Source organism: Pristiophorus japonicus, chromosome 16 (genome assembly GCF_044704955.1).
Source record: "Pristiophorus japonicus isolate sPriJap1 chromosome 16, sPriJap1.hap1, whole genome shotgun sequence".
Lineage (NCBI taxonomy): Eukaryota > Metazoa > Chordata > Chondrichthyes > Pristiophoridae > Pristiophorus > Pristiophorus japonicus.
In genome coordinates this window covers 21598319-21886676 of record NC_091992.1, presented here as the reverse complement: position 1 = coordinate 21886676, position 288358 = coordinate 21598319, and the positions used below count along the sequence as shown (strand labels likewise).

General features: G+C 43.8%; 1 protein-coding gene and 1 long non-coding RNA gene across 5 annotated transcripts; one reads left to right on the top strand and one right to left on the bottom strand.

Moving 5' to 3' along the window:
* The first annotated feature begins 71389 nt into the window (after positions 1-71389).
* Positions 71390-237903, top strand: ssh2a (slingshot protein phosphatase 2a). Of its 4 annotated transcripts, none has more exons than XM_070857105.1 (15): positions 71390-71630; positions 113737-113780; positions 177824-177927; positions 194117-194181; positions 201164-201282; positions 204175-204243; positions 209549-209614; positions 210213-210407; positions 214622-214715; positions 215152-215280; positions 217604-217650; positions 219451-219597; positions 222285-222485; positions 230024-230894; positions 232365-237903. In XM_070857105.1, the coding sequence occupies exons 1-15, from the start codon at positions 71568-71570 to the stop codon at positions 234483-234485; spliced, it is 4335 nt and encodes a 1444-aa protein (XP_070713206.1). In that variant the 5' UTR covers positions 71390-71567; the 3' UTR covers positions 234486-237903. The 4 variants fall into 4 exon arrangements, 3 of the variants coding, with proteins under 3 accessions (XP_070713206.1, XP_070713205.1, XP_070713207.1); XR_011587250.1 differs by lacking the exons at positions 71390-71630; positions 113737-113780 and adding an exon at positions 148967-149671 and having other exon boundaries at positions 232365-234577; positions 235629-237903; XM_070857104.1 differs by lacking the exons at positions 71390-71630; positions 113737-113780 and adding an exon at positions 148967-149671.
* Positions 138157-149006, bottom strand: LOC139226381 (uncharacterized). Its single transcript, XR_011587251.1, has 3 exons — positions 148812-149006; positions 146589-146697; positions 138157-139382 (listed from the first exon to the last, which is right to left on the bottom strand). It is a non-coding gene; the product is annotated as an uncharacterized lncRNA (long non-coding RNA).
* Positions 237904-288358: the final 50455 nt, after the last annotated feature.

The window sequence follows — 288358 nt, the reverse complement described above, 5'->3', positions numbered from 1 at the left end:
CTGTCAGTGTCTGTGTTCCTGACAGCGAGGGGAAGGGGAGGAGGGGGGTAGAGGGAGAGAGGGGGGAGCAGAGGGAGGGAAGGGGGAGGGATGGGGGAGAAGGGGGAGGGGGGAGAAGGGGGAGGGATGGGGGAGAAGGGGGAGGGAGGGGGGAGAAGGGGGGAGGGGGGAGAAGGGGGAGGGGGGGAGAAGGAGGAGGGGGAGAAGGGGATAAAGGGGAGAGGGGAGGAAAGGAGATGGGGGGAAAGGAGATGGGGGGGAGAAGGAGATGGGGGGAGGAGATTGGGGGGGGAGAAGGAGATTGGGGGGGAGAAGGAGATTGGGGGGGGAGAAGGAGATTGGGGGGGGGAGAAGGAGATGGGGGGGAAGGAGATTGGGGGGGGGAAGGAGATTGGGGGGGAAGGAGATTGGCGGGGGGGGGGAAGGAGAAGGGGGAGAGAGGCTGAACGGGCCGGGCCCGAGACTTCGGGCCGGGCCCGTCCCTAGCACCAGATTTACAGGTAGGTGGCGTTGGGTCGGGTCGGGGGGTGGTGGGAGGGAGGTCGTTTCGGTTCGGGGGGAGGGAGGGAGGGAGAGGGAGGTCAGGTCGGGGAGAGGGAGGTCAGGTCAGGGGGAGGGAGGTCAGGTCGGATCCAGTCCGGAGGCGGGGCGGGGGAGCGGGTGTCGGGTCCGGTCTGGGGGCGGGGGGGTGGGAGCGGGTGTCGGGGCCCGGTCCGGTGGGGGGGGGGAGCGGGTGTCGGGCCCGGTCCGGTGGGGGGGGGGAGCGGGTGTCGGGTCCGGTCCGGGGGCGGGGGGGGGGGGGGCGGGTGTCGGGGCCCGGTCCGGTGGGGGGGGGAGCGGGTGTCGGGTCCGGTCCGGGGGTGTGGGGGGGGTTGCGGGTGTCGGGTCCGGTCTGGGGGCGGGGGGGTGGGAGCGGGTGTCGGGGCCCGGTCCGGTGGGGGGGGGCGCGGGTGTCGGGTCCGGTCCGGGGGTGGGGGGAGGGGGGGGCGGGTGTCGGGTCCGGTCCGGGGGTGGGGGGGGGGGTTGCGGGTGTCGGGTCCGGTCCGGGGGCGGGGGGGGGGGGGGGGGGCGGGTGTCGGGGCCCGGTCCGGTGGGGGGGGGAGCGGGTGTCGGGTCCGGTCCGGGGATGTGGGGGGGGTTGCGGGTGTCGGGTCCGGTCTGGGGGCGGGGGGGTGGGAGCGGGTGTCGGGGCCCGGTCCGGTGGGGGGGGGAGCGGGTGTCGGGTCCGGTCCGGGGGTGTGGGGGGGGTTGCGGGTGTCGGGTCCGGTCTGGGGGCGGGGGGGTGGGAGCGGGTGTCGGGGCCCGGTCCGGTGGGGGGGGGCGCGGGTGTCGGGTCCGGTCCGGGGGTGGGGGGAGGGGGGGGCGGGTGTCGGGTCCGGTCCGGGGGTGGGGGGGGGGGGGGGGCGGGTCCGGTCCGGGGGGGGGCGGGAAGCGAGAGTTGAGTCGGGTCGGGAGGAAGCAGGAGCTGGCCGTGGGAGGAGCCTTATTCACGCAGCCCCAGTGAGGCCCTTCGGCCAGGGCTAGGGGCTGCGTGCTTCGGGCTCCTCCCACACAGTTTCGGGCGCCCGGAGCTACTGCACTTGCGCGCCCACTGTAGCGCGCATGTGCAGCGGTCCCGGCACTGTTTTCAGCGCAGGGACCTGGCTCCGCCCCCTACAGCTCCTGCTGCGCTGCGCCAAGGGCCAGAGGACCTGCAGGGAGGTGGAGAATACGGAGGGTTTTTTTAGGCACACTTTGTGGCACGAAAAACGGGCGTCCAGGTCGGGACTGCGCCGTTCTAGGTGCGGCTCGAAACTTGGGCCCAGAGAAACATGGGGGTATATGTGCACAATCGTTGAAAGTGGCAGGGCAGGTTGAGAAAGTGGTTAAAAAAATTACGGGATCCTCGGCTTCATTAATAGAGGCATAGAAGTCACGATAAATCTTAATAAAACACTGTTTGGCTTCAAATGGAGTATTGTGTCCAATTCTGGGCACTGCACTTTAGGAAGGATGTGAAGGCCTTAGAGAGGGTGCAGAAAAGCTTTACAAGAATGGTTCCAGGGATGAGGAACTTCATTTACGTGGATAGACTGGAGAAGCTGGGGTTGTTCTCCTTCGATCACAGAAGGTTGAGGAGAGTTAATAGAGGTGTTCAAAATCATAAAGCATCTAGACAGAGTAGAGAGAAACTGTTCCCATTGGCAAAATGATCAAGAACCAGAGGACACAGAATTAAAGTGATTGGCAGAAGAATCAAAGGCGACATGAGGAAAAACTTTTTAGTGCAGCGAGTGGTTAGGATCTGGAATTCACTGCCTGAAAGGGTGGTGTAGGCAGATTCAATTGTAGCTTTCAAAAGGGAATTGGATATGTACCTGAAGGGAAAAAATTTGCAGGGCTACGGGGAAAGGGCGCGGGAGTGGGACTAGCTGAGGTGCTCGTGCAGAGAGCCGGCACAGGCTCGACGGGCTAAATGGCCTCCTTATGTGCTGTAACCATTCTATGATTCTATGACTTTCAGCCCATGCTGCTAGTGATATCCTGGCTTTTTTAATCATTTCTCTCTTCCCCCATTCTAAACTTATTTTCTTGTCTTCTCCTGAACTAGCGTGTTAGCCTGCCCAATATGAGTTTGCTGATCACTATCCCAATGAATTCCATAGGAACCAAGAAGGTGCCGCCATCTTACAACAGAGCAGATACTTGCGAGAGGAACACTGGCTAAGAAATAAAACAAGTTGTGCAAGCAGGGAGTAGACAGTGAAGAAAATGTTGCAGTGGAGCTGATTAATCAGCACACGGAGGGTGAGAAATTCCTTCTCTTCACTATTGGAAAATTCAATGAGGTTGCACTTCTGGAGCAACACATCGCTGGACACGAGTGTTGGTCAGAGAATTGAAGTTGTACAGTTATAGCCCTATCTCCAGCCAGTGCTTCCATCTTGCAAGACTCTGATCTGGACCCCAATTTTAACTCCAGGTGGATTCCCTGCTCAAGCCTGAGTTAAAATTACAGTCGAGTCTCAATGATGTCATCATGCCGCAACATGCATGTGTAAAGAAGGACCCTGTTGGCGCGTGTCCTTGTTGCCTGCTTATGGGAGCAGGTTAAAATTGCAAATGTTGTGATCATGATGGCTTTCGGACAGGTAAGAGCTAGGGTGATTTTAACTCCCCACCCGCCAGCTTTCTGCTGAAGGAGTAAACTTAAAATCGCCCCTTTGAAATGCAGCCTCACCAAATTTCCCTCATAAGTAATGACATCCGAAATGTGGTTACAATTTCACTACACAAAGCACACAAAAGAAATCTGACGTCGTAGTGGTTGTGATGCAAGTTTGGGTTGCCACAACAGAAATTGCCAATATCTGAAGTTATAAATGGGAGCAGAAAGGAAAGTTACAACAACAACTTGTATTTATATAGCACCTTTAATGTAGTGAAACGTCCCAAGGCGCTTCACAGGAGTATTATGAGATTAAAAATTTGACACCGAGCTGCATAAGTAGAAATTAGCACAGGGGACCAAAAGCTTGGTCAAAGACCTGTGTTTTAAGGAGCGTCTTGAAGAAAGAAAAAGAGGTAGAGAGGCAGAGAGGTTTAGGCAGGGAGTTCCAGGGCTTGGGGCCTAGGCAACAGAAGGCACGAACACCAATGGTTGAGTGATTAGAATCAGGGATGCTCAAATGGGCAGAATTAGAGGAGTGCAGACATCTCGGGGGGTTGTGGGGCTAGAGGAGATTACAGAGCTAGGGAGGGGCAAGGCCATGGAGGGATTTGAAAATAAGGATGAGAATTTTGAATCGAAGTTAGGGGAGAATCATTGCAAGACCACTGCATCAGAGTCTGCACTCTGCTCACCTTTTGGTTCAAGAGATAGGGCGGGATTGACTGGGGCCGAAATTCAGCCTCCCAATAAGGCCTGTTACCGCCGGGATCTGACGGCCAGGCGGCGGATTCGAATGGGCGGCGATTTGTGGTTGAATGGCCGCCGCCAGTACAATTCAGCATGGGGGATTTTCTGGTGGTCCCCACTTCCGCCCCACCACTGCAGAGTGGTTTTAAGTGTGTCATCAGTGCACGCACTGCTGGGGCCCCCCACCTCCCCCAAACCCAAAAATCTAATGCCCGCCGAGCGGTGCCCCCGACAGCTTTTTCTGTCGGTGCACCTTGCATTCTGTCTGTAAGCCCTGGCTGCATGGCGGCCATTAAAGGCAAGGGCCCACTGCCACGGCCGCCATTTTTTTTTTTGCCGGCTGACTTCCATGTCTTCCACTCTATTATGATCCCGGGTTCAGTCGGGCCGCCAACAGGCTGCCTGGCACCCCCCTCTTGGGTGCCAGGTCGTTGGCCCTGTCGAAACCCTCCCTGGTGGCCCAGTGGCCGATCCTAAATAATCGCCGCCACACTTCCGCCCCCATTATGACCGACTTCCTGGCTGCTTCAAAAAAAAGGACAAAGAGCTGAATATCGATCAAGAGTCGACCTCATCCTACTCGGCGGTAAAAACAATAAGTGCACCAGGTTTCTGGCAGGCCTGAATTACGGCCCCATTGATTGTAGGTTTTTCCCTCTGCCTATTAAGTCAATACTTTTTGATAAATTTACTACCTCTTGTAAATCCGAAGATATGATTCAGAATGGAATTGGCTGCAGCCTTGGAGTAGGTTGCCTGGTCTGCCTATCAACCAGATTTCATGTGAAGCACCGGTAGACAATAGACAGGTTCAAGCCCTTGCCTCCAAACCAACAAAAAGGATCTAATAAATTAAAGCCTTTTACAATATACAGCTCTGTAACTGATTCCTAGTGCCGGTCACATTCAAATATTCTAAACTCATGTAAACGGATTTGCACCTGCCTCTTAAAAGCCTAGATTCACACCCCAGGGAACTAACGGTGGAAATTTCTGAATGGGATGAGGGCATTGATGATACAAGATTTATTTTCTTGGGAGATGAGAACCTGGTCAGCCCAGAAAATGTAGACGCTTAATACTTTGGTGCAGTTTCAGGCATTTTGGAATATACGCTTTACATATATTGTAAATATTTTATGATAAAATAAGAGCAGGTACCCCACTAAGCTGGGCAGTAATATGTGGCTCAGGCTGCTAATTTGCTTCAACAACAACAAGAACTTCCATTTATATAGCACCTTTAATGTAGTAAAGCGTCCCAAGGCGGTTCACATGAGTGTTTTCAAACGAGCCACATAAGGAGATATTAGGATAGATGACCAAAAGCTTGGTCAAAGAGGTAGGTTTTAAGGAGTGTCTTAAAGGAGGAGAGAGGTGTAGAGAGGCAGAGAGGTTTAGGCAGGGAATTCCAGAGCTTAGGGCCGAGGTAGCTGAACGCACAGCTGCCAATGGTGGAGTGATTAAAATCGGGGATGTGCAAGAGGCCAGAATTGGAGGAGTGCAGAGATCTCGGAGAGTTGTAGGGCTGGAGGATGTTACAGAGATAAGGTGGGGCGAGAGCATGGAGGGATTTGAAAACAAGGATGAGAATTTTAAAGTTGAGGCATTGCCGGACCTGGACCCAATGTACGACACCGAGCACAGGCATAATGGGTGAACGGGACTTGGTGCGAGTTAGGATACAGACAGCAGAATTTTGCTTGAGTTTATGGAGGGTGGAAATGGGAGGTCGGCCAGGAGAACGTTGGAATATTCAAGTCTTAATGTAACAAGGATATCCTGAGGTCATGAAAGGTGCTATATTAATGCAAGTTCTATCTTTCCTAATGCACTACAAAGAAGATCTTTACAATCTCAGTCAGCACTGCAAGCACTATGAAACTTGCTTACTAACATATTTAAATTTGTTTTGGGGGTGGAATTGAGAGATGGGGGCAACAATAAGAGAATGTGTAAAACAAATCCAAAACATTGTAGAGGATTTTTTTTTCTTAAATCATCCAAAACTAGGGAAGAGAAACAAGAAAAGATCCTGCAAAGTCTATTTTTCACATGAAAGTTATCCATTTCCTGCAGATTTTCCAGCTCCCTCTGCCTAGTGTCAGTATTTCTTTCTTCTGATAAATGTACCCCTTTTCAAACCTGTTGACCCTTAACTCTCATTCAAATGCATTCTCGTGTTTTGAGCAGGATAAAGCCAGTTTGAGATCGGGCCCATAATTGATTCTTGAGGAGTAAAAGCCTTTGGTCAAGATGTTTTCAGTTCCACTCCGAACTACAGATCACAAATTTCAAAGGCAACATTGCCACAGTGATTGTTGTGTTCAAACATTAATGGGGCCGATTTTCATCTCACAACTTCCCCGTTTGGTAGCAGAACCAAAATGGAACGGCTTCTAGTCCCGCCAACTTACCGCTGTTTTGAGGTCTGTTCCGATTTTCAGGTGGGCTTGAATCCTGCCAGCTAGAGATCCCGTCAGAAACAGGACGGAGTCTAATATAAACATGTAAATAGGAGTCAAGTGACTTAATTTAGACCCTGACGCCATTTTCATCTTTGCCCACCTAACTAACGGCAGTTCCTGCTCCCCCATACCAACCATGGGTGGCACAAGTTGGGAGGAGGCCATTTCGAGTGATACTTATGTAGTTCCCCCCCATCACAGAAGACAGAAAAGTCAGTTAGAGGGCAAAACACCCTGAGAAGTGGCATAAGCTCAGATGAATACTACATTAAACTCAATTAGACAGGGGATAAGGAATGGCTTCAGGAAGATGAGATCTGTAACCTGATCATAGAACAAGGTAGACAGAGATGGTTGAAAAACAAAAGCTAGATAGCAGACCGAAACCATAATGGGTTTGGCAATGGAACTGACAGTTCCAAATAGACTACAATTAAAAGGCTAATCTGATCTGATGATTAGTACATCAACGTACTCTGAACTGTCAGAAAGAGTATATGCAAGACACCTAGAGATCCAAACATACAAAGCTAAACAAAGAATACGGTTGCCAGGCTTCAGCAAGCTTGAATTGAGCATCAGGAGCTGACCCGAATGTGCAGAAAAGAGAATTTCTTCTCTTCTGCTAAAGCATCATTGGCCAAAGTCAGAAACAATCTCTGAGAATTGAAAAGAAGAAATTATATTGTTGACTACTTTTCTCATGCTTTATTAAGCAAAACTAAAGGTGAGATTTTCCAATGCACCCATGCATGGGGAGACAACAAAGAATCGGACAGCAAGACCAAGACCATGCTGACCAGCATTTTCCAACAAGGTAGCATTGGTAGAGCAAGTTCATATAAAGTTAAACTTTCAAAAAGCCTCCCTGCCATACATTTTCCAGTGGCTTATTCTACCTGTGCACTGTTATCATTGTGCACCTGCATCAAACAGGCACACTCGCTAGCTTCCTCGATTGCAGCAACCAACATCTTAATTGTCAGTATTGTCAGTAACAATGAGATAGCCATTTTTCTGCACTGAAGGGTTGTTGTCTTTCTGGACATTTTATTGTTTTTTTGGGCTAGTTTTCAATTTAATCCAATTTTTTTAGCTTATTCTTATGTAGCTGCATACCATTCTGAGGTACCAGCACCCTCTGCATAGGATGTAAATTCATTTTAGAGTTCCTCTGGACCACAGAGAGTACAAAGAGAGGATCCAGAGGAATCATCAGAGAGAGGTCGAACTTTACCTGAGGTGAGTTGCACAGACAGTGCCAGAACTACTTGGGCATGTCAGAGAAGATATGGCCCTGCCACCTACCCTTGGCCAGGAAGATCATTCTCCAGGTTGGGGATTGTGTCCTCAAGTTTCCATCTTGCTTTACAAGCAGAAAGGTACTCTTAGGATGCTGGAACTTGAAGGAACACATGCTTCTTCTTGACAGACGGCAAACCTGGGTGTCAGTAAGTGACTGTGCATTAGTTAGATTGTTTTACAAAGTTGAGGTGTTAAAGCCTTAGAAGATGTGAGTGTGGCAACGTTTTCAATTGCATGTTATATCTGGAAGGTGTGTCAAACTGATTTATGGGTATGCATGAGATGCAGTTAAAGAGTTGTAAGGTAGTACGAGGATTTGGTAGGAGTGAGGAGTAAATGTGGAATAGCTTGGCAGGCGACGCTTTGTGGCATGTAGTCTTGGGCTACCTGTGAGATACACAATATTGTTGCTTGCCAGGTTCCTTTAATTGTTCCATTTTCTTAGGTATCTGTTCCCGGGTCCTGCAGGAACTGTACACAGCCTTGAGCCTGCTGGCATATAACCTGCCAACATGGATTGGTGCCCTGAAGTATCTAACAAGGACACCCGTCATTCACCAGCTCCTCTGAATGTCCAGTTGGCTCTCCAAGGTTTTAGGTGCTGTACCACGCCACCACTTGCTCACTGTGCCTCCACACTGGCTCCTTTCATTTGCACTTCATTTATGTTTTGATACATCTCTGTTCTCCTTCGGCATTGGCCAAAGCTGCAAAATATCTCAAAAGAATCTTGATCCTTGATAAAGGCTGAATCAATATTCACTTCCCACATGCAGCTATTTACATTACCTTTATGTGCATACATTTCTTTAAATTGAACGTGATTGCCATATTTTCCACTTCTCCATTAGGCTTGCCCCTGGGGCACAAGGCCAGAGGAGATGCAGTTATGATAAGTAATTGAAATGAGCTAACAGCAGAAAATTGAAGGCAGTCAGTCACCTTGCTGCTTGGTTGGCTATGCTCCAGCAATGTAGCATGTAAAGATCAATTGTGCCTCTCGTGGAACTTCTCCCTTCATATCTCAAGCAATGGTAATGCATCAGAACTTCATATTTGTCCACCCGCCACTGGATACTTGAACAAGTCATGTCATATATAGATACAAAGATACATAGAAAATAGGTGCAGGAGTAGGCCATTCGGCCCTTCAAGCCTGCACCACAATTCAATAAGATCATGGCTGATCATTCACCTCAGTACCTCTTTCCTGCTTTCTCTCCATACCACTTGATCCCTTTAGCCGTAAGGGCCATATCTAACTCCCTCTTGAATATATCCAATGAACTGGCATCAACAACTCTCTGCGGTAGAGAATTCCACAGGTTAACAACTCTCTGAGTGAAGAAGTTTCTCCTCATCTCAGTCCTAAATGGCTTACCCCTTATCCTTAGACTGTGACCCCTGGTTCTGGACTTCCCCAACATCGGGAACATTCTTCCTGCATCTAACCTGTCCAGTTCTGTCAGAATTTTATATGTTTCTACGAGATCCCCTCTCATCCTTCTAAACTCCAGTGAATACAGGCCTAGTCGATCCAGTCTCTCCTCATATGTCAGTCCTGCCATCCCGGGAATCAGTCTGGTGAACCTTCGCTGCACTCCCTCAATAGCAACAACATCCTTCCTCAAATTAGGAGACCAAAACTGAACACAATATTCCAGGTGAGGCCTCACCAAGGCCCTGTACAACTGCAGTCCTGTCATCCCGAGTTGCCCTGAGGACATTAAGAATCAACCATCTAGTGCTAGATTTGAGTTATGCAGACCAGGTAGGGGTGGCACTTTCTCTTTCCTGAAGGACATTAGTGAACCAGTTGAGTCTTTTTGACAATCCAGCAGCTTTCGTGTTCATTTTCTGGTACTAAGCCCCAAATTCAAATTCACATCTTGCTATGGTGGGATTTGAAATCACGAACATAACCACTAGACTATCGAACATGAAAACACTTTCCAATTCAAAATATTAAAATGCACTAAAATAAAATCAAAATACTGTGGATACTGGAAATCTTAAATAAAAACAAAAATGCGGAAAACACTCAGTTCGTCAGGCAGCATCTGTGGAGCGAGAAACAGCGATAATGGGGGTAATTTTAACACCATATGGGGTTGGGGTTGGGTGAGATGTAAAAAATTTTAAAATCTCAAACCTGACTCCAACCTGCTCACTTTAACGGAGGCGAGTCAGGGACAGGCAGCCAACCCACTCACAGGAAACAGATTTGCTATTTAAATATTATAATGAGGCTGTGAGCAATGTTCCCTTTAATTTTTGGGGGTGCGCGGCCCCTTTAAGCTGGCTACGCAGGAGCTGCAGAGCGCTGTGCGGCCGCGCAGCTTAAAGGGAACGTTGGCTGGGAGCCTCACATTTAACCTCTCTTTCAGGGTTAACCCTGGCTGGCCGGGTTTCCCAGGCCTTGGGAAACCCAGCAGCTCAAGGGAGGCAAGAACAACTTCAGGCAAAAGGTAAGTACCCTCACAGCACTGCTTGTGGTCCAGGAGGAGCATGGATTCTTCCTCCCAGACCACCAAGCTACCTGCTTCCCTGTCATCAGACCCCCCCCCCTGCCACCTCTATCCAAAGACCCAGGATCCCTCCTGGGATTAGAACTCGCCCCCCAACTTCCCAGGGTCGGGTATCGGAACTCCCTCCCCCATTAGCAGCTGCAGGCGACCTACCCGCTACTGCGGCCTGCTCCGGAGTGGTCCCCTCACGATGGGAGCCAAACCTGCCAATGAAGCTGACTTCCGGACAGGGTACCATTCGCAAAAAAAGACGCACACTGTGAAGTTTCCCGACCGAATCTCTTCCGCCTCCCCGCTCGAAAAACCCGCCCCGTCAATATCGGGCCCAATGTTTCAGGACAGTGACCTTTCCTCAGAACTCAAGTTCAAAACATGAAACGTTAACTCTGTTTCTCTCTCAGATGTTGTCTGACCAGCTGAGTGTTTCCACCATTTTCTGTTTTTGTATTAAAATACTAATGACACCGAAGAGTCACATAAGTAGCCACAATCAGAAATATCAACCAAGTTAATCAGATAAAGTGCAGGCTGGTATTAGCAACTGCAAGGCTTTAACACTTTAAATAAGACACAAATAGAACAAACACTTTGCTCAGTTATACATCTACATGTTTGCAGTCTAACATTTGTATCACAATTACAGTGACCACATCTTTTTGGATATGAAAGTACACATTATATTGTATCAAAATGAGCCAATTCTCTCAAACTAACCATAAACCCAGTATTATAATATTAATTTGTTTCACGTTTTTCTGAGGTACACCACTGCCCCCATACCCTGCCAGCCCCTCAACCCCAAAAAAGCAGAAAGAAAAGCAATCGTTGGAAAACACAAGTGGTAATTAACATGATGCTGAAATATAACATCTGCAGGTAGATTATTTTAGCAATTTTAAGGAACTTCTAATCTGTGGTTCTCACATTATACTAATTTGGGAGAGTTTATTCTTGTTTTGTCAGCTGTGGCTCAGTGGTAGCACTCTCACCTCTGAGTCAGATGGTTGTAGGTTCAAGCACCACTTTAGAGACTTGAGCACATAATCTATACTACTAGTTCAGTGCTGAGCAATGTTCCCTGTAAGCTGCGTTTTGTTCTGCGCAGCCTGTTTCTTTTAGTGCGTGGTCCCTTTAAATTTCTACGCAGTATTTACAATAGAGAAGCTGGTGAGTGGCCGCGCAGCTTAGAGGGAACATTGGTACTGAGGGACTTCTGCACTGTCAGAGATGCTGTCGTTCAGATAAGGCGTTAAACCAAGGCTCCGTCTACCCTCTCAGTTGCATGTAAAAGATCCCATGGCACTATTTGAAATTGTTCTGAAGCCCTGCTAAATGTTATCCCTCAACCAACATTATTGTAATATCTGTAAGCTTGTAATGTTTGTAGCTCCACACTGTGGATGTGGACGTATTGTGTACTGCAACTACAGGGTTAATAATTAAACAGAAGCAGAAGGTTCCGGAGACTTCCGAGAGCTGCCTGCCATATTAGAAAGCTGTGTGTGCTTGTGCTCTGTGAATATATCACAATTATCTGTTCATTTATCTCACTGCTACTTGTGGGCAAATTGGCTGCTGCATTTACTTATGTTCCAAGAATGACTACATGTCAAAATGTACTTCATTAGCTTGGCAATGCTTCAGGACATCCTGAGATTGTGAAAGGCGCTATATAAATGCAAGTTGCTTCTTTCTTTATCATCGTTGATAGTCACTGGACTGAGAGGTTTAGAAATGTTAAACCAAGCCAGGTCCCATTGCTCCTTCTTTCACGAACTGAATATTAGATCAATCAATCTGCCTAACCTCACTTGAAATTCTGAGGTCAAGGGTTCAAATCCCAAAGGACTTGATAATGAGTTACTGAAATCTGCTGGCCACAAGCTTTCCTCAATATTCTGCTAGGCCTTAAATGGCAAATGATTCCCAAATGGGGAGCAGTAGGCTTCTGTCGCTTCCCCCTCCATTCTCCTACCATCTGCTTCGATATAAAAGAGACCCTCATGTCAACTGAATCACATTGTCAGAAAGTGCAAGGGTCTTACACTAATGGAGTGCAGCTGACTGCAGACATACAGTTCTTTCTCCATAGTGTAAGCCAGCCGACCTAGAGTAAACCAACAGCATTGTAAACACATGAAAATATGTGTCAACAAAGGTACCATTGGGTTCATAAGCCCAACAGCTTTAGAGGGGCCAGCTGCCCAAAAAGGGTGCAATAAAAAAAGAGAACGCCATAAAAAGGTTGTTCTTCTGAAGTGTATCAAAGGGTGTATAAAATATAAATGCAACTCAAGCAGCTTGCATTTATACAGTGCGTTTAATGTTTTTTAAAAAACAATACTTGTTTGCATGCAATGCTATCTTAAAAGAACTCATGCAAACTCAAGAATTTACTGCTTGCAAATGAAAAATTCTTCTTTGCAGACAAAATGCCTGCAACTATAAATTTGTTTGTGGAAATGCAGCAAAAAAGTATACGCATACTAACAGCAACACTGGCACAGAGTTGACAGCAAATCACATGTTTAGTGGTCAGCTGTAAATGGTTGGGTCTACAAAGCAGGAAGGGGACAATCAGATATATGATTCAAATTACATTTTTACAAAAAATTCTATTTTGTAAGATAGTTGGAGTTTTTCTTCAAATTTTACATGTTTTGCATATAATTTTATCAGCTACTGATGAACAGCTTTCATGTCAAATAGTCAGCAGTGTTGAAATGGGTTAACTTGACGTGCTCCCCACATTGGTCTAGTGGGTTAAAGCACTGCCTGCTGTAACACTGTGCTATACAGACCAGGATATTTCAGGTTTGATTCACTGAGTCAGCAGGTCTCAGCACTCCTCAGATAAAAGGCTCAATTTTCCCCAATGATATTTTTTGGCGTATTGCCAGAATTTCGCCCGTTATTTTTGGGCCCCAACTACTCCAAAAAAAAGGAGCAAGTTTCCCTGTTCTATTTTTTGAAATTGGCACTGCGCAGCCTGTCCTGTAGCTTTGGGGGGTGGAGCCTAATGTCTGCGCCAAAAAAATGATGCCCTCCCCTTCTGCGCATGTGCGAAAAAAAAGGACGTTTTTGACATGATTTCTATGGGTGTGCATGCCCAGTACAGCTCCCTGTCTGCATTCGGCCATTTTTAAAGAGCCAGTTGTGTGTGAGAACTTTAATTCTCAGTGGAAAAATCGGAGCTGCATTACAAGATGCAACGCGGCTCAAGGACCAAGAATTTCTTACAGGATGAAGTGGAGGCACTGGTGACTGTGATTGAGGCCAGATGGCACGAGCTCGAGACCAGCAGAGGTCACATTTCACCAAAAGAAATGAAGAAAAGCTGGAACCAACTTGTAGAAGATTACTGTGCAATGGTGACCACACCGAGGCCAGTGCAAAAAGTGGCAGGACCTTGGTCAAGTAGTTTGTGTAAGTAATATTTTCATCTATTCAAGGGAATTGCAATTGTAAATGTGACCATCCGTATATGTCCCACCCAGACACCCTCTCTAAAAAGTTATATTTTCATCTTTGCAGAGGAAGGTGGCACACAACAAAAGGGGAAGAACTTGAACAGGAGGATGCCCAGCAAATCTGCAGCCACTGACACCCTTGGAAGAGAGGGTCGCTGCTTTGATGGGTCCTGCCTGGAGAAAAGCAGACTGGGCCCACACTCGAAGGAGAGGGTAAGTCTACAGTCTGACTTTTCTAAATGTTAAGTACTGCGCGGACTAGCCATGCTTCAGTTCATGGGAATGTCTCCGTCAGCTACAATTCGGTTAATGCAATGTGCTATCATTCATCATGGTCCTTCAAATCAGCCTGCTGTGTGTGCCTATTCTGCCACCCTGCCCCTTCCTCTGCTGCTAACCATTTGTTTGTTCTGTTATATTTTGCAGAACTTGAAGCCAATCCTGACGAGGCTGAAGCCGATGTAGAAGATTCAGATGCAGACGAGCCTAGAGGAGAACATCTTCCAATCCCACCTTCCAGACCAAGAGTATGGGGTGAGGGGGAGGTGAAGGATGAAGCCCCCACTGTTGTACTCACTTTGGAGGAGGTGCAGGTGCCACCCATTGAGCTGCCAGCCCCTTTCCTGAGTATCTTGCATCAACTGACATGATGCGATGCATGTCGTCACACACGAGTTGCACATTAACGGAGTGGAAGCCTTTTCTGTTCCTGTACATCTCAGAATCTTCCAAAGGTGCTCGCAAGGCGATGTGGGTGCAATCAATGCAGCCCTGAACTTTTGAGAAGCCAGAAATCCTGGAGAAGCCCACAGCCCTTTCACGCATTGCTTGGGGAACTTTATGTAGTCATTCCTCCGGCATATAGTGCAGCAGTCACCTGCCGAAGCAGAGATGTGTTGCATGTTGAGCAATGACGCACACATCCCCAGTTGTGGCCTGGAACGATCCCGGTGCATAGAATGAAAGTGCAGCTGTAACCTTCACTTCAATTGACAAAGCAGTCCTCCTGACGCTTCTAGGTTACAGGTCTGCTTTTACTAACTCCCAGGTCTCAGTTACAACTTCTTTGCGGAAACGCAGCCTTCTGTCACAGTCTGCATCACTCAGGTGCAGGTACGAACGCCTGTCTCGATATACCCGACATGAGTAAGGCTTCCTGCCCATCACCCTACATGCTCTAAGGTTCCTCATGCAAAGGCGTTGAATCAATCGTCTCCTCCGCAGCACCATCATGCAGAAGGCTTGCACAAGGTATGGCATTGTCAATATTGCCCCCATGATTAAATTGTACCTTTGCAAGAAGCTCAAAACAGCAGGCTGGACAAGATTCTTTGTTCTCTTTCTCCCCAAAGTCGACACCCTAGTATGGACCACACCCTGGTCTGAGCAGGCGCAATGATCAGGAACCCCCACCCCACTCCCCCGGACTTCATTTGATGCATAGTGTAAGGCTTCTCATGCCTTCTGTTCATCTCCCATACCCCCCCCAGCCCCTCAGGCTTCATTCAAGCTGAGCCCCAAGCCCCTGTGTCTGGGCAAGGGATCGAATCCGCCGGCCGATACTCCGACCCTCGAAACTGGTGTGGAGACGTTCGGTTGTGGCGTGCCAGTTTTAAAAAATCAAAACTTCCATTTCCTGTGTTTTCAGTTTTAAAAATTTAAGCTTGATTAAGCATATTTATGTGTTCTTGACTCCCTCCAAAACTTTGCATAAAAACAATGGCGTCTTTCTGCACCGATTTTTTAATGTGCATTGGTTTTCCTTAAATGCCCAGAAGGTTCATCGGGTGTGGTCACATACGCCGTCCTCGGAGAAATGTAAGTTGGCCAAACTTGTATCAATGTGAAAAACTGGCGCAGACATCAGGTTACGCCCCCTATGACGCAAAAAAACCCGAACCTAAAAAAATCGTAACTAACTGAGTTACACAAGCGCACAAAGATTGGGGAAACTTGGATTTTTAAATTTAGGTCAAAAAAAGTGGCGTGCGCCAGAAAAACAGCGCAAATCACTGGGGAAAATTAGGCCCATTGAGAGGGAAAGAAAATCAGCCAGCATTTTCATTGCTGATCGCTATCCAGGATATCCTGCTGGAGAGTCAGACGGGAGTAGGTTTGGTCTCGGTGGCGAAATAACTACATAATGATGGCTGGGCAGGTGAAGTACGAGCGGGCTGCTGCCAGTATGAGTCAGCACTTACAGGGGGTAAAGTACAGAAGATTAGGGCAGGTGGATGTTAAAATTAACAGAAAGTTACACTTTTTTTTGTCACTGCCTTACCTTCAAATGTTTCAAAAAGGTAATCAGCAAAAGCCTCCGAAAAGGAAACCAGAACATTTTGAGCCTACAATGGAAGCACATAAGTTTGAAATTATTTATGGAGTTCATATCATATTTGTCTCTGTCGAAAACCTCGGAATAATGAGGCAGTGTTTAAAACTGAGCGAGCATAAGAAATAGGAGCAGGAGTAGGCCATTCAGCCCCTCGAGCCTGCTCCACCATTCAATAAGATCATGGCTGATCTTCTACCTCAACGTCACTTTCTCATCCTATCCCCATATCCCTCGATTCCCTTAATATCCAAAAATCTATCGCTCTCTGTCTTGAATAGACTCAATGACTGAGCCTCCACAGCCCTCTGGGCTAGAGAATTCCAAAGATTCACCACCTTCTGAGTGAAGACATTTCTCCTCATCTCAATCCTAAATGGCCGACCCCTTATTCTGAGACTGTGACCCCTGGTTCTAGACTCCCCACCCATCCTCCCTGCATCCACCCTGTCAAGCCGTGTAAGAATTTTGTAGCAGGGAGACATGTACAGGAGCAGTAGCAGGGAGGCTCGGCTGATTTTAATGGACCAACCTCATTAGCATGCCGCTTGCCGACTTCCTGACCAGACGAGCTGCCTGGGCATTAAAGTCGGGCAGACTGGAGGCCGCCTGCAGGGACCCAGGGACCCATGGAAACGCTGCCCAGCACAAGGTAAGTGGACTGGAGGGGCAAGACAGGGGAATCGTGTTTGCTGGGGGATGGGGGGGGGGGGAGGCAGCGCCCGAAGCAGGGGAGGGCCAATGTTTCCTTCTGAGGCAAGGAGGAGCGCTTCTTGGCCTGTTAAGAAATTTCAAATAAATGTTTTTAAAGTTACCTTAGCAGCCCTTGCTTCAGCTCTCAACAACCTTGGTCTGCCGGGGAAGCCACCACTGCTCCCCTCACTCATGCCTCGGCTAAAAATGACATTCGGGCCCCGATTATGTAATTGGAGGCTCATCTGCATATTTAAAGAAGGACTCCACCAGCTCCTAGCACATGCCTTCAGTTTAAAACCGGTCAATCCATTTTAACTGCCGGCTCTTTCTCATTAGCATGTTACTTGCTGACTTCCCGACTAAAATGTTTGGGAAGCAGCTGTCCGACCGTGAAAATCGGGCATTGCAGAGGCCACTGCTGGGGACCCACGAGAACTGACCCCAAAGTGTTTCCTCCTCCAGTCCAGACTTGCCTTTATTTCAACAATGTTCTTTGAGAACCAGATAGTTTGCACTTTACAGTTAGGTGTGTTCTATAATGAACATCTGATAATATAACCTGTGCACATAACCAGGAATATACATTTACCAATTTCATCATCTGTTGATTAGTTTGAACAAATTCATATGCTTAAACCTTATAAAGGCATTTATGAATTTGCCAAAATTAATGCAAAGAAAAAATATTGGGGATTATCTTTCTGAGTTTCTTTCTCTTCAATTCTATATTTACAGTTGATAAGTTATTTTAGTAGCGGACATCCCAGACTGGTGCACCACGGCCCTTATATCAGGTTATGCCCGCTCTCTGGTGGACTTGTGACCTTAGTCTTATCTCATCAAAAAAAAAATCAAATGCTGATTTGAAGAATGAATTACATTGAAGTGCAGTGGTTATTATTATTCTGCAGTTATCATCAGGAAACTAGGATGAAGGATATTCCAGAGTGGAATTAAAATGCAAAGTTGAGGAACGTCAAAGCGAGCAGTGTGTTGCCGATGGTATGGGGGTCAGAGGATCATATCCTTGCACTCTGAGTTCCCAATCTCAGTTATTCGACCATGAACTGTGAGTAAGAAAAAGCATTGGGGAAAGAGTCACAAGGCCTTCTTTGCACATTTCTTCTTCCAGCTACAAAGGCCAGATAGCAGGTTATTCATTTGCCCTGCTAGCCACTGATGCTGCCTGAACACCAAGCAAGATAGATGAACAAAAAACTTTAAATAGAGACTCTTCCCCAGCTATTTCTGAAAATGTAGAGCTAAAACCCAACAGCCCAGGTAATCATTATATCTCCAGTGATCTGTTACACTGCCAAGCTCACTCGCTAACTTCTCAAAGCCAACCCCAGTAAGGTATTCAGGGATCCCGGTTTAAACAAAATGTTTGGAATGATTACAGATAAAAAGGTGGTAAAGTTAATTGTAATTTCTTGTAAAAGTGGGGCTTGATGGTGACATTCTCTGTTTGAAAGGTAAATTCACATCAAATCATATAAGGTATTCTATTAGAATATTTGGTAGTGATTAAACTCATCTGATCTCAATGCTTATTGCTGATGGACTGGATTTGTTTTATGTATTTTACCAAACTAAGCAGCACATTCCCATTGGTGCTTATCACCCAATCTCTGTACTGCAACCGAAGCTTTTCTTTTTTCTTCTCTTGATTGTCCAGCTGCAGTTTATCCAGTCGTTCCCTCTCCTTTTGCCTCAGCAGTGTTTCTGCTTTTAGACTGGAAAGCCTGTGATGTAAAGAAGTCATCATTAATATTTCCAGATAACAATCCTCTGAATATAGTCATGGAATTCAGACACCATAGCGCCAATTTTTACCCAGCCTGTCCGATGCCAATGGGGTAGAAACATAGAAACATAGAAAATAGATGCAGGAGTAGGCCATTCAGCCCTTCGAGCCTGCACCACCATTCAATATGATAATGGCTGATCATTCATCTCAGTCCCCCTTTCCCGCTTTCTCTCCATACCTCTTGATCCCTTTAGCCGTAAGGGCTATATTTAACTCACTCTTGAATATGTCCAATGAACTGGCATCAACAACTCTCTGCGATAGGGAATTCCACAGGTTAACAACTCTCTGAGTGAAGAAGTTCCTCCTCATCTCAGTCCTAAATGGCCTACCTCTTATTCTAAGACTGTGTCCCCTGGTTCTGGACTTCCCCAACATCGGGAACACTCTTCCCGCATCTAACCTGTCCCGTCCCGTCAGAATCTTATACGTTTCTATGAGATCCCCTCTCATCTTTCTAAACTCCAGTATATAAAGGCTCAGTTGATCCAGTCTCTCCTCACATGTCAGTCCAGCCATTCCGGGAATCAGTCTGGTGAATCTTCGCTGCACTCCCTCAATAGCAAGAACATCCTTCCTCAGATTAGGAGACCAAAACTGAACACAATATTCTAGGTGAGGCCTCACCAAGGCCCTGTACAATTGCAATAAGACCTCCCTGCTCCGAAACTCAAATCCCCTAACTATGAAGGCCAACATGCCATTTTCCTTCTTCACTGCCTGCTGTACCTGCATACCAACTTTCAATGACTGATGAACCACGACACCCAGGTCTCATTGCACCTCCCCTTTTCCTAATCTGCCACCATTCAGATAATATTCTGCCCTCGTGTTTCTGCCCCCAAAGTGGATAACCTCACATTTATCCACATTATACTGCATCTGCCATGCATTTGCCCACTCACCTAACCTGTCCAAATCACTATGCAGCCTCTTAGCATCCTCCTCACAGCTCACACCACCACCCAGTTTAGTGTCATCTGCAAACTTGGAGATATTACACTCAATTCCTTCATCCAAATCATTAATGTATAATATAAAGAGCTGTGGTCCCAGTACTGAGCCCTGTGGCACTCCACTAGTCCCCATTCCGAAAAGGACCCGTTTATCCCGACTCTCTGCCAACCAATTCTCTATCCACGCCAGTACATTACCCCCAATACCATGTGCTTTAGTTTTGCACACCAATCTCTTGTGTGGGATCTTGTCAAAAGCCTTTTGAAAGTCCAAATATACCACACCCACTGGTTCTCCCTTGTCCACTCTACTAGTTACATCCTCAAAAAATTCCAGAAGATTTGTCAAGCTTGATTTCCCTTTCATAAATCCATGCTGACTTGGACCGATCCTGTCACTGCTTTCCAAATGCACTGCTATTTCATCTTTAATAATTGACTCCAACATTTTCCCCACTACTGATGTCAGGCTAACTGGTCTATAATTACCCGTTTTCTCTCTCCCTCCTTTTTTAAAAAGTGGTGTTACATTAGCTACCCTCCAGTCCATAGGAATTGATCCAGAGTTGATAGACTGTTGGAAAATGATCACCAATGCATCCACTATTTCTAAGGCCACCTCCTTAAGTACTCTGGGATGCAGACAATCAGGCCCTGGGGATTTATCGGCCTTCAATCCCATCAATTTCCCCAACACAATTTCCCGCCTAATAAGGATATCCATCAGTTCCTCCTTCTCACGAGACCCTCTGTCCCCTCATACATCCGGAAGGTCATTTGTGTCTTCCTTCGTGAAGACAGTACCAAAGTATTTGTTCAATTGGTCTGCCATTTCTTTGTTCCCCATTATAAATTCACCTGAGTCCGACTGCAAGAGACCTATGTTCATCTTCACTAATCTTTTTCTCTTCACATATCTACAGAAGCTTTTGCAGTCAGTTTTTATGTTCCTGGCAAGCTTCCTCTCGTACTCTATTTTCCCCCTCCTAATTAAACCCTTTGTCCTCCTCTGCTGAATTCTAAATTTCTCCCTTTCCTCAGGTTTGCTGCTTTTTCTGGCCAATTTATATGCCTCTTCCTTGGATCTAACACTATCCTTAATTTCCCTTGTTAGCCACGGTTGAGCCATCTTCCCTGTTTTATTTTTACTCCAGACAGGGATGTACAACTGTTGAAGTTCATCGATGTGATCTATAAATGTTTGCCATTGCCTATCCACCGTCAATCCTTTAAGTAACATTTGCCAGTCTATTCTAGCCAATTCGCGCCTCATGCCGTCGAAGTTAGCTTTCCTTAAGTTTAGGACCCTAGTTTCTGAATTAACTGTGTCACTCTCCATCTTAATAAAGAATTCTACCATATTATGGTCACTCTTCCCCAAGGGGCCTCGCACAACAAGATTGCTAATTAGTCCCTTCTCCATACACATCACCCAGTCTAGGATGGCCAGCCCTCTAGTTGGTTCCTCGACATATTGATCAAGAAAACCATCCCTAATACACTCCAGGAAATCCTCCTCCACCGCATTGCTGGCAGTTTGGTTAGCCCAATCTATATGTAAATTAAAGTCGCCCATGATAATTGCTGTGCCCTTATTGCACACATCCCTTATTTCTTGTTTGATGCTGTCTCCAACCTCACTACTACTGTTTGGTGGCCTCTTCACAACTTCCACCAACGTTTTCTGCCCTTTGGTATTCCGCAGCTCCACCCATACCGATTCCACATCATCCAAGCCAATGTCTTTCCTTACTATTGCATTAATTTCCTCTTTAACCAGCAACATGACCTCGCCTCCTTTTCCTCTCTGTCTATCCTTCCTAAATGTTGAATACCCCTGGATTTTGAGTTCTCAGCCTTGGTCACCCTGGGGCCATGCCTCTGTGATGCCAATTACATCATATCCATTAACTGCTATCTGCGCAGTTAATTCGTCCACCTTTTTCCGAATACTCCTCGCATTGAGGCACAGAGCCTTCAGGCTTGTCTTTTTAACACACCTTGCCCCTTTAGAATTTTGCTGTAATGTGGCCCTTTTTGTTTTTTGCCTTGGGATTCTCTGCCCTCCACTTTTACTATTCTCCTTTCTATCTTTTGCCTCTGTCTCCCTCTTGTTTCTCTCTGTCTCCCTGCATAGGTTCCCATCCCCCTGCCATATTAGTTTAACTCCTCCCCCACAGAACTAGCAAACACTCCCCCTCGGACATTGGTTCCGGTCCTGCCCAGGTGCAGACCGTCCGGTTTGTACTGGTCCCACCTCCCCCAGAACCAGTTCCAATGCCCCAGGAATTTGAATCCCTCTCTTCTGCACCACTGCTCAAGCCACGTATTCATCTGAGCTATCCTGCGATTCCTACTCTGACTGGCACGTGGCACTGGTAGCAATCCCGAAATTACTACTTTTGAGGTCCTACTTTTTAATTTAGCTCCTAGCTCCCTAAATTCGTCTCGTAGGATCGCATCCCGTTTTTGACCTACATCGTTGGTACCAATGTGCCCCACGACAGCTGGCTGTTCACGCTCCCTTTTCAGAATGTCTTGCACCTGCTCCGAGACATCCTTGACCCTTGCACCAGGGAGGCAACATACCATCCTGGAGTCTCGGTTTCAGCCGCAGAAACGCCTATCTATTCCCCTTACAATCGAATCCCCTATCACTATAGCTCTCCCACTCTTTTTCCTGCCCTCCTGTGCAGCAGAGCCACCCATAGTGCCATGAACTTGGCTGCTGCTGCCCTCCCCTGATGAGTCATCCCCCTCAACAGTACCCAAAGCGGTGTATCTGTTTTGCAGGGGGATGACCGCAGAGAACCCCTGCACTACCTTCCTTGCACTGCTCTTCCTGTTGGTCACCCATTTACTATCTGGCTGTGTACCCTTTGCCTGCGGTGAGACCAACTCACTAAACGTGCTATTCACGTCATTCTCAGCATCGTGCATGTTCCAGAGTGAATCTACCCGCAGCTCCAGTGCCGCAATGCGGTTCGTCAGGAGCTGGAGGAGGATACACTTCCCACACACATAGTCATCAGGGACACCGGAAGCATCCCTGACTTCCCACATGGTACAGGAGGAGCATAACACATGTCCGAGCTCTCCTGCCATGACTTAACCCTTAGATAAACTTAATTTGGCAACAACAATGCTAAAGGTTACTTACTGATAAAGAAGGACAAAGAGAAGCTACTGACCAATCACCAGCCAATCACTTACCCCCTTGGCTGTGACGTCACCTTTCGATTTCTTTCTACTTCTTTATTACCTTCTCCCTGCAGCTGCACAAGCATGCCTCTGCGATCCCGGACTCACGCCTCAGCGACGCACCTCCCGACTCCTGATCCCGCGGCCTTTATAGGCCTCTCCAATCCCCGGACTCACGCCTCAGCGACGCACCTCCCGACTCCTGATCTCGCGGCCTTTATAGGCCTCTCCGATCCCCGGGCTCACGCCTCAGTGACGCACCTCCCGACTCCTGATCTCGTGGCCTTTATAGGCCTCTCCGATCCCCGGACTCACGCCTCAGCGACGCACTTCCCGACTCCTGATCTCGCGGCCTTTATAGGCCTCTCCGATCCCTGGACTCACACCTCAGCGACGGGTGGGAGCATAGTTAAAATGGTAGGGAGGGGGGGAGAGGGTGGGTGGGTGGGCTTGCTCCGTGTAATGCCATTTTAACCAAGGAAATTTCAGGTAAGGAGGGCAGCTGGGTACATACTCAACATGTTGAACTCACAGCCTGATGTTGTCTACATGCATTTTACCTGAAATATTGGGAGGCCCTCACAGTATCAAACCCACCAGCAAGACCTGATGGGAAGTAGCAGAGTAGCCAGAAGAGGCTAAGCTAAGTGTTTTAAAAAATCCTTTGTGAAGATTCCTTGTGGGCCAGTTGGGGCATGCCTGCGCCTCCAGACACCACAAAACATTTGACCTCTCCAAACCTGGCCTTCCCTCTCCTTCCCATCATCGACAGCCTTTTGGAAACCCCCCTCTCCACCACTAGCCTAATGCTAGGTTCTTGGGTATTTGGGTTCTTGGCATAGTCGGCCTCTTGTATGATTTCTTGCTCCCATCTGTGACGTTATTCTGGATAGCTTTCGGTGGCAGACACTGTTGCAGTATTCAAATGAGGCCCAGGAGTTAAAATGGCATGGGCCTCACACTAAAACCTCCATGCATTTTTCCCTATCCCTCTCCACATGATGCCCACACCGAACTAAGTTAAAATCGGGGCTCATGCACGTTAACCTTGTATTTAAGACCCTAATCTGCTTGAAGGATCCCAATTCTCGCTGATCACAGTGCTGATGTATTGTGCTTAACTGAATTTAGATCAGGCAGCCAATTCCCCATTTAAATCTTTATTCTAAATAAGGTCATATGTGCAGTGGTCAAGGTTAATGCACTTCATCTCTTCAGATCCCAGATGAAATCCAGCCTAATGACAATGCAATGAAACTTTTAGCAATGGGCCAGGTGACAGCTAAAGAGTTGATGGTAGCCTTGACTTAGTCTCAGTGGACACTTTTTCAGACCAGGTGCTGTATTATAGATATGAAACATTGTCAGATTAGGAGAGAATTCACCATGCCAAGAAGAGAACAGTCTGCGTTTCTGATATGTTCCTGGCAGTCAAAGAGAGGATGAATATCTGAGGGATTTTACATTTGAGATGAGGTGAAATAAATCACATCCAGAACTAGCTGTGCCTGCAGCCAAGCTGGGCCAGTACAGCTACAACACTGGCATCTACCCGACAATGTGGAAAACTGCCCAGGTGTGTCCTGTCCACAAAAAGCAGGACAAATCCAATCTGGCCAATTACTGCCCCATTGGTCTACTCTTAATCATCAGCAAAGTGATGGAAGGTGTCGTCGACAGTGTGATCAAGCAGCACTTACTCACTAATAACCTGTTCAGTAATACTCAGTTTGGGTTCCACCAGGACCATTCGGCGCCAGACTTCATTACAGCCTTGGTCCAAACATGAAGAAAAGAGCTGAATTCCAAAGGTGAGGTGCGAGTGACTGCCCTTAACATCAAGGCAACACTTGATCGAGTGTGTCACCAAGGAGTCCTGGTAAAAGTGAAGTCAATGGGAATAAGGGGAAAAACTCTCCACTGGCTGGAGTCATACTTAGCACAAAGGAGAATTGTGTTTGTTGAAGGTCACTCAGCCTAGCCCCAGGATATCACTACTGGAGTTCCTCAGGGCAATGTTACCATCTTCAGCTGCTTCATCGATGATCTTCCCTCCATCAAAAAGTGAGAAGTGGGGATGTTCGCTGATAATTGCACAGTGTTCAGTTCCATTCGCAACTCCTCAGAAAATGAAGCAGTCCATGCCAGCATGCAGCAAGACCTGAATGACATTCAGGCTTGGGCTCAAAAATGGCAAGATACATTCGTGCCACATAAGCGTCAGGCAATGACCATCTCCAACAAGCTTGAGTCTTCCCACCTCCCCTTGATATTCCGTGGCATTACCATTGCCGAATCCCTCACTATCAACATTGACCAGAAGCTTAACTGGACCAGCCACATAAATACTGTGGCAACAAGAATGGGCCAGAGGCTGGGTATTCTGTGGCGAGTGTCCAACATCCTGACTCCGCAAAGCCTTTCTACCAACTACAAGGCACAAGTAACATAAGAACATAAGAACATAAGAAATAGGAGCAGGAGTAGGCCATATGGCCCCTCGAGCCTGCTCTGCCATTCAATAAGGTCATGGCTGATCTAGTCATGGACTCAGCTCCATTTCCCATAACCCCTTATCCCCTTATCATTTAAGAAACTGTCTCTTTCTGTTAAATTTATTCAAAGTCCCAGCTTCCACAGCTCTCTGAGGCAGTGAATTCCACAGATTTACAACGCTCTGAGAGAAGAAATTTCTCCTCATCTCAGTTTTAAATGGGCGGCCCCGTATTCTAAGATCATGCCCTCTAATTCTAGTCTTCCTCATCAGTGGAAACATCCTCTCTGCATCCACCTTGTCAAGCCTCCTCATAATCTTATACATTTCGATAAGATCCCCTCTCATTCTTCTGAATTCCAATGAGTAGAGGCCCAACCTACTCAACCTTTCCTCATAAGTCAACACCCTCATCCTCAGAATCAACCTAGTGAACCTTTTCTGAACTGCCTCCAAAGCAAGTATATCCTTTCATAAATATGGAAACCAAAACTGCACGCAGTATTCCAGGTGTGCCCTCACCAATACCCTGTATAGCTGTAGCAAGACTTCCCTGCTTTTATACTCCATCCTTTTTGCAACCAAGGCCAAGATTCCATTGGCCTTCCTGATCACTTGCTGTACCTGCACACTATCCTTTTGTGTTTCATCCACAAGTACCCGCAGGTCCCACTGTACTGCAGCAATTTGCAATCTTTCTCCATTTAAATAATAACTTGCTCTTTGATTTTTTTCTGCCAAAGTGCATAACCTCACACTTTTCAACATGATACTCCATCTGCTAAATTTTTGCACACTCACTTAGCCTGTCTATGTCCTTTTGCAGATTTTTTGTGTCCTCCTCACACATTGCTTTTCCTCCCATCTTTGTATCGTCAGCAAACTTGACTACGTTACAATCAGTCCCTTCTTCCAAGTCGTTAATACAATTGCAAATAATATAGATTGTAAATAAGTAAGGAGTGTGATGGAATACTATCCACTTGCCTGGATGAGTACAGCTCCAACAACACTCAAGAAGCTCGACACCATCCAGGATAAAGCAGCCCATTTGATTGGCATCCTATCCACCACCTTAAACATTCACTCCCTCCACCACTGGCACATCATGGCTGCAGTGATTTCCATCTATAAGATGCACTACAGCAATTCACTAAGGCTTCTTCAGCAGTACATCCCAAACCCGTAACCTCTACCACCTAGAAGGATAAGGGCAGCAGGTGCATGGGAACACCACCACCTCCAAGTTCCTCTCCAAGTCACACACCATCCTGATTTGGAAGTATATTGCCATTCCTTCATCGTCGCTGGGTCAAAATCCTGGAACTCCTTCCCGAACTGTGGGAGTACCTTCACCACACAGGCTGCAGTGGTTCAAGAAAGGGGCTCATCACCACCTTATCAAGGGCAATTAGGGATGAACAATAAATGCTGGTCTTGCCAGCGATGCCCACATTCCATGAACAAATTTTTAAAGAGGCACATGGGAACACCATCACCTGCAAGTTCCCCTCCAAGTTACACACCATCCTAACTTGGAAATATATTGCCGTTCCTTCATCATTGCTGGGTCAAAATCCTGGAACTCCTTCCCTAACAGCACTTTGGGAGTACTTTCACCGCAAGGACTGCAGCGGTTTAAGAAGGCACGCTCACCATCACCTTCTCAAGGACAATTATGGATGGCCAATAAATGCTAGCCTTGCCAGCGAAGCCCACATCCCAGAACGATAAAAAAACATGTATTCAAGTAATCCAGAATAAGAAATAGCTCAAGTATAAGACTGTAAAGAGTCATCCATAATTGTCATCATGCTCATATAACCATAAACAATTGGAATGGGGAAGGTCAATGCCCAATGTACAGAAATTAAGCTTTTGTTCTCATATTAAACTTTTGGGAGGGGTCACGTAATGACAGAGTGTGTTATACACTTGCATTTCAGTTCTGGAGCCTGGGATAAAAACTGATGAAAGGTAAACTGGGCCTGGTTTACTTTCCTATTTTTGTTTATCTAACTTTTTTTTAATTACAGTTTTGTTTTGAATATATATGTCAATATGGCATTTCTGCGTCCTCCTACAATCCGACTTTTATCTTCTGTACAAACTGAGGTGAAATATTTATTAAGCATCTTCAAATGCCTTCATTTTCAAAGTATAAGTCTGCCACTTGATCTTCTTTGACTATCCTTTGACTAGCCTTAGATACTTCCTTTTATGTTGTCTTCCACTCTTTTATACTATATTAACGACTTGGAGTAAGGGACTGAGTGTAACGTAGCCAAGTTTGCTGATGATACAAAGATGGAAGGAAAAGCAATGTGTGAGGAGGACACACAAAATCTGCAAAAGCACATAGACAGACTAAGTGAGTGGGCAAAAATTTAGCAGATGGAGTATCATTTTGGAAAGTGTGAGGTCATGCACTTTGGCAGAAAAAAATCAAAGAGCAAGTTATTATTTAAATGGAGAAAGATTGCAAAGTGCTGCAGTACAGCGGGACCTGGGGGTACTTGTACATGAAACGCAAAAGGTTAGTATGCAGATACAGCAAGTGATCAGGAAGGCCAATGGAATTTTGGCCTTTATTGTAAAGGGGATGGAGTAAAAAAGCCGGGAAGTCTTGCTATAGCTATATAAGGTATTGGTGAGGCCACACCTGGAATACTGCGTGCAGTTTTGGTTTCCATATTTACGAAAGGATATGCTTGCTTTAGAGGCAGTTCAGAGAAGGTTCACAAGGTTGATTCCAGAGGTGAGGGGGTTGACTTATGAGGAAAGGTTGAGTAGGTTGGGCCTCTACTCATTGGAATTCAGAAGAATGAGAGGTGATCATATCGAAACGTATAAGAGTATGAGGGGGCTTGACAAGGTGGATACAGAGAGGATGTTTCCGCTGATGGGGGAGACTAGAACTAGAGGGCATAATCTTAGAATAAGGGGCTGCCCATTTAAAACTGAGATGAAGAGAAATGTCTTCTCTCAGAGGGTTGTGGATCTGTGGAATTCGCTGCCTCAGAGAGCTGTGGAAGCTGGGACATTGAATAAATTTAAGACAGAAATAAACAGTTTCTTAAACGATAAGGGAATAAGGGTTTATGGAGAGCGGCAAGGAAGTGGACCTGAGTCCATGATCAGATCAGCCATGATCATATTAAATGGTGGAGCAAGCTCGAGGGGCCGTATGGCTTTCTCCTGCTCCTATTTCTTATGTTCTTATGTTTATACTCCCTCTTAGCCTTTCTAAGCTCATCTATTTTGCTTCCCTCTATACTTTTTATATTTCTCATGGATTTCTTCAGTATTATCGTCCTTATATTTATCAAAAGATACAATCTAGTATTCTTAAGGGGTCAAAATTTGGTTGTGGACACTGACCTTTACCGTCGGCAATAGGCAACAAAGGCCTACCGTCGTCGTTAAGCGCCGTCCAGGACCCGGCTAAAATTGAGACGCCAAGAGGCAACGCTGCGCTGGCTAGTGCCACCCACCGTGGTGACATCATCCAGCGTACAACGCCACTTTGACGCCTCTGTCGCAATATTTGCTTTGTATGGCTGCCATACTAGCAGGCAGCCCTACAGCCTGAAAAACGTGGTGGTTAAAGAGCGGTTTTCGGGTGGAATCGCCCAGAAAGGAAAGTAATTTTTCTCTTTATTTCTTTCTGCATATTTTCAGAGTAGAGCAATGTGTGTGTGGATCGGAGAAGTTTTAGTTATTTTTTTTCTTCACATTTTTTTTCCTAGCATGGGGTCATCCTCCTGTTGCGAAATTGAGTCGGCCTCCTGAGCTTCCGCCCCGTTGGCGCTGAGGATGAGTGTGCAACACCACTTTTTAGCGCTGCTCTCTCATCTTTGGGAGTTAAAACTGAATTTAGCAATTTGAGGCTGCACCTAAAGCCCGGCACCAACATCAACACTCAGGCAGTGATCCGCCTCAAAAACAGCCACAACCAATTTCAATCTCTTAGTGTTTTTCCAAACAATGTGTTTTAGCAATGCATCCCATTTGAACACTTCATGATATACCAGTAAGATATTTCAGTTTTTCACATCTTTACACCCTATTTGTATGCAATTAGTAGCAAAATATGGGCAGTTCTGTGTGGTGGAATAATGTTTAGCTCAGTATTATTTCCTTTCTGATCTTGAGAAAATGTTTAATTTCAATGTATTGTGGAGTTTATGCTGTACAGTTCATTCATTTGAGCCATTAAAAAGATGACATATTACATGAAAATTCAGATCATACATTTCCCAACCCACACCAATCTTAAGATACAGAATGGAATTGGAATTTAGTTAACTCAGAACAAGGCTGATCCAAATTCAATCTGATGTGAAAATGTGGGCCTAGAAATTGGCCCGCATAGTGCCCATTTCTCAGGCGCCAAGTGGCATACTAAGGCCCCAAAATGGCAGGCAGGAAGCGGAGGCACACCTCCGGACCAAAGTGCGCCGACCGCCATATAGCTAAGGACAAAGAAGAGGTGTTCTTTGCCTATGCCTGAAGCAAAAGTTGGTCCCTTTGCATATGCAAATAAATAGCCCAACTCCTGCTTGTGATCACCGCTCCAACATTGGTTTGGCTCAAGGCAGCTAGTGCCATCATTGGCTTCACTCAGGGAAATCAGCCCTACAGATCTCATGCAACAAAGAAGTAACTTTCTTGAATGTGGAGCCAGGAACGAGATTCTCCTCCCAAACCCACATTGAAGAACCCGATCACTGCTCCTGACATGCCACCCCACCCCCCATCGCCGCCAATTGTGACCCCTAATCATTTACCTCTGGTCCTGACCCCTATCTTCCACACTCCCAGGCCCAACCCTCAATTACCTTTCCATGGCCCTGATCCCCAGTCTCCTTCCTGACCCCCACTATTCCTGATCACCCTCCTCCAGACCCCATGACTCCAGATCCCCCAACTCCTGAGCCCGACCCGCTGCACCATGTTGTCTTGCGCCTGTCCCATCCACAGACCTACTTATCTGAGTGCCCTGATGTCTCTCCATTCTTTGCCCATAGGATATAGCACCACGCCTGCTTTATTACAATGTCCAAGGCCCAATAGCAGCATACCCTGCACCCTCTCAGTGCTCCCTAATTTCTAGGCCGTGATGTGTAAAGGTGGTTGGGAGAAATGCATTACTCTACATCTGCAGCTAAATAATCTACTGCAAAATAGGAATTTTGAAAAGTAATATCCTGCCTGTTATCTTTGATGTCAACAACATCATTTTTCAGTGCTTTCACCACCTGCTTCAAGCCATGCAAATATGGATCTTCTTCTGGAAAGTTGCAGTACCCTGGATTATTCTTCATCAGATATTGAGCCAGGAAATTGATGGGGTTAAAGTAAGGGTGTGTTATCTCCAAGAGAGTCAAACTTTTCTTTTCAACTTCCATTAGCAATTTCTGTAGTCCCAGAATCAGAGTTGGAAACAACTTTTCCAGCAAGTATATACGAGTCTGCACTGTCATTTTATTTTCATTAAACCATTCCTTTGTCAACAAATCCATTGGGACCTTCATTTCCAACATAGCTTTTTCATGTTTGCGTTTTTTGAGAAACACTGACCTCTGCTCCTGTAAATTTAGCACGCGCTTTGCTACTTTTCGTTCGAACATCCTCTTCAAAAGTATCTTTTCTCCTTCGCTATCATCATCTTCCTTTGTTTCTTCTATTATTAAACCTTCAATTGTTGAAGTCTGAAATGAAGCCCTTTTGTTTTCAAGTCTACTTTTAGGTATAGATGGATCGTGTATTACAGAGCTAAGCGAAATCCTCCTCTTTGAAGTTCTAGAAATGTCGCTCTGGTCTGTTTGATGGTCAACAGTTTTCCTTCCAAGTAGAGTTATACTGCCATGTTCATCTATTACATTTTCCGAAATTGAGACTCTTTTGTCCAAATGGTGATGTAAAATGTTATTGCCATGTTCATCTGATACTTCAGCTGCAAAAAAAGTACTTATCTTTGAAACTTGCTGAAAAAATTTGTCATCATCTTCATCTGCTACACCTGACATTGCTCTAGTTGCAAGAGAAGAGCTTCTCTTTGAAGCTTCATGGAATTTTCTACTCCACTCGTCATCTGCTGCATGCCCAAATACTCCAAGAGAAGAGCTTCTTTTTGAAGCTTCACGAAATCTTTTACCATTGTCTTCATCTGATAAATCTTCAATTACTGCAGCTCCAACAGAAGCACTACTCTTTGAAGTATCATGAAATATTTTATGGTCATCTTCATCTGATACATCCTCAATCTCTCCAGGTGCAAGAGAAGCACTTCTATTTGAAGCTGGATAAAAATGTTGACTGCCATCATCATCTGCTACTCCTGTTGTTGCTCTAGTTCCAAGGGAAGAACTTTTCTTTGAAACGCCATGAAATTTACTACTCCAATCATCATCTGCTGAATGCTCAATTACTCCAGCTCCAAGAGATGCACTTCTCTTTGAAACTAAATTCTCAGTCGATCCAGGTACAAGAGAAACACTTCTCTTTGAAGCGTGATGAAAATCTTTACTGCCATCTTCATCTGCTACATTCTCAATTGCTCTGGGTTTAATAAGGACCCTTCCCTTTGCTGCTGCAGGTGTAGCTTTCGATTGATCTTCCTCATTAACCATTGCTGTATTCTGAGAATTGCTTTGATCTGTGATGACCCCTTGATCTACATCTGTATCTAACAAAGCTCCAGAAGTGATTTCATCTTCATCTTTAGAATTAGTAGCCATGATTTACTTACTTTGCTGAAAAAAACATTAAATGTGTTAACATAACATGCATTAACTCTGATAGCTTACAGTACAGTAAAATGTTCATTGGTTTCAGGTATTTTTTGCAATCTATTATGCTGTGGGAATGCTAGCATAGTGGTTACGGAGATAAGGAGGAATTTCTTCTCTCAGAGATTTGTGAATCTTTGGAATTCTCTACCCCAGAGAGCAGTGGAGGTTGGGTCATTGGATATATTTAAGGTGGAGTTAGACAGATTTTTGAGAGATAAGGGAGTCAAGGGTTATGGGGAATAGGCAAGGAAGTGGCGTTGAGGTCAAGATCAGATTAGCCATGATCTTATTAAATGGCGGAGCAGGCTCCAGGGCCAAATGGCCTACTTCTGCTCCTATTTCTTATGTTCTTATGCTCTTATGTTATGGGACTAGTAATCAAGTTGGCCTGAACTAATGATCCTGAGACATGAGTTTAAATCCCACTTGGGAACTTAAATTCAATTAAATTAAATAAATCTGGATTAAAAAAACTAGTCGGAAACTAATTGTCAGTAATATCCTTATGCGACTCCAGACCCACAGCAATATGGTTGACTCTTAACTGCCCTCAAGTCGCCTAGCAAGAAGGCGACTCACCACCACCTTCTCAAGGACAATTAGGGATGGACAATAAATGCTGGCTTGTCATCTTGTAATAAAAAAAATATTTACACCTAAGCGTTAAGTATTAAATATTTATCTAATAATAATATAACTGTCAATGGTATACTTTTACTATGCACTAAACTCACGTATATTTTTTATTTGAACTATTGGATTATTCATTTCATACACATCAACAACAATTTACATTTTCAAGTCTGGTGTAACACGTGATAATGTTATTCTGTTAACGCATTTTAATAGGTTGCCAGAATGTTTAACCCATGGATTATACTAAACTACCGTTAATGTAATCTTACCATGCAGCCACAGCAGACTATAGTTATATACCCCAGACGGTGTTAAACTCAAATGGTGTGAAGCTGTCGCCTCCACCCTTTCTGAAGCAAAAAGTGACAGAATAACGATCTAAAATACGAGATCACTTGGTTTCAAGAGCAGAAAATATAACCAACGTAATATCGGGAATTTAAATTAAATTCATCGAGATTATGGTAAAAGGCTCTAACTGGTGAAATCTGTTCCTTCAGGATCGGAAAGGACACCACTTCATATTTTTCTTTATCCAACAGGACCTTGTTTTATTCAATTTAATCTAAATTCAACTCGTCTAAACTGATTACGTAAATCTTTATTTTACTGCAAAAATTACCTGCGCCTGTTCGATAAGAACCGTGTCTGTCCAACTACGGTCCCAATCCAAGTTGGGTGTTTGCGTTTAAGAGTTGCTAAGCAATGAGAAAAACGCTTTCTGGTTTCTTTCCGGTAGGTTTATTTATCGGTTAGTGGAAGACTTCGGTTTGTCTAGTGCGAGTGTAGTTTTGTTTAAACGTCCGCTCAGACAAAATACCATCGCATTTGTGCCGCTGTATCGGGACTCTGTCTTTATTCAAGTATGTCACAAACGATGGGTGCAGAGTGACAGCATGACCACATGGTGACAGGGACCCCTTGTTGCCAGGGTGGGGGTGGGGAGTACAAATAAATTAAAACATCATATTGCTTGCCAGTAAACAATGTTTAGAACCTAGACACAAACATGTACCTTTTTCGTTCAGAGGAAAGTCATGTTTAATTAGAAGCTTCTTCAGTCCAAAATGAGGTCATCTTTCTTAGTATTTTTATACCATTAGATAGTAAGAGAATAATTGGGTGTGATGTGATGACATTTTCCAAAAGTAACGTATGAAAAATTGGTGTTGGGAAATTACATGAATGTATTTTATTGGGCATCATCGTTATGAAAAGTTGTTCAGCAAAGGGTTTATTTATACAAGTTTGGTATCGTTTACACAAATACGGGTACTAGAGTTATGTAAATTAGAGTTAAGGTTTGACCTGACTTCAGCTTTGTTCCAGTATCCAGGGTCCTCGATTTAGACTGCACTTCCACTATGGTTGGTATCAGTGTCAAAGCACAGCTGCTTCATACAAATACGACTGGGTGGATTTTCGGCTTGCTTGTGCCTCTGTTAGCGCCACAGAGAGGCAGTAAACAGCGTTGCTAAGCATTATGGTGGGCGTCCAGCTTTTACCGCCCGACCGGCAAATTTGGCTCATGGTTTGCAGCAGCGCAAAAACTTAGCGCTCCACTCTCTAGTTTCACTGAGATCATGACGTCAATCGTCATGCAATGCTCTGCTAGCGTCCCGGATGCAAATTTCGGCCCTAACGCCTCATTTAACGCCCGCCCCAGGAAACGTCTGAAAAACCAGGAGGGATGAGGATCCTACATCGCAGGTCACATTGACTGCAACGGTTGCGCACATCACGCCGTGTGAAGCTCTGACTTGCAAATGGCACTTTTATGTGCCATTACATTGCCCTTACAGGTGAGTGAGAAAATTTAATGGGGGCATTATTAGTTCGCCAGCGTATCATGCTCCATGCTATTGCAAGGTGGTGTCAAGCTAGAAGAAGGGCTCTTGACCATGTCGGCCCACGGATGAGGAGCGGCCGAAGACGTCTGGGGAGGAGGTCTTACCCACCACGGGTTTACAGGCACCAATGCTCATACTTCCAGCTCTCTGAGGAGCAGTGGGTGAGAAGACTGTACTTCTGAAAGGAAGTGCTTACAGAGATATGCCATCTCCCACAGGCAGACCAATGCTTGGGCCATTCTGGAGGCAGCCTTTAATATCCCCCTCAACAGGTATCCGAATTCATTGTGGTGTGCTGCATGCTGCACAACTTGGCCATCATGAGGGGCCAGGCATTGTCAGTGGGGATTGCATGCCCACCTCAGGATGATGACGAAGAGGAGCCTGGAAAGGCCCCCATTGGCTAGCCAAACCATCCATGGGGGAGGCAGCATGGAGATGCTGCCAGATCAAGAGTTGCACATCGCTAGCTCATAATGGACGGGTTCTCCTAAATGGAGGAAACTGAGGGATGGAGCTGATACGGGACACGCTATGTGCCCCATAAAGGCACATCTCCGGTGAACGTTGGAATGATACACAAGACACCAATGGCAAAGGATGAATCATAAATTTTACTGTTACAAAGTAACAAAAACTCCCCCCACCAAAATAAAACCATACAATATACAAGGTTATGTTGCAGGGCACTGAACAATGAAGTTCCTTAAATCAATGAAACCTTTTTAAAGCTGTGATTTTCGGCTGGGGCACAATAACTTACTTGTGTAATGCCTGATTTTGCGGCCCCGATCATGGAACCTCATTTTTTGCCAAATTTTGCAGACGAGGGCGCAAGCTTTTTCCAGGTGGTATCAAGACCGCCCCATCGCCATTACCACCCCAAAATCTTAAACGCTGAAAATCCAGCCATACATTTATAGTATAAATTCACATTCTACTTTCATTATATAGTAGCAACATGGCCATGGCAGGAATAGTGACTATGGCCCCAAATTTCCTCAGCCACTTAGAGCGACGTAGATAGATGTGGTGCACCGACCTCATGGGGGAAAAAACGTGCCGAAAACGTACCGGGATAATTTGCCCGTTCCTGGATCCCTGTGGGCCCGTGGCATGGCGCTGAGAAACCTGCGGGGGGCGGAGCTTGGGCCAAGCTTGTTCAGCGCAGTAGGCAGGGGGGCAGGGTTTGGGTCTGGCATGTCCTCGAGTGCCAGCAGGGGGATACATGGCCGTTTGTGCGCATTCTCAATGTGCATTAACGCGTGCGCGCATGCGCAATGGGGCAGGAACCTTGGCAATCGGCCAGTTAAAGGGAGAGTGTCCTCATGCCTCAGCAGCATTGGCAGTGGGCCATATTAGAAGGTAAGGTGTGAATTTTGATTTTTGGGTGCCTGAGGGAGTGGAAAGGAGTGCTGCATAGATGCATGAAAGGTGAAAACTGTGTGTTTTCAAGATCACCTGAGTGTAAATCCAATACACCAATGATGCAAACGCGTGCAACAAGGACGAAGAACTTCTTGCATGAGGAGGTGGAGAAACTAGTCACTGTCACTGAGGACAGATGGCAGAAGCTGTTTATCATTAAGAGTGGTCCCACAAAAATTCCACCTAAAGAAATGAGGAGATGCTGGAACCTAGTTGCAGAAGAATTCTCCGCAGGGGTGAAGACCGCAAGAACTGGAAGCCAGTGTAACAAGAAATGGCAGGATATTGGTCAAGTAGTGAGTGTAAGTATTACCTTGAGTTTTAAATGGAATTGCAATTGTTACTGTGATCATCTGTATATGTCCCATCCATCAGAAGCTCACCATGTGGCAAAAATTATATTTTCATCTTTGCGGAAGAAATTGGCCCATAACAAAAGGGAGAGAACTAGAACAGGAGGAGGGCCACCAAATCTGCACCAACTATCACCACTGGAACAGAGGTGCCTTGCTGAGTCGCACCTGCAGAAAAAGAATCAGCTCTGCACAAGCTGGGCCCACATGCGAGGGTGATGGTCAATTATGAAAATGCATCGTCGCCCTTCAAATCAACCTGCTGACTGGCCTGCTACACGTGAGACTACTCATTCCACCCATCCTTCCCCCTCCTTTCCTGCCAACCATTTGACTGATCTGTTGTGTTTTGCAGAACAAGAAGATCAACAAGAACATCCAGATGCGTTCGCTCCAGACCAAGGCAGGTGGGGGTGGAGGGGGCCATCGATCTGTATTCACGGGAGAATGCTGATCGTGATATGGATCAGTCTATGGTACAGGGCATCACTTTGCCAGACACCTCCATGAGCTCTGCCATGACATATCTTGGTTTCACACCTTCCGAGGTTGCAGGTCTTAGTGGCGGTGGTGGAATGCAGGTTGTAACACCCATGGCCCCAGAGTCCCAGCCTGCGCCTCGCATTGGAGGGGTGCTGCTATTCAGACCCACGGCGAGGGGAAGGAGAAGCCAACCAGTCTCTCATGAGATGCAGCCTTCATCAGATGTACATCAGGTTATGTCACTGGGTGAGGAGACCAATGCCCTTACCCGATCACTCGTGGCCACCGTCAGTGGGGTGTGTGATGAGGTTATGACACTGTCGGGAGAAATATGAGCACTGAGATGGGAACTGAGGGTGGGCATGTCAGAAGGAGTGCAAATGATGGCAGAGGCCATGAGGGAGCTAGCTGCTGCAATAAGGGCACACAGGCCGGACAATCAAATGCCACTCCCACTGCAATCCCCACACCAGCCTCTGTTGAGACCCAAGCCGGGCCCCCAGATCCCCCCCTCCACCACCATCACTGCCCCTATGAGGAAGTGCACATTCCCCAATATGTGGGTGAGAGATGGGTGCAGCCTTTCTTTGCTGTTGTTGTTGTCATTGAAATGCATTGTAAACTTCCCAATAAAAGATTTTTTGCATTAAAACTGAATCATGTTCCATTATCACCACACAGCATTTAGGAACAACTGTTAAAAAAAAATCCCTCACTCCTCCAGTCATGTGTGCCTGCCGCCCCTAGCCCTAGCCAAACGGCTAACCGGTGCGTTCTGCAGTCGGCAAGGCAGGACTGCTCTATTTTCAGTAGCTGATTTATCTTTCATTTATTTTTGACGATGTCATGAAGATGTTGTGCTGAAGTTGTTTTGATGTTGTGCTGATGCTATGAAGGTGTTTAGTACTTTAGAATCCTCTATCTCACCTTCCCCCCCTATCTATGGCTACCTACGCTGATTTCTTAAACGTAGGTAAGGTTTTTCTGTGTCTACAAAAGTGGCCACATACACTGGCCTAAATTAGTTTGGAGTAACTTTTAGCTGGCCAAATTTGCTTCCATGGCCAAAACAGGCGTAAGTGGCTGGTCACGCCTCCTTTTGGAGAAATAAAACTAAACTAAAAAAAAAACTAACTAACTGACTGACACTGGAGCAAGTTAAATGGGGAAATTTGCGATTTTTAAGTTACTCCAAAAAAAGCTACTTGCTCCAAAAAAAGCGGGGCAACTCCTGGGGAAACTCGAGCCCTGGAGTAGGCCAGTTTTGCAGTCCAGCCTGATTGTTCGCCATGTACTTATTGAGGAGCTGCTCGCTTATTTAGCTGCTCGCTTACTTACCAGTGCTTGAGCTAACTTTAGCCAAATTGGTAGGAAGGGGACTGAGCTGGCAACTGGGAAATGCTGACTTACATAGTCCGAAGGCTGGGCAAAGAACAACGCAGACTTGCAGGCTGAACCAAGAAACCAAAAACAGGTATTAGAGATTCTTAGGTGTGAAATGGAGGTAGTCCTCCAAAGTCACCTTGGCCAACCTCAAAATGATTGGGGAAGATATACCCCTCCGACTCCCAGACACTGCTGATCACATGTCTCAAATGGGAGTAGTTGGTGAAATTAGTCAAGATTTTTAAAAGTATATTAGACTTTTTAAAATTGTGAACACATAAAAGATAAGAAATTACTACTTATGCCAGTGTTTTCCCAGGCAGAAAAAGAACCCAAGGATTGGAAGAATATAAATAAACTTGGTGAGACCACACCTTGAGTATTGTGTGCAGATTTGGTCTCCTAATCTGAGGAAGGACATTCTTGCTATTGAGGAAGTGCAGCGAAGGTTCACCAGACTGATTGCCAGGATGGCAGGACTGACATATGAAGAAAGACTGGATCGACTCGGCTTATATTCACTGGAATTTAGAAGAATGAGAGGGGATCTCATAGAAGTAAATAAAATACTGACGGGATTGGACAGGTTAGATGCAGGAAGAATGTTGCCGATGTTGGGGAAGACCAGAACCAGGGGTCACAGTCTAAGGAAAAGGGGTAAGCTATCTAGGACCGAGATGAGGAGAAACTTTTTCACCCAGAGAATTGTGAACCGAGGGAATTCTCTACCGCAGAAAGTTGTTGAATCCAGTTTGTTGGATATATTCAAAAGGGAGTTAGATGTGGCCCTTACGGCTAAAGGGATCAAGGGGTATGAAGAGAAGGCAGGAGTCAGGTACTGAAGTTACATGATCAGCCATGATCATATTGAATGGTGGTGCAGGCTCGAAGGGCCGAATGGCCTACTCCTGCGCCTATTTTCTATGTTTCTATGTTTATATGACAGCAAAACTTGAAGTTGGCCAACATTACAGCTCTGCAACAACACGTTGCATTTATATAGCTCCTTTAACATAATAAAACGTTCCAAGGTGCTTCATATGGGTGTTGTTGAGTCAGATGAGGAGATACTAGGACAGGTGACCAAAAGTCTAGTCAAAGAGGTAGGAGCTTTTTAAAAGAGGAGAGAGACGTAGAGATGTGGAGAGGTTTGGGGGCATTCCAGAGCTTAGGGCCTAGATAGCTAAAGGCACGACTGCCAATGGCTTCAGATTACTAGAGCCTTGTAACATGCTCCAGATTGTGCATGACTCCATATTTTCTTTTGTTAACATAAGTATCATCCCATCTTCAGATGGACAAGATTTAAAATAATCAGATTGGGCTCCCACCTGCATTGCACACTTCTGTAGCTGAGAACATTTTTTGTATAATAAAGTTTCATTTTTAAAACATATTTTCACTGACGTCCAAGTTATGGTAACTCTTTCAGCAAAAGGAAATTAAAGCACCGGAGAATGATATGGAGGATATCCTTTGTAAAATGAGCACATCCCCTCTGCATGTTTTGGTATAGAAACATAGAAACATAGAAAATATGTGCAGGACTAGGCCATTCGGCCCTTCGAGCCTGCACCACCATTCAATAAGATCATGGCTGATCATTCACCTCAGTAACCCTTTCCATACCCCTTGATCCCTTTAGCCATAAGGGCCATATCTAACTCCCTCTTGAATATATCCAATGAACTGGCATCAACAACTCTCTGCGGTAGGGAATCCCACAGGTTAACAACTCTCTGAGTGAAGAAGTTTCTCCTCATCTCAGTCCTAAATGGCTTACCCCTTATCCTTAGACTGTGTCCCCTGGTTCTGGACTTCCCCAACATCGGGAACATTCTTCCTGCATCTAAACTGTCCAGTCCTGTCAGATTTTATATGTTTCTATGAGATCCCCTCTCATCCTTCTAAACTCCAGTGTATAAAGGCCCAGTTGATCCAGTCTCTCCTCATATGTCAGTCCAGCCATCCCGGGAATCAGTCTGGTGAACCTTCGCTGCACTCCCTCAATAGCAAGAACGTCCTTCCTCAGATTAGGAGACCAAAACTGAACACAATATTCCAGGTGACTGGAGGGTAGCTAATGTAACACCACTTTTTAAAAAGGGAGGGAGAGAGAAAATAGGTCATTATAGACCAGTTAGCCTGACATCAGTAGTGGGGAAAATGTTGGAATCAATTATTAAAGATGAAATAGCAGTGCATTTGGAAAGCAGTGGCAGGATCGGTCCAAGTCAGCATGGATTTATGAAAGGGAAATCAAGCTTGACAAATCTTCTGGAATTTTTTGAGGATGTAACTAGTAGAATGGATAAGGGAGAACCAGTGGGTGTGGTGTATTTGGACTTTCAAAAGGCTTTTGACAAGGTCCCACACAAGAGATTGGTGTGCAAAATCAAAGCACATGGTAGGGGGTAATGTACTGACGTCAATAGAGAACTGGTTGGCAGACAGGAAGCAGAGAGTCGGGATAAATGGGTCCTTTTCAGAATGGCAGACAGTGACTAGTGGAGTGCCGCAGGGCTTAGTGCTGGGACCCCAGCTCTTTACAATATACATTAATGATTTGGATGAAGGAATTGAGTGTAATATCTCCAAGTTTGCAGATGACACTAAACTGGGTGGTGGTGTGAACTGTGAGGAGGACGCTAAGAGGCTGCAGGGTGACTTGGACAGGTTAGGTGAGTGGGCAAATGCATGGCAGATGCAGCATAATGTGGATAAATGTGAGGTTATCCACTTTGGGGGCAATAACACGAAGGCAGAATATTATCTGAATGGTGGCAGATTAGGAAAAGGGGAGGTGCAACGAGACCTGGGTGTCATGGTTCATCAGTCATTGAAAGTTGGCATGCAGGTCCAGCAGGCAGTGAAGAAGGCAAATGGCATGTTGGCCTTCATAGCGAGGGAATTTGAGTATAGGAGCAGGGAGGTCTTTCTGCAGTTATACAAGGCCTTGGTGAGGCCTCACCTGGAATATTGTGTTCAGTTTTAGTCTCCTAATCTGAAGAAGGACATTCTTGCTATTGAGGGAGTGCAGCAAAGATTCACCAGACTGAATCCCGGGATGGCTGGACTGACATATGAGGAGAGACTGGATCAACTGGGCCTTTATACACTGGAGTTTAGAAGGATGAGAGGGGATCTCATAGAAACATATAAGATTCTGACGGGACTGGACATGTTAGATGCGGGAAGAATGTTCCCGATGTTGGGGAAGTCCAGAACCAGGGGACACAGTAAGCCATTTAGGACTGAGATGAGGAGAAACTTCTTCACTCAGAGAGTTGTTAACCTGTGGAATTCCCTGCCGTAGAGAGTTGTTGATGCAGGTACATTGGATAAATTCAAGAGGTAGTTAGATATGGCCCTTACGGCTAAGGGGATCAAGGGGTATGGAGATAAAGCAGGAAAGGGGTACTGAGGGAATGATCAGCCATGATCTTATTGAATGGTGGTGCAGGCTCGAAGGGCCGAATGGCCTACTCCTGCACCTATTTTCTATGTTTCTATTTGAGGCCTCACCAAGGCCCTGTACTCAAATCCCCTAGCTATGAAGGCCAGCATACCATTTGCCTTCTTCACTGCCTGCTGTACCTGCATACCAACTTTCAATGACTGATGTACCATGACATCCAGGTCTCGTTGCACCTCCCCTTTTCCTAATATGCTGCCATTCAGATAATATTCTGCCTTCGTGTTTTTGCCCCCAAAGTGGATAATCTCACATTTATCCACAATATACTGCATCTGCCATGCATTTGCCCATTCACCTAACCTGTCCAAGTCACCCTGCAGCCTCTTAGCGTCCTCCTCACAGTTCACATCGCCACCCAGTTTAGTGTCATCTGCAAACTTGGAGATATTACACTCAATTCCTTCATCCAAATCATTAATGTAAATTATAAAGAGCTGGGGTCCCAGTACTGAGCTCTGCGGCACCCCACTAGTCACTGCCTGCCATTCTGAAAAGGATCCGTTTATCCCGACTCTCTGCTTCCTGTCTACCAACCAGTTCTCTATCCACGTCAGTACATTACCCCCAATACCATGTGCTTTAATTTTGCACACCAATCTCTTGTGTGGGACCTTGTCAAAAGCCTTTTGAAAGTCCAAATACACCACATCCACTGGTTCTCCCTTATCCATTCTACTAGTTACATCCTCAAAAAATTCTAGAAGATTTGTCAAGCATGATTTCCCTTTCATAAATCTATGCTGACTTGGACCGATCCTGTCACTGCTTTTCAATTGTGCTGCTATTTCATCTTTAATAATTGATTCCAACATTTTCCCCACTACTGATGTCAAGCTAACCGGTCTATAATTACCCGTTTTCTCTCTCCCTCCTTTTTTAAAAAGTGGTGTTACATTAGCTACCCTCCAGTCCATAGGAACTGATCCAGGATCGATAGACTGTTGGAAAATGATCACCAATGCATCCACTATTTTTAGGCCACTTCCCTAAGTACTCTGGGATGCAGACTATCAGGCCACAGGGATTTATCGTCCTTCAATCCCATCAATTTCCCTAACACAATTTCCCGCCTAATAAGGATATCCTTCAGTTCCTCCTTCTCACTAGACCCTCGGTCCCCTAGTACTTCCGGAAGATTATTTGTGTCTTCCTTCGTGAAGACAGAACCAAAGTATTTGTTCAATTGGTCTGCCATTTCTTTGTTCCCCATTATAAATTCACCTGAATCTGACTGCAAGGGACCTACGTTTGTCTTCACTAATCTTTTTCTCTTCACATATGTATCGAAGCTTTTGCAGTCAGTTTTTATGTTCCCGGCAAGCTTCCTCTCATACTCTATTTACCCCCTCCTAATTAAACCCTTTGTCCTCCTCTGCTGAATTCTAAATTTCTCCCAGTCCTCAGGTTTGCTGCTTTTTCTGGCCAATTTATATGCCTCTTCTTTGGATTTAACACTATCCTTAATTTTCCTTGTTAGCCACAGTTGAGCCACCTTCCCGTTTTAGTTTTACTCCAGACAGGGATGTGCAATTGTTGAAGTCCATCCATGTGATCTTTAAATGTTTGCCTTGCCTATCCACCGTCAACCCTTTAAGTATCATTTGCCAGTTTATTCTAGCCAATTCACATCTCATACCATCAAAGTTATCTTTCCTTGAGTTCAAGACCCTAGTCTCTGAATTAACTGTGTCACTCTTCATCTTAATAAAGAATTCTACCTTATTATGGTCACTCTTCCCCAAGGGGCCTCGCACAACAAAATTGCAAATTAGTCCCTTCTCATTACACATCACCCAGTCTAGGATGGCCAGCCCTCTCGTTGGTTCCTCAACATATTGGTCCAGAAAACCATCCCTAATACACTCCAGGAAATGTTCTTCCACCGTATTGCTACCAGTTTGGTTAGCCCAATCTATATGTAGATTAAAGTCGCCCGTGATAACTGCTGTACCTTTATTGCATGCATCCCTAATTTCTTGTTTGATGCTGTCCCCAACCTCGCTACTACTGTTTGGTGATCTGTACACAACTCCCACTAGCATTTTCTGCCCTTTGGTATTCCGCAGCTCCACCCATACAGTGCCCCTAATACAGGCTGATATCATGCAATGCCCCTAATACAGGCTGATATCCAAACAAAATGATGCAGTCTAAAATCAACCCTGTCCAGTACAAGTCAACATTTGTTTTACATTTTCCACTCTCCCATTATTAAACATGACATATCTTATTTGCACTTCCAGCTGACAGAATTCACAGAAGGTCAAATAAAAATGGTGCCATTAAGACCAGCTGGGTTCTGGCTGGAATTGCTGTTGCTCCTGGAGACAAACATAAAATTCTTGAATGAATCCCAAATTATCATTGGAGCCAGGTTTCTCTGTTAAAGCTACTCGGTGGATTTGTGCTTCTCTTGGACTCTTATTTGTGAGCCTAATAAGCAGTAACTATGCATTTGTCAGCAACTGATAAGGTGAGTACCTGGGATGGCAAAGTCAGTCACTAAGCTGCTCCCATTTGGACTTCAAAAAGTAGGACAGGATTCAAAATATCCATGTTACTAATTTAGGGCCAAATCTAGAACTTATTTGGATCCAACTAGAGTTCTATTTTCCCATAATAGAAGCAGCTATGAAAATATTATGAATTCTATTTGTTTTTGAAAATGGTATTGAATTCGGCATAGTTGAAATAGAACCTTTAAATTCCAGGAGATGGAATAGAGATGCTTAGATCCTCCTTTGAGCCATGACTGTAATAACTGGCCAATTAAAGGGATATTATGATCCAATATGTTGATGAGAGGCACACTGTTATTATAATATCTTAGAATTAAATTGCTACCTAACTAACGTGGTTTTTATCTGGCAATTGCCTCTCCCAGGAGATCACATGGCTCCGGTTAGGGTGGAGTGTAGAATGTTTTGGTGCAAGGGGTGTCGCAGTTGTGTGGAACGGACTGGTTGGGCTGGGTGCTCTTTACCTTTCCGCCACTGTGAATTGTTCATAGGTTTACATGTAACCTTCAACCTTCAGCACTGCTGACCGAGGGCCGTGTGGCTCTTTGTTGGCCGGCGCGGACATGATGGTCTCCTTCTGCACTGTAGATTTTTATGTTTCTATGTTCTATGTTTCTATGTAGGAAAGGAATCTATTAGTACCAAACAAGGGCAAGAATAGGGATTGTGTCTTGACTTTTGCTACTTGTTTTACTACTAACTAATAATGCCTTTCATGACCTCAGGGCGCCTCAAAGCATTTACCTCAAATGAAATACTTTTGAAATGCAGTCACTTGTAATGTAGGAAATGTAGTAGCCAATTTGCACATAGCAAGTTCCCACACATAGCAATGTGATAATGACCAGATAATTTGTTTTTTAGTGATGTTGATGAAGAGATAAATTGTGGTCAGGACACCGGGGAGACCTCCCCTGTTGTTCTGCAAAATAGTGCCATGGAATCTTTTACATCCACCTGAGAGGGCACTCCCTCAATACTGCAATGCAGTGCCAGCCTGGATTATGTGTTCACATCTCTGAGACTTGAACCCACAACCTTCTGAGACACAGCTGACAACCACACTAGGTTTGGAAGGCAGAAATTTCTGCATCCAGAGTTTCTTAACAATAATGCCCACAACAACAGAGCCTCACATCAAAACAGTACATCATCATCATAGACAGTCCCTCGAAATGAGGAGGACTTGCTTCCACGCCAAAAAGCGATGAGTTCACAGGTGTTTCAATGAAGGACCTAATATTCCAGATCCTGAACTACATCTTGAAGGGTGGAAGATGCCTGTGCGTGGATTTTTAACATGTGGTAGCCGTTGCACACCAGCCACCACACGGGCTTGACAGAGCTAAGTCTTGGTCCATTGGCAAGGATTACCCAAGACGACTGGAGACCAGCTGTGCTGCACTGGTCTAGTGCACACACATATCACAGTGTGGGCTGGCCCATATTGCCCCTGAACCCTTGCCTCTTCTAGCCCCGAATTCACGCCTCTCCTCGGTTCCGATCATATCCCTCTACATTCTCTCGCCGCTTCTTCGCCCCGACCTCGTTGCTCCTGGTGTACCTGCCCACGCTCCAATCACCGTCCTGGACCTTGATGATGTCCCTCTTCGTTGCCATCGCCCGACTGCACCAGCTCGTGCTATACCTTGAAGTGGTATGCCGCCACGCTGTCCCGGGGCCACCACTCGCGGCTCCTTTTATGGCCCGTGACCTGCCGCCGATGGTCTCTCGCAGGTCGGGGCCACCGTGCTATCCAGGGGCTGCCGCTCACTGCTCCTTTTATGGCCCCGACCAGTACAGAGCTGTCACGGATCACTAACTATACAGGTTGGTTTTTTTGGTAACTTAGAAACTATCTATAATGATCTTTTCTAAGTCTGTGGCTGCCAATGTGACCTCATAATTGGCATTATGTTCACTACATACTCTGTACTATTCTGTTCAGGCTTACATGATGGTATTCTGTTCAGGCTTACATGATGTTATAGGTCACTCTTAGCTTATTAATTAAACAGAATATTTAAAACAATTCTATTAAGTATTCAATGAACAGCAGCTAAGTGTCTCTGCTATGCCTTATTAGTGTAGCAAGCTGAGAAACATAGACCAAGAAAGTTCTAAGTTCAATTGCAAGTTTGATCCAAAATTGGCTCAGAGGCAGGAAGCAAAGGGTAATGGCTGATGGGTGTTTTTGTGACTGGAAGGCTGTTTCCAGTGGGGTATATTGGCCGTGTGGTTGATAATGAAGAAGAAAGCTGTAGTCTGCAGGTAGATATCAATTGGCTGGTCAGATGGGCAGAACAGTGGCAAATGGAATTCAATCCAAAGTGTGAGGTAATGCATTTGGGGAGACTAACAAGGCAAGGGAATACACAATAAATGGTAGGACACTGAGAAGTGTAGAGGAACAAAGGGACCTTGGAGTGCATGTCCACAGATCCCTGAAGGGAGCAGGCCAGGTGGATAAGGTGGTTAAGAAGGCAGAGAGAATACTTGCCTTTATTAACCGAGGGATAGAATACAAGAGCAGGGAAGTTATGCTTGAACTGTATAAAACACTAGTTAGGCCACAGCTAGAGTATAACAGTACTAGTCACCACATTACAGGCAAGATGTGATTGCACTAGAGAGGGTACAGAGTAGATTTATTAGGATGTTGCCTGTGTTGGTATATGTAGCACCTTTAGTAATGACTCCATGAGGCAGGGTGTGATACTTAAACTGTGTAGACTGTAGTCCTTTATTTGCAGCTCCTGAGTGACGACAACAAGCTGTGTGTTCCTTTTTATACTGGGTTACCTGCAGTGTGCAGGTAACCCTTAGGTCTCCAGCAGCAGCACCCTCTGGTGTACAGGCAAGGTGTGTACAGTGTAAGGGTACATTCAGTGTTGCATAACAGTGTTACAGACATCACACAGTAAACAGGCATGCATACACAACACTTCCCCCACTAAGCATTTTTCATATCCTTGTTGTCATGCCCGATGAGGTGATCAGTGGTGGGCTATGGGAGGTTGTGGTGAGGGTTGTGTCGTTGCCAGGTGTGACCCCTGTGCTTGAGGCTGGCCTCGTACATTTCCCCTCCCTCACATGCAGACCATGTGGGTGTTACTGTTGTGGGATCCCTCGGGGGGGTAGCCACGGCAGCAGTGGGTGGTGTGTATACACTGTGATGTGGGTAGTTGTGGGCAGGGCCACAAGACTGGGTGGGCTCCTTGTCCACTGTTGTTGTGGGGTGATGGGCAGGTCCACAAGACTGGGTGGGCTCCTTGTTCACTTGTTGTGGGGTGGTGGGCAGGGCCACAAAACTGGGTGGGCTCCTTGTCCACCAATTGGGATGAGGGTCAGGTCATCCCAGGGTTTGCCAGGGAAGCTGGAGGGTATTGGCCTCATGCTCCTGGTGTTGGCCCTGGTGGCCAGGGGTTGTAGGGCTGGTCTGGTGCAGGTTACCATTGGTGGTTGCTGGGCTGCCCATTGATCACTGTCCCTGTGGTGGGTCTGCTTCCACTGCCTGTGTGTGTGTCCTGCAAGGGGCATCACATTTGTTCCAAAGGTCCAGGCTACATGGTCAGGTAGCCTGCTGGACCTGGGGGTCTCCCACAGGGGGATTCCATTGGCATCAGCATGGTCCCTGTCGGACCCAATGTCCTTTGGCAGTGTCCTACCGGTATACATGACACCTTGGCTCTGATTACAGATAGTCGAGCCTACATTATACATTCTAGTATTTGCATCACTTTTTGGTGTCCTGGTTTCAACAGACATGGTTACATTAGGCATTTCACATTCTTTATCATTATTGTTAGCATAATAAACTTGTTCGTAACCTTACTGACACCTGCATTCATCTCATTAGTCACATTAGTTGAACCAGCATCACAATTCATGGTTACATTGCATACATTTTCATACTTGCACCCTTTAATTGCATTTTTAGCTTTAAAGTCCGTGTACTCAAAATAGTTGAAACTTTCCCTTTAAATTTTTTTGGTTACCAGTCTCCTTTAAGGGAGCCTTCAAATCCGATTGGCCGCTCGATGTCACATGATGCTCCTCCATGTTCACTCGTGGCATGGCGGAGGCCATTTTGAGTACAGGTTCTGCTGCTTGTGGTGCTGCAGCCATTTTCTGGTCTTGCTGCAGGTAGGCTGTGGTGCTCTTTTCTTCCACAGGGCCATTTCGCCTGATGTGAACCCGGTTCATCCAATTCCTGCCCAGCAGCGTGGGACCGTCGCCGGCTACAATCCACAGGGGGAGTTTGTTCAACACGCCGCTCTGGAAGACTTGGATGTCTACATTGCCAACGATTTGGATTTTACCTTTGGTATAGGTGAGCAGCTTTGCCTGGACAGGAGACAGTTTTGGTCGAGTGTCAGGATTCATCCAAATTTTTTCAAAGGTCATTTGGCTCATCACAGACTGGCTCGCCCCTGTGTCAATCTCAGGAGACTGGGACCCCATCGATGTCCACTTCCATCATCCACGGAGAACTTCCGGTTGGACCAGGTGAAGATTCCATACTCTCCTTCCAGGGTTTGAGCAACTTCCTCTTCATCTGTGTTGGAGCCCCAGTGATCAGCCAACTCATCAGAGACACAGTGAGTACAGCCTTTTCTACACATTCTCTGAAGGTGCCCTTTCTCCTTGCAGCCTTTGCATGTATCATCTTTGTAGCGGCACTGGTGGGCCCTGTGGTTTCCTCCACAGCGCCAGCACGAGGCCATCCGGTTTGCCCCATGTGGCGGACTCAGGGTTGCGGGACTTGGGGCAGCATTTCTGCCTTTAGAAGTATCCATGTGGTGCACTGCACTCGCCGGTTTAGAGTCCTGGGTCAGTATTCGCCTGGCGTTGCTGGCCAAAACCATGTAGGCCTGGCTCACTTGAATTGCTTTCTGCAGGGTGACCGTGATGTCAGTCGAGAGCAATTTGTGTAGGAGGCCTTCGTGGCCGATTCCAATGACAAATATGTCCCTTAGTGCTTCATTAAGGTGGTCGCCAAAATCACACGGTGCAGCTAATCTTCTTAAGTGTTCAGCATACTTGGCAATTTCTGGGTCGCCGGTAAGTGCAGAACCGGTGCCTGGCGTGAGGATGCTTTCTTTCGGTTTTAGTTGTTCCTGCATGATTGTTACAAGTTGCTCATAGCTCTTGGTGGTTGTCTTCTCCGGGGCTAGTAAGTCCCTGACGAGACCGTCGATGGTGGGCCCACAACTGCTAAGCAGGATGGCCCTGCATTTGTTCGGTAGTGTAGCCGGTGTGTCCCCGTCCAGGTCGTTGGCTATAAAGAAGTGTCCCAATCTTCCCCCTCTGTAAATTGCTGAAAGTTGCTGAGGTTAGATATGTTGAGCGTGTAGTTCGTGACCTCGTATTCCCGTCGCCAGTTGTTGGTATATGTAGGCACCTCACTCCATGAGGCAGGGTGTGATACTTAAACTGTGTAGACTGTAGTCCTTTATTTGCAGCTCCTTTTTATACTGGGTTACCTGCAGTGTGCAGGTATCCCTTAGGTCTCCAGCAACAGCGCCCTCTGGTGTACAGACAAGGTGTGTACAGTGTAAGGGTACATTCAGTGTTGCATAACAGTGTTACAGACATCACACAGTAAACAGGCATGTATACACAACAGCCTGGACTGGAGAATTTTAGCTATGAGAAAAGATTGGATAGGCTGGGGTAGTTTTTTTTGGAACAGAGGAGGCTGAGGGGGAGGCCTAATTGAGATGTGTAAGATTATGAGGGGATTGATAGAGTGGAGAGGAAGGACCTAATCCCCCTAGTAGAGGGGTCAATAACCACAGGGCATAGATTTAAAGTAAATTGTAGGAGGTTTAGAGGGGATTTGAGGAGACATTTTTTCACCCAGAGGGTGGTGGACATCTGGAACCCACTGTCTAAAAGGGTGGTAGAGGCAGAAACCCTCATAGCATTTAAAAAGTACTTGTATATGCACTTGGAGTGCCGTAACCTACAAGGCTACAGACCAAGAACTATAAAGTGGGATTAGGTTGGACAGCTCTTTGTCAGCCGGCATGGACACTATTGTGTTCCTAACACAGATGGGACTGCACACAAGGAGGTTAAAGTAACAGTGACCTCAGTCTTTATTAAGACACTCTAGAGTGAGGAACAGGCCTTAGGAGCCGGCTTATATACAGTGCTCCCAAGGGATGCTGGGATCCCTTGGGACTTCAGGGGATGCACTTCCTGGTGGCGGAACATGGGAGTGCCTGCTTTACAGATACACAACATCATTCCTCCGCCAAAGTCAAAGTGAAAACTATTTACAAGGTGAGGCGGTCGGGAGCCTTTCTTTCCCTGGTGGACCGCCTCGGTACAAATGTCTGTTCTAGTGTGTTGGCTGTGCCCTCGCCGGGCTGTCGTGTTGTTGGCCCTGCAGGGCTGCTGGGTGAGCCTGGCCTTGCTGGGCTGTTGGGCGTGATGGGTTCGATTTGCTGATCCGGGGTGGTGTCGTTGATCCTTTGGGTGTGTGTTGTGGGCTCGAAAAAGGTGGTGTCTGCTGTGGGTTGTTCAGGGCAGCCTGTTAACCGCAGCCTCGTTTGGTCCAGGTGCTTTCTGCAAATTTGTCCATTGTCTAGTTTGACTACAAACACCCTACTCCCTTCTTTAGCTATCACCGTGCCCGCGATCCACTTGGGACCATATCCATAGTTTAGCACATACACAGGGTCATTCAGATCAATTTCCCGTGACACAGTGGCGCGACCATCGTTTACATTTTGTTGCTGCCACCTGTTCTCTACCTGATCATGTAGGTTGGGGTGAACCAGCGAGAGTCTGGTTTTTAGTGTCCTTTTCATGAGTAATTTAGCCGGGGGCACCCCTGTGAGCGAGTGGGGTCTCGTGCGGTAGCTGAGCAGTACTCGGGACAGACGGGTTTGGAGTGAGCCTTCTGTGGCTTGTGTAAGGCTCTGTTTGATTGTTTGTACTGCCCGCTTTGCCTGCCCATTGGAGGCTGGTTTAAACGGGGCCGAAGTGACATGTTTGATCCCATTGCGGGTCATGAATTCTTTAAATTCGGCACTGGTGAAACATGGCCTGTTGTCACTGACCAATATGTCAGGCAGGCCATGGGTGGCAAACATGGCCCTCAAGCTTTCAATGGTGGCGGTGGCGGTGCTTCCTGACATTATTTCACATTTAATCCATTTTGAAAAAGCATCCACTACCACCAGGAACATTTTACTGAGAAACGGGCCCGCATAGTCGACATGGATCCTTGACCATGGTCTGGAGGGCCAGGACCACAAACTTAGTGGTGCCTCTCTGGGCGCGTTGTTCAACTGAGCACACACGCTGCATTGCCGTACACAGGACTCTAAGTCAGAGTCGATACCGGGCCACCACACGTGGGATCTGGCTATCGCTTTCATCATTATTATACCCGGGTGTGTGCTGTGGAGTTCCGAGATGAACGTCTCCCTGCCCTTTTTAGGTAGCACTACGCAGTTACCCCACGACAGGCAGTCTGCCTGAATGGACAGCTCATCCTTTCGCCGCTGGAACGGCTTGATTAGCTCTTGCATTTCAACGGGGATGCTGGCCCAGCTCCCATGCAGTACACAGTTTTTTACTAGGGACAGCAGAGGATCTTGGCTGGTCCAAGTCCTAATCTGGCAGGCCGTGACAGGTGATTTATCATTTTCAAATGCTTCCATGACCATCAACAAGTCTGCGGGCTGCACCACCATCAACAAGTTTGCAGGCTGCGCCATTTCCAGCCCTGTGGTGGGCAATGGTAGCCGACTGAGAGCATCCGCACAGTTCTCGGTGCCTGGCCTGTGGTGGATGGTATAGTTATACGCTGATAGCGCGAGTGCCCACCTTTGTATGCGGGCTGAGGCATTGGTATTTATCCCCTTGTTTTCAGTGAACAGGGATATGATCGGCTTGTGATCGGTTTCCAGCTCAAATTTGAGGCCAAACAGGTACTGATGCATTTTCTTTATCCCGAACACACACGCTAATGCCTCTTTCTCAATCATGCTGTAGGTCCTCTTGGCCTTAGACAAGCTCCTGGAAGCATAGGCGACAGGTTGCAACTTCCCCGCAACGTTAGCTTGTTGTAATACACACCCGACTCCGTACGACGACGCATCACATGCTAGCACAAGTCTTTTACACGGGTTATACAACACAAGCAGCTTGTTGGAGCATAAAATGTTTCTGGCTTTCTCAAAAGCAATTACATTTTTTTTCCCCCCATACCCAGTTCTCACCTTTACACAATAACACATATAGGGGCTCTAAGAGGGTGCTTAACCCCGGTAGGAAGTTACCAAAATAGTTGAGGAGTCCCAGGAACGACCGTAACTCTGTGATAGCCTCTGTCTTGGAGTCTGTGGGCCGAATGCCATCCGCCGCGATCTTTCTCCCCAAAAAAACTCCACTTCTGTTGCCATGAAGACGCATTTCGATCTCTTCAGCCGCAGCCCTACACGATCCAGTCGCTGGAGGACCTCCTCCAGGTTTTGTAGGTGCTCGACGGTGTCCCGACCCGTGACCAATATGTCGTCATGAAAAACCAACGTGTGTGGTACCAACTTGAGTAGGCTCTCCATGTTTCTCTGGAAAATCGCTGCAGCCGACCGAATTCCAAATGGGCATCTGTTGTAGATGAACAGTCCCTTGTGCGTGTTGATGCAGGTGAGGCCCTTCGAATACTCCTCCAGTTCCTGCGTCATGTAGGCCGAAGTCAGGTCGAGCTTGGTGAACGTCCTGCCTCCTGCCAGCGTCGCAAATAGGTTGTCTGCCTTAGGTAGCGGGTATTGATCCTGTAACGAGAAATGATTAATAGTTACTTTATAATCGCCGCAAATCCTGACCGTGCCATCACTTTTGAGTACTGGAACAATTGGGCTGGCCCACTCACTGAATTCCACTGGGGGGATGATGTCCTTGCCTTGCAGCCTGTCCAGCTCGATTTCCACTCTCTCCCTCATCATGTGAGGTACCGCTCGCGCCTTGTGGTGAATGGGTCGTGCCTCTGGGACCTTCGCCTCGGAAAAGTTTCCAATGCCTGGCTCAAAAAGGGAAGGAAATTTGTTAAGAACCTGGGTACATGAGTCCCCATCAACATGTGATAGCACTCGGATGTCATCCCAGTTCCAGCAGATATTGCCCAGCCAGCTCCTTCCAAGCAGTATGGGGCCATCGCCCGGGACAATCCAGAGTAGCAGTTCGTGCACCGTGCCCTCGTAGGTGACCTTGACCATGGCGCCGCCCAGGACAGTGATAAGCTCTTTAGTGTACGTACTCAGTTTCGTGTGGATGGAGCTCGAGGCTGGTCTGAGTTGCACAACAATCTCTCAAACATCTTTTTACTCATGATGGATTGGCTAGCGCCAGTGTCCAGTTCCATGGCTACGGGTAAGCCATTCAATTTTATATTTAGCATTATAGGTGGACATTTCGTTGAAAATGTGTGCACCCTGTGTACTTCAGCATCTGCCTCCTCTCTCTGAGGTTCGAAACTGCTTTGATCCACCATGGACCGATCTTCCTCTGCCAGTGGTTAGCAGGTTTTGCAGAGCTTGCAGCACATATGCAAGCTCATTGGAGGTGCCCCATGCCTCATTGTTCCACAGCTCTTGCACATATACCCTTTGAAATGGCATGAATGGGCTGAATGGAAGTCTCCACAATGCCAACAAGGTATGAATTGCCTTGCATTCATCCTTTGTTGTGGACTCTGAGTCATTTGGGTCACCTGAGGCCTGCTGGCAGTTGCAGACTCGTGGTTTCTGCCCTGTACATTTCTGCTCGCAAACACAGTTCCAGTTAATTTATGAACATTGTTAGCACTTGTGTGCTGAGAGATTTGTTTGGTATTATCAATGGTGGACATAAACACCTGTGCTACCGCAATGGCCTTACTGAGGGTCGGTGTCTACAGTTAAAAGTTTTCATAGGATAGTCTTGTGGCTAATGCCCAGTAAAAAGAGTCTCTGAGCATTTGCTCCAGGTAGCCATCAAACTCACATTGTCCTGCAAGTCACCTTAGCTCGGCAATGTAGCTTGCCACTTCCTGATCTTCAGATCGCTGGCACATGTAGAACCGATACCTCGCCATCAGCATGCTCTCCCTCGGGTTAAGATGCTCCCGAACCAGTGTACACAGCTCCTCATACGACTTATCTGTGGGTTTCACTGGAGCCAGAAGATTCTTCATGAGGCTGTAGGTCAGTGCCCCGCAGACCATGAGGAGGACCGCTCTCCTTTTTGCAGTGCTTCCTTCTCCGTCCAGCTCGTTGGCTATAAAGTACTGGTCTAGCCATTCGACATAGGCTTCCCAGTCCTCACCCTCCGAGAACTTCTCCAGGATGCTCACAGTTTGCTGCATCTTTGCATTGGATTTGTATACTCGTCGCCAGTTATTGTGTTCCTAACACAGATGAGACTGCACACAGGGAGGTTAAAGTAACAGTGACCTCAGTCTTTATTAAGACACTCTAGAGTGAGGAACAGGCTTTAGGGGCCGGCTTATATACAGTGCTCCCAAGGGATGCTGGGATCCCTTGGGACTTCAGGGGATGCACTCCCTGGTGGCAGAACATGGGAGTGCATGCTTTACAGATACACAACAGACACAATGGGCCGAATGGCCTCCTTCTGAGCTATAAATTTCCATGATTCTAATTGCTAAAATGTATCGAGTTAGCTGTTCTCAAACAGGGAACAGTAGGGTTACGAAGAGGAAACTGTTCATTGAACCCCATTGGAAGTATGTCCCTGGGGGGGTCGGTCAGACTCAGCAGTGATGACTGTCATGACTCAATGCTTGGACTCGTACATAAAGATTCTCCATTAGAGTGGGCAGGCCAAAAGTTCCAAAGTCTCATTGCAAATCTGGTTGCAAGAATATGATTAATGCCATGGGTGACTCTCCACACCACTCCCCCCCCTCCCCGCATCAACTACATTTGTGTACCAACATCAGCATGCCGATGTGTTCAGGCAAACTGTTCCAAAGTCTCAAATCTGGCTGCACGAGTATGATTGACAGACTAACACACCATCCGGGGATCGGCAGAGGCCTATAAAGGCCGCGAGAGGCAGCGGGAGTTCGTGGTCGCTGAGGCGTGAGTCCGGGGATCGGCAGAGGCCTATAAAGGCCGCGAGAGGCAGTGGGAGTTCGTGGTCACTGAGGCATCAGTCCGGGGATCGGCAGAGGCCTATAAAGGCAGCGGGAGTTCGTGGTCGCTGAGGCGTGAGTCCGGGGATCGGCAGAGGCCTATAAAGGCGTGTTTGTGCAGCTACAGGGAGAAGGCAAAAAAGAAGTAGAAAGAAATCGAAAGGTGACGTCACAGCCAAGTGGGTAAGTGATTGGCTGGTGATTGGTAAGTAGTTTTTCTTTTTCTTTACTTTATCAGTAAATAACATTTACCATTGTTGTTGCCAATTTAAGTGTATCTAAGGGTTAAGTCATGGCAGGAGAGCTCGGACACGTGTTCTGCTCCTCCTGTACTATATGGGAAATCAGGGACGCCGCCGGTGTCCCTGACGACTACGTGTGTGGGAAGTGTATCCGCCTCCAGCTCCTGACGAACCGCGTTGCAGCACTGGAGCTGCAGGTGGATTCACTCTGGAGCATGCACGATGCTGAGAATGACGTGAATAGCACATTTAGTGAGTTGGTCTTACCGCAGGTCAAGGGTACACAGCCAGATAGGGAATGGAAGACCAACAGGAAGAGCAGTGCAAGGAAGGTAGTGTAGGGATCCCCTGCGGTCATTCCCCTGCAAAACAGATACACCGCTTTGGGTACTGTTGAGGGGGATGACTCATCAGGAGGGAGCAGCAGCAGCCAAGTTCATGGCACCGTGGCTGGCTCTGCTGCACAGAAAGGCAGGAAAAAGAGTGGGAGAGCAATAGTGATAAGGGATTCAATTGTAAGGGGAATAAATAGGCGTTCCTGTGGCCGCAATCGAGACTCCAGGATGGTATGTTGCCTCCCTGGTGCAAGGGTCAGGAGCGGGTGCAGGTCATTCTGAAAAGGGAGTGCGAACAGCCAGTTCTCGTGGTGCATGTAGGTACCAATGACATAGTTAAAAAACGGGATGAGGTCCTACGAGGCGAATTTAGTGAGCTAGGAGCTAAATTAAAAAGTAGGACCTCAAAAGTAGTAATCTCAGGATTGCTACCAGTGCCACGTGCTAGTCAGAGTAGGAATTGCAGGATAGTTCAGATGAATACGTGGCTCGAGGAGTGGTGCAGAAGGGAGGGATTCAAATTCCTGGGACATTGGAACCGGTTCTGGGCGAGGTGGGACCAGTACAAACCGGACGGTCTGCACCTGGGCAGGACCGGAACCAATGTCCCAGGAGGAGTGTTTGCTAGTGCTGTGGGGGAATAGTTAAACTAATATGGCAGGGGGATGGGAACCTATGCAGGGAGACACAGGGAAATAAAATGGGGTCAGAAGCAAAATATAGAAAGGAGAATAGTAAAAGTGGAGGGCAGAGAATCCCAAGGCAAAAAACAAAAAGGGTCACATTACAGCAAAATTCTAAAGGGGCAAAGTGTGTTAAAAAAACAAGCCTGAAGGCTCTGTGCCTCAATGCAAGGAGTATTCGGAATAAGGTGGATGAATTAACTGCGCAGATAGCAGTTAATGGATACGATGTGATTGGCATCACAGAGACATGGCTCCAGGGGGACCAAGGCTGGGAACTCAACATCCAAGGGTATTCAGCATTTAGGAAGGATAGACAGAAAGGAAAAGGAGGCGGGGTGGCGTTGCTGGTTAAAGATGAAATCAATGCAATTGTAAGGAACGACATAAGCCAGGATGATATGGAATCGGTATGGGTGGAGCTGCGGAATTCCAAAGGGCAGAAAACGCTAGTGGGAGTTGTGTATCGACCACCAAATAGTAGCAGTGAGGTTGGGGACAGCATCAAACATGAAATAAGGGATGTGTGCAATAAAGGTACAGCAGTTATCATGGGCGATTTTAATCTACACATTGATTGGGCTAACCTGATAGCAATGCGGTGGAGGAGGATTTCCTGGAGTGTATTAGGGATGGTTTTCTCGACCAATATGTCGAGGAACCAACCAGGGAGCTGGCCATCCTAGATGGGTGATGTGTAATGAGAAGGGACTAATTAGCAATCTTGTTGTGCGAGGCCCCTTGGGGAAAAGTGACCATAATATGGTAGAATTCCTTATTAAGATGGAGAGTGACAAAGTTAATTCGGAAACAAGGGTCCTGAACTTAAGGAAAGGTAACTTCGATGGTATGAGGCGTGAATTAGCTCGAATAGACTGGCAAACGATACTCAAAGTGTTGACGGTGGATAAGCAATGGCAAACATTTAAAGATCACATGGATGGAGTTCAACAAATGTACATCCCTGTCTGGAGTAAAAATAAAACTGGGAAGGTGGCTCAGCCGTGGCTAACAAAAGAAATTAAGGATAGTGTTCAAGCCAAGAAGAGGCATATAAATTGGCTCGAAAAAGCAACAAACCTGAGGACTGGGAGAAATTTAGAATTCAACAGAGGAGGACTAAGGATTTAATTAAGAGGGGGAAAATAAAGTACAAGAGGAAGCTTGCAGGGAATATAAAAACTGACTGCAAAAGCTTCTATAAATATGTGAAGAGAAAAAGATTAGTAAAGACAAACGTAGGTCCCTTGCAGTCAGATTCAGGTGAATTTATAATGGGGAACAAAGAAATGGCAGATCAATTGAACAAATACTTCGGTTCTGTCTTCACGAAGGAAGATACAAATAATCTTCCGAAGGTACTAGAGCACAGTGGGTCTAGTGAGAAGGAGGAACTGAAGGATATACTTATTAGGCGGGAAATTGTGTTAGGGAAATTGATGGGATTGAAGGCCGATAAATCCCCGGGGCCTGATAGTCTGCATCCCAGAGTGCTCAAGGAAGTGGCCCTAGAAATAGTGGATGCATTGGTGATCATTTTCCAACAATCTATCGACTCTGGATCAGTTCCCATGGACTGGAGGGTATCTAATGTAACACCACTTTTTAAAAAAGGAGGGAGGGAGAGAGAAAACAGGTAATTATAGACCGGTTAGCTTGACATCAGTAGTGGGGAAAATGTTGGAATCGATTATGAAGGATGAAATAGCAGCGCATTTGGAAAATGGTGACAGGATCGGACCAAGTCAGCATGGATTGATGAAAGGGAAATCATGCTTGACGAATCTTCTGGAATTTTTTGAGGATGTAACTAGTAGAATGGACAAGGAAGAACCAGTGGATGTGGTGTATTTGGACTTTCAGAAGGCTTTTGACAAGGTCCCACACAAGAGATTGTTGTGCAAAATCAAAGCACATGGTATTGGGGGTAATATACTGACGTGGATAGGGAACTGGTTGGCAGACAGGAAGCAGAGAGTCGGGATAAACGGGTCCTTTTCAGAATGGCAGGCAGTGACCAATGTAGTGTCGCAGGGCTCAGTGCTGGGATGCCAGCTCTTTACAATATACATTAACGATTTGGAAGAAGGGATAGAGTGTAATATCTCCAAGTTTGCAGATGACACTAAACTGGGTGGCGATGTGAGCTGTGAGGAGGACGCTAAGAGGCTGCAGGGTGACTTGGACAGGTTAGGTGAATGGGCAAATGCATGGCAGATGCAGTATAATGTGGATAAATGTGAGGTTATCCATTTTTGGGGCAAAAACACGAAGGCAGAATATTATCTGAATGGCGGCAGACTAGGAAAAGGGGAGGTGCAGCGAGACCTGGGTGTCATGGTTCATCAATCACTGAAAGTGGGCACGCAGGTACAGCAGGCGATAAGGAAGGCAAATGGTATGTTGGCCTTCATAGCTAGGGGATTTGAATATGGAAGCAGGGAGGTCTTACTACAGTTGTACAGGGCCTTAGTGAAGCCCCAACTGGAATATTGTGTTCAGTTTTGGTCTCCTAGTCTGAGGAAGGACGTTCTTGCTATTGAGGGAATGCAGCGAAGGTTCACCAGACTGATTCCAGGGATGGCTGGGCTGTCATATGAGGAGAGACTGGATCAACTGGGCCTTTATTCACTGGAGTTTAGAAGGATGAGAGGGGATCTCATAGAAACTTATAAGATTCTGATGGGACTGGACAGGTTAGATGCGGGAAGAATGTTCCCGATGTTGGAGAAGTCCAGAACCAGGGGACATAGTCTTAGGATAAGGGGTAAGCCATTTAGGGCTGAGATGAGGAGAAACTTCTTCACTCAGAGAGTTGTTAACCTGTCGAAGTCCCTGCCGCAGAGAGTTGTTGATGCCAGTTCACTGGATATATTCAAGAGGGAGTTAGATATGGCTCTTACGGTTAAGGGGATCAAGGGGTATGGAGAGAAAGCAGGAAAGGGGTACTGAAGGAATGATCAGCCATGATCTTATTGAATGGCGGTGCAGGCTTGAAGGGCCAAATGGCCGACTCCTGCATCTATTTTCTATGTTTCTATGTATCACAGTACTGAGGGACTGTGGCATTGACAGAGTTGCCATTCAGATGAGACATTAAACCGAGGCCTGTTCTGCCCTCTCAGGCAGACATAAAAGATTCATGGCACTATTTCGAAGAAAAGCAAGGGAGTCTTCCCCAGTGTCCTAGCCACAATTTTTCCCTCAATTAACATCACTAAAAAATAAATTGTCTGGTCATTATCTCATTGCTGTTTGTGGGAACCAGCTGTGGACAAATTGGCTGCTGCGTTTCCTATATTACAACAGTGACTGCACTTCAAAAGTACTTAATTGTCTGTAAAGCACTTTGGGACATCCTGAGGTTGTGAAAAGTGCTTTATAAATTCAAGTCTTTATTTTCTTTCTTGAGCTGCAGTAGATAGTGATTCTAAACAATTTAAAAATATATATAACCTGTAAGAGTCAGTGTGTGTAGTTCAAGGCTGTTTTTATGGTTTCCTCTTTGTTTAATACTTCGGAGCCAGCCACCCTCCTTCAGCTGGGCAGATGAGGTGGATACATCTGCATTGTTTTAACCAGTGTCCAGTTATGCTGTTTCTTTCTGATTCTAGCTGATGTCTCATGTTGGTTCTCATGGGTAACTACACCATATAGCACAGTTTTGATATTTAGCTGCTAAGATGGGCCTATATTTAACCTGGCCTATCCCAGGTTCTCCATATGGATAAGTGTTCTAAATAGGTACATTCTGAAGTCAATTAGAGGATAATTGTTGGGAGCTTTTTGTAGATGGCAGATTCCTGTACATCCTCAGCACAGCTCTTAAACTTAGGCGAGGCCACTGTAACAAGATCAGAAAGGCCAGCAAAGCTTTCTGCCTCTTTTTTGGGACACTGAAATACAACAAGTGGGTACTAAGTGCAATATATAGATACAAGATTGGTAAGTTGCTAATTTATGATAGGGGTCTTATCGAAAAAGTGTAACAGGTAAAATGTTACAGGAATTATGTGTGACGCTAACTGGAAGTTCAAGCTATATGCAAGACTTTTAATTATTATTATATATCGGAAGTCTGAGAATATTGATCCCCTCGCCCACAACAAAGTTGAAACAATTGCTTTTTTAGGGCTTATCAGTCAGGAATCTAGCCATAAAATGATGAAACATTCAGGTCAGATAGTCCTGGTATTCCAAACCACAATAATTATGTTACAATAGTGCCTTAATTTACCTTAACAACTTAGTAGTTCATCAAAATGCTTTAAAAAAAATTGGCTCCATTCTCAAGCTGATTGCCTGAAAGTTTTGAACATATGAACTATTTGGTTTGGCTTTCATTGATAAAAAGGCAACAAGCCACAGCCACGTGCCAGTTTATAAAATACATTTAAAGTATGTCACAGTGCAGTTTATAATCATAATAGTTTATAGTCTTTCTTTACAAATCAACAAGGTTTATTGAAGAATGTGATAAAAGTAATGTGGAACAATTGGATAAAGCCCGTGACCCAAAATATGAAAGCCATATTTGAGATGCACAGTGTGCTTATGTTTTTTTTAATGGGTTTGAGAACTAAGACCAAACATGAAATCATACATATTCCAACTTTTCAACTATCCACTCCCAGGATGCTTGTTTTGTAACAGTCACCATCTGGCGCTGAATGAAAACTTCTGAGCCTGGAAATTTCAGATCTGGCTGGTAGCCAAGATTCTCAACAATGGAAGGGATGTTTTGGCAGCAGATCACAACAGACCATCTGGAACACACATGTCTTTGGGATGCGAGTTCTCAAAATTATAACAAAATGTATTTCCTGGTATTTTAGTACAATTACAATGACTGAATTCACATTTACTCATTCAGGCATGTCGTGGCGTGCAACCAGCTATGAAAGAAAGGACCATAGAAGTATTTGTTCATATGTGAAATCTCAATTGAGAGGGACCTCTAAATTAGAACTACTATCACAGTACTGCCACAAACACATCACGATTTAATTAAAATGACAAGATAAACATATTTTTAATTTACTCATCAGGCTAAATTGATCAGCTGCATTGCTTCTTGTACAAATTAAATATTGACCTAATACAAAACAATATTCTTGCCCATCATGAGCTAGTTGGCAAGCACACAATCTATTATGCCACTGAGTCATACATATCAGGAAGATGAGGTTTGATCTTTGGTCCATGCTAATTCATTTCATCTCAGCCAGAGATTAAATGAATTTGCCTCAGCCTCACTGGGCTCGGGAAGGGGGAAAATATAAGGACTTCTAATTCCTATCTAGAACATTAGAAATCATAAAATGGGAAAAGGCTGCTCAGCCCATTTCCAATACATCATACACAGCTACAGCGCCATGGCCTCCACCTATCCCAATTCAACATTTCTGAGGAAGGCGATTTAAAACAGGAAAAACATCCAATAATACAAAATAACAAACTTCTTCCAGAAATTCGTACCGTATGCTGAACAATATATATTTTTTCTATTCATTCTCGGGATAGTAATTATAGGCCAGTCAGCTGAACTTCGGTGGTGGGAAAATTATTGTAAGAAATTCTAAGAGATGGGATAAATCTTCATTTAGAAAGACACTGATTAATCAAGGGCAGTCAGCATGGATTTGTTTAGGGAAGGTCATGTCTGACTAACTTGATTTAATTTTTTGAGGAGGTAACAATGAGGGTACTGCGTTTGATGTGGAGTATATGGATTTTAGCAAGGCTTTTGATAAGGTCCCACATGGCAAATTGGTTTGGAAAGTAAAAGTCCATGGGATCCAAGGCAAAGCGGCAAGTTGGATCCAAAATTGTCTCAGAGGCAGGAAGCAAAGGGTAATGGTTGATGGGTGTTTTTATGACTGGAAGGCTGTTTCCAGTGGGGATCCGCAGAGCTCAGTACAAGGTCCCTTGCTTTTTGTGGTATATATCAATGATTTGGATTGAATGTAGGGGGTATGGTTAAGAAGTTTGCAGATGATACTAAAATCGGTTGTGTGGTTGATAATGAAGAAGAAAGCAGTAGACTGCAGGAAGATATTAATGAACTGGTCAGGTGGGCAGAACAGTGGCAAATAGAATTCAATCTGGAAAAGTGTAAGGTAATGCATTTGGGGAGGTCTAACCAGGCAAGGGCACACATTAAATGATAGGACACTGAGAGGTGTAGAGGAACAAAGGGACCTTGGAATGCATGTCCACAGATCCCTGAAGGTAGCAGGCCAGGTAGATCAGGTGGTTAAGAAGGCAGAGGGAATACTTGCCTTTATTAGCTGAGGGATAGAATACAAGAACAGGAAGGTTATGCTTGAACTAAAACACTAGTTAGGCCACAGCTAGAGTACAACATGCAATTCTGGTCACCACCTTACAGGGAAGATGTGATTGCACTAGAGAGGGTACAGAGGAGGTTTACAAGGATGTTGCCTGAACTGGAGAATTTTAGCTATGAGGAAAGATTGGATAGGCTGGGTTTGTTTTCTTTGGAACAGGAGGCTAAGGGGAGACCTTATTGAGGTGTATAAAGTTATGAGGGACCGAAATAGAGTGGAGAGGAAAGACCTATTTCCCTTAGCAAAGGGCTCAACAACCAGAGGGCATAGATTTAAAGTAATTGGTAGAAGGTTTAGAGGGGATTTGAAGGGAAATGTCTTCACCCAGAGGGTGGTGGGGGTCTGGAACTCACTATGGTAGAGGCAGAAACCCTCACCACATTTAAAAAGTACTTGGATGTGCACTTGAATTGCCGTAACTTACAGCTGCGGACCAAGAGCTGGAAAATGGGATTAGGCTGGATAGCTCTTTGTCGGCCGGCGTGGAAATGATGGGCCGAAATGGCCTCCTTCCGTGCTGCAAATTTCTATGATTCTATATGGGCATCACTGGCAAGGCCATCATTTATTTCCTGTCCCTCGTTGCCCTTGCGAAGGTGCTGGTCAGTCTTCTTCTTGAACCGCTGTAGTCCATGTGAAGGTAGTCCCAAAGTGCTGTTCGGTGGGGAGTTCCACAATTTTGACCCTGCAATGATGAATGAATGGCAATATATGTGCCATATCATTCTACGATTCCATAACTCGGGATGATATGTTACATGGAGGGAAACCTGAAGGTGTTGGTGTTCCCATGCTCATGGGCACACCAGCATGGGATTGGGGGTAATATATTGGCATGGATTGAGGATTGGTTAACAGACAGAAAACAGAGAATAGGAATAAACGGATCATTTTTGGGATGGCAGGGTGTAACTAGTGGAGTGCTGCAAGGATCAGTGCTTAGGCCTCAGCTATTTACAATCTATATCAATGACTTGGATAAGGAGACAGAGTGCAATATATCCAGGGGTTTGCTGATGATATAAAGCTAGGTGGGAAAGTAAGTTATGAGGAGGATGCAAAGTGGCTGCAAAGGGATCATCATCATCATCATCATCATAGGCAGTCCCTCGGAGTCGAGGATGATTTGCTTTCACACTAAAAGTGAGTTCTCAGATGACTGAAGAGTCCAATGCAGGACCTACAGTCTCTGTCACAGGTGGGGCAGACAGTGGTTGAAGGAAGGGGTGAGTGGGGAGCCTGGGTTGACGCACGCTCCTTCCGTAGTGTACGCTTGATTTCTGCTTGCTCTCGGTGATGGGACTCGAGGTGCTCAGTGCCCTTCTGGATGCTCTTCCTCCACTTTGAGCGGTCATGGGCCAGGGATTCCCAAGTGTTGGTGGGATGTTGCACTTTATCAAGGAGGCTTTGAGGGTGTCCTTGAAGCATTTCCTCTGCCCACCTGGGGCTCACTTGCCGTGTCGAAGCTCCACGTAGAGCGCTTACTTTGGGAGTCTCGAGTCGGGCATGCAGACAATGCGGCCCACCCAACGGAGCCGATCGGGCATGTCAATGCTGAGGATGTTGGCCTGAGTGAGAGCACTGCATTGGTGCGTCTATCCTGCCAATGGATTTTCAGGATCTTGCGGAGGCAGTGTAGGTGGTACTTCTCCAGTGTTTTGAGGTGTCTTCTGTATATAGTCCACGTCTCTGAGCCATATAGGAGAGCGGGTATCACTACTGTCCTGTAGACCATAAGCTTGGTGCCAGATTTGAGGTCCTGGTCTTCAAACACTCTCTTCCTCAGGCGACCGAAGGCTGCACTGGCACACTGAAGGTGGTGTTGGACCTCGTCGTCAATGTCTGCTCTTCTGACAGTAGGCTCCTGAGGTATGGAAAATGGTCCACGTTGTCCAAGACCTCGTTGTGGATTTTGATAATTGGGAGGCAGTGCTGTGTGGCGTTGTGTAATTAATGGAATGCTGCAAGGATTCCATTAATTAAAAGGTTACTGCATAAAAGGTTACTGCACATAAAAGGTTACTGGACATAAAAGATTACTGCACAAGGTTGGGAGTAATATATTAGCATGGATACAGGATTAGCTAACTAACAGAAAACAGAGAGTCGGAATAAATGGTTCAGTCTCTGGTTGGCAATCAGTAACCAGTGGAGTGCCGCAGGGATCAGTGCTGGGACCCCAACTATTTACAATCTATATTAACGACTTGGAAGAAGGGACTGAGTGTAACGTAGCCAAGTTTGCTGACGATACAAAGATGGGAGGAAAAGCAATGTGTGAGGACACAAAAAATCTGCAAAAGGACACAGACAGGCTAAGTAAGTGGGCAAAAATTTGGCAGATGGAGTATAATGTTGGAAAGTGTGAGGTCATGCACTTCGGCAGAAAAAAAATCAAAGAGCAAGTTATTATTTAAATTGAGAAATATTGCAAAGTGCTGCAGTACAGCTGGACCTAGGGGTACTTGTGCATGAAACACCAAAGGTTAGTATGCAGGTACAGCAAGTGATCAGGAATGCCAATGGAATCTTGGCCTTTATTGCAAAGGGGATGGAGTATAAAAGCAGGGAAGTCTTGCTACAGCTGTACAGAGTACTGATGAGGCCACACCTCCAATACTGCATGCAGTTTTGGTTTCCATATTTAAGAAAGGATATACTTGCTTTGAAGGCAGTTCAGAGAAGGTTCACAAGGTTGATTCCGGAGATGAGGGGGTTGACTTATGAGGAAAGGTTGAGTACGTTGGGTCTCTACTCATTGGAATTCAGAAGAATGAGAGGTGATCTTATCAAAGTGTATAAGATTATGAGGGGGCTTGACAAGGTGGATGCAGCGAGGATGTTTCCACTGATGGGGGAGACTAAAACTAGAGGGCATGATTTTAGAATAAGGGGCCACACATTTAAAACTGAGATGAGGAGAAATTTCTTCTCTCAGAGAGTTGTAAATCTGTGGAATTCGCTGCCTTGGAGAGCTATGGAAGCTGGGACATTGAATAAATTTAAGACAGAAATAGACAGTTTCTTAAACGATAAGGGGATAAGGGGTTATGGGGAACGGGCAGGGAAGTGGAGCTGAGTCCATGATCAGATCAGCCATGATCTTATTGAATGACGGAGCAGGCTCGAAGGGCCGTATGGCTTACTCCTGTTCCTATTTCTTATGTTCTTATGTAAGGATCAGTGCTTAGGCCTCAGCTATTTACAATCTATATCAATGACTTGGATGAGGAGATCGAGTACAATATATCCAGTTTGCTGATGGTATAAAGCTAGGTGGGAAAGTAAGCTGTGAGGAGGATGTAATGTGTCTGCAAAGGGATAAAGACTGGTTAAGTGATTGGGCAAAAATGTGGCAGATGGCATATAATGTGGGGAAGTGTGAAGTTATCCACTTTGATGGATAAATGGAAAAGCAGAATATTTTTTTTAAAAGGTGAGACTAGTAAATGTTAGTATTCAGAGGGATTTAGGTGTCCTTGTACACGAATCACAGAAACTAAACAGGCAGGTATGGCAAGCAATTAGGAAGGCAAATGGTATGTTAGCCTTTATTGCAAAGGGTTTGGAGTATGAGTAAGGACGTCTTGCTGCAATTATATAGGGCTTTGGTGAGACCACACCTGGAGAACTGTGTACAGTTTTGGTCTCCTTACCTAAGATATGATATACTTGTCTTAAATGGGGTGCAATGAAGGTTCACCAGATTGATTTCTGGGATGAGAGGGCTGGAGAAATTAAGTTTAACGGGCTTATAGTCTCTGGAGTTTAGAAGAATGAGAGATGATCTCATTAAAAAGTATAACGTTCTTAGAGGGTTTGACAGGGGAGATGCTGAGAGGCTTTTCTCCCTGGCTGGAGAGTCCAGAACTAGTGGACATAGTCTCAAGATAAGGGGTCGGCCATTTAGGTCTGAGATGAGGTGAAATCTCTTCACTGAGGGTTGTGAATCTTTGGAATTCTCTGCCCAAGAGGGCTTTGGATGCCCAGCCAATGAGTATATGCATGATTTAGATTGATAGATTTTTGGGCACGAAGGGAATCAAGGAATATGGGGAGAGGGCGGGAAAGTAGAGTTAATGTAGAAGTTCAGCCATGATTGTATTGAAAGGGGAAGCAGTCTCCAGGGGCCATATGGCCTACTCCTGCTCCTATTTCTTATGTTCATGCACCTGCTGCCCTTGTGGAAGTTGTGGGTTTAGAAGGTGCAGTCAAAGGATATTTGGAGGAAGTTTGGCATTTTGTGTTATATACCATGTCATCTTTAGCTAAATCTACCTTCAATCCCGCTTCCTGCCAGATAATCACCAACTTACTTGAAAGGAGTTCAATGAAATAACACTAAATAAAAAATGAACAAAGGAACTTGCATTTAAATAGCACTTTTCATGTCCTCTGGATGTCTTAAAGTGTATTACAGTCAATAAATTACTTTTGAAGTGTGGTTACTGTTATTTTGGTGAATATAAAAGATTCTGAAGTACAGTGAGTTCTCTGGGCCCTGGCCAAAATTCCTTTCAACTCATCACACAAAAAACAAATTAACTGGTCAGTCATCTCATTTGTTGATTGTGGGACATTGCAATGTTAAAATTGTCTACTGCCTTTGCCTACATAACAACAAGAGCACTTAAGATGTAATTTATTGATTGTGAAAGTGCTTTGGGACATGCTGAGAACTCAATAAGGTGCTGTATAAATGCAAATCCTTCTTGCTTTCTGAGAATGATCAACAATCACACCCAAATCTTTCTTTCCTTTCACTCTTTAATGTAAATCTATTTATTTACAAAAATAGGACATAATGGGCTAGAAATTCGGCGACTATGCAACAGGGTTTTTGGCGATATTTCACCATATTAGGCGAAAAATTGGTCAGTGGGAAATTCAGTGACGTTTTGCTGTGGTGCTTTCCACATACCGCTTGGGGAGAGGAGCGCCGCCGTGCAAGACCCGAAATAGCATTTTCGTCAAAAATTTATCTCTCTCCGCACCAGTATTCTGCACTCAGAATACCAACAGGGTAAAACCTGTCGTGCAGCCCTGCCAGCAGCGATAAGTATGAAGACCTGCAAAAAAGCTAAGTTAACGTTTTTATTTTTAAATTCTTTTTCAGCGATTCGATAGATAAGTGTCTTATGAATATTTTGTGAATTTTATTTTATTTTTTTCAATTTTTTGGGGGGTGTTTTCCCTCCCCTCGCCAGGCCTCTCTCGCAGTGCTATCGGCCTAAAGTTGGCGAGGATTGCGGTTTGCACTGCGAATCCTTGTGCAACGCCGATTATTATCGCTGTGCTAATTAAAGGTTGAATTTCTGGCCTACTAGTGGTAGCAAAGCGAAAACGGTAATGTTGGCGAAATAAATACCGCTTTTGCTGAAAACCGAATTTCTCGCTCTATATACGCATAGTCACCATTTTGTTTGTCCCTGAATCTTTTCTAAGTTAAACTCAATTTGCCATTCCTTTGCCCAAGTAAATAATCTCTTCAAGTCTTGTTGATATTTTCTGAACACCGAACACATAGGGCTTTATTTTCGCTACCATTGGGTGCTGTTTTTTTAGCGTCCGCTGATTTTTTTTTGGAGTAATCTTGATTTTGCAACTTTCCTCAAAGTTTGTACGGCGGCAGCAACTGTCAGCACCGGATTTTTTGTACACCAGACTTTTTGATGCAGGTCCGGGTGAAAACTGATTTTCACGTCGTTTTTGACCATTTAACCGATTTTTGCCAGCACTGATTTTTTTCAGAACAGCGCACAGTGACCTTAAGTACCGATCAGAAAAACCCTACGTTAACTTAAGGAAATTGGCGCTGAATATATTTCTGAGTTTTTGGAGTGAGGGAAGAAGATAATTTAAAACAAAAATTCATGATGATTTTTGCAGAGGGAACTCGGAAAATAACTTGGGAAATTAATTTTTCCCACAGAATGTTTTTGAGAATGGACAAATTGTGATCCCACCACAGAATCTCTGCTCACAGGGCTCCAGGCACAGGTCGGAGGAGTGCCGTCTGGCCGGCGGCAGGATCGCTTCCTCGGCTGAACACAAGCACAGGAGCTCAGCGCTTGGATTCCACTCCCACCCCGAGACTTCTTTCCAAGCCGATCTCCTGTGTTTCTGGCCGGCCGAGGGAGCGATCCTGCCAGCATGCACTCCGAACTGTGCATCAGACGGTACAGCAGCAAACATACGCATTTCGGAAAAAGCTATAAATAATGCCATAAATCACTGTGCATTGCGTCTCCATAGAGACAGTAGTATTATGCATGCACAGACCAGGGTGTGATCCGTTTTACTAGGGCATCACCCAGCAACGGTGTGAGTGCTTCAGTAGATACTGTCTCACAATAACAAAATTAAGAATAATAATTATGGATGCAACTCTGACTATGCCTCATGTCATAAGGTTAATTTGCATGCATGCCATGCAGAGGCGACGGATAATACGATGCCACCATCGCAGAAACCAGATCGCTTGGAGATTGATGGGGAGGAGGCCATACCCTGATCGAATCTATCGGGACAGGTACTCATACCTACACCTGAGTGAGGCTGCGATTTAGAAAGGAGGTCATTACAGAGATCTGCCAACTAATCAGAGCAGAAAACAGCCAAGATGTGACAGGCTCTACCTGTGGAAGTGAAGGTCACTGCAGCACTTGCCTTCTATGCTTATGGCTCATTTTAAGCAGCAACTGGGGACAGATGCTGTATCTCGCAGCAAGCCACACATTGCTGCATTCGACAGGTGACTGCTGCACTGTATGCCAAAAGGGACCATTCATCAATTTCCCTATGATCACGTAGGCAATGCAAGACAGGGCTGTGGGGTTCTCCAGAATTGCTGGTTTCCCAAAGGTACAGGGTGCAATTGACTGTACTCACATCGCTTTGAGAGCACCGTTGGACAAACCCGCGGTTTATCGCAACAGGAAAGGGTTCCACTCCCTAAATGTCCAGCTCATCTGCGATGATATACATCGGATCATGGCAGTGGATGCTAATTATCCAGGTGGCATCCATGATGCTTTCATCCTACATGAGAGCGTTATATCTGCGATGTTTCAGGATCTGCGAGAAGGGCACAGCTGGTTGTTCAGGGACAAAACGTATGGGCTCGCCACCTGGCTTATGACCTCCCTACGCAAATCCCACACTGAGCCACAGTGTCGGTACAACATATCGCACATAACGACATGGAGCATCATAGAGCGGACAATTGGCATATTGAAGCAGCATTTCCGATGCCTGGACCACTCTGGAGGCTACCTGCAATATGCCCCTCACCACGTCGGTCAGTTCACTGTCGTGTGCTGCATGCTGCACAACTCGGCCATCTTGAGAGAACATGTACTGGACATTGAAGATCCTCCTGAGGGGAGAAGGAGGGGGGGAGCGGGGAGGAGGAGGCTGACAATGAGGACAAGGATGAGGAGGATGAACCCATGCTACCACCTCAACCCGCAGGACGATGGCAGAGGAGGCGGCCTCGTGCACCTATAGCCATAGCATCAGCGGCTAATCAGTGATCGCTTTGCTGCCTGAAGGTTAAACGGCCCGACAGTGTTTAGTTAATTTGGTATCCACCTAGCTATCTTATCAGTACTCCCTTTTTAGAATTCATCAGTATAGATGCTGGGCATAAATAGAATTGGATTTGATTATGATGTTCTTATATTTGAACTGACTGCTAATCTGACAACTAGTACTGGATGAGGTGTGGGGCAAAGGAAGAAAATGAAAAAGAAAAGATTTGACAAAAAATCCTTAATTATACAGTAGTGAGTGATAATTATAAATCTCAATGATTACATTACTCACCCACCCATTACTTCTGTACTGGAGTATATATATAAGTTCAATTGATGCCAGCAGTCCTCTTTTACTTTGCACAAGAGGTCATTCTTTATGCGTGAGTTTCGATGGACTATTTAACAATGGGGAACATCACGTTTGAATCCAACTCTATCTTCAACTAATATTTATCACTTTCCAATAGGGATACTGGATAGGAGTCAACAGCAGAAACCCTGGCTGATTTTTCCTTTTATCTAGCCTAGGGACACGAAGGCTGACTGTAGTACTCTCGGCTTGACTGAGGTCAGCTATCTGAACACACCAAGGATTATAATCTGTTGACGGAAGAGTTCATATTTCTTATTAAATTTAGGCATGTATAGGTTTTTTTTAAACACATTTTTAAACATCCAATGGGGTGTTTTCTTTGTTTGTGCTCAGCACTAAGTGGCACACAAACAGGGGTGAAAATTAACTCCATGTCCCCCTGTTCAAAAGGACTTGAAGAAGGATTCCCATAATTCATCTAACAACCTTTCACTGTTATCTTGATACTGGACTGTTGTGGTATTTTTTTTGTTGCATTTAGGTTGTTTGCAGAATTTCACGATTCCTCTGTTCATTTATGCCTTCCACATGTGATTGCTTTTAAAGAAAAAACGAAAAACCCTTGAAAGAGTTAAGTTTTGTTGACCAGACAAATCTTCCGCGCGTGCGCAGTGCCCAGGGTAGAAACGGCAGAGTCGGCTGGAGGCGGAGAGCGCGAGGCACCGCTCGGCAGGGCGTTGGTGTTTCGGATTCGCCGTGTTTGACCATTAGATATTTATATACACACACACACAAAAAAAAAGTACAAATATCCAGCGACCTCCCGTTTAAGAATGAGATTGGTCGTGTACGGGACTCTATAGATGGCTTTAGTAACGGTGCAGCGGTCTCCGACACCCAGCAGCACCTCCAGCCCTTGTGTTTCGGTGAGTATTTTTTCTCTCTGTCAGCGGTCGTCGTCTGTTTATCGTCGCAGAAGGCGCTCGCGGGCCAACTGCGCTTGCGCAGCTCGGCCCTCCCGCCTCGAGACGGAGCTCCGTTGCCGTAACGCTCACGCGCACTCGGTTTAAAAATAAACCGTTTTAGAATTTGAAAACGTTTCGCCTCCTCCTCCCATCCCCCCCCCCCCCTCTTTAAATATAATGGAGGAATTATTTGCCCATATTGTTATACCGTATTCCTGATAGTTCTCTCATCCTCCCCTCTTTTTAAAAATATAATGGAGGAATTATTTACTCGCATTGTTGTACCATATCCCCGATAGTTGTCTCATCCTCTTCCCTCCTTTAAAGTGTACTGGACGAATTATTTATTCTCCTATTCCCGTCACATACAGGGGTGTATTGTTGAATACAATTAATGGCTGTTTAGGCGCTATTTGTAATTGTTCACTTGTGTTTATATGTTCCTGTTTGGATATCAAGGGATAGGCCCTTCTCTTTTTCCATAGTTACTTTTAGTCCACGTGCACACATACTTCAAATGTTTTTTTTAAGAGCAATATTTGCTTCAAGTACGTTGACTGTCTTTTTTTGGAGTATACAATATACATTAACGATTTGGATGAAGGAATTGAGTGTAATATCTCCAAGTTTGCAGATGTCACTAAACCTGGGTGGCGGTGTGAGCTGTGAGGGGGATGCTAAGAGGTTTCAGGGTGACTTGGACAGGTTAGGTGAGTGGGCAAATGCATGGCAGATGCAGTATAATGTGGATAAATGTGAAGTTATCCATTTTTGGGAGCAAAAACATGAAGGCAGAATATTATCTGAATGGTGGCAGATTAGGAAAAGGGGAGGTGCAATGAGACCTGGGTGTCATGGTTCATCAGTCATTGAAGGCTGGCATGCAGATATAACAGGTGGTGAAGAAGGCAAATGGTATGTTGGCCTTCATAGCGAGGGGATTTGAGTATAGGAGCAGGGAGGTCTTACTGCAGCTGTACAGGGCCTTAGTGAGGCCTCACCTGGAATATTGCGGTCAGTTTTGGTCTAATCTGAGGAAGGACATTCTTGCTATTGAGGGAGTGCAGCGAAGGTTCACCAGACTAATTCCAGGGATGGCTGGACTGACATATGAGGAGAGACTGGATCAACTGGGCCTTTATTCACTGGAGTTTAGAAGGATGAAAGGGGATCTCATAGAAACGTATAAGATTCTGACGGGACTGGACAGGTTTGATGTGGGAAGAATGTTCCCAATGTTGGGGAGGTCCAGAACCAGGGGACATAGTCTTAGGATAAGGGGTAGGCCATTTAGGATTGAGATGAGGAGAAACTTCTTCACTCAGAGAGTTCTTAACCTGTGGAATTCCCTGCCGCAAAGAGTTGTTGATGCCAGTTCATTGGATATATTCAAGAGAGTTAGATATGGCCCTTGCGGCTAAGGGTATCAAGGGGTGTGGAGAGAAAGCAGGAAAGGGATACTGAGGGAATGATCAGCCATGATCTTATTGAATGGCGGTGCAGGCTCGAAGAGCTGAATGGCCTACTCCTGCACCTATTTTCTATGTTTCTATGGAGCAATATTTGCTTGCTGAAATGCACTGACTGCAGTATAGTGCTTTTAATATCTTAAGACTGTAATATCTTCATCTGATAGGAGCAAGTCCTTTTTTTTAAAAAAAAAAGGACAAAAGGCCTTTGCAAAATGCATTTTCTATAGAGGCGCAATTTGGAGTAACTATTGGCAATGTGTACGACCTGCATCATCGATGGCGTCGCAATGACTGTTGACACCGCAGCGGTTAGTGTTGGGATCCGCTATTGCCAACGCCATTGTTACTCAACCCGTCCACAGATATCCTGCTCCACTGTAATCTGGGACAGCTTTGTCCCAAGTTGTGGCCCCAAGCCCTGGCAATGGAGTCTTATTTGTTGGTTTCTTGTTTGTATTTTTAGTGTTTGTTTAATTGGTGGATAAATCCTAAATCAAGACCATCAAAATCTGTTGGTATGAATTTATGCAAATCAGTAGTAACATTTATTTAAACTTGTTATGTTGATTCCCGAGGCTTAATTGTGCATTCCTATGTAACCCATGCAGTGGACACCTCTGTTTGAGGACATGTGAATTTGTTTAATTTATCCTGTTTGTTTTTACATCAGTTCTGAAAGAGCAAATGGCTACATTGTGATAAAACTGCTTTTGTGTCCGAAAGTTGGCACACACTTTTTTTCCATATACAATTGCTTTTAATTATTTTGGCAATGAATTTCTTATGGCTGTATAGTAAAATCCCAGTCAGTTAATATGACAAATTTAAATAAGATTTTATACACACCACCAGACAAAACTGATCAGGTAATATTCCATTCTATCATCATTTCATAATTTTCTGTTGATGTAGTTACACCAAGTTTCACTCCGCATAAAAGGAATACATTGAATCCAGAATGCAGTGTTTGCATCTTTTTCTGAGTATATGTTGAAATGTTTTTAGTTGTAAACAAAGCAGATGATCTGTACACTGCATTTTAAAGTTTGGACCTACCCCTTGTTTTATTACGAACTTGATTTGACTGAAGAATTAAATGGATACGTTCACTCTGTAGAGGTAAATAGAAACATACAGGCTCTACTTTGGAACAATCTTCATATTGGCCAAATGACGTTTCCACACGGAAAAAAACGGGCGCCCCTCCGAGCTGGGCGCCCGTTTTTCGCGCCTAAAACGGCGCCTAAAAAAAAACTCGCGATTCTCGAGTGCTTTGCAGCTCCTTGTCTGCCTGGCGTGGCGCCCAGGGGGGCAGAGCCTACACTCGTGCCGATTTTGTAAGTGGGAGGGGGCGGGTACTATTTAAATTAGTTTTTTCCTGCCGGCAACACTGCGCGTGCGCGTTGGAGCGTTCGTGCACGCGCAGTGTGAAAAAAACATTGGCACTCGGCCATTTTTGTAGTTCTTTGTAGCTGTTTAGTTTTTGAACATTTTTTTATAAAAGTACATTGCCATCAGCACTGAGGCTTCTTGTAGCAGTGAGAAGGGTGCAGGAAGCCTCAGAAAGTTGAGCCAGCTGTTTCCCGACGACCTCCCCCTTTTGCCGTCGGGAAATGGCTCCTCAATTTTTGAGGCTTCCTGTAGCCTTCTCTCTCTCCTCTCTACCCCGACCCCCTCCCGCGTTCGGTCGGCTCCCTCCCTCCCGCGTTCGGTCGGCTCCCTCCCTCTCTCCCCCCCCCCCTCCCCCCCCCGCCCCCGCGTTCGGTCGGCTCCCTCCCCCCCCCCCCCTGCGTTCGGTAACGGCTGCCTCGTTTTGTGACGCTTGCTGCTGCATTATTCCTGGCTGAAGCACTTTCACACAGGTAGGAAGATGGTTTATTTAATCTTTTCTTTGCTCATGTTCTTCCACTTATTTAATTCATTAAACAATTTTCTTTGGCCAGACCAATGAATCGCTCCTGTGGCTGACTTAAAGGCGCGAAGGATGTTCAGTGTATCTGGTAGCTTCGTGATTCAAACATGCTGACATGCAAGATTGGCTTAGTGTCTTTCTTGTGGATTGTTTCATATAGTTTGTTTTTGCTTCCAACCCCCTTCAGTCCGAACGTGTCTTGGCTGCTGGGGGAGGGTCAAAATATAGAATAAAACAAATCCCCTCTCAAATCTATCGTCGTATATTTCTAAAGCCAAGTTGGTCCCTATTTTTAAATCAGCCTGTAATAGGCCTACAGGAGAACAAAAGCCAAAATATAAGCGTAGTGCATAGCGTTTGGCTGGGTATAAACCTGGATTAAGCAGAATTATACATAAAAGTGCCTTGGGCGAAGGCCGAGTGTTGAGGATGGCATCAAGGTTAAAAAGAGGAGATAAGATTCCAATATAGAGAGCAGTGATTTAGGTGACACAAAGTAGGAGTTCTGTACTTAATTAGTTCTTAACCAATTTTTTTAAGTACTCTCCTCTCATCATGTAATTGGTTATTTTTCAATGAGAGCGGTCCACATGTCCCCAACTTGCCTGCGTGTAAAATGTAATGTATTTTCTCAATAACTTAAGCTTAGTATAATCCTAAAATAAGCTTATCGAGTCATTTTTTTTCTTGCACTATAAATATTTTCCATCTGAGCTCTAATTTCTAATAGTTCCTTCAGTATGCTTCTTAGTGTTTTCATGAAACTTCACTAGATATTTTCTTTCTTGATTATTTTCCATATTCACTAAGTTAGCAGGTGCAGATATATGGGCTGAATACCTATAACACTGACTTGTGACCAATAATGTGAGGACATTATTTTAATAAAACTTTTTTTATGGGTAACTTCGAATTAAAATGTAACGATTCAGCAATGGGACCCAGTTTTAGTTCTCTTCCTCTTTCTCCCTGCTACTGATTTGCTAATTTGAGCTGCATTGCTCTGGGGAAGTCTGGGCCAAAGGGCGTGCATATCTGGAGGGAAGGTGAGTGTGCGTTACACTTTCATTGACTGAACTTCCTAACTGTTAGTTTACAATGTTATTTGTAGAGGCCTCGAAGCAAGTTGCTTGTCTACCATTTTGTCACAATTACATTACTGGCTTGGTGCCAATCATTTTAATCAAATTTGCACAGAAGACAAGAAAAATCAGGATCTGCACAAAACAAGGAAATAACAGTATTCAAGCATTAAAATAGCACTGATATTTTAGTATTAAAAAAAATGGTCCTACTTTGAGTCGGGGCATTTTTGACCATCAATCATTAAAATTACAGTAGTTTCAATGTCTATGCTACTGTTTTATGTATATTTTCAATGATTTCCATAAACTTTTATGAACATTCCTTATGGGGATTGAGTGAGAATTGCATTTTTTTTCTGCTTCTCTCTCGAAGGCGGTTCCATGTATACCACGAGCCTGCTAGTACTCAAGTAGCATTTTTTTGTGCGACCGTCTGTATACAGGAGTGTCAGCAGCTTATTAAGCTTTGAGACATCACAGCAGAGGCCAAAACTGTCCTCACCTTGTTGTCCAGAATGACATGTTCAGTTGCTATCAGTGGGATGTGAACAAAAATGAAACGCTGGCTGGCTTTTTTTCCTCCTTTAGTCCAGGGAGACTTGTGATTTTGTCTCTTCTACTGACCAGCAGATATTATCTAACGGCATAGATTTATTTACATTAAAAGTATTGTTTGCATTTCTAGCTTCAAAATGTTTATTGACCACAGATTGAGATAATGTAAGGATATGTACACAAACAGAGGAGAATTAAATAAATGGTCAGTAGTGTGTTTATTTTAATTATTTTTACAAATCCGTCGTATTATTGGTCACAGTCTCTCTCGCATTAATGTTCTAACAGTTACGAATAAAATTGAGGATCCAACAACTGGTGGGATAATGTGTAAAAGCTTTGAAATGATTAAAGCTGCTTATACCACCATCAACTACTTGCCCTTCACTCATGCCCTGACACATGGTTTATCCACCTCTTTAAAATATAACATATTTGTGCAGACGTCCCAAAAACTTCAAATGCTGCGCACTCCTTGTGGTTCAATGGATAACTGCACTGAGCCATAGGAAACTCTGAATTATACAGACCAGGACGGCCCAGAGTTCACTCACTGGTTCTGCTGAGATCAGGCAACGATGGGTGCACAATTAGCCTGATATTTGGAGGGGATGGAGTGGAGCGGGAAAGGCGAATGAAGAACCATATCATGCTCTGACAATCATTATACTGGTGAATTGTGTTTGAAAACTCGGACTTAATTTGTGGTGTCCTCCATGTTGGAATAGCACGTTAACACTCACTATTCTGTAATGTACATGAAGAATGGCCATTTGGGGTGAGATAACTGAGGCTTGCAGTTACTTGTGGAATCATACTTCAGAGGTGAGAATTATGGGTCTGTTCCACAAGTATTAACAATTTTCTTGCCAGCCAAATAAATCAAATAATATGTTGAAACTGCAGACATTAATGTGTCAAAAATGTATTTTTTAAAACAAATTAGTTTTGCTCTACATAAGGCTTGTTTTTTGAGTTTGTGATTTATGCAATATGACGATCTGCTCTTTCATTAGTTGATGATTAATCTCCTTAAAACGTCGTGCAGTGCAGTAGCTTTTTCACATTTGTATTTTTTTCATTGGTACTTACTGGGAAATGCATAAATAATGCTAATGTTTATCGAGCAGAATGTTCAACAGTGAAGTTCAGTTTTAGAAAAATTACATTTTTAAAATGTAATGAAGTAATCTTAATTGAGTTTCACAGGACTTAAATTTAAAAAAAAAATTCAATGGTTAAATCTTCAGTATTTTTTACTGAGTGAAACTAAAATGTATTCAATTTGCTGTAACTTGTTACTGAGAACTATTTAATTCTGGGCATTTCAATTATGTTGATGACGACTATTATTAAAGTTACATCCCAGTGTGTGGCTGGAGGAGGGCATGGGTCCGGAGATGAGGGGGTTGACTTATGAAGATAGGTTGGGCCTATACACATTGGAGTTCAGAAGAATGAGAGGTGATTTTATCGAAACAACATATAATGAGGGGGCTCGACAAGGTGGATGCAGAGGATATTTCCACCTAGGGGAAACTAAAACTAGGAGACATTGGGCCCAAGTTTCCACACGATAAAAAACGGGCGCCCCTCCGAGCTGGGCGCCCGTTTTCCGCGCCTAAAAAAAAAATTGCGATTCTGGAGTGTTCTGCAGCTCCTTGTCTGCCTGGCGTGGCGCCCAGGGGGGCGGAGCCTACACTCGTGCCGATTTTATAAGTGGGAGGGGGCGGGTACTATTTAAACTAGTTTTTTCCTGCCGGCAACGCTGCGCGTGCGCGTTGGAGCGTTCGTGCATGCTCACTGTGAAAAAAACATTGGCACTCAGCCATTTTTGTAGTTCTTTGTAGCTGTTTAATTTTTGAACATTTTTTTAATAAAAGCACATTGCCATCAGCACTTGCAGCCTTCTCACTGTCGTCTCCTCCCCCCCCCCCCCGCGGAAAGAACGGGCGCCTCCTCCTCCTCCTCCTCCTCCCCACCCCCCCCCCCCGCGGGAAGAACGGGCACCTCAGGCTGACTGCAGCATTCTCCGTGCCTGAAGCACTTTCACACAGGTAGGAAGATGGTTTATTTAATCTTTTCTTTGCTTATAAATTTTATTCAGGTTGGATTTATTTGTATAATATTTGTAGAAGTATAAATAAGGATTTATTGTCGAATTTAATGAGTTCCCTTCCCCTTCCCTCCCCTCCCACCTCGTTCTGGACGCCTAATTTGTAACCTGCGCCTGATTTTTTTAATGTGTAGAACTGTTTTTTTTCAGTTCTACAAAAATCTTCACTTGCTCCATTCTACTTTAGTTTGGAGTACGTTTTCACTGTGGAAACTTTGAAATCAGGTGTCCGTGGCCGGACACGCCCCCTTTTGAAGAAAACATTCTGTTCTGTTCTACTTGACTAGAACTGCAGAAAAAAAAATGTGGAGAATTGCGATTTCTAAGATCATCCATTCTCCACCAGTTGCTCCTAAAAATCAGGCGCAAATCATGTGGAAACTTGGGCCCAATGTCTTAGAATAAGGGGCCGCCCATTTAAAACTGAGATGAGGAGGAATTTCTTCTGAGGGTTGTAAATCTGTGGAATTCTCTATTGAATATATTTAAGTGGAGATAGACAGATTTTTGAGTAATTAAGGAAATAAAGGGTTATGAGGAGCGGGCAGGGAAGTGGAGCTGAGTCCATGTTCAGATCAGCCCTGATCTTATTAAATGGAGAAGCAGGCTAGAGGGGATAGGTGGCCTACTCCTGTTCCTATTTCTTATGTTATGGTCTCATGGCAGTGGAATACACACATTGTGTTGCCTTCTGTGTGTATTTCTGGAGGAAGGGGTAGAAACATAGAAAATAGGTGCAGGAGTCGGCCATTCGGCCCTTCGAGCCTGCACCGCCATTCAATGAGTTCATGGCTGAACATGCAACCTCAGTACCCCATTCCTGCTTTCTCGCCATACCCCTTGATTCCCCTAGTAGTAGGGACTACATCTAACTCCTTTTTGAATATATTTAGTGAATTGGCCTCAACAACTTTCTGTGGTAGAGAATTCCACAGGTTCACCACTCTCTGGGTGAAGAAGTTTCTCCTCATCTCGGTCCTAAATGGCTTACTCCTTATCCTTAGACTATGACCCCTTGTTCTGGACTTCCCCAACATTGGGAACATTCTTCCTGGATCTAACTTGTCTAAACCCGTCAGAATTTTAAACGTTTCTATGAGGTCCCCTCTCATTCTTCTGAACTCCAGTGAATACAAGCCCAGTTGATCCAGTCTTTCTTGATAGGTCAGTCCCGCCATCCCGGGAATCAGTCTGGTGAACCTTCGCTGCACTCCCTCAATAGCAAGAATGTCCTTCCTCAGGTTAGGAGACCAAAGCTGTACACAATACTCCAGGTGTGGCCTCACCAAGGCCCTGTACAACTGTAGCAACACCTCCCTGCCCCTGTACTCAAATCCCCTCGCTATGAAGGCCAACATGCCATTTGCTTTCTTAACCGCCTGCTGTACCTGCATGCCAACCTTCAATGACTGATGTACCATGACACCCAGGTCTCGTTGCACCTCCCCTTTTCTGGTCTGGTCTCTTCCTGAATGTACCTGTGGTGGCACCGCTTGGGGGTCAGACCTCACCCCAAGTGTGCGTGGTGTCACCTGGTCTAATATTGTGGTCATTTGGTTATACCCTGAGTGGTTTGTTTCGATCTGTGTGTGTGTTTGCAATGTGGTCAATCTGGCTCTGTCTCTGAGTGAGTGTACAGCAGTGGGAGAATGTTGATCTGGTTTTACCTAGCATTTTTGTTTAATAGATACTCTTTAATTTCTTGGCTATTTTCAAAGCCCTTCTGTGCCACTCTTGTTGATAGCTCTGTGAATATTTTTAATGTAAAGGACAGGGGGGAGCCTATGTTTTTTGTGTGTGGTTATGGAGGAACTGTCATTCCTTGATGCCTTTCTACTCAGATAATTACACTACCCACCGTTCTTTCCGGGGTGTTCGCCAGCTTACTTTGCTCTGATATGGTTGTATAGCATTGTTTATCTGCTGGGGCAAGGGCTGGAAATGTTCTTTAAGGGCCATTAATCAACATGAATGCAAATTAGAGTATGTGTTTTGCTGTAAGCTGTGGAGGTTCTGGATGAATGGACAGAAATATAAAGAAAATGAGCTCGGTGGAGTCTGATTATAGGCACAATTAAACTGGTCTGATACAGCTCTAAACGGATTTATTTATTTGGCGACAGGCGAAATCCCAGTAAAGAAACCAGCAACTTTGTTATAATATGCAATATATTGTGTATTAATGCTGATAAAGATATAGGAAATGCACTCGCACATTTTACCCAGCAAGATTGTATTATAAACTGTCCATAAGAACATAAGAAATAGGAGCAGGCAATATGGCCCCTCAAACCTGCTCCGCCATTTAATACGATCATGGCTGATCCGGTCATGGACTCGGGTCCACTTCCCTGCCTGCTCCCCATAACCCCTTATTCCCTTATCGATTAAAAACTGTCTATCTCTGTCTAAATTTCTTCAATGACCCAGCTTCCACAGCTCTCTGAGGAGCGAATTCCACTGATTTACAACCCTCAGAGAAGAAATTCCTCCTCATCTCAGTTTTAAATGGGCGGCCCCTTATTCTAAGATTATGCTCCCTAGTTCTAGTCTCCCCTATCAGTGGAAACATCCTCTCTGCATCCACCTTGTCCAGCCCTGTCATAATCTTCTACGTTTCATTAAGATCACCTCTCATTCTTCTGAATTCCATTGAGTAGAGGCCCAACCTACTCAACCATTCCTCATAATTCAATCCCCTCATCTCCGGAATCAACCTAATGAATCTTCTCAGAATTGCCCCCAAAGCAAGTATATCCTTGCTTAAACATGGACACCAAAACTGTATGCACCAGGTGTGGCCTCACCAATACTCTGTATAACTGTAGCAAGACTTCCCTGCTTTTATACTCCATCCCCATTGCAATAAAGGCCAAGATTCCATTGGCCTTCCTGATCACTTGCTGTACCTGCATACCATACTTTTGTGTTTTATGCACAAGTACCCCCAGGTCCCACTGTACTGCAGCACTTTGCAATTTTTCTCCACTTAAATAATAACTTGCTCTTTGATTTTTTTTTCTACCAAAGTGCATAACCTCACACTTTCCAACATTATACTCCCATCTGCCAAATTTTTGCCCACTCACTTAGCCTGTCTGTCCTTTTGCAGATTTTTTGTGTCCTCCTAACACATTTCTTTTCCTCCCATCTTTGTATCGTCAGCAAACTTGGCTACGTTACACTCAGTCCCTTCTTCCAAGTCGTTAATATAGATTGTAAATAGTTGGGGTCCCAGCACTGATTCCTGCGGCACGCCACTAGTTACTGATTGCCAACCAGAGAATGAACCATTTATCCTAACTCTCTGTTTTCTGTTAGTTAGCCAATCCTCTATCCATGCTAATATATTACCCCCAACCCCGTGAACTTTTATCTTGTGCAGTAACCGTTTGTGGCACCTTGTCAAATGCCTTCTGGAAGTCCAAATACACCACATCCACTGGTTCCCCTTTATCCACACTGTTCGTTACATCCTCAAAAAATTCCAGCAAATGTGTCAAACATGACTTCCCCTTCATAAATCCATGCTGACTCTGCCTGACCGAATTTTGCTTTTCCAAATGTTCTGCTACTGCTTCTTTAATAATGGACTCCAACATTTTCCCAACCACAGATATTGGACTAACTGGACTGTAGTTTGCTGCTTTTTGTCTGCCTCCTTTTTTAAATAGGGGCGTTACATTTGCAGTCTTCCAATCTGCTGGGACTTCTGCAGAATCCAGGGAATTTTGGTAAATTACAACCAATGCATCCACTATCCCCGCCGCTACTTCTCCAGAATATCGAGGGACCATATTATGAGGTAGTAGTGAAAAAATGTTCAAAGGTTCTGTAGGAGAGTGACTACTGTCAGTTTAGTGATCTTTTGAAAACCAGTTGAGATTTTTATTTAATAATGATGGAGCCTTATCTGGTCAGCTGTGTATGCTTTTATTCATACACAAGAAATAGAGATAAAGTCAAAGTAAGCTTTGAAAAATAATTGGGAACACAATTGAATGAGATAATCTGGCAGTGTGAGGAAAGCAATATAGAATCTGGTTCCTATACCATTATACCACTGCTGTCGACTGAAGCTCTGATTTTTGGCGGCTGTACAAGAAGATAAACGAGGCAGCACTGCCTCCTTTTTGTTTTGGAGGAGCAGAGATCCACCTCAAGGTGGTTTTCCTGAGGTTCTATTTTAAATTGCCCATGGGAATTGGGGTGCACACAACCCATTAAAGGATCACCCACCCAATGAGTTTCAAAGCAAAACTACCAAAAGTAGCTAAAATAACAAAGTTAAATCAAAGCAGGTCAAAGTCAAAATGAAAATTCCATGTGTTGCCCAGCCAAGTACTAAAGCACCACCCAGCTGTGATTAATGGCTTGAGACAAGGACAAGTAGTTGGAGGATTTCTACCAGATCTTGTGTATTGTGGACCTGTGTATGGCAGGTTTCCTTGGGTCCTCCAGGCAGCAGCAGTGGTGACGTGCCCAGTTGCATTTTTCTCTGACTGGGTATGCTCCAAGCATGAGCTCTACTATACTGGCAGAAATATGTTTTTCCACTTGATGGTTTGCGAAGCTCTAACTCAACCGCTGCCAAATATCCTGGCCACAATTTGCAACTTTCTAACAACTGCAAGTACGCAAGATAGATAGTGACAAGTAACCACACAGTATCATTGTTGGTTGTCTGTATTTCCTTATCTGTAAATAGTTTAAGTAATGATTGTTTATCTTGAAATAAAACCTTTTGAACAAAAATGATTACATTTTGGACATTTTAAAAAGGTAATGGAATGCAGTCAAACTTGGGCCAGCACATTCTACAGTTACAGATTTGAGCATTGAAATATTGTGTCTTGTGCTCTCCAACTCAGATTTCAGTGGAGTGCTGCTTGGACTGAGAAGAAACTAATCATGGTTACGGTTCACTCAAAAATATGCAGCAGTGCCATTTTAAAAGTTTTGTTCATCCAAAAATTTGTGAAACTTTTCTGAAAGTGGATAGGATAAATGGTAGCCAAGTTTTGCAGTTTTCTTTTCCTGGTGTGGCTTTCTAATTGTGAGAAACATTGGGACACTCGGCGCCTGGCTAAATTTCCACTATACAAAAGATCAATCTAATGTGATGAACTCCTGATAACAGGAAGTAGTTGGCTTCTTGACTGCTCAGTGGCCAATGGACTGTACTGTGTGGTACTGCTCTGTGCAAGCTAGAAAGATTCGGTCCATGGTTAATACTGCGCTGGTCCCATTTTGAGGCAGTGATCATGGTGCTCTAACTCCTCAATGCCTCGGGCAGAAGAGGAGATGGTCATTTGGACATCGTATCAAAAGATAGTTTGGCAAAATAAGGTATAGTTATTCTCAAGTCATCACTCAATGAAATGGAAGCTAAAACTTTAATCTAATTCTACTAACACACTACTCAAAAATGCATCTTCCAAAAGCATCATTTATACGATGTAATATATTCAAAATTAGAAGGTAAGTAGGCCACAATGGAACCAAGATCCTTTTCAGCATGAACCATCCATAAAATTTCCTTTCACTACATCTTTCATCCTCATCTGTGACACCTAGATGTGAGGAGCTCCATGAAACTCTGTTTCCAAGATTGAGGTAATTTATGAAACTGCCTTCCTTGCTTCGGTCCGCTCCTCTCCTCGTCCCCACTGCATCACCAAAACTATATCCCAGACAAACTCCCACTTCCTACATTCTGAAATTTCTCTCTCTCTTCCCACTCCTTCCCATCTCCATGTGTGTGCTTTTTCCTTTGGAATTCTTTTCCCAAACCACTGTCAGTATGTATTTCTCTGCTTCCGAAAAACCTGTCTCTTTTTTCTCCTTCGGACTCCCTGCTTGTTATTTACCTCTTTTTACCCTGGTAAAATGCTTAGTTGTAACAACTGCAGTTACAGTTCTAAAGATTGTCTTACAAGCAAGAAACAAATGTATTTTAACATTAAGATTTTGGATGAGTGAAATTCCATTCATAATGACCTATAATTGTGTTACATTATAATTTCATCTAGCCCAAAATGATCTAGTGTCTGAACAAGCAAAGATTAGAGTTTTGAGGAGTGATACCTCTAAGATTGCAATACGGCATAAAGTGGGCCTGTCAATTTTGTGCTATTACTACATGAATGGAAAAATGCTCCGTAGTATAATTTTATTGGTTTTGTTCTTCCACACTTCAGTTATGTATGGTGACAGCATTTTCAGCTTCTGTAACAAAAGGGTGAAGTGCTGGAGATTGCAGGTCTTCGACAAGTGCTGGGAGCAATTTGAGTATCGTGCATTAAAGAATATTGTTTCTCCTCCCATTGCAGCAGGCTAATCCTAATGCACGCCAATGTGAAATGGCCACGAATGCACTGCACTTTCCTCCCAGAAACCCTCATTAGCCACGTGGGACAGGTTGGAGGCCAGAAAGCATTATTAGCTTTTTGGTGAGAGGGAGGGAAATGGTTCTGCTGCAGCCTTTTAAAAGCTTCTGGCAGTTAAAGGGCAACATCTATCTTCAGCAAGATGGTAGAAGGAGCAGTAGCCTCAATGGAGCATAAGCTGTTGGAAGAGCCCCCAATTTTCTGATGCACATGTGGCAGTGCTGCTGCTGGCAGGAGTGATGGTCAGAAAGGACTCTGATGGGCACCATGAAAGAATGGTGCAGGATGACTGAAGGGAGGTGACAGAGGCAGTCGGTGCAATTTCCACCACCCCAATAACAGCCACCCAATACAGAAAAATAATCAATGGCCACTTGTGTGGCCAAGATAAGTCAAGCATCTAGTGCCAGTATATATCCTCTACCACTCTGAGCTTCACCCACCTCCTTACCCATCATACATTTTCTTTCTCAGCACCTCGCTATGAGGGAAACTCGCTTCTGCAAAGGAAACCTCGTCAAATACTCAAGCACCTTCTATACTGAAAACCACTCTTAGAACTCACTTTGCCTGTTACAAGGGCTTCTAATCTTCAAGGACACTTTGTTTAAAGGGTCAAGGCAACTTCCATCTCTTGCCATCATGGCTTGCATGACTTCTAATGGGAGAAGTTACTTTAATGTTTGGAATCCTATAACATTGTCTTCTCTTCCGTCCAAAGTAAAACATGACATACAACCAATGCCACAGAAGGACAAACAAGAGCACAACTGTCACTGAAAACCCTACGTTTTCAGGAAGAGGAGGCATTACACATAATAAGTAGATGTTAAGGCGAGCTTGTAGGAGAAGGTGAGTTTGGAGGCAAGCTGGCAAGAGAAGTTTGATAAAAGCTGGATAAAGCTCATCCGGTTCATGTGCTTTCTCAAAGTCTTTTGACGCCCTATACTTGCCTGTTATTTCTTCAGCAAATGTCTGTGTGTACAGCTAACCAAGTAAGCATTTCTGAATTTCACATTATTGGGGTTGACTTGGAGAAGAGGCCAATCATTCCAATGATGCCTGGAAACTTCCTGATTTACAACTGCTGCTAAATCCTCCATCCTGCCATATTGCCTGTACAGAGAAACCCACTCCCAAGGAATTAGACACCCAGAAAGGTGGTCACCAGGTGAAGCACCAAGCGCGAGTGGAAATAAGGACTTGGAAGTGGAAGCGAGAGAGAAATTACTGCCTGTGGCTGAGGAGCCGATCTCAAACTACATCTTTAAATGATCTTATTCGGGAGTGTCAATCTCTCAGCCTAGATTGTGTGCTCAAATCTCTGGAGTGGGGCTTGAACCTACAACTTTCTAACTTGAGCAAGAGTGTTGGCTCTGAGCTAAAGCTGATCCCAAGTGGTTGACCAAAGAGCCAACTGTTTGCTTGGCTATTCATTGGCATTAAAATTTTACTGGCAACCAGCGAACTGTTTGCCCTTGCTCAAAAATGACAAGGAGTTGGTAGTTTAACTGGAGTCTGCCAGAATCTCTAAGCAAGTACTAGTTTTAAATGGTAGCAAATAGAACTCAAAAGTTCTAGTGTGACCTGTTTTCAAAACTAATGAGCACTCATTTAACTTGTCCGCTCTTGTATAGAGATGTGATGTTAATTTTCTTCCAATTTTAATATTCTCTTCCACAATTGTAAGACTAATCATTTTTGTTAAAGTAAATACTTTGTGCATATCATTGTTTCTTGATTGGCTCTAAAGCAGTTAATATTCATCATCTGTTTTGTGACTGGTGCCAATTTTGTAAAGTTTTTAATTGCGAGTTTAAAATATATAATTTGACATTTCTGTACATGCAGCCTCCTGTGAAATTCTTGTACAGTGCTAATGAAGGGTGTGCCACTTTGTTGTTCACTGCAAAACATTCCTGTTCCAAATAGCTCAAACTTGCCACTTTATATTGGATTAAAATTGGGAAGTGAGTCCTGTGCCTTGAATTCATTTATTTCTTAACGACTGCGCCTAGAGGTTTTAGCAATCTTAAATTGCATTAGCAGTGCATATTTAGAATGCGATCTGTGGGGGAGGGGTGGGAAGAGAAAATTGGATTCAGTATTGTGTAACTCACACGGCATTTTTTTGTTAGTCATGGTCTGTAATGTTTTCCACAGCTAAGATTTTAGCTTTCCAAGGATTGCAGTCGCACCAACATTGCAATTTGTGATGTAAATTTGCTGAAATAACGTAGTTGTGTGAAGACATTTTTGTCTCTGTACATTTCTCTCATGTTTTGCACATAACACTAAATGCACAAATTGTCCTTTTCCTTTTCTTTTGTCAAGCTAGGTACAGTCATCAACAGGAACAAATTACATTTATATAGTGTGTTTTAACTTGGTAAAATGCTCCAAGGTGCTTCGGTTCCTTGGGTGCCAGCAGCTCTCTAGTAATCTCCCCTTAGTTGCCATTCTTGAGGGGCGAGTTTGGATAGTGAGTCAGTAGGCTGTTTGACCAGGGGAGGGTGACATCATAGCTGAGCACAAATCTGTGGAATTAATTCCGACCATCCCATTTTTGAGGCACTGTGGCAAGTTTGTGCCCATAATACAATGTTGGCCGAGATCCGTTAATCCAGCACAAACCCACAGTCAGCCATCCTGATCCTACATGTCGTTGGACCACATCTGGTGCATTTACTTACTGAGTCATTAGGGAATCTACTCACGCAGTTTCTATTTTGAAAATGATTAAGAAATAAGTATAGTTCCTTGTCTAGGCAAACTGATGCTCTATTTAGAATTGAATTACATGCACATCTTAATGATATCCATTAATATGTTGCTCGCCTCTCTATTTCTGTAACCTCCTCCGTCCTACAGCCCTCCGAGCTCTCTGCTCGTTTAATCCTGACCTCTTGTGCATCCCTGATATTCATCACTCCACCATTGGCAGCCGTGCCTTCAGCTGCCTAGGCCCTAAGCTCTGGAATTCCCTGCCTAAACCTCTTTACCTCTCCTTTTAAGATGCTCCTTAAAATCTACCTCTTTACCTGTCCTAATATCTCCTTCTGTGGCTCGTCTCAAATTTTGTTTGGTAATGCTCCTGTGATGCACTTTTTGGACGTTTTACTATTTTAAAGGTGTTCTATAAATGCAAGTTGTTGCTGAATTTAGAATGTAAAAATAGTTAGGATGGTGGTCTCAGATGTGTGTGTATGTAATAATAATAATTGACAGCTATGTCATTCTAACTGGAGTGACTGTTTGCAACTTGGTATTTATATTTTGAGCCACTTGTAAGTCAAAGTTTTTGTCATAGTAATGTATTTTGAACATGACTGGAGCAGTCCATCTAGTCTGCCTATCCAGCTATCCCCTTTCTTTCCTGTGAGATTTATCTACCTTTTTATAATTATGCCAGGATAATTCAGACTTGAATTAGCAACACAGGAATGTACAGGACGAGAAAAGATAATTGCAGTCCATTTGGCCACTTCCAAAATTTTAAAATACTGCATTATATTCTAAACTGTCTCCTGTTATTTCCAATCCCTTGTACTAATCTAGCTCGCTCTCAAATTTGCAGCACTGTCTGTCTTTACCATTGCCCTGTGCAGTCTGTTCCACTATGTGAAATAGTTAAATTTAAACTGTTCACTTTACTCCTTCTGAGCTTGTTAGTGTGCCCTGTTTATAGAGTTTGTGGTTCTACTTTTGCCAGTTAGCTACTCCATCCTCCTCCAATATTCTGCACAGTTCAACCTCGGTACTAAAATAACCACCTATTTCCACCTCCATAACATTGCCTGTCTCCGCCCCTGCCTCAGCTCATCTGCTGCTGAAACCCTCATCCATGCCTTTGTTACCTCTAGACTTGATTACTCCAGTGCACTCCTGGCTGGGCTCCCACATTCTACACTACGTAAACTTGAGGTCATCCAAAACTCGGCTGCCAGTGTCCTAATTCGCACAAAGTCACGATCACCCATCACCCCTGTGCTCGTTGACCTACATTGCCTCACGGTTAAGTAACGCCTCGATTTCAAAATTCTCAGCCTTGTTTACAAATCCCTCCATGGCCTGGCCCCTCCCTATCTCTGTAATCTCTTTCAGCTCCACAACTCTACGATGCCTGCGCTCCTCTAATTCAGGCCTATTGAGCATCCCTGATTATAATCGTTCAACCATAGGTGGCCGTGCCTTCTGTTGCCTTGGCTCCAAGCTCTGGAACTCCCTCTTTAAACCTCCCCACCTCTCTTAACTCTCTTTTCTCCTTTAAGACACTCCTTTAAAACCTACCTCTTTGACCAAGCTTTTGGTTAATTGCCATAATTTCTTCTTATGTGGCTCGGTGTCAGATTTATTTGTTATGTCTTATAATACTCCTCTGAAGCGCCTTATAAATACATGTAATTGCTGTCCCACAATCCCAACTAGAACATTTGAATGAACTGGACCAGAAAAGACCATTGTGTTCTGTGATTACATATTGGTGGTTATCGTGTATATGCTATTTAGGATCCTGCATACTATAAGATCATACTTGAACCTTCACTTCATCAGCTTCTGCAACCTGTCCTCTAACTGTGGTGCCTAATGCAGCTATGAATTTAGTCGCCCTTCACTGCACCCTCTCCAGTGCTTCAATGTTTTTCTCCTAATACGTTGAGCAGAATTGTACACTGTACTCTAGGTTGGCTGGTGTAGCACTCCGTGCAAATTCAGAATCATCCCCTTCTGAGACTGCACAGTTACCTCCAGCATACCCCAGGTCTGGTTCTTGGTTCAGCATCCCCCTGCCCCGCTCCCTTGCCATTTACACACACCCCTTGGTGGCATTGCCCATTAGCATGGGGTCAGCTTCCAAATGTATGTTTGATGGCCAGCACGACCTCACTGCCTCCAGCATTGATTTCACAACTGTTTTCTCCATCAAACTGCTGTCCATCATTGTCCCATGAATGAGTCCTAACTTCCTCTGCCAACATCTGTGCCTCTGGCATGCCGCCTTAAATTCCCATCGTTCACCTTATGTTTGTCCAAATTAAAGCACAGATCCCACTTATTTCTTGCTATTTTCACCATCTGCTCCTGTCCTTATTTCCTGATTTGAGGAATAGTTTTAAGTAAATTACTTCAAAACCAGTTTTTAAACTTGCATTTTTGCACAAAATGCAAAAATTTGCAATGTCATCCCTTTTCCATACCTTGTGTTGGGAGTGTATTCTGAGAGTATTTACAGTACTTTTGTAGTTTTGAATCAGTGCACCTAATTAGAGCCCACTGTTGTAAAATTCTGACTTGTAAGCGCAAATTTGGTCACTGAGGCAAAAAATCGATAAATTTTTTTAATAGCACAATGAAAGAACACATTACATAATTTAAAGAGAAACAGTAGCATCCCCATAGTGGAAAAGTCTAATGTTACAAGCTGGATTCTTCCACAACACAGATGATCCAATTAGCAGAACCAACCTGATGGCTCAGAGGTCAAGTCTTAGGCCCTGAGCTGTACAGTTAAGGGAGGTTCGAAATTCAATCTCTGGTCTGTACTAAATTATCTGATTCCAGTAGCAATGTTTCAATTGGCCAGAGTGCAACTGGTTGGGGAAAGGATCATTCGCCAGGGCTCCTGATTTATTCTATAAGCATGTGTGTGGACACTGGATAAGGACTGTATTTGACTTGGTTTGGATGTGCTCGGCAATGGCATTTGCTGTGTCGTGCTCACTTGTGAAAATGTCTAGTTGCGTGAGGTACCTAAGGGCACGTGGCACACTGAAAACGTACCCCAATGAGGGAGTGGATATTTTCAGAAAGAGAGGGGAAATAATAGAACAGAAAAGAACATCACAAGGATTTTATTTATTAGTAAACTACTGAAATATAATTACTTTAAAAAAAAAAACATGGTGTAGAGTTGCACTTTATGAATAAAGCAAGATGAGATTACTGCAATATTTTCTTTAAGTTATGAAATCTGCTAATGAAGAGAGAATACGTGTACTGATTCAAAACTACACAAGTACTGTAAATACCTTTGCACTTCAAGGGCCTTTTATTATAAAACATTGGGAATTTTAGATGTAATTGTTCACCTTACTTTAATCACTAGTTCACTATCCTCTCCGTGCAATATACGATGAGAGGAGATGCTATCAATGAACAACATTTTATTCTTTCGCTAATTTCTCCCCATCTGTTCTTTGACAATGGGTGTCAACAGGCTTTCTGACCATAGGTATTATTGTAGGCAAGTCTGATCAGACCCTTACCAAGTACCCATATGCACATACTTTAAGCAGTGGTCATAAGAACATAGAAAAGTCAAGAGTGAGTGATTACCGTTTGCCCCACTGAAACTGGAAGATTATTTCAAAATTAATGTTTTTTAGTGAAGAAAGTCTTCCTGATATCTTTTAATTTTACTTTTCACTAATTTAATGTTATGTCCTTCTTTCCTGGTTGACTGTGAAGTAATAAACTGTGTTCTTATCTATATAATTTAATGATTTATATGCATTCTGTCCAGTACAGATCAAATGCAGTTTGCCACACTCAAAGCTTGTTTAATGCAAAATAGCAAGTTCAATTAATCTTCTTTCTGAATTTGGTTGAAGTCACCAGTAGATTGATCTGCAAAAGTGCAATAAAAACACTTGGAACCAAATTTAAATTAAAATGGCTGATTATGATTACTAACTGATACAGCATTTCTTTTAGTTTGGCCATTCTGCTGCACCAGTGCTGTGATAACTAAATGGCAGCTCTGCTTCAAGCTAATCATTTGTGGTGTTCTTCCTGCTGCAATCTCAGCTCCTGCTGTGCTCTCCCTCTAGTCCCCTGGCTTCAGGCCTGCTGCTCTCCAATTCTGAAATCGATGGCCTTTAACACACGATTTGGCTTCAACAGATTTAAATGTACTAAATTGCATATAATACTGGATCGTGATCAGAGGTGGGAATCCTGGTTATAATTTTCTCCCACCCTTTCTGCTGAGGTCAATGATGGTGCCCCTGCTGTAGCGCTGACTGGTCAGCTAACAGCCAGATCAAGAAACCAACCTGGGATCTTTCTAGTCAATGAATAAGCACACAGAGGTATTGAGTGAGCCCTTGCAATGTTTTCATGTGCACCCTGTCTCTGTCATAGAATGCCACACCATCTCTGTTGACTTGTAGCAGTCTCGGAACAAAACATCACTGTTGTGAGTTGGGCTTGACCAGATAATTTTTATATATCCTGTCCAATCTTACTGAGAATCTCTGCTTGCAAAATGGCAAAAGAAAGTAAGTCCATCTGCAATTCAAAATGTGTTACACATTTTTAATTGCCGTTGAATGGGATATAGCATGTAATAAATCAAAAGGTCAGTGTCACTCCCCTGAAAACAGAGTACTTAGGAGGAAATGCTGTACTCTGTGTGAGAGAAATGGAGCCTTTAGATTTTTGCAAACAATCAGATATTTCTCCACAGACTTCTGGCACAATTCTGTAGGGCTTTCAGCACACTGGTACCATTGTTATAATTGTAAACTGCAAACTGGATACCTTTTCAGATTGGTGTAATGTCCCATAATCTAGTGTGCACTTTCTTGAATTCATTCGACCCCCAGGAGCAGTCTTTTTTTAAAAACATGCCAATTGTCAAAGCAGATTTGTAGCATGGATTACTGTATGTAGACGAGAAAATTGATTGAAACTGACCAATCGCATTTAAAGTTTTTAATGGCTTTATAAGAGAAAGGACATACAGTCAAATCTTCTCTTTCTGTGGTGGTTTGAACCCTTGCTGTAGAACTTAAAAGGGCATGCTGCAACTCCCTGTCCATTTAAAAAAAAAAGTGTTTTCAGTTACCTTTTGGAGCTATTTGAATTCACAGGTTATTTATTTCTGAATGTTGTACTTGTGTGGCTCTGGTTCCTCCTGGTTCATGTTTGTTATGGTGTTACAGATTGCAGCACAATTTCCTACCACACCTAATCACCTGCAGTATCCTCGCCTTTGTGCCTACTGTTCAAGCAGATCAGTAACACATGCTATTTATTACAGGGTACTGTGTATGTGATATGGGTTGAATTAGCTTTCTGTAAAAGGGGTAAAATGAATCAACACACACTAGAAGCGTTTGTGTGACTGTACAGTGGCTTTTTGTAATTAAAGGATAGTGTACCCTTTTTTGTGTAACAGATCTAGCCTAATGTGCAGGTGCCAAATTTTAAATTTGCTTTGACTTGAGCATGACGAGCCGCGTAGGGAGGATTTAGTTCTCCTACTCTCTTGGTATCTCTGGGTGGAGGGGGTCTGGTAGTCTAGGCTTAGTATGATCAAAATCAAATGCAGCTCGTCTTTTAAAAGTAATTGTATTTAAAAAAATTTGGTTGATGCAATTCTTTTGAAACATTCCATTTGAAAACTAAAAAATAATGTGTTGACCCAACAATAAGTCGCATAGATATTAAAGATGTGATGTGTATATTTTGTTTTAAATACAATATTTTCACTCTTGCTCATGAACTTAAAAGGGATAAATAGTCAGGTCACCACCTGCTCTCCACTGAACCATGGGAACAGAGGTCAAATATCCTGGAACATTTGTTGGTCCAATGGGAGAGAGAACATGATTCTGCCTAAGCAGGCTGTGTTCTAAAGCATGTAAACCCATGCTTAAACCGTGAGTACTGTAGTTTGATACAATACTGGAATACTTCAGTCTGTAAATGACTGGACATCCAGCAGTCCATTCATTGGCAGGTTAAATGTCAACATAAAATAACAACTTTGAAGGACCAAGGAACAGTCTTGAGGAAAGGCCTGAGGAAAGTATCCCTGACTCTGCCAGTAAGACTTGGGCAAAGGAGAGGTAGTTGGTTGGTGAGTTGGGTTTGAGGATACAAGAATTGTATCCTGTGGAAGAGATGAGGGCAATGGGAGAGAGCTGCGGAGTAATGAGGTCAGCTAGAAGCAGTGCGGGAGGAGGAGACAACTGAACAAATAGAAGAAAAAAATCCATGAGCTATCTCGCACAATGTTCCAGATGCGGTTGGAGAGAGCCAAGGAAGGGAGGCAAAGAACGAGGTTTGTCATTTGAGAAAAGGAGTTTAAGATTTTCCTCACCATCCAGAAAAATCTAGGAGTGGCATGAGAATTCGGCTATGGAGATGAAGAATTACTATTTAAGATGTTCTAGTCAGATCTAAGAAAGCTTGGGATCTGATTGGGAGCCAATATGTATATGTATTATCCTTAATACAATTCAAGATTAAGTCCTAATGACTCTTAATAATTGGAAGATATAGACCATCCACATCTTTGGAACTTTTCTCATTATGGAACCTGACCAGGGTGAGATTTGCCCAGTGTAGGACTTTCTGCTGACCCTCATCGGCAACTGCAAATGTTTTACAGCCGTTTGAATCTGTTGTGTTTGGTATGAAACTGCAGTTAGTCACTGTAATAGTACTACATTGTACAAAAGTTTCGTATCACATTAGTTCTGGAAGAATCTCATTCTGTTTAGTTTGAAATGCCACTGATGAGTTGGCTTATAGCCAGGCTTAAATTTGTCTCCACAAAGCTGCACATTGTAAATATCGTCTCCAACTTGCATGGCACATTAAGGGGTGAAATATAACATTTTTCAGACAGCATGTGACTGCCAAGTAGATGGAGCTCTACAAGACTAGGTCACTTTGCATGTTTTATTTTCTCCTTTTGATCCTCTGTGCCAGGATACAATTGCATGGATGGCGGGTAGTAGTTGCTCTTTGGTACCTCACTCAAGTGGCCATTATTCAAACATGAACCTTGATTGGTTTGGGTGGGGGGGGGGGGGGTGGGGGGGGGGATGACTTGTCAACGAACTATTCATCATGGATTGCATCACAACCAAAATCCTCATTCATGTCCACATCCAGCTTGGGTCCCTGGATCACAGAGTAGGAACATTCGACAATTCCGCCCCTCCCTCCACCCCTGCCCCCCACCCCACCCCTCAGTTTAACCCAGGGTGTTGGAGACCAATTACAACCATAGAATCCTAGCATGGTTACAGCACAGAAGGAGGCCATTTGGCCCGTTAAGCCCATGCCAGCTCTGTGCAGGAGCACTTCGGCTAGTCCCACTCCCCTGCCCTTTCTCCGTAGCCCTGCAAATTCTTTTCCTTCAGGTACTGTCCAATTCTCTTTTTGAAAGTCACGATGGAATCTGCCTCCTCCACCCTTGCAGGTAGTGCATTCCAGATCCTAACCACTTGCTGTGTTTTAAAAATAAATAAATAAACATAAATAATAAGAAAAATCTCCATGTCATCTTTGGTTCTTTGCTAATCACCTTAAATTTGGTTCTCGACCCTTCCGCCAGCGGGAACAGATTCTCTCTACCTACTCTGTCTAGATCACTCATGATTTTGAACACCTCGATCAGATCTCCTCTCCACCTTCACTGCTCTAAGGATGCCTTTACTATCATTCCCAACTCACAACAGACAGGAATAAAACCATCAACTTTCCTGGTTTGTGTGGTTCAAGTATAAACAGTTAAGTTAACTGTAAAATACCAAATGTGTGTGACTGCATTATGATGGATTTTGGAATGCTAGCTGGCTGCTTTTGTAACTTTCTAAGGTAATTATTTTTAGGATTTCAAGTGCATGCATTATTGACGAGGAGACTGCTTCCTGTAAGCCCACATCCTGTGTAATGTTTATGAACACTGATGAGTCAGGAGGCCACCAGCTTCATTAACTTGACATAAATGCTGTATTTCTTTGAGCATGTGTGCTCACTGCAGCAAGGGAAGTGGTGGCAATCGGGTTAATGGAGCATTCTTCATGTTTGTCCTCGGAAATACTGTTTTCTAGGTCAAGCGTGATGATACAGGCTGAATCCAGTGCAGAATTCCTTCTCCATTGCTAGACAATGTAGTTTCAATCATCATTTTGATGTTTTCAGTGAGCCATACCAGAATCCCTCAAGGTATTGTACAAGCTTAGGATGAAACAAAACTCATCAGATACATAACCATTTAGCTGTGACACTTCATTTTATTTTACAATTTTATCTGTTATGACTACATTAATCTTGCTCTTTCAACATCAACAATTTGTATTTATGTAGCGCCTTAACCATTGTAACACATCCCACGGTGCTTCACAGGAGTATTATCAGACATAATTTGACACTGAGCCACATAAGGGGATGAAGAGGTTCATTTTATGGAGTATCTTAAAGGAGGAAAGAGAGACAGAGATTTAGGGAGGGAATTCCAGAGCTTCGGACCTTGGCAGCTGAAGGCAATGCCGCCAATGGTGGAGTGATTTAAAATCGGGGATGCTCAAGAGGCCAGAATTGGAGGAGCACAGATATCTTGGAGAGTTGTAGAGCTGGAAGAGATTAGAGATGGGGAAGGGTGATGCCATGGAGGAATTTAAAAACCAGGATGTGAATTTCAAAATCAAGGCTTTGCTTAACTGGTCGGTTAAATGTAGGTCAGCGAGCACAGGGGTAATGGGCAAATAGGACTTGGTGCGAGTTAGGACATGGGCAGCCACCATCGTAAGCAGAGCTTTCTGTCTCTCAACAGCAATCTGGAGCACGATATTTCTTCCACCTCGACTAGGGCCGTTGAGACCAAGTGCAAAACTCTTGCACTTCTGGGTAAGATGATGCAGCTTAGATTCTCCTGCACATCGTGATGCGTGTACCCACAAAGCTATTTTGAAAGTCCAATTTTCTTCCCCCATCCCCTGTTCTGAAAGCATTGACTCGTACCTTTTTATTAAAAAAGACTTGGATTTACATAGTGCCTTTCACGACCAGCGGACATCTCAAAGCACTTTACAACCAATGCAGTACCTTCTCCAAAAGTGCCAATTATGACTTTGTAAGTCTTGATGATAAATATTCAAAGGCTATTCAATCACTTGGGCTAGCATGACCAAACCCTATCTTCTCATCTGATGTCCATATATGTGAATTTTCACATCAATTGGGATTTTCCCTCCTCCAACTTGGTTGGAGAATCCCTACCACTTTTCAGCAGCAATCAGCTAATTTAAGAGTAGTCCATATTTTCTGTTACTTTTGTTCAGTTGTTTTGATACTGTTGTAACAATAAGAGCACACAACTTTGTTTCCTTTGGGCAAATATTCCAAATCGTCTGCTGTGATAATGGCACCAAAAGTGAAACTTACTTGTAGTTTTAAGTGTTTAAAAATTTAACCAGCATTATATTAACTCCTTGCTCACAGAACAAGCTTTTCAATTTTCTGGAAAAGCTAATGGCCTGGAATTTACGGTGGGCAATAACAGCAAACAAACAGCGTCACTGTTACTACCCCTTTGAAACTGACCGCCTTCAGGATTTAGCGTGTGCCCACCCTAATGCGAATATCCTGAAGTTGTGGTCAGTCATTCACTGCTCTGACACAGGCTGCACTGTGCCCCCGCCCCCCCCCCCCCCCCGGTTATTTTTTTCCCCATGTGAGAGCCCAATCTTTGTTTTGCTCTCACTACCGTTTTTTAAAAGTTAAAATCTAAGGAGCTTACTCACTTCCTGGTTCTCGGTCTGTGAGAATTCTGCATTGTGATTAGCTGCTTAGACAGTTTGTTGACATCACAGCAGCTTGAGCTATAGGGTTCCTACTAGCCTATGCTGACTTCATTGCACATTGGAAAAGCCAAACTTCTCGCCACAGAGATTGCTGTGGGAGCTTGCTTCGGGTCCAGAGGAGAATGCCTTTGCTTCGCCAGTGACCGCAAATTATGGGCCAGTGTCCCTTTATCCTTCCAATCCAGTTGTACAGAGTTCATATTTGTTCAACAAAGTACCTTTTCAAAGTGTTAATTCATGTTCTCATTTCCATCTACTTATAGGTATTTTTTTGTAAACAGTTACTGATTCTCTTTTGACTCTTATGATCATCTTTTGATGTGTGTGTGTGTGCTGCAATATATAATCTAATAAAATGTTCTTTTTCCTGTTCTATTTCCTTTTCATTTCTGGGGTAATATGGGCAATTCCATCACAGAATCTGTAGATTTTTGAGCCATCTGTGCTGATTCATCTTGCCAAAGAAGTGGCAGAGGAATATTAAAATATTATTCAATTTTTTAAATAAAATTGGGATGGGATTTTACTAGCCTCAGTCCTGACAATCTGAGTGGAGGAGGAGGCGACGAGGACGAGATTTTAACCATCCGCTAATTTCTCAAAGGATGCACGGAATGTTTTCTAGGCACAAAAATACATTTGATCCAGATTTATACTGTTTACCAAATGTTTTGGTAGATTTTTTTTTAGCTCAATGATGTCTAGAGGACTGTTTCCTAATTATAGAGTAAGTGCAATATCAAAATGTTTACTACTACAGCAATTATGAGCAAAGCTTTTACTTCTGCAAATCACTAAAACTTGATCATTCTTTTTTGTGTGTGGTACAGTACAACAAATGATCTAAAGTAACCACTTAAATGAATCCAGGAGCTGGTGAATAATCCTGGAAATGTGATGAGTCAGTTGGCCTTTAGCAGGCAGAGCTCCAGCACAGCAAGGCTCGAGTCCAGATAGTCTCGCCAGATTTTCCTTTGGCAAGGAAGGGAAGGAAGTTCAATTTGTTGTGATAGTGGTGGTGGATATGGCCGGCATTTGCGATGACTGTACTTCCTTTGTTCGTTTAATATTATTCATTATGTAATTTACTCTTTCATAGTAATATGTTACTAAGTAATGTACACTGTCCAGCAGTGCTGGAATGCTTGTATTGGAGAGCAGAGACTTTAGTATGTGTGTCTTGCTTATAATAACTCCCTAATCATTGAAGAGTACTGGTGGTTTGGCAGCACTAAACACCATGATGCCTGACAACTGATGCTGTGGTTGTCTTTTCATGCTATATCTTTTGTTGAAATGCATCTTTTGAAGATTTTGGTCATTTCTAACTTGGATGGTCTTGATTTTGAATTTTTGGGATGGGCAGATGTTTGAGGTGACCAGGATGTTTGCCTTACTGTTTCAAGATTTTAAGACTCTTATTCCCATCTGTGATGGGTTCCCTTGACGTGAGCTAGCAGTGAGCCTGATGATCTATAAATAATGGCTGCCGAACATATCATATTTTTATTTTGGAACTCTAAAGCAGATGACACTAATATAGAGGAGCTCCATTGTTGGTGCAAATATTGCAGAAAAATATATTGATTACAATGTAATCCTATTGTTTTCTTTTATATTTTTGTTCTTAATGAGTGATATCTGCTGGGAAATGGAATAGCTTTCCACTTCAGGAACCCATGAAAAATGTCATCGATTGCCTCCCAATATTGAGACTGTAATTCATAAAATCATTGAATCATACAGGACAGAAGGTGCCAGCTCTTTGAAAGATCCATACAATTAGTCCCACTCCCCTGCTTTTTCCCCCTATAGCTCTTTAGATTTTTCCTTTCAAGTATATATCAAATTCCCTTTTGAAAGAGACAATTGAAACTGCTTCCACCACCCTTGCAGGCAATGTATTCCAGATCATCATAACAACTAGCTGTGTCATTGAAATTCTCCTCGTCTCCCTCTAGTTCTTTAGCCAAATCTATGTCCTCTGGTTACTGACCCTCTGCCAGTGGAAGCGGTTTCTATTTATTTACTCCATGATTTTGAATACCTCCTTTAAATCTCCCCTTAACTTTCTCTGCTCTTAGGAGAACAATCCCAGTTTCTCTAGTCTCCACCTCATCTGTAGTATTATTCTGCTCTGCACCCTCTGCGAGGCCTTGACATCCTTCCAGAATTAAACACACTACTTCAGATGAGGCCTAACCAGATACATAAAGATTTAGCATAACTTCCTTGATTTTGTACTCTATCTCTATCTCTATTTTTCAAGCCAAGGATCCCATAGGCTTTTTTAAACAGCGATATCAACTTGTCATGCTACCTTCAAAGATTTCTGTTTGTGAACTCCCAGGTCTCTCTTTGTTCTTGAAACCCCTTTTAAAATTGCACCATTTAGTTTATATTGCCTGCCGTAGTATTTCATTGTGGAACTGGATGCAAAAAATTGGTGTAAGTCCTGTTCTTCTGGACATCTGCTAGATTTTCTTTGAGATGCATTTTCCACTGGGCAGGAGCTGTGGTGATAAAAACACCCATCTCAAATAGGTGAGCACTTCATTTCAATATTTTGTTTAGCTGTTTGTTTAACTAGTTAGCTTTTAATTCTGTTTCCTCCTTGACACTTGGGTTCACATGACAATGGGGCTAAATTCCTGTGAGCTGTCACCCATTCCACAGGCAAAGTAATGTGTGAGCGTATGCTTTAGGCTGTGGAATAACTGACAGGAAATTTTACTCTAATATTGGCTGTTACAATTTGCACAATAAATTGCTTTCATGTGATGCCTTGCACCTCACTAATGTTTTTATTAATCATTCAGCTACATCATGCTGTCCATACGGTGCTCTATATTCGCTTGATAACGTTAGGGTCAAAGAAATGTTCAAGCTAGACAGTTTGTGAAGACTAACCAATAGTTGGAATGAATATTGGTTCAGTGTAATTTTTGTCTTCTATAGATATCTTAACAAAGTGGAGATTATTGTTGATTAATTCCTCTACGATTTAAAAATCTAGTCATAAATATAACTGTATATATTTTGTGGTTACGAACATAAAATAACTGTGTATAGGACACCTTGACAATACTTGAGTATCACCCACTCACTTAAGACGGAGCAATGAGTTTTACATTTTAATATGTGAATTAAATTGTGCTGATTATCTTTTACCCCACATGGGCTTCTGTAATTTGTGGTGTCCAGAGAGAAGGATTATAATGTGACATTTGGTGTAAAGCAAAAGATGCTTGGATGACTATGCACACAGTCCAATGCTGATTTGCCTGACTGATAAATGAAAAAAGCAAAACAACTTTAGACAAAAAAAGGCTTCCTGTGTTCTTGGTTCTTTTTAGCTGTGATTGTAATGATTAATGGTGACTACAATTTGAAAAGTAACTTTTTTGAAATTAGCATTTGTTAACTGTGGACTGATGGTAATTAATAAACTGGGCACAGATCTAGATGAATGTCTTTATTCACATTCACAGCATCAATACTTCCTGTTGTCTATCAGAGCTGTAAAGTATTGAGGCTACAAATCATTTTTCGTCTTAGTATCTCAAAGACTTGAATCTGTCATGAGATCCGAGCGATTTACTGTCGAGCCCACTTGTCGCTTTACATTTGTCAGCTAAATCAGAGATTTGTCATGTGAAGTGGCAATGACAAAGCATTGCTTAAATATTTTCTTAGAAAATATTTAACGAGATCAATTGAGTTTTTTTTTAAAAGGCCCATTGTTTTTACATCTTGTCACAAAGCATTCTGACTTCAAGTGACTGGCCATGTGATCTGCTTCTCATCTTTTTTGCAAATGCTGCTGTGTTGCTCAGAATGGGTGATGCATCTGGTCTCGCTTGTTATATGGGGAACTATGGTGTGACTTTGCTTACTTGATGGCCAGCACTAATCAGCCACCTGAATGGTGACTAGGTCCATTTTAGATAGCTGAAAGCACTATTCGTCCAACATGACGAAAATAAAGTATCACAGTAGCCCCTCACTATTAATGCAATGGTCTTCCCTTTTTTGTTTAAAATTAAAAAAAATCTGTATACTAGTTTTTTTTGCAGGGATAGGATACAATTTGACAGTTCTACAATATACTGATATGTATGTTGTTGTATCTGATGTTTAAAAGCCAGTATAATATAAGAACAGGCAACTCAGTTCATCCTCTGGCTTGAATCTCTGAATACTTAAGCTAATTCTCTAATTACTATACTCTAACGCTTCAGTATGAAAGATTTATTCCTTCAGTTTACTTTTTTTTTGCTCCAAACCTCTTCACTTGTAATCATGTTCCTTGATTCTCATAAGTTTTGTATAAAAATACTTCTGCAACCACATTATTGTAAACTTGGATTTTTTCAAAATAATTGGTTTAATTTTCTATCTTCCCAGCTAAGCAATCATTTTTATTATCCTACTTTGAATTTGTTTCTACTGTGCTTTTTACAGAAGTGTGATGACCACATCTGGATAGACTACTTCTATTTGTGGTTTCACTCATTTTGTAGTGCCACATAATTTCTTTGGACTTAAATTCTGTAGTTCTCCTTTGACGTTGCGAACATTTTACTTCCCTATGCAATTGTGGTACAGGGTATTACAATGTAACAGTACTTTGCATGTTTGGTAAACTATTTTAAGTCACTTTTTCTTGATTTTCCTTACTTAACCATATACATTGTTTAACTATTTCTTAACGCCAGTGTGTGTTACCGTCATAAAATTAAATTAATCTCTCCAGAGTCTTTTCTCTGAACATATTCTGTCTTTTCAAACTTGCATACTTTGGTCTTGTCTATAAACCCAGATATTCAACTTGTAATTTTTTTTTAAAAGAATTTCATTCTTGCTATTTTTTTGTTGCCAATCCCCGCATATCTCTCAAAAGTGATGACATCTTGTTGGAGCATGCTTCTCTGGATGTTGGTTACCCTCCAAGACTTTGCTTTTTGATCCCCCAATTCTTTCACTTTAGTCATAAGTATCTTGTTAATAAGTGCTATCTGCTTGTCATTTTTACATCCAACACATTAACTATTAGTTCCAATTTCTGCTTTTAAAAAAAATCAGTAAATTCATTTGCATGATCTGCATTTCATAACCTGATTTTGGCTCGGAATAATGGTCTTTACTCCTTCTAAATAAGCTCGAATTGCTTTATAATAGATTTGAGTGTTTCTTACACTACATAAAATAATAGACTCTGGTTCCCAGAATTGCGCTTCTGGCCTTTTTGAAAATTTGAACAGCATTAGCTTGTTTACCACTCTTTGGGTGTGGTCTCTCAGTTAAATAAACAACAAAAAATTCAGTTACTTGCCCCTACTTTTACCCTAATTTCTTTAAGCATTATTGATGCTGTCCATTCGATTGGTTTATGAATATTGTCACAATAGTTTTTCTAATGACCAGTTCATAACTTATTTTCACTTTTCCTCAGTGGACTCCAATTAATCTTCTACCCTTCCAACGATCAAGTGTTACTATTGTTTTCCTGCAATGAAAAATGTAGAAATAATTTATTTCTGCCATATTGTTTTGCTGATCTTTAGCCTCAACTTTAAGGAACCCTTAAATCTTTCAAATCGGTCTGTGGCTCCCATAGACATGAACTGCAACAGTTACATACAAGACTCTCTTGTTCATTAAACCATATTAATAGATTCCTTTGCAATGAGATTCTCGTGGCAGGCATTTTTGCTTTGATGGCAAAGGTTGTATTATGGAGGGACATTCTCATTTATGCTCTTTCTGCATAATAAATGTGTGCATATTAAGGAAAGTGAATGAGATGCATTGAGAAGATAATCAACTTCAAAAAAAGACACCATAAAGCAAAGAATATATGGACTCCACTATATAAGCAAAGGAATGTGCATTTGTTTCTCTCTGACTCTGTTGTTAATGGTACAGTCCTTCCTGTTACCTGCAAGAATGGGCCATCCTATTCATTGGGGGGTGTAGTGTGGGGTGGCTGGGGGGGGCGGGGTGGGGAGGAAAGGGTTGCAGGTCTTGCCAAATTTAGTGTGATTGGTGCTATTGAATTCCTGTATCTGCTGATTTTAAGAACATAAGCATCATAAATTACCAGCTACAGTCATAAAAAGCAGCTGCAAAAGTAGATTTGGAGGAAATCATGTGCAACAAGCATAAGGCAATCCAAGCTCCAGAATGGACAGCAGACTCATCTAGAATTACCGTTGCGGGACAGTGGTTTTACGCTGACAATGCTATGTCCACTTATCCTTTTTATCCAATATGGTATTATGACATCAGAACAGCCACTAATTTAAAACAAAACCACCACCTCTCTCCCATGTGTGGATATGAGAAAAATTGGATCGGCTAGAGTAGAAAGTACAGTTGAATAGCTTGCCCTGCCACCACTCAATAATATTGAGTCATGTGAAAAATGGTCATTTAGGCCACGTACTGGTGCTGCAGTTGAACCTATCGATCGTAGTTTTTGAGCTGGTTGGATGGATATTGAACACCAACTTTTCCCCTAACTTTACTGCCTTGAGATGTTTAGGCAGTAATTTTTAAGGTTAATTTTCATCAGCAGCAGAACATGGAGCAACATAGGAAGGTTATAAATCTATCACTATCTTGTCCCTGCCCATATTTAAACTTGTAAAAGGGGACAACTCTTGCTATTGTCCCCTGGAAACCATGTCCCAAGCAATGTTGGCACCTTCAGGAGAGGAGAAAAATAAGTAGGTTAATCAGACCTTGGAGTTGAGCTTTTTATTCCTAATGTATCTAAGCATAATATCCATTTGTCTGGAGTGTCCTTAGCTATGCAGACCTCCCCTGTTTTGATGACGTGTCTGCACCTGTGGCCTTTCCATTTGATCTGCACAGGAGATTACCTTTGACATTCCAACAAGGGGAATTTTATATGATGGCAAGATTCTCTCTCAAATAAAAAAATCTGAGGCAAGAGAATAGCGATGGTCTCCATAGACTAGTTTGGGGAAATTTTATTTCTCTGGTAATATTTAGTCCACTTTCACTAGAGAGATTTGAAAAAAATTAAAAGAAAACCAAATTATATTTGCCATATGTGGTGTAAATGGAGACTCTGGAAGATGGATAACCATATGCAGACTTTACAGTGACAAAATAGTTTTGCCTTGGCTTACCAAAGAAAATAAACGGAAGTGGTTCACTTATCTGTATGTACTGCTAAGACGAAGACTACTTTGGCTGTCATAAACCATGAAACAACTACTTTCATGTCTATAGCTCTCCTTGAAGATATCTCAAAGCACATTACAGCAAGAAGAAAAAGTAAATCACAAGCAAGATGGGAACAGATCAAAATGGAGAGAATTAGTGTGGGGACCAGAGACATGACTGAAGAGAAGGGTTTTTATTGCAAGAGGGGAGGTGGCATGGCAGAGGAAGGTCTGGAGGACAGAATGTTGTGGTTACATTAGAGGCCATCGATGATGGAGCAGAGAACAAGAAGCTTAGTGTTGGAGGATGAGAAAATGTGCAAGGTGCCATATGGAAGCTATCATTAAAACTGGAGTGAAGTTAAAGTGGGATTTGAAGGTGAGGATAAACATTTTCAACTCGACTCACCGGTAGGGGGAGCCAGTAATAGCTCGGGAGAAGTGACAGAAGTGTGGGACTTTGTGTTTTGGATGAAGGGGATGCACGAGACCAGAGTCAGAAAAATGTAGAGTTCAGAACATGGTTGTAGGATTAGAGGAAGTTAGAGATGGAGAAGGGTGAGGCAAAGGGAATTAAATCCAAAAATGAATGTTTGTTTTAAATTTGAGGCAATGGGGAACCAAGAGTTAATGTAGGTCAGTGAGGACACGGGTGGTGGGTAAACTGGTCTTTGTACAGGAGAGGATATAGGCGGCAGTATCTTCGATAAACTGAGGTTTACGGAGGATGACTTGAGAGATTCACTCTTGTGATTTTAAATGGCGATGTTGCTACAATGATCCAATATCAATTTGCATTTGTATAGTGCCTTTCTTGTAAAATAAAACATCCCAAGGTGTATTACAGATAAATGTAAGCAGCATGGATGCTGAGGCAGCAATGGAGCGGTTGGGAGGGGGAAGCTGACGGCTTGGTCAAAGAGATGGGTTTCAAGAAGGTTTTTTAAAGGCTGGCAAGAAAGTGGAGAAACAAATGTTTAAGGAGGCGGGGAAGTGATGCAAAGGAAAAGTTTAGTGAGACCCTGTTGCCAGTGGTGTAGCGAAAGGAAGAGGAACAGAATATAGAACTGTAAAAGATGACAGAGATGGGATGGAGCAGAGCATGAATTTGAACCCCAGCCCGTTCTGTTAATTGATCTCTGGAGCACTGGTGGTAGGGATGCTACAATTAATCTCCACACCCTTGGGTTGGGGTGTTTAGTGTGGTTGTCAGGTGAGGAAAGAATCGCAATTAGATTTTCAGTAACCTGGAGCATTTGCTTTAAAGATTCACACGAGTACTGGCCCCTTGAGAGAGATATGAGAAAGTGACTGTCACCCCCCGCCTCCCCCCCTACCCAAACCTGAACAAGGAGTCACAGTCAGGAACAGAAGGGAAAAAAATTGACAGAAATTTAAAAAAACTTGAATGTCACATGAAATGATTCCAGTATCTTGATTAAAATAAACTTTCGTTTATATACTGTGTATTAATTAAATTCCATACAATTCTATTGCCCCAACTTGACCTAATTTATTTCATGTACTTTTCAATTGATTTGAGTGAAGCTTAAGCCTATTGGAGTGCTGCATATGATTTATTAAAATTACCTTTTATACCTCCAGTTGTCTGATGTGCTAAGTAATTTGTAATATGTAGGTTTACAGACAAGGCAAGCCAGCTGGTGCCTTGATAACTATAATAAGCCAAAGTGACAAGCAATTCCTCAGGGACTGAGTAAATGGTGGTTTTGTTTGTGAGAAAAATATTGCCATGTTGAAGAATTTTCTTTTGTTCCAGATATACTGAGGAGGAAGGTTGACATGAGGGTGACACCTTGTTCTTTGACGTGCTGTGATTATTTTATAATGAATACAACCAGTCTGCCCTGAGAATTTTGAATTTACTGAAAAAAGAAAGACTTAAGTTTGTCTCCACACCTTCAGTTTTGCTGTATACTGCACAGTTTCTTAATATTCAACTGGACCATTTTGAAAAAGTATTTATATTTGGACAAGAAAATAAATCTTGGGAAATGCAATTGTATTGAGACAAAATCGAATTATCATACCACTGTTGCACTCTTGACAGCACATCAGAATAGCCCTAATTATTATCTTGAACAGCATTTAGATTGGCAAGTTCTGATGTATGCTTTGCATTACAAAAGCATCACTAAGCTTAACTTATTTTTAATTGGTGGTGGAGAGGGTGGTTCTTGAGATAGGCCTCAATGTATGCTGCTTGTTGCAGACTGAAAATAGTACCTGTATATTTTTTATTGAAATTTTCATCCATCAATACTAGAGTTCTCACTGCATTGTGTAATATATGCATTTGAAGTTGTGATTTTAAGATTCAGAATTACTGGGTGACAAGTGCTACAGTAATTGCCGGCATGCTTCTCACAATACTGTAGTGTGTCAAAAGCATTGCATATGGATTGCCTAATGTTCACTGATCCGGCTCCATTACTTGTGGTTAGCTTTTGTGTTCAGCCACAATTCCTATGGCAATGGCCAATCCGAAGCGTTCCAGTAATGGGCCCATTCAATGCACCTGCCTAATCACTATCTTCCATTGCAGGCTTCATTTTAAGAAATTGACTTTATAAGTTAGAAAGAATGCAACCAAATTTAAGCAATTCTCCTGCACGTGGAATAAATATAATCTCTTTAAATTCATGTACCCCTTTTGATTATTTCCTGTGGTTCTATTCCAAGGAGTATGTGGAAGAAAATCCCGTGAAACTCCTGGAAGCAAAATTTAAAATAAATAAAAGGAGACAATCTACAGTAATGGACTAAACTGGGAATGAAATGAAGCCGTGATTACTGAAGCCAGTGGGAGTTTTCTGCAGATCTATTGAGCACTGTTCTATCAGCTGCATATTGCATCATTGTTTTACTTTTTAACAATTAAACTTTTCCTGATTCAGTTAAGAGTAAATTGTGCTTCATTGGGGCAGTGTTGTCCAGTGGAAATCGCTGGCTAGCTATAGCTGTCGCGACAGCAACATCGTTTTAACCACATGCATTGATTTTAGTAGAAATCACCTTGCTTGCAACACTAACAACTTGTATTTATATAGCGCTTTAACATGGTTTAAAAAGTCCCAAGGTGCTTCATAGGAGCATTATCAGGCAAAGTTTGACACTGTGCACCTGAGGAGATATTGGGACAGGTGACCATGCTTGGCAATTCCAATGCTCTCCTGGCTGGCCTCTCATCATTCATCTCCATGAATGTCAGCTCATGCAAAACTCTGCTGCCCATTTCCTAACCTGCACTAAGTCTTGATCACCATCACCTTTGTGCTTGCCTGCCTGTCCACATTGGCTGCCTGTCCGCCAACGCCTCAAATTAAAAATTCTCAACATCTTGGTCAAATTACTTTCTGACCTTGTGCTCCCTTTCTCTGTAACCACCTACAACCCTACAAAAGCTATGGGCTGGATTTTGATCAAAAACCGCCACCACTGGTTTACCGCCCAAAAAAAACGCTACGATTATTCAATTAAGAACAGCAGAAAATTAATTTAAAAAATTGAGAAAAATCTGCCCGGCGGGAAAAATCGGCGCTGCACATGAATTCTTGGCGGAAAACGTGATCCTCATCAAATTTAGTCCGAGGCTACAAGTTGGGCCTAGGGAAGGGGGAAACGCACAATATTTTTCAAAAAACACAACAATCGCAAAACATTCACAGGACCCTTTTCTAGTGAATCGCTGCAAAAGAATTTTTTTTTAAACTAACTTTTTTTTGCAGGGTTTCATACCTATCGCCGATCGAAGGGCTGGTTTCTCCACGGTGTTTTTTTTTCACCAACTACAAATCACCGCTCCCACCAAACTCTGGCGGAAGTGTTTTTTTCAGTGTTGCACGCCGGCGGTCCGCTCCCCCAGCGGTATTTTGAAACTGCCGGCGGAACACTCTTCCACCGAAAAACGCAGATCAGCCCTTTGTTCCTTCAACTCTGGGCTCTTGCGCACTCTCGTGTCTTGAACTGTCTGAGCCCTAAGCTCTGGAATTGCCTCTGAACCTTTCCACACCTCTCTCCCATTTGACTCTCCTTAAAACATACCACCTTTGACCAAACTTTTAGACACCCCTCCTAATTTCTATATCTTTGGTTTGGTGTCCATTTTTGTCCGCTTGCACTCCTGTGAAGTACTTTGGGACATTTTCCTATGTTTAATGTGCTATATAAATGCAAGTTGTTGATGCCTAAGTGGAAGTGAGGCAATTCTCTCCAGGAAAGAAGGGAAATATTTAAGACGACTTAAGGCATTTTTGGAGACTTGAAAGTAAGTTGCTTCCTTGCCCTATGATCTTGGCAATGGTATGTGACGTGGTAAAGCTTCAAATAGTGATGGCAGGTGGGATTAGCCAATGCAGTGGGTTAGAACCTTCTCTTGAGATGTAGGACTGAATGCACCACAGTCTGATGGAGTAGTTTCCTCTGTTTAATGCCTTTTTGAAGGTGAAGTGTTTGGGAGGCCTCAGTCTAGTTCCTAGGAAGCTCAAGCCCATGGTCTACAAATTACACTAAACTAGCAACTTTGCACTCTGGTTATAAGGGTGGCTGGTGTGCAACAGAATGGCCAAGACATTTATTTGAGACAGTATTGGGGACCTTCTACCTTGGACTTAATGGCCCCAAGTTTCCACATGATTTGCTCCTCATTTTTAGGAGCAACTGGTGGAGAACGGAGTATCTTAGAAATCGGAATTCTCCACATTTAAGTTTTCTGCAGTTCTAGTCAGGTAGAACAGTTTCACTTTTGAACAGAATTATTTTTTCAAAAGGGGGCGTGTCTGGCCACTGACTCCTGATTTGAAAGTTTCCACAGTGAAAACGTACTCCAAACTAACTTAGAATGGAGCAAGTGAAGATTTTTGTAGGCTTGAAAAAACCTTGTCTACACATTAAAAAATCAGGCGCAGGTTACAAATTCGGCGTCGGGAACGAGGGGCAGGGAAGGGAAGTCATTAAATTCTACAATCAATCCTTAGTTATACTTATACAAATATTATACAAATAAATCCAACCTGAATAAAAATTTATAAGCAAAGAAAAGATTAAATAAACCATGTTCCTACCTGTGTGAAAGTGCTTCAGGCAGGCCTTTCAGGCAGCCGTTTGCCGTCGGGCCCGACGGACGGCAGGGGAGGGGGAAGGGAGGGAGAAAGCTGCAAGAAGCCTCAGTACTTGAGGCAGCGGTTTGCCGTCAGGCCTGACGGACGGCAGGGGAGGGGGAAGGGAGGGAGAAAGCTGCAAGAAGCCTCAGTACTTGAGGCAGCGGTTTGCCGTCGGGCCCGACGGACGGCAGGGGGAGAAAGCTGCAAGAAGCCTCAGTGCTGATCATGGAAGGGCAATGTGGTTTTATTAAAAAATGGTAAAAATTGAACAGCTACAAAGAATTTGAATAGTCTCAAACAAGTGCATGTATCCCGTTTATTACAGTCTATCTTTAATTACAGAATGCACTCCCTCACCCTCACACACAGAAATATCAAGAAAATTAAAATGCAAGCCTTTGCAAGGGTTCAATAAACAAATTTTCACTTTTTTTGCAGCACTTTTTAAAATGGCCGAGTGCCAATGTTTCCTTCAGACTGCGCGAACGCTCCAACGCGCACGCGCAGGGTTGCCGGCACGAAAAAAACTCATTTAAATTGTACCCGCCCCCTCCTACTTACAAAATCGGCGAGAGTGGTAGGCTCCGCCCCCTGTGCGCCATGCCAAGCAGACATCGAGCTGCAAAGCACTCAAATAGCGCGTTTTTTTTTCAGGCGCCGTTTTCGGCGCGAAAAACGGGCGCCCAGCTCAAAGGGGCGCCTGTTTTGCCGTGTGTGGAAACTTGGGGCCAATATGTGCTGTACTTACCTCGGGAGTGCTGGGTGCTGACATAGTGCCAACTATGAATAACATTGATACTTCCCAGCACTGATGTATAGTATAAAATACACTTAAATTATAGAGGACAAAGGTCATGAACAGTATTGTTGCCCTTGTTTTGTAGTATCTCTTAATGAGGTAGAAAAATGACTGTTTTGCAAGGTGTTTATAATAGCAAATTTCTTAAGTATAAACTTTGATCAGCATTCAAACTGAGCACTGAGCTCTTGAGTAATCAGCTAGGAGAACAATAGTGGCATTTATACAGGCTCTTCAATATAGTAAACCTCAAAGCACTGAACAAAGGAGAAAAATGTACTACCACTTATTAGAAGTAGGGGAGGTGACCAAAGGCAGAGTGGAAGAGAGGTCTGGAGGAGCCTTTTGAAATTGGGAATGTGGTAGCAAAATAGAGTTGAGGGCGTTAGTTTGAGTGTCGGGCCAAGATGGCCGAAGACTTTACCCACAAGGTTTGGAGATGCACAGAAGACCAAAGTGGGAATAGTGAAGGGCATGCATTGGCGCATATGGCTGAATGCTGGGACTCTGTAGGGATTTGTAGATCAGAAGGAAAAGTTTGAATTTAATGCAATAGGCATGGGGAGAAATGGAAGTAGTCATTGTTTTGCTTAAGATACAGTATTGGCCTGTAAGAGGTGGTTTAGCATTGCTGTTTTGTTAACCCTGACTTAATAACTTTTTGTTACTGTCAAATAGAAAACCTGATTTGGACACACTTCCTCTTGAATGAGTACGTAAACAAATTGACAATATATTGCTAAGAACGTCACTCTGTTTTCTTGAAGTACCCATTTCCTTCAATCTAAGATGATGAACACTTTACAACCAATTTTCCTAAGCCAGTAACCGCATTCTTACAAAATCCTGGATTTGTTATTGCTGGGATTTGAACTGACTGACCTAAGTGAAGAGAGAGAGTGTAGGTTTTGAAAGTATGTTCGCAGTGGCAAATCTGCAGAGTGAAATCTTGTCCTAAAGTCTGAATATTTTTGTGCAATAGCAAAGAGGTTTCTTTGTGGGAATGAGAGTGCATCTATTAGTAAGGAATGGATATGTAAAGAGCGAGAGTGGAGTCTCTGCTCCAGCCCGGCGACCCATTGCATTGACGAACTGGAACCATGTTGCCAGTCCCCATCAGTTTGTAATAATGAAGTAAAAGTTAGATATGTCAAAGACAAACTAATCTGCTGCATATATTTAGCCACTGAATAATGAAATTATGTACTGGGCCTCTTAGACCAGAAGGGTCTAGATTTTTTTTTGTCGCCTCCCTCAACTATTTTCATATCTCTTGCTTCTCCTGTTCTTGTTGAGCTGGGCAAGCAAATGCAATCTTGTAACTCGTAGCCATAATGTTTTTATTGCAGTGCTCGTGCACTTTAGGATTACCTGACTCGTTAACAAGTGTTGTTCACTGCGGTGATCATAGTGTTTCAATCAAAATGAACTAGGCTGAGCACACCTGGATGTCCAGCTGGAAGTTGCACTGTCGGATCTGGGAATGAACTTTGCAGACCAGGGAAATCCCAGTTTCAATCCCTGGTTTGTACTGGATTAGTTTCTCAGTTGGGGCAGAGGTTTAGACTCTGTAACTGATTGTAGTGCCTCAGATCCATACTAGAAGGATAAAGGAGGAGGTTAGAAGAAATGCTTCTTCATGCAACAGGTTATTAGAATCTAGAATGCATTAGCAAGAGGCTATTAAAGCTGAGTCAATCATAATGTTTATAAATGAATTGGATACAAACTTGAAACATTTTTAAGGATATGGGGAAAATGTAGGCAAATTAGTTTAGAATAGATGATTCTAATGCAGAGATATTGCTACTACAAGCATAATGAGCCAAAAGGCCTCCTATTTTAAAAATCTTATTTTGTCTGATATATATGATAAAGCACAAGTCTTTTTTTCATCACACGACTGGAAAATATATTCCTTCTATTGCTGCCCTCTAGTGGTAATCCAATGTAAACTGCTATATGCTTTGTATGTTGAAGCTTTCAAATTCTTGTATATTCATTTATTTCACTTGTTTATCTTTCCCATGGTGTTCGAGTCGAGACCAGGTCCGACATTTAGGTTAAGCAGTGTTGGAAGGCTGGATAACTGGACCCAGACAAGGGAAAAGGGGTGGGGAGAGGAAGAGGGGGACAAGGAAGGAGAGGGAGCAATTGAAAACAGAGAAGGATAGGGTAGCACTGTCTTTTTTTTTCCAGAGGAAGGGGGTATAGGCTGGGATCCATTTTCTTCAGTGAGCCTGAGGGAGGGAGAGGATGGGAGGGTAGTTTAAGCGGAGGATGGACAAGGCTGATTTTCTTGATGCGTGGGAGCTGCAATGGGCTAGAATCCATTTTCTTCACTGGTGGAGTGAGTTGCACTGGGCCAGTGGAGGGAAGGGCGTGGTTTACAGAGGGGTGGGGAATATGAAATGCTTCTGAAGGGGGAAGTAGTCAGGGTGGGTGGGGCGGGGGGGAAAGGAGAGAGTTGTTGCTCAGCTGGACTGGGGAGATGACTAAAGTGAAAGCTGGAGATTGTTTTGGGAGAGGGGGGGATGGTGTTGGGAGGTATAAGATGATTGTGAGGAAAAATCAGGAGTTTTTAACTAGTAGTTTTGTAAAGTTGCTGCATTTGCCCATTAAACGCGCCACAGAAAGTTACAGCTGGCACTTAACAGCATTAAGTACCTTTTAACACCATGATTGTTAATGCAATGCCAATCCCAGAAAGGGAACTATTTAGGCTGTTGAATCTCATTCTGTGACATGTTGTAAATTCCATGTGTGGAATTTAAAAACATATTTTTTCTTTTCCTTTCTTTTTAAAATCTTGCAGGAGGCTGACAGTGGAGAAGAAGAACGCAGATCCCAACCACGCAGGTAAGAGCTGGCACTTAATTTTTTTCTTAGCCAGTCTCTAATTCGTGAACTCTTTTTAAAAAGAAATGTATAAAATTTGCTTTAAAAGCATAGAAACATAGAAATTTACAGCGCAGAAGGAGGCCATTCTGGCCCATCGTGTCCGCGCCGGCCGACAGAGCCACACGGCCCTTGGTCAGCAGCCCTAAAGGTTACATATAAACCTATGAACAATGACCCAGCCCAACCAATCCGCCTCACCACAACTGCAACACCCCTTGTACTAAAACATTCTACACTCCACCCCAACCGGAGCCATGTGATCTCCTGGGAGAGGCAAAAACCAGATTTTAAAAAACCCAGGACAATTTTGGGAGAAAAAATCTGGGAAAATTCCTCTCCGACCCATCCAGGCGATCAAAACTAGTCCAGGAGATCACCCTGGCCGTATTCTATTCCCTGCAGTACTTACCATTATATCTGCTCCATCCAACAAAAGGTCATCTAGTCTAATCCCAATTACCAGCTCTGGGTCCGTAACCCTGCAGGTTACTGCACTTTAAGTGCCCATCCAATCATCTCTTAAAAGTGGTGAGGGTTTCTGCATCCACCACTCTTCCAGGCAGTGAGTTCCAGAACCCTCTGCGTAAAGAAGCCCCCCCCCCCCCCCTCAAATACCCTCTAAACCTTCCACCAACCACCTTTAAAAACTATGCCCCCTCGTAATAGACCCCATCACCAATGGAAATAGACCGTTACTATCCACTATGTCCTGGCTCCTCCATATTTTGTACACCCCAATGAGGTGTCCTCTCAACCTCCTCTGTTCCAATGAGAACAAACCCAGCCTATCCAATCTATTCTCATAACTAAGATTCTCCATTCCAGGCAGCATCCTAGTAAATCTCCTCTGCACCCTCTCTAATGCAATCACGTCCTTCCTATAAGAAGGCGACCAGAACTGCATGCAATACTCCAGCTGTGGCCTAACCAAAGTATTATACAATTTAAGCATAACCTCCCTGCTCTTTTATTCCATGCCTCGGCCAATAAAGGCAAGCATTCCGTATGTCGTCTTAACCACCTTATCCACCTGGCCTGCTAATTTCAGGGATCTGTGGACAAGTACGAAGAAGCTGGTGGACGACTTCTGGAACAACAGGAAGCACTGGGTCTCTGCCGCAGTCTTGAGTCTCCCGCTTGGGGAGGGCGGTCAGTCGTTGGTGTGCGTCAGCGCCCAGCTCGCGACTTTCCGTCTTCAGACCCTGCAGAGATACCTTTACGTCGAGCCCCCTCCTAGGTGGCGTGCTCTGGCGACGTATTTCTTCCGCCAGCAGCACGGCCTCAACTACGACACGCAGCTCCTGTTTGTGAGCTTGGGGGGTGTCAGGACCGCTGTCCAGGAGCGAGCTGCCTGTCTTTTACAAGGAACTCACCAGGGTCTGGAACAAAGTCTCCACCAAGCGCAGCTCTCCACCGGCTGGAGTGGCAGCTGTCGTGCAGGAGCCGCTGCTCGGGAATCCGTACCTCCACGACCGAGGTTTTAGGTGGCAGTCGGACGAGAGGGCTGTGGCTGGTGAGGTGACCAGGGTCAGGGACCTGCTCGACGGCGGAGGAGCGGGCTGGATGGCGCCAGACACGCTGGCGCGGCGCCTAAATTCGGCCGACGTCCGCCGCGCGGCTGATGCCATCGAGTCGCTAAAAACAGCTCTGGGCCCTGACTCCGTTAGGTGCATCGAGGAGGCTCAAGCATGTAGGGAGATCCCGTCCGAACTGACTCCCGTCCGGACGGAATTCCTCATCGGCGCCAAACCCCGGAACCTCCCTCGGGAGCCGGTGCCTCACAACTTGAGCCGCCTCGGGGAAATCCCCTCCGTGCCTTTCAGTTCCGCGCGGAGGGGTTTCCTGTACAGGCTGCTCCTGCACACTCTCAACCTTGCCATCCTCGCCTGCCGACCGGACACGCCATGGTGTACCATCTTGCCGTCCGGAGGAAGCGGGGGTCCCCAATGGAGGGCACTCTATGCGGGAGTCCTCCCACTATTTATCGGGGACTTGGCCTGGAGGGTGGTGCATGGAGCAGTGCAGCGCAATGAATTTTTAAGCCGGTTCACGGGCTCCCAGGCCGCCTGCAATTTCTGCGGTCTGGAAGAGTCCGTGTTCCATGTTTTTATCGAATGCACGAGGTTGCAGCCCCTGTTTTATTATTTAAAGGGGCTGCTCTTGAAATTCTGGCTGCACTTCAATCCCACACACCTGATCTTTGGGCACCCTGTGCGGAGGGGAGCGGGTAGGTCCCAGGGCCTCCTCGTAGGACTGCTCCTGGGCACGGCCAAGGGTGCCATCAGCCGGTCCAGGCAGCGGGCAGTCGAGGGGGTCGTTCAGCCTGACTGCCTGCCTCTCTTCCGCGCCAGGGTGTCCTTGGAGATGGAGCACGCGGTGTCCACCGGTACGCTCGCGGCCTTCCGCGAGAGGTGGGCGCCGGAGGGACTGGAGTACATCGTTGCCCCCGGCAACCAAATTTTAATTTGATTTTATTTATTTTACAGTTTGATTTGTTTTAATTGCCGGTTTTAGTGTCCCCCTCCCCTTTTATAGGGGGCACTTGTAGAATTAATGATTTTATGGCCCAAACAAAAGTCACAAAAAAAAGTCAAAAAAAATAAACAAAAAAACAAAAAAAGGGCAGTTTGAAAAATGTTTGGAGTGTCCCCCAGATTGGGGGGCATTTGATTTAATGTTTATTTCATTATCTAACCAAAAAGTGTTCTGTGGACAAGTACTCAAAGGTCTCTTTGTTCATCTACACTATTAAGTGGCCTACCACTTAATGTGTATACCCTTTCCTTATGGCCCTCCCAAAGTGCCTTACCTCACACTTCTCTGAATTAAATTCCATTTGTCACTGCTCTGCCCACCTGACCAGTAGATTGATATCCTCCTGCAGCCCATGATTTTCCTCTTCATTATCAACCACATAGCCAATTTTAGTGTCGTCTACAAACTTCTTAATCTTACTCCCGATATCCTATATTCAAATCTAAATCGTTGATCTAGACCACAAAAAGCAAGGGTCCCAGTACTGAGCCTTGCGGAACCCCACTGAAAACATCCTTCCAGTCACAAAAACATCCAGCAATTATTACCCTTTGCTTCCTACCTCCAAGCCAATTTTGATCAAACTTGACACATTGCCCTGTATCCCATGGGCTTTAACCTTCATGACCAGTCTACCATGTGGGATCTTATCAAAAGCTTTGCTAAAGTCCATGTATACAACATCGTACGGACTACCCTCATCGACCCTCTTGGTTACCTCCTCAAAAATTTCAATCAGGTTAGTCAGACACGATCTTCCCTTAACAAATCCGTGCTGACTGTCCCTAATTAATCCTTACCTTTCCAAATGCAGATTTATCCTGTCTTTCAGGATTTTTTCCAATAATTTTCCCACCACTGAGGTTAGTCTGACAGGCCTGGAATTACTCGGCCTATCCCTTTCTCCCTTCTTAAACAAGGATACTACATTAGCAGTCCTCCAATCCTTTGGCACCATGCCCAGATCCAAAGAGGACTGGAAAATGATGGTCAAGGCCTCTGCTACTTCCTCTTTTACTTCGCTCAACAGCCTGGGATGCATTTCATCCGGGCCTGGGGACTTAACTACTTTCAAAGCTACTAAACCCCTTAATACTTCCTCTCTCTCTCTCTCTACATTTATTTCATCCAGAATATCACACTCCTCCTCGATAGCAGTATCTGCAATGCCCCTTTCCTTTGTGAAGACAGATGCAAAGTATTCGTTAAGAACCCTCTTTAATCTCTTCTGCCTCCACACAGACTACCCTCATGGTCTCTAATAGGCCCTACCCTTTCTTTAGTTACCCATTTACTCTTAATATATTTATAGAACATCTTCGGGTTTTCCTTAATTTTATGGCCAAGAATTTCTCGTGCTCTCAATTTTTAATTTTGCCTCTTAACTTTCTATATTCCTCTCTAAAGATTCTATAGTATTTAGCCGTTGAGAAATGACACAAGCGTTCCTTTTTTTTCTTAATCCTCCCTTGTAAGTCCCTAGACATCCAGGGGACTCTAGAATTATTTTTCCTAACCTTTTTCTTTAAGGGCACATGTTTGCCCTGAGCCTTCCGGATCGCCTCCTTAAATGCCTCCCACTGTTCCGGCACTGATTTACCCCAAGTAGCTGTTTCCAGTCCACCATGGCCAAATCGCTCCTTAACTTAGCAAAATTAGCTTTTCCCCAATTCGGAACTTTTATTCCAGGCCTATTCTTGTCCTTATCCATAACCAACTTGAATCTGACTGAATTATGGTCACTGGCACCCAGTGCTCTCCCACTAATACCCCTTCAACCTGCCCAGCTTCATTTCCCAAAACTAAATCCAAAACCGCCCCCTCTCGTGTTGGGCTTGCTACATACTGACTAAAAAAGTTTTCTTGAATGCATTTCAAGAATTCCGCACCCCCTATACCCTTCACACTAAATTTGTCCCAATCAATATTTTGATAGTTAAAATCCCGTAATATTACTACCCTATGGTTTTTGGACTTCACAGCAATTTGCCTACATATTTGCTCTTGATATTTTCAGAAATAGGGTAACACCATGTACCAATACGATTTCAGTACCTTAGATTAATTATCGGAGTCTGTGAATCAGACACAAGTGCTTCTCACTGGCAAGAATCATTGCTAAAATGCCAGTTAATGACTTTACACCTTAACCAGAACATATCCTCAAAGTACTGAATAGCATTGAAGCACAAGAATCACTTTAAAAAGGTAAATATTTAGTGATAAAGTTAAATCTTTTAAAATTCTTAACTCTTCAGTACCAGGGTGGTGTCCATTGAGCTATAAACATGTGTTTATATAGTGTTTTTAACATTGATAAAATCTGTCTCTCTTTGTCTTTCTCTGTCTCTGGGCCCTATATATAATGGATGTAAGCAGGTTGATTTGAGAATTGTAAGCCATGAGTGCAAAATTAATGAATAGAGGTGGGAGGACTGTTTTCTCCCCATCATAGTTGGTGTGTAATACATTGTCATCATTTGTCAATTAATTTCCTGTTAAAAGTTTAAGAACACCATGTAATGTTGCACCCATGATATCCATATAGTAACTGCTTTTTGTGAAGTATTAATATTTACTGTTACTTTAACCAATTATCTTAAGTGTTACTTTGTTCGATTTTAATCTTGGTACCACATTTGACATGTGAGAAAATAGATGTGTCAAACTTGGCTTTTTCCTACCGTATAACATGAACAAGGAAGAGAGCAGCCTTGCAACAAGAGGAGGAGCTGCTACTAGGGTGTAATTATGGCACCAGTAGCTTTAACACATAACCTGCATTGACCGTACTCTTCCGTTTGCAGTTCAATACCACCAGGTGGTGCCCAATTACATGCAAATTGTTGTGAAAGGAGAGGAAACCCATTGCTTTACCCAGTGAAAGGGATGGGCTGCTGACTACTGGCAAGAACCATTCATTCTTTTGGCTGCTTCCCTGGTAATTGACACCTTCCCTGGTAATTGACACCATGATAGTAAGCATCATGGTAGACTTCTTAGTGCTCGATATACTGGACAACATTGCTGTCCATTTTGCCCCAAGCACAATTATCTTTGTGCAGCACAATGGCACCTTCATAGAAGGCACAAGGCTGATTCTGGTGGAGCAGTTAGCCAAGCAACAGGGGCTGAAGTGGCTCAGACGTTGGTTTATATGGTTGATTATTGGAGTACAGCATGCCCTTTTCTGTTTGGGAGAGGTGAGGAGCGATGATTCAAAATTTCCGAGTGGGGTGTAGAGGGCCCATGAGGAAACTTAAAAATGTAATTGTCTTGGCCTCTTCTAGCCCCTGATCCATTTTCCGACAGCTTTGGACTGGCAGGGAAGCCACGAGTGCTCCCCATTCTGGCCTCTGGTAAATATTGCATTCAACAATAATAATTTGCATTTGTATAGCGCCTTTAACACAGTAAAACGTCCCAAGGCGCTTCACAGGAGTGTTATCAACCAAAATTTGACACCAAGCCACATGAGGTGTTGAGACAGATGACCAGAGGTAGGTTTTAAAGGATATCTTAAAGGACGAGAGATAGGGAGGTCGTGGTTATGGGAAGGAATTCCAGAGAAAGAAGAAAAGACTTGCATTTATACAGCGCCTTTCACGACCACCGGACGTCTCGAAGCGCTTTACAGCCAATGAAGTGCTTTTGGAGTGTAGTCACTGTTGTAATGTAGGAAATGCGGCAGCCAATTTCTGCACAGCAAACTCCCACAAACAGTAATGTGATATTGTTTTTATGTTGATTGAGGGATAAATATTGACCAGGACACCAGGGATAACTTCCCTGCTCTTCTTCGAAATAGTGCCACGGGATCTTTTACGTCCACCTGAGAGGACAGATGGGGCCTCCGTTAATGTTTCATCCGAAAGACAGCACTTCCAACAGTGTAGCACTCCCTCAGCACTGCATTGTCAGCCTAAATTTTTGTGCTCCAGTCCCTAGAATGGGATTTGAACCCACAACCTTCTCTCACTGTGAGGCGAGTGTGCTACCCACTGAGCCACAGCTGATTGAGCTTGGGACCTAAGCAGCTGAAGACACAGCCGATTAGGAAGAAATTTCTGCTCATCCATTATTGTAGGTTGGACAAGCAGTGTGAAAAATCAGACTGTCGAGGGGTCGAGAGGTGGTGGTGAGGTAGAGCTAAGTATTCTCAGCGTATATGTGGAACAGGACATGTTTTTGGATGATGTCACTGAGGGGCAGCATGTAAATGAGAAATCTGATGGGGCCAAGGACTCCACAGGTGATAATGCGGGAAGAGAAGCCATTGTGGGTGATTTTCTGGCTTTGACTGGATAGATAAGAATGAAACCAGGCGAGGCCAGTCCCACCCAGCTGGACAATGGAGAAGAGACTTTGGAGGAGAATGGAGTGATCAATCGTATCAAAGGCTGCAGACAGGTCAATAAGGACGAGGAGGGATAGTTTACCACTGTCATGGATGTCATTTGTGACTTTGAGGGCCATTTAAATACTGTGGCGGGGCGGAAACCTGATTGGCGGGATTCAAACATGGAGTTGCGGGAAAGATGGGCACGGATTTGTGAGACGACAAAACGTTCAAGGACTTTGGAGAGGAGAGGAGAGGGGTCAAGGGTGGCTTTATTGGAGGGGGTGATGATGGCAGATTTGAAGGGGAGGGGTATCGTACCTGAGGAGAGGGAACCGTTGACCGTATTGGCCAGCACGGGGCCAAGAAATGAAGTTGGGTGGTCAGCAGTTTGATGGGAGTAGGGTCGAGGGAGCAGGAGTTGGGTTTTGTGGACAAGATGAGCTCAGAGGGCATTAGGGGAGATGGGAGAAAAACTAGAGAGAGAAGTGAGGCTGGTGCAGAGGTGAACCTTGGGGGTGGTTTAGCCCTGATGATGTCATTTGAACCCGATCTGCAAATTTATAAAAGGACCCTGCCGGCTTTGGGCGGGTGTGCTTGCCAACAATTTAAAATTGCAATCCACCAGATCGGGGCGCAAAGTCAGTAGATAAGTTTTCTACTCCATTTTAACTGCCCCTTGCCTGTTTTCTGCCGTGGCGGGGGGGGGGTTTAAGTTTCCTGATATGCCTAATATTGCGAGTGAAGAGAGAGATATGTTTGTGAACAGGTTAGTGTGGAGCAGAAATTCAAAGGCATAGAATCTCTGTTCTGTGGAAGGAATTCCTTTCTTCAATTCTGTTTGAAACATAAAGGATTATCACTGGTGCTTCGAAAACTTCCAATTCACTGCGCAATACCACAAACGCCTCAATAATGTGAATTGCACTAGTCTATTTGTGCAATTTTGGGGTTTATCCAAAATAAATTGTACTTTACAACACTAGAGTAGACAAAAATGAGAGATATTTCACTCCCACATTCTGATTCCTGAGGACAAGGTGCATTGTGACAACCCAAGCAGCCCTTTTATTCCAACACTAGAAACCAGTTTTCAAGTATGAGCATAGTTTGATAAACAGAATAAGGAGGCAGGAGACTTGGATAATAAGTCTAAATGGGGTAGAGGAGCAAAGGGATTTAGTGGTACAGATGCACAAAGTAATGATACAGGTTAATGAGGCTTTTTAATTTAAAAAAGCAAGAACGGCCGTTCGTTTCTGGAGGGATATAATTGAAAATGTTAAACTTGTATAGAACCTTGGTTACTCTACATTTAGAGTACTCTGCACAGTTCTGTTCTCCATATTATAAAATGGATATCGAGGAACTGGAGAAGGTGCAAAAAAACATTCATCAAGATGATGCCAGAACTGAGGGGAGCTGGGGCTCTTTTCTGTAGAAAAGAGAAGGCTGAGGGGTGACCGAACAGAGGTTTTTTAAATTATGAAGGCGTTTGATAAGGTCTACGTAAAAGATGTTTCCACTTGTGGGAGAGACAAAAGCTAGGGGCCATAAATATAAGATAGTCACCAATAAATCTAATAGGCAATTCAGGAGAAACCTCTTTACCCAAAGCGGGGTAAAAATGTGGAACTTGCTACCACAAGGAGTAGTTGAGGTGAATAGCATAGATGCATTTAAGGGGAAGCTAGATAAGCACTCGAGGGAGAAAGGAATAGAAGGATAAGCTGATGAGATTGGGTGAAGAGGAATGGGAGGAGGCTCAATTGGAGCATAAGTGCTGGCATCGACAAAAACAGAAAATGCTGCAAATACTCAGCAGATCAGGCAGCATCTGTGGAGAGAGAAACAGAGTTAATGTTTCAGGTCATTGACCTTTCGTTGGAACAAAATTGTTCCTGTGTATGTGTGTGTGTGTATATATGTATGTATGTAATAGTACATGGCTATTGGTAAATTATGAAGTAATGCAAACCAGAGAATCTGCCAAGTTATCACAGCATTTTACTTAATGTTCTTCACATTCTGAATTGTTCTAGATTTGTCCTTACATTTTATTAGCACATCAATTAATTTCATACTGGCTTCGAATGGGTCTTTAATGAATCTCCTGGTGGGGGGTGGAGGGAAGTACTGCAATATATTTTTATTCTGGCCACTTCTGATCTATTTCAAAGCTTAGTTTAGAAATGTTATTCTTTAGATAATTTCAGCTGTACTTGTATGGTACATTTACTAGTAAGGTTGCATCTGGCCAAGGTCTTTTTGTGTTGCAACTGAGGCATTCTTCTATAATTATGCAACATTAAATAAATGGAGCATTGTGTTTTACTGTAAATGAATTACAGCTAATGGGATGCTATCTGCTTTTCAGTTCAGTAGCTGGCAAACTAACATTTTGTCTGATATTTCAAAATACATTGTTCAGTTTTCCCTTGAAGATAAAAAAAAAAGGAAGAAAATAAATTGACACTTTAAGCAATTTAAATGATGCTCTTTTGCGTGGCAGTTACTTCAATGTTTACAACTATTTGAAAACAGTTTGATGCAAAGAGGTGACCACTTTACCTTGAAAAGTGGTTGGAGGCTGGGGCAACATGTAGGGCAATAATGTTTTGGGCCACGGAGTTAGAAGATATTGGGCTCAAGTTTCGGCCTGAGTTGCTCCTATTTTTTTGGAACAACTAGTTTAGAATGGAGCATCTTAGAAATTGCAATTCTCGGCATTTAGTGAGTTAGAATAGTTCCATTTTAGAACAGTTTTTTTCCAAAAGGGGACGTGTCCAGCCACTTACGCCTGTTTTGCAAGTTTAGGCAGCGAAAACTTACTCCAAACTAAGTTAGAATGGAGTAAGTGTAGATTTTTGTACACTCAGAAAAACCTTTGCTACACTTTATAAATTAGGCGCAAGGAAGGAGAGATAGTGGGGGGGGGGGGGGGGGTGGTGGTGGGGAGGGAAGTTAGAGTGAAGTTAGGGAATTTTACAAGCATTTAACACTTCACTTCTACAAATAAAGAGCCATCATGAATAATAAAAAATTAATCAAATAAAAAATAAATTAAATTTTCCTACCTGTCTGAAGCAGCAGCAGCAGGCTCTGAGCTGTTTACGAGTTCGGCCATTCAGCCAGGGGATAGGGGCGGCGTGAGGCGAGAGTAGTACAGCCCAGCAGCAGCAGGCTCCGAGCTGTGGAGACGAGTTCGGCCGGTCGGCCAGGGGATAGGGGCGGCATGAGGCGAGAGTAGTACAGCCCGACGGCAGTACAGTCCAGCAGCAGCAGGCTCCGAGCTGCGGAGACTAGTTCGGCCGGTCGGCCACGGGATAAGGGCGGCGTGCAAAGCACCAGGAGGGAGAGCCAACCAAACTATGAAATTGCTATGAATTATTATGGTTATACTTTGAGACACGAGTAGGGAGTTTAAAAAGTTTATAAACGTCTAGAAAATTGAAGGTACAAATCATGAGAGGGATCTAGTATAATTTATCACCCTTAATGGATTTCAGTGGCAGCTCACCAGTGCGACTCAAATTTTTCTTTTTGCAGGAATACAAAATAGCTCTCCCTAGATGAGAAAGATAGAAAAGAAATGAAATTTGTGTCCCACTGTGCATGTGCGCACGCTCCACGTATGCGCAGGACTACCGGCACTAAATGTGCTGCTGTGAGCTATCTCCGCCCGCCCCCCCCCCCCCCCGCCCCTAGCAGTTCCTGCTGCACCACATCAGCAAAGAATGACTTTTTTAAAAAAAATGATTAAGAAAGGGAAGATAGACTATGGGCCCAAGTTTCGGGCATATGCAGTAGCTCCAGGCGCCCAAAACTGTGTGGGAGGGGCCCGAAGCACGCAGCCCCTAGCCTTGGCCGAATGGCCTTACTGGGGCTGCGTGCATAAGGCTCCTCCCACCCGCCCCCCCCCCCCCAGACCCAACGCCACCTATCTGTAAATCCAGCCCGAGAACTTGGGCCCGGCTGTTCAGCCTTCTTCTCTCCCTCTCTCCCTTCTCCCCCTCCCCACCCCCCTTCTCCCCCTCCCCTCGCTGTCAGAATCACAGACAGTGAGAGACACACACAGACAGACAGTGAGATAGAGACACACTGGGGGGGCCTTCCCAGCACGCTGTTGGAGGACTCCCGGTGCTGCAGTCGGTAAGTAGAAAATGTTTTATTTATTGATTTTAAAAAATTAAAAATTTTTTTTTTTTAATCTTTTATTATTTTTTTTTGATTTTATTGGTTGATTTATTGATGTTTTTATCATTTATTATTGATGATGGCTCTTTATTTGTAAAACTGAAGTGTTTAATGTTTGTAAACTTCCTTTTTAAAACCCCCCCCCCCCATTCCCTACGCCTAATTTGTAACCTACGCCTGATTTTCTAAAGTGTAGACAAGGTTTTTTCGAACGTACAAAAATCTTCACTTACTCCATTCTAAGTTAGTTTGGAGTAAGTTTTCACTGCCTAAACTTTGAAAACAGGCGTAAGTGGAAAAAAAAATTCTGTTCCAAAGTGAAACTGTTCTAACTGACTAGAACTGGAGCAAACTAAATGCCGAGAATTCAAATTTCTAAGATACTCCATTCTAAACCAGTTGCTCCAAAAAAACAGGAGCAACTGAGGCTGAAACTTGGCACCTATGAAAGTAAACGAGCACAAAATATAAAAACAGATAGTAAGAGTTTCTATAGGTATATAAAAAGAAAATGTGGCTTAAGTAAATGTTGGTCCCTTAGAGGACGAGACCGGGGAATTAGTAATGGGGAACATGGAGATGGCAGAAACACTAAACCAGTATTTTATATCAGTTTTTATGGTAGAGGATACTAACAATATTCCAACAGTGGATAGTCAAGGGGCTATAGCGGGGGAGGAACTTAACACAATCACAATCACTGAGGAGGTGGTGCTCAGTAAGGTAATGGGACTAAAGGCAGATAAATCTCCTGGACCTGATGGCTTGCATCCTAGGGTCTTAAGAGAAGTAGCGACAGGGATTGTGGATGCATTGGTTGTAATTTACCAAAATTCCCTGTATTCTGGGGAGGTGCCAGCAAATTGGAAAACTGAAAATGTAACGCCCCTATTCAAAAAAGGAGGCAGACAAAAAGCAGACAAAAATGGGGAGCAGGCAGGGAAGTGGAGCTGAGTCCGAGATCAGATCAGCCATGATCTTATTAAATGGCGGAGCAGGCTCGAGGGGCCGGTGCCCTATTCCTGCTCCTATTTTTTTATGTTCTACTTCTGTTCGTAACCAGAATGATACTGGGGCTAAAAGGGTTAAATTGAGGACAGGTTACATAATCTAGACTTGTATTCCCTTGACTATAAAAGAGTAAGGGGTAATGAAGTTGATGGAAAGGATTTGATAAGGTAGATAGAGAGAAGCTATTTCCTTTAGTGTGAGAGTCCAGGACAAGTGGGTTAAAATTAGAGGCAGGCCATTCAGGGGTGATATCAGAAAGCACTCTTTTACACAAATGGAGGTGACAATCTGGAACTCTTTCTCTTTCCCCCCCCCCCCCCCCCCTCTGCAAAAGCTGTTGAAGCTGGGGGTCAATTGAAAAATGTAAAAACTGAGATTGATAGATTTTTGTTTGGCAAGGGTATTAAGGGTTATGGAACCAAGGTGGGTAAATGGAGTTGATATGCAGATCACCCATAATCTAACTGAATGACAGAACAGGCTTGAGGGGCTGAATGTCCTACTGCTATTCCTATGTTCCAATTGATTTCAGTGTCTTCTGGTTCGGAGCAGAGAAATTAGCCAAAACTTTCACCCTTGATCCCTATCCTATAACTCCTGCTGGTAAAGAAAATATACATGAACACCTGACTGCTGTGAAGCCCTCAGTGAATAGCCTACATTCACGGTTCGATCTTGTGTGAAGAATGGCTGCTTGGCAAGGTACCAGAGTACTGCCATCTGCCCAGGGAACTGTGCCCAAGCTCTCATCATTGCCTTCAGGGGAGGAGCAGAGAAAAGGGGTGGAAAATCCAGCAAAGAAAGTAAAAGCCTTCTGTTTTAACTGAGGGCTTTAACAACAGTATGCAAATACAATAATTCTGTGACCTACAGAAGCTATTTGCCCCATTGAATACCATTTTGCCCAGTGGCATCCTTGTCTATAATCCAAGCTGCAGTAGGATACTGTGTAATGTTAGAGCAATTGTTATTATTACAGCTTCACAATTTTACTTTAGTCTGTGTGTATGTGTGTGCTGCTAATATAACAAAGATCAATAAGTTTACTACAACCTTTTGAAAGTTTACTTTAATGTCCTACGTTTATTTTCTAATGTCCCATATTGTTCCCCACTTTCAGGGCTGGCAGACAATCTTTATCTGATCTCTGCCAAAGCTGTTCTTTGGTATCAACATATTCCCTTTCAAATCTGCTTGTTTGTTTCTTGTTTCCTTTGCTTGCATATGTCTTCAACCAGAACTGAGTAGGTGGGTGGGTGAGACTGCTGTATGATTAAGCTGCTTACACTATTCTGTAACAACAAAAGGCAGTTTAATTTTTCGCGGACCTGATGCCCATTTTATGCAGTGCCCCGCCTCGGTGGAAATTACAACAGTTCTCAAGCTCCAAACCACGTGTGATGAGACTTCCTCAGTTACAGGGCCACTAGGTGAGGTGTAACATAATCTTCGTAGGATGTTGGGAGGTTGGCTTATTTCGTGGAACAATCCAGAAATGATCAGCTCCATAAACTCTATCCAGATTGTATGTTGGCCTCTGAGAAAATGTCATGCATAGCAGATGATGTAGATTTTATTTGGATTATTTAAACCAAGATAATTTGGAACTCCAACTATGTTATGTGATGCACTAGTATTACTGCATCTCATTGCCAAAAGAGTCATCATTGCAATCCAGTGTATACAAACACTGAAGTAACTTGAACAATACTTCCAGTGGCAACATCACCAACTTCAAACAATTCACTTAAAAGCGATCACATTATAATTCTTTTTCACAAATGCTCCTATTGAAAGACAAGAAGGCAGGAAAGTTCATTTTGCCTTAGGCAGGGTGATAGTTGTCTGTGAAATTCTGCTTGCATTGCTTTCAGAAAGAGGGGAAAAAACAGGAGGTGCCTCAGAGACCTTACCACATAGCAAAAGGATCTTTTGTGTTGATGCTAGGTCAATGGGAGAGTGGCACTCGAGCAGAGATCTGCAATTTATTGTGCATCCGTGTTTTTTATTTAACCAGTGTGCCTTTTGGTCCTGTTTCTGCGGCTCTGGGAAAAGTTGGTTCTTGCATCCTATTGGAAGCATGGAGTTTCCCTCCCTTGCACTAGAATGGGGTTATACAACAGTCAATATAAAACCTAAGAAGTACAAGACGGCCTACTACAGCAGGTTTTGTATCTCCCTGCTTCAGTGAATTGAGGAGTTGATCACCTACTGACTCCCAAGTTACACTGCCATTTTTATGTCAAAGGGCACTGACCCTATTTTGCATCAACCTGAAAGTAGTAGCATAAGGGCAATCTTAAATGCAAGACTTGTTTTCAGGTTAACTATTTTAGTGGTTTGCAGAACTAGCAGCTGAAAACTGGGCATCCATGAAGTGCTATAGGCCACCACCAGCAGCAGAATTGTATTCCACCACAATCTGTAACCTCATGGCCCAGCATATCCCTCACTCTACCATTACCATCAAGCCAGGGGACCAACCCTGGTTCAATGAGGAGTGCAGAAGAGCATGCCAGGAGCAGCATCACATGTACCTAAAAATGAGATACCAACCTGGGGAAGCTGCAACACAGGACTACATGCATGCTAAGCAGCACGCTATAAACATCTAAGTGATCCCACAATCAACTGATCAGATCAAAGCTCCGCAGTCCTGCCACATCCAGTTGTGAATGGTGGTGGACAATTAATCAACTAATGGGAGGAGGAGGCTCCATGAATATCCACATCCTCAATGATGGCTGAACCCAGCACACGTGCAAAAGACAAGGTTGACGTGGTGGCAATCATCTTCAGGCAGAAGTGCTGAGTGGATGATCCATCGGCCTTGTCCTGAGGTCCCCACCATCATAGAAGCCATTCTTCAGACAATTCAATTCACTCCACGTGATATCAAGAAGTGGCTGAGCACACTGGATACAGCAAAGGCTGTGGGCCCTGACAACATCCCTACTGTTGTGCTGAAGACGTGCTCCAGAACTCTCCGTGCCTCTAGCCAAGCTGTTGCAGTACAGCTTCAACACTGGCATCTTCTGACAATGTGGGAAAACTGCCAAGGTATATCCTGTCCATAAAAAGCAGGACAATTCCAATCCAGCCAATTACCGCCCCATCAGTCTACTCTTAATCATAAGCAAAGATGGAAGGTGTCGTCGACCATGCTATCAAGCGGCACTTACTAATCAATAACCTGCCCACTGATGCTCAGTTTGGGTTCCGCCAGGAACAATCAGCGCCAGACCTCGTTACAGCCTTGGTCCAAACATGGACAAAAGAGCTGAATTCCAGAGGTGAGGTGAGTACCCTTGACATCAAGGCAGCATTTGACCAAGTGTGGCATCAAGGAGCCCCAGTAAAACTGCAATCAATGGGAATCGGGGGGCGGGGGGAACTCTCCACTGGCTGGAATCATACCTTGCACATAGGAAGGTGGTTGATGGAGGTCAATCATCCCAGCCCTAGGACAGAAAAACATAAGAATTTGGAGTAGGAGTTTGACCCCCATGCCGTGCTCCCCCATTTAATAAGATCATAGCTGATCTAATCTTGGGCTCAGCTCTACTTCCCTGCCCGCTTCCCATAACTCTTCACTCCCTTAGCACTCAAAAATCTGTCCATCTCCACCTTTAAAAATGCTCGATGATCCAGCTTCCACAACTCTCTAGGGCAGGGAATTCCACAGATTTACGACTGAGAAGAAATTCCTCCTCATCTGAGTTCTAAATAGGTAACCCCTTATTCTTAAACTATGCCCCCTAGTTCTGGATTCCTCCACGAGTGGAAATATCCTCTCTGCATCTACCTTGTCGCTGCAGGAGTTCCTCAGGGCAGTATCCTAGGCCCAACCATCTTCAGCTTCTTCATTAATGACCTTCCCTCCATCATAAGGTCAGGTGAGGTGTTCAGTTCCATTCGCAACTCCTCAGAAAATGAAGCCTGCATGCAGCAAGATCTGGACGACATTCAGCCATGGGCTGATAAGTGACAAGTAACAATCTTACCACACAAGTGCCAGGCAAATGGCCATCTCCAACAAGCGAGGGTCTAACCAGCTCCCCTTGATATTCAATGGCATTACCATCACTGAATACCCCAGCATCAACATCCTGGGGGTTACCATTGACCAGAAACTTAACTGGACCAGCCACATAAATACTGTGGCTACAAGAGTGGGTCAGAGGCTGGGTTTTCTGCGGCGAGTGTCTCACCACCTGACTCCTCGAAGTCTTTTCATCATCTACAAGGCACAAGTCAGGAGTGTGATGGAATATTTTCCACTTGCCTGGATGAGTGCAGCTCCAACAACACTCAAGAAGCTCGACACCAGCCAGGACAAAGCAGCCCGCTTGATTGGCACCTCATCTACCACCTTAAGCATTCACTCCCTACACCACTTGTGGCTGCAGTGTTTACCATCTATAAGATGCACTGCAGCAACTTGCCACGGCTTCTTCGGCAGCACCTCCCAAACCAGCTACCTCTATCACCTAGAAGGACCCGGGCAGCAGGCGCATGAGAACACCATCACCTTCAAGTTCCCCTCCAAGTTACACATCATTCTGCCTTGGAAATATATTGCCATTCCTTCATCGTCACTGGGTCAAAATCCTAGAATTCCCTCCCTAACAGCACTGTGGGAGTAACTTCACCACAAGGACTGCAGCAGTTCAAGAAGGCGGCTCACCATCACCACCTCGCAGGTGATTAGGGATGGGCAATAAATGCTGTCCTTGCCAGCGATGCCCACATCCTGGAACACACACAATAAAAAGTAGGTTGTGTCACAAAATGACACCTCCATGAATAGTTACGGTTTGAAGACTAAACAAAGAACTCTGAACCAAGATTCCAGAATGATTTAGCCCTTCTCTTTTTGTTCTTTCCATATAGCCAGAAACCTACTTGAATCTAGAACTATTTTAATAAATGCATCAGCTTGAATAGTTCTTTTACAATACCAGCTAGATTTTTTTAGCTGTTATTATTTAACCATTGGTTCTTAAGGTAAATAGTTTGCAGATTAGACAGAAAGTCTGTCATTTTAATTGGGAGCACAATGGCAAAAAGAGCAAACGGTTAACATGACCAACTGTAGGCTTATTATTAGTGAATGTGTCATGAAAGACAAATGTGGAATGATAAATGCCAAGTTGATTTTAATATTTTCCTTACTGTATTTACAAGTCTTTAATCAACCCCAGTTTTATTGGAGTTAACTGTTGGAGGAGTACTTATTACGAAGCCATGTACACTCTCGAAGAAACATTCTGTTTAAATGATGGTAGGAAGTTTTGATCATCTATTTCTAGCTTGAGTTATGACTCAGACTTGTATCATAAACAATAAACATGCAATTAGAGAGAGACATTGCATAGTTTCAATGACGTGAAGTAAGGATGTGATTCAATGTAGTTGGCAACGAGGTGGGGGATTCTGGATAAAGAGGGAGTAAACTTTTCCAGTTATCTGAAGGTGTTTACTTCATTTGAACTCTAATTATTTGCTAGACTTTGGGTTCAGAACTACAAGCTGCTCACAGATGGAAGCACAACATTTTGTGAAATGTTGCTAACATCACACACTGAAGGAGTATAAAATATCTCTGATCATCCATGCTAAAAATATTGTGTTACTTAACACACACTCCCTTCTGTAATCTTTGGACTTGTAAATATTGCGAGCCCTTTGTTTCGAGATACGGTGGCTGCAGTGTAGCTGAAGTGATTAATGTCAGTAAAATAAAGTCAATGCTAAATTGGAAAGGGTTGGTGACTGGACGGCTTTGTGATTTAATCTTTTATCGTACACTTTACTGTTTTATCGGGATAGAATCCACATTGAGAGATAAGGGTAAAACCCACATGGTTTTTCTTCATTATTTCCTGTTCATGGTGTCATTCACGGGGCACCCGAACATTTGCTGAAGCACAGCTTCATTCTCCATACGTTCTATTGACAAAACTGCTTTTTAGGAACAGTTTAGACCAGGGACCAAGTGTCAGCTTGGGTCAATTACAGGTAGTAACTTCTGACTCAGCCAAAAAAGTTTTTGGATCTAGGATGACACTCCAGTGCAGTTCTATGGGGATGCTGTCCTCAAGGTGAAACATTAAACTGAGTCCCTGTTTGCTTGTTCTACTGGTTCACATGGCCATTAAATATTTCATTGAACTAGTTGAAAAAGAGCATGAAGTTGTCCCTATATCCTGACAATATTTCACCTTCAAACACCACTAGAATTACAGAATTTTACAGCAGTGTTCCATTATGTTCATGCCAGCTCTCTGACAGACTTTGCATTAGTCACATGCTGCTGTTCTTTCCCCATATTCATTATTTATTTATTTAAAAAAAATATTTATCCACATCCCGTTTAAGAGCTCTTATGGATTCTGCTTCTGGTACTGTTTCGTGACCGAACGACCTTCAGTATAATTTTTAAAATCTTAACCGCACTCTCTTGGTGACCATCTTAAATGTATGCCCTCTAGTTACCAACTCGTCAATTAGTGGAAATAGACTCTTGTCAGATCTTTGTTCTAATGAAAATTCTATCTTCATAACTAAAGCCTTTCGTCCCTAGTATCATCTTAGTAACTCTCTTCTACACTGCCTCCATGGACTTGACATAATTCCTAAAATAGGAATTTTAATACTGAACACAGTATTCCAACTGCAACCTATCAAATGCTTTGCATAGATTTGCTTTTGTACACTCTGCTCCGGTTTATAAAGCCTGGGACCCCATATGTTTTTTAACTTATTAATTTGTTCTCTTTACTATTTTAAGATTTGTATGTCTAGCCAAATTTCTGCTCCTTTTCAAGTTTTTAATCATTTAATGTATATTTATTCTCTTTGCTCCTCTCAATGCATCCTCTCAAATTTCTCTGCATTAAATTTCAACCGACATCTATTTTGCTCAATCTACTAACTTTTCTGTCCTTCTGAGGATGTTTATAGTCCCCTGTTTAAAAATTATTTCTTGGGATGTGGGCATCACTGGCAAGGCCAATATTTATTTCCTATGCCCAATTGCCCTTGAGACAGTTGTGGTGAGCTGCCGCCTTGAACTGCTGCAGTCCACTTGAAGGTGCTCCCATAGTGCTGTTAAGGAGGGAGTTCCAGGATTTTAACCCAACGATTATGAAGGAACGGCCATTATATTTAAGTCGGGATGGTATGTGACTTGGAGGAGATGGTGTTCCTATGTGCCTACTGCCCTTGTCCTTCTAGGTGGTACAGGTTGTGGGTTTGGGAGGTACTGTGAAGAAGCCTTGGCGAGTTGTTGCAGTGCATCTTGTAGATGGTACACACTGCAGCCACGGTGTGCTGATGGTGGAGCGAGTGAATCTTTAAGATGGTGGATGGTGCCCCAATCAAGCGGGTTGCTTTGTCCTGGATGGTGTCGAGCTTCTTGGGTGTTGGAGCTGCACTCATCCAGGCAAGTGAAGAGTATTCCATCATGCTCCTGAGTTAGACCTTGTAGGTGGCGGAAAGGCTTTGAGAAGTCAGTTGAGACACTCGCCGCAGAAAACCCAGCCTCTGACCCACTCTTGTAGCCACAGTATTTATGTGGCTGGTCCAGTTAAGTTTCTGGTCAATGGTGACTCCCAGGATGTGGATGTTGGGGAATTCGCCGATGGTAATTCCATTGGATGTTAAGGGGTGGTGGTTAGATGTGCTTTTGGTGTAGATGGTCATTGCCTGGCACTTGTGTGGTGTGAATGTTACTTGTCACTTATCAGCCTAAACCTGCATGTCATCCAGGTCTTGCTTGCATGTGGGCATAGACTGCTTCATTATGTGAGGATTTTCAAATGGAACTGAACACTGCAATCATCAACAAATATCCCCACTTCTGATCTTGTGTTGGAGGGAAGGTCATTGATGAAGTGGCTGGAGATGGTTGTGCCTAGGACACTGCCCTAAGAACTCCTGCAGTGGAGTTCTGGGGTTGAGATGATTGGCCTCCCACCACCACAACCATCTTCCTTTGTGCTGGGTATGACTCCAGCCAGTGGAGTGTTTTTTTTCCCTGATTCCCATTGACTTCAGTTTTACTGGAGCTTCTTGATGCCACACTCAGTCAAATGCTGCCTTGATGTCAAGGGCAGTCACTCTCACCTCACCTCTGGAATTCAGCTCTTTTGTCCATGTTTGGACCAATAGTTAACCACACACTCCCATTTTTATGTCTGTAAATGTTATTTTTCTTCCTATAGTTATGTCCAGATCACAACTGTGATCCAGGGGTCACAGTCTAAGGATAAGGGGTAAGCCATGTCGGACCGAGATGAGGAGAAACAGAGTTGTGAATCTGTGGAATTCCCTACCGCAGAGAGTTGTTGATGCCAATTCATTGGATATATTCAAGAGGGAGTTGGATATGGCCCTTGCAGCTAAGGGGATCAAGGGGTATGGAGAGAAAGCAGGAAAGGGGTACTGAGGTGAATGATCAGCCATGATCTTATTGAATGGTGGTGCAGGCTCAAAGGGCCTACTCCTGCACCTATTTTCTATGTTTGTGGGACATAGTTCTGCACAAAATGGCTGAATGGTTTGCCGACACAAGAGTTACTACATTGTGTGCACTGCGGAACATTTCCGAGACATGGTAAGGTGCCATATAAAGGCATGTCTTTTTATCCGTTTTTCTTTCTTGAGGTTTACAGCTTTTGTAGTCAATATTCTTGCATCTTATTTACTAATAGTAGAAGAAGGTTGTCTAACGCTCGTGTCATTTTGAATGTATGCGGATGCAACTTGGTTGCATTAATTGACTGGGAATTGTTCCCAAATTCTGATTTTGAAAAAAAATTAATTTTGTCCCATCATGTTACCCATCCACGGTTTGTCCTCTCCTTCCTACCCAACAGTTTTACAATGTGTGCACATTGATGCACTGTCTGGCGTGCACACACACTGGGTGGTGATTTTAATTCATAGCCACATGCTGGACATATAGTTCATGCTTGTTTTAATCCAATCTATATTAGATGGTGAGTCAACATCTACTGAGAACACAAGTTAGCATTTCAGGATCTATCTTCTCAAATGCTGAGTGATTCCAGCTATTTGTTTCTGTCTGATTTGCAGCATCTGCAGATGCTTTGCTTTTTGTGTATTCAAAATCACACTTGTACTAGCAATGTGTAATTGGAATAAAGCCTGTGCTGCCTTTAATCTGACCTCTGCTTATCAATGTAAACTTGCTGAGTTATGTGTTCCATAAACTCATCTCTTCAATCAGTTTCACATCTATAAAAATAATTGCCTGCAGTGCACAGTAAACAACCAGCGAGTGACCACTGTGTCTGCCATTACACACACACAATGGGAGAGGGTTTTGCATTCAACTTTAAAAATCTAGTTAAATGCTTTGAGAACTGATGGCCCAAGTAGTCTAGCTCTATTCAATGACACTTGCCTACCTAGCCTGGATTAACAACAACAACTTGTATTTATATAGCACCTTTAACGTAGTGAAACATAGCAAAGCACTAGGCAGGAGTATTATACGATAAAAATTTGACACCAAGCCACATAATTAGAAATTAGCGCAGGTGACCAAAGAGGTATGTTTTAAGGAGCGTCTTGAAGGAGGAATGAGAGGCAGAGAGGTTTAGGCTGGGAGTTCCACAGGCCAAGACAACAGAAGGCATGGCCACCAATGGTTGAGCGAATATAATCGGAGATGCTCAGGAGGGCAGAATTAGAGGAGCGCAGACATCTCCAGGGGGGTTGTGGGGCTGGAGGAGATGAGAGATTTGAAAATAATGATAAGAATTTTGAAATTGAGGTGTTGCTTAACTGGAAGCCAATGTAGGTCAGCGAGCACAGGGGCGATGGGTGAGCGGGACTTGGTGTGAGTTAGGACACGGGAAGCTGAGTTTGGATCACCTCTAATTTACGTAGGCTAGAACATGGATGCCAGCCAGGAGTGCGTTGGAGTAGTCAAGTCTATGGGTAACAAAGGCATGGATGGGGCTTCAGCATCAGATGAGCTGAGGCAAGGGCGGAGACCACAATGTTACAGCGGTGGAAATAGGCGGTCTTAGTTATGATGCGGATATGTGGTCAAAAGCTCATTTCAGGGTTAAGTATGACACCAAGATTGTGAACATTAAGATAACTATTCCAGATAAATAATGAATCTGCATACTTGTAGCAGTAGTGTTTTATAGGGCTATTTGGAGAAAGGAATTAAGATTTGTTTTGCTTCTGAAATGGCCCCTCAGAAATTTAGAACTCAGCAGAGGAGGACAAAGGGTTTGATTAGGGCAGGGAAAATGGAGTACGAGAAGAAGCTTGCAGGGAACATTAAGGCGGATTGCAAAAGTTTCTATAGGTATGTAAAGAGAAAAAGGTTGGTGAAGACAAACGTAGGTCCCCTGCAGTCAGAATCAGGGGAAGTCATAACGGGGAACAAAGAAATGGCAGACCAATTGAACAAGTACTTTGGTTCGGTATTCACTAAGGAGGATACAAACAACCTTCCGGATATAAAAGGGGTCAGAGGGTCTAGTAAGGAGGGGGAACTGAGGGAAATCTTTATTAGTCGGGAAATTGTGTTGGGGAAATTGATGGGATTGAAGGCCGATAAATCCCCAGGGCCTGATGGACTGCATCCCAGAGTACTTAAGGAGGTGGCCTTGGAAATAGCGGATGCATTGACAGTCATTTTCCAACATTCCATTGACTCTGGATCAGTTCCTATGGAGTGGAGGGTAGCCAATGTAACCCCACTTTTTAAAAAAGGAGGGAGAGAGAAAACAGGGAATTATAGACCGGTCAGCCTGACCTCAGTAGTGGGTAAAATGATGGAATCAATTATTAAGGATGTCATAGCAGTGCATCTGGAAAATGGTGACATGATAGGTCCAAGTCAGCATGGATTTGTGAAAGGGAAATCATGCTTGACAAATCTTCTGGAATTTTTTGAGGATGCTTCCAGTAAAGTGGACAAAGGAGAACCAGTTGATGTGGTATATTTGGAAGGCTTTCGACAAGGTCCCACACAAGAGATTAATGTGCAAAGTTAAAGCACATGGGATTGGGGGTAGTGTGCTGACGTGGATTGAGAACTGGTTGTCAGACAGGAAGCAAAGAGTAGGAGTAAACGGGTACTTTTCAGAATGGCAGGCAGTGACTAGTGGAGTGCCGCAAGGTTCTGTGCTGGGGCCCCAGCTGTTTACATTGTACATTAATGATTTAGACGAGGGGATTAAATGCAGTATCTCCAAATTTGCGGATGATACTAAGTTGGGTGGCAGTGTGAGCTGCGAGGAGGATGCTATTAGGCTGCAGAGTGACTTGGATAGGTTAGGTGAGTGGGCAAATGCATGGCAGATGAAGTATAATGTGGATAAATGTGAGGTTATCCACTTTGGTGGTAAAAACAGAGAGACAGACTATTATCTGAATGGTGACAGATTAGGAAAAGGGAAGGTGCAACGAGACCTGGGTGTCATGGTACATCAGTCATTGAAGGTTAGCATGCAGGTACAGCAGGCGGTTAAGAAAGCAAATGGCATGTTGGCCTTCATAGCGAGGGGATTTGAATACAGGGGCAGGGAGGTGTTGCTACAGTTGTACAGGGCCTTGGTGAGGCCACACCTGGAGTATTGTGTACAGTTTTGGTCTCCTAACTTGAGGAAGGACATTCTTGCTATTGAGGGAGTGCAGCGAAGGTTCACCAGACTGATTCCCGGGATGGCGGGACTGACCTATCAAGAAAGATTGGATCAACTGGGCTTGTATTCACTGGAGTTCAGAAGAATGAGAGGGGACCTCATAGAAACGTTTAAAATTCTGACGGGTTTAGACAGGTTAGATGCAGAAAGAATGTTCCCAATGTTGGGGAAGTCCAGAACCAGGGGTCACAGTCTGAGGATAAGGGGTAAGCCATTTAGGACCGAGATGAGGAGAAACTTCTTCACCCAGAGAGTGGTGAACCTGTGGAATTCTCTACCACAGAAAGTAGTTGAGGCCAATTCACTAAATATATTCAAAAGGGAGTTAGATGAAGTCCTTACTACTCGGGGGATCAAGGGTTATGGCGAGAAAGCAGGAAGGGGGTACTGAAGTTTCATGTTCAGCCATGAACTCATTGAATGGCGGTGCAGGCTAGAAGGGCTGAATGGCCTGCTCCTGCACCTATTTTCTATGTTTCTATGTTTCTACTTGAATATAAATTGAGGGGTATGCAAGGGTCTGATAACAAAAAATAGAAGTTTATTCTGGCTTATTTAAAGGCAACTTTTTATTATCTATCTTAACTGCTATATTTTTAAACAAAAGGAAAAAGCCTTTGAGACAGACCAGTTATTTCACAACTAGACAGGTAATAATCACCTGTTACTCATACAAATAAACAAGTCATGTCTGATCTCTGTGTCAACATTAGGACTTCTCCGTATATGGTAACACCATGGGAAAACCATCTGCTTGCACACACAATTGAATGGAGTCAGGTTTAATTTAGTATTGGATCACTTGTTTATAATAACTTTATGCCAATCCCAAAAGTGATATTCTAAAATTGATCTAATTGTACTAATCTACTAGGATTTCGCCAGAGTAGCTGAAGGATAATTATACTCCAGTTTGCTCCTTTTTATTTCCTTCCTTTCCTAAAGGTGTGGACTCGTTAGTACAGTTCATCTGATATCGATGCCCTTTCCAGCAGGGGATACTAGAAAGTAATCAGGAGTAAGAGCCCTAGCTGATTTACCCCCAACTTGGGGCACTGAGGCAAATTGTAGCACCCCTTACAACAGCCCCAGTAGCATTTGCATCGATTTAACAATAGATTGTTTCTTCTGACACTGGCTCCAGCACACATCAACACCACTAAATTCTCCTGAATGGTATGTGGCTTCGCAGGATTCTGGACATCAGAGTGAAGTGACTGACCTCCGTGTAGTAAATTTATTAAATTGGAGCCTTTGAGTTAATTATCTCCATAAAATAGTGTAAATAATTTTCATTTATGACTCTGCCTTTTTCTTTTTCCCATCCTACTTCCAAACAAGATTCTGGGTATTATATAAACTGAACCAGAGGGTTTTTAAATTAATGTTTTGAGAAAGCAGACACTCATTGTTTTGCACCTAGCGCTCTCTTGACTGTGTGTTTCCAACCTGGCCGTATAAGTTTGCTATTTAAATTGGCTGTTGCTGGTGCATTCTATACGAAGAGAAGGAATTAATGAATGTGCTCTGAAGGTGATGGGTGCTCTTGACCAATGAAAAAGGGACATGTTTTGGGGCCAGTAGACTTTTCCTGTTCCAAGATCTTCGATTTACACCAAACAAAACCAACTGCACTGCAATTGAAAATTGGCCTTTTTCCTGGCTTATACTTCGTCATGGATCACATTAACATGCAAGGTTCCATTGCGCTGTTGCACAACCATGTAATGGATATATAAACAGAAAATTGCTGGAAATACTCAGCAGGTCAGGCAGCATCTGTGGAGAGAGAAACAGAGTTAATGGCCATGAAATTCCGTCCTCCCCGGGTCCGTATGGAGTGTATACGGACCCGGGAAGGCATTGCAAAAGCTGTTTTTTGACACTCAATGCACAAATGCCAAAAACTGGCTTTTCCGATCGGTCAAGCCAGAGCTTGACAGACCGCACACATCTTGGCAGCAAGGACATTCGCATGGGCAAAATTGTGGTATTTGCCCATCTCTTGCCCAGTGAATGTTCTTAAAACTTGTGGCATAAGAGCTTTAAAACATAAAAATAAAATTTAAAAACACATTTTTCTGTTTAAAAATCCTGCCCACTAAGGTAAGTTTATTTTAAACCCTAATTACAAAACTTTAAAAAATCAGAATATATTTTTTCTAAGACGTGAAATAACTTTAATTTCAATTAATTTTTATTATGTGAGGTGTGTTTATTTTTTTGTGTTTAGTGTGTTTGTTTTTTCTCAATAGTAATGAGAACTTATAGATAAGGAGTTCTCATTGCTATTAATGAGAATACTTTACCTGATTGTGCAGCCACATGTGACTGCACCTTCTGTGTTGGAACCTGGAGAACGGGAGTGCGCTTCGCAGCGCGGGAAGAGAAGGCCTCCCCACCGGAATCCCACGCTCCTCCGGGACCGTCAGGTAATTGCGTAAAAATTCTCCGGTCGGAGGCATTCGGCCAAAAGAAGTCTCCGAGCGGAATTTCAGGTCCAACGTTTCACGTTGATGTCCTTGCATTAGACTGGACCATCTATTAGATGCTCACTTGCACATCACTTTTTAAGTGGAGCCAGTATAATGCACCTAACTTTTGTAAGTCCATTTGCAGACTTGGCAGCAGAACCTATTTTCCAGCAGGTTCCATGTGACACCAGCCTTGCCCCTCTTTCAGTTGAGTGAAAGTGCACTGTGGTAGGGGTCAGCCTGACGGTATTTTTATTAGTGCCTGCATTCACTGCTGAAACTCAGGACATGTATACTGGTTTTATCCGTTCTACTTCACTATTCTAGGAATGGTAAAACTCATTTGATATCACAGAACCATTGAGACACTGCTATGTTCATAAATAAATATCTACAGTTTGCTTTTAACCTGGGCTTTTGTTATGGAACTTGTTTTCATATTCTGTTCTGGTGTTTGAACTATTTATGGCGATCTCGACTGTATACTGACCAATATAATCGGAGAAGTTAATTTTAAATTTTCTTGTGTGTTTTGCAAGGGTACAGGGACTTCTTGCCTCATCTTGCCTTTTATTACGTGTGTTGACGTTGAGCTTTACTTTTGTTCCAATCAGGAAATTGCATCATCAAGCCTACATTTGATCCTCTTATAATGTACTGTGTGTTCAAATGTTATGTTGCATGACCCTATTGCTTAATGAACACAATGTTAAGCCTATTGGTATCGGTTATGTAGTTGAAAATGGATATCCAGTACAGATTTCATCACACCAAAAACAATCTTAAGTGGAAAGTCATCCCATTTCATCATATACTAAGCACTCATCCGAGAGAGAGATTTTAATGGATCACATTTTTCCATGGTACTGCATTTATCAAAAAAACTTCAATGTTTGCTTAATAAAGTAATTCTGAAAATTGGTGTTTGGGAATGTTTTTTTTTCTTCATTAAAATGTGAGGGTAAATTCACTGATTCCGCTCCTGGCACGGAGCCAAGCTTGAAGGAAGCACAAGTCAAAGATAATGCTACAACAATATTGTTCTGATGTCTGTTCCATGCTTGATAGGAGTACAGGATTGGTGAACCTCCTTTTTGTAGTTTGTTTAATTCAGGTGAAAAGTTCACTGATTCTTGCTCGCCCTTTTCTCCTCTTTATTTGAAGGTGGTGATTTAAAAAAAAATTGTTCTGGAATGTGGCCGTCGCTGGCAAGACCAGCATTTATTGTCCATCCCAAAGTGCCCTCTAAGATGGTGGCGGTGAACCGCTGCAGTCCTTGTAATAAAGGCACTCCCACAGTACTGTTGGGGAGGGAGTTCCAGGAATTTGACCCAGCGAGGATGAAGGAATGGTGATACATTTCCAAGCCAGGATGGTGTGTAACTTGGAGTGGAACTTACAGGTGATGGTGCTCCCTTGTCCTTCTAGGTGGTAGAGGTCGCGGGTTTGGGAGGTGCTACCGAAGAAGCAGTGGCGAGTTGCTGCAGTGCATCTTGTATATGGTACACACTGCAGCCACGGTGTGCCGATGGTGGAGGGAGTGAATGTTTAAGGTGGTGGATGAGCTGCCAATCAAGCGGGTTGTTTTGTCCTGGATGGCGTCGAGCTGCTTTATCGTTGGAGCTACACTCATCCAGCCAAGTGGAGAATATTCCATCACACTCCTGACTTGTGCCTTGTAGATGGTGCAAAGGGTTTGGAGAGTCAGGAGGTGAGATACTCACCACAGAGTACCCAGCCTCTGACCTGCTCTTGTTGCCACAGTATTTATGTGGCTGGTCCAGTTAAGTTTCTGGTCAATGGTGACCCCCAGGATGTTGATGGTGGGGGTTCATCGATGGAAATACTGTTGAATGTCAAGGGGAGGTGGTTAGACTCTCGCTTGTTGGAGATAGTCATTGCCTGGCATTTGTGTGGCGAGAATGTTACTTGCCACTTATCAGCCCAAGCCTGAATTTAATCCCGGTCTTGCTGTATGTGGGCATGGACTGTTTCATCATCTGAGGTGTTGCGAATGGAACTGAACACTGTGCAGTCGTCAGCGAACTTCGCCACGTCTGACCTTTATGATGGACGGAAGGTCATTGATGAAGCAACTGAAGATGTTTGGGCCTAGGGCACTGCCTTGAGGAACTCTCGCAGCGATGTCCTGGAGTTGACAATGATTGACCTCCAACAATCACAACCATCTTCCTTTGTGATAGGTATGACTCCAGCCAGTGAAAAGTTTCCCCCCTGATTCCCATTGACCAGTTTTACTAGGGCTCCTTGATGCCACACTTGGTCAAATGCTGCCTTGATGTCTAGGGCAGTCACTCTCTCCTCATCTCTGGAATTCAGCTCTTGTCCATGTTTGGACCAAGGTTGTAATGAGGTCTGGGGCAGTGTGTTCCTGGCGGAATCCAAACTGAGCATCGGTGAATAGGTTATTGGTAAGTGCCGCTTGATAGCACTGTTGATGACCGCTTCCATGATTGGGAGCGGACTGATGGGCTGTAATTAGCTGGATTTGTCCTTTTTGTGGACAGGACATACTGGGCAGTTTTTCACATTGTCAGCTAGATCAGTGTTGTAGCTGTACTGGAACAGCTTAGCTAGTGCTGGAGCACTTCACAACGGCAGTCGGGATGTTATCGGGGCCCACTGCACTGAATTATAGCACAAGCTTATCAGCCGTTTCTTAATATCACGTGGAGTGAATCGAATTGGTTGAAGACTCACTTCTGTGATGGTGGGGACCTCTGAAGGAGGCAGATTATGGATCATCCACTCGGCACTTCTGCCTGAAGATGATTGCAAATGCTTCAGCCCTGTCTTTTGCACTTGTGTGCTGGGCTCTGCAATCATTGAGGATGGGGGTATTCATGGAGCCTGCTCCTCCTGTTAGTTGTTTATTGGTCCACCAGCATTCATGATCTGATCCATTGATTGTGGGATCGCTTAGCCATGGTTATAGCCTGCTGCTTCCATTGTTTAGCATGCATGTAGTTCTCTGTTGCAGCTCGCCCAGGTTGGCACCTTATTTTTTAGGTACACCTCGTGCTGCTCCTGGCATGCTCTTCCGCACTCCTGATTGAACCAGGGTTGGTCCCATGGCTTGATGGTAATGGTAGAGTCGAGAAATGTCAGACCATAAGGTTACAGATTATGGTGGAATAATTCTGCTGCTGCTGATGGCATCCAGGAGGCACTGTAGGCTTAGTTTTGAGCTGCTAGATCTAGTCTGAATCTATCCCATTTAGCATGGTGGTAGTGCCACACAACATGATGGCGGCTGTCCTCAGTTTGAAGATGGGACTTCATCTCCACAAGGACTGTGCAGTGGTCACTGCTACCAATCCTGTCATGGACAGATGCATCTGCAATGGGTAGATTGTTGAGGATGAGGTTAAGTAGGTTTATCCCTAGTGTTTCTCTCCACCTGCCGCAGGCCCATTTTGGTAGACATGTCCTTCAGGACTCGGCCAGCTCAGTCAGTAGTGATGCTACTGAGCCACTCTGTGATGGATATTGAAGTCTCTCACCCAGAGTACATTCTGTGCCCTTGCTACTTTGTCCTCCTTCCAAGTGGTGTTCAACATGGAGGGGTACTGATTCATCAGCTGAGGGGGGGGGGGGGGGACGGGTGAGCGGCAGGCGATCAGCAGGAGGTTTCCTTGCCCATGCTTGACCTGAAGCCATGAGACTTCATGGAGTGCAGAGTCAATGTTGAGGACTTCCAGGGCCACTCCCTCCTGACTGTGCCACTACCTCTTGTGGGTCTGTCTAGCCGCTGAGACAGGACATACCCAGGAATGGTGATGGAGGAATCTGGGACATTAGCTGAAAGGTGTGATTCTGTGAGTATGATTGTCAGGCTGTTGCTTGATTGGTTGGACAGCTCTCCCAATTTTGGCACATTAAGTCCCCAGGTGTTGGTGAGGAGGACTTGGCAGGGTCGACTGGGCTGGGTGTTCTGTTGTCGTGTCTATAGCCCGTGCCAAGATTGATGCTGGGTGGTCCGTTTGTTTTTTTTATTGTTTTCCATAGCGGTTTGTTACAACGGAGTAGCTTTCAGAGAGCAGTTAAGAAAGAGTCAACCACATTGCTGTGTGTCTGGAGTCACATATAGACCAGACTAAGTAAGGACGGCTAAAGGACATAAGTAAGGACGGCTAAAGGACATAAGTGAACCAGATGGGTTTTTACGACATTGCAATGTTACTGATACTAGCGCTTTATTCCAGATTTATTTAATTAACTGCATTTCAATTCCCTAGCTGCCGTGGTGGGATTTGAACTCTCACTGCTGGATTACTAGCCCAGTAACATAGCCACTATGCTACAGTTCCCAGTACAACTATTTTAGTTGCACCTGTAAATCAAATGCCCCCTTATTAAAGGGGCACTAAAACTGACAATTTAAACAAATTAAACTTTAAATGGTCAAATTAAAATTTGGTTGCCGGGGGTGATGCACTCCAGGCCCTCTGGCGCCCACCTCTCACGGAAGGCCACAGGCATACGGGTGGACACCGCATGCTCCATCTCCAGGGACACCCTGGCTCAGTTGTAACCGCGGGAGAGAGGCAGGCAGTCGGGCTGAACGACCCCTTCGACCGCCCGCTGCCTGGACCAGTTGATAGCCCCCTTGGCCATGCCCAGGAGCAGTCCTTCGAGGAGGCCTTCCGACCTGCCCGCTCCCCTCCGCACAGGGTGCCCAAAGATTAGGAGTGTGGGACTGAAGTGCAACCAGAATTTGAGGAGCAGTCCCTTCAAATAATGGAAGAGGGGCTGCAACCTCTCACAATGTACATAAACGTAGAACACTGATTCCTCCAGACCGTAGAAATTACAGAGGGCCTGGGAGTCCGTGAACCGACAAAAACTTATTGCACGGGACTGCTCCATGAGACACCCGTCACGCCAAATACCCAATAAATAAAGGGAGGACTCCCGCGTAGAGAACACTCCATTGGGGACCCCCGCCTCCTCCGGATGGCAAGATGGTGCGCCATGTTGTGTCCGGATGGCTAACTAGGATGGCAAAGTGGAGTGTGTGCAAGAACAGTCTGTACAGGGATCCCCTCCGTGCAGAACTGAAAGACACGGAGGGGATTTCCCAAAGGAGGCTCAAGTCATGAGGCGCCAGCTCACGAGGGAGGTTTCAAAGCTTGGCGCCGATGAGAAATTCCATCCGGACGGGGGTCAGTTAGGACGGGATCACCCCACATGCTTGAGCATCCTCGACACACCGAACTGAATCAGGGCCCTATGCTGTTTTTAGCGACTCTATGGCATTGGTCGCGCATCGGACGTCAGCCCAGGATAGGCGCTGTGCCAGCTCTTCAGGCGCCGTGCCAGCTCTTCAGGCGCCATCCAGCCCGCTCCTCCGTCGTCGAGTATGTCTCTGACTTGCCAAACACAGCCCTCTTGTCCGCCTGCCACCTAAAACCGCGCTCGTGTAGGTACGGATTCCCGAGCAGCGGCTCCCAAAGGACAGCCACCATTCCAGACAGGGAATGGTGGTGACTGATTTCCTAGTAAAAGTCGGGCAGCCCCTGCATGGCGGTCCGGATGCCTCCCAGGTTCACAAACAGGAGCTGCGTGTCATAATTGAGGTAGTACTGCTGGCGGAAGAAATACATCACCAGTGCACACCATCTAGGCGGGTGCTCAACGTGGAATTATCTCTGCAGGGTTTGAAGACGGAAAGTCGCAGCCTGGGTGCTCACGCACACCAACGCCTGACCGTCCTTCTTAGGCGGGAGACTCAGAACCGTAGCAGAGACCCAGTGCTTCCTGTTGTTCCAGAAGAAGTTGACCAGCTTCTTCTGTATCTTGGTGACAAACGCAGGGGGAGGGGTCAAAGTGACCAACCGGTACCATAGCATTCTGGCCACCAGCTGGTTTATGACTAGCACTCTTGAGTTCTGTCCAGCGCCCTAGGCGAGCGGCGACTTTGGCCTCCAGCTCTTGCCAGTTTGCTGGCCAGGCTTCTTTGTCAGGGCTAAAGTAGACTCCCAGATAGAGATGAGTTGTACTTGAGGCAAAAGGCCTGAACTCCTCCAGCAGGGAGTCCACCCACCAGAAGTCCGGAACATTTCTCGTAGTTGATCCTGGCGGAGGATGCAGCCGAATAAATCTTCCGACACTCACGCATCCTTCACATGTTAATGGGATCCTCTACCATGAGGAGCACGTCATCGGCGTAAGCCGAGAGGACGACCTCCATGCCCGGCCCTTGCAGTCCCATCAACCTCTTCCGCAAGAGGCGCAGGAAAGGCTCCACGCATATAGCATTTAACTAACCGGACATGGGGCATCCCTGACGCACCCCTCTTCCAAAATGAAGGGGTGCGGTCAAAGACCCGTTGACCTTAATCAGACACTCCGCGGCGGTGTACCAAAGTTGGATCCGGGCAACGAAATGCGTCCGTTCCCGGTACAACACCAGGCCATTTATACACTATTACCAACTGTGTCATTAGAGCAGCTCCATGATGCACCGCACTACATGGCAGCAACTCACCAAGGCATCTTCAACAGCACATCCCAAACCTGTGACCTCTACAACCGAGAAGGATCAGGGCAGCAGCTACATGGGAACACCATCACCTCCAAGTCACACACCATCCTGACTTGGAAATAAGACGAGAAGAAATAACTTGCATTTAATTAGCACTTTTCATAAGCTCAGGATATCCCAAAATGCTTTACAATAGGTGATTCACAGTTGGATATTGTGCGCTGTTTTGGGTGCTCTGTTATAGAAAGAACATTAAAGTAATTGAGAATGTACAGCATAGATTCATCAGGATGATGCAAGGGATGAGGAACTGTAGTTGTGTGGAGAGATTGATGCTGGATCTATTTCCACTGGATAAGAGAAGACCAAGAGCAGGGTTAGTAGAGGCTTTTCAAATTGAGTTTTAATAGGGCAGATAGGAAGAAACTATTTCCTTTGGTTGTAAAATCAGTGTTGAAGGATGTTAATAGAAATTCCTCATTTAGTGACGAGGGAAATTAGGAGAAATTCGAGAGCATAAAATCCTTTGCCATGGGGATTAGTTGCAGTATAGATTGTGTATTTGAAGAGTAGATATACATAAAGATCCAGGGTTATGAAAAGAGAGCAAGGTAGTGGGGATAGTTTTGATTTTTTTTCTAGCATGGATATGATGCACTAAATGGGCTCATTCTGTGCTGTAAACTTCTGTGGTTCTATAATATATAATTCCCTTCAAAAAGTAATTCTAAAGGGAGGAGGAACTGCTGACATTGTTGTGTGGCAACAGCCTCCTAATAAATTAGCAAACCTTGCTTGAGGGACTGCAATGTAAACCCCAGTGATTTCATTCAAGGTGAAGAAAAGTGAATCAGTGTGAATAGTATTGTAAAAAATATATACAGCTCCCCCCAGAATCTGTAAAATAGCAATATCTAAAATCTATGCTGGCTGGTGAAAACGCGCCATGATTCCCTATCTGACATTGACAGTGTGCATATTCATATTTCAAATAAATAATATTAAAAACTAATACATGATTAATTTCCTCAAATTACTTCTGCTGACTTTTTTTTCTAAGAAATCTTTTTTTGTAGTTAAAAATATTCCAGGAATGACGGCCATTGGATAAATACATCACACAATATGCTGAGCTGACAGATTCTTGCCAAAGCAACAGAGATGAATACATTTGGCTTCAATGTTCCTGGATTAGGTAGCAGAAAAATCTTTCAGCTGATTGTGATCAAGTGATCCCTGCTGGAAAGAGTGTTTCATATGTAATCAGTTGAGGACTGCATCAAATTGAGTTGTGATGACTTGCCTTGTTGAATCACCTGGCATTCAATGACTTTCTGATTCCACATGGAGACTTCAAATTGGGGTCACTGAGAAAGTATTATTTCACGTCTCTCCTGGATTTTAAAAATGTGTATTTAAAAAAAAAAATTATTTCCCCTCATTGTTGAACTGTAGTGGGGTTAGGTTCTACAGATACTGCCAGTCTCTGATGCCTCGCCTAATTGACCATTCTTCATGCATAAGGCAAAATGTCAGCATGCTATTTTACTTTGTGACATCTCCTCCACCTGAACTCCACATAGACCATTTCGAGTAAGACCCATTGTATAGTGACTAGTAGCAACAAGACCCTCCCTTCTTACCCCAAACTGAGTCTAATTTTATCACCCCTAACAATGCTCTTGCTAAAAAGGCGCTTACAGACTACACACTATCGTCCTGAGTTACCGTTCTAGTTTTATCAGCTACAACCACACCAGGCAATGCATTTGCTCACTGCGCTTTCAGGAAAACCAGAAACTTAATAGAAATATGCTTTACTAAGTGAAATAGAATACTGGGATGAGAACCAGCTTCAAATCCCAATATTTTATGTTTGCATTTGCTTTCTCCCAGGAGATATATTGCCATTCTCAGTTGGGTCATTAGGTGGGTGTCCAAGCAGAGGTAAAGTACCTTTGTGATGGGAGGGAAGAAAAGTGGATAGAAGTTTCAAAAGACAGATTGCCCTTCCTCTGAGCTGGTGTTCAAGGCATGTGGTCAGATCGACAGTGAGTATAAAAGAGATTTAAGATTTATGTTTAAACTGTGTATACTATTAAGTCTTACTCATTTAACAAAGCAAATGATTTAAGGAAGTATATTACTGGTTACATTTTACACGTGAAGTAGCTGCAAATTAGCTGTCTCCGAAACGGCGTTTGTGCTAGGAAAATAAAATACTACCTGCGGTTGAAGTTTGGCGTCGAGTAAGCTTTTTGGGTCGAAATGATACAGGAAGAATGAGAGTTTAATCGAGCTTTTGCGACTTGTCTGATGACCCCCTGGGCGTCCCGCCCCCGCCGGCTCCGTGGAGGAAGTGCGCTGCAGTTGTGGAGCAGCTGACCGGGAAACCAGAGCGGATAAGTTATTCGATCAGCGTGGGGTTTATACAGGGAGCTAAAGACTTAGAGAGGGACGCACGAATGCACAAAGTGAGAGCGCACCGGAGTAGTAGGATAGGGATTAGAGATTCTTCCAGCCCAATCTCCTCGAAACTTCAGAATGAAACGGTGATCCCTGTGGTTGCCCTGCATTTGACGTGCTTTCCTTGATACAACTGTAGCATCGCAGGGCAGCACAGGCTGAGCCGGCACAAGACGCAGCGAGAGCTCGGTGCTGAGTGCATGCCAGCGCCCCATCGCTTTACACTTGCATACCGTGCTCGGAGTTCCGTTTGCACTCAGTACGGCAAAGTAATCCAGTCCCTGCACAAAACGCGGATAACCTTGCCCAATTAGCCCACAGGACACGGGTTATCTGTTAACTCCTTCAAGTGATTTGACCTCCAATTCTGCAAGAAGTTAACAATCTCGGATTTCATTTTAACATTCTAAATGTGTTCCTTTTTTGAGATCGATTGCAAAAATAAGGACAGATAGCTTTTTAAATATATATATATTCAATTGATGTGTCCAGATGACTCTGGACGCTATCTTGAGTGAAGGAAAGCCAGAGGTCGGGAGCTGGTGTTCTTGCTATGGCGTGAAGATGACTCCTTACTTCTCAGAAAATGCGGTTATTTCACAGAATGAGATCAATCTCCTGTAAGTACAAATACCCTATGCAATTTAAATTTATATTGCTATAGAATAATTCCAACAATATATGAAGTGTGCATTGGCTGTATAGAGTGCCCAGTGATACTTTCACAGTAACACTTTTTGAAATGTATTCTGTGGTGGGTTATTTACAGCATTGAACTTGTAATTTAAGGTGTTCAATAACCCATCTGCTGGCTGGATTTTATCCCACACTTGCAGTAATCGTTGCCATCATATCGATGTCTTTTCACTTAAGTAATCTATGAAATATTAATGCATTGAGCAATGTTATGAGCAAAATGAAATCTATTTTCCAAAATGCTACCTCCCAATCCATACCATCCTGTTTATTAGAATTTGGGTAGAAATTCCACAATTGGCATTAATGTCACTTCTTGATTGATCTGCCAGGAAGAGCACTGGATTGATGGATGATTGGCCCTTCCTTTTCCTGGCTTAGTGAAGGAAACGTTCCTCTTTCTTTCTCTCTCTCTCTCTCTCTCTCTCTCTCTCTCTCTTCCCCCCCCCTTCCCCCACTAATTAACTTTGTAATCAATCTTGTGTGTATATGCCACCTATTTTGAAGCTGCAGTAGAAATGAGGTATTCAGAATTCATTTTTATCATCTGAAACGACCATGAATGTTGAGTGAGAAAGAGCTGGCATTTATATAATGCCTTTCATGTCCTTGGAATTTCTCAAAACCTTTCGCAGCCAATTAATTACTTTAAAAGTATAGCCCGTGGGCCACTGTTATTTTGTAGGCAAACGCGTTAGGCAGCAAGTTCTCTCAAATAATGAAAAGAAAAACCTCAGTGACCATTTAATGTTTGGTGGTTGAAGGACGAATATTGATCAGTACATTGCAAGAACCCAATTACTTATTAAAATGTTCTAGAATTCTTCAGAATCATTGCCACTAGGAAGGCAATTTTCTTGTACTGATTGATCCAAACTCCAGCTGTCATTCATCAGATTTTTACTTGCCTCTGTAGTCTTCATGAACCCATGACCTTCTGATTCCAAGGCAATCTTGCATGAATCAGAAGGTCATGAGTTCGGAGACTTCAGCATGTAATCTAGGCTTACACTTCAGTGTGATACAGTATTGAGGGGCTGCTTTACTGTTGGACGTGCCATCATTTGGTGCAGGGGAGTTATCCTTGGTGTCCTGGCCAATATTTATCCCTGTCAACATCATTAAACAAATTATCTGGTCATTATCTCTTGCTCTTATTGGGATCTCGCTGTGTACAAATTGATAGCAGTGTTGATTGCCTGCATGGCAACAATGGCCACCCTTCTAAAAGGACTTCACTGGCTGTAAAGTGCTTTAGGAATGGCCTGGGGTTGTGAAAGGCAATTTTTTTTTCATTGTTTGCTTTTCTTTCTTGCCTGTTCTTTCTCGCTTCTGTTTCAGTGCCCATTGGTAGTCTCCGTTTGCATCATTTAAGCTGCCTTTGTCGTATACTTGGGCCTGCGTTGGTGGCACTGGCATCTGATTGCAAATCTTGCATGCCCAGCTACCACCAGGATTAAACTTACTGTGATTCATGAAGGTCTGGGTCTGGAATACTAAGTTTTAAAAAAACAGTTTGTGAGCTAGCGCACAAGTCTGGATCTTGGTACAATATAAACATGGCTTTAGCTAATGTCTTACACTGCACCAGAGGCAATCTTGCACATCTGGTCTTTAGTACGCTTGATAGTCTTTACACTTCTTGTATGCATGCATCAACAGAAGAAAAGAAGATTACTTTACATTTATGCAAAACTTAATTGGTATGCCTGTAATCCCTCAAGTTTTTAAATTTTAGTTTCAAGTTACTGGCCCTAGTCTGTGTGAAACCTTGAAACAGTAAGCTCTATCTAACTACTTTTTTTCCCCTTCACTTTTTTGAGGTTATGAAGCCATCACTTTCTTCTTTGGCACTATGAGGCTGGTCTGCTACTGGGCTCTGCTAATACTAATGAGAGTCAGGAGCTAGTTGGCATGCAAGAGGAAGTTGTAGTTCTGTATCTGGTGATTTGAGAAGGGCATGTACTTGGGAGAAAATTGCTGATGCAGGTTATGAGTTTAAGGATTTTAATTACATTGAAAATGGCTCAGAATCTCATTAACCTCATGTATTGAAGTAACTGGGCTTCTGAGAAGGGTGGCAGATAAACATCAAAAACTTGTCACATTGTTGAACTTGATTTTGATCTTTAGTTATTTTTCCTCAAGACTGAGATTGAAACTGCCCTCCTCCCTCCAAATTGATTAGGTGGAGGAAAGTTCAGTATTGTATAGCAACTAGTATTTACTTTTTCATTGTTCCTCTTGTAAGGGTGCTTCTAATGAAGACATTTGCCTGATTTAGCAAGCAAAAGTTTTGTATTGATTTTCACCGACATATTGGCATATAAACAATCCGATGAAAGTGAACTTTGGGAATTTTCACGGCACTTGAAGCTAAAACTTGTCTGTCTGCGTGACCAGCTGTTGAAGCATAATTATTGTGGTGGAATATATTTTGACAGGTCCCTCACTGTGTTACTCACAAAAGTGGGAAAATTCTGCACAGACTTTAACTACTTCACAGGGACACCAGTTTGCCGTTTGAGCGTGAGTGTTTCATTTCAAACACGACCATGTGTGCTTTGTGATAATTATCCTTTTAATGCAATAGATTAGGATTGGGAGGGGGGAAAAGCTAATTTAAAAGTTGCATGCGTAATTAATATAGACTGCAAGGTTATTGTAGTCTGTTCTTAACCATTAGAACTAGTTTAATAAAATAGGTTTATTAACCCTTTCTGATTATACAGATTATATCTGTATTTTTGCTTTTTTGTGGGAGTATTTATGATTGCACAGTTCATGCTGATGACTTAATTGGGGAACTGGCTAGGAGGAAGTGTTGAGCCAGCCAGTGTCGGTGCACTGAATTTAACAAAGTTACCAGTTGAAGCACCCTTGGGGCTGAGTGATGAACAAAGAACCCGTTTTATATAACACTGATTACATCTTCATGAAGTCCCAAATAATTTTGTGCTTTAAAGATAATCTATTGGTTGTAGCCATTGATGTTATTTTGGGAATGTGGAAGCCAATTTATCTAGAGCAAGGTCGCACAGGAACAGCATGTGAAGGAATGATCGGAGGATGTGTTTTTGATGGTGGTGGTGATTGAGGGAAGATGTTGCCGATGAACTCAGGATAACTCCCTACTCTTCTTCATGGGGTATTTTACCTGAGTAGGGACATGAGGGCTTGGTTTAATGTCTCATCTGAAAGGCAACATTTCATTGCTCCCTCAGTATTGCGCTGTGGTTCTCCCTAGATCATGTTCATAATGGGGATTGAATCCACATTGTGTCTGACTCAGAGGCAGGAATGCTTCCAACTCGGCCAAACTAGCATTAATTGAGCCCACCAGTGTGAAGCAGCTGAATTAAAATTTTTATTAGTAATCCATAATAATTTAGCTGCCTCACACACCTTTTTACTATTGCATTAACTCCTCCAGCTAATTATTTTCATGCTGTTATATTAAAGAACTACAGGCCGGACCCCTCTGCTCCGGAAACATTCGTGTATCGGCATTGGTTTCCTGCGCTTCCTGGCTCTGTGATCACTGCACAATTGCCGCTTTGCATGGGTAGTGTCCCGGTTTCCCCCACTTACTGGCTCTCTGTGTTCATTGCTGCAGAGAGAGAGAGCGAGGCCAGAGTTTCGCAGCCTGAGCCAGAGCGTGGCGGAGACGTTCAGGAGCCCGGGCACTGTCTACAGCATGTCTAGGCTCAATGTGACCTCCCGTGGTTTGGAAAATTCTCTGTTCTGGCAGCGGTCAGGTCCCGAGGATGCTAGACCAGAGAGCTCCAACCTGTACTTCTAAATATCTGTGCTGTGAAATCCATCCTGTTTACTCTGGGGCAAATTTCACAACATTGTTTTTTGTATTGTTCCAATCACGCAAACGCAAGTTTCCAGGTTGCAGACTGTGAATTTATTTTTTGGACAAGAGACCGATGAAAGTCCATACATGTCAACAAGTGCAAAACTTTGTCAGCTTGTAGGTATAGTTTGAGCTACTCCGATGGCCAGAAAAGATCTTCTTTGTTTCTCTTTTTCTCTTTCGCCCACGCTGCCCGCCGCGCGCTCTCCCCCCCTCTCTCCCCCGCCCGCCGCTCTCTCGCGCTCTCCCCTCTCTCCCTCCCCACTCTCCCTCTCTCCTGCCCGCCGCGCTCTCGCTCTACCCCCAATCTCTTGGTCTCCCACTCTCTCTCCCGCGTGCTCGCGCTCCCGCTCTTCCCTCTTGCACTCTTGCTCTGACTCGCGCTCTGTCTCTGTCGCGCGCGCCGCGCTCGCGCTCTCATTTACCTTACTCTCATTTACCTTAGAGTGGGGATGCCACAGTGCCAGAGGTGCAGAAGAAATCAGCAGCTTTCATTACCAAAGATAAATGTTTCATGGAGTTACATGTTTGATACATTAGACTGAAGCTTCTGCAGTGATAAAATAATTAAGGAGGCACAACTTCCTCTGGGGGATGGTTTTATCTGGTTTCTTTGCGGGTGGCATGAACAGCAATGCAGCAGTGCATATGATTGTTCAGTCACCATTTGTTGTTCAGATGTAGGCAGCCTATCCGAACAGGATAGAGGTGGTTTTCCAATTGCCAGACAGTTATCAGAAAAGAGAAGATAGCCAGAAATGAAATCTCAAATAAATGACTTTCATGTATGTGCAACTTTTTGATCTTCATGGAATCTGTCCCACAGTATAAATGAGGCAGGTGTCCTGGTGGATTCCACAGCGGAAGCAGTTAAGACAATTACAGAACTGCTTCTACTTGTATACAGTCCCAAAATAAATTACTTGATTTCCTCCTTGTCCATAATATTTTGCTGTGGTAATGCATGTTTAATATTTTGTACATGTGATTTTAGACATATGTTTGCTGATCCTGGTTCTAAAATAGCTTTAATGTGAAGCACCTTAGCTGTTAATTGACAAGTAGATTTTTGAGCCATCCATGACCCATTGTACATTTAATTTTAATGCCACTAAAATATTGTATAAATTGTTCCTGAACAGCATGTTCTGAGCTGCAACGTTTCCGCCATAATAAAACTGGCATCATCACATGACTTGCCCCTCTTTCCACAGACTAATTTTTTCTCTCTCTCTCTTTGGTAATATCCATAATGTATCATTACAGTGCTTTGCCTACTGCTGTGGAGCCTGTTCTGTTTATACAGTGTCAGCTGTGGTTCAGTTGGTAGCGCACACTCCTTTGAGTCAGAAGGTTGTGGGTTCAAGTCCCACTCCAGGGACTTTAGCACATAAATCTAGGCTGACACTCCAGTGCAGTGCTGAGGGAGTGCTGCAGTGCTGAGGGAGTGCTGCACTGTCAGAGGTGCCATCTTTCGGATGAGACGTTAAACCGAGGCCCCGTCTGCTCTCCCAGGAGGACGTAAAAGATCCCATGGCACTATTTCTAAGAAGAGCAGGGGAGTTATTCCTGGTGTCCTGGACAATATTTACCCCTCAATCAACGTAACAAAAACATTATCTGGTCATTATCACATTGCTGTTTGTGGGAGCTTGCTGTGCGCAAATTGGCTGCCGCGTTTCCCACATTACAACAGTAACTACACTCAAAGTACTTCATTGGCTGTAAATTGCTTTGAGATGTCCAGTGATCGTGAAAGGCACTATATAAATGTAAGTCTTTTTATACTGTGATGTTTTCATTTTTACTTGCGGTTTACCACCGTTCACTTGAGGCATTGTTGCTCACGAGCTGTGCGGCTGCTCCACTTGTATAAATTCAAATTCCGATCACGCACCTCTTCAGCTATGTGATAGTAAAGCCGTTTGTTGCCAATGGCTTAATCAGAAATATTTTTTCCAGCTGTGTTTTTTCCAATTCAAAATGGAATGCTTCATAGTATTGCTAAACAACATGGTTCTTTTCCTCCCTCTGCTCACTTGTTACATTAAACCAAATACATATTTTGTCTGAGTGGAGCAGAGTCTGATTTTCCTTGGGCAGGACTCCACAGCTGTTTTTAGCACTTTCCCACAGCCTTGTGTAGAGCACCTGAATCAGATATGACGTGACTGTTTTACTTTCAATGAAACATACAACAGGTGAAACTTGTGACCCATATTATGCAGTTTGTTGACCCAGTTGCATAAAACATTAAGAATTACTGTACATTAAAAACACAACGTTTTGTAGAAGTGCTTGTATTGGTTACAGTTTTTAAATGTTTTAAAAAATGTGCTGTTAACATTACATTTTAGTAGCCTGTATCTAATTTGAACATCTATTTTAGACCACAGTCCATTTGTAGTAAGGAGTGCAGCTCTCCATGCTGGTAAAGGATGGATATGACTTGCATCACAGCCGTTTGCTATATAAACATAAACCTATTCTGGCCAAAATGTGGACATGTCGAGTTATAAGGGCATATCCTTTTATGTTGATGGGTCACTTTCATTTTAAGCACTGTTGTAAAGCATAAATGTAGATGGGGAACACAAAAAAGCAGGAATTTTATATTTATGCAAGGAGGGAATGGAAGTTCATTACACAAATTATATCAATAATTATTTTTACATGTATTAGTGTTTTTAGAGTGTGTATTCATAAAATTGGAACAACTTGGCTATTTCAAAAACCGTAGCTGTGTCCTGCAATCAAATTATTGAGTCATTCAAATGAGTGGAGAAAAATAATTTAAGGTGTTTTGAACTCTGGCACCAAAATTATCAAAACCGGCCTTTGTTTTGCAGGGCCTAGTTTTCAACTCTCCACACACTTGCATTCAGGTACTTCCCTTTTCAATTTGTTTTTATGCTAATTTAATGGTGAGCATTTTAGTGCTGGGGAATGCTTTCCCCTCTCCCATCCAGTGTCTCGGGTTACGGGTTGTCTGGGTTAGATGTGCGGTAAAGGCAGGAAACCTGGTCATGTACCTTCAGCCGCCTCCCTCCCCAACCAGTCCAAGCTGACCATTCTAATTCTTTCACTGGTGCTTTTGTCTGAGATTACCGAACTCTGCACACAGCAGGGGTTTGAACCTAGGATCTTCCATGCCCGTATAGCTTTATGCCACACCAGTCAGTCATTACCCATTAGTCATGGTGAGGGAGTGGACCTTGTTAATTAACTTTCTAAAATTATTTTTTTGGTAACATCCATTCATTGGAGCACTGGAAAATATTTTATTTTTGTTCTGTAAATGGAAAATATGACTCTTGGTTAAATACTGTGCTATAGCTGTGTTAAATGTTAGGAATAAGCGAAATGCTCCCACTTGCAGTAAATCTACTGCTTTGGATACATTTGTTCATTTCAGCAGTGCAGATAGTGACAATGTATACTGCTGTACTTGGAGATCTAATTAAGGATTTTAATAAAACAGAAGTGAGTGTTATGCTTCAGAAAATCTCAGTAAAGTGTCGACTGAATTGTATAACATTAGAATTGCTTCGTTAAATGTTTAAAAATGAGTTAAAGTGCTGTACTTCAGTGAGATTGAAGGCTTTGTTCAATATTCAGTGATTTTTGGATATCGAATGTTGCCACAACCTTTCAGTTATCAGTTTCAGTATATTTGGGGGATTATAAATATGAAATTCCATATGATTCAATTAATTGCTGAAAATGGTTTAACTTTGTTTATGATAAACTCAGGTGGTGCACATTATGGGCTCAAAATTTGGCCCACTCCTTTTGCGCCGACTTTGTGGGCTGAAAAGGGCATCGATAAAATGTCCCCCGATTATGGCCGCTGTGTTGCCTCTCCCGGGGCTTGGCGCGGCGCGGCGCGGCCAGTCGATTTGGGGGGCGGAGCTAGGGTCCTGCACCAGAAACAATGCCGGCAGCTCTCCACATGCGCGTAGGTGTGCGCACGCATGCGCAGTAGCTCCTGCCCCCAGCCTCTGTGTGCGTGCTGCAGCATGGGACCCGATGCGTCCCGCCCCTATCCCAGACTGAGTGGCCTCACGCACCGGCCGGCTCGCTACCTTCCCGGGCTAGAAGGCCACAACAAGCAGGTTGGTGCGGGGCCCAATCTGGTGGGGGGCGTTTTGAACCCCAAGGGGGGGATTCCGAACCGCAGGGTAGGTTCGATCACGGATTCCGATGGCGTGGGCGGTCCGATCCCCGACCTCTAGGGAAGATCTGATCCCCAGATGTGTCCGACCTCTGACCCGAGGTGCTGTTCTGATCCTGGAGGGTCTGATCCCCGACCCCGGGAGGTAGGGTTGTTTGTAAGGGGCGGGCTGATGGTGGGTGAGCTTAGGTGGCTAGGAGAATATCAGAACATAAGAATTATGAGCAGGGGCTACTTATATTTTTTTATTTGGATATTTTGAAAAAATTATGTAAATATGTTTTGTCTCTACTTTTATTTTTGTAGTTTAAGCTTCCATGAAAGCTTCTGTTGTATAGTAAATTAACTTTGCGAAGTTTGTCATATGATGTCCTGATGTCCTGTGTAGTTTGATCCTATTCACATTCTTTAGTCAAGTCATTAAGTTCTGCTGGCCTCTCATGTACCTGCGCTGACTTCTTAACTCTCCAAGGGTTTTCTGTGCAGCCACAAGTGGCCACATACACTAGCCTAAAGTTAGTTTGGAGTAACTATTGGCTGTCCAAAGTGGCCTAAATGGCCAAAACGGGTGTAGGTGGCTGGTAACGCCCCCTTTTGAGAAAAAAACTAAACTAAACTTTAAAAAAAATCCTAACTAACTCACTTATACTGGCGTAAATTGAATGTGCAAAATGGGGATTTTTAAGATACTGCAGAAAAGTTAAATTGTTCCCAAAAAAACCCAGTAACTCCTGGCCAATTTTGAGCACTATGTACCTATCATGTGTCCCATTTAGTATTTTTACTGGGAGTGGAGGTAGCATAAGTGAAACAAAAAACAAAGTTACCAATGCCTCATTCAGATCCATCTTGATTACCATTAGTTTCTATTTGGTTTATTTTGAGAGTAGTCTGCAAATTCACTTCTGCAATTTGACAGTCAAAGGCCCCAAGTTTCGTGCCGCGACGAAAACGGCGCACTTCCGAGCTGGGCGCCTGTTTTTCGCGCCGAAAACTGCGCCTAAAAAAAAGTCCGATATTCTCGAGCTCCTTGGAGCTCAATGTCTGCTTGGCGCGGCGCGCTCTTCGCAGCAGGGGGCAGAGCCTAACACTCGCGCCGATTTTCTAAGTAGCAGGGGGCGGGTACAATTTAAATTAGCCTTCGTGGTACTGGCAACCCTGCGCGTGCGCGTTGGAGAATGCGAGCACGCGCAGTCTCTCACAAACATTGGCACTCGGCCATTTTTAAAAATACTACAGAAAAAGTGAAGATTTGTTTCTTGGACCCCTGCAAAGGCTTGTAATTTAATTTTTTTGGATATTTCTGTGTGAGGGAGTGCTTTTAGCAGCACTGCTGAATAAATCACCTGCTGAAATCAGTGAATTCAGCTTTTCACTGCTAAACTTGCAGAACTGGTGCTGCATTGGTACATGCAAATTAAGGACTGTGTGTTTGGAGAAATAAGAGTGCCAATTCAACATTGCAATGGATCAACGTCCACCAAGAACAAAGATGGCAAACCATTGCAGAATACGTGGTGTTGACAATGCAGCACCCATTCTGCAAATTTAAATATAAAACTGTCGATGTGGCTGCCTCTCCCTGTCCAAATGGCCTCAGTCCCCCTCACAGCTCGAAGGCTGCTGCTGTATCTTCGGCTGCCGTCGAGCCACTGACGCCGCCCCGAAAGTGTGGCCGAATGGCCTCAAGCACCATAAAGCTGCGTGTGTCAGGTGTTGATTCTTCGGCTGCCGGCCAGCCACTGACGCTGCTGATATCCTATGGCCAAATGGCCTCATGTCGGTCCGCTGCTGATTCTTCGGCTGCCGGCCAGCCACTGACGCCGCTGATATCTCATGGCCGAATGGCCTCGGGTCCGTCCGGTGCTGCTGCTTCGTGGCCAGCCACGAAGAGAATGAAGGCCTGCCTCAAGCACTGCAGCTCAGCTCGAAGCTTGCTGCTGCTGCCGTCGAGACACTGACGCCACACCGCTGCCTGTCTCCAACATGAAAGGCCTGCCTGAAGCACTTTCACACAGGTAGGAACATGGTTTATTTAATCTTTCCTTTGCTTATAAATTTTTATTCAGGTTGGATTTATTTGTATAATATTTGTATAAGTATAACTAAGGATTGATTGTAGAATTTAATGACTTCCCTTCCCCCCCCCACCTCGTTCCCTACGCCTAATTTGTAACCTACGCCTGACTTTCTAAAGTGTAGACAAGGTTTTTTTCGAGCGTACAAAAATCTTCACTTACTCCATTCTAAGTTAGTTTGGAGTAAGTTTTCATTCACGAAACTTTGAAATCAGGCGTAAGTGGCCGGACACGCCCCCTTTGAAAAATAAATTCTGTTCCAAAGTGAAACTGTTCTAACTGACTAGAACTGGAGCAAACTAAATGTGGAGCATTCCGATTTCTAAGATACTCCGTTCTATACCAGTTGCTCCTAAAAATCAGGAGCAAATCATGTGGAAACTTGGGGCCATAAAGTGGGGAGTTGAGGTGTCGAGTCTGAGCATAGCTTCTGTGCTTGCTTTTGCCACAGCAGGAAAGTCCACTCGGTTTAAGTACCACAAGGTCTGAAAAGTAACCCAGACGAAAAGTATTTAGTCTATAAATGAACTTTGTTCCTATTGTACCGAGAAAGTTGACTGCATTCAGTATTTTCTGGTGGGTGTTTGACTACATATTTCATTTTCTGATTTTATTCGTTAATTAATGGCAACAGTTTTACCTTATGGATGTACTTTTTAAAGTTATTTCAGTAGGCATGCCTGTGAGATTTAAAAGTTTGTTACTTTGGTAATGGGAAGATTTTCAAGATATACACATTTAAAAAAAGTCACTTTTGAGTTCGTTGATGGGTTGGCTGTGAATGTTGCCAGTGCGGTCGATGGAAAGTTGAACAATCGACCATTGGAAATATTATGTTGCCATGTTTAACATCATAAAGCATCTTCAAAGTGACCTTTTTTCACCAGTTGTGTGCTTACCAGCCTTCCCAAATCTGGCACAAAGTTGGAAGCCAGTATTCAGTACTGACCTCCAAATAAAGGTGCCAGATTTGACCAAATAATGTCACGAGCAAAAGCAATTATAGCACGTCTTTCAGGTAAAACGCAGGGATATATATGGCAAAGTACTCTAACTCCGACTCCATTTTTTTCTACTCATGAGCAATGCCATGTGGGATCGATAAATATTCAAGTAAATATGAATAATATATCTGCACAGCTTTCAGCTTGTTTTACGGTGTGACTTTAAATTTTGTGTTGTCTTTATGCCTATGATGACTGTGCACATGTACTGACTCTGCATTATGCCTGCTAATTATAGACACATTGCTTCCACTATAATATGAGGAGAGAGATTTTTAAAATGACATTCCACTCAGTTGTATTTTAATACCAAAGAAAACCAGAGACTCGAGGGTAGGGGCGGGGGGGGTGGTAATCAGCCATGTGTTTTGCTCCTGATAATGATCGAGTGACCTCTGTTGGTAGGTGTGCGTTTTAGAGGACGATATCTGACTTGGGTGTTGCACCACCTATCCCAAAAGTGGAACAGCCTGCCAGCACTCGAGTCTGGACCCACACGTGAATAGTCACTAGTGCTTCTGCGTGCTGGTTGCACCCATACCCCAGTATAAATGTGAGTTCAGGAAGTATATATCCCGAATTTTCAGAATTTTTTTTTGTAGAGTGGAATTAGAGGGGACATGCCTATAAATACCATAAAAGTGTAGATCATGCACTCCTGTTTTTAGGGCAGAAGCAGGACTGCGGGACCAACCTTATTTCAGTCAGTGCTTTGAAGGTTTGCCTGTTTCTGAACTGGGAGTGGTATATCCAGTAAAACTGTCATATCAGATTCCTGGAAAATGGTAGAAAAGTTGATTTAACAAATTGGAGTGAACTATGATTGTATCAGAAAAATGTCAGTCTCCTTTCATTATTATTGTTCCTGGTACAAGTTGCCCTGCAGGCTTGAAGCTGTTTCTAGTATGGTGACCAGTTGAGGAAAGTGGAGAACCTAGCTCTACAAACTATAAAATGCTGGGCATAGCTTAACTATATATAGTCAGTCTGGCCTTGGTGGACATGGTAGATGCTAGCAGGCTGACCTGAATCCCCTTCTGTGCTGAATGGTGTGAGGTGTGAAATTCAGTCACCCTGCTTGCATGTAAATGGCCTATACAGTTGGCACTAGTTAAATAGGACATGATAAATGGGGACACTGCTTTTTATAGAATGTGTTCCCATGTGCAAGTTACTAAAATAACCAGTTTTTAAAGGAGTGGTGTAGTTTGCTTCTGATCATCTGATGTGAAGCTTTTGTGCCCACTGCAATGTCCTAGTTGACTGGCTTCAGCTATACCCTGTATTAGCTTGGGACAGATATTAGGCATAGAATTTCTTGGTAGTGAAGGATAGATTATTTCTCTCAAAATCTGTAATAGCAATGTTGCAGTTCTGAACCCTGTTCCGTAAATGTCGTTCAGTACCTGGAGGTATATCAATAGACACACTGGTAAACACCAAATCTGACACACACACATGTAACCCCACACCCCACCGGCTGCAGGGCTTCTCAGCTGCGATGATGTGCTGCAGACTGAGCCTTTGGCTCTACGTTTGACGATGGTGTTGCAGCCGACGTGGCGTGAACTGCTGATGTGACGGGTATGGTCAGGAATGATCTACAATCCAAGATCAGGCATTTGCACCCGTGCCTGAGATTGATGAGTATTCAAGTAAATGTGAATAGTATCTCTGCACAGCTTTCAGTTTGTTTAGCTCTTTTACTGTGCAGCTTTAAATTCTGTGCTGTCTTTATACCTCTGATGACTGATCTGTACATGTACTGACTCTGCATTATGCCTGCTAATTATAGGCACTTTCCTTTCACTATAATATGAGGAGGGGCAGGATGAGTCGGGGGACTGAAACGGAGACCTTTCTGGTCTGACACCAGACCACACCAAATTTATCCAATGAACTATATGAGGTGTACCCTTTTTTCTATCCACTTTGCAGTTTGTATTTTCCATGCCTTGCCTCAATTTCGGTTCTTGTATTTCTATCCCATATTTCCCTGTTGCTTTTTAGTAGTACAATCTCCAATCGAGGTACTGAGGATAGAGTTGGGGAGGTCACAAATCAGAAGAAAGGCTCTGGTTTAATTGTGAATCTACTGGCAACTTTTATTCTGCTGTGGGAAAAAATCCAAATGGTGCTACTGCATTTTACTGTGACTGAATTCAATTAAATGTCTTTTTTTCTGGAAGTGCTTTTCTAGCTGTGTGGCTATTTGGCTAATCAAACTCAAAAGAATGAAAGAAAAGTCAGGGAAGAAAAAAGGCCATTTGAACATCAAAACCCATGCCACCTAACAATCCCATTGTATAAGAACTGATTTATATTTTGCATAACTCCAAATATTTTCTCTGTCTTGGTTAATAGATTATTTCAAAAATCTATTGGAAGAAAGAAGCTTTCCTAATACCTATTCTAAATTTACTTTTTCCTGATTGGCATTCATTTTCTTTATAATCTTTATAAACCTCTTTTTCATATGTATATTGCACTTGCTATTTGTATTAACCTGGTTTCAATCCTTTACTCGTAACAACAAAAACATGTATTTACATAGCACCTTTAACGTAGTGAAACGTCCTGAGGCTCTTCACAGGAGTGTTATGAGATAAAATTTGACACCGAGCATAAGAAATTGGGGCAGGTGTCCAAAAGCTTGGTCTTGAAAGAGGTAGAGGCAGAGAGGTCGAGGGAGGGAATTCCAGAGCTTAGGGCTTATGAAACAAAAGGCTCGGCCACCAATGGTTAAGCGATTTATAATCGGGGATGCTCAAGAGGACAGAAGCAGACATCTTGGGATGGGGGAAGAAGAGATTAGAGAGAGGGATTTGACCACAAGGATGAGAATTTTGAAATCGAGGCATTGCTTAACCAGGAGCCAATGTAGGTCAGTGAGCACAGGGATGATGGGTGAGCGGGACTTGGTGCAAGTTAGGACACAGGCAGCCGTGGTTTGGATCACTAAGTAGGATAGAATGTGGAGGCCAAGTCTCGAGGTAACAAAGGCATGGATGAGTCCTTAAACATGTTGTCGCCTCCCAAATCCGTGCCCATCTTTCCTGCAACTCCATGTTTGAATCCCTCCAGTCAAGTTTCCACCCCTGCCACAGTACCGAAACTGCTCTGTCCGAAATGATCTCCTTTATGAGAGTCATTAATTCAAATAAGAATGACGAGAGGGGCTGGAAGAAATTTCTTTATGCAGAAGAAGCATGAACTGCTTTGCCAGAGGGTGTGGTCGAGTCAGAGATCACTACGTATTTTAAGGGGAGAATAGATAAACACTTGTAGTAGATAATGACGCAGGGCTATAGGGAGACAGCAGGTCAGTGTGATTAGTTTTGGATTGCTTTAGCAAAGAGCTGACATTGAAGAGATAGGCCAAATAGGCGGCTACTCTGCTGTAAACTTCTATAGTTGTATAAATCTCTAGGGCAGTCTACAAGTACAATTCTACCAGACTGGATTCAGACGAGTAATAACCAATAAAGTGGGAGGCTGCTTTTATACTTGCACTTCTGCATCGATAGCAATGGTTTCAGCTGTGTGACGCAAAAGTGACAGCACAATTTGGAAGCCCGAGTGGCGGTCTGTCTCCTAAAGACACTAAAGCTGCTTTTAGTATGTGGTTGAAACCTAATTTCAGGGTCAAGTATGACCCCAAGGTTGCGTACAGTCTGGTTCAACATCAGACAGAAGTTGGGGAGAGGGATGGAGTAGGTGGCTAGGGAGCGCTGTTTGTGGTGGGGACCGAAAACAATGGCTTCGGTCTTTCCCACATTACAACAGTGACTACACTCAAGGTACTTAATTAGCTGTAAAGCGCTTTGAGATGTCCCGTGGTCGTGGAAGGCGCTACATAAATGATGATAAATGCACTACTCTGGTTCGTTTGCTGTGAAGGAGTTCAAAGGTGGGCAGAGTAAACGTTACAAGGACACCCTCAAAGCCTCCGTGATAAAGTGCAACATCCCCACTGACATCTGGGAGTGCCTGGCCAAAAACCACTCTAAGTGGAGGAAGTGCACCTGGGAGGACGCTGAGCACCTTCAGTCTCATCGCCGAGAGCATGCAGAAAACAAGCGCAGGCAGCGGAAAGAGCGTGCGGCAAACCAGTCCCACCCACCCCTTCCTTCAACGACTATCTGCCCCACCTGTGATAGAGTCTGTGGTTCTTGTATTGGACTGTTCAGCCACCTAAAAACTCATTTTAAGAATGGAAGCAAGTCTTTCTCGATTCCGAGGGACTGCCTATGATAAATTTAAGTCTTTCTTTCCCAATGTTCAATTGGAGAACATTTCTGTTCATCTAGAACTGAATGTCGGACAAGCAGTCTGATAATTTAGAGACAATGGGCCCAAGTTAGGTGCGCTGACTTTCTGGAATAAAAAGGGCACCGAAAACTTGCGTTGCGATTCTGCGAGCTCCTCAGGACGTCTTCGTGCTCTGTGTGGCGCAGCACAAGGGGTTGGGGGCGAAGCCAGGTCCCGGCGCTGAAAAAAGTGCCCGGACCTCTGCACCAGCGCGCTAGAGTGTGCACGCATGTGTAGTAGCTCCTCGCCCCCAAGGCTGCATGGGAGGGGCCCGAAGCATGCCGGCCCTCGACCTGGCCGAACGGGATCCCCGGTCGAAGATCGGGACTCTGGCCTCCCTCCCGTTCAGCTCCCTCCCCGCCCCCCCCCCCCCACCGCCTCCATGTCAGCGGCATCTCGCTGGGGACGGGCCACGCCCGAAGTCCTTAGCAACAGCCAGGCATCTGCGTCATTGTCGGGGCCCGTTCAGCCCCTCCCTCCCCCACCCTCCCATCTCTCGTTCCCTACGCCTGAGTGTAGGCAAAGTTTTTCTGAGCGTACAAAAATCTACACTTACTCCATTCTAAGTTAGTTTGGAGTACATTTTCGCTGCCTAAACTTGCAAAACAGGCGTAAGTGGCTGGACACACCCCCTTTTGGGAAAACAAATCTGTTATAAAATGAAACTATTCTAACTCAATCGAACTGGGGCAAACTAAATGCCGAGAATTGCAATTTCTAAGATGCTCCATTCTAAATTAGTTGCTCCAAAAAAGTAGGAGCAACTCAGGCCGAAACTTGAGCCCCAAGGAGTGGCTCAGAGAAGTGGTAGCAAGGTGGTGCTGGGTATCATCAGCATACATGTGGAAACTGATGCTGTAGTTTCGGATGATATCGCCAAGAGGCAGCATGTTAATGAGAAATAGGGTGCCAAGAAACCTTTGCGAATTATTAATTCGATCTATAAAGCAGTGGATAATTTTAGTTCATTTAATAAATCTGAGAAAGTGTTTTAAATTTACTTTTCTTTTTTTTTAAACCAGTGGTTTCTTTGATATCGGCTCCTGAATAGGTTGAATGAGGATATGTTTCAATAAGATTAAAGAAGCTGCTCTAATTTACTCTTGAAGTGGTATTGTTGCCTGAAAGCCTGATGATAATGATTGCCTTTAGAGCAGAATTGGCTTTGACCAGCTGCTGTACAATGGCCTTTTCTTTAAATTTTTAAAATGTAAGCGAGTGATTGAATAGGTGCACTTAACAGAGCAGTAAATAATTACAATTAAAACCAGCGCTTTTCATTAGTGCTGCGAGACAGAACTAAAGCAATTTGCTTTCATGTTGAGCAGATTCATGGGCACTTTCATCACTTTAATAACATTCTGAGATTGCAGATTAGGGAAAGTAAACTTTTATGTACAGCAAATTGAATCCTTGGTACAGTACGTCATTGCAGACCCCAAGTGAGAAAGGAGAGAGACCGACAACAAATGCTCAATGTGCTCTTTTTTTTGGGGAGTAGTGCAATTGTTTGCTTTGTTCACTTTAACCACACTTTTTTTTTTAGCTAAACAAGCAGGTCAAATACAAAGAGCAATAGCCTTTCTTCTATGTTAATAAACCCCCAAAGCATCTGGTTACCAACAGTTTGAAAACCTTAAAAGCCAGGCACTTGTACACAGGATAAAGAGGTTTTTGTGCAATGAGCATCAGAAACTGAGTGTTTTTTTAAAAGCTGAGTTTCTGAAATAGGAACTTTTTCTTTTGCTTATTGGGGTTGTTTCTATACTTAGCAGGTTTTAACAAAAATAAATAAAACTGTTTGAAAACCCAAATGCTCCAAATGAAGTCTGGTGTCCTGACACATTACAGTATTAAACAAGTTGGTCAACAAGAAAAACATGTCTATGTACTTGCTGTATAGTTTGAAGAAAAGTCTGCCTATATGTAGGAACACAGGGCCCAAGTTTCGGGCTGCGCCTAGAACGGCGCAGTCCCGACCTGGACGCCCATTTTTTGCGCCAGAAAGTGCACCTAAAAAATACTTACTGATTCTCCGGCTCCCTGCAGGTCCTCTGGAGCTGGGTGCGGCGCAGCACGAGCTGTGGGGGGGCGGAGCCAGGTCCCTGTGCTGAAAACAGTGCCGGGACCTCTGCACAGTGAGCGTGCATGTGCAGTAGTTCCAGGTGCCCAAAACTGTGTGGGAGGGGCCTGAAGCAGGCAGCCCCTAGCCCTGGCCGAATGGCCTCACCTGGGGCTGCGTGAATCAGGCTGCACCTCCCATGCCCAGCTCCTTCCTCCCGACCTGACCCGACTCGATCCCCGGACCTGACCGACCCCCCGGACCTGATTCGACTCCCGCACTGCCCCCGGACTCGACTTGACCCCTCCCCCCCCCACCCCCCCCCCCCCAAAACCCGGACCGGACTCTACTCCCACTCCCCCGACCCCTGGCCACCTACTTGTAAATCCGGGGTGGGGGCAGTCCGAGGCCCGGCCCGTTCAGCCTCCCTCTCCTCTCTCTTTCCCTCTACCTCTCTGTGTGTCTCTCTCTCTCTCTCTCTCTCTCTCTCTCTCTCTGTCTGTCTCTCTGTCTCTCTTTCTCCCCCCCCCCCCCCTCTCCCTGTCAGAAACTGACAGACACACTGGGGAGGGGGCTCCAGGTGCTGCAGTCGGTAAGTAGAAAATGTTTTGTTTTATTTTTTTTTTGGTTGATTTATTGATGTATTTATCATTTATTATTGATGATGGCTCTTGATTTGTAAAACTGAAGTGTTTAATGTTTGTAAACTTCCCTTTAACCCCCCCCCCCCCATTCCCCACGCCTGATTTTCTAAGTGTAGGCAAGGTTTTTCTGAGCGTACAAAAATCTACACATGCTCCATTCTAAGTTAGTTTGGAGTAAGTTTTCACTGCCTAAACTTTCAAAACGGGCGTAAGTGGCCGGACACGCCCCCTTTGGAAAAAATCTGTTCCAAACTGAAACTGTTCTAACTGACTAGAATTGGAGCAAACTAAATGCCGAGAATAGCAATTTCTAAGATACTCTATTCTAAACCAGTTGCTCCAAAAAAACACTAGCAACTCAGGCTGAAACTTGGCCCCACAGTGAGGTGAACAGGTGGTGTTCAGATATCATTTAAGAAGAAACATTCAACAGTATAAATATGTTATTCAGCCCAACATGAATAATATCAATGTCACAAAGCAAGGCACAAGTGTTCCACTAAATCCCAACTGTATCTCTGCATCCCTCTTGTCAGCCGTGGCTCAGTGGATAGTGCACTCTCCTCTGAGTCAGTAAGAAGGTTGTGGGTTCAAGTCCCACTCCAGGAACTTGAGCGCACAAATCTAGGCTGACACTCTATCGCAGAGCTGAGGGAGTGCTGCACAGTCGAATGAAACGTTAAACCGAAGTCCCGACTGCGCACTATGGACATAAAAGATCCCATGCAACTATTTCAAAGAAGAGCAGAGGAGTTATCCCTGGTGACCTGGCCAATATTTATCCCTCAATCAACAGATTATCTGGTCATTATCACATTGCTGTTTTGGGGAGTTTGCTGTGCGCAGGTTGGCTGCCACATTTCCCACATTTCCCACATTACAACAGTGACTACACTCCAAAAGAACTTCATTGGCTATAAAGCGCTTTGAGATAGATGTCTGGTGGTCATGAAAAGCTCTTTATAAATGCGTCTTTCTTTCTCTTCCAACTAACTAGCTAGACAGGAAGGAAACACAACAGTAGAAAAATGTTTTTTCAGCAGCCTTAGCAAATCCAGCAAGTTTACTTTTGTGCTTTCATTAGTTTGGACCTGGCGGCAGTACTAAAAGCAGCTTTAGTGTTTTTAGGAAAAGAGCGCCACTCTGGCTCCCAAATTGTGTTGCCACGTTTGCGTTACACAGTTGAAATCATTGCTATCGATGCAAAAGTGTTAGTATAAAAGCAGCTTTCCAAGTTATTGGTTATTACTAGCTCGAATCCAGTCCGGTATAATTGTCCTTGTAGACTGCCCTAGAGATTTATACAACTATAGAAGTTTACAGCACAGGAGTAGCCTATTTGGCTTATCTCTTCAGTGTCAGCTCTTTGCTAGAGTAATCCAAAACTAATCGCACAGACCTGCTGTCTCCCCATAGCCCTACGTCATTATCTACTACAAGTGTTTATCTACTCCCCTTAAAATACGTAGTGACCTCTGACACGACTACACCCATGCTCCCTTCTACATAAAGAAATTTCTTCCAGCCCCTCTCCTCACTCTTATATTAATTGATGACTCCTTGTCACAAAGGATGTCATTGTGACTGAGAGCCGTTTCGGTACTGTGGCAGGGGTGGAAACCTGATTGGAGGGATTCAAACATGGAGTTGCAGGAAAGATGGGCACGGATTTGGGAGGCGACAATACGTTCAAGGACTCTTCCATGCCTTTGTTCCCTTTAGACGTGACTATTCCAATGCACTCCTGGCTGGCCTCACATTCTACTCCTATGTAAACTTGAGGTGATCCAAAATTCGGCTGCCCCTGTCCTAACTGGCACCAAGTCCCACTCTCCGATTACCTACATTGGCTCCTGGTTAAGCAATGCCACGATTTCAAAATTCTCATCCTTGTTTCCAAATCTCTCCATTGCCTCACCCCTCCCCATCTCTGTAATCTCCTCCGCCCCCACCCAGCCCCCCCCTCTCCCGAGATATCTGCGCTCCTCTAATTCTGCCCGCTTGAACACCCCTGCATATAATCGCTCAACCATTGGTGGCTGTGCCTTCAGTTGCCTAGGCCCTAAGCTGTGGAATTCCCTGCCTAAACTTCTCCGCCTCTCTACCCCTCTTTCCTCCTTTTAAGATGCTCCTTAAAACCTACCTCTTTGACCAAGCTTTTGGTCACCTGCCCTAATTTCTCCTTTTGTGGTTTGTCACATTTTTTGTCATGTCTTCTGCCAAAGTCTGTGAAGCACCTTGGGACATTTCACTATGTTAAAGGTGCAACAGGTGCAGCGTTGAAAATACGGAGTTCCGGAATGTGGAATGTTTTGGACTCCAGGACGATCGGTGGCAGGGTCGTCCGGAATCTGTAAAATGTTCCAGAATCTGGACCCACTGCCAACCTCGGGTGGGGGGGCGCCACTGTCCGATCTCTCTCCTTGCCGCCGCTGCCCTTGCCTCGGGGTTGGCTCACCCTAACACCACCTCGACCTCGCTTGCCCGCCCGAACCCTTCGGCTGGGCCCTCTTCTTTCCCCCCCACCTTTCTGGTGATCCGGAAATATTCGAACCTGTGTTCGGGTGTATCCGGATCCGTGATGTCAAAAAAACGTTCGAAAGTTAGGAAAGACACGTTATCCAGAATGGCCTCTGTCCCAAACAGCTGCTGCACCTGTTTATAAATAAAAGTTGTTGTTGTCACTGATTCCTCAACCTGAAGAAATGGTCTCTCCCTTTTCACTCCATCAAAACCCTTTATTATTTTTAAAAACCTTCTTTTAAATCTTCCCTTTGCTTTCTCTGCTCCAGTGGAAATATTTCCAGAATCTCAAGTATCTCACTTTTTTAATATTCATAACCAATGTTCCCTGTAAGCTGTGCTTTGTTCTGCATGGCCTGTTTCTTGTAATGTGCGGTCCCTTTAAATTTTTGCGCATGCGCAGTATTCACACTGTAAAAGCCAGTGAGCGGCCTGCGCAGGACCTTTCAGATTACTGCGCAGCCACACACGCACCTTAGCGGGAACATTGCTCATAATTATAGTTTCCCATCACTCATCATCCTGGTGAATGTACATGAAATATGCGCGGTACTTTAATGTCATTTATGTAATGGGGCACCCAAAACTGCACATGATGCTCTAACAGTGGATTAGCCATTGCCTTGTACAAACTTATCATAACCCTTTTGTTCTCGCTCTCTATACCCCTCTTTATAAAGCCCACAATGCTAGTGGCCTTGACTTTATCTACCTATGTATGTGCAACTTTTAGAAAGTGTCTTACTTTTAGTTTAGTAAATGTTTTCCTTAGATTTTTGAGGCATAGCAAAACTGTTTTGTAAGTAAAGGTACTCGTGTCAGTTGTTTTTTCTGATGGTGTTTTTATATTTTGATATTAACTGTGTCATAATTCTGCCACTAATCTAGTACATTAAGCAATGCAGAAATGCTGGTGTTTGTAGTAAGTTTAAAAAAATTTAATGAACATGGCTTATAAGATGCGTTACCAACATATTTTTGGACATCATAGATCAAAATTCTATTTCTCTTCAAAACATTATGACATGGAATGAAAGGCACCTGTCCAGTGTATAGTCCTGACCATTTAGACTGTTGTGAGCATTTTCCCAAGTACATTTGGGTACTGGGTTTAACAATGTGAAATGACTATGCACATAGTTTTTAAGTTACAATTGGGTAATCTTCATAGCTTCACTATTGCTAGTGTAGTTAGAAATGTACTTATTCTTGAAAGGTGCCCTCATTCTTTTTGTGAGCTCCTATGAATTTTTAAAATTTACCAATAGGGTTGTAATATATGTAACCGATAACAGCATGGCTCTTGGAGTTTGTAATATATTTTGGTAAATCTGTAATTGCCTGAGGAAATGTAAGTCAAGTCAGTGCTGTATTGCATCAAAAAGGGAAACTCCTATTTACAAATTGTTGCAGATGTGTCCTTAGAATTCTGGCATTTTTCCTTCAAGGAGAATCTTGCTTATGTTTTTTGGTGCATAGTATAATTTGCCAGATTAATCTTCAATGGGAGTGTAATATAGGGAGTGGCCAGCATCTCCTCAATTTGCACACAAACATGACTGAAAGATTAGATACATTTGTCTATAGCTGTTGATACTCTTTTTTACAGTATATGGGTAGTTTGATGTCTTCCTCCTTAGGCAAAATGTATGAAAGACCCAGTTCATTCCATATCTCTGAATTTGCAGCCCAATCTTTGATACAAATGACGTGCGCTTAATTCTTCCTTCTAGATTTGGATTTAGGCTGCATAACGAAGCTGGACTCAGAGTTTATTTCAGACCTATGCATAATGTAAACCTTGTGCCATTGCAGCAGTAAACATTTTCTGCATGATGTCTACCTCAAAGCAGAAATAACATCTGAATTCAAGCTAATAATTGTGGGGAATTGAAGTCAATAATTGAATGGCGACAGGCTTGAATGGCCTATTCCTATTTCTTGTGTTCTTAACATATTAATTCCTCAACTAATCAGCTATTTCATTAAAAAATATTTGAAATTAATTTAATGGTGTGTGTATTATCCTAGCTCCAATCCAATTTTGGAACACGCTAATATTTAATTATGAAGTACGGAGTACAGAGTACATGAGCTATAATACAGGTAGCAGTATATGCATTATTAGAACATTGTACTTAAATATTGTGGATATGGAGAAGAATAAATTCATTGTCCAACATATGGCTGTTGTATAGCAACTTGCAACAAGACTAGGACATCACAATTTATTAATTTTGACATATTTTCATACATTAGCAAGAATTAATTTTGCTAGTATGCATTTCTTCCTCTGCCCTGGTCCACTCCACCTCCCACAAAGAAAAATCGTTTTGGCATATTGTCACAAAGAAAAGCCATGCTTCGCATTTCAGGATGAGCCACTTTTGTATTGTATGGGCTTTGTAAATCGTGAGGGAGTTGCACCAAAAATTGTAATGTTTGTTTATTTAAAGTGCTGCCCATTCTAGTCTTTACAACAAAATACATTGTTTGTAAATATAGTTGAATGTCCTATATTGACCATTTCCCATCCATTCTAAATTGTTCTGTGCCTCAGCCCTAATTTTATTGTCTCAGAATCCAGTGGTGCAGAACCGTATCCCAGTTTGGCTAGGTGTGATATTTTGAGTCCGATTAGATTGCCCTTTTTCCGCGAAATGTTGTATGTTCATTGATCCAGCACTATTTTATTTTTTTCTTTTATTTTGCTCCTTAAGTAGTCCGAGGCAGCTTTCAAAGGTACAAAAGGCAATGGCCGCTGTACCTTTTCGTCTATATATCTTTTCCTAATTAAGAATATGTTTCTTGATGATTTCTTGACTCCTCATGCATTACAAAATTATTTTACATTGCATTTCACTGCAGGGTAGCTTCAACCACATTGCTTCTATACCCAGTGTGAGGAAACTAGAGCCAGTCCTATGGTATATTGAGATTGTCCTATATTAATGGGGGAGGACTAAGAGCTGTGGAGGAGCAAAGGGCTGTAGGTATCCATGTACACACAGCTACAAAATGCTAATGGAATGTGGGCCTTATTCAAGTGGGTTTGGAACTTAAAAATATGAAAATGATTCAGTTGTACAGAACCTTCATTAGACCCCATCTGGAGTACTGCATTCAATTTTGGGTACCGCACCCCAGGAAGGGTGTGCATTGGCCTTGGAAGAGGTGCAGGACAGATTCACCAAAATAATACCTGGCCTTCGAGGGTTAAACAATGAAGACAAGTTGCATAAACTTGGTTTATATTCCCTTGAGTTTAGATGGTATTGAGGTGTTTAAAATGATAAATTAATTCAATCGGATAGTTAGAGAAACGATTTCCTCCAGTGGAGGAATTTCGAGCAAGGGCGTGATAATTTTAAATTAGTTAGGCGTAAGATCAGGAAACATTTATTCAAGGTAATGGATATCTGGAACTCACTTCCCCAAAAAGAGTGTAGTTAGGCAAGGGTATCAAGGGGAGAAAAGGTGGGTAAATGGAGCTGAGGTACTGATCTAATATAATTAATAGAATGGCTTAAGTGCCTGAATGGCCTACACCGGTTTCATGTTTTCTATATCAGCATTTTCAGTACCAATTGGACATACTTATTGATTTCAGTACTTCGATATTGTATGAAGCAGTCCATTGGGGCATTGTTATAAAATTAATCATTAAAGAGAAGAAACCTTTTAACTTATAGTAATGGGTATTTTGATTTCAAAAGTCCTGAGCTGCAAGAGTTTCAAGCCTATTTTGAACACATTAAGCCAAGACAAGCCAGATAGTTCCACTTCATATCAGAAAATAGAAATTCCTGATAGTGATAGAAGTATACAGATTAAATGCAGTTATGCTTCAAATTAGTTATAGTAATTGCACATTGATGGTCGGAGGAGAAGGATAACATTAGTTGTCCTTCAAGTAGCTACTGCTGGATCTTGAATCCCTTTGCTTTTAATCTATTCTAGGCCTACCTATTTTACCAACTTTAAAAAAAAAGGATTGACTTAATTGAATTTTCTTCTAATGCTGTTTAAAATTTGACTTTCATGAGAGCCACTACTCTATATTTACTTTGCATGCACTGAGGTGTATCAAAGCTTACCATTTGTCAGTCTGTTGCAATTTATTTCGGGGCACAAATTTATTTTCAAAGGGCATGTTCATAATAAATCTGTCAGTTTGCAGAATTGGAAAGAAGTGAAACCTGGTGTGACGTCCAAGCTTACAACTGTGGTTTGTGGTCAAAATTGCATTTCATAGTTTTGTTTTTAAAGAGACGGCACAACATTGCAAAACCCCAGAGATCCCAAACTTTCCATGCAATGTTATACATTGAAGTTCAGTCTTTAATGAAGCAGCTTCAAAAATGCGGGAGCTGGTACATCTCTGTTGTTGGCTGGGAAATGGTCATGTATAATATATATATCATTTATCTTGAAATTTTGTAAGATAAATGCTGTAGGAATAGGTGGTCCATGCAACAAGAGAATCTTGTCTCATCTGTTGTCAGTAACTGGGAGTCTTGGGAGGAGTTTCATTTCTGGAACAGTCTGAAACAATTATCTCTGATATTTTTTTCTAATCCTGCTAGGGAATGCTCGTGTCCAAGAGTCACTCTGCTTCTCCAGTGTGACGATTTTCAGTATTGTTTTGGAGTTTTGATTAACTTTTTTGCTCAAACTTTAATTTAAAAAAAAACAAAGTTGCAGTAAATGCAGTTCACAAAACATGTTGGGCTAGAAATTCCCCAGCCAGTCGTTATTTGATTATTAACCTCATTTTAATGAATAAATAAGAATTAAAATGTTGCCATTTTTGAGGGGGTAAATTTGTCCACAAAATATGCCTGCCCTTTTTATTTAAGAAAAAAGGGGTTGCATGACGATTCCCGTTTAAAAACGGCGATCTTGCCAACTTTAGCCGGAGGCCTATCAACGCTAAAAATACAGGCCCGGGAAGGGGAGAAAACGCGCACACACACTGTGCAAAAAATCACAACATTTACAAGACCCTTAACTAAGTAATTGCTGCAAAAGAATTAAAAAAATTAAAAACTTTAACTTACCTTTTTTGCAGGTCTTCCTACTTACCAACATTTCTGAGGCTACAGTGCATGCTTTTCTCGTGTTTTATTTTCATCCCAAAACTGGTTTGCCGAATGGCCAAACTTAGGCGGTGCATTTTTTTTTTTGCTTTGCACCAGGGCAATCTGCATTTTGTCAACATTTTCAAAACGCCATTCTTAAGGTTTGGGGTGTTTTGACCACTTCATTTTAAGGACCAAAAAGCATGTGCATTCCGCTGGGGAAATTCTAGCCTTTAATGTCATTTCATCACAAGTAATTGTGCTGATCTCTTGTATACAAATGCCTTGCAGCGCACTTACTATGGCAAAAGTGTTTTCTTCTATCCTCTTCTAAAACAACCTGTGTGAATTTAAATATAGGCGAGTTTTGTTCGCAGTGATGTTCCAGCCTACACTAACCCAGTTTTTGGAAGATGCGACTCCTTCCGTGAAAGCTTGAAAAGTCCATCTGAACACTGGCGAGAGCAACTCCTTCTGTATTTAAAAGAACAATACCTCATTGCTCTGGCTCATACAACACCATGGAGAGTCTGCAGCTGTATTTCAAATGGAGCAGCAGACACTTATTTCCAGATATTTTCATGTTGGTGTATAGTAATTATCTAGATGCTCATCGCTGAGAGTATGCAGTATGCAGAAATCAAGCGCAGGCAGCGGAAAGAGCGTGCGGCAAACCAGTCCCACCCACCCTTTCCCTCAATGACTGTCTGTCCCACCTGTGACAAGGATTGTGGTTCTCATTGGACTGTTCAGTCACCTAAGGACTCATTTTTAAGAGTGCAAGCAAGTCTTCCTCGATTCCAAGGGACTGCCCATGATGATGATGATTGCAGTTATTGACCTGAACTGAAAAGGCTTTGAGGGTGCGCAGATGCAATCATAAGAATTACTGTTACAAAATTCCCTCCCCTCATTGAATCCACAAGTTATTTTCTTACTTTAGAGTACAAATCGAAAAAGTTGTGGCTTTCAGACTGCAGCCAAAACTGAAAAATACTGCCAATCTTCTGAGAAGGTCGCACCATTTAGCGGGTTTATACCATCGGAGTTGAACTGAACACATTTTATCTTTTGACCCTTGTTGGGTTAAATACAATGTTACAGATTGTATTCGAACATGAGTAGGCCAAGCTTTATACAGTTGTGCACTGTCATGTGTACCAAAGGTCATCACTGCTGCTCTACTTTCAACTGAATTAATATCAATTTGCAAGTAATGAAGTCAATAGTTTAAGCCCACTTGTGACAGCGACTGTGGTTCTCGTATTGAACTGTTCAGCCATCTAAGGACCCATTTTTAAGAGTGGAAGCAAGTCTTCCTCGATGCCGAGGTACTGCCTATGATAATGAGCTTAAGTCATTATTTACTCGAATCTACTGTTAATTCATTGTGTAAATTGCATTTGCTCGCTGATCTGTTGCGATCAGTTTCTGGTCACCCCTCCTAACTTTCCCTCCTTTGGTTTGTCATTCATTTTATGATTGTGTGTCTGTGAAGTTCTTTGGGACCTTTTTCTATGTTAAAGACGCTGTATAAATGGTTGTATTGTTCCATACATTACTGACCTGCCCAGAGAAGTTGGAATCTCTCTAAATCATTTGTTTCCACTTCCGTGAGCCTGAAACCTGTGCTAATATTGCAGTAATAAAGCTGTTTAGGTGTTACAAAAAGTTTTCTTATGTGATAGTTGTGGAAAAACATTTCAATTTTCTTTAAAGTTGTTGATAATACTCGAATTTTATCAACATTTTCTTTTTTATTCGATCTATTGCTCTCTTTCCCTCTTTCTCCTGTTTTTATCCTAACAAATACACATGTTGTAACTTCAGTGTTTAGAATTTAATCATGATACAATGTCACTTGAAGCTCATTCACATTGAATCTGAAGTCATGCTTGCATTTTTGTTGAGACCTTCTTTCCGTATGACCAAGGCATCTTTATATAATAGTTAGGGAAAGCTATCACATCAAACCATTTGGGCTAACTTAGCTGAGCGTATTCTTAGCACAATGTGTGTTTGAGAGCCAAGGCAGTTCTTTAAAGCTCCTTCTCTTTCCTCTTTTTACATTTCCCAATGCATTCTAATGAGGGGGCTTGATTTATATGGTTTCTCTGTTAATTAGGAAGCCAAAGCACAGCCCACTGAGTATTGCAGTTGGGAGTAATGGGGACAGTTCTGCCTCATATATATAACCACACATGCCAATAGCCAGCTAGTGCTACCGTCATCCATTGGAACTACCTGTATCCATAGTTCATTTTAATTCTGAAATAATTTGCTCTGGTGTTAATGTTTCCGTTACTTTTACTTCAATTATTTTTTTCTTTTTCACAGCATAAGTGAGAGCTTCTTGACTGTAAAAGGCGCTGCCCTATTCCTGCCTCGAGGAAATGGCTCAACTGCACCCCGACTCAATCACCGGCGCAATAAACATGCAGGTAAGTGCCCTACCAATGGGAATCAGTTATCTTTCAGGGTGGAATTGTAGTGAAGCTGGATTTTTAAAAATATATTTTTTTTAAATCCCAGGGCAATGAATATAACACAGCAAAGCTGGTGCAGAGATTTTCAGAAGGCCATGCGATGGATTCACCTTTTTGTCCCGTTTCTTGTAGCTTCACGCCAACACCAATTATTTTTCTCTTGGCGCATGGCAATTGAAATAAACAATGTACATATTTTATTTTATGTTGTACAAGTACAACATCTGGAATCCTCGGGACCGAATCCTTTCCAGTTGTTGTGTTTTTCTGGATTTCAGACGCAAATCAATAGTCTAGAATCCAGAATCCTCGACCGAATCCGTGCCAGATTTTGAGTGACGCGGACCAAAATACGGCATGGTTTCGGTGAGGATTCCGGATTTCAGACTTGATTTTCTAGTCTGAAATCCGGAATCCTCAACCTAATCCGTGCCTGATTTCGGGTTTCACCTCAAATATACGGTTTTCGGACAATAATTCCAGCTATGTGCAAAATGTCCAGTTTTTGGACAATTCTGGCTTTCGGAGTTCCAGATTTGGGACGTTGCACCTGTATATGTAAAATTACTTGAATCAATGAATACAGTTACACTGAGTACAGTGAATCGCTATTCTGCACTGTTCCATTCCAACCGGTCTGGATTAGCATCCTCTGTGTAGTTGTTGCTGAAGCTTCCATGTCTGTTGAAGATTTAATAAGGAGTGGAGCCTAATTAATTATTGGTAATAATGAGCTTGGGTGTATATATTTACCCTTCTCATCATGGGGAACTATCGTTATTGAAAGTCTGGGCTGAGTACTGGAACAGCTGTAATTCCCGAAGCTGAAAAAAGGAACTAAGCTTGTACTTCTGCTCTCAGTATGGGGGCAGGGTGAGAATTTTGACTTCAGTACAAATACTGCGAAATGACTGATGTAAATCTTGATTATCTTGCAAGATTTCTCATCTGGCTTGGTCAAGTCCCTATTATACAACATCCACATTGGTCAAGACTATTTCTTTCAAAGGATTTTGGTGACTTCATGTCAAGTTCTGGTCAATTTTATGCTGTAGTTTATATTGCAGAACTGTGCCTTGTAGTAATACTGATTGTATTGTAATCTAGTTTCAACAGCAGCCTGTTCTACATTAAAACATGCAGATTTTTTTTGCAAAGTTATTCTTTGCAACTTACGTAGGAACATTAGAAATAGGAGCAGGAGTTGGCCATCTGGCTCCTCAAGCCTGCTCCACCATTCAATAAGATCAACTCCATTTCCGCCCTATCCCCATTTCTCTTGATTCCTTTAGTGCCCAAAAATCTTATCAATCTCCAACTTGAATATATCCAACGAATGAGCATTCCTAGCCCTCTGTGGTAATGAATTCCAAAGATTTACAACCCTGAGTGAAGAAATTTTTCCTCATCTCAGTCATAAATGGCTGACTCCTTAGCCTGAGACTATGAAACCCTAGTTCTAGATAATTCAGCCAGGGAAAACAGCCTCTCAGCATCTCCCCTGTCAAGTCCTCAGAATTTTAAATATTTCAGTGAGATCACCTCTCATTCATCTAAACTCACAGAATATTGGCAAAACAAAATGTGCCATTAATGCCAAACAGAATATTTTTACTACTTTAACAGCTATTTGTTTCTAAGGTAAAGTCCCTGGGCTAGAGTTTCCACTTCACATCGCCCATCTGTCGCCCAAAGCAAACCTCTTATCACCCATTTTGAGGTAAAAGTGGAAACTAGGCCCAAAACATCGCTGAAAAAACAGGTGCCCAAGTTTCGGCTCACTTCGCCGAACTGATCGCCCACACAAGGCCCATCCCAAGTTTTGGCACTTCGCTGGACTGATGCAAGGCCCAAAAGATCGCTGAGAAACAGTTGCTTTTACTGGTCTTAACAGAAGGAAATGGGCACTACGGATGCCATTTTGAAGATCGGAGGAAGGGTGGAGGCAACAGAAAAGAAGGAGCTAAATAGCGCTGAGTTATTTAAAGATAATTCAACTCTGAATATTAGATTAGGGTACATATAATATATTGGGTATTATATAGGCATTTTTTGGAAAAGTGCTTTTATATATAGTGAAATTAATTACTGATATTGTTGGGGCCTGTTAGACTGACTGGTATACAGTGTAGAGAGTACAGTGATTAGAGAGTAGAGAAATTAGTTTAACTTAGTGAAATTAATTATTGATAGTGATGGGGCCTATGCTTTCCCTGCCATTACTTGTAATTGCTCACACACTGGTTACTGAAAGGATCAATCGAAGAGGTGGCAGAGTAATGCGGAGACAGAGACGAAGACAGAGGAGGCGACCGTACAGCCAACGAAGGTACTTGGAAAAGCAATCTTACCTGAACTTGTCTGAAAACGCTTGTCTTAGGGTGCGATTCCGGAAGGAGGTCATCGGAGAGATATGCCAACTCATCAAGGGTGATCTGCAGCCTTCCAGCACCATCAGAACCACACTGTCCGTTGAGGTGAAGGTTACTGCTGCCTTCTATGCATCGGGATCTTTTCAGGCTTCAGCTGGCGACATCTGCCATATCTCTCGGCACGCTATACACTGCAGTATTCGACAGGTGACTGAAGCCCTTTACGCTCGCAGGATGGACTTGATGAGCTTCCCAATGACCAGGGAGGCACAGACCGAGAGGATTTTGGGTTTCTACAAGATATCACACTTCCCCAAGGTACAGGAAGCAATAGACTACACGCACATTGCCCTGACAGCACCCTTAAAGAACGTGGAGGTGTTTCGTAACAGAAAGGGGTTCCACTCCCTAAATGTGCAGCTTGTTGTCGACCACAACCAAACAATCATGACAGTAAAATGCTATATTTCCTGGCAGCATCCATGATGCGCACATCCTACGTGAGAGGGCTATCCCTGACCTGTTTGTCAATCAGCCAGAAGGTCACGGTTGGATGCTGGGGGATAAAGGATATGGCGTTGCCAGTTGGCTTATGACCCCTCTGCGTAATCCTGTCACTGAAGCAGAGAAGCGTCACAATGAAAGTCACATAGCGACATGCAACATTGTTGAAAAAACAATTGGAGTCCTAAAGCAGCGCTTCAGATACCTGGATCATTTTGGAGGCAGCCTACAGTACCACCCTGACCAGGTCCCTGAGTTTATTGTGGTGTTACACGTGTTGCATGCTGCATAACCTAGCTATAAGGAGAGGACAAGTAATGCCAGATCGGGCTGCAGGTCCACCTCCAGAAGGAGGGGAGACAGAAGAGCCAGACAGCAAGGATGAAGCGGCGGAAGAGGGCGAGGACCTAGGAGAGCGCAATCAGCCTGACGATCTAGCACCGGTATCACCACCCCCCTTCTGAAGACCAGTAGCCAGTGGCAGTTACACAGCTGCTGAGCTGTTGCGTCAGCAGCTCATTAATGAACGCTTTGCATGAACTATCATTGTGGATATTCAAATGTTCATTTACAGTTACGGTTAATCAAAAGTTTCATTTGCGTGGGGTTTCATTTTTGTCTTGCCTGCACTGGCCTGGCATCTGCATTCATTAGCTTAAGTAAAGTATGGCTATAATAAAAGACTGAACAACTGTAAATATATTATATGAAAATGTTATCCTTAATGTAACTGAGAGAAGGCACAACAATTGTTGAATTAAACAATTTTTAAAATTAACACAACGAACGAATGAATTTTAAAAAAATTAGTTAACGCCCTCCCTCCCCCTCTTTCCCAACCCACCCAAACCCCAAACAACCATGAATAAAACACAATTTAACAATGGAAACATACCCCCCTCCCTACTTGCGGCCATGTTTCCCTCCAGGTTCTTTCCCACCCCGTGTTCTTAACCCACCTGCCCGTTTTGGTCTACGCAGACCGACACGAACACGTTGTGCAGCGTGGGACGGCAAGACTTCCTGCCGTGGTGGAGGTGAAGGAGTGGAAACAGAAGCCTGAGGCTCCACTTCAGAGTCAGGAGGAACTGTGTCCTCCGTACTCGCTTGTGTGCTTGGGGTCTCGCTGCAAGCCGACACGACACCTTGGGGTGCAGCGCCGTGTCCAGCCAGCTACGTATGTCGAAGGGCATTGGTTGCGGCAATCTGCTCACCTTATCTCCTCCAACGTCTCCTATGCTATCTGGGTTTGCACGGAAGACCGGTTGGGGAAGTTCATGCTGAACTTGCTCCAGGTTGTTGGAAACTGGCTCCAGTTCGTAGAGAACTGGCTCCAGTTTGTGGAGAAACCCTCGAACCCCTGGATAAGGTTGCGACCGATCGTGACCGTCTCCCTGTACAGGGATATCGAGCACTCGTCTGCCTTTCCGAGGTAGGCGATTGTTCACCTCGCTGACCTGACTTCCGTGGGGTCGGCGTGTGCTAAATTTTGTGCCTTGCCGTCGCCACCTGCACACCATTTGGTTTCGGTGCCTCATCCATCTCAATAGAGATGGCAGCAGGTTGTTTTCCCTCCCCCCCCCCTCTCCCCCCACAAAATTTATGTCCTCCTCTTCCTCTTCCTGCTCTTCCTCCACACTGACTCTTGCCTCATGTTCCTCCTCCTGAGGTAGTTGATGGTGCAGGAGGAGTGGATGGCTCCACTGACACAAGCTTATCAGGTTGACCTTAAGACGAATGACATTTCTAAACAACTTATTAGGACATTAACGGTGCTCATTAATAGTAAACATACATATCTGTTTTTCAATAACCCATAACATAAGAATACTTTTCAATACCCCATATGCACAAGGGTTCACCAGGGCTGCCATGACATCATCGTACATCAAGAGTACATCAAAAGTATATTTCATATTGCATTATAATTGCAGGACATGACTTGTATAACTAAGAGATTTTTAAAATATCTTTAATAATGTTTGACACATTGTACAGTTCTCATTACTCACGAGACTCGAGGGTGGGTTTGGCCACACCACTGGTCGTGACCGAACGGCTGTTGGGTCCCACTAAAGCGACCACAAGCTCCTCATATTCTGACAGCGGCTGTATATGAGCAGAGCCGCCGCCCGTCCTCATCTGCTCTGCATGATTGTTATCTTCTGTAAATAAGAGAACATGGCATGCATAAGCTAATGGATTTAAGAATGACGGATTTAAATGTTCGATTAGAAATTTGTATTGCATATGAACAATATTTCATAATATAAAATTAAACTTACTGTTAAGATGCATAAATTCATTCATAATTTAATAAGAAATGACATTCAAGATTCCAATTAAAATTTGCATGCATCATTAAAATATTACATATGTAACATTTAAAATATAACATGCAACTTACTCTGGCTACTGCCAACGAGCTGTTCCACCTTTTCCTGCACTGGTCAGGTGCCCTTACTTCATTTGATGCCAATGTAACGACATCGGCAATCTCTATCCATATTTTGCGGTACGCACGGGGTGGAGGTTTCCCATGCCCACCCCGTATCAAGTTGTCCCACCTGCCCTGTACAGTATTCACCAGGTCCTCGCTAAAGGGTTTTGCCCTCTTCCTCTCTCTCTTGCCCTCCATTTTAAATTATAAGTATATAGTACACTATTACAATTTCAGAAATATTTTCACTAATTTCAGTGTAATAAAACACTAATAATTATTTTTTTACTATAAAGAATGGCAACACTCCAACCAGCCCAACAAATAATCTCTTCCCCTCTTCCTTCCTTCACTCGCTCTGTTCTCTCTCGTTCTCTCTCTCTCTCTCTTCTTTCTTTCTTTCTTTCTTTCTTTCTCTCTCTCTCTCTCTCTCTCTCTCTCTCTCTCTCTCTCTCTCTCTCTCTCTCTCTCTCTCTCTCTCTCTCTCTCAAAACGCAGCAAAGAAACTCAACCAAAAATAAATCCCACACCTGCGCAGAATAGCGTTGCTAGGGAAGCTGCTTTTTTTTTTAACTTCAGTTTTCGGTGGGCGATTATGAGATCGCTGAAAAATCATATCACCCATTTGGGTATGGCCGAGTGGAAAATCGCAACAAAAAAAAAATGGGCCTTGTACCGGCAATCAGCAGGGCCGAGACATCCCACGTCGCTAGAACAAGGCCCATTTTTTGGGCCTTAGCCACCTAGTGGAAAGTCTAGCTCCTAATATATTGCACTGTTTGAGTATAGAATGGGGTGTAGAGGATTTTTTCCATTCACTTGAATGCTTTAATGAAGCAGCTTCAAAATTGTGGGAGCAAAGATTGTGATAAATTTAGGTTTCTTTTACCACAAATGTAAGAGCTAGTTAACCTGCAACAAATGAAACATTTACTCATTAAATCGAGTACTGATGTGAAACAACAACATTGTGTAATGCATAGCAGATTACACATGAATAGTTTACTGATCAAAACACTCATGACTCAGACTTATCAACTAAAATCACTTTTTGTAGTAGTTTGCAGTTCATCCACTGAATACTTGATGTAAGAGTTCCTTCTCCTGTTTACTTTTGACCCATTGTTAAATGAATTACCATTTTAATAACCCTACTGATTTTACAAAAATCTTCCTCCACTATAGACCCCTGAAGTGATGGTAGAGGGAATTTTATGTAACATAATGGGCCCAAGTTTCCACATGATTTGCTCCTGATTTTTAGGAGCAACTGGTGGAGAACGGAGTATCTTAGAAATCACAATTCTCCACATTTAAGTTTTCTGTAGTTCTAGTCATTTAGAACAGTTTCACTTTTGAACAGAATTTTTTTTTCAAAAGGGGGCGTGTCCGGCCACTGACTCCTGATTTGAAAGTTTCCACAGTGAAAACGTACTCGAAACTAACTCAGAATGGAGCAAGTGAAGATTTTTGTAGGCCTGAAAAAACCGTCTACACATTAAAAAATCAGGCGCAGGTTACAAATTAGGCGTCCGGAACGAGGTGAGGGGGGGAAAGGGAAGTCATTAAATTCTACAATAAATCCTTAGTTATACTTATACAAATATTATACAAATAATTCCAACCTGAATAAAAATTTATAAGCAAAGAAAAGATTAAATAAACCATGTTCCTACCTGTGTGAAAGTGCTTCAGGCAGGGAGAATGCTGCAGGAAGCCTCACAAGTTGAGGCAGCCGTTCCCGGGGGGGGGGGGGGGGGGGGGGGGAGGGGGAGGGGAAAGGCAGTGAGGGTACGACCGACCGACGGCAGCAGCCGTTCCCGACGGCGGGGAGGAGGCAGTGAGAAGGCTGCAGGAAGCCTCAGAAGTTGAGGCAGCCATTCCCGAGGCCCCCCTGCCGTCGGTCGGGCCCGTCGGGAAACGGCTGCCTCAACTTCTGAGGCTTCCTGCAGCCTTCTCACTGCTGCAAGAAGCCTCAGTGCTGATCATGGAAGAGCAATGTGCTTTTATTAAAAAATGATAAAAAATGAACAGCTGCAAAGAACTACAAAAATGGCCGAGTGCCAATGTTTCCTTCACACTGCGCGTGCGCGAACGCTCCAACGCGCGCGCGCAGGGTTGCTGGCACGAAAACAACTCATTTAAATGGTACCCGCCCCCTCCCACTTACAAAATCGGCGCGAGTGGTAGGCTCCGCCCCCTGCACGCCACGCCAGGCAGACATGGAGCTGCAAGGCGCTCGAGAATAGCGCAGGTTTTTTTAGGCACGAAAAACGGGCGCCCAGCTCGGAGGGGCGCCTGTTTAGCCGCGTGTGGAAACTTGGGGCCATAATATCCTGCTTGCACATAGGATTTTTTTTTGTTTCTGCAATTTCCTTCCTTCCCACCCACTCCAAATTAAAATCTAGCCCAGTGTTGTCATGAATAATTCTTCCTTAATATCTGGCATGAGGCAAGCTGTTACAAGTAATGATAGACTGTAAGACTGGAATTGTACTGTACTCTGTGCAGATTCAAACTGGTCGGTGTGTGATTGCCTGCAGAAGAGGTCTTGTACTTGCCAGCAATTAGTGCATTTGGTAGTTTTCTGTGTTATGTTGCCATTTGTGCATTGATGCATAACCCTTTCATCAATGTTAAAGGAGCAATATAACCAAACCCACAGTAGAAGCGTAGATCTGGGCATCCAGCTAATCTGATTTAAATAGTCGTTGTGCCCAACCTCTGTAATGTCTACATTTCCACTTGCAAACAAAACAGTAGGTGTCCTAAGGGCTTTGAGAAGCTGCAACTGCCAGTTTGCTGTCCTGTTATTTTAGTGTATTACAAGGCTCATCAGCATATAAGCTTCCCAGACTTGTTTTAACTCCCATCTACTTCCTGTGGGTGATATTGAGAAGAAATTAATCATTTCCTATCTTTACCCATCTTTCATCCCCTGATTACTTGGTATGTGTTGCCATTATTCATTTAAGTGCTTACTACACAGTCTTGTAAAAGAATGCATTTATATTGGCCCATAATTTGCGGTCCACAGTGAAGCACAGGCATGCCCCGAAGAAAACTGCCCACAAAGGTCTCGCGATTCTCTGGTGAGAAGTTCAGCTTTATTGACGTGCAGTTTAGTTGGAATTCCATAGCACGAGCTGCTGTGATGTCAATAAGCAGTCTAAACAGATGAATACGTGGCTTGAGCAGTGGTGCAGCAGGGAGGGATTCAAATTCGTGGGGCATTGGAACAGGTTTTGGGGGAGGTGGGACCAGTACAAACCGGACGGTCTGCACTTGGGCAGGAACGGAACCAATGTCCTAGGGGGAGTGTTTGCTAGTGCTGTTGGTGAGGAGTTAAACTAATATGGCAGGGGGATGGGAACCAATACAGGGAGACAGAGGGAAACAAAAAGGAGACAAAAACAAAAGACAGAAAAGAGATGAGTAAAAGTGGAGGGCAGAGAAACCAAAGGCAAGAAACAAAAAGGGCCACTGAATATAAAAGGGCTGCAGGAGGGGTAAAAACTACAAAATCATGGTTTAAAAACTAGGATGAAAACACTCTACCTAAATGCACGCAGCATTAGAAATAAAGTAAATGAGTTAACGGCACAAATCAATATAAATGGGTATGATTTGGTGGCCATTACAGAGACATGGTTGCAAGGTGGCCAGGACTGGGAATTAAACGTACAGGGGTACCTGACGATTCGGAAAGATAGGCAGGAAGGGAAGGGAGGTGGGGTAGCTCTGTTAATGAGGGATGATATCAGGGCAGTTGTGAGGGATGATATTGGCTCCAATGAACAAAATGTTGAATCATTGTGGGTGGAGATTAGAGATAGTAAGGGGAAAAAGTCACTGGTCGGCGTAGTTTATAGGCCCCCAAATAATAACTTCATGGTGGGGCGGGCAATAATCAAGGGAATAATGGAGGCATGTGAAAAAGGAACGGCAGTAGTTATGGGGGATTTTAACCTACATATCGATTGGTCAAATCAAATCGCAGGGGGTAACCTGGAGGAGGAATTCATAGAATGCATATGGGATTGTTTCTTAGAACAGTATGTAACAGAGCCTACAAGGGAGCAAGCCATTTTGGATCTGGTCCTGTGTAACGAGACAGGAAAAATAAACGATCTCCTCGTAAAAGATCCTCTCGGAATGAGTGATCACAATATGGTTGAATTTGTAATACAGATTGAGGATGAGGAAGTTGTGTCAGAAATGAGAGTACTATGCTTAAACAAAGGGGACTACAGTGGGATGAGGGCAGAGTTGGCTAAAGTAGACTGGAAACAAGGACTAAACGGTGGCACAATTGAGGAACAGTGGAGGACTTTTAAGGAGCTCTTTCATAATGCGCAACAAAAATATATTCCAGTGAAAAAGAAGGGCGGCAAGAGAAGAGAAAACCAGCCGTGGATAACCAAGGAAATAAAGGAAAGTATCAAATCAAAGACCAATGCGTATAAGGTGGCCAAGGTTAGTGGGAAACTAGAGGATTGGGAAGATTTTAAGCAACAGCAAAGAATGACTAAAAAAGCAATAAAGAAAGGGAAGATAGATTACGAAGGTAAACTTGCGCAAAACATAAAAACAGATAGTAAAAGCTTTTACAGATATATAAAACGGAAGAGAGTGACTAAAGTAAATGTTGGTCCCTTAGAAGATGAGAAGGGGGATTTAATAATGGGAAATGTGGAAATGGCTGAGACCTTAAACAATTATTTTGCTTCCGTCTTCACAATGGAAGACACAAAAACCATGCCAAAAATTGCTGGTCACAGGAATGTGGGAAGGGAGGACCTTGAGATGATCACTATCACTAGGGAGGTAGTGCTGGACAGACTAATGGGATTGAAGGTAGACAAGTCCCCTGGTCCTGATGAAATGCATCCCAGGGTATTAAAAGAGATGGCGGAAGTTATAGCAGATGCATTTGTTATAATCTACCAAAATTCTCTGGACTCTAGGGAGGTACCAGCGGATTGGAGAGCAGCTAATGTAACGCCTCTGTTTAAAAAAGGGGGCAGGCAAAAGGCAGGTAACTATAGGCCGGTTAGTTTAACATCTGTAGTGGGGAAAATGCTTGAAGCTATCATTAAGGAAGAAATAGCGGGACATCTGGATAGGAATAGTGCAATCAAGCAGACGCAGCATGGATTCATGAAAGGGAAATCATGTTTAACTAACTTACTGGAATTCTTTGAGGATATAACGAGCATGGTGGATAGAGGTATACTGATGGATGTGGTGTATTTAGATTTCCAAAAGGCATTCGATAAGGTGCCACACAAAAGATTACTGCAGAAGATAAAGGTACGCGGAGTCAGTGGAAATGTATTAGCATGGATAGAGAATTGGCTGGCGAACAGAAAGCAGAGAGTCGGGATAAATGGGTCCTTTTCCGGTTGGAAATCAGTGGTTAGTGGTGTGCCACAGGGATCAGTGCTGGGACCACAACTGTTTACAATATACATAGATGACCTAGAGGAGGGGACAGAGTGTAGTGCAACAAAATTTGCAGATGACACTAAGATTAGTGGGAAAGCGAGTTGTGTAGAGGACTCAGAGAGGCTGCAAGGAGATTTGGATAGGTTAAGCGAATGGGCTAAGGTTTGGCAGATGGAATACAATGTCGGAAAGTGTGAGGTCATCCACCTTGGGGGAAAAAAAACAGTAAAAGGGAATATTATTTGAATGGGGAGAAATTACAACATGCTGTGGTGCAGAGGGACCTGGGGGTCCTTGTGCATGAAACTCTTTTTGGATCCTCAGGAAGGCAAATGGAATGTTGGCCTTCATTGCGAAAGGGATGGAGTACAAAAGCAGGGAGGTGTTGCTGCAACTGTATAAGGTATTGGTAAGGCTGCACCTGGAGTACTGCGTGCAGTTTTGGTCACCTTACTTAGGGAAGGGGTACAGAGACTATTCACTAGGCTGATTCCAGAAATTAGGGGGTTACCTTATGAGGATAGATTGAGTAGACTGGGTCTTTACTCCTTGGAGTTCAGAAGGATGAGGGGTGATTTTATAGAAACATTTAAAATCATGAAAGGGATAGACAAGATAGAGGCAGAGGTGTTGTTTCCATTGGTGGGGGAGACTAGAACTAGGGGGCACAGCCTCAAAATACGGAGGAGCCAATTTAAAACCGAGTTGAGAAAGAATTTCTTCTCCCAGAGGGTTGTGAATCTGTGGCATTCTCTGCCCAAGGAAGCAGTTGAGGCTGGCTCATTGAATGTTTTCAAGTCAAAGATAGATAGATTTTTAAGCAATAAGGGAATTAAGGGTTACGGGGAGAGGGCGGGTAAGTGGAGCTGAGTCCACGACCAGATCAGCCATGATCTTATTGAATGGCGGAGCAGGCTCGAGGGGCTAGATGGCCTACTCCTGTTCCTAATTCTTATGTTCTTATGTTCTTAAACCGGCCAATCGCAATGCAGAATTCTCAGACAGGGAACCAGGAAGTGAAGAAGCTCCTTTTATTCTGACTTTTTAAAATAATACCGAGAGGAAAATAAGATTGGGGCTCTCACATGGGGGAAAAGATAAACTTGAAATAAATATGAACACTTTTTTTTTAAGTTTCTTGAATTGTAATTTTCATTAATTATGGAGAAATTTGACACTCCACAAATTAAAATTAGTTTTTCAGCGCCATAACGTTTGTTTAGCAGTCAGTATGCTATTCAAACCCCAGTTACACCTAATCCACAAGGTCTAATTTTTAATGGGATATTTAACAGCAATATTACTGCAGAAAAGCCCACGTTATTGTCCGTTTCATTAATTGCCGGCTATGGGGGTGGGGGGGAAGTCGGGGGGTGGGGGGCGGGTGCAGTGGCGGAGCAGTGAATGACTGACCGCAACTTCAGGATTTCCGCGTGAGGTTGTGCATGGATTAAATTCTGAAGTTGCGGTTAGTTTAAAAGCTGTTCGTTTGCTGTTACTGCTCACTGCAAATTCTGGGCCATTGTAATCTGACAAACCCTTCCACAAAAGTGTTGACGAATAAATTGTTCTGTACAAGAGAAACGCGGTATTAGAATACTGTGTAGCCTTCAACAATCTAGTTTTCCATTTTGTAATTGCCTACTTCTGGTTTAATTCTACATTCAAATTTTCTTCTAATTTCTGCATAGTTAATGGCAATGAGGACAGTTTCTGCATTTGCAAACCATCTTGAATCTGGCTTCTTTATTATTCAATGTGTAAAAGTGAAATATTATAAATTTGTGTTCACTGGTGGTGTACGCGAGACCTGAAAACCAAAGTATCCATCTTTCTGCTCGTCTGAGTGAGCATTGCAGCCAGAATAATAAGACAGCAACTAATTGTCATAAACGATCATTGCGACTGTTGCAGCAGCCGTGCACTACGTAATATAAGAATCATAGAAATTTACAGCACAGAAGGAGGCCATTCGGCCCATTGTGCCTTTGCCAGCCGACAAAGAACTATTTAAACTAATCCCACTTTCCAGCTCTTGGTCCATAGCCTTGTAGGTTACGGCATTTCAAGTACATTCGTAATAAGGTGGATGAATTAATTGCGCAGATAGCTGTTAACGGCTATGATGTAATTGGGATTATGGAGACATGGCTCCAGCGTGACCAAGGCTGGGAACTCAACATCCAGGGGATTTCAATATTCAGGAAGGATAGACAGAAAGGAAAAGGAGGTGGGGTAGCATTACTGGTTAAAGAGGAGATTAAAGCAATAGTAAGGAAGGACATTAGCTTGAATGATATGGAATGTGTATGGGTAGAGCTGCGGAACAGCAAAGGGCAGAAAACGCTCGTGGGAGTTGTGTACAGACCACCAAACAGTAGTAAACGCTCGTGGGAGTTGTGTACAGACCACCAAACAGTAGTAGTGAGGTTGGGGATGGCATCAAACAGGAAATTAGGGATGTGTGCAATAAAGGTACAGCAGTTATCATGGGTGACTTTAATCTACATATAGATTGGGCTAACCAAACTGGTAGTAATACGGTGGAGGAGGATTTCCTGGAGTGTATAAGGGATGGTTTTCTGGACCAATATGTCGAGGAACCAACTCGAGAGCTGGCCATCCTCGACTGGGTGTTGTGTAATGAGAGGGGATTAATTAGCAACCTTGTTGTGCGAGGCCCCTTGGGGAAGAGTGACCATAATATGGTAGAATTCTTTATTAAGATGGAGAGTGACAGTTAATTCAGAGACTAGGGTCCTGAACTAAAAGAAAGATAACTTCGATGGTATGAGACGTGAATTGGCTGGGATAGACTGGCGAATGCCACTTAAAGGGTTGCTGATGGATAGACAATGGCAGACATTTAAAGATCACATAGATGAACTTCAACAATTGTACATCCCTGTCTGGCATAAAAATAAAACGGGGAAGGTGGCTCAACCATGGCTAACGAGGGAAATTAGGGATAGTGTTAAATCCAAGGAAGAGGCACATAAATTGGCCAGAAAAAGCAGCAAACCTGAGGACTGGGAGAAATTTAGAATTCAGCAGAGGAGGACAGGGTTTAAGTAGGAGAGGGAAAATAGAGTATGAGAGTAAGCTTGCAGGGAACATAAAAACTGACTGCAAAAGCTTCTATAGATATGTGAAGACAAATGTAGATCCCTTGTAGTCAGAATCAGGTGAATTTATAATGGGGAACAAAGAAATGGCAGACCAATTGAACAAATACTTTGGTTCTGTCTTCACGAAGGAAGACACAAATAACCTTCCGGAAATACTAGGGGACCGAGGGTCTAGTGCGAAGGAGGAATTGAAGGAAATCCTTATTTGGAAATTGTGTTAGGGAAATTGATGGGATTGAAGGCTGATAAATCCCCAGGGCCTGATAGTCTGCATCCCAGAGTACTTAATAAATGGCCCTAGAAATAGTGGATGCATTGGTGGTCATTTTCCAACATTCTATAGACTCTGGATCAGTTCTTATGGATTGGAGGGTAGCTAATGTAACACCACTTTTTTTTTAAAAAGGAGGGAGAGAGGAAACATGGAATTATAGACCAGTTAGCCTGATATCGGTAGTGGGGAAAATGTTGGAATCAGTTATTAAAGATGAAATAGCAGTGCATTTGGAAAGCAGCGACAGGGTTGGTCCAAGTCAGCATGGATTTATGAAAGGGAAATCATGCTTTACAAATCTTCTCGAATTTTTTGAGGGTGTAACTAGAGTGGACAAGGGAGAACCAGTGGAAGTGGTGTATTTGGACTTTCAGAAGGCTTTTGACAAGATCCCACACAAGAGATTAGTGTGCAAAATTAAAGCACATGGTATTGGGGGTAATGTACTGACGTGGATAGAGGACTGGTTGGCAGACAGGAAGCGAAGAGTAGGAATAAATGGGTCCTTTTCAGAGGGAGTGCAGCGAAGGTTCCCCAGACTGATTCCTGGGATGGCAGGACTGACATGAAGAAAGACTGGATCGACTAGGCTTATATTCACTGGAATTTAGAAGAATGAGAGGGGATCTCATAGAAACATATAAAATTCTGACGGGGTTGGACAGGTTAGATGCAGGAAGAATATTCCCGATATTGGGCAAGTCCAGAACCAGCAGTCACAGTCTAAGGATAAGGGGTAAGCCATTTAGGACTGAGATGAGGAGAAACTTCACTGAGAGAATTGTGAACCTGTGGAATTCTCTACCACAGAAAGTTGTTGAGGCCAGTTCGTTAGATATAACCAAATGGAGTTCGATATGGCCCTTATGGCTAAAGGGATCAAGGGGTATGGAGAGAAAGCAGGAATGGGGTACTGAAGTTGCCTGATTAGCCATGATCATATTTAAATGTTATGAGGGTTTCTGCCTCTGCACTCTTTCAAGGCAGTGAGTTCCAGACCTTCAACACCTTCTAGGTGAGAAAATCTCCTCAAAACCTCCCTAAACCTCCTACCACTTATTTTAAATCTATGCCCCCTGGTTATTGACCCCTCTGCTAAGGGGAATAGGTCTTTCTTATTCACTCTATCTAGGCCCCTCATAATTTTATACACATCGATTAGGTCTCCCCTCGGCCTCCTGTGTTCCAAAGAAAACAACCCCAGCCGATCCAATCTTTCCTCAGTGCCAAAATTCTCCAGTCCAGGCAACATCCTTGTAAATCTCCTCTACACTCTCTCTCGTGCAATCACGTATTTCCTGTCATGTGATCAGAACTGCACGCAGTACTCTAGCTGTGACCTAACTAGTGTTTTATACAGTTCAAGCATAACCTCGCTTGATAAACAACATCTTCTAAAAGCCCCTTGTTGGATTTCTTCAATAATTCATCACCATTTAGAATTTGGTCTCTGATAGACAGCACGTGGCATCTCTTGCAGCTATGGAGAACAAATTCTGTCTGTCCAGGGACCTCAATGGCAATGCATAGTTAATCACTGATTTAAGAGTTTCCTTGGTATTAATACAATCTTCATAAATGAGTCTTTATTTCTGATTTATACTCGAGCTATAGGGAAGGGTATAAATGACAATTTCCATGATAAATATGAACACAGGAAAAATAGAACATATATTTCTAAAATTTGAAAATGACTGATGTCTCTGCTTAGTAGAATTATCCCCTCACTTCATCTAAAAACTACACTTCGTTTTGACTGAATGTAGCGCCATGGGAGATCTGTGTGTACACATGTAACGTATTAGGATTGAAGTGTTTTCCATCTCCAAATGGGAAAATCTACACAGCTATGCACACGCAGCCACGTATATACATGGCGATGACGGTAACTGAAACTCAGTGAGCTGTCTCAAATACTTGGCACTAATTTCTTTTACTCTCTTAAATCCAGCTCCTCATTGTGTTTTTTGTTATTTAGGTGACCTTCAACAGCACCTTCAAGCAATGTTCACTCTTCTTCGACCTGAAGACAACATCCGATTGGTGAGTTATCCATGTGTACATAAATTCCTCTGCCGTTTCTTTTCAGTGGATTAATGCAGATTTTATGCTCCTGGCAAAACCAATGGAAATTTTCCCACAGAAATGTATTTGTTGTTTCATATTCCCATGTTCCTTCAATCAACTGAGGGAGTGAGCAGCTGACTTGATTGCAGGCCATTAGCCAACTCTATCCTTGAATCGAGCGCTATGCAAGAACACTGTGGATTGATTCGCTCATTCAACCCTTCCCATTGCCCCTTCCCCCTTACTAAAATAGGGAATTCATTATATGGTGAGTTTGAGTGTGTGAAGCAGGGGCTTGGGGCACTCTACATTGGGAGTTGGAGAACTGAAAAGGCACCAATCTGAAATCTTTTGTGTACTGCTGACCCAGAGTGGCATGGCTACACAGTAATATTGCATGCAACTCATGACATTGAATCTGTACACTATAGGCGAGGACCTGTTACCAACTGTACTTGGTACAAGTTAGCTATTTGGGCATATAAGACAATCTGTTGCAGACTGACGGCAGCCTGTGGACCTGGTCTTGTCCACATGATAGACCGTGCAAATGTAAACACAAATAAAGAGTACAAAGAATACTTAATTCTTTCATTGTATACCGCTTCTCACACCAAAAGCATAAAGTGTTGTCATGAAAGCTGATCATGGTACGTATGTGTTTGATACATATTTCTTTTTAATATTTAGTATCTACCCTTCCTAGGCATTTAGACGATTTTGAAGTTACTAATACATTTTGGGTCTCTATAAATAAGAAAAGGTTAATGTAGCAAAAATATATGTAGTATTTCAGACTTATAATATATATTGTGATCAGTGCAGATTTTTGTTTAACACCGTTTCTGTTGTATATTTTCTCATCTATTAAGATTTCGGGCTGCAAACCTTCCTTCACAGTTAAAGTTACACTTCCACATAAGTTATGTGTATAACAAAGCTAACTGTTTTACTAAAAAATCCTCCTCAGAAGACAAAACATCTCTGGCATTTAGTTTTACTGCACAAAATCTTGCGTATTTACAGATTGTGTTGACATCAGTACTGTAGCACTAATTGTTAGTTGTACGACTGATGTGGTCAAGTAAAATGAAACCCCCTCAAAAAGCTGATAGCAGCAACAACAATAACTTGCATTTATATAGCATCTTTAACGTAGTAAAACATCCCACGGCACTTCAAGTGTTATAAGACAAAACAAATAAATTTGACACCAAACTAGGGGCTCAATTTTTCCCAGTTATTTGCACCAGAAAATCGGCGCAGCAGGTGCAGCAAGGGGGTGGGGGGAGGGGGAGAAAGAGGCCTTTTGGTCAGGGGTAGGGAAGCCTTTTGGCCAGAGTTAGAGGAGTGGCAACCGGCATCTGGAGGAGGGAGGCCCTTCGGCCAGGGCTTGTAGTGGGTATCGGCATTCGGTGGCCCTTCGGTCTGGGTTAGTAGTGGGTACTGGGAGGGGGAGGCCCTTCAGCCAGGCAAGTGGCGGGTACTGGGAGGGGGGAGCCCTTCGGCCAGAGCTAGTAGCGCATACTGGGAGGGGGAGACCCTTCGACCAGAGTTAGGCGCAGCACCGGGAGGAGGGATAGACTTTTTGGGATAAACACTTTAATAATTTAATGCTGGTATGTTGCTGCAATATGTAAGGTGCTTGTGCAGATTGCTGTGAGCTGGTCTGAATGTGTCACTTACCAGCCAGCCTCAGTCCGCAGTGTGTCCCTGATTACCCTGGCAACCCAATCTTTTTGGCGCAGATCTTGGGCTCCACCCCCAAAGGTAAAGGACGGGCTAGGCAGCGCCAAAATGAACAATTCAAACGAGGAAAGTTGGATTTTTTTTTGGTGTCGTTGGGCCCAAAAAAAAGGGCGTAATTCTTCAATTACGCCAAAAAACAGCTTTGGGGAAAATTGAGCCCTGCATAAGAAGAAATTATGGCAGATGACGAAAAGCTTGGTCAAAGAAGTAGGTTTTAAGAAGTGTCTTAAAGGAGAAAAGAGAGACTGAGGCTTAGGCATTACAAACACACATTCCAGTATACAATTAGGAAATGTTAGAAGTATACAGGTAGTCAGACAGCATCTATAAAGAGGGAAGATAAGCTATGGCATTTTGGATTTGTATCTTTCGTCAGCAGTCTTCAGTTCTGATGAAAGGTACATATCTGAATTGTCACAACCTGTGTTTTGTCTTTACAGAAATAAACCTCTTGTTTATTTCTCACATCTTTTGTTATTTCAGATTTCTAGCAATTGTGGTTGTTCCTTTGTACAAATTTGTATATTATCTGTGCTTCTATCATTAAAACCAATATTCCCTCAATTTTTTTTTGTGCGCGGTCCCTTTAAATTTGCTGTGCGGTATCTTTTCTAGCGATGGGCTTGTGAACTGCCTGCACAGGACCTCGCGATTGGTGCATGCCCGTGCACCTGGTGGGGGGGGGGGGGAACATTGATTGCAACCATAATTTTTAGAGGGAATCTGCAATATATTATGGAAAATTGTATGTTAATCGTAATCCTGGTAACAGTACTACGCTTTGGTTGTTTGCCTCCTTTAATTTTAATCCCTGTACTTCCATATAATCTCAAATACAGAATGTAAAAAACAATCCTAAGTAGCTCCCCTATTATCCATTTTTCATAAATACAGTTTAAACACTGGCGCACCGTGGCTGCCGTGTGTACCATCTACAAGATGCACTGCAGCAACTCACCAAGGCTTCTTCAACAGCACCTTCAAAACCCACGACCTCTACCACCTAGAAGGAGAAGGGCAGCTGGCGCATGGGAACACTATCGCCTCCAAGTTACACATTATTCTGACTTGGGAAAACTAACGCTGTTCCTTCATTGTCACTGAGTCAAATCCTGGAACTCCCTTCCTAACACACCACTGTGGGAGCACCTTCACCACACAGACTGCAATGATTCAAGAAGGCGGCTCACCATCACCTTTTCAATGGCAATTAGGGATGGGCAGTAAATGCCGGCCTTACCAGCGATGTCCACAACTTGTGAATGAATAAATAAATAAAAATACTAATGTCCAATAATTGCTGTTCCTGACATTTTGAAGTGGGATGCACTGTGCCTTGAAAGTCAGTGCATGGAAAAGATTTCATTCCAAAGAAATGCCACAAACAATGTTCTAGCTGTTTCACTGAAGTTCCTTATTGTGCTTTTCAGATGTGGAGACTGTATTAACCATACCTTGTAACAGGAGCAGCTTCCCTACTCCAAGCTTCAGAATCTGCTCCCAACTAACCATAGATTGATCTGACCTCATTAAAAGAAACAACACTAATCTAGTCAAAGTGTCCGAACACGAGTTTGTGCTGCATTCAGTCTGCTCTTATAAATATGGCATACACACTTTAATTACTGAAATCACCCAACACTACTCTGCACATTCACAGTGAGCAATATGCTTATGAGGACCGTGGCATAAGAAAGGTGGGGGAAAACTTTGCACAGTATACAATATATTTGTAACTGCGATTAAAAATGTCTGTGCCAATAAGACTGATAGATGACCAATTGACACACTAAGATTTGAAATGATAAGAACAGGAATGTGACATGAAGAACTTTGTTTATAATTATCACCTTGTACTGACGCACTGTCCAACATAGCCACCTTTGAATGATATCTATTTGAAATGTCAAACATTCACTGGGCATTAACACATGACCAGATATCCTGGCATATGCCATTTTATAAGGGAATACTGTTGTTCAACAGCATAGATTGTAAATAGTGTTTTACTTTTCATAGAATATATATATTTATAAATTTATTCTAGTTGATGTTTAGTCCCTCAAGTTTAGGCAAGTTAAGAAAAATAAATGCATTGGGTTGTTGCTAGAATTTAATTTTTTTTTAAATTATGTAAGCCTAAACTGAAATTATTAAAAACATGATGTCTATTTCCCCAAACGTGCACCAAAATTAAACAATTTCTGTTTCCCAAAAATGTGTCCTCCAGCAGTGAAGTGAGTTATTTGCGTGCTACCGTAAGCATATTGCTCACTGTTTGCGAATGTGCAGAGTGGTGTTGAGTAATTGGATGCCATTCTGATGAAACGGAAATGTGTGAATCTGTTTTTTTAAAAAACTTCTCCTTCCCAGGAATAGGGATTGCAAGTATTTGTGTGGTTGCAATAAGGAAGGTCCTAGAAACTAATGACAAGTAATAAAATATTTTGACTGCCTAGCCACCAAGAGTTTAGTTAGATGTTGATTTGTGTCTACAACACATTGGCCCATTTCACCTGAGATTGAATCAACTGTTCTATGTTTGTGCTGCCTTTAATTTAGTTCTAATGAAATTATAGCCTAAGTTTCATGTCACAACTGTCAGTTTACTTAATTTTCTACCATCATGGTCATTTTCTAGGCATTTCAGAGCCTCTTGGTATTGAGCAGGGATTCTTCCACATGTTGTGGGAACGAGGAAAACTTTAGATGTCCGTCTTGGCTCCGTGGTAGTACTCTTATCTAAGTCAGAAGGTTATGGGTTCAAGCCCCACTCCAGGATTTGAGTACATCATTTCAGCTGACACTCCATTGGAGCACTGCACTGTTGGAGGTGCTTTCTTTACAAATGAGACATTAAACCAAGGTACCTCTTGGATGGACGTAAAGCACCCATGGCAGAATTTGAAGAGCAGGGGAGTTCTCCCCAATGCCTGGCTAATAATTTATTCCTCAAACAATACCACTAAAATAGTTTAATAATTTTTCTCACTGCTGTTTGTGGGACCTTGCTGTGTGCAAAATTCCGACACTATAAACAGTAACTACACTTCAAAAGTACTTCATTGGCTGTGAAGCACTTAGGGACGTCCTGAGGTTGTGAAAGGCACTATAACAATGCAACTTTTTTCTTTCTAACTCTGAACGGGAAATTTAAAAGTCTGAGGGAGAATCAAAAACTGGGCTCTCTTCTATCTCCTAGCAACTAGCTCAAGTTCAGCATTGTAATAAATCAGAGTAAAAAGCTGTCTTATTTCCTCAGCTGAGGGATGGCTTATGGCAGAACCCAAAGAGAGGGTGAAGAGTAGAAAATACATTCAAAATATCCAGCATCATCATAAGCAATCCCTCGGAATCGAGGAAGACTTGCTTCCACTCTAAAAATGAGTTCTTGGGTGACTGACCAGTCCAATACGAGAACCACAGTCCCTGTCACAGGTGGGACAGGCAGTCGTTGAGGGAAGGGGTGGGTGGGACTGGTTTGCCGCACACATTTTCCTCTGCCTGCGCTTGACTTCTGCATGCTCTTGGCGATGAGACTCGAGCTGCTCAGCACCCACCCGGATGCACATCCTCCACTTGGGGCGGTCTTTGGCCAGGGACTCCCGGGTGTCGGTGGGATAAGAAGGCGGCTGCTCTATGCAACTTAACCACAATGCTGCACTTGTGCTCCTCAAAGGGTCTATCCTTTTAAATGTGAATTCCACTAGTTTGCTTCTCAAGCATAATACAGCCTAAAGATCGCTATTGCATAGGTAGCTAAAAATAACACATGTTGCTGTACGGATGTTTAGGAAGTTTACTTTGCAACTGCTCCTGGGAGAACTAAGTGCACTTCACAGTAAATCTTGTGATGTGGCAGGTGTTCATAAAAGGCTTTTGTTGCCAAGTCTTTTGTGCTTCTACTATAGACAGCAATATCTGTCACCATGTCTGGGTGTGATTTTAAAGAGGGCATGTTTCAGGTAGATGAGGGGGCAAGTGTCCCACATTCTCTATACCCTGCTCCTCCCCCATTTTCCTCCACAACCCCCCACCCCGAAGATATTAATTTGAGTCCCAGATTTTCTTAACTCCCAGGCATCATTTACATCCCACTGGCTGGCTGCCTGCCTGAAATGGGCATAAGAGGCAGCTGGCCAGCTGGTGATGGGCAAAGATCAGGCCATCCACCAGTGAGCAGGTACACTGCAGGGGATGGTTTTGGCAGGGTCTCATGGGTGGGAAGTGGGGGGAGCCGGGACTGCAGAGGCCCAGACTTTCCTTTGTGGTAGCCAGACGAGTGGGAGTGCTCCTCCTCATCGCACGAAATTAAGTTTAAAACTTACCTTTTTTTTAGGGCCCTTGCTTTTTTGCTGACTGTGCTGAACATGACCGGCACCCTGCTCAATCAGCAGTTAAAATTGGAGTCCCAACAACAATATCAGACCCCGATTTGCATGAACCTTCCATGTATCAGGCGGGTGCTTTGTCTGGCAAAAATAGGGCCCAGTTAGGGTGGCAGTGGGCAGGTATGGAGGGGGAATGGAGTTGTAAGTTTTTAAGAGGTGTTTTACCTGCATGGCTACCCTGTTTTGCCGAGCAGAGTGGGTTAAAATTTCCCCCATGTTTCTAGATATTTTCCAATTCAATTCCAGGGTTGTGTTTATGTCTGTAAATATTTATTCTTGCAGTTCCCGCGTTAAAATTGGTCTGTAACAGGTCAGTCTTACAAAAGCTCCATCGAACCATACCTGCTATGTTTATGCAACAGTATTTGTAGATGTATTTAAAACATTAACTGTACACTGCCTTGTGAACTTCAGTGTAATGCCTCAGTTTATCATAGTCATAGTGAACAAAAACTTTTTAGATTCAATCTTAACGGAAAACCTAGCAGAATTTGTACATCTTTAATGTGTTAGAATAATGAAGCCAGTTAGTAGATTGCATAAGTGGCAACAGCAGTAAACTAACTTGGCTTCGTGATCAGCTAACCATAAGCCATCCCAGGTCAGTTGACTGGCATTCAGAGATTGGCTTAAATATTGCTTTGCTACGTTTTGATACAGACTGGCTCTGTGAAATAAGTACTGATAATCCAGCATTCAGGAAAGTTATCCCCAGGTTGGGATGTAATGAATTGATTTAAAATGTAAGGATTTCTTTAAACAAGGCTTAAAATAACAGAACTCTTTTTTGGAGCTTATTTTCTTTTAAATAATTTCAGGCTGTACGGTTGGAAAGTGCATATCTGGACCTGACGAGGTACATGGTGGTAGTTTCCACCAATGGCAGACAAGACACGGAAGAAAGTATTGTGTTAGGAATGGATTTCTTCAAAGATAGGTAAGAAAACCTCAAACATCGACTGTTGCCATTTTACAAGCTTACTTTGTTAACTGATGATGAAACTTTTCATGCCATTTCATATAGTGAGGACCGAAAACTGGAATAATAAATTATGAAACATATAACGCAGAATAATTACTTTTAAGGGATTTAGAGAACATGATTAACCATAAGAGTTTTGCTGTCACATTTTATATCATCTGAATTCTTTGCTGGAACTGCTGCTTTGTAACTGACTCCTTGTTTTACAGAATGCTTGTTTTTGTATTAATTAAGAGTTTATTCATGCAGTGAGTGCTTTTGTTATTGGGATAAAGTGTTGTCAGTAAAAGGATTTGTTTCGTGATTTAACAAATGCTTTTTTTTTTGTCAAAATATTGGGAAGTAATGAATGGTTTTAGCCATTGTTGGATCATTTGGATATTTCACTTTCTCATTTAAAAAAAAAACCTGATTAATGAGTTGTAATGTATCTTCTTCAAACTCTCTCTGTCCCTCTTGCACGGTGGTTTGGTCTGTCTCTGACTGTCTCCTTTTTCCTGAGCTTATTTAGACTTGTGCACCTGTTGAGCATGTTGCATTTTTTAGCCAACAATTATTTATTTTTGTTGCTTTTTTGTGTTGTAATATTTATTTTCAAATTGTAACATCTCTCAATTAATAAACTTAAATTTGCCCAAAAAGTAATTTTCAATATTCTTAGTGATGGATGCAAGCCCATCTGTGATGAGATTACTGTAACCAGTTTAAAATAACCTTCATGTATACTATGCATGAAATGAAACTGGAGCAGCACTTTTTTTTTATAATGTAGTTTGGGTACTGGCTTATTGTCCATTAATCTCTGCACTGGAACATTAAACGTTAATAAATGCTAAATATTTCTTCAAAAAGCCAGGTTAAAATATCACCAACAAAGGATATCTAAAGAGCTCTTACTAGTGTGTTAAATGACAAGGGGGGAAAAAAAAGAAGAATTGCACTTGACATAAGTAATAAATCTTGTTTAAATAACATGCTTTGCATTGTGGTGATAGCTCGAGTCCCCAGTACACATTTATTGGTTTTCATAGGCAATGGACAGATAGAGGCTTTTATCAATTATGTCCTGTTGTAAGTCTGAAAATACTATTTAAAAGACCTCCTTGCTGTAGCTGTTCGCCAATGTGACAGTGTGCAACACTTCTAACAAACTTCAGATCTTATGATCAAGCAAATAACTAGCATTCTATCTGTCGGGTTCGTGCTGATGAATGCCTGCTTGTTGCTATGTAAACAAGACAACATACTCTTTATAGTTTGATGTTTGAAGATGGTGGATCTTGAGTGCCATTCTGTTACAGGGTGCAATTAGAAATGGCTTGAGCATGTGTCTGGGGGAGGACCTAAGAATATCCTCTGATCATGGGGAGCTTTTTATAAAACTTTCCATGATGTCATCTTGTGCAGTCAACACAAGTTATTTCTGATGACGGTCTCCCTGAGCTCCACTCCTCTATCTAGCAAGGCTGTATAGTGATCAGAAGCACAGTTTCCAAAATCTGGACTGTTAAATTACACACTTTGATATAATTTAATAAATGCAATTTACACTTTCCGTATACTGGTTCAAACTTTTTCTGCACACTGCAGATATCTATATTCAAAAATAGCGGACAAAAATTCCGTGCTAACGGGGCGCTAGATCAGTATTGCTGGGGTGAGACGAATCCAATGCTGCATGGCAAATCCAGCACCCCCCCCCCACAGGCACGCACTCCACAGCGCCGCCGCTAACCGTTATCACTGGGAGCCTCCATGCCAGGTGGAACGTGGCAGCACTGAGTGTGCAGTGCTCACTGGCCGCCCGATCTGCAAAATTGATTGTCACTATCTACCTTAGCACCTAGAGGAAATAGTGACGGAGAACTGGCATGAAGCCAGCTCCAGGGACATTATTTAAAGGGATCCCCAGTAATGAGTCGCAGCTGTTAGTTAAAGGAGTTTTGTTGCTTTCTTGTCAGTTTCGCAGTGCAATAGTCTCATTCTGTCATTTCAACATTATTTAATATCAGGAGTGTGTGTAAAAAGTAGCTACATTTATTCTTTTCAAAAAATCAAACTGCTACACATGGTTACATTAATGGGAATTGTGCTGGCAGTCAACCTTTTCCCTCCAGGATCTGAGGCGGAGGAAGTGGAGGCAGCAAGAAAGACTGGAACGTGTGGCCAGAGGAAGGAGGAGAGCCATCAGGGCTCTCAGCAAGGGTATTCCGAGAGCACTTCTACCTCCAATTAAGCAAGGAGCAAAGTATTAGAAGGCTCCATTCACCAAGGAGGTGGTGACAGAACTCTGCTACCTCCTGCACCCAGACTTCCAGCCTTGGATCAGGGCGACCATGGCGCTCTTTGGCAGTCAAGGTCACCATCACCCTCCATTTTGTTGCCAGCGGATCCTTCCAGTCTGCAGCAGGGGACATAGCTAACATTTCGCAGTTCGCCATCTGGGAGGCTCTCTAGTAGAAGGGACTACATTTTCTTCCCCATCACCAGAGCGAAGCAGGAAGAGTGTGCATGTGATTTGCAGAGTATTCCTAGCATATTTTCTCTTTCAGATTTCCAGTATCCGCAGTATTTTGCTTTTGTAAGTGAAAATGTACTGTGGTAGGTGCTTCAGCCCATTGTTTAACTTGTTGCTTTTTATCCACGAGCAAGAGCACTTGATATCAGTAGCTTAATTTTGTTTAAATGTTCTTTTTTCATTTTTTCCAAATGTACTTGAGCCGAGTACAGACTGTAGTTGTATGGATTTATATTGATTATGCCTTCTCTGTAATCGTATCGGCATAAAACAATGTGCAACAAAGTGTACAGAAACTATGCTAATTTTAGATTACATTATCTTTGCAGCAGTACTTGCACAATGGGCCTGGTTCTTCCATTATGGAGTGACACGTTGATCCATTTGGATGGTGATGGGTAAGTACACTCGGTACCTAACATCTAATCTCGTACAGTAAAACCTTGGGCACCCAGCACTAAATGTCAAGTAGTAAAATGCTTCTTGTTCCAAGATATTGTCTTCAAGACAACACGAAGCATTTGTTACTACTAATATAAAAGGAGCCTATCTGAGACAAAGCGACAAGAAAAATCAGTCTGGATTCCTGCCCAATTCCAACCACGCCTGATGGAAGTGTGCCTGTGTGGACGTCTGATGAGGACAGAATTGGTTTTGGTTCTGTGTTTTTTTTCATCACCGGACATTGTCACAGCCAGCTTCTATCACTGCCCAGGTGCTCCCATGTAAGAACAGAAGAAGTCTTGGGAATAAAACCACTAGGCTGAAACAAACCATTTTTTATATCTATAGATTAGCCGATCCCTTCTCTTTGCAGCTCTCTCATCCATTTCTGCTTTAATTTGCTTGAAGAATGGACAGTTGGGCAAGGTACTAGAAACCACTGGGAAACTTTAACCCTTTCTTTAGGCAAGAAGGTCAGAGAAAAAAATTGTTTGGGCAAGAGGATTTTGTTAACTACAGTTGAAATAAGTGACGACAACTGTACACTCAAATTTCAATTATTTACAGAATTAACTTGCTGAAGCCTTTTACATTCGGTATATTTTCTACCAAAGATGTTGGTTTACTAAACACTTCACTGAATGGCCAGTAAATAGTTAGGAACTGAATCATATAACCAGCATTCATTCAGTAATCTACCACCAATGGAAGCTCATTGCCCATCACAATACAACAACTGTGTCATATTACCCATTGACATTTATGACATAATTGCCACCAATAGAATTTAAGAGTTTTTCAACAATAAACAATTAAGCTACTTTGTTTAAACATTTTGTTCCACTACCATGGCACTTGATCAGCTATTTCATCACCTTGTGTACTCCCGATAAATGGAAGTTATCCCCTAAAAGCCATGGTAAATATAAATTGTGTGTGGTTTTTCCCTATGGGTATTTTTTCCTCCTCTTTCCCTTTTCTCTCTCTTTAGCTTCCCTTCCACCGCCCCCCCCATCTCTCTCCCACCGCCCCCCCCCATCTCTCTCCCACCGCCCCCCCCATCTCTCTCCCACCGCCCCCCCCATCTCTCTCCCACCGCCCCCCCCATCTCTCTCCCACCGCCCCCCCCATCTCTCTCCCACCGCCCCCCCCATCTCTCTCCCACCGCCCCCCCCATCTCTCTCCCACCGCCCCCCCCCATCTCTCTCCCACCGCCCCCCCCATCTCTCTCCCACCGCCCCCCCATCTCTCTCCCACCGCCCCCCCCATCTCTCTCCCACCGCCCCCCCCATCTCTCTCCCACCGCCCCCCCCATCTCTCTCCCACCGCCCCCCCCATCTCTCTCCCACCGCCCCCCCCATCTCTCTCCCACCGCCCCCCCCATCTCTCTCCCACCGCCCCCCCCATCTCTCTCCCACCGCCCCCCCCATCTCTCTCCCACCGCCCCCCCCATCTCTCTCCCACCGCCCCCCCCATCTCTCTCCCACCGCCCCCCCCATCTCTCTCCCACCGCCCCCCCCATCTCTCTCCCACCGCCCCCCCCATCTCTCTCCCACCGCCCCCCCCATCTCTCTCCCACCGCCCCCCCCATCTCTCTCCCACCGCCCCCCCCATCTCTCTCCCACCGCCCCCCCCATCTCTCTCCCACCGCCCCCCCCATCTCTCTCCCACCGCCCCCCCCATCTCTCTCCCACCGCCCCCCCCATCTCGCTCCCACCGCCCCCCCCATCTCGCTCCCACCGCCCCCCCATCTCGCTCCCACCGCCCCCCCCATCTCGCTCCCACCGCCCCCCCCATCTCGCTCCCACCGCCCCCCCCCCATCTCTCTCCCACCGCCCCCCCCCCATCTCTCTCCCCCCCCCCGCCCCGCTTTCTCTCTTCTCCCTCCCCCCCCCGCCCCGCTTTCTCTCTTCTCCCTCCCCCCCCCGCCCCGCTTTCTCTCTTCTCCCTCCCCCCCCCCGCCCCGCTTTCTCTCTTCTCCCTCCCCCCCCGCCCCGCTTTCTCTCTTCTCCCTCCCCCCCCCCGCCCCGCTTTCTCTCTTCTCCCTCCCCCCCCCCCCCCGCCCCGCTTTCTCTCTTCTCCCTCCCCCCCCCCCCCCGCCCCGCTTTCTCTTTCTCCCTCCCCCCCCCCCCCCCCCCGCCCCGCTTTCTCTCTTCTCCCTCCCCCCCCCCGCCCCGCTTTCTCTCTTCTCCCCCCCCCCCCCCCGCCCCGCTTTCTCTCTTCTCCCTCCCCCCCCCCCCCCCCCCCGCCCCGCTTTCTCTCTTCTCCCTCCCCCCCCCCCCCCCGCCCCGCTTTCTCTCTTCTCCCTCCCCCCCCCCCGCCCCCACTTTCTCTCTTCTCCCTCCCCCCCCCCGCCCCTCTTTCTCTCTTCTCCCTCCCCCCCCCCGCCCCGCTTTCTCTCTTCTCCCTCCCCCCCCCCCCGCCCCTCTTTCTCTCTTCTCCCTCCCCCGCCCCGCTTTCTCTCTTCTCCCTCCCCCCCCCCGCCCCGCTTTCTCTCTTCTCCCTCCCCCCCCCCCCCGCCCCGCTTTCTCTCTTCTCCCCCCCCCCCCCCCCCGCCCCGCTTTCTCTCTTCTCCCTCCCCCCCCCCCCGCCCCGCTTTCTCTCTTCTCCCTCCTCCCCCCCCCCCCCCCCCCCCGCCCCGCTTTCTCTCTTCTCCCTCCTCCCCCCCCCCCCCGCCCCGCTTGCTCTCTTCTCCCTCCTCCCCCCCCCCCCCCCGCCCCGCTTTCTCTCCTCCCTCCTCCCCCCCCGCCCCGCTTTCTCTCTTCTCCCTCCTCCCCCCCCCCCGCCCCGCTTTCTCTCTTCTCCCTTCCCCCCCCCCCCCGCCCCGCTTTCTCTCTTCTCCCTTCCCCCCCCCCCCGCCCCGCTTTCTCTCTTCTCCCTCCCCCCCCGCCCCGCTTTCTCTCTTCTCCCTCCCCCCCCCCGCCCCGCTTTCTCTCTTCTCCCTCCCCCCCCCCGCCCCGCTTTCTCTCTTCTCCCTCCCCCCCCCCCCCCCGCCCCGCTTTCTCTCTTCTCCCTCTCCCCCCCCCCCCCCGCCCCGCTTTCTCTCTTCTCCCTCCCCCCCCCGCCCCGCTTTCTCTCTTCTCCCTTCCCCCCCCGCCCCGCTTTCTCTCTTCTCCCTCCCCCCCCCCGCCCCTCTTTCTCTCTTCTCCCTCCCCCGCCCCGCTTTCTCTCCTCCCTCCTCCCCCCCCCGCCCGCTTTCTCTCTTCTCCCTCCTCCCCCCCCCCCCCCCCCCGCCCCTCTTTCTCTCTTCTCCCTCCCCCGCCCCGCTTTCTCTCTTCTCCCTCCCCCCCGCCCCGCTTTCTCTCTTCTCCCTCCTCCCCCCCCGCCCCGCTTTCTCTCTTCTCCCTCCTCCCCCCCCGCCCCGCTTTCTCTCTTCTCCCTCCTCCCCCCCCCGCCCCGCTTTCTCTCTTCTCCCTTCCCCCCCCCCCCCGCCCCGCTTTCTCTCTTCTCCCTTCCCCCCCCCCCGCCCCGCTTTCTCTCTTCTCCCTTCCCCCCCCCCCCGCCCCGCTTTCTCTCTTCTCCCTTCCCCCCCCCCCCCCCCGCCCCGCTTTCTCTCTTCTCCCTTCCCCCCCCCCCCGCCCCGCTTTCTCTCTTCTCCCTCCCCCCCGCCCCGCTTTCTCTCTTCTCCCTCCCCCCCCCCCGCCCCGCTTTCTCTCTTCTCCCTCCCCCCCCCCCGCCCCGCTTTCTCTCTTCTCCCTCCCCCCCCCCCGCCCCGCTTTCTCTCTTCTCCCTCCCCCCCCCCCGCCCCGCTTTCTCTCTTCTCCCTCCCCCCCCCCGCCCCGCTTTCTCTCTTCTCCCTCCCCCCCCCCCCGCCCCGCTTTCTCTCTTCTCCCTCCTCCTCCCCCCCCCGCCCCGCTTTCTCTCTTCTCCCTCCTCCCCCCCCCCCACCCCGCCCCGCTTTCTCTCTTCTCCCTCCCCCCCCCGCCCCGCTTTCTCTCTTCTCCCTCCCCCCCCCCCCCCCGCCCCGCTTTCTCTCCTCCCTCCTCCCCCCCCCCCCACCCCGCCCCGCTTTCTCTCCTCCCTCCTCCCCCCCCCCCCACCCCGCCCCGCTTTCTCTCTTCTCCCCCCCCCCCCCCCGCCCCGCTTTCTCTCTTCTCCCTCCCCCCCCCCCCCCCCGCCCCGCTTTCTCTCTTCTCCCTCCCCCCCCCCCCCGCCCCGCTTTCTCTCTTCTCCCTCCTCCCCCCCCCCGCCCCGCTTTCTCTCTTCTCCCTCCCCCCCCCCCCGCCCCGCTTTCTCTCTTCTCCCTCCCCCCCCCCCCCCGCCCCGCTTTCTCTCTTCTCCCTCCTCTCCCCCCCCCCCCCCCCCCGCCCCGCTTTCTCTCTTCTCCCTGCTCCCCCCCCCCCCCGCCCCGCTTTCTCTCTTCTCCCTCCCCGCCCCGCCCCGCTTTCTCTCTTCTCCCTCCTCCCCCCCCGCCCCGCTTTCTCTCTTCTCCCTCCTCCCCCCCCGCCCCGCTTTCTCTCTTCTCCCTCCTCCCCCCCCCGCCCCGCTTTCTCTCTTCTCCCTCCCCCCCCCCCCCGCCCCGCTTTCTCTCTTCTCCCTTCCCCCCCCCGCCCCGCTTTCTCTCTTCTCCCTCCCCCCGCCCCGCTTTCTCTCTTCTCCCTCCCCCCGCCCCGCTTTCTCTCTTCTCCCTCCCCCCCCCCCCGCCCCGCTTTCTCTCTTCTCCCTCCCCCCCCCCCCCGCCCCGCTTTCTCTCTTCTCCCTTCCCCCCCCCCCGCCCCGCTTTCTCTCTTCTCCCTCCCCCCCCCCGCCCCGCTTTCTCTCTTCTCCCTCCCCCCGCCCCGCTTTCTCTCTTCTCCCTCCCCCCCCCCCCCGCCCCGCTTTCTCTCTTCTCCCTCCCCCCCCCCCCCGCCCCGCTTTCTCTCTTCTCCCTCCCCCCCCCCGCCCCGCTTTCTCTCTTCTCCCTCCCCCCCCCCGCCCCGCTTTCTCTCTCTCTCTCTCTCTCTCTCTCTCTCTCTCTCTCTCTCTCTCTCTCTCTCTCTCTCTCTCTTTCCCCCCCCCCCCCCGCCCCGCTTTCTCCCCCCCCCCACCGCCCCGCTTTCTCCCCCCCCCGCCCCGCTTTCTCTCTTTCCCCCCCCCCCCTCCTGTAGAAGTGTTCAGCCCTCTTGACTTCTCATGATGACATCAGGACCCTTCCTGTATAGTGATTGTGGGTGCACCATCTGACAATACCATTTTGAGTTATACCTGTTTATTTCTGTAAGTTTTGCTGATAACTTTAATGATTTCAAATGTTTGTTCTGCTTTTCTTTCCCTCCCAAGAGGATTCAGTGTGTCAACAGTGAACAGAATTCACATCTTCAAGCCTGTGTCTGTACAGGCAATGTGGTAAGAACTTTCTAAACATTTTTGCTATTTATCTGCAGGTTTTCCCCAGCACCAGTTTGTTAATGAAGTTTAAAGCTCCATTGTTGTTTCAGTTAAAATATGACCTTGTATTTTCATATAACATGCAAATGAGATGAGATGAGAACAGTTGCATAATTTTGTGTGGCTACAGAAAGAGATATGGTGCAGAAGATAAGCGTGGCAAAAGCCAGCAAGCTTGGTTAGTTTGGTTGTGAGGAAATCTTTAAGCTAGTACACATGAAGACCAGAAGTTCATGTTATTTGTGCCTTTAGCTATGTTCTGACTGGTTTGAAGGAACTATTGGCCACTGTGCATTTTTTTTAAATGTTGCAGCCAAAAACTTCATGTTTAATATGTATTTTTCTCATTTGGCATCATAATCAAATGTAAAATGCAGTAGTCATTCTAACATAATCAAAAGTGCACTTGCTTTGGTAGATATTAGTAAACCTATGCAGCTAAATTAATCTTTTGTTACCCCTGCTGTCAAAAAAGCCTCATTTATTAAGCACAGAATAGTCTGGAAAAACTTTTGATCTGTGACATCAACTGTGCAAATTATTATTTTTTTTTTAGGTCAGCTTTGCAGAGTTTGCACAAAGCCTGTGAGATTGCCAGGACGCACAACTACTACCCCGGGAGTCTGTACCTAACGTGGATTAGTTATTATGAGAGCCGCATCAATTCCAACCAGTCCTTTGTTAATGAGTGGAATGCTATGCAGGATGTGCAATCACATCGCTCTGATTCACCTGTCCTCTTTACTGATGTGTATGTACATTCCTATTACTGTATCTTTGAGGTCCCAGCATCCGATAAAAGCCTTTTAGTGCTGTGGGGATAGGTTAGCATCTACTTGATCTAATTGAGCCATGATCTAATTGACTGACAGCACACGCTTGAGGGGCTAAGTGACCTGGCCTACTCCTGTTCCTGCATTCCCAGAGTGGAACATGGGTTTAGTTTTGAATTTTTCCAGCCAAGACCAGCGCAGGCACAATGAGTCAAATGGCCTCATTCAGTGCTGTCAACTTTAAATGGGTTTAACTATTTCAATTCCAGCCTTACTGGGAATTTTTCCCTGCAGCCCTTATCAAAGAATTTGAATCAGCATAACTTATATTATCACTACAGTAGCATGTAGACAGAAGTTTTGATTTTCATCTCTCGACAATTATATCTGATGAAATTCTAATCAATTAATTCTAACCAATTCTATCTTGCAGTGTTGCAGTCAAAAGGAGTGATCTTTCGCAGTGATAAGACCTTGTACATATTGCAAAAATGATTTTTGCTTTTAAAACTTCAATTTTAATCCATAGAGGTTACCTGTGAACTTTATTTTAGAACTGGAATGCACCACAAGATTTGTTTCCTCAAGGGCTGCAGCCATTACGCAATTTCATTTGAGATAGCAGGGAAGAATGGAATAGGATAGCACTGTAAACTACTTTGTACAATGTTTTGCATACATGATCAATATTATTTGTCTTTTTAAAGCCACAACCGTTAAATTTTTATGTTTGCAAAAATTGCAATGAAGGGAATTAAGGGTTACGGGGAGAGGGCGGGTAAGTGGAGCCGAGTCCACGGCCAGATCAGCCATGATCTTATTGAATGGCGGTGCGGGCTCGAGGGGCTAGATGGCCTACTCCTGTTCCTAATTTTTATGTTCTTATGCATCACCTCTAAATATGCAAGAAAAAAGATGGGCAAATTCTGGAAACTTAGGAAAAATTAGCACTGCAACCTAAGGTTTAAAGTAATGGCAAGGTATCCAATATGTACATACTGGTTAAACAGGTAGACAGGACATGATTATAACAATCAGCAGGATTCATTGGTAGTGATCATGGTTTAGGCCTGATTGGGGGATTACAGTTGTGGTTTTATGTGACCATGACCATTACACATTTTTAATGAGCTATTTATACATTTTGCCAAATCTGATTTTAAAAACTTTGTTTCCCTTGCTTTCATTTTAACAATGACCTATAGATTTTAAATTTGTACTTGGGACAGGGAGGTATATACAATTAAGGTTGCTGTATTGACAGATTTTAAAAGTCTTTCTTTTCCATACCCTTATATCCTGTCTGTCTGAAACATCACCAAACACTTACATGTAATGAATTATGTTGAAATGCCATGCCTGTTATGCAGGCATATGTTATGTCTCCTCATCTGAACCCAGTTAACTTGGCTGTTTCAGATGCTGATGGACATGATGTCCTAGCATTTACTATGTTTGATTTGCAGCATATTTTTTTTAAATGCATAACTAAATGAAGCTGTTTATCCGAAGTACAGAAGTAATCACTGCCCATTACCATTGGGTGCAATATCACAAGTCTTAATTTGTCACCTGCTGCTTTGAACCAAAAGTTGCACCTGCTTTGGTTTCTTGAGAGCGTTCCCATTCCATACACCTGTCCAACCTCAAATGCTTCTGGAGAAACCCTGAAAAGATGAAAAATTCTATAATGCACATTAGCCATATAATTAAAAACTGCTTCCCACTATAAAGCAAATAAAACAGGTTTTCCTGTCCTACAACTGTATTTCTGCTGACACCTTGTGACTGATCAAATAGAAATAAAATGTAGCCATGTATTACCACCAATATCCATTACACATCTTTGTCTTAATTCTTTTTGTTCGGCTTGGTGAAGTTCTTCCACTGAGTGGCTGGCTGTTAAAATTATTCTGGTAAACCTAAAATAGCCGAGTAGAAGACAAAACATTGTTGGTTGAGGTTTTTTTCTCCGTTTGTTTTAGATGCATACATTTTTGTACAAAAATACATTTTTACAAATGACATAACAATCAGAACCTTTCATGTCTCACATCTGAACATGCTGATATTAACTGGACCGGAAGATAGGCTTCCATCTGTGACAGTCTTTGTTGATTAGGAAGACTATTTTTACTAACCGTGGGTTGGGCACTGCAGATAGCCACTGACTTGCAGACACCATCCAGTTGTGACCTTATTAGGAAGCTGATGGTACAACCTTTCTATGGAAGCTGAACAGATGCAATATTGATGGGTTGGAAATATGGGAAGCTCAGAGATTCAGATTAAAATTGTAGTGTTCAGTGAATGCTGCAGTACTTCCAACGTTCTGGGAAGATGGTACAGATCAAAGCAGTCAAGTCCTCAAATGTTTTCCAATAGCTTGTGTGTAGAAGAGGTCTTGAGACTCGGTATGTTAAAGCCTCCCCTTTCATCTACATGTGTGATTGTTAAAAATAATAGTGATATAGCTTGTTTATTAAAATACTAAACCATTGTGGTTACTCTGTCCAGGGACCAGAAAAATGTACAATAATTCATATGACGTAGGAAAACGTCCCAAGGCGCTTCACAGGAGTGTAATAAAATAAAGACCACCTACTTTGACTTCTGTAATGTTGTCTGCCTTTTTTCTGCTATTTCCCTCCAGACTCGAATATTCCAACGTTCTTCGAGCTGGCCTGCATTCTCCATCCTCGGCTCATTCAAAACCCTGTTACTGACATCCTATCCTATACCTGGTGCCATTTTCCCATCATCCTTGTCGCTCCCCATCCCCAACACCTAAAATTTAAAATTACTGTTGTGTTTCAGTCCATCCTTGGTCTCACCCCTCACTATCTCTCTAATCTAATCCAACTCTTTTTTTAAAAAAAAACCCTGCCTCCAAATTCCTGTTGCTTTGACTTGGCTTTTTGTGCTATTCCCCATCCCCTCCCACACCATCCCCACCATTGGCAGCCATGCTTTCAGTTGCCTTGGTCCCTCACTCTAGAGTTAACTCCCTAAACCCTTTGCTTTTCTATCTCAATTTCCTCCTTAAAATCCCCTCTGTAGCCAAGCTGTTGGTCACCTCTTAATATTACCTCCTATGGTTTGGGGTCTTTATTTTCCTTGCACCTTTGTGCCTTAGGATGCTCGTCTACATATATAATATTTAATGTGCTATATAAATATTTAAAATATGACATTCAATTAGTAACCAGGCCATCAAAAGAGTAATTTTTAACCACAGTTGGGGATTCATAAGAACATAAGAAATAGGAGCAGAAGTAGGCCATACGGCTCCTCGAGCCTGCTCCGCCATTTAATAAGATCATGGCTGATCTGATCATGGACTCTGCTCCACTTCCCTGTCCGCTCCCCATAACCCCTTATTCCCTTATTGTTTAAGAAACTCTATTTCTGTCTTAAATTTATTTAATGTCCCAGCTTCCACAACTCTCTGAGGCAACGAATTCCACAGATTTACAACCCTCAGAGAAGAAATTTCTCCATCTCAGTTCTAAATGGGCGGCCCCTTCTTCTAAGATCATGCCCTCTGGTTCTGGTCTCCCCCACCAGTGGAAACATCCTTTTTGCATCCACCTTGTCAAGCCCCCTGATAATCTTATACGTTTCGATAAGATCACCTCTCATTCTTCTGAATTCCAATGAGTAGAGGCCCATCTGATGTATATCATCCACTCCATTCGGTTTTACAAATTTCAACAAATGTCTCCCAAGTTATAGATGGATTGCTCTTGAAATCTCTTCGGTAGTAAAGGCTAACATGCATTTTCTGTAATCTAGAAACGCCGTCTCGGGCAATTGTTTTTATATAATATTTTAGCATTTTGATTAGTTGAATTCAAAAAATAAATTTCCAAGGAATAGTTTTTATTATTGGTGAAAGTTGCGAGGCAGTTCGCAATTGAACTTTGCTGCTGAAAACAATTAGTTCATGTGTATATGCGAATATCCTCCTGCCCTGGAGCAAGATTCATCTTTCTTGCCCTTTCATGTTTCTGTTATTTGTTACTGTATTAGAATAATTGTAAATAGGGGGGTAATGTGATCTTTGAAAAAATAAAGGCATTGTAAAGCAACTGTTATTTGAGGTAACCAGGAAATATGACCTTCAATTTGAAAGCTGACTTGTACTCTGTTGCTTTCCAACAAAATTATAATTATTGTATTTGTGTCACAGCCCAACAGAGCGAGTGCTGGCTGAAAGACTAATCAAGACAAAACTTCGGGAGATCATGATGCAGAAGGATTTGGAGAACGTCACATCAAAAGAGGTAGGTGTATACCCTTATTAAAAAAAGTCGACCGGATTCAAAATAGCTTCTCAAAACTCAAGTGTTTTGCAATTTGAAGTCTTGTGCAAGATTCTTACTGACAGTGTACACTTGCTTGTCTCTGTGTAATAACTAGCTAGCCCAACTTTTAACAGTTTGGATTCTATTTCATCATCCAGTGCAGAACATATGGCTTGCATATGGTAACTCTCATTCTGAAATATGACTCCAAATAAAGGTGGTTGGAGATTTTAAATTAAAGTTTGAATTGTCTTGACTAAGGCTGAAAAAATGGATTTACTGGGCTACCAAATCTGATTTATTAGCCTGGTTAAAAGTAAAGAATTTTCTGACCTTGCGTTATTTAACTGCTGATTGGTTTTGGCCTTGTGTAAAATGCGTGGGTCTCAATAGTTAATTGTTGTATTCATTGCAGATTCGCACAGAATTGGAGATGCAGATGGTCTGTAACTTGAGAGAATTTAAAGAATACATTGATAATGAGATGATTGTAATCTTGAGGCAGATGGACAACCCAACCGAGATATTTGAGCATGTCTACCTGGTATGATCATTATACTGTAATTGATCTTTGCCCTCTGTCACACCTCTGATCACTATTTCTTGTGGGTATATGTGTGATAGCATAAATTAATGATATCTGATGGGTGGAGGGGTATTAAGGAGAGTGAAAGGGAAAGAAATCACAACCGGCCTCTCTTGTGCTGGTTTCTAAACAGCAATGTCTTTTCTACCTCCTTCACCCAAATGTGATTACTATTTACCACAATATTAGAAGTTTTGAAAAATTCTCCAGAGTACTTTTAAAGTTTGAAATTTCTCTGCAACCTGCTAGTTGGTTAATGTATCACAGTTTCTTTTACTGCTATTATCTCTATTCAGTCTAAGTATTTAAGTTCCTGTAGTAAGTATATTTTTTTTTAAATGAAAGTACATTTCCAAAGTGTTATAATTCCCAGAAAAACTAAGTTAGAAATCTTCTCTGGTGAGGGCTGTCTTGCCTTCTCTTAGCACCTTTCCCCTGTAGTAGTCTGAGACCAGGAGCCGATTCTATAGGGAATGTCTGGTGTCATAAAATTGACCTTATCCAAAACTCTGCTGCCCCAGTTCACATCAAGTCCTGTTCACCCATCGCCTCTGTGCTTGCTGACCTACATTCGTCCTGGTCTGGCAATGCCTCAATTTCAAAATTCTCAACCTTGTTTTCAAATCCCTCCATAGTCTCCCCCCTCTGTCGATCTGTGCGCATCCTCAATTTTAATTGCTCCACCATTATCAGCTGTGCCTTCAGCTCCCTATGCCCTTAGTTCTGGAATTCTCTCACTCAATCTCTTTTTCTCTCTGTCTCTGTCTCCTCCTCCTTCCTCCCTTTAAGATGCTTTTTTAAACCTACCTCTTGCTGCCCTGATATCTCTTGATGTGGCTTGGTGTACAATTTTGTTTGATAACCCTCCTGTGAAATGCCTTGATATGTTTTACTATGTTAAAGGTGCTATATAAATCCAAGATATTGTTGTTGTTCTGCCACTTTATGGTGTACCATATTGGCATACTTCCACACTGTACTACCATCTTGGCTGGCGAGTCTTTAAGGACAGATAGGATTCAAATGTAGCCATTTTAAGCTTTTATTACAAATCTAGAACACTGTCAATGTGGAGTAATTCCAGAGAAATCCCAAGATGTGCTAATAGAGTATGTAATAAAAGTATTACATTGGCTGTGAAGTGCTTTGGGATATCCCAAGGATAAGATGATACAGCGCTGTGTGAATGCTTGTTATTTCTTTCCTGTGTGTCCGCTGACTGCTATTTGTCTTTTGCATTGACTGTGAATGCAGTAAGTTAAACAGTTTCATGTAAATACATTTTTCTTGTGACTTAACTTGTGTCTGCTGCGATTTATCTTTATCTGGAGTAATTTATTTTCAAAACTGTCATGACTAGGTTTGGTGTATTAAAGTTTCACTACATGAAGACAGCTGCTGCCTGCTGATGTTGAATTGCAGCCTCTTTTATAAGGATAGACAATAGTCTGCTGGCCTTAAAGTCAAAGAAAATGTATTTTCCGGCAAGGCATAAGCATTACTTCAAAGAATATCTCAGTAAATCTATTTTAATATGTGACCTTTTCACAGCTCATGGTTGTCAGTTCATTCAGAAAATAACCTGGAACTAGTGTGCCTTTTTCTGCTTGCCCAGGGTTGGATGTTTTATTGTTTTCCTTCACCTCTCTTCCTTCCCCTTGACCCACTCCATGGTGAGTCACCGGCACTTGTATTCTTTCCACTGGGATGGTGAGTGAATGAGAAGCAGACTCCTGCATTCTTCAACTTCCCATCAAGAGCCACATTTATCTCCAGGGTAGCGCCAGATTGAGAGCCAGATTTTCTTGTGCGTCATGCTTTGCAAGTATGCCTCAAGCTCTGGAAATCCCTGCCTAAACCTCTCCGCCTATCTACATCTCTTTCCTCCTTGGGGCCTACTTTGCAAGGCTATGACAGTTAAGGAAAATACAAGACTCCTATTAGTCGTTAAAACTCTTGCATTATCCTGCTTAGTATCATCTTCATGCCAGTACTACCCTGTAATATTAGCCATGGTCATTGAATGAATTATGTTTTTTTTAAAGTCTACAGAACTTTTAATATGCTAATTGAATTATTCAAGAATTTGACTGGGTACAATTTTGCTTAACGTCTCATTTGCTCAAATCATTGTAAGTGCATTACTGCAGCGGGGGGGAGGGGAGGTGGAACTTGCTTGCATCCAAACCTGAGCTACTTTCTTTCTGTGCTGAATATCAGTGCAATCTGTTTGGATTATCCTGTTAGACCTGCATCTCAGCCAGCTTGTCTCTGTTTTCAGGGCTCGGAGTGGAATGCATCCAATTTAGAAGATTTACAGAACCGAGGGTAAGGGCCTCTGTGATAAAACATGCTCATAAGTTTGTTGGTTTGGCCAACCTTAACTGTCGACCAGCACTGCATGAAGGGCAAAAGGTTTAGTCTGTTAAAGCACTGCATGCCCCTCAGTTGTAATCTTCGCTTGTATATGATCATTTAAAAATGTGTTTTTCAAGTTTTTATAAGGCCAGCCCAAATTGTCAAATGTTGATTTGACACAAAAAAAATTCTTGACTTTTATACAGACTTTTTTTCCCCCCAGTATAATTGTTGGTTAGTAAACATGAACATTTCAGAATTTACTTACCAAATATTTGAGAAAATAAAACAAATATATCCAGGAATAGGTATTCTGAGGGGAAATCAGTTTGAGGCACTTGTATTTTTTGACTTCCTTTCCCTTACCCCGCTACGCTTGCAGGCTTGTCCAAAATTTCCCAGCTCAAATGCCTCCAAGTCAACATCTAGAACTTGAGTGGGGTCTGATTTACAAGATAGTTTGAAGCTCTTTACCGCCAGGATCGTGCTGACAGAGCTATGGCTCTGAGCAGAGATCTGAAATGGGAGGTTTCTGAGGAGAGAGAAAAGATTAAAAATAGAAATGCTGCTTACCAGCTTTTATTTTATGTTGTTTAATGGGGAGTCTTTTCTATTGGAAATGTTCCTTCTTTCCCAATTCTCCCCGCAACAACTCGGTTCTTTTTGTTACACATAGGATCTACCTCCTCTCAGGGCAGCATATTGACTTTAAGAGCTGTGAGCAGGATATTTTAAACATGTTTGCAGCCATTTCTTTTCTATTTAATCACTGACAACCTGTTTTTTTTAATTTTTTTTAAAGAGAGCTATCATGTTGATAATTCATGTTTCCCTGTGTATTTTAGCGTTTGGGACATTTATTGGTAGTTTTTTTTACCCAGATTACTATACTTGTTAAAAAGCATTTAATGATTGGGATCTGTAGTGAAAAATTATCATGTTGAAACTGTTATTGTGTAAAAATTAGAAGGAATATAATTAGCTCTATTATCAATGTTGAACGGGAGGGCAAGAGATTGCTGAGAATGTTTCCATTAAACTGATTACCGGGATGTATGCAAGAACAACTTCTGTTCATTTGCTTTTTTTTGTCCTCTCTGTGAGGAAACGCATTGTTCTCACTTGACGCTTCATCTGATGCCATTGTCTTTGATGGGGCCAGAAACGCAGCCATGTGTGGAAAGCATGGGTGCACGCGCACTCGTATACAGCCACTCAGATTGATGGTGTGTTGGAAACTCAATGCTACTAGTCTGTGCATTCTCTGCATTTTCCATTTTAACGGGGTTCTCAAGTGTCAATGTTGAAATACATTTTGCCACCATTGATCAGTTAATCATCATCCTTTCTGGTGCAAGTTTAATTATGTGCTATATATAACTAAGCACACATTTGTTGACTACAAATCCCTATAAAGTTTATCACTGGAAGTTTGGTTGCATCCAGTTTTCTTTGGCAAACTTTTTTTTAAGTCAATAACCTTCAAATTAATTCATCCTGTAGATTATCACACTGGCTCTATCGCCCCCTGCAGGCCAATCATGTTTGTTTTGGCACTGCGTTGTACTATAACCATCTAAAAGAAAGCTCTTTTACAAGATGCAAAACATGTGAAAAATATAAGTAACTTCACAGTCACACTTTTTTAAAAAAAATGTTTTAAATTTCAAACTGTGTACCTGGCAGTGGAAGTTGCATTTAATTTAAAGACTTTCTGTATGTCAATGACCAATCCTAACATGGTAATCATTTCTTCATGTTTCTGTTTAGGATCCGGTACATCTTAAACATCACCCGTGAAATTGATAACTTCTTCCCAGGAATATTTGAGTATCATAATATCAGGGTATATGATGAGGAGGCTACAGATCTGCTTGCGTATTGGAATGATACGTACAAATTCATCTCGAAAGCAAAGTACGTAATTAAATGGACATGTCTCTGGTGTTGGGTGTTTCTTATCAATATAGTATTTGTTTTAAATTTTAAAATCTGTACCGTAGATATGCATTGTCTGATGGAAAATGATGGCCTATCTTTATGCCTTACTCCTTCCAATCAGACTCTAGTTTTCAGAATGGTTGGGATCGTACGCAACTTTTCTAGTTCTAATTTCTGTCTCTTGCTCCCCACGTAATTGCAATAAATGTAGCTGTAATTTATTAATCTTGTATCCTGTATCACATTACATATATTTTATTTTATTACACAACATCAAAATGCTTATTAGATGGTCAGTCAGTCTGGTTTCGATTTAATTTTGTTTCATATCAGCTTGAAAATATATTTTGAGATATTGGGTGGTTACTAACTATAATCTATTTTAAACTAGCCCTATCAAAATAACACACACTTTTTGTGTTAACACGAAAGTTAGTTTTCTAATTAAAATATTGGTAGTGCAGAATCCTAGAATAGTACAGCATATAAGGTGGCCATTCAGCCCATCGAGTCAGTGCTGGAAGATGTGATAGCCCAAATAAATTGAGGAAGCACTTCATACTGCAAATGCGATTGGTTGGTATTCTGATTATAGTTGCCATAAGTTGATGTAAGTTTGGAAATAAAATAGGTGCAAAGTTCGGGCATCGACTTTCAAGAGTAAATATTTATTGTTGCAGTTTTGAAATAGGGATTCCAAAATGTTTCGCTATTTTTGTTTAAATTTGGACTCGAGATTAAAATTACAGATATCTCTAATCCTTACAATAACTCTTGCCACAATAATGCTAAAGTGTATTTTTAAGAGTTCCCAGACTCGAAACATGTTGCTACTGCATTTTGTTCTGAAGGCATCATATCAACAGTTAGTTGAGTCTTGTGCTGAATTTAATCCTATAAACACACAGCCCTTCAAGTGATGTACCACTTAATAGTAATCCTGGGATGTAATGTGCAGCATCTTATGGTATTTAAAGTTCTGATGGTTGTTACTGATCCTTGATTCTGAATAAGTGATCACTTTAAAGCGATAGAATAACTGAATAATAAATACGGTCCTGATGACTTGGTGAATACATTTATAGGACAAAAAATGTTTTATTATTGCATTCAGAAAATTAAGTCACTCTTAACTCGTGTTTCAAGTTATCCGCGGCACTTTCTGCCTATTCTTCTATGCTTTTGCGTATTTGCGTTCACAAAGATGCCGCAAACATAGTTGCTGTAAACATAATCATAAAGTTGGATGCTGAGTGGCTTTGAAGTATAAGCAATACACAAGAAGTGGTGAGGCTTGATGTAGAATTTAGATCCTTTCATTTCTCACGATCTGTTAAATTACAAAGTTGTTCTAGAAAGTGTAGAATCTAATGGAACCTCAGTATGCTACACCTAGTGAAAAACATAATAATGCAGGAAAATTATGTTTATTTGATGCTCTGCCATGAACACAAACATGAAGTAGTGCCTAATCTGGAAACAAAATCCTCTATATAGATGATCGATTACAATCTTCTAGCAATGAATAACTAAATGAATCCATATAGCTGGTGTACATGTATATCTCAAATGTTATACCAGCAGCATAGGAAAGTGCGATATTAGCAAAAATTAAAAGTCTTCACAACGCTCAAACTCTTATTTTCTAACCTAATATTATGTGTTGTCTTAAAACAATATTTTATTCCTTAAAATCCTTCCTGGTTTGAAACATTAGAACCCATGCCATTTGGCATAAAACTTGTGTCTTAAAATCCATTGAGGGTGTTTCTCAGTAGGAACAAGAACTGGGGATGCATTCAGAGATGCAATCTTATTATTTGGAAAAGGAACTAAACTTGAAAAATCTTCATTTACTTTCCAGTGTTAGCAGCAAGTCATTTCAAAATATTTTTCAAGTCTAGATGAGTGTAACTTGTATTCTGAAATCCAATTTTTAGAGATAAATTAGAATTTTAAAGATGTATGCAAATCAGTTTCATATAACAGACTCAAATCCCTAAGGCACTGCAATTATTTTATGTATAATAAATCAGGTTTTCATTTAGCCAGACTAGTTATACTAATTATAACTGTCGGGAGCAAATTGTGACTGAATGACAGTGCACCTTTATCAAACTTGCTTATAGTTATCTGGAAGTCTGTTCAAAATAAAAATATAACTTCTATTCCCAACTTGCAAGATATTTCAAAATAAGTTTCAAATATGAATGACTATAGAGTCAATTATACAAAGAAAGGTAACATACCAAATTAAAAAAGTGCCTGTCTATTTGAACCAGTTTTAATTGTGCAACAGTGAGGGTATAGGACATGTTTGAGTTTATTGATTGGCTTTATTGCTGTAAACCTAATCATGAGGTTGGATGCTAAGTGGCTTTGAAGTGTAGGCAATACACTAGGACTGGTGTGGCTTGATATAGAAACAACAACCACCCATTGTTGCACAATGTGGCTTCAAGTGATTTTTCATCAATTATGGTGGTTTCTTTTTTTGTACTAAGTTGTGAGCAATCATAAAATTATCTGAGTTGCTCTCGTTCAGATTGAAAAATTAAGTGTTGAACGTTTACTATAAATATCTTCCTAAGCATCAGTCTCTCAAACTACCACTGCAGCTCTGGAATTGTTTGATTCTAAACGTATGTTTCTTTTTCCTTCAGAAAAAATGGTTCCAAGTGTCTTGTTCACTGTAAGATGGGCATCAGCAGGTCTGCGTCCACAGTAATTGCATATGCAATGAAAGAATATGGCTGGAATTTGGATAAAGCTTACAGTTATGTGAAGGAGAAACGGACAGTTACAAAACCTAATATCAGCTTCATGAGACAACTGGAAGAGTACCAGGGTATCTTGCTAGCTAGGTGGGTGCATCATTTTAGATAATGCCTTTTCAGTTACCTTTTAATTTATAATATCAGATGTGTGCTATGTCTTGTTTTTCATTACTTTCTTGATTCACATTTTCTCTCCTCTATTTACCTCCCGGCACACACACACACTGGATTGGGTCTGATAGAACGGCAGGCAGGGCAGCCATGTACATCTCCACGACTTCCACTGATGGTGCTCTAGAGCCAGGTGCTGCAGTGCAACCCAAGGTAGAGCCACTGCCAATTTTCCCTCTCTCCCAGTCAGCTGGGCACCTTGTGTCTGCACGGTCCTCAACCAGACAAACCCGCTGTCTGTGAGTGGAAATGTTAAACCGAATTGTGATTTGAATCGGGGTCTCCCATTCTATAAATTCCTTCAGAGCAAACCACAAATGGGGGCAAGTTCCATGAACTCCAGCCTCCATTGTCATTGTGCCCTGCAGTACTCAATGTGCTCTTGTATTTTTGCTTTTTTTTTTGTGGAAACTATTATGTTGTAAAAAGATGAGTCACTGGTGTGGTTTGTGGTCTGCTACAAGAAGGTCTTTGATTAAAATAGACAAGCTTTCTGTTACTGACTGAATATGGCACAATGAACCATTTATATTTTAAATGTAAAGATCTCTTTTTGTGTAGTGAAACATGAAGCTGGAGTAAGGTCTTCTATGAGGAACCAGTCTAACCAATGAAGTGGAGCAAGTTTAGATTTAGTTGATTAGAATTAGTTTGCTCCCTGCACTTTCATTCTCCTCTTCCCCCAGTCTACCATAACAATCTATTAAGTCTTGTAGCAAGTAGCACAAAATAATTATCTGTCACACTTCTGATGTCTCAAATTTTCCAGTACTTTTTTTTTTCAAAAACACCCAACCACTATCTGTTTATATGGATTGGTTCAGAATTTGAACCAGATCCAGAAATACATAAGCACTCTAATTATCCTGATTGGTTTCTGGAAGATTTGAGCCAAACAGAAACACTTTACCACTATCCACTTCATATCTTTCTCAAAACCTCTCTCATATCCATTAAATCACTGTCAGCATTGCCACTGGAGATCCACTAATGTAACTTATTTAATCTGTAGTGCCTCTAACTCTTTTTTGTGTGTAAAACTCCTAGTTTTAATTAATCTGCTTAAACATCATTAAATGTGATCTGTTTTGAGATTTTGATTCTAGCAGGAATTTGGATCAGGAGATGTCATTTAATAGGTATCATGCTGACCTTGGTTATGATATTGTGAAATGGTTTAATGGTGACTGTTATTTTCACACTATGTCCACTTGAACGGAGAAAAGCACCCAGCAGCAAAGTTACAGATTCTGCTCTTACAAACTTGGGTTGTTCCTGGAGAGAGCAGCTTGTAACCTCTTTGCTATTATGTGTTACATATCAATGTACCAAGTAAGCCTAGTGATAAAACTGATGTGCCATTTTCAAATCATCTCACTGCCCCTAAAGACAGACAAAGTGCTTTTGCAGTGGCTCGTGTTTGAAAGCAATTTTTGTAATGGCTGAGATTTGTTAGTTAAGACGTTCATATGACCGAAGACATTGTCGGCTTTGCAGCATTTATTTAGATCCAGGATCCACGCACATTGAACTGACTTCAGTGCATCTCCTGATCAGCTCGTGTGTGCCACTGACCTGTACTATGGACTGTGGACTAGTCCCAGGACAAATTCTAATAGAGTTCATACAGGTTTTCATCCTAATGTATCTTTAGATAAATCCAGCACTGTGCAAATGAATTCAGATTGCTTCTGTCAAAACTTGTGCTACATTCGTAAACCCAATACCTGTTGTTGTTAAACTATCTGTTATAGTTATCAGACGATCAAAATATCTTGATTGAATTAACTTCTTACTATCAACATTTTAATCTTTTACATAGACCAGTGCTAGAATAAGATTTTGATGAGAAAAATGAGGTGAAGTTTAATTATTAAATGGTAAATGTTAATCTATGTTTTCCTTCATTATCCCTATGAAAGCTTTGAAGAATAACATGCAAGAGGGACTGTTTTGCAGCTCTGTTTTTCTCCAATTCTACTTTGCAATATGGTGTCTTGAGTTTACAGAATTTATATTTTTGTGTCCATAGAACAGGAAATGCTTGCAGATTGAAAAACCAAATTAAGTAACTTCAGTGCTTGGAACTTGAAGCACTTCTTTTTGTCAAGTTGTGAAAGTATATTTTATAACTATCAAAAATGATAGTGTATGGTATTCCATTTTATATACCCAATCTTCACATGAAGCTCTAGCCAGTTCAAGAAATGTTAGGGTATTTCCATCAATTAACACGGAGAATTTGTTGCTCATCTCAGTGTATTCTAACATTTAGGTTGTATTGATTTAGTATCCCAACCAAAAGGCCACGTTGACAGTGGATGGCTGTTTATTTTGCTTGAATTAGAAATGTTGTAACACCACAAGCAATCCAAATTTGAGACCTGAAGCCCTGGTTTTTAGTTTATCTCAACAGTTGCTCAGAGCGTGCCCGAACTAAGTCATTCCTTAGTATCTTATGATTAAAAGACTGACTTCTGTCTACAGTACAAGTAGTGAACTTCTGGCCTAAAGATCTGCATTATTAAGAGTATAAACAGTAAATCTTGGGTTAGATATGGTTTCATATCTTAACTGATAAATTATTGTAGTAATGAGTTTTACTGCGTTTCAAGAGTGTGTGCCAATTACGAGTGAACATTTATATATTAAGACAAACTATAAAAATACCCTATTTGTACGCCCCTCCATAGTATTTTGCAGATAACGTCCTGGTTTAACAGCAAAAAATTCTGCTTGTTTTTCCAAAACCGTAAATTAATTTTTTATTGGCCTACTTGTACTGTGTAACAGCAATTATCCCTGTGGACAAAAGCAGCATTCTGACCCTGTTATTGAATAATATAAGATAATAGATACTAAAAAATAGCAAAACAATTACAGAATGAAGTTGTATCAGTAAATAATCTGAAGTGCAAAAAGTTGTCACATAATATGAGCTGTCAAAACAATTGGGGTGTTGGGTTATACAAAATAGATCCGTAGGCTGTAATTGTAAGGAGGTAATACTTAGAACATATAAATTGTTAATGAGAACATACATGGAGTGTTATGTTCAGCTTTGGTCACTATGGGTATAATTTCTTCTATTCATTGCTAGTGAAGGGTCAACACAAGTATAATGTGGAGAAGCACTCTTTATACTCTCAATCAACTTTTTCACCACTATTAGCAAACTGAGGAAGATATACCCCCATATTTGGGAAGACAGGCTTTGGCAAAGGTTTGAAGACGACCAATAGCGATGCCGCTGAGTTTCTAATGGATAAAAGAAGCCAAAGGTGGGAGAGTCCGTGCTTTTTATTTTCATGGACCACTTGGATACATACCACAGAGTCTCTCTGGTCTCGTATGAAGTTTTAATCAGTGCTCCCATTAATGTGCATGTATCTCAAGCTGCAGTTACTAACAATATTCTGATTTCCCCACCAATAAAGCCTTATTGCTAAGATTAACTTTTTCCAAGCCCTCTATATTTATGAAATTCAAACGGGATAAATCAGTGAATAAGAAAAAAGTAAAAATAGAATTGAATTATCTGGGTTATGTAGTTTAGAGTTGCTAAACCTTGGCCCACAGGCGGTAGTTTGAACACCCATGGTCTAAGAAAATTATATATCTTTTTTTTCTTCTTCAGTGAAAACAATATAGGGAAAATAATGAGTTATTTGTGTTGGAGAAAAAAGCTTGGGGACTTGATTATAGGCTGAGAAAACCTCTAGTTTAAATTGAACTGAGAATAACTGTTTCTCATTTGGAAAATGTATTTGCAGATGTCTACCACACGAGTGTAATGGATATAGGTTTGTTTGGAATATTAATTAAAAAAATTCAACAACTTGCGCATTTATCTGGTGCCTTTTAATGCGAAGAAGCGTCCCAACACGCTTCATGAAAAGCCTAAGAGGGAAGGGATAATAGACACCAAGCAAATGGTAGAAGAAAACAGTTAGGGGAGGTAACTGAAAATGCAGTTCAAGTGCTAAATTTTGAGGCATTTTGAAAGGTGGGAGAGATGGAACAGAGTAAAGGGATTTGGAAAAAGAATTCATGATGGCTGAAGGCTGTGAAGTGGTAGAGCGGGAAAGGACACTGGTCTGGACTCAATAATTCTGTTTTCTATTTTGGGGGGCTGGGGGACAAACTTGTTGTAAATATAGGAGGGAGAAGAAACGATCATAACTGTTCCTGTAAATGGATCAAGATAATGAACCAGTTTGCTGAGTTATCTTATCTCAAAGCAATTTCTTAGGTTGCACTTTTTCTGCTTCCATTTCTTCTCTGAACTCTGGGTTGGAATTTGTAGCCACATAAAGGTAGTCCAAAGATTATATTTTGGTTTGTGTTTTTATGTATGTACATAACTCTCAAAAACCATCTTTCATTAAAGAAGAATGTTAACTATGTTGGACCATCACAGGGAAAGCATATGTTTCAAATATTAGGTTACAAACCACTGAACATTTTTTTTCCTGCTGAGTATTTGAATTCACTTGTCCCCATCACTTAAATATCATTTCATATCTCAAAATAGTCACTATTGTATAACAGGAAAGATGATACTAATACAAACATCTTGTATGTATACAAGCACTTTAATCAACAGGGCTGGGACACTATCAAACAAGCACATTCGATTAGGAAATTCTCATTCTAGTAATTTGACTTATTTAGTGCTGTTGTACTGACTGTAATAGTACAAATGAGGAAATATCAAGCAGGAAAAAGATTTGTGATCTCTTCTAGCAATATATTTAGTTTTATTTTACAGGATAATGAATATTGACTTTTTTTTTTAGCAACATCTACAGGATTGTAAGTTTTTAGATTTCTGCTTGGCATTTATGATTTCTTCGCTAGTATTTCACTGGACTATAATGACCGTATCTACCATTTTAAAAATCAGAAATGTTTCATAGAGAGCCTTGCATTCTGCCGCATTGTGAAACACTGGACATACTGAAGGACCAAATGTCACTCAGAATCTAGACAACTGCTGCTTGCAATGCACCATGTGACTGCAAGAGATGTGATATCAGATTGATGTTTATCAGATGCCTGTGCTTCAGTATATTCATGTTTAAACTTGTCCATTTAGGCACTACTTCAGTCTTCCTAAGTGGGGGCATCACGGGATTTGAGCACTTGAACGTTTGTGTTATCATCTTATCTGTCAGATTCTCCTCTGGCCACTTCAGCCTCAATATTAATCCCTCCCACATGATAGGCAGGTGGGTGGGATGCAGTTAGAGTTGAATACGGGGAAAGCGTCCCCAATACTCTGCGCATGCACCCGCTGCCTTTTAATAGGGCGGCGGATATTGGGGCGTCAGTGTCACAGCATGGAGAGGCAGGGCACTTAATTGACGTATTTAAATCTGGCTTCTACATTGCAATTGGAGGTCCGATTTTAAAATTGACTTGCTGCACTGGTTTCCCAGGGATCGGGAAACCCGGCAGTGAAAGGAAGATTAGAGCTGCCGGTTCCATAAGTTAAGTGCCTTTTGCAGCGCTCTTTATGGGCCAGGCATAGCAGGGGTTTTCCCCATCCCTTTAAGGAAGCCTTCGGCCTACCACAGCCCCTCCCACCCCACCCAATTCCGACCTCTCTTTCTCCCCCATCCCCATTAACGTTAATACAGGTAGCTGACTGTCTCATTTGTATGACTACTGTAACCGATTATGTAATATTCTTTACAAAAAAATCAAAATAAAGTGTGCCCAAAAAAACAAATCCATTTTGGGGCTAATCTAATCTATCTGCACCTTTCCATCTACAGATGCGGGACTTGCATGGATGATCTGGTTGCTTTATTTTATTTTCATCAACAGGTATTCTGTAAAGAAGTCGACACTTAGTGCATTAGAAATGCTTTGGTGAATCATTTCCGCCTTCTAATGAGGCTTTTAAAATAAAATTTAGTCTCTTTCCATCCTGCAAAACCCTGTACAAATACTATAATTATTTATGGCTGATCAAAAAGTTGCTTCCCCTCCCACTTCCAAAAACAGATTTAGAGAGTCCAATTTTTTTTTTCTTATTTGCAGTAAGTTGAATTTACGGTCTTGTCTGCACTGTGTAAGACTGCCTAATGTAGAAAATGAATGATGGGGAGCAATAGGGGGAAATTATCTACTGATTCTGTAAACTTGGCATCAAGCCAGCCTGTCATTGTATCCATGCAAAAAATAGTTTCAAGTAGGTGGGATATAGTAACACTTTGGATGCTTGGAGCTATTTTTCTCTCGCCCCCTTGTCAACTCGACTCAGTAGCCTGAACTCTCGCCCACCTCTGGATTAGAAGATTGAGAGTACAAGCCCCCGAATAGGACTTGAGTGCATAATCTCGGCTGACACACCAGTGTGGTACTAGAGGAGTACTGCCTCAGCTCATCTGCTGCTGAAACCCTCAATCATGCCTTTGTTACTTCTAGACTTGACTTCCAATACATTCCTGACTGGCCTCCCACATTCTACCCTACGTAAACTTGAGATGATCCAAAACTCGGCTGCCCGTGTCCTAACTCGCACCAAGTCCTGCTCGCCCATCACCCCTGTGCTAACCTACATTGGCTCCTGGTTAAGTAACGCCTTGATTTTAAAATTCTCATCCTTGTTTAAAATCTCTGTGACCTCACCCCTCCCTATCTCTGTAAACTCCTTCAGCCCCACACCCCCCCCCCCCCCCCCCAAAACCCAGAGATAATCTGCTCTCCTGTAATTCTTCCCTCTTGAGCATTCCCAATTTATAATCGCTCAATCATTGGTGGCCATGCCTCATGTTGCCTAGGCCCCTAGCTCTGGAATTCCCTGCCAAACCCTCTCCGCCTCGCTACCTCTTTCCTCCTTAAAACCTATCTTTGACCAAGCATTTGGTCACCTGCCCTAATTTCTCCTGAAGTGGCTGTGTCAAATTTGTTGTCTCATAATGCTCCTGTGAAATGCCTTGTGACGTTTAACTACATTAAGGCGTTGTATAAATACAAGTTGATGTTGGCGAGGATATCCTCCAAATGATGAAAATTAAACTAACCCTCTTTCTGTACGTTCAGATAGCTTAGTGATCCTGGTGTCTCCCTCAACTAATACCACTAAAAATAGATTAATAGATTAATCATCTTACTGCTGTTTGAAAGAGCTTGTGCAAAAAATGGATGGCATGTTTGCATAAGTAGCAAGAGTCTCAGCACTTCAAAGTTGTTATTGTAGGTGAAATGTCTTGAGACATTTCCAAGAAACCGTTGGTTGGATATTGCTGGGAAAGAAATGATTGTTGTGCTTTTATCTATGTAACAGTCACTGCATCTCAAAGGTCATTTGTATGAAATGTTTGAGATGTTTCAATGTGATTGAGTGCGATTTAACCACATGTTGAATATCACCTAGAATATTTTGTTGTAGTAGAAGTACTTTTATTTAAACTATTCCTCTTGTTTGTTTTCTTTTAATTCAGCAAACAGAGGCACAATAAACTATGGCGATCGCACTCTGATAGTGACCTTTCTGACCACCGTGAGCGTATTAATAAATCTACTGTTGACCGAAACAGAAGGGACAGTACTTCCACTACAGAAATGCCAACTGATCCACTTGCTGAACATCTATATCATCCCCAATTCTTGGATGACCTAGATGCAATTTTACCTGGAGCCCATGAGGAAAAAATTGAATTAAATTCTGGGATCAATTCAGAGAATGAAATACCTTCAAAATATAACCCTGATGACTTGCACAACGGTATCTCTTCTGCAACAATGCCAGTAGCCGTAACCTCCGATACTAAGAGTTTTGCAGGTTGCAGCTCTGATACTTTTCCTCTCCAAGATTGCCACTCTGACAAACCAGCAGAAGCCTTGTCACAACATGAACTTTCTTCCTCACCTGAACATCCCATGGTGTTAACTGATTTAGAAGTAGATGAATTGAAAAAAGATGCAGTTAGTTTGAACTTGGATGGCAGTTCAGTGCCATTACTTGAAATTGCACCTCAACTGGGAGATCATATAGCTTCACCAGAATCAGCTTCTCCAGTCTCGTCACCTAATGCAGATGCTGGAATTTGCAGCTTAAGTACAGATCGAATTGACTTCTTCAGTGCCAGAGAAAAATTCATTGAGCTTTCACAAGAGAATGGGGCTCGAGTCCAATTACATTCAAAAACCGAGGAGCTTGGTGGAGGGAAATACAGTGCCACGAAAGTGGCTGCACAGGAAACCTTTGAAAAAGAGCAGCAGGTCAAGAATGGTCAGGGACAGATTTCAGTGGATAACCTGGCCCACGCAAGAGATAAATGTATGGATAATACTGATGCAAAATCTAATAAGGTAAAAATACTAAACTGAATTTTTTTGTAACTGTAAACTATTTAAAGTAACTGCAGATGAACTGAGCAAAATGCTCCATACATCTCTCAAATAAATTCTGACCTTCAGCTGGAGCTGGTAATTATGTCAAGAAAATGAGATGTTTGTCCTTGAACATTTATAATTTTTGTTAAAATTAATTCTTGCATTATATTAATATTCTGACAGCTGTACTGTTTCCAATATGGTTCATTACCAAATATGTTAGAGACTGGGTGGCACATTGGGCTGGAGCTCTGCCATTCTATTTCCTGGAAATGGGGATTGAATCCATCCCAAACTGATGAATTGCAAGTCCCTGTCTCTCTGCCAGGTGTATGAGATTAATTTGTAACGCACTCAATTTCAGTTCCTATTGGGTGTAAGTCCAGAGGATAAAACTGCCCACGTTCAGTACTGATTCGCACACATTCTTAAGAGTACAAGAATCTGGGACAAAAAGTACAACACTGGTGCAATTGGCAGTAACGTTGTCAGGTTGGAGTCGTAGCATGTTCGAGACGGTGGACGAAGAACACTTTTGCAAAAGGCTGTCTTGTAACTGTACTCCTTGGAGTGCTTGATGCTAATAGTGGATGGCAATTGGAAAACTGCTCCACATGCAAGCACTGACATACCTCACCTTGAGCTTAAAAATATGGCCTTTACGAAAATTAATGAATACAACGTCTCAAATCGGCTGTCCAAAAATCGGCATTGTCTGAAAACTGGACATTTTTGAGAAAATCCCATTTGATGATCAGTAAAATAATCCGGAATTATTGTCCAAAAATTGGCGGGCCGGACTAGTTATCTGCTTCACCGCTATGTTTTAAATGGCATGCGATTGGTCCGAGCCTTGCCGAATGACCCTCGACCCGGCTCGACCTGACCTGACCCGCGCCACTATTAGTACTTTGTCTGTCTCGGTAGCATACATAAGCTCTTGGTTTTCTTGTCCGAAATCCGGAAAAATCCGAAAGTCGGCACAGTCTCGGTCCCGACGTTGCCAGATTGGAGACAACGTACCTTTAGGCATATTCATGTGCGGTACTGTCCTGCTTCCCATTAGTGACACTCAGTCTTGTGTGCTTTTATATTGACCAATTTCCTAGCATACAGCTCGGATGGGTGCTTGGGAAAGGAAAGTTCTGCTTTTCTGCCATGTGAGATGAGATTTATAATGTGAATGGGCTGTAGAAGTGAGAAAGAGAGACTGAAATTATAAGGGAGTGAAATACTAATTTTTACTTATACATTTATTTTGCATTTCATCTGTGTTTATTAAATGTATTTATTAATGTACATTGTGTTAATGTATAATGTTTTGAAAATTGATCCTTTTTCATTTATGATCAGAATTGTGTTTACTTTACTGGGGTTTTTCTCACTTATGGGGAGACTGTATAAATGTTACATGGCTAGGCTCATTTTGTTTTTTCTCTTCCACAGGGAAATCTGGTATCAAAATCGTCCAGCAAGAAGTCTTCCTTAACAAGGTCACAGTCATTAAATGTTATTTCTGTGAAAGAAATAGTGACGGAAATCGAGTCCAGCCAGAGTTCAGGCTTGTGCCAAAGCAAGACAGAAAGTGTCGCCACTAACCAGATCCAAATGCTAAAGAGAAATACAGTGCATGAATTACCAGCAGATTTCCATTGGTCTTCTGAAAATGGCAACACTGCAAAAACACTTTGTGCAAACGACTCTTTAGTTGCTGAAAATGATAATGCCAGTGATTTGAATAAAGCTGAGGACAATGGATGTCATCAGGTGCATTTAATAGCCAAGAGCTATGAGGAAAACCAGGAGACTGCCTTTGAAGAATCTGCACAGGATGGAAGCATAGGCCACAAGCAGGTGCCAAAATGGTGTTCTGGTTCAGTAAAACGTGCGACCAAGGAGTTTGAAGAAAGATTAAAGCAAGAGCAAGAACATCAATCACCTGTGATAACATTAGCAATCCGTAAAAATTCCAGAATTGATGGAGCTACAGCTAGTGAATTTGTGACAACAAATGAAAGTGAGGATGTCTCTCCTGAATTATTTTTATTTGAGGATGAAGATAAAGAAAGGATTGCTGAAGACCAACGTTTGCTATTCGAGCTCAGTGTACCTCAGAATCAAGAACCAGCCTCAAACTCGCAGTCAGATGTGATGGAGCATCCATTACAGTCAAAACTGGATCTGATACAAGCTGAACCTGGATCTTTGAGCACTGTGGAACATAGGATAGTCCACTCTTTTGAAACCTCTGAGGGACTGGATTCATATACCCAGCTTCCAAAGACAATTGAGATCATTGAGTACACCCACGTATTTAAACCACCAACTTCTCAAGGAGACAATGGTACCTTTGGCTTGACGGGAGAAGAAAAGATTACTGTTGAAGATGAATCTCCAGGAAAGGAAAATGAAGCCATCATACAGTCTGCAGATGATCCAGACATTCTAGAAGTACCCATCACTGATATTCCATGGCAACCAAATCTATTACCATTATTGGATGCTGCAGGTTTGGCCCCAAACAACAAGGAAGAAATCGAAGAAATTACCTTCACAATTGGTAGTCCTTCAGATGAGGTAGATGACAGCTTGTCAGACTGCGAAATTGCTTTATTTATTAGTGACACAACACATTTGCCAAAAAAAGGTTTGGAGTATCAAACACACGTACTGCACCTGGAAGGTGTCACTGAGTCAAGTACAGATACCGATGCAGAGATCCCAGATAAGGAAACTATCTATTCAGGGCTTCAGGAAGCTGGCGCCAGAATAACATCTTTGCAAAGAGCAGGTGATGGCTGCATTACTCTGTTGAGTCATGAGGATTTAGAGTTGAGTTTCAACAGATTTGATGAAAGAATCCAAGAGATGAAGGAGATGTTGAATTTCTCAAATCTTAATCATCATCTTAGCCATGACACCAGCAATGACCGTATAAATCTTCTAAGTAGTTCCCTGGACATTGGTAATCAGCGATCAAAGGAAATTGAAGCTAAGATAAGACAGGCAGGCCTCACAACTCCATCACAGATGAAACGTTCAGCATCTATTGCTAAACTAGGCTACCTGGAGCTCTCGAGGGATGATTTATTTAAAAAGGGCTTGGATAGTTCTGAGACTTGCCAAGCAATTTCTGACTCTGTTCAGGACACACCATGGACTTTGCAAAATACAAGTGAGCTTCGAGCTGAGTATGCTGTGGAAGATGAGCCCAGGAAAAAGAAATGTGTTTCCATCTCTCTCCTCCAGCAAGATTCTCCACCCACAGTGTGTTTTGCGGAGCAACTTAAAACATCAGAAAGTATTGTACAAAGCAAGCCTGTGGAGAAGCCTTTAATACAATATGCCAAAGCAGTTGAGTCATCCCAACAGAGTCCACTGGCGAGTGCAGAAAAAAATCTTCCTCAAATAAAGCCTTCCTCCCCTTCGGACACCGAGGCACCGTGTCCCACCCCACTGATAGCTGTAGCACCTCGACAGCACCATCATAGAAATCATCCATTAAAGCAATTAAAAATGACTAATGAGAAAAAGCAGACAACCAATCCATTATATAATACCATGTGACCCTAAGCCCAAAAACTTGGCTTCTGTACAAGAGGCAGGTGTTTTTCTAAGGAACATGCACTTTACAATTTGTTTTCTATATCTTGTTAAATGTGAGTTTATTTTCTTGACGAATGCATGTAGACCTTGGGCTTTCTTTCCTCCTTTAATTGGTTTTGACTTAAAATTGTGTGAAACCGAATCCTTTAACCACAAGATCTCATTTAAAAGAGCACACTGGCTAACACACAGCAAGTTTGCAGTTAAGTCAACCAGACTGTTTAACATACCTCAAAATTGAAATCAGGGACATTCTTGTGATAAATTCTGTTTTCTTTTTGTGCACATTTAATGTCACTTTGCTTTTAAGTAACATTGCATTTCCTAACATACATAATGTACTTAGTCTGATCTTCCTGCTGAGAGAGAAAATACCATTGATTTTTATTGTACCAGCTCTTTTACTGATAAAGTTCTGGATTCTCCTCTTCCCCTCCCCCTTAGAAAAAAACTCTTGTGTCGTCTTGTGAAAATGGCTATTGAGCTCTTGGAGCATACCCCGTGCATTTATAGTGAAACATGATGTGCAGCAGGCCATACAGAACCTAGATGTGCACTATCCTGTAATCATCCACAAGTTTCTTTAAATTAAAATTGAGATCAATCCTCTGCAGGACTGTACAGAAATTGCTAACTGCAATATTTGCAACCTACGAAACTTTTCTCATTTTCCATCACTAGGAAATAGGTCTACATGTTTTTGTGTTAGTTTGTGTGTTCCTTTTAAGGTGGTCTGCATTCAGGGTTAATGTGAATTATTACTTGAACACTGCAGTGGGCTTTTGATAAGACCTTCCATATCAGCTTAAAGGCAAATTCTTGTAGTATCTGATCTCTGCCTTTCCTTTATATTTCGTGTATTCTGCCCCTGAAGTGCCATCTGTTGGTCCCATTGGAAGGACTTCAATTCATCCTGTGTAACCAACCTTAATGGGGAGTCACTCTTCAATGAGATTTTTCCTCTAAAGAAAAAGAAAACTTGTAATTTTTTTTAGTTTTATATATCGCTGATGTGGACGTTTGTATTTTGTTGAAGGTGTGATTCTAAATTTACTATCTTTGTTCCTTTTACATGTATAATATTCAACACTTTTTTTTCCCCAGCCTGGGAGTACATTTGATGAGGACAAGAATTCTTATTTTAAACTGGAACTATTTTAATTGCAATATGCCATCTATTTTTACTTCAATTTGGTGACAGCAGTAGGAACGTCAAAGTCTTCCTTGCATCAATAAATATTCATACGCCTAGGAATAATTTAATGTTGCATCTGATAGTGCTGCAATACCTAGGCTAGAAGTTGTACTGGAAACTGGTGGAAAATAAGTTGAGAATATCAGTAGTATTCTTGCAGCAATGATTATTTCTCCCATGTATATAAAATTTACAAATACTACTGTATTCCTGCATTCTCATCTAGACTTGTTGATGTTCTGTACCACCTCTAGAGATTGCACAATTTTACTTGGTGTAATAAAAGCTGTAAGCGCTGCTTGTATTCTGTATATTAAAATGTATATCTGATTTTAAACAGCAATCACACAACTTACTACAGAATGACTAGTTAAATTTATAGTAGCCTTTATAAATGTACTCTGGTTTAACTGGAATATCCTGGATATGAGTATCTTTTTAATAAATTCATCAAAATGCTGCATAACTGGCACTAGAAACTAAGCAGAAACATCATCATTATAAAAGATTCAGCCAATCACAATCACTGAGAAACCATTGTAGAAAAAGCTGTAATGTCTAACACATGAGATTTGGAACATTCATTAAAAATTAATACTTAAATCATGATAAAAGAGCAAATCAAATGGAATTTTGGGTTCCAACTATAACGAGCATTATTTGCTCTTTGTCCCCAAGATACCTGCTTATATGTATTTCAGGAAATCTACATCTCATGCTTTTCTTATGCAAATAAAATGTTTTCTCTGTCCATGTTCCCTTTCCTTGGAAACACTGCTTCCAGTTTCTCCCAGTTGGGAGAGTGGGTGAAGGCTGTGCTACCTTCAGCCACCATCACACTTTTTTTTAAATGATAGATGACTATTCAAGCAGGGCAGTTTGATTATGCCACTTCTCTTGTCGCTCTGTTGTTTTGCTAACAGACACATTTCATCTAGTGTCTCATCTGAGTACTGAACCCAGCTCCCCCCATTTGAGGCAATTGAAGTTGTAGCAACCTGTAGCATATACACCTAGTTGTGTTACATTTGCACAATCGCTTGGACTGTTATGTTGTTGATTCTGTTTGGTTTCAAGATCCCTGATCAAAATTCCTGCCTGTCCCAACCTGAAGTCAGCTTTCAAAGTACAGCAAAGTAACCAGGGTGTTTTTACTGAATTTTTTTAAAACGGCAGTCTCAACAAGCTTCTAGTACTGCTGTACATCCGTTATTGGCTAATTATGGCTTCCATTGTAAATTAAGGGAGGATATCAGACTGATAACCAAATGTATTTTGCCTGGAACATGATGTGAAATTATCTGCTAGGAGGACCAGGCAACACGTTGATGCTCAGAGTTTGAATGCAGTTGTCATATTAGTCTGGAGCTTGCTGTTGGAATTTGTTTTTGAACCACTGCAGTTCAACAACTTTTAAAGGGCATTTTTGTATAAAGCAATTATATGTGGTCTTTTATAACTGTGGTTATTATATTGTTTACATTGTGAATATTTGAGCTGTACATTTTCTTAAATTATAGATGTACCTACATGCTGTGTGTGTGCCGTCTATTGCCTTGGCATTCAGTTTTTACACTTGTGAAACTGATTTTTACACCGTTGTTTTTTTTAAATAAAAATGTAAATTATGTGACTGACTGCATGTGCTGTATGGATAAAACTTCACTTTTAATTTTGTTTTTGTAATACAGTAGTACGAGTACCACAATACGTAGCTTTTTAAAATCTAGTGGTACATTGTCATAAGCCTTACGGCACCAGCTTTCAAAGTACAGTACTAACCTTATCATGTCTATCATAGTAAGGAATATTTCTTTTTTGGGCACAAGTAATTAAAGTGCTTCCAAATCTGAACAACAAAACATTTAGAATAGATCAGGTAGAAACCTTTGGCAATTTATTTTGTTCCACAGGCTCTGTTGTGCATCCTGTAGTTTCCAGTTCATGACTTATCACATGAAGCTTAAATCAGTCCACTTGACAATTTGTCGTTTCTGTTACTGGACCCAATCTTCATGTTCGATTGTCACTGTATGCTACTTTTCATTATGGGATGTTCCACTGTACAACAGATTTTTATTGCAAGTGTGCTAAGTTGCATAATGTGAAGTAATGCACTGTTGTATGAAGTACCATGTTCTTGTTACAAAATTAATAAATTTTTATTTTGAAGGATGAATTTCATTTTTAGTTGTATGAAGTGTTAATGAAAATTAAGAGAAAAAGCTTAGCGGGTCAATCAATATCTGAAATAGTAAGATTAACACGGAGTGTGATTCTTGGTGGAATTAATCATGTATTGCCAAGGCTGAAGCTATCCTGTTTGGCTCTCACCAGAACCGCACCATAACCTGGATTGGATTCTCCTCCCTATCTGCTCACTCAAGCTGCACAATCTCTGCATCCTGTTTGTGTTAAGCTTCAAACACCACATTTTTTCTATCATTCAAAACTACCCATTTTCACCATAATATTACTGTGGCTATCAGTTCTCCACCTACACCATCCACGCTTGGAGGTGACAACATTCCACACCGCCCTTCTGTGCTCCACCCTACACAAACTGCATTTCTAGCAAACCTCCATTGCTGTGTAGGTATTCTATTCTGTAATAAGTTTGCAAATACCACCCTCATCACTGCCAACCTCCACCTGCTCCCATCCTCAGCGCATTGACTTTGAAATCCTTAGCTTCATGGCTGCACCCCTCCCTATCCTTTTGCAACTGGTCAATGTGTACTCTGCTCTTCGTAGTCTGATCTCCTAATTGTCTCCACGCCCCTCCCACCATGTGTTCCAACATCTGTGGAAGAGCCTTCATGATGGTGGAAAATTAGGTGGTCATTCAGAATATGATAGGTTGAATTGCCCTTCTCTTCCCTTTTTTGGGGAAAACCTCGCTGGTGGTTACTGAATCCTACAACTAGCCTAGCCCCATGATTGGCAGCCTACTATTTTTGGAATCCTGGTGGAGAACCTGACTTCATAACACAGCAGGTTAAGGCTGTAAAGAAGTACACCATTCAGCTGGGGTTGCTTTCAGAAGCATATGGAGACTCCTAAGATGTAAACTGACCCTGAAGGTTAGGTTTTTTTTTTAGAAAGTGGAAATTGTGGACCCTGTAATTTGGAATTTTTTCCCAAAGCCTCCTACCAAGCTACATCTCACCTTGCATTCAATAGTTCCTGAAAATCTAGCTGTTTGACCAAGCCTTCAGTCACCGTTTAAATGTTTTCCTAACTGCTTTATGGTTTCTGTTCCCATGCCTTTTTGTGAAGTGCATTTGGTTGTCTTGCTATAGCACTGAATGAATAGATAGATTTAGACATAAACCGATCAATTTGAAAATGGCAATCGCTAGTGTTTTATGGAGGCTATTGAAGGATGCTTGAGTAAACCTTGTAGAATCACTACTAAAAGCTGCATTGTCTTCACTTTGGTTCTCTCAAATTGTGAAGAAACTGTCTTAAGTCTTCCTTGTTGCTCTTCAGTCTGATACTCGCTGCAGTGTCTCATTGATTTTCATTTGTCATTCATTTTTTTTTACTCGAGCTGATAGGGGTGAAATTGATCTTCGGCAGTTGCACAAAATGCGCGCGTAGCAAATCGGCAGCCCATTTTACACCATGCACGATTTTCTTTTCCAATATGTTCCCTGGACAAGAAAATTGGACTTTGACCAATTTCACCCCCAAAGATCATTACTGACATTTGGCTTTCTTAAACTGGTAAATCTCCTGTTTGTGGATTATCTACTTGGCTATCACTTCCAGTCAAGCTTCACCTGATTTTTTGCTGCCCGGCTCCAACTGGAACCTCCCTACCCCCGAGATGGCACAGAGCTCCTCTGTTAACGGTGAAAGTGTATCTGTCTTTCAGGTGAGAAGTTGAACCGAGTCCTTGTTTGCTCTCTCAGATGGACGTAACCGTTTCCATGGTACTATTTTGAAGAAGAGCAAGGGAGTTATCCCCGGTGTCCTGGCTAATATTTATCCCTCAATCAACATAACGACTAAATAATCTGTTTCTGTTATCACATTGCTGTTCGTGGGAGCTTGCTGAGCACAAATTGGCTGCTGTGTTTTCTATATTACAACAGTGACTACACTTCAAAAAGTACTTCATTGATTGTAAGAGCTTTTGGGGTGTTTGGTGGTCATGAAAGGCGCTATATAAATGCAAGTCTTTAAATGTTTAGAGAGTGCAACTGCTGCCTAGGCTCTCTTGAGCATGTACACTGATTGTTCACCACCGTGCAGTTAAACAACTAACTGGTGGCGGAGGCTCCATGAATATCCCCATCCTCAATGATGGCAGAGGCCAGCACGCAAGTGCAAAAGACAAGGCTGAGTGGATGAACCATATTGGCCTCCTGAGGTCCCCGCCATCATCGAAGCCAGTCTTCAGCCAATTTGATTCACTCCACATAATATCAAGAAGCGACTGAGCGCACTGGATACAGAAAAAGGTTCTGGGCCCCGACAACATCCCGGCTGTAGTGCTGATCGAGTGTGGTCAGTGCTTCGATGCTGGGGATGTTGGCCTGGTCGAGAACACTTGACTGTGCATATATCCTCCGAATGGATTTGCAGGATCTTGTGGAGGCAGCACTGGTGGTACTTCTCCAGCACTTTGAGGTGGCTGCTGCATATAGTCCACGTCTGTGAGCCATATAGGGGGGGGGGGGGGGGTGGGTGGGTGGGTGGGTGTATCACTACTGCCCTGTAGACCATAAACTTGATGCCATATTTGAGGAACACTTCCTCAGGCGACTGAAGGCTGCGCTGGCACACTGCATGCCTGAGAAGACTCCCAAAGCAAGCACTCCACTCTGAACTCCTACATGGCAAGCGAGCCCTAGGTGAGCAGAGGAAATGTATCAAGGACACCTTCAAAGCCTCCTTGATAAAGTGCAACATCCCCACTGGCACTGGGAATCCCTGGCCCAAGACCGCCCAAAGTGGAGGAAGAGCGTCGGGGAGGGCGCTGAGTACCTTGAGTCTCCTTGCTGAGAGCATGCAGAAATCCAGCAGAAGGAGCATGCGGCAAACCAGACTCCCCACCAACCTTTCCTTCAACCACTGTCTATCCCATCTGTTACAGAGACTGTAATTACCACATTGGACTGTACAGCCACATGAGAACTCATTTTTAGAGTGGAAGCAAGTCTTCATCGATTTCGAGGGACTGCCTATGATGATGATGTAGTGCTGAAGACTTTTGCTCCAGAAATAGCTGCAGCTCTTGCCAAGTTATTCCAATGCAGCTATAACACTGGCATCTATCCGACAATGTGGAAAACTGCCCAGGTATGTCCTGTCCACAACAAGCAAGACAAATCCAATCCAGCCAATTGCCGCCCCATCAGTCTACTCTCAATCATCAGCAGTGATGGAAGGTGTCATCGATAGTGCTATCAAGCGGCACTTGCTCACCAATAACCTGCTCACTGATGTTCAGTTTAGATTCCACCAGGACCACTCTGCTGCAAACCTCATTACAGCCTTGGTCCAAACATGGACAAAAGAGCTAAATTCCAGAGGTGAGGTAAGAGTAACTGCCCTTGACATCAAGACATCATTTGACCGCATGTGGCATAAAGGAGCGCTAGTAAAATTGAAGTCGATGAGAATCAGGGAAAACTCTTCAGGGACTGGAGTCATACCTAGCACAAAGGAAGATGGTTGTGGTCGTTGAAGTTCAATCATCCCGGCTCCAGGACATTGCTGCAGGAGTTCCTCAGGGCAGTGTTCTAGGCCCACCATCTTCAGCTGCTTCATCAATGACCTTCCCTCCATCAATGTCAGAAGTGGGGATGTTGGCTAATTTTTGTGAATAAATGATTGCACAGTGTTCAGTTCCATTCGCAACTCCTCAGAAAATGAAGCAGTCCATGCCCACATGCAGCAAGACCTGGATGACATTCAGGCTTGGACTGATAAGTGGCAAGTAACATTCACACCACACAAGTGCCAGGCAATGACCATCTCCAAAAAGTGAGAGTCTAACCACTGACCCCTGATAGTCAACGGCATTACCATCATCGACTTCCCCCACCATCAACATCCTGAGGGTCACCATTGACCAGAAACTTAACTGGACAAGCCACATAAATACTGTGGCAACAAGAGCAGGTCAGAGGCTGGGTATTCTGCAGCGATTGCCTCACCTCCTGACTCCCCAAAGCCTTTCTACCAACTATAAGGCACAAGTAAGGAACACTCCACTTGCCTGGATGCGTGTAGCTCCAACAACACTCAAGAAGCTCAACACCATCCAGGACAAAGCAGCCCATTTGATTGGCATCCCATCCACCACCTTCATCATTCACTCCTGGCACACACAGTGGCTGCAGTGTGTACCCTCTATAAGATGCACTGCAGCAATTCACCAAGGCTTCTTTGGCAGCACCTCCCAAACCCATGACCTCTACCACCTAGAAGGACTAGGGCAGCAGGTGCATAGGAACATCATCGTCTGCAAGTTCCCCTCCAAGTTAAACACCATCCTGACTTGGAAACATCATACCATTCCTCATCGCCGCTGGGTCAAAATCGTGGCACTCCCTCCCTAACAGCACTGAGAGTACCTTCATAACACGGACGACAGCGGTTCAAGATGGCGGCTCACATGCACCTTCTCCAGGGCAATTAGGGATGGGCAATAAATGCTGGCTGCGTCAGCGACCCCTACATCCCAGGAACAAGTGTTTAAAACTGCCCAGGAGCTCCAAGGTAGCATGGATAACCTTGCAAAACTGGTTTGACGCTGTACTGGAGTTGTGCTCTATGTACGGCAAACCCAAGAGGTGTGTGTTACAATAAATGCTCACACTGAGTACTGTGTGTAATGAGCAAATGTGACCTTAGATCCTTAAGGTTCCAGAGTGCAGGTACCTCGTGGGTGACCTTATACACTGTGCTCCCAAGGGATGCTGGGATCCCTTGGGACTCCAACAGGTGGGCCCTCTGGTGGTCAGGTGTGACGCAGGTTACAAGGGGTTAAATACATAAGTGTGTAATAAAAACAGGAAATGCTGGAAATACTCAGCAGGTCAGGAAGCATCTGTCGTGAGTGAAACATTTCATCAGAACTGGATGATGATGGAGATGAACAGCTTTTAGGCAAGTACAGAGCCAAGGAAAAGTGGGTGGGAGAAGAACAGAGAGGTGTGCGATAGGGTGTGGAGCAGGAGTGATTACATTATAAAAGTAATGATGGGTGCAAGGCAAAAAGAGATGATAATGGTACTAGTATGTCATCATGGGCAGTCCCTCGAAATCGAGGAAGACTTGCTTCCACTCTTAAAAGTGAGTTCTCAGGTGACTGAACAGTACAATATGGAAATTACAGTCTCTGTCACAGGTGGGACAGACAGTGGTCGAAGGAAAGGGTGGGTGGGGAGTCTGGTTTGCCGCACGCTCCTTCCGCTGCCTGCACTTGTTTTCCGCATGCTCTCGGCGACGAAACTCAAGGGGCTCAGCGCCCTCCTGGATGCTCTTCCTCCATTTCGGGCGGTCTTGGGCCAGGGACTCCCAGGTGTCGGTGGGGATGTTTCACTTTATCAAGGAGGCTTTGAGGGTGTCCTTGAAATGTTTCCTCTGCCCACCTGGGGATCGCTTGCCATGCAGGAGTTCCGAGTAGAGGGCTTGCTTTGGCAGTCTTGTGTCGGGCATGCGGACAATGTGGCCCGCCTAACGGAGCTGGTCGAGTGTGGTCAGTGCTTCGATGCTGGTATGTAAACAATAGATGGGTCCAGAAGAAGTGTAAATGGTTGACTAACCAAGGAGGGAAGGGGGATGGGGGGAGGCACAGAAAATCTGACCAGGAGGAGAAGTCTCCCATGACCCGGGAATGTGGCGGAAGAAAGGCAGGCAGACCCCAGGGTTGCTGAGAACCCTGTTAGCCATGTATCGATAGGGGATTGCCAGAGGTGTATCGATAGGGGATCACCAACCCAAATGGTATGGAGCTGTCCATCCTAGAGGAGCTCGCACTGCTCCACTTTTGGGCCTGATTGGGCTTATACAGCAACTTTAATATGAGTTGCAGGATAAACCCACCCTTGTATTCTCCTAGGATTATTTCTGATAAATTAGATTCTTTATTTTTTTAAACGCAACTATGTAAGGTACCCCCGTTATTTTTTGTTACCTCTCATCCACATCCTGACACCTTTGTACACAAACACCAACAACTGTTCGTAAGGTGCCAGCAGCCAATCTTTTGGAGTTGCTGGGACCACCGAGAGATGCCACTCCCTTTGCTTTCCACCTACCCATATCATGTAAATAATAATTGTTCTAAGTTTCCTTTGCTAAGTTTTCTATTAGTTGTGCCCTAAAAAGGGGGCACTTTTGTTAGGTTTTCTCATTTGATGACACTGGGGCAATCCAGTGTCTCCTTTATAGTTTTAATTAAAATGGTGCTGAGCAGCGTGGGTCTTGTGTAACTTGAGGGTTAACTAATGCTCAGCTCCATTGAATCTTAAATTAATTACTGCAAACCTTTGCTATATAACAGGAAGGCTATTTGCCCAAAATAGAGCACATTTTGTCAGCAATCATAATTCATGATGTAAAACTGCCAGTGGCAATATTATGATTTTTAACGATTGGTTTTAAAACGGAAAGCTCAGAAACAAGGGGATAGCTCTATCCTAACCCCTCTCATATTATCTTCTCCTCCATTCCATTTTCTATTGCTTTGCGCCATCATCTCTTTAGTCTTTTAATCTCGCCCGCCTTCTCCCCTAGACCTTCCCTTTTGTTCTTTGCTTCCCTCCCTGCTTTCCCTGCCCCTACCCTTGCTTAAAACCTTTTGCATCTCTAACTTTTTTCAGTTCTGACCAACTCTGTTTCTCTCTCCACAGATGCTGCCTGACCTGACTATTTACAGCATTTTCTGTTTTTAGTTCAGATTTCCAGCATCCAGCAGTATTTTGCATTTGTGTCTCATATTCTATCTGTATTTTGAGATGTATCTGTCATTCTTTAGGTATCATTTCAAAACAAAAATAAGTAATGGTTGGAGCAGCAGAAATTCTAATCAATGACAACAACAACTTGCATTTATATAGCGGTTTTAATGTTGTAAAATGTCCTAAGGTGCTTCACTGGAGCGTTATCAAACAAAACAGTGCCAAATTTCTAAAAGGTCAGGGTGTCTTGCATGAATGTACATCAAGATTGCGACTTTGCAAATCTGGTAAATATTGAATGACAATCATCCTCCATGAAGTTGCAAATAATACGGGATGTACAGAATGTTATAATGCTTAAAATTCTAGGTCTGTGCACCTGATACTTTCTAAATAATTTCTGTGTAACCTTTCTCCTTTAAGATGAAACCTTCCACCAAAGCCCCAGTTGCCTGTTCCAGTATATTTTCGATGGACTTTAAATGTTCCCTGACCCTGTTTAAAGAGCAGGGTGATGGCAAATCTTCTTCCTTCAACCGTATCCAACGACATTGGATTTCACCTTTCAGGACTTTGGACTTTTTCAGCATAGAAGGATCTGGGTATGATTTGTATTAAAATGTCACAGTTGAGTGTCTAGCTCTCGAGGGATTAAATTAGTTGAACAATACATGTACTTCTGGAGTTCTGACGATGGGTCATCAACCTGAAACGGTTACTCTGTTTCTCCTCAGATGCTGAGGTGTCCTGCATTTTCTGTTTTTATTTCCGATTCCAGCATCCGCAGTATTTTGCTTTGTACATGTATTGGGGCTAGATTAGTGCTTCCCACTGATCTCAAGCTCTCAAAAATGGAAGTTGCTCATTATCATCATTACCTCGAGGATGACTTGCTTCCACTCAGGTGGCTGAAGTGTTATGTATGTAATAACTCGATAAACTGAATGATATAAACTAACACAGGTTCAAACCTGGCTCTGCTTTATTAGGGCCCAAAGTGATTACATTACATGATGGCTTGCCTTTTATGCCTGGGCCACACACACATGCGTCCAGCCCACCTGGTGGCGAGTAATCCCAAGCTTACATGCATGACATGAAGAATTCAATAAGGTCTCTGTCACAGATGGGGCAGACAGTGGTTGAAGGAAAGGGTGGGTGGGAAGTCTGGTTGTCGCACACTCCTTCCGCTGTCTACGCTTGGTTTCTGCTTGTTCTCGGCGATGGGACTCGAGGTGCTCAGTGCCCTCCCGGATCCTCTTCCTGCATTTTGGGCGGTCGCGGGCCAGGGATTCCCAATAGTTGGTGGGGATGTTGCACTTTATCAAGGAGGCTTTGAGGGTGCCCTTGGAGGGTTTCCTCTGCCCACCTGGGGCTCACTTGCCATGTCGAAGCTCCATGTAGAGCGCTTGCTTTGGGAGTCTCGTGTCGGGCATGCGGACGATGTGGCCCGCCCAACTGAGCTGATCGAGTGTGGTCAATGCTTTGATGCTGGGGATGTTGGCCTGAGTGAGAACACTGACGTTGGTGCATCTATCCTCCCAATGCATTTGCAGGATCTTGCAGAGGCAGCGCTGGTGGTACTTCTCCAGTGTTTTGAGGTGTCTGCTGTACATAATCCATGTCTCTGAGCCATATGGGAGGGCGGGTATCACTACTGCCCTGTAGACCATAAGCTTGGTGCTGGATTTGACGTCCTGGTCTTCAAACACTCTCTTCCTCAGGCGATTGAAGGCTGCGCTGGCGCACTGGAGGTGGTGTTGGACCTCGACGTCAATGTCTACTCTTGCTAACTGTAGTCCCTGAGGTATGGAAAATGGTCCATATTGTCCAAGGCTTCGTTGTTGATTTTGATGACCAGCAGTGCTGTGTGGCGGGGTCAGGTTGGTAGAGGACCTTTGTCTTACGGATGTTTAGCATAAGGCTCACGTAAGTTTTAGCGTAAGATTAGTGCTTCCCACATATCACTTAAGCTGGAGAAAATGGAAGTTGTTCAGATCGTCCCGTGGACCATCCAGACGCCCTCGGTCTCCTACTCAAGTGGGAAGTAGTTTTGAGGTGGCCCACCCAAGGATGCAGTTGTCATTTTAATTTGGAGCCCACTGGCCAATTTGTGACATAGGGCATTCAGAGAAGGTCGGGCCTCGAGCTGCTTCTTCCCACCCAGCTGGAGAACAAGAAGATAATGGAACAAAAGCAAAATTGGCTGGAAATCTGAAACAAAACCAGAAAATGCTGGAAATACTTAGCAGATCAGGCTGCTTTCGGGGAGAGAGAAACCAAGTTATTTTTCCGGTCAATGACCTTTCGTCAGAACTACTAAAGGTAGTTTCTAGATGCCCCCAGCCAGTGACGAAAGGCCATTAACCTGAAACATGAACTCAGGATAAAGGAACACTCGGTCATGTCGAGACGGATATGCAAGTTCTGGTAAAGGAGAAATGGGGGGTGAGCGGATCCTCATTTTAAGATCGAGCCAATTGGGGTCAGTGGTATTAGTGATAGACCTAGCTCTGTCGACCCTGTGTGGTAGCTGGTGTGCAATGGCTACCCCTGGTTAAAAGAATTCACGCACAGGCATCTTCCACCCATTAAAATGAATTTTGGGATCTGTAACGTCAGAACCGAAAAGTCATCCTCGACTCCAAGGGACTGCCTAAGAAGAAGAGAAATAATAGCGTGGTTTATTTTACTATTTTCTTTATGATCAGTGATATTGAGGTTTACTATAAATGTTGTTCTGCTTGTACCAGAGCACCTTCTGGAACTATGTTAAACCCTCTATTTTAATATCTTAATTTCAAAGAGGACCCCCTCCTGAGGTGACACATGCATATGAAATGTTTACCCCTTTTCCTGTCACTCATCCCAATTTCCTGGTGTAAGAGTCTTGGGAGATATTTGTGCCACTGAAGCATGGATTTTTAGATAGTCTGGTTCCACTTTACAAACGCAATGAGCCCCTTACCTTCCAGGGTCATCTTTAACAAAGGGCCCTACACAGGACAAGATGAGGTGTGAAATGTTTGTCACACCCTGAGCTATTCTTTCACCCGAGTCTCCCAAATGCCTTTTAAAACCAATTTTAAAAAGGCTTTGTTTGTATACGCAAGCTTTCCTGGTCTAATTAACTAAAAAAAAACTTTAACTTGATTAGCTGAAAGGCTTTTATGTCTGTTGTTTGACTTGCTGAAAATCTTGCCTTCCAGCCAGTTTCCACCATTCAATTCAACAGCTGAACTCTATATTGAATGGGCATTGTGCTAAAATAAAACTCCATTCTGAGCACATTTCCAGCGATTGGCAGGGCATTTCCCCAACGAACCTCAAAGGTACCCTTTTAATTTACGTGGGCACTTTTCCTACAAGTTCTGAAGCAAAGATCGAGATGTCTAGATCAGTCTGGTAATTATCTCATTGTACAACTCTGTTGTGATATAGAAGATATGCGTGTCATATCATCTGGTCGTACGGAAAGGGGATGGGGATGGGGGTGGGGGTGGGAGGCGGCTGCAATTTCAAACTGACAAAGAACATGCACATAATAAAAGCAGTAGGAATTGTGACATTGGTTGGAGAGTAGGGCTACGGAGTCATTGAAAACCATTTCAAAGGATGAATCACTGACTAATCATGTGAATGCAACTCTGAATATGTTCTTTATAATTGGAGATAAAACACCTGATACTTAATTAAATATCTACAAAAAAACAGTATTCATGTGTGAGCCTTGAAATGAGTATTGATGCAGGAGACATCACAGCCAAACCAGTTTCCTGTCCTCACTCAATTCTGCACAAAACACTGTTCTAACTCAAGCCGTCTTCCAATAATAGTTACTTGTGTTCAGGCTGAGAGCATGCAGAAACCAAGTGCAAAGAGCAGAAGGAGCGTGCGGTAAACCAAACTCCCCACCCACCCTTTCCTTCAACCGCTGTATGTCCCACCTGTGACGGAGACTGTAACTCCCGTATTGGACTGTGCAGCCACCTGAGAACTCACTTTTAGAGCGGAAGCAAGTCTTCCTCGATTTCGAGGGACTGTCTATGCTGATTATTGTGTTCCTAACACAAATGAGGCTGCACACCGGGTGGTTAAAGTAACAGTGACCTCAGACTTTAATAAGACACTCCAGAGTGAGGAACAGGCCTTAGGGGCCGGCTTAAATACAGTGCTCCCAAGGGATGCTGGGATCCCTTGGACGTCAGGGGATGAGCTCCCTGGTGGCGGAACATGGGAGTGCATGCTTTACAGATACACAACATCACTCCCGCCCCCTTCCCCCAAAGTCAAAGTGAAAACTATTTACAAGGTGAGGCGGTCGGGAGCCTTTCTTTCCCTGGTGGACCAACTCGGTACAAATGTCTGTTCTGCTGTGTTGGCTGTGCCCTCGCTGGGCTGGCGTGTTGTTGGCCCTGCAGGGCTGCTAGGTGAGCCTGGCCTTGCTGCGCTGTTGGGCGTGATGGGTTCGATTTCCTGGTCCGGCGTGGTGTCGTTGATCCTTTGTGTGTGTTGTGGGCTCGAAAAAGGTGGTGTCTGCTGTGGGTTGTTCAGGGCAGTCTGTGAACCACAGCCTCGTTTGGTCCAGGTGCTTTCTGCAAATTTGTCCATTGTCTAGTTTGACTACAAACACCCTATTGCCTTCTTTAGCTATCACCGTGCACGCGATCCACTTGGGACCATGTCCATAATTTAGCACATACACAGGGTCATTCAGATCAATTTCCTGTGACACAGTGGCGCGACCATCGTTTACATTTTGTTGCTGCCACCTGCTCTCTACCTGATCATGCAGCTTGGGGTGAACCAGCGAGAGTCTGGTTTTAAGTGTCCTTTTCATGAATAGCTCAGCCGGGGGCACCCCTGTGAGCGAGTGGGGTCTCGTGCGGTAGCTGAGCAGTACTCAGGATAGGCGGGTTTGGAGTGAGCCTTCTGTGATTCGTTTAAGGCTCTGTTTGATGGTTTGTACTGCCCGCTCTGCCTGCCCATTGGAGGCTGGTTTAATCGGGGCCGAGGTGACATGTTTGATCCCATTGCGGGTCATGAATTCTTTAAATTCAGCACTGGTGAAACATAGCCCGTTGTCACTGACCAGTATGTCAGGCAGGTTGTGGGTGGCAAACATGGCCCTCAGGCTTTCAATGGTGGCGGTGACGGTGCTTCCAGACATTATTTCACATTCAATCCATTTTGAAAAAGCATCCACCGCTTCCAGGAACATTTTACCAAAACGGGCCCGCATAGTCGACATGGATCCTCGACCATGGTCTGGAGGGCCAGGACCACAAACTTAGTGCTGCCTCTCTGGGTGTGTTGCTCAACTGAGCACACATGCTGCATTGCCGTACACAGGACTCTAAGTCAGAGTTGATACCGGGCCACCACACGTGGGATCTGGCTATCGCTTTCATCATTACTATACCCGGGTGTGTGCTGTGGAGATCCGAGATGAACGTCTCCCTGCCCTTTTTGGGTAGCACTACGCGGTTACCCCACAACAGGCAGTCTGCCTGAATGGACAGCTCGTCCTTTCGCTGCTGGAACGGCTTGATTGGCTCGTGCATTTCAACGGGGATGCTGGCCCAGCTCCCATGCAGTACACAGTTTTTTTACTAGGGACAGCAGAGGATCTTGGCTGGTCCAAGTCCTAATCTGGCGGGCCGTGACAGATTATTTATCATTTTCAAACACTTCCATGACCATCAACAAGTCTGCAGGCTGCGCCACCGTCAACAAGTTTGCAGGCTGCGCCATTTCCACCCCCGTGGTGGGCAATGGTAGCCGACTGAGAGCATCCGCACAGTTCTCGGTGCCTGGCTTGTGGCGGATGGTATAGTTATACGCTGATAGCGCGAGTGCCCACCTTTGTATGCGGGCTGAGGCATTAGTATTTATCCCCTTGTTTTCAGCGAACAGGGATGTGAGGGGCTTGTGATCGGTTTCCAGCTCAAGTTTGAGGTCTACCGGTGCTCTTTCGTAGAAGCAAAACTGTCCTTTAACTCGTTTATTTAATACTGAAGAACACACTCTTTGCTTCCTCCCAGCAGAACTCCTGGCGAGTGAGCTCAAGCACATTGCAAATGTGAAAAAGCACGTAATAAGGGACGAGAAACAATTAATGCAGGATAACAGAGTGGGGTTGTAGCATGGCAGTCAATCTGGCAAGTCAGTGGAGGCGGCTGGGGTTTGTACTGAGACAATGGTCCAGAAATCCTAGTTTCTCCTTCCTGCGGTTTGACTGGATTCTAGAAAAAAGAGGCGCACCTTCCTGAAGCTGCTGCAGCCGCGTGAGTTCCCGGTCCGGATGCCTCCCCCCAACTACGTGTCACAGTGCGTGCCCGTCGGGACGTGCGCAGGCCTGGTGCTGGAGTCACATGGCTCTGGGCAGCCAATCAGGTATAGTATATTCTCATAATAATGGGAATTCCGTAATTTGGAGTTCCTATTATTCTGAATGAGAAACAGCCCCCAAAACACACACAACCAATAATAAAAGATAGAAAAACTGCACAACATATTTTTATTAATTTAAATTAGTTATTTATGTATTTAAAAAATATATATTTTTCCGATTTTTTAAAAGTTTTTTAAATTATGGTTTAAAATAAACTTATCGTAATGGACAGAGTTTATAAGAATAAAATGTGTTTTAAAAATGTTATTTTACAATGTTTTTGTGTGTTTTAATACTCTTCTGCCTGTAAAAGTAGGCTATGCGCCTGCTTTTATCAGGCGCAAGAGTTTTGAGGACATTTGCTGGGCAAGATATGGGTAAATCCCGCAATCTTGCCCATGCGAATGTCCTGCCTGCCGAGATGCGGGGGATCTGTCAAGCTCCAGCTTGACAGATCGGAAAAGCCGGTTTTCAGCACATGCACATTGTGCGCTGAAAACCGGCTCTTGCGATGCCTCCCCGGGTCCACATACACTCCGTAAGGACCCGGGGAGGCCGGGATTTCAGGACGAAGAAGAACATAAGAAATAGGAACTGGAGTAGGCCATTTGGCCCTTCGAGCCTCCTCCACCATTCAACAACTTAATGGCTGATCTACCTCAACTCCATCTCCCCGTATCCCTTAATTCCCTTGAATCCCAAAAATGTATCGACCTCTGTCTTGAATATACTCAATGACTGAGCATGTACAGCTCTCTGGGGTAGAGAATTCCAAAGATTCATAACCCTTTAAGTGAAGAAATTTCTCCTCATCTCAGTCCTAAATGGCCGATCCCGTATTCTGAGATTGTAACCCTGTGTTCGACATTCCCCAGCCAGGGGAAACATTTTCTCAGCATTAACCCCGTTGAGCCCTTGAGAATTTTATATGTTTCAATGAGATCACCGCTCATTCTTCTAAATGCTAGGGAATATAGGTCTAGTCTACTCGATCTCTCATGAGGTCATCCCCTCATCCCAGGAACCAGTCTAGTGAACCTTCGTTGCACTCTAAGGCAAGTATATATTTCCTTAGGTAAGGAGAACAGAACTGTACACAGTACTCCAGGTGTGACCTCACTAATGCCCTGTATAATTGTAGTAAGACTTCTTTACTAATCCCTTTGTAACAAAAGCTAACATACTACAGGCAACTCTCAATTATCCGTACACAAATCTAACGGAGAACCCACTGTAATGGTGTTTTTAAAAACTGTCGCACACGTGAATATCTCGATCACTTCAACTAACAAGCACACATAAATTGAAGCAGGTGAATCCATTGTCATGTATTTTATTACGTTCACGCTATGGAAACATGAACTTCGTGGTTGATTCTATCACCGTCAAATTTCAATTCTGAGACGTGCACTCGCCCTAGCGGCAAAATCGTTTACCCGGAATAGTCCAATCTCCAAGGGACCCGGATAATCGAGAGTTGCCTGTACTTGCTTTCCTAATTGCTTGCTGTACCTGCATGTTAACTTTCTGTGATTCGTGTACGCTGCTGACACTACCCCAAGTGCAAACTCACCACTGCCAGAGTCATTTGGTTGATATTGAAAGAGAATGTGAAAGATACAATAAATAAAGTCTCTCTTAGGCTGTTTGCACGGTGTGTTCTAGGCTTAAATTAAACAAAGACAATGACATGTTTTCAGCAGTGCTTCGTGACAGCAACAGTGCTGTATATGGTTAAAATAAATTAAACCCAGGTGGAAAATTAATTCATATAATTGTAAAAATTTTACCCATTATCTGAGGCAGTAATTTGTAAGTACTTTAAATCAATTAAATCACATTATTTCTCTGTTAACATGCTAGAAAAATCTATGTTTGAAAAAGATTACGCACAGCTTCTCTACCAAGCTGTAAAAACCCTTTTTAAAATGTGCTAAGATCACAGTTTAAAAAGCTCCAGGAGAAATGCATATTAGTGTTTCAATAAATGCTTCTCCATTTGTAAGCTAATGAAACACAGTTATGATAATTTATTTAATACTTCCCTTCCCTGGAGCCTGTCTAATGGTAAGAAATACAAACGGTTGCCTTCAGCAGAATTCAGATATTAAAGACAAGCATCAGTAAGTATCAGTGTATAAGTAAAAGGAAAGAGGGAAATGTCAGCCAATTTGAGATTAAAATGAAAGAAAGACTTGCTTTTATATAGCACCTTTTATGATCACCGGACGTCTCAAAGCACTTTACAGCCAATGAAGTACTTTTGGAGTGTAGTCACTGTTGTAATGTGGCAAATGCACAGCCAAATTGCACACAGCAAGCTCCCACAAACAGCAATGTGATAATGACCAGATAATCTGTTTTTGTTATGTTGATTGAAGGATAAATACTGGCCAGGACACTGGGGATAATTCGCCTGCCCTTCTTCAAAATAGTGCCATGAGATCTTTTACATCCACCTGAGAGAGCAGCCGGAACCTCGATTTAATGTCTCAGCCGAAAGACGGCACCTCCAACAGTGCAGCACACCCTCAGCACTGCACCGGAGTGTCGGCCTAGATTTATGTGCTGAAGTCCCTGGAGTGGGACTTGAACCCACAACCTTCTGACTCAAGTTTGAAGTTACACATTGGAGTTTCATACAACATATCAGCAGACAGTTCCAAGCACTTAGCCGAGGAGTTCTGTGAGTGTAAACTATTAAAGTTTAAATTGAGTTGAGTTCTTCCTCATGAATACTGCAGTGATAGCCATTGAAATCAGGAATAAATTGCATTAAATTTCTCGGAAATATTTTTAATGTAAGTTTCTAAATACTATTAAATCTTGTGTGCGGCACACATGTACTGTCCACAAACCGTACCTTGTGCTATCATGATTTTAGGTCATGCTTTTTGATCAACATTTACCATTTTCCTTTAAATTTTGCTATGTCAACTGTCACAATGTAGCTCCATGCACTGACCACTAGATGACTATGTGGAGCAAGTTACTGAAGTCTCTCTCCCAACTCTATTTCCATCATATATTAAAAAATGTTATATTCATCACTGACTGTGGTCAACGCCATGGGCAATTCACTGTAATTAGCTGAATTTTTTTGACCTTTAACAGCAATGATTTAGTTTTCGGTCCACACTAAATCTGGTTGTGATTTATGCCATTCCCAACACCAATATTACAAAATAGTTTAATTCGCATAAATCGCAATCCCAAAAGATTTGGATATCTGGAGTGAATGTTTTTGTGACATTTAATTACCGATGAATGGCAACAATATTAAAATTAAATTCAGATTTACTGAGGTATTTTTTGGAAGAGGTTGAATCTTTTTGGAAAATTCTTTCACAATACAGAAATTGTATGGGGCTAATTTAAGGGCATGATAGCAGTATCGTTTTTTTAACTGTTTTATAGCAGTTTCAGAGATGTAATGGTGGAGGGGGTTCATTATAAACCATCATTATATTCTTCCCCCATAGCTTGGCAAGTTTATTGAGTGCGTAGCTGAGCTATATAGACCAGAAAATCCCAGGTTTGATCCCTGCTCAGTGCTGATTAGGCTGGTCTCAACTGAGTCACTGGTAGGGATACTGCAGTTGGCTAAGGCAGGGGAAAATGAGGCAGGATTCCTGATCCTGGATGCTATCCTGTGAGCCACGCTAGAAGATCAGCAGACGAGGACAGGATTGTGCTTGGCAGTGATGGTCTCTGTGGTTAAGGAACCCGCTGAGGATTAACTGTTCAAATAGATGTTAACAAATATGATGTGATTGGGATTACGGAGACGTGGCTCCAGGATGATCAGGGCTGGGAACTCAACATCCAGGGGTATTCAACATTCAGGAAGGATAGAATAAAAGGAAAAGGAGGTGGGGTAGCATTGCTGGTTAAAGAGGAGATTAATGCAATAGTTAGGAAAGACATTAGCTTGGATGATGTGGAATCTATATGGGTAGAGCTGCAGAACACTAAAGGGCAAAAATCGTTAGTGGGAGTTGTGTACAGACCTCCAAACAGTAGTAGTGATGTTGGGGAGGGCATCAAACAGGAAATTAGGAGTGCATGCAATGAAGGTGCAGCAGTTATAATGGGTGACTTTAATATGCACATAGATTGGGCTAGCCAAACTGGAAGCAATACGGTGGAGGAGGATTTCCTGGAGTGCATAAAGGATGGTTTTCTAGACCAATATGTCGAGGAACCAACTAGGGGGGAGGCCATCTTAGACTGGGTGTTGTGTAATGAGAGAGGATTAATTAGCAATCTCATTGTGCGAGGCCCCTTGGGGAAGAGTGACCATAATATGGTGGAATTCTGCATTAGGATGGAGAATGAAACAGTTAATTCAGAGACCATGGTCCAGAACTTAAAGAAGGGTAACTTTGAAGGTATGAGGCATGAATTGGCTAAGATAGATTGGCTAATGATACTTAAGGGGTTGACTGTGGATGGGCAATGGCAGACATTTAGAGACCGCATGGATGAATTACAACAATTGTACATTCCTGTCTGGCGTAAAAATAAAAAAGGGAAGGTGGCTCAACCGTGGCTATCTAGGGAAATCAGGGATAGTATTAAAGCCCAGGAAATGGCATACAAATTGGCCAGAAATAGCAGCGAACCTGGGGACTGGGAGAAATTTAGAACTCAGCAGAGGAGGACAAAGGGTTTGATTAGGGTAGGGAAAATGGAGTACGAGAAGAAGCTTGCAGGGAACATTAAGGCGGATTGCAAAAGTTTCTATAGGTATGTAAAGAGAAAAAGGTTAGTAAAGACAAACGTAGGTCCCCTGCAGTCAGAATCAGGGGAAGTCATAACGGGGAACAAAGAAATGGCAGACCAATTGAACAAGTACTTTGGTTCAGTATTCACTAAGGAGGACACAAACAACCTTCCGGATATAAAAGTGGTCAGAGGGTCTAGTAAGGAGGAGGAACTGAGGGAAATCTTTATTAGTCGGGAAATTGTGTTGGGGAAATTGATGGGATTGAAGGCCGATAAATCCCCAGGGCCTGATGGACTGCATCCCAGAGTACTTAAGGAGGTGGCCTTGGAAATAGCGGATGCATTGACAGTCATTTTCCAACATTCCATTGACTCTGGATCAGTTCCTATCGAGTGGAGGGTAGCCAATGTAACCCCACTTTTTAAAAAAGGAGGGAGAGAGAAAGCAGGGAATTATAGACCGGTCAGCCTGACCTCAGTAGTGGGTAAAATGATGGAATCAATTATTAAGGATGTCATAGCGCATTTGGAAAATGGTGACATGATAGGTCCAAGTCAACATGGATTTGTGAAAGGGAGATCATGCTTGACAAATCTTCTGGAATTTTTTGAGGATGTTTCCAATAAAGTGGACAAAGGAGTACCAGTTGATGTGGTATATTTGGACTTTCAGAAGGCTTTCGACAAGGTCCCACACAGGAGGTTAATGTGCAAAGTTAAAGCACATGGGATTGGGGGTAGTGTGCTGACGTGGATTGAGAACTGGTTGTCAGACAGGAAGCAAAGAGTAGGAGTAAATGGGTACTTTTCGGAATGGCAGGCAGTGACTAGTGGGGTACCGCAGGGTTCTGTGCTGGGGCCCCAGTTGTTTACATTGTACATTAATGATTTAGACGAGGGAATTAAATGTAGTATCTCCAAATTTGCGGATGACACTAAGTTGGGTGGCAGTGTGAGCTGTGAGGAGGATGCTATGAGGCTGCAGAGTGACTTGGATAGGTTAGGTGAGTGGGCAAATGCGTGGCAGATGAAGTATAATGTGGATAAATGTGAGGTTATCCACTTTGGTGGTAAAAACAGAGAGACAGACTATTATCTGAATGGTGGCAGATTAGGAAAAGGGAAGGTGCAACGAGACCTGGGTGTCATGGTACATCAGTCATTGAAGGTTGGCATGCAGGTACAGCAGGCGGTTAAGAAAGCAAATGGCATGTTGGCCTTCATAGCGAGGGGATTTGAGTACAGGGGCAGGGAGGTGTTGCTACAGTTGTACAGGGCCTTGGTGAGGCCACACCTGGAGTATTGTGTACAGTTTTGGTCTCCTAACTTGAGGAAGGACATTCTTGCTATTGAGGGAGTGCAGCGAAGATTCACCAGACTGATTCCCGGGATGCTGGGACTGACCTATCAAGAAAGACTGCATCAACTGGGCTTGTATTCACTGGAGTTCAGAAGAGTGAGAGGGGACCTCATAGAAACGTTTAAAATTCTGATGGGTTTGGACAGGTTGGATGCAGGAAGAATGTTCCCAATGTTGGGGAAGTCCAGAACCAGAGGTCACAGTCTAAGGATAAGGGGTAAGCCATTTAGGACCGAGATAAGGAGAAACTTCTTCACCCAGAGAGTGGTGAACCTGTGGAATTCTCTACCACAGAAAGTAGTTGAGGCCAATTCACTAAATATATTCAAAAGGGAGTTAGATGAAGTCCTTACTACTCGGGGGATCAAGGGGTATGGCGTGAAAGCAGGAAGGGGGTACTGAAGTTGCATGTTCAGCCATGAACTCATTGAATGGCGGTGCAGGCTAGAAGGGCTGAATGGCCTGCTCCTGCATCTATTTTCTATGTTTCTATGTTTTTTCTATGACACTCTGATGAGGCTCTGACCTGAATAATGACCACTTGGGTGGAGGTAGCCCAGCAATCCATGCCTTAAGTTCAAAGGGTAGAAAAAATTGGCACGTGAAAGTAAAATTATCTCAACCGTGCTGGTGGGGAGAGGGCAGAGTGGAAATTGGGGATTGAGGTGGAGGTGGCTGTGCCTTCTGCTACCTAGGCCCCAAGCTCTGGAGCTCAGTGCCTAGACCTCTCCATCTCTCAATCTCTCTTTCCTCCTTCAAGACGCTCCTTAAAACCGACCTCTTTGACCAAGACCTGCGCTAATTTTTATTTATGCGGCTTGGTGTCAAATTTTTATCTCCTAATACTCCCGCAAAGCACCTTGGGATGTTTCATTACGTTAAAGGCGCTATATAAATACAAGTTGTTGTTGTAGAGCCCAGGGCAATCAGATGGCAGGTCACCTTGGTTGTTTTTGTGCATTTCTTCCTGAGGGAATGTCACCTGACCATTCATTCAGCTGGAAAATGACACATGGCACTGTGCAACTGTACAACGGAGGATTATTATGGATATTGGAGCACACCCAATTGTCATTGCTACTGTGACCACATCCAGTGGCCCTTTAACAATAGTTGTTTCTTGCTGTGACTTTCGCTGGAGGAAAGGGATTTCGCCATCATAGAGTACATTGCATTTCAAGCTTCCTCCTAATATCCTTTACTTGGGTTCACGACAGAAAGACAGTTTCCGTAAGCAGACCCATGTCTCCCATGATTTTAAACTTATAATGGTATGCCTGTCGTGACTAGGACAACATGTTGCAGGCTTCACAATGTTAAACACGAGAGTTTCCTGTGAGCTGGCCTCTCACATGCTTCTATCCATTCTAAAAGATGGAAAACACCATACTGCCGGAGAGTAGCATTCAGGTTAAAACGTATTAGTTGCATTTATTTACAAGTAAGATAATTACATAGAAGCAAAGGAAGCACATCAAGATGCTGTTGGTATTAATACCTATTGAACAGTCCACAAGCATTTAAAAATCAGAGCATATTTCTTGCATAGTCCAATAATCTATAAGACTGTTGTATATTTGCTGATGTGTAGTTTAGCTATGAGTGTGACAATATTCCAAATGCTGCTTTAAATGTAAATGAAACTGAGCTAAACATTTTAAGAAAACCTGGCATTTATCTTCCCTCATCCGTAGGCCTCCAAATTAACTGTCAATCAAAGCAGTTCAAAGACAAAATGGTTGGGAATACTTTGGATTCCATATTAATGAGCAATTTAGTATAGATTGCATGCTTTATCCAGGGTCTTGCTGATGTATAAGTGACACACTCCTCTTTGGAACAATACTCCTCTCATTGGCTTCGTGACAAGAGATAATGACTATGGCAGTAAGTTTCTACTTTTTGACATTTGTCAGCAATCAAAAACATTTCCCACAGGGGGATCTGAGTGGTTCAGTGGATTGGGCACTGAATGGGTGGACGTTCCTTCCATTTGTCGGCTGTTAGGTTCTCTATGTTAAATTAGTTTGGGCAGCCTCAATCCCGTTTCTAGTGGCCATAGGCCCATAGCACAAAAATGGTATTTATTTGGCATGAATTGGCAATGTTAAAGAGGCCATGTGAAATCTGATGTGGGAAATGGAAAAAATGTCAGACAGGTGCAGTAGAGGGTTTCTGTTGAAGTTGAAAAATGAATGTAAAAAGGGAACACAAAGTCCCTTGGAATTTGCAAATAAAATCTCTATGTGCTTCAAAGAATCAATAAATTGATTAGCTTGAGTTCAAAGACTACTGAGGCTGGTGGAACTCCATTCTTGCTATAGGGTACTGGGTGACGTCATCAAAACCCTGGTCGCCGTTTTGGCGCGTGGGCAGGAACAGTGGCAGGGCCCAGGTACAGAGGAATGGGAAGGTCGGGGCGGATGAGCGGCGAGTGTTTGTGGCGAGATGCGGTGAATGTTTATGGTGGAGGAGCGGCGAGAGATCGTGGCGGAGGTGCGATAGATGAGGGTACGGGCCCAGAAGAGCCGAGGGCCCGGGGCAGCATATGCGATATATGTGCGCACTAGGTCCGTGTAGCAGAGCAGGTCTCCAGTCGTCCTGGTTAACCCTTGTCACTGGATAAAGGCCTAGCTCTGTCAAGCCCGTGTGGTGGCTGATGTGCAACGGTCACCACACGTTAAAAAAAATCCACACATGGGCATCTTCCACCCCCTCAATTGGAGTTCAGGACTGGAACATTGGGCCCTTCATCGAAAGATCTTCATTGAAGTAAGTCATCCTTGTTCAAGGGACCGCCTATGATGATGATGATGTCCAAAATTAACATTCTTATGCATGCTGTTTCAAAAATAAATTGTCCCTCCTCTCCTGAAGGCGCTGACTTGTGCTGGAGTGTGGTTCAAACGGATTTGTTTTAAACTATTCCTCGCTTAACCTAGCACCACATTTACAAAGTACTTCACCACATTTAAAAAGTACTTGGATGTGCATTTGAGGTGCCATAGTCTACAGGGCTACGGATCAAGAGCTGAAAAGTGGGATTAGGCCGGATAACTCTTTGTTGGCCGGCATGGACATGATGGGCCAAAATGGCCTCCTTCCATGCTAAAAATTTCTATGATTCTATCAGACTGCATGCAACCGTTAAAATGACACATTGTGGAGATTCCCTTGCAGGAGGGCCGAACTTGTGGTGTAATGTGAGTTAACAACAGGAGGTGGCGCTGTCCAATAATTCTGTTTCGCTGTGAGCTTATCTGGAACATTAGAAACATAGAAAATAGGTGCAGGAGTAGGCCACCCGGCCTTCGAGCCTGCACCACCATTCAATAAGATCATGGCTGATCATTCCTGCAGTACCCCGTTCCTGCTTTCTCTCCATACCCCTTGATCCCTTTAGCCGCAAGGGCCATATCTAACTCCCTCTTGAATATATCCAATGAACTGGCATCAACAACTCTCTGTGGTAGGGAATTCCACAAGTTAACAACTCTCTGAGTGAAGAAGTTCCTCCTCATCTCAGTCCTAAATGGCTTACCCCATATGATTAGACTGTGTCCCCTGGTTCTGGACTTCCCCAACATCGGGAGCATTCTTCCTGCGTCTAACCTGTCCAGTCCCGTCAGAATTTTATATGTTTCTATGAGATCCCCTCTCATACTTCTAAACTCCAGTGAATGCAGGCCCAGTCGATCCAGTCTCTCCTCATACGTCAGTCCTGCCATCCTGGGAATCAGTCTGGCGAACCTTCGCTGCACTCCCTCAAAATAGCAAGAACGTCCTTCCTCAGATTAGGAGACAAAAACTGAACACAATATTCCAGGTGGGGCCTCACTAAGGCCCTGTACAACTGCAGTAAGACTTCCCTGCTCCTATACTCAAATCCCCTTGCTATGAAGGCCAACATACCATTTGCCGCCTTGACCGCCTGCTGTACCTGCATGTCAACCTTCAATGACTGATGAACCATGACGCCCAGGTCTCATTGCACATCCCCTTTTCCTAATCTGCCGCCATTCAGATAATATTCTGCCTTCATGTTTTTGCCCCCAAAGTGGATAACCTCACATTTATCCACATTATACTGCATCTGCCATGTATTTGCCCACTCGCCTAACCTGTCCAAATCACCCTGCAGCCTCTTAGCATCCTCCTCACAGCTCACACCGCCACCCAGTTTAGTGTTATCTGCAAACTTGGAGATATTACACTCAATTCTATCATCTAAATCATTAATATATATTGTAAAGAGCTGGGGTCCCAGAACTGAGCCCTGCGGCACTCCACTGATTACTGCCTACCATTCTGAAAAGGATCCGTTAATCCCGACTCTTTGCTTCCTGTCTGCCAACCAGTTCTCGATCCACGTCAGTACATTACCCCCAATACCATGTGCTTTGATTTTGCATACCAATCTCTTATGTGGGACCTTGTCAAAAGCCTTTTGAAAGTGCAAATACACCACATCCATTGGTTCTCCCCTGTCCACTCTACTAGTTACATCCTCAAAAAATTCCAGAAGATTTGTCAAGCATGATTTCCCCTTCATAAATCCATGCTGACTTGGACCAATCTTATCACTGCTTTCCAAATGTGCCACTATTTCATCCTTAATGATTGCTTCCAACATTTTCCCCACTACTGATGTCAGGCTAACCGGCCTATAATTCCCCGTTTTCTCTCTCCCTCCTTTTTTAAAAAAGTGGTGTTACATTAGTTACCCTCCAGTCCATAGGAACTGATCCAGAGTCGATAGACTGTTGGAAAATTATCATCAATGCATCCACTATTTCTAGGGCCACTTCCTTAATTACTCTGGGATGCAGACTATCAGGCCCTGGGGATTTATCGGCCTTCAATCCCATCAATTTCCCTAACACAATTTCCTGCCTAATAAGGATATCCTTCAGTTCTTCCTTCTCACTAGACCCTCAGTCGCCTAGTACTTTCGGAAGGTCATTTGTGTCTTCCTTTGTGAAGACAGAACCAAAGTATTTATTCAATTGGTCTGCCATTTCTTTGTTCCCCATTATAAATTCACCCAAATCCGACTGCAAAGGACCTACATTTGTCTTCACTAATCTTTTTCTCTTCACATATCTATAGAAGCTTTTGCAGTCAGTTTTTATGTTCCCGGCAAGCTTCTTCTCGTACTCTATTTTCCCCCTCTTAATTAAACCCTTTGTCCTCCTCTGCTGTATTCTAAATTTCTCCCAGTCCTCCGGCTTGCTATTTTTTCTGGCTAATCTGTATGCCTCTTCCTTGGATTTAACACTATCCTTAATTTCCCTTGTTAGCCACGGTTGAGCCACCTTCCCCATTTTATTTTTACTCCAGACAGCGATGTACAATTGTTGAAGTTCATCCATATGATCTTCAAAGGTTTGCTATTGCCTATCCACCGTCAACCCTTTAAGTATAATTTGCCAGTCTAATCTAGCCAATTCACACCTCATACCATCGAAGTTACCTTTCCTTAAGTTCAGGACCCTAGTCTCTGATTTAACTGTGTCACTCTTCATCTTAATAAAGAATTCGACCATATTTTGGTCACTCTTCCCCAAGGGGCCTCGCACAACAAGATTGCTAGTTAGTCCCTTCTCATTACACATCACCCAGTCTAGGATGGCCAGCTCTCCAGTTGGTTCCTCGATATATTGGTCGAGAAAACCATCCCTAATACACTCCAGGAAATCCTCTTCCACCGCATTGCTACCAGTTAGGTTAGCCCAATGAATATGTAGATTAAAGTCGCCCATGATTACTGCTGTACCTTTATTGCACACATCCCTTATTTCTTGTTTGATGCTGTACCCAACCTCACTACTACTATTTGGTGGCCTGTACACAACTCCCACTAGTGTTTTCTGCCCTTTGGTATTCCGTAGCTCCACCCATATCGATTCCACATCATCCAAGCTAATGTCCTTCCTTACAATTGCATTAATTTCCTCTTTAACCAGCAACGCCACCCCGCCTTCTTTTCCTTTCTGTCCATCCTTCCTAAATGCTGAATACCCTTGGATGTTGAGTTCCCAGCCTTGGTCACCCTGGTGCCATATTTCCGTGATGCCAATCACATCGTATATTCGTTAACTGCTATCTGCGCAGTTAATTCGTCCACCTTATTCCGAATACTCCTCGCGTTGAGGCACAGAGCCTTCAGGCTTGTCTTTTTAACACACTTTGACCCTTTAGAATTCTGCAGTAAAGTGGCCCTTTTTGTTTTTTGCCTTGGGTTTCTCTGCCCTCCACTTTTACTATTCTCCTTTCTATCTTTTGCTTCTGTCTCCATTTTATTCCCCTCTGTCTCCCTGCATAGGTTCCCATCCCCCTGCCATATTAGTTTAATTCCTCCCAAACAGCACTAGCAAACACTCCCCCTAGGATATTGGTTACGGTCCTGCCCAGATGCAGACCATCCGGTTTGTACTGGTCCCACCTCCCCCAGAACTGGTTCCAATGTCCCACGAATTTGAATCCCTCCCTTCTGCACCACTGTGCAAGCCACCTATTCATCTGAGCTATCCTGCGATTCCTACTCTGACTAGCACGTGGCACTGGTAGCAATCCTGAGATTACTACTTTTGAGGTCCTACTTTTTAATCTAACTCCTAGCTCCCTAAATTCGTCTCGTAGGACCTCATCCCATTTTTTTTATCTATGTCATTGGTACCTATATGTACCACGACAACTGGCTGTTCACCCTCCCTTTTTAGAATGTCCTGCACCCGCTCCGAGACATCCTTGACCCTTGCACCAGGGAGGCAAAATTCCATCCTAGAGTCTCGGTTGCGGCCGCAGAAACGCCTATCTATTCCCCTTACAATTGAATCCCCTATCACTATAGCTCTCCCACTCTATTTCCTGCCCTCCTGTGCAGCAGAGCCACCCATGGTGCCATGAACTTGGCTGCTGCTGCCCTCCCCTGATGAGTCATCCCCCTCAACAGTATCCAAAGCGGTGTATCTGTTTTGCAGGAGGATGACCGCAGGGGACCCCTGCACTACCTTCCTTGCACTGCTCTTCCTGTTGGTCTTCCATTCCCTATCTGGCTGTGTACCCTTTACCTGCGGTAAGACCAACTCGCTAAACGTGCTATTCATGTCATTCTCAGCATCGTGGATGCTCCAGAGTGAATCCACCCACAGTTTCAGTGCCGCAATGCGGTCGGTTAGGATCTGCAGGCGGATACACTTCACGCACACGTAGTCGTCAGGGACACCGGAGACGTCCCTGACTTCCCACATAGTACAGGAGGAGCATAACACGTGTCCGAGCTCTCCTGCCATGACTTAACCCCTAGATTAACTTAATTTGGCAACAACAATGCTAAATATTACTTACTGATATAGAAAAGAAAAAGAAAAACTACTCAGCAATCACCAGTCAATCACTTACCCCCTTGGCTGTGACGTCATCTTTCAATTTCTTTCTACTTCTTTTTTGCCTTCTCTCCCAGTTGCAGCTGCACCGGTAGGCCTCTCCAATGAACGCTGGCCTTTTGTAGGCCTCACCACACTGCCGCTTCACCTCCCGACTCCCTGCTGGGCCTCTCCGATGAACGTTGGCCTTTTGTAGGCCTCACCATGCTGCCGCTCCGCCTCCCGACTCCCAGTAGCAGGTACTAGTCTTGGAGTGATACCCGATTGATGGTGGCCTTGTAATCACCACATATTCTGACCAACCCATCCGCTTTGAGCACCGGCACGATCGGATTCGCCCAATCACTGAATTCGACTGGCGAGAAGATGCCTTCCCTCAGCAGGCGGTCCAATTCGCAGTCTATCTTTTCCCGCATCACATACGGCACTGCTCTGGCCTTGTGGTGTACTGGCCTGGTGTCTGGGTTTATGTGAACCACTACCTTGGCCCCCATGAAAGTGCCAATGTCGGACTGAAATAGTGAGTCAAATTTGTCCAGGACCTGTGAGCATGATACTCGCTCCACAGAGGAAATTGCATTGACATCGCCCCATTTCCAGTTTATGACAGCAAGCCAACTCCTCCCCAGTAGTGCGGGACTGTCCCCCGGGACAATCCAGAGGTGGCAACCTGTTCTTTGACTCTTTGTGGGTCACGACTACCGTGGCGTTGCCTAGCACCGGAATGATCTCCTTTGTATATGTCCGGAGCTGTGCGTCAATCGGCAATAATTTTGGCCTCCTGGCCTTGGACACCCACAACCTTTCAAACTATTTGATACTCATCAGGAACTGGCTGGCCCTGTGTCTAGCTCCATTGATACTGGGATGCCATTGAGGAGCATTTTCATCATTATCAGTGGCATCCTGGTATATGAACTGTATGTGTGCTCCACATGAACTCGCTGAATTTCAGCTTCCAGCAATTTCCCCCAGTATTCATTTGGCCTTGTAGGGCTTACCTCGGGCCCGTCTTCCTCATACATCAACCTGGCTGCAGGCTTCCTGCACATACGCGCCAAGTGACCACTGACATTGCAGTTTCTGCAGGTATATTGCTGATACCTGCAAGCTCTGGCTGGGTGTTTGCCTCCATACCTCCAGCATGAGCTGGAGGCCCCGTTGTTGGAAACAAAAGGTCCATTACCAGTTGATCGTCTCTGACTGTCTCTGTAACTGTCCTTAAGCGCACCATTAACAGGTGTTGATGGCCCCATTACTGGCCGCATTGTCCATTGCGATGGCATGAATCGCCATTCAGCTAGCCATTGTCTCTATTGAATTCCCCCTTTGGGTTCAACTACATGCTGGGGCATGTCCAATTGCCCTTGTCTGCCTAGAGAACTGTGTGCCGCGTTAACAATGTTGACTCCCTGGTCATTTGCCGCCTTTGAGCCAAAATTTTTGTCATACATCATTCTGGTCTCTTCCTCCCCTGAGATAAATGTCTGGGCTATCAGAGCCATCGCTTCCAAGGTCAAGTCTTTGGTCTCAATCAGTTTCCTGAAAACCGAAGCATGCCCCATGTCGTCAATAAAAAGGTCTCGCAGCATCTCCGCTCTGCATGCATCTGGGAACTTGCATCGGCTCGCGGGTCGCCGGAGATCTGCCACGAAGTCTGGAACGCTTTGCCCTTCTCACCGCCGGTTCATGTAAAACCGGTGTCTCGCCATGTGCATGCTGCTCGCCGGTTTAAGGTGTTCCCCGATCAACTTACTGAGCTCTTCGAACATCTTGTCCACTGGCTTCTCTGGCGCTCGAAGGTCCTTCATCAGGGAGCACGTTCTGAGAGATGAGCTCATGCATTCGTGCCACTAGTGCATCTCAGCCATACTTTAGTGCCTCTATTCAGAACTCCCAAACAGAAAGTGAGCCCGAGGTGGGCAGAGGAAACGTTTCAAGGACACCCTCAAAGCCTCCTTGATAAAGTACAACATCCCCACCGGCACCTGGGACTCCCTGGCCCAAGACCGCATTAAGTGGAGGAAGAGCATCCGGGAGGGCGCTGAGCACCTTGAGTCTCATCGCCGAGAGCATGCAGAAAACAAGCACAGGCAGCGGAAGGAGCGTGCGGCAAACCAGTCCCACCCACCCTTTCCTTCAACCACTGTCTGTCCCACCTGTGACAGAGACTGTAATTCCCATATTGGATTGTTCAATCACCTGAGAACTCGCTTTTAGAGACGGGGGGAGACGGAGAGAGAGGGGGGGGGGGGGGAGATGGAGACAGAGAGAGGGGGGAGACGGAGAGAGAGGGGGAGACGGAGAGAGAGGGGGAGATGGGGAGAGAGAGGGGAGACGGAGAGAGGACGGTGACAGAGTGAGGGGGAGAGAGGGGGAGAGACGGGGAGAGACGGAGGGGGGGAGATGGAGAGAGGGAAGAGACAGAGAGAGGGGGAAACAGAGTGAGAGAGAGGGGGTGGGAAGAGAAAGGGGGAGATGGAGAGAGAGAGAGAGGGGAAAGAGAGGGGGAGAGAGAGGGGGAGATCGGGGCGAGTGGGAGACAGTGTGAGAGAGCGGAGATCAGAGAGAGAGGGGGAGGCGGAGAGAGAGCAAGGGAGAGACAGGGTGAGAAAGAGGTGAGATGGAGAGAGAGTGAGGGAGATGGAGAGAGGGGGCGACAGAAAGAGAGGGCTGGAGACAGAGAGATGGGGACATGGAAAGGAGGGGGAGATGGGGAGAGAGGAGGCGATCAGAGAGAGGGGAGACGGAGAGAGTGAGAGGGAGATCGGAGGGAGGGAGAGAGGGGGGGAGAATGGAGAGGGGGAGATCGGAGAGGGTGTAGAGAGGAAGTCAGGAACTCGATGTGGGTGCGGGGGTAAAGAGTATGGAGAAAACAGTGGAGATGGTTAAGAACGTGATCCAGGTCAAAATGGGGTGGGGCATGGTTGAGAGCTAGAACGTGATCCAGATGGCAAGACTGGACAAAATCCGGAAGTCACGGCACTGTCACTATTCATTTCATACCCAATAAATCTGTTAACAATCCGTGACCCACACACAATGCCCCAGCTATGTCAGGGGGCAGGGGTCGAGGGTCAGAAATTTGTCGTGGGGAGAAGGTCAGGAACCCGGGGGGGGGGGGGGGGTGGTGAGGGAAGGTCAGACACTTGGGTGGTGGGGGGATTTGGGCAGGAACTTCTTTAGTGGGTGGGGGCAGAACTTCTTGGGGGGGGGTGGGAGAAGGTCTTAATCTGTGAGAGTGAGCCCTGTCTGTTCCAAGTGAGCTCTGTGCTGTCTGGAGTCAGCAGTCAGAATGGCTCAAATTACACTTCGCAAAAAGAAACTGCTGGGTGTGTCTTATCCTCCAAGGGGACCAATCAGCAACCAGGGCTTATCATCAAGGGGGCCCCATCAGAGCTTTAGGTGTTGAAAATTAGCGCGTCCCTATATAAGTGTGTCTTTCTTTGTATGTTTGCCAGTAATTCTTTTTGTTTTACTAAAGCTTTTCTCTTTGTTGCATAGTATCTGTTAAGAGTTGAGCTGCAATGAACTCCATCCATTTTTGGAATAACTAATAACTCTTGAATTAGAAAGGAAAGAAAGAACGTGCATTTATATAGTGCCTTTACAACCCTAAGATGTCCCAAAGAGCTTTTCAGTCAAATTAAATATTTTTGAAGTGTAGCGACTGTTGCAATATAGGAAACGCAGCAGCCAATTTGCACATAGCAAGTGAAAGCAGAGTGTGTCTTTAGGGTTCCCACTTCCCAACCCTCCTGGAATGATAGGGAGTTTCCCGGAATCCCGGAATTGGGGGTTCCTCCCCCGAATACTTTCTCCAGCAGCACCATTTCCCGCCTCGGTCTGGCCCTACCTCCCCAGCTGGCTTTGTGGCCTCACCGACTGCTGTTGGAGAAGGCACTGGCTCGGATACATCAACCACAGAGGGCAGGGAGGAGGCTGGAGAGTTGGGAATCGGGAGTGCTCAGGAATCACAGGTTTCCGTATTTGTGGGGCGGTCTCGTCAATTGGGGATTCTCATCAATCGGGGCTCGGAAAATTGTGGGTGGGGGGGGCTCTGAAATGGGGGTTTCCCTCTTTTCCCCCTTCGATTTTCCCTCTTGCGCCTGCTTATGGGTGGCCTCCTGATTCTTGGAACTTGTCACACAACGGTTGCTAGCACGCAACCATAAATAACTCACTACAGGGGAACCAACCGTTATAAGATAGATACACTAACATTTGTCGAAGTCATGTGAACAAGTGTCATGTGCTTGAATGTCACATGATCAGATTTGATATTTGATCACAAATTTATAAAAGGCACAGTCACTATTCAAAGGTACCGCCGCAGGGTCTGTGATAACCAGTTTGAATGTAGCTCCTGAGTTTTGGTGTCATCTGTAGTCCTGTTCGATCAAAGCCAAGTCTTCATATATGGCTCTGGATTCCATGTATGGACTGGAGATCTGCTTCATGGGTTCTTTGCTTAAGAATTCATAGCAACACATTGCTATTAAGAACTAGTTGCTTTATTAGCAAGGGTTTAACAATCACACTACACATTACCAGTTCATCCACCAGGCTCACAACCACTTGCCTCATTGTGGATTCCCTGAACCCAACTGACTGGGGTTTTATTGAGTCTTGTGAACATCACATGACTGGCTAAGCCACTCCCAACTCAACAGCTCTCCAAACCTGTGAGCATACTCGGAGGCGCATACATTACAAAGACCCATGGAGTTCGATACAGACCTGATTAGACATGTTGTGGTGATAATTAAGTTCACGTGACTGAAGTCACGCTCACACACAGCGAAAGAAGAAGAAAGCACCTTTGCATAGTTAATTACTGACAGAAGTTCCTGAGACAATTAATTCCAGCATCTCTCTGAAGTCGTGGTAGGTGTTTCTTTTTTCAAATCATCTGTAGAGGAAGTTTAAAGCTTTTACACAAAGATTCCATTTGTTCCTCACCACAGCCATGAACATATTTAGTGGCCAGTAATGTAGATGCAGAATCTCATTATCTCAGCAATAAGATGCTCTCTGTCTCCATCATTTCCGTGCCCTTGCTGCAAGAGTAGCAAATAAGTGAGCTCTTGTGCAGTTTATCAAGCTGTATGAAGTCAGCATGTTTTCTATTAGAGACTGAAGGGATGCTTGTCAGTTGACTTTTTAAAACTACATTTAAAGCTACCAGAGTCATTGTGCCTGGGTTTACCTTCATAGCCTCTGTGTTTTGTACAGTGCGTCTTAGTAGCTGCTCGGCATCAATAAACGTGCTTTCTTGCTTTTAAACTAACTCTGAAAGCAGAAACAACTTATAAAGGAGACCACATATTGGGCCCAAGTTTCCACACAATAAAAAACGGGCGTCCCTCCGAGCTGGGCGCCCGTTTTTCGCGCCTAAAACGCGCCTAAAAAAAAAGTCGCAATTCTGGAGCGTTCTGCAGCTCCTTGTCTGCCTCGCGCGGCGCCCAGGGGGGCGGAGCCTACACTCGCGCCGATTTTGTAAGTGGGAGGGGGCGGGTACTATTTAAATTCGTTTTTTTTCCTGCCGGCAACGCTGCGCGTGCGCGTTGGAGCGTTCGCGCATGCTCAGTGTGGAAAAAACATTGACACTCGGCCATTTTTGGAGTTCTTTGTAGCTGTTTAATTTTTGAACATTTTTTAATAAAAGCACATTGCCATCAGCACTGAGGCTTCTCACTGTCTCCTTCCCCCCCCCCCGCCCCGGCGGGAACAAAACGGCTGTTCCCCCCCCCCCCCCCCCCCCCCCCCGCGGGAACGAACGCCTGCAGCATTCTCCGTGCCTGAAGCACTTTCACACAGGTAGGAAGATGGTTTATTTAATCTTTTCTTTGCTTATAACTGTTTATTCAGGTTGGATTTATTTGTATAATATTTGTAGAAGTATAAATAAGGATTTATTGTAGAATTTAATGACTTCCCTTCCCCCCCCCTTTGGAACAGAATTTTTTCTTCAAAAGGGGGCGTGTCCGGCCACTGACGCCTGATTTGAAAGTTCCCACAGTGAAAACGTACTCCAAACTAAGTTAGAATGGAGCAAGTGAAGATTTTTGTAGAACTGAAAAAACCTGTTCTACACATTAAAAAATCAGGTGCAGGTTACAAATTAGGCGTCCAGAACAAGGTGGGGGGGGGTGGGGGGGGTAAGGGAAGTCATTAAATTCTATAATAAATCCTTATTTATACTTATACAAATATTATACAAATAAATCCAACCTGAATAAACATTTATAAGCAAAGAAAAGATTAAATAAACCATCTTCCTACCTGTGTGAAAGTGCTTCAGGCAGGGAGAATGTTGCAGGAAGCCTGAGGCGCCCGTTCTTCCCGCGGGGGGGGGGGGGGGGGAAGGAGACAGTGAGAAGCCTCAGTGCTGATGGCAATGTGCTTTTATTAAAAAATGTTCAAAAATTAAACAGCTACAAAGAACTACAAAAATGGCCGCGTGCCAATGTTTTTTTCACACTGAGCATGCGCGAACGCTCCAACGCGCACGCGCAGCGTTGCCGGCAGGAAAAAAACTAATTTAAATAGTACCCGCCCCCTCCCACTTACAAAATCGGTGCGACTGTAGGCTCCGCCCCCCTGGGCGCCGCGCCAGGCAGACAAGGAGCTGCAGGGCGCTCCTGAATTGCGAGTTATTTTTTAGGCGCGTAATACGGGCGCCCAGCTCGGAGGGGCATCCGTTTTTTATCGTGTGGAAACTTGGGCCCATGGCCCCACACTTAGAACGGCGCAACTCCGTGAGCTGCGCCGACTTTTTAGAACAAAAACCGCGCCTAAAACTTACCTCGGTATTTTCCCCGCTGCTGGAACGTTGCAGGCCCTTGGCACAGCGCAGTACAAGCTGTGGGGGGCGGAGCCAGGTCCCGGTGCTGAAAACAGTGCCAGGACCTCTGCACGTGCGCGCTAGAGTGTGCACGCATGTGCAGTAGCTCCTCGCCCCCCCCGAGGCTACGTGGGAGGGGCCCGAAGCACGCCGCCCCTAGCCCTTGCCGAAAGCGCTCACTGGCGCGGCGAAGATCGGACTCGGGCCTCCCTCCTCTTTATCTTCAGCTCCCGCTTCCGCTCCCCCCCCCCACCCACCGTGTTCAGGTCTGCTCCCGCTCCCGCTCCCGCTCCGGCTCTCCTCCCACCCCCCATTCAGGTCCGCTTCTGCTCTGGCTCCCCCCCCTCCCCTCCCTCCTCTCCTCCCCCCCTCCTCTCCTCCACTCCTTTCCCTCCCCCCTCCCTCCTCTCCTCCCTCCGCCTCCCCTCCCTCCTCTCCCCTCTCCACTCCTCCTCCCTCCCCCTCCTCTTCCCTCCCTCCCCCCTCTTCCTCTCCCTCCCCCTCTTCCTCCCCCCTCCTCTTCTTCCCCCTCCTCCTCCTCTTCCTCTCCCCCGCTCCTCTTCCTCCCCCTCCCTCCCCCACCCCTCACTGTCAGAAACAAAGAGAGACACTGACAGACAGCGAGAGAGACACTGACAGAGACAGAGTCACTGACAGAGACAGAGGGAGAGAGAGAGAGACACTGGGGGCCGGGGGAGGGTGGGGTGGCAGGGGCCGTCCCAGCCCGCTGTTGGAGGACTTCCGGTGCTGCAGTCGGTGAGTCAAAACGTAATTTTTTATTTATTGATTTTTTTAATTATTTTTTTTATTTTAAATTTTTTAATTTTTTTGATTGATTTATTGGTTGGGTTATTGATTTATTTATCATTTATTATTGATGATGGCTCTTTATTTGTAAAAGTGACATGTCTGTAAACTTCCCTCCCCACCCCCCCCCATCGCTCGTTCCCTACGCCTGATTTCTAAATGTAGGCAAGGTTTTTCTGAGCGTACAAAAATCTACACTTACTCCATTCTAAGTTAGTTTGGAGTAAGTTTTCGCTGCCTAAACTTGCAAAACAGGCGTAAGTGGCTGGACACGCCCACTTTTGAAAAAAAATCTGTTCTAAAATGGAACTATTCTAACTGACTGGAACTGGAGCAAACTAAATGCCGAGAATTGCAATTTCTAAGATGCTCCATTTTAAACTAGTTGCTCCAAAAAAATAGGAGCAACTCAGGCCGAAACTTGAGCCCACAGAAACATAGAAAATAGATGCAGGTGTAGGCCATTCGGCCCTTCGAGCCTGCAGCACCATTCAATATGATCATGGCTGATCATGCAAATTTAGTATCCCATTCCTGTTTTCTCTCCCTATCCCTTGATCCCTTTAGCCATAAGGGCCACATCTAACTCGCTTTTGAATATATCTAATGAACTGGTCTCAACAACTTTTTGTAGTTGAGAATTCTACAGGTTCACAACTCTCTGAGTGAAAAAGTTTCTCCTAATCTCGGTCCTAAATGGCTTACCCCTTATCCTTAGACTGTGACCCCTGGCTCTGGACTTCCCTAATATCGGGAATATTCTTCCTGCATCTAACCTGTCCAATCCTGTCAGAATTCTATATGTTTCTTTGAGATCCCCTCTCATTCTTCTGAACTCCAGTGAATACAAGCCCAGTTGATCTAGTCTTTCTTGATATGTCAGTCCCGCCATCCCGGGAATCAGTCTGGTGAACCTTCGCTGCACTCCCTCAATAGCAAGAATGTCCTTCCTCAGATTAGAAGACCAAAACTGTACACAATATTCAAGGTGTGACCTCACCAAGGCCCTGTACAACTGCAGTAAGACCTCCCTGCTCCTATACTCAAATCCTCTCGCTATGAAGACCAACATGCCATTTGCCTTCTTCACCATCTGCTGTACCTGCATGCCAACTTTCAATGACTGATGTACCATGACACCCAGGTCTTCTTGCACCTCCCCTTTTCCTAATCTATCACCATTCAGATAATATTCTGCCTTCCTGTTTTTGCCACTAAGGTGGATAACCTCACATTTATCCACATTATACTGCACCTGTCATGCATTTGCCCACTAAGCTAACCTGTCCAAGTCACTCTGCAGCATCTTAGCATCCTCCTCACAGCTCACACTGCCACCCAGCTTAGTGTCATCTGCAAACTTGGAGATATTCCATTCAATTCCTTCATCTAAATCATTCATGTATATTGTAAATAGCTGGAGTCCAGCACTGAAACTTGCGGTACCACAATAGTCACTGCCTGCCATTCTGAAAAGGACCCGTTTCTTCCTACTCTTTGCTTCCTGTCTGCCAACCAGTTCTCTATCCACGTCAATACATTACCCCCAATACCATGTGCTTTAATTTTGCACACTAATCTCTTGTGTAGGACCTTGTCAAAAGCCTTTTGAAAGTCCAAATACACCACATCCACTGGTTCTCCCTTGTCCACTCTACTAGTTACATCCTCAAAATATTCTAGAAGATTTGTCAAGCATGATTTCCCTTTCATAAATCCATGCTGACTTGGATCGATCCTGTCACTGCTTTCTGTTATGTATGTAAACCTGTAATTACCATGTCTAACCACCAGAGGACTTATCCCCTGGAATCCCAAGGGATCCCACAATCCCTTGGGTGCACCTGTATATAAGGAGGCCTCACAGGCTGGAGAGGCACTTTGAGATCTATAATAAAGGACTACGGTCACACTTACTTTGAGTTTGCAGTATCTAGTCTGATTCTTTATTCAAGACATAACAACTGGCGACGAGATACAAATGACGAACCCCACCGCAACAATGCAGAGATCCGTGGGCATCCTGGAGACATTTTCGGAGGGAGATGATTGAGAAACCTTCGTGGAGTGACTCGACAAATACTTCGTGGCCAACGAGCTGGAAGGAGAAGCGAACGCTGCCAAATGAAGGGCGATCTTCCTCACTGTTTGTGGGGCACCAACGTATGGCCTCATGAAAAATCTGCTCGCTCCAGCGAAACACACAGACAAGTCATATGATGAGTTGTGCACACTGGTCCGGGAGCATCGAAACCCGAAGGAAAGCATTCTGATGGCGAGGTATTGGATCTACACATATAAGAGGTCTGAAGGACAGGAAGTGGCAAGCTACGTCGCCGAGCTAAGGCGCCTTGCAGCACATTGCGAATTTGAAGGTCACTTGGAGCTCATGCTCAGGGACTTCTTTTACTTGACATTGGCCATGAAGTAATACTTCGCAAACTTTTGACTGTAGAGACCCCACCCTTGAGTAAAGCCATAGCGATAGCTAAGGCGTTTACCAGTGACAATACAAAACAAATTTCTTAGCACACGAATGCTGCTGCAAGTACTGTGAACAAAGTAACGTTGTTTTCGAATCGAAATGTACAAGGCAGGACTTTCACGCCTGCAGCTGCACGTCCGCAGATGACTCAGTGTCCACCATCAAGGGTGGTGAATACAAGGCCATTAACACCTTGTTGGCGCTGCGGGGTGATCATTGTTTCCATTCATGCCGCTTCAAAGGATACGTTTGCAAGGGCTGTGGAACAATGGGACATCTCCAACGCATGTGCAGGCGAGCTGAAAACTCTGCTAATCCTGCAAACCACCATGTTGCAGAGGAGGACAGATCCACGGTGGATCACGACGAACCAGCGCCTCAGACCAAGGAGGCAGAGGTATATGGGGTGCACACATTTACCACAAAGTGTCCCCCGATAATGCTGAAGGTTGAATTAAATGGACTCCCTGTGTCCATGGAGCTGGACACGGGCGCAAACCAGTCCATGATGAGCAAAAAGACTTTCGATAAGTTGTGGTGCAGCAAGGCTTCAAGGCCAGTCCTGACTCCCATTCGTACTAAACTGAGAACGAACACAAAGGAACTGATTCCCATAATCGGCAGTGCTACCGTAAAGGTCTCCTACGATGGAGCGGTGCACTAGTTACCACTCTGGGTGGTACCAGGCGATGGCCCCACGCTGTTCGGCAGGAGCTGGCTGGGAAAGATATGCTAGAACTGGGACGACGTCCGAGCGCTTTCGTCCGTCGACGACCCCTCATGTGCCCAGATCCTAAACAAGTTCCCCTTGCTGTTCGAACCAGGCATCGGGAAGTTCCAAAGAGCAAAAGTGCAGATCCATTTGATTCCGGGGGCACGACCCATCCATCATAAGGTGAGAGCGGTACCTTACATGATGAGAGAGAGGGTGGAGATCGAGCTGGACAGGCTACAACGAGGGGGCATCATTTTGCCGATCGAATTCAATGAGTGGGCCAGTTTGATTGTTCCAGTCCTCAAGCGAGACGGCACCGTCAGAATCTGTGGTGATTACAAAGTAACTATCAATCGTTTCTCACTGCAGGATCAATACCCGCTACCAAAGGCAGACAACCTATTTGCGACGCTGGCGGGAAGGAAGACGTTCACAAAGCTGGACTTGACCTCGGCCTACATGACGCAGGAGCTGGAGGAATCATCAAAAGGCCTCGCCTGCATCAATACGTACAAAGGTCTCTTCATTTACAACAGATGCCCGTTTGGGATTCGATCGGCCACGGCGATATTCCAGAGGAACATGGAAAGCTTGCTGAAGTCGGTCCCGGGCACCGTGGTCTTCCAGGATGAAATCTTGGTTACAGGTCGGGAAACCGTCGAGCACCTCCAGAACCTGGAGGAGGTTCTTAGTCGGCTTAATCGTGTGGGGCTCAGGCTAAAAAGCTCGAAGTGCATTCCTGGCGCCTGAAGTGGAGTTCCTGGGGAGAAGAATCGCGACGGATGGCATCAGACCCACCGATTCGAAGACGGAGGCAATCAAAAACGCACCAAGACCACAGAACGTGACGGAGCTGTGGTCGTTTCTAGGACTCCTGAACTATTTTGGTAACTTCTTACCGGGTCTTAGTACATTGTTAGAACTTCTGCACTCTCTACTGCGTAAGGGAGATGAATGGATATGGGGTAAAAGCCAAGAAAATGTCTTTGAGAAAGCTAGGAAGCTGTTATGTTCAAATAAGTTGCTTGTGTTGTACGATCCATGTAAACGTTTGGTACTAGCATGTGATGCATCGTCGTATGGGGTCAGGTATGTATTGCAATGAATTTGGGGTACCTGTATATAAGGAGGCCTCACAGGCTGGAGAGGCACTCTGAGATCTGCAATAAAGGACTATGGTCACACCTTACTTTGAGCTTGTAGTATCTAGTCTGACTCTTTATTCAAGACATAACACTTTCCAAATGCGCTGCTATTACATCTTTAATAATTGATTCCAACATTTTCCCCACTACAGATGTCAGGTTAACTGGTCTATAATTCCCTCTTTTCTCTCTCCCTCCTTTTTTAAAAAGTGGGGTTACATTAGCTACCCTCCAATCCATAGGAACTAACCCAGAGTCTATAGAATGTTGGAGAATGACCACCAATGCATCCACTATTTCTAGGGCCACTTCCTTAAGTACTCTGGGATGATTACTATCAGGCCCTGGGGATTTATGAGCCTTCAATCCCATCAATTTCCCTAACTCAATTTCCTGACTAATAAGGATTTCCTTCAGTTCCTCCTTCTCACTAGACCCTCAGTCCCCTAGTATTTCCGGAAGGTTATTTATGTCTTCCTTAATGAAGACAGAACTAAAGTATTTGTTCAATTGGTCTGCCATTTCTTTGTTCCCCATTATAAATTCACCCGATTCTGACTGCAAGGGACCTACATTTGTCTTCACTAATCTTTTTCTCTTCACATATCTATAGAAGCTTTTGCAGTCAGTTTTTATGTTCCCTGCAAGCTTACTCTCATGCTCTGTTTTCCCCCTCCTAATTAAACCCTTTGTCCTCCTCTGCTGAATTCTAAATTTCTCCCAGTCCTCAGGTTTGCTGCTTTTTCTGGCCAATTTATGTGCCTCTTCCTTGGATTTAACACTATCCCTAATTTCCCTTGTTAGCCACGGTTGAGCCACCTTCCCCGTTTTATTTTTAAGCCAGACAGGGATGTACAATTGTTGAAGTTCATCCATGTGATCTTTAAATGTCTGCCATTGCCTATCCACCGTCAACCCTTTAAGTATCATTCGCCAGTCTATCCTAGCCAATTCACGTCTCATACCATCGAAGTTACCTTTCTTTAATTCATGAACTTGTAGCCTATCTAGTTCTTAATATATGTTTAAATGTTACTTAGTAAATCTAGGCCTTTAGCACATTCTTGTAATCCATTTTAGTTGAAGGACTTTATAGATTGCAAAATGTACCTGTTAACATGTGAAAAGCGCATCGCCAACTAATTTAGTCTTTTGAATGCGTCAATGGCATGTAATGACATTTGGATATTTATCACAAAGATGTTGGCAAAATGCTGCTTTTCTGTTTAACACTCACTAGCATGATCACTGTTTAGCACTCACTAGCATGATCACTGCCAATGCAACGAAATTGTTCTGCACATATGCGTCATCAAATCCATGATTATCAAAACATTCAAGCTAGCTCTCTGAGATTATTTCTGATTTTTGGTTAGGGTTTTCCAAAAGATCCAAAAGCATTTAGTAAAGAACATTTGTTTTCTCAGTATTGCATCTAATTTATACCAGTGGAGCAGTTCTATTGCTCCCAAGCATCGCCACTGCTGGATTCTCCATCATCAACATCTTGAGGCTTACCACTAACCACAGGTCTATCTGGACCAGCCATATCCACACTGTGGCTACAAGAGCAGGACAAAGGCTAGGTATTCTGTGCTGAGTGACTCACCTCCTGACCCTGCAAAGCCTCTCCACCATCTACAAGGCTCAAGTCAGGAGTGGGATGGAAACATACCACTTACCAGGATTGGTGCAAGTGCAACAACTGTCAAGAAACTCAACACCATCCAGAACGGAGCAATTGGCTTGATTGCCTGCCCCACCGGTGAACTCAATATTCACTCCCTCCACCACCAGTGCACTGTGCCTGAAGTATATATGATTTACAGGATGCACTGCAACAACTCATCAAGTTAACTTCAACAGCACATCTCTCGCCTGCTACCTCTATAACCGAGAAGGGCAAGTGAAGTAATGGTGTGGAATCCATCACATCCAAGTTCCCCTCCAAGTTGCACACCATTCTGACTTAAGCCGGCACAGACACGATGGGCCGAAATGCCCTCCTTCCATGCTGTATATTTCTATGATTCTATGATATCGCCATTTCTTCATCGTCGCTGGGTCAATATCCTGAAATTCCTTACCTAAAGTCATTGTGGGAGTATTATCACCACAAAGACTACAGTAGTTCAATTGGAAGGTCTACCAGCACCTTCTCAGGGTAACTATGGATGGGCAATAAGTCTGATCTTCCCAGCATCACTCACATCCTGCCAACACATTTTTGAAAAAAATGTGGATTCATCAAATAAGATTGATAACTTGCATGGAACTGCTTTAATCTGATGGCAGATTTTCTAGACATCTCCTTTACAATGTGATCATTGATTTCTACTGCACTATATTGCAATCCTAGTCTAATTCATAGATTTAGTTTGTTTATTTTTGTATTTTAAATAGTTTTGGATGGTCAGATATGAATAATTGTTCTTGTCCAGATGGTAGATAGTACAGAAAATCTTTGTGGTGGAATCTAGTTCACATACACAACTCTTTCTATAATTACTTCTTTTTATTTTCCTCCAGAGTCTTTACTGTTGTGTTGTAGGCAATGAGTTTGTATATTTTCCAATACCTTCTTTCGTGAAGTTTAGAATTAAGCAAGTCTGGTTTTCCCATTGCATATAATGCAAAATTGCTGCTACGTACTTGACATTGAGACTTTTGAATAAATTGATACCACACTGCAGGTCTCACATCCTATTTGCTTGTTCAGACCGTTTAGCCAAGGATAGTCATCTCTCTTCAATTTCAACATATCAGCAGTTCATCCATTTAGCCAATTGCCAGTATACTTTACAGATTTCCTCATTGTCGGTCAGCACTTTTTTTCATAACTTGTGAAGTTGATGTTTGCGGCGCAAAATGGCTGCTGCATTTCCTACATTACGACAGTGACTACACTCCAAAAGTACTTCATTGGCTGTAAAAGCGCTTTGAGACGTCCAGTGGCTATAAAAGGCGCTATATAAATGTAAGTTTTTCTTTATTTTTCTTCTCTCTATCATTTTATTCATCCTGTTTGAATAGCAAGTGACAGTGATAATGCTGATTGTTATTTAGAGCTTAGCACAGCATCCATGGGGCACCTGGAGCCAGCCCCTCGCCAACACTTGTAAATGTTAAGGTTGCATAACATGCACAGTGCGGTTAATGACCTTAATAAAGCTGAGGGAAGGAAAAGGACATTGGAAATTGACCGTTCATAAAAAGTACCATACCGTTCATAAAAAGTGGAGCAGCAGTTCAAGACTGATGTTCAAATTCAGAGTTAACCGTCACGTTGAAACAGTCCTGGGAAGTCTCTGTATTTTTCCCTTGGCACCCAATACAATTTGCCAAATCTATGTAAGTCCTCAGTAATCATACAAGAACACAAGAAATATGAGCAGGAGTAGGCCATTTGACCCTCGAGCCGGCTCCGCCATTTAATAAGATCATGGCTGATCTGATCATGGACTCAGTTCCACTTCCCTGCCCGCTCCCCATAAACTTTTATTCTGGTATCGCTCAAAAATCTGCCTATCTCCGCCTTAAACATATTCAATGACCCAGCCTCCACAGCTCTCTGGGGCAGAGAATTCCACAGATTTACAACCCTCAGAGAAGAAATTTCTGCTCATCTCAGTTTTAAATGGGCGGTCCCTTATTCTGAGACTATGCCCGCTAGTTTTAGTTTCCCCTATGAGTGGAAATATCCTCTCTGCATCCACCTTGTTGAGCCCCCTTATTACCTTATATGTTTCGATAAGATCACCTCTCATTCTTCTGAGCTCCAATGAGTCTAGTTCCAACCTACTCAACCTATCTTGATAAGTCAACCGCCTCATCTCTGGAATCAACCTAGTGAACCTTCTCTGAACAGCCTCCAATGCAAGTATATCCTTCCTTAAATACGGAGATCAAAACTGCACGCAGTACTCCAGGTGTGGCCTTACCAATACCCTATACAGTTGTAGCAGGACTTCTCTGCTTTTATATTCTATCCCCCTTACAATAAAAGCGATTCCATTTGCCTTCCTGATTACTTGCTGTACCTGCATATTAACTTTTTGTGTTTCATGCACAAGGACCTCTAGGTAGAAACATAGAAAATAGGTGCAGGAGTAGGCCATTCGGCCCTTCGAGCCTGCACCACCATTCAATGAGATCATGGCTGATCATTCCCTCAGTACCCCTTTCCTGCTTTCTCTCTGTTGTAGGCATTAGGCACCTGCTGAATATATAAAGCACTAGACATTAGGCACCTGCTGAATATATCTAAACTCATATAAGTTTAAAGCGGCCACATATAAAATGGCTGCCCAAGCATGATGGGAACCCCGTTAGTCAAGTAATGAACTGGGGCTGACCGAGCAATGACCGAGCAATGACCCTGTGAGGCCCACTACCGGGAATGCCTTGGATACAAGATAATTATAATGAACCAGTGATTTCACACAGCTGAAGCCCGAGGAAGAGAGATAAGGGGAGAACCTGCCTCACATAACGAGGTCATTAATCAGCCCGAGCTGACAAAAACCGAACATGCAGTTCCTGAGGTATCAGGGGAATTCTATTGGGTTAAAGAAACCTATATGTAATCTATAATCGTTATGATTGGATTGTGTCCAGCCGAAGTGGGCTGAGTAACTGTAAAGAACTGTTGTAAAACATATAAATATCGATGAGTTTCATTGTTCGGCGGAGAGAAGTGCCTGGATCCAGTCCTGAGGCTTCCTCCCCGCTAGCGTAAATAAAGGCCGCATTGGCGTTGGAACCGACTCTGAGTGTTGAGTGATTCTTCTGAGAAAACATTCACGCTAACACTCTCCATACCCCTTGATCCCCTTATCCATAAGGGCCATATCTAACTCCTTCTTGAATATATCCAATGAACTGGTATCAACAACTTTCTGCAGGGCATTCCATAGGTTAACAACTCTCTGAGTGAAGAAGTTTCTTCTCATCACAGACCTAAATGGCCTACCCCTTATCCTAAGACTATGTCCCCTGGTTCTGGACTTCCCCAACATCGGGAACATTCTTCCCGCATATAATCTGTCCACTCCCGTCAAAATCCTATACGTTTCTATGAGATCCCCATCCCCTCTCATCCTTCTAAACTCCAGTGAATAAAGGCCCAGTTGATCCAGTCTCTCCTCATATGACAGTCCAGCCATCCCTGGAATCAGTCTGGTGAACCTTCACTGCACTCCCTCAATAGCAAGAACATCCTTCCTCAGATTAGGAGACCAAAACTGAACACAATATTCCAGGTGAGGCCTCACTAAGGCCCTGTACAACTACAGTAAGACCTCCCTGCTCCTATACTCAAATCCCCTAGCTATGAAGGCCAACATACCATTTGCCTTCTTCACTGCCTGCTGTACCTGCATGCCCACTTTCAGTGACTGATGAACCATGACACCCAGGTCTTGTTGCACCTCCCCTTTTCCTAATCTGCCGCCATTCAGATAATATTCTGCCTTTGTGTTTTTGCCCCCAAAATGGATAACCTCACATTTATCCACATTATATTGCATCTGCCATGCATTTGCCCACTCACCTAACCTGCCCAAGTCACCCTGCAGCCTCTTAGCATCCTCCTCACAGCTCACACGCCACCCAGTTTAGTGTCATCTGCAAACTTTGAGATATTACACTCAATTCCTTCATCTAAATCATTAATGTATATTGTAAAGAGCTGGGGTCCCAGCACTGAGCCCTGCGGCACTCCACTAGTCACTGCCTGCCATTCTGAAAGGGACCCGTTTATCCCGACTCTCTGCTTCCTGTCTGCCAACCAGTTCTCTATCCACGTCAGTACATTACTCCAAATACCATGCGCTTTGATTTTGCACACCAATCTCTTGTGCGGGACCTTGTCAAAAGCCTTTTGAAAGTCCAAATACACCACACCCACTGGTTCTCCCTTGTCCACTCTGCTAGTTACATCCTCAAAAAATTCCAGAAGATTCGTCAAGCATGATTTCCCTTTCATAAATCCATGCTGACTTGGTCCGATCCTGTCATTGCTTTCCAAATGCTCTGCTATTTCATCCTTAATGATTGATTCCAACATTTTTCCCACTACTGATGTCAGGCTAACTGGTCTATAATAACCCGTTTTCTCTCTCCCTCCTTTTTTAAAAAGTGGTGTTACATTAGCTACCCTCCAATCCATAGGAACTGATCCAGAGTCGATTGACTGTTGGCAAATGATCACCAATGCATCCACTATTTCTAGGGCCACTTCCTTAAGTACTCTGGGATGCAGACTATCAGGCCCTGGGGGTTTATCAGCCTTCAATCCCATCAATTTCCCTAACACAATTTCCTGCCTAATAAGGATATCCTTCAGTTCCTCCTTCTCACTAGACCTACTGTCCCCTAGTACAATCGGAAGGTTATTTGTGTCTTCCTTTGTGAAGACAGAACCGAAGTATTTATTCAATTGGTCTGCTATTTCTTTATTCCCCATTATAAATTCACCTGAATCTGACTGCAAGGCACCTACGTTTGTCTTCACTAATCTTTTTCTCTTCACATATCTATAGAAGCTTTTGCAGTCAGTTTTTATGTTCCCTGCAAGCTTCCTCTCGTACTCTATTTACCCCCTCTTAATTAAACCCTTAGTCTTCCTCTGTTGAATTCTAAATTTCTCCCAGTCCTCAGGTTTGTTGCTTTTTCTAGCCAAATGATATGCCTCTTTCTTGGCTTTAACACTATCCTTAATTTCCCTTGTTAGCCATGGTTGAGCCACCTTCCCAGTTTTATTTTTTACTCCAGACAGGGATGTACAATTGCTGAAGTTCATCCATGTGATGTTTAAATGTCTGCCATTGCTTATCCACCGTCAACCCTTTAAGTATCCTTTGCCAATCTATTCTAGCCAATTCACGCCTTATACTGTCGAAGTTACCTTTCCTTAAGTTCAGGGCCCTAGTTTCCGAATTAACTGTGTCACTCTCCATCTTAATAAAGAATTCTACCATATTACCACAGGTCCCTCTGTAATGAAGCACTTTGCAATTTTTCTCCATTTAAATTATAATTTGCTTTGCTATTTTTTCTGCCAAAGTGGATAACCTCACATTTTCCCACATTTTACTCCATCTGCCAAATTTTTGCCCACTCACTTAGCCTGTCTATGTCCCTTTTCAGATTTTTTTGTGTGCACCTCACAATTTGCTTTCCCACCCATCTTTGTATCATCAGCAAACTTGGCTACATTACACCCAGTCCCTTCATCCAAGTCATTAATATAGATTGTAAATAGTTGAGGCCCCAGCACCGATCCCTGCAGCACCCCACTAGTTACTGTTTGCCAACCGGAAAATGACCCATTTATCCAAATTCTGTGTTTTCTGTTAGTTAGCCAATCCTGAATCCATGCTAATATATTACCCCCAACACCATGAACTTTTATCTTGTGCAGCAATCTTTTATGTGGCACCTTATCGAATGCCTTCTGGAAATCCAAATACAGCACATCCACTGGTTCCCCCTTATCCACCCTGCTCGTTACATCCTCAAAGAACTCCAGCAAATTTGTCAAACATGATTTCCCTTTCATAAAACCATGCTGACTCTGCTTGAATCATTATTCACTCGAGTCCCTAAGTTCCAGCTATAGACACACCCTCAAATATAGTTTCATCTTATAACATATATACCTAGTTTAGTATTGTTCACCTTATCAGAAATTTCCCATACAGTTATCTTCTGCGAGGATGGCCAAGCTTTTCTGAGCAGCTCTGTGTCACGAAGGGGGACAGTTTATGATTTTATGACATAGATTAGAGTAATCGCAATATTTATTTATTTACTTTTTATTAATTGATGGGATGTGGGCATTGCTGGCAAGGCAGGCAATTATTGCCCATCCCCAATTGCCCTTGGGAAGGTGGTGGTGAGCTGCCTCCTTGAACCACAGAGGGCAGTTAAGAGTCAATCACATTGCTGTGGGTCTGGAGTCACAAAGAGGCCAGACCGGGTAAGGGCGGCAGATTTCCTTCCCTAAAAGACATTAGTGACCCAGATGGGTTTTTACAACAATCTGATAGTTTCATGGTCATCATTACTGGTGCTAGCTTTTTATTCCAGATGTATTTAATTTACTGAATTTAAATTCCCCAGCTGCCGTGGTGGGATTCAAACTCATGTCTCTGGATCATTGGTCCAGGCCTCTGGATTACTAGTTCAATAACATAACCATTATGCAACCATACCCATTGTATAGTTAATATAGTTAAAGATAGTTCATCCACCCAGAACGATCCTAAAATCCCTCACCCCTTTCTAACATCCAATTGTTCTACTAATTTCCCTGGAAGTCTATTCCACAACTTTAATCACTGTTTGTGTAAAGAACAATTTCCTGACCTTCTTAAACTTGCCTTTTATTAGTTTGAATATATGACCTATTGTTCTACTTTTGCTGTTTAATTGAAAATGATATTCCAGATTTGCATTTTCCATTCCCTGCAATAAGAAGAGGTATTAAGGAAAATAATGAACACTGTCTTGTAGAAGTACACTACTCACACGTAGAGGATCGTGGCAGCGAACTAAGCAACTTTGTCATAAATGTGAAATAAAGAAGATTTAGAGGATACACAGTAGGAGAGTAATGAAACAAGCAATTTGCTCAGTGATTCTGGGACATTACACAGCTCATCAGCGACAAAGTAGTGAAAATTATGATCTTATTTCCTAGTAACATAACCTACCTATCCCACTGTGCCCATTGTCTAGTAAAAGAGATGTGCAGCTTTTATTGCATTGACTAAAAGTTATATTAATTATGTGACAACCCACTGAAGTCAAGCTAGTTTACATATGCTTCCAGATTATCTGCATCATAAGCGATGCCAGGCACTAGGCAGCTGAGGAGACCAGAGTTGTGTTCTCCCATAGATTATGCTAAACCTTTTAAGTTAATTATGTTTAACTAAATGGCAATAATGACAATGTAATGCTGGGGTGGGAGTGGGGGATGAGGTAACTGTAATAAAGACATATCTCTCCCTGAAACTCCATGATGGTGGTTGGGAGCAAAACAAGACATGAGGAACTTTTCCTGGGGAGACAGGGTGCAAGTCCAGAATCCTTCCTACATTACAACAGTGATTACACTTCATGGGCTGTAAAGCGCTTTGGATGACCTGACATTATGAAACGTGCTGTATACATGCAAGTCCCCTCCCTTCTTTGCTTTCTTCTTTCCTTCCTTTCCCATAGCCTAAAGGATACTCGAAAAAGAGTAAACTCTTCTGCTTGGTAATAACAACCGGTGGGCGGGGAGCTTGGCCTGACAGCAAGTCCAATCCTGTCCTTCCCTGCCATTTACACAACAGACACTTTCCAGCGGAATTCACTGGATAGCAATCCGGGATAAGAACCTTGGCTAATTTTAACTTCCCAAGCTCAAGAGTGCTGAGCCCAACTGCAGCATTTCCACTGCTACTCTGATTGAAATCCGCTGACTCAGAACAGATCAAACCCTGGACCTTCCTGAGTTGTATGGTTCAGTATCACACCATTCGCTCTGTGACAGTAAACACTTTGCTGTACGCAGGTAGATCTCCTATGCATTGCAGTGTGCTCTGGAGTCTGGTTGTGATGCCTAACTGGTAATATGGACCTCTGGGTGATTGGCTTGTCCTTTTAAGGTCATTACTTTAAATGCTCCCTGTAACAAGGTGCAACACTTTGAAATGTGACGCATGTGTGACATATATAGATATAATATCGTGATTATATATGAAAATATATAATATATAAAATCTATATCTCACTTTCTGAATCTGGAGATGGGCTGCCCTTATGAATGTATAAGTGAGGGCTTTTGGAGTCTGTCAGTACTGGGTGGAAGTCTGGCAGTCTGCAATATGGGAAAGAGTTGGGGCCTGGGGTATAGCAGCACAATGTAGGGGGGGTCCAATGGTCTGGCAGAGCTAGGGTGAACACTTGTCAGCATGACGAGTTGGTGTCCCAGGGTCTAACAGTACTGGGAAAGATTGTTAAAGTGTTCAAAAGTCTGGCAGCAGTGGGAAGGTGGTCTTGGAATCTGCTAACCGCAGCTTTCAATACATTTGGCAAATGTTCACATTGTGCCGAAAACCAACATTTCCGCAGGAAACAGCCTGACAAACCGGGAATGGGTTAGAAAGAAAGACTTGCATTTATATAGCGCCTTTCATGACCACTGCTTCACAGCGAATTCATTACTTTTGAAGCAGTCACTGTTGTAATGTAGGAAACACGTCAGCCAATTTGCACACAGCAAGCTCCCACAAACAGCAATGTGATAATGACCAGATTATCTGTTTTTGTTATGTTGATTGAGGGATACATATTGGCCAGGACACCGGGGATAACTGCCCCGCTCTTCTTCAAAATAATGCCATGGGATCTTTTACGCCCACCCGAGAGAGCAGACAAAGGCCTCAGTTTAACATCTCATCCAAAAGACGGCACTTCTGACAGTGCAGCACTCCCTCAGTACCTCACTGGAGTATCAGCTTAGATTTTTGTGCTCTGGTCTCTGGAGTAGGACTTGAACTCACATCCTCTGACACAGAGGTGAGTGTGCTACCCACTGAGCCATTGGCTGACAAACTGGGTTAGAAACATAGAAACATAGAAACATAGAAAATAGGTGCAGGAGCAGGCCATTCAGCCCTTCTAGCCTGCACCGCCATTCAATGAGTTCATGGCTGAACATGAAACTTCAGTACCCCCTTCCTGCTTTCTCGCCATAACCCTTGATCCCCCGAGTAGTAAGGACTTCATCTAACTCCCTTTTGAATATATTTAGTGAATTGGCCTCAACTACTTTCTGTGGTAGAGAATTCCACAGGTTCACCACTCTCTGGGTGAAGAAGTTTCTCCTCATCTCGGTCCTAAATGGCTTACCCCTTATCCTCAGACTGTGACCCCTGGTTCTGGACCTCCCCAACATTGGGAACATTCTTTCTGCATCTAACCTGTCTAAACCCGTCAGAATTTTAAACGTTTCTATGAGGTCCCCTCTCATTCTTCTGAACTCCAGTGAATACAAGCCCAATTGATCCAATCTTTCTTGATAGGTCAGTCCCGCCATCCCGGGAATCAGTCTGGTGAACCTTCGCTGCACTCCCTCAATAGCAAGAATGTCCTTCCTCAAGTTAGGAGACCAAAACTGTACACAATACTCCAGGTGTGGCCTCACCAAGGCCCTGTACAACTGTAGCAACACCTCCCTGCCCCTGTATTCAAATCCCCTCGCTATGAAGGCCAACATGCCATTTGCTTTCTTAACCGCCTGCTGTACCTGCATGCCAACCTTCAATGACTGATGTACCATGACACCCAGGTCTCGTTGCACCTTCCCTTTTCCTAATCTGTCACCATTCAGATAATAGTCTGTCTCTCTGTTTTTACCACCAAAGTGGATAACCTCACATTTATCCACATTATACTTCATCTGCCATGCATTTGCCCACTCACCTAACCTATCCAAGTCACTCTGCAGCCTAATAGCATCCTCCTCGCAGCTCACACTGCCACCCAACTTAGTATCATCCGCAAATTTGGAGATACTGCATTTAATCCCCTCGTCTAAATCATTAATGTACAATGTAAACAGCTGGGGCCCCAGCACAGAACCTTGCGGCACTCCACTAGTCACTGCCTGCCATTCTGAAAAGTACCCGTTTACTCCTACTCTTTGCTTCCTGTCTGACAACCAGTTCTCAATCCACGTCAGCACACTACCCCCAATCCCATGTGCTTTAACTTTGCACATTAATCTCTTGTGTGGGACCTTGTCGAAAGCCTTCTGAAAGTCCAAATATACCACATCAACTGGTTCTCCTTTG

Excerpts from the sequence above, each read along its gene's own strand:
- ssh2a (XM_070857104.1), top strand. The coding sequence starts at position 149,544 with ATGACTCTGGACGCTATCTTGAGTGAAGGAAAGCCAGAGGTCGGGAGC. Across the intron at positions 177,928-194,116 it reads CCGGCGCAATAAACATGCAG|GTGACCTTCAACAGCACCTT; the intron begins GTAAGTGCCCTA and ends TTTGTTATTTAG. Across the intron at positions 209,615-210,212 it reads GTGTCTGTACAGGCAATGTG|GTCAGCTTTGCAGAGTTTGC; the intron begins GTAAGAACTTTC and ends TTTTTTTTTTAG.